Source organism: Diplotaxodon limnothrissa, linkage group LG1, assembly GCF_057381915.1.
Source record: "Diplotaxodon limnothrissa isolate DT_005_m linkage group LG1, D_limnothrissa_male_GT1.1, whole genome shotgun sequence".
NCBI lineage: Eukaryota > Metazoa > Chordata > Actinopteri > Cichliformes > Cichlidae > Diplotaxodon > Diplotaxodon limnothrissa.
In genome coordinates this window covers 24,683,902-24,972,259 of record NC_140596.1, presented here as the reverse complement: position 1 = coordinate 24,972,259, position 288,358 = coordinate 24,683,902, and the positions used below count along the sequence as shown (strand labels likewise).

At 40.7% G+C, this 288,358-nt stretch overlaps 7 protein-coding genes across 7 annotated transcripts; 2 read left to right on the top strand and 5 right to left on the bottom strand.

The window, feature by feature from the left end:
- The first annotated feature begins 1,964 nt into the window (after positions 1-1,964).
- LOC146639840 (SUN domain-containing protein 3-like) lies at positions 1,965-3,769 on the top strand. Its single transcript, XM_085355789.1, has 8 exons — positions 1,965-2,023; positions 2,147-2,343; positions 2,448-2,506; positions 2,614-2,749; positions 2,839-2,963; positions 3,077-3,250; positions 3,350-3,439; positions 3,628-3,769. Exons 2-8 carry the CDS (start codon positions 2,325-2,327, stop codon positions 3,736-3,738), a joined length of 714 nt encoding a protein of 237 aa, XP_085211915.1. The 5' UTR covers positions 1,965-2,023; positions 2,147-2,324; the 3' UTR covers positions 3,739-3,769.
- Positions 3,770-15,219: 11,450 nt separating this feature from the next.
- Positions 15,220-17,584, top strand: LOC146639839 (uncharacterized). Its single transcript, XM_085355768.1, has 6 exons — positions 15,220-15,415; positions 16,206-16,296; positions 16,753-17,027; positions 17,132-17,190; positions 17,318-17,357; positions 17,460-17,584. Exons 1-6 carry the CDS (start codon positions 15,220-15,222, stop codon positions 17,582-17,584), a joined length of 786 nt encoding a protein of 261 aa, XP_085211894.1.
- Positions 17,585-56,703: 39,119 nt separating this feature from the next.
- On the bottom strand, positions 56,704-58,908 carry LOC146639838 (uncharacterized). The gene is made up of 6 exons (XM_085355748.1): positions 58,821-58,908; positions 57,949-58,018; positions 57,255-57,499; positions 57,092-57,150; positions 56,925-56,964; positions 56,704-56,828 (listed from the first exon to the last, which is right to left on the bottom strand). The coding sequence occupies exons 1-6, from the start codon at positions 58,906-58,908 to the stop codon at positions 56,704-56,706; spliced, it is 627 nt and encodes a 208-aa protein (XP_085211874.1).
- A 19,009-nt stretch (positions 58,909-77,917) lies between these two features.
- Positions 77,918-79,420, bottom strand: LOC146639837 (SUN domain-containing protein 3-like). Its single transcript, XM_085355726.1, has 7 exons — positions 79,313-79,420; positions 79,150-79,208; positions 78,907-79,042; positions 78,693-78,817; positions 78,406-78,579; positions 78,217-78,306; positions 77,918-78,028 (listed from the first exon to the last, which is right to left on the bottom strand). The coding sequence occupies exons 1-7, from the start codon at positions 79,329-79,331 to the stop codon at positions 77,918-77,920; spliced, it is 714 nt and encodes a 237-aa protein (XP_085211852.1). The 5' UTR covers positions 79,332-79,420.
- Positions 79,421-90,694: 11,274 nt separating this feature from the next.
- Positions 90,695-95,062, bottom strand: slc5a7a (solute carrier family 5 member 7a). The gene is made up of 8 exons (XM_085355713.1): positions 94,879-95,062; positions 94,538-94,651; positions 94,076-94,231; positions 93,793-93,941; positions 93,459-93,602; positions 92,654-92,807; positions 91,483-91,700; positions 90,695-91,369 (listed from the first exon to the last, which is right to left on the bottom strand). Exons 1-8 carry the CDS (start codon positions 95,060-95,062, stop codon positions 90,695-90,697), a joined length of 1,794 nt encoding a protein of 597 aa, XP_085211839.1.
- A 4,991-nt stretch (positions 95,063-100,053) lies between these two features.
- arl6 (ARF like GTPase 6) lies at positions 100,054-111,571 on the bottom strand. Its single transcript, XM_085355702.1, has 7 exons — positions 111,434-111,571; positions 110,659-110,720; positions 110,435-110,503; positions 110,262-110,356; positions 109,941-110,070; positions 108,803-108,858; positions 100,054-100,117 (listed from the first exon to the last, which is right to left on the bottom strand). Exons 1-7 carry the CDS (start codon positions 111,551-111,553, stop codon positions 100,092-100,094), a joined length of 558 nt encoding a protein of 185 aa, XP_085211828.1. The 5' UTR covers positions 111,554-111,571; the 3' UTR covers positions 100,054-100,091.
- A 3,788-nt stretch (positions 111,572-115,359) lies between these two features.
- LOC146639834 (ephrin type-A receptor 6-like) lies at positions 115,360-263,896 on the bottom strand. Its single transcript, XM_085345963.1, has 20 exons — positions 263,818-263,896; positions 242,601-242,665; positions 178,493-178,621; positions 177,280-177,429; positions 177,037-177,198; positions 176,708-176,936; positions 140,125-140,280; positions 139,132-139,482; positions 129,208-129,332; positions 128,704-128,866; positions 126,488-126,593; positions 123,432-123,502; positions 119,732-119,857; positions 118,968-119,153; positions 118,780-118,841; positions 118,474-118,683; positions 118,226-118,375; positions 117,874-118,067; positions 117,150-117,299; positions 115,360-115,474 (listed from the first exon to the last, which is right to left on the bottom strand). The coding sequence occupies exons 1-20, from the start codon at positions 263,894-263,896 to the stop codon at positions 115,360-115,362; spliced, it is 2,979 nt and encodes a 992-aa protein (XP_085202089.1).
- Positions 263,897-288,358: the final 24,462 nt, after the last annotated feature.

Sequence of the window (288,358 nt, the reverse complement as noted above, 5' to 3'; positions counted from 1 at the left end):
TGCACGTTTGTGTATTGAAGAGGTTCGCTATCATCTGGCTGACACTTTTGAATTTGTTGAAATCTCTGACCCTTTCCTCAATCATATTAACAGTGATTCAACATAATCTGTAACCCATTTGACTGCACTTTGTGTTTATGTGAAACTACACCTCTGCCGGATACTGATTCCTTCCTGGACTTGTTCCCCATATCTTCTGGGCTCAGTGAACTCCCTGTCTAACTTCACACAGAAGATTATTTGCTTTAGACTCTAGCATTTCTCTTGAACTTTTGATTTGGACTGACTAAGCAGTCTTTCTCTTTGCTTAGATGTTGTTGTTTTTTCACCCTTTGTCTGCTGTGATTTTATGGTAATTTGAAACATAAAATCTTATAACTAAACAGGGAGAACCATGAGAAAAAGTGTTTTTTAAGAGTAATCTGGCAAAGAGGATAGCAGAAATTGCAACAATAAAGATGTTTTAGATGGCCTAAAAGAAGTAACGTATTTTACCAAAATAAATAAGACATTACAGGCTCTGTAACGGATCCGCGACCCGGGTCCGGATCGGAGTCCACTTGCACAGCGAGTTTGGAACAGATCATGACTGGACCCGATTTGGATCGGTCGCTTCCCAGCTCATCTAGCCCGGATCCTTTGGATCCGTTGTTGATTATAAGCTAGAATGATGCCCGCTAATGTTTGGCTCGAGTCTCCTAAAACCACGCTTTCCCTCTGAGAAACAGTTTCATTACACTTTAATACCGTATTTAAATGACCGTGGTCTTCCCTCATTCTCATATACGTCACAATTTTCTCACAGCAAAATCAAACAAATTAGTGACAGTGAATATGGAAAAGTTTCCTTCATTCACTGCAACACACCTTTGCACATGGGCTCGTGAGCGCATGTGTTGTGCTGTATGAATTTTGACAATATGATGCGGTGTTTATAAAAGGGACTGAGAAGGAAAGGTAAATTTCGAGCAAATTTCATTAAAAAAAAACAAAACAGATCTACGCTCACACCTTTGCGCGTGCGCACACGAAGTGCTGCTCTTATGGAACGCGCGTGCGTCATATTCGATTTGTGCATGTGTCTGTTTGTAACGTCGCTGAAAAAGCTGCGGTTTGAAATTTTTCTTCTGCACCTAAATTTTCTGGTTCAGATGAGTTCAGTGAGAAGCGCTAAACGTCCAAATTTACGGAAAAACACACTTAGCGATTCAGTTTCTTCAACTTTCGTTTTAAGTGAAGGTAAGTGCAATCTTTAGACTAAAAATCAGCAAGTACAAAAACAGAGTATGTTTTGGCTTCACATCTTACTTTTAATATATGTGTTTCAAATCTAAACATTTTAAAAATGATATCCAGTTGATTATGTCAGAAAAGCACTTTTTAGTAGCTACATTCTACTGTAAAGGTGATTTTACTGCTTACCTGTTAGACGCAGCTTGTCTGATAAAAATTGATTTCCTTTTGTATATTAACTATAAAAACAAAGAGTTTTTAATTCTTAAAACCTTTTGATAGGATTTTGGGCCAAATTCATTTAGTTGCTTTGAGCTTTTCTTTACCGCTGTGGTGATTTCCTCTTTTTCTGAATTTTAAAAACTACATTGTGAACAAACAAACTGACATTTGAAAGAGATTTTTTGCAAGAAAAACAAGAAAATGTTGTGATCTGTTGCTATGATATGAATCATAACAATATGATGCTGGAAAAATAAAATTCTGTATTAAGAGCGCATTTCATATATGGGTGTGATTCAAATATAATTCTGTTCATTAAAAACAAAACAAGCTGGCACCGTGAAGTTTATATCTAAGAGAATCTGCACTGATTTGCACAGAGTTGCTTCTGATGGAAACATGCTCAAATCATAGTTATGAAGTCTGATAAGCTTTGTGTTAGAGACTCACTTAACCCCATGTTTCCCTTTCATTTTACAGCCATGTTGAGAAGAAGCCAAAGACTTCAGTCTAACGGCTATTACGGCCAAGGAGAGCCGTTAATCTCCTACAAGGAGACTTTACACAGGTTAGTGCTGGTCTACATGTTCTTTGTTGTCATCCACTGACATAGATGCAGGTTTTGTAATCATAATCCATTTTATTCTTCCATGTACATTTTTTCTTACATGATTTTGTTTTTTCTGTGCAGAGTTTCCAAAAGGCGACGGCCCCGTCCAATCCCTGACAATATTGACCAAGACACAGTTGAATACAACACTGTTGACTGTGACACTGTGGACTACACCACTGATGATTTTATTGACTACAGTAGTGGCAGCAGCAGAGGTCTCTTTAGAGCCATCAAGGCATTGGGACTTTTGGTCCTCATGCTGGCCTTGTGTTTTGGTAAATGATCTCCTTCCACAAACAATTACAGTCTTTCTAGTACTATGTGCTTTTCTTCTGGATTAAGCTTCTCTTTTTATTCTGTGTTTCTCTTCATGCACCAGGATTGATTTTCAGTATTGGAGGGCTGAAAATGGACTTTTCCACCCCGTTCATGAGTGAGGTATAAAAAACATATGAAGCTCATAATATATTCCCTGAAAATTAATCAGATGACAGTTTATTATTATATATATATATTTTAACACGAATGGTTCTTCTCATTTGCAGTACTTAATGAATAGACATGAACAGGTGGAAAGGAAGGTACAAGAGCTGCAAAGGGAGTTAATGGACTTAAGAAAAAGAATTGACTTCCTTCTTCCAGTTGGGGACAGGATGCCCAACTTTGCTCTGGAGGAACTGGGTAAGACATGAAATCGGATCAGAATTCACGTAAGAATTTCTTTGTTGTTGTTTTGCGATTCCTTTCTCACTTTGTGTTTTTGTCTACAGGAGCAAAGATTGTTAAAGAACAGTCTTCAGCATCCTACCTTTCAGAACAGGGTGGATTGAAGCTGTGGGGGCTTACATTGATACCCGCAAAACCACCCTGTGTAAGCTCAAGAGTCGTTATTCAGGTATAATCTACTTTCACAAAAAAACAAGATACTATCTCACACATCTGCATGATTTAATAGTCAAACACTAGCGGTCCAAACTGAACTCTGTTTTTGTTTCCTTTTCTCTGTAGGGTCGAGCACCCATGCTCCCAGCAGTGTGTTGGAGTTTTGCGGGTTCCCAGGGACATTTAACAATTAAGCTGTCACACAGCATCGCCATCAGTCATGTGACACTGGGTCACATTTCTAAGATGGTGTCACCATCTGGAAAGGTCTCCAGTGCTCCCAGGATGTTTTCAGTGTTTGTAAGTCACAGATTTCCACTGCACCACTGTTCAACTGTTGCATTTTACATATGTGTATATAGAGAACAACTTTATCTGTATTTATTTCTGTCTTTTCAGGGAAAGAGAGCATTAGACGACAGTGGTGTCCACCTGGGAACATTCGTCTATGATGAAAATGGAGATCCACTCCAAACATTCAGGATACCCGTGAGTACACTGTGCCATTATACACATGCACATAGACTTTTCTATCCAGAGTACTTAGAGGTTAGCTCCCCTTGCTATCTGTATATCCTCCCTCATAATAATCACAGTATTCCTAAATTTACCATCCTTTCAAGAGTCAAGAAAACTATTATGCAACTAACCCATCTGGTTTTTGTTTTGTCTCTCAGGACGACAAAGTAGACGTCATTCGCTTCATTACGCTGCATGTGTTGAACAACTGGGGCAATCGTGAGTATTCCTGTCTGTACAAGTTCCGAGTTCATGGAAAGCTGGCATAACTAGCTTCCCACGAACTCCATCTATAAAAGAAAAGAGAGGAAAAATGTGAAAGTGAATCAGACTGCAACACATATTTAAATAATTGTACTTGGAAAAATTTTTCAATTTAACCCATTTTTTTCCTCCAGCGAATGTCCATCCTACCAGGTAAGACATGTCTGATTAAGATGTTTACAGTCTGATTCACCTCACCCCCAACCAGCCGTGGCAGAGGGCTTGCCCCTCCCTGAGCCTGGCTCTGCCAGAGGTTTCTTCCTGTTAAAAGGGAGTTTTTCCTCTCCACTGTTGCCAAGTGCTTGCTCAAAGGGGATCATCTGATTGTTGGGGTTTTTCTTCTCTTATATTGTAGGGTTTTTACTCTACATATACAGTGCTTAACAAATTTATTACATCACCTGTCATAGAAATAAGAACACCCCAAATTCTTACATTAGGTGATGTTCAACTAACTTTGTTAAGCACTGTGTTATTGTGAATTGGCCCTCAAATGGAACTCATTTGGACTGAATTAAATTTCTTGTAAAACATAAAAATTCTCTAAATTGTCTCCACTGGAAATTTAGAGATATTTTTAAAATAACAAGAATAAAAATTTCAGAAAATATTTTTCATGTCTTTTGGTATTCTTAATTGTAAGAGTATATTAAACAAGCGTGATAACACTATGGCCAGAGGATTTAAATTTTGAAAATGAACATTTAAACTCCCAAAAGTAAAGAAAGTAAAGTCCATGTTGCATGTGCTGTGATATGAAAAGCCTTCACTGTGATGCAGGCTTTGAGGTTTAGTGAGTGTAGATAACAGCAATGTTATGGTTGTCCATACTGCCTCCTGTTGCTGCTGTTACGGAGAGTTCCAGCAGGTGTCGCTGTGGTTCTCTCTGGGGGTTATGTGTACTTCCTGTTACGAGTGTACAACGTTCATGTTGGCTGCTAATAAACGCCTGGCATACAGTTACAGCGGACTGATTATTATAAGCAAACCTACAGTGAGGTAACTTCAGGTTTAACCACGTGTTTGTAGTTGGGACACCAGATAGACCAGTGGTCGGCAACCTGCGGCTCCGGAGCCTCATGCGGCTCTTTAGTCCTTTTAGTGCGGCTCCGTGTGGCTTGGGAAAATAAATTTGTTTTTGTTTTTTTAAGTAATTAGCTGAAGTGTATTTTATTCATGTTAGTTCTTTTTTAACTTGTAGTTCTAAATTGGAAGATTATTGTGATATTGAAATACAAACATAAAATTATATTCTTTTATTTTTTGATCACTCAAAATAAGCGTCACACTCGCGGAAGCCGGTGTACCCGCCTAAACGCCATGCATTTATCCAGACTTCCAACCCCAGGTAGGCCAATTATGGATCTTCGGATCCACATTATGTCAGCAGCTATTCTCCACCGTGAATTATGTTAAAAACAAACACCGCTGCGCCTCACAGACGACAGCTTACAGTCCTGCGTAAAGATGAAAGTGACTTCGTACAGCCCCGATTTGCAGACGCTGTGCACAGAGGTTCAGGAGCAGAAGTCCCATTGTAAACATACCACGGCAGACTCCACGATGTTTCCATGAACATGTTTTTCAGCATCTCGTTATTGACCACTTTTCACACACAGTTGCTGTACAGCCGGCTGTAGCTTTTCAGCTCACAGCCCGACGTACACCAACAACAACAAAACAGCATAAATGGCACAGACGTTAAGGCGGCGAGGCGTGATTGCGGGTGCCGCTCAGGTGCGTCCGCCTCTCCTGCAGCAGCGCTGCAGACCACGCCCCGCCACACACATTAACCAGGTGAAATACATATTTACGCAGAATTTTGCAAATATCTGTTTTTTAATTTTTAGCAGCATAGTGCTTTTTTTCCAATTATTTTTTAAAAGTCAGGTCAAGGCTCCAAAAGCCCAACGACGATATAAGGGTGGCGGCTCACAACAGTTTTTGTTTGCTACATGGATCATTTTAGTTCAACTGGGTTCTTTCCTTTTGTTATATTTCTTTAAGAGTTCAAAATGTGTTAATTACATAAATAAAATAAAAATTTTATTTAAATAAAATTACAATTTTATTCATGTCATGATGTCACACAGTGGAAATTTGTGTTTTTATGTTTTATCAATCTGTGTATTGGTACATAGTGTTGATTTTATTTGCATGATTTTATTGTGATATTTATATTGCATGTTTGTTTATTGATATTTATACTGCATGGTTTTATCCTCATATTTATATTATGTGTGTTAATGTTGTACCATGTTCCTTTAATCCACTGTGGACTAAACAGACAATTGTAGGCACCTGTGAGGTGGGGGCGTTCCCCAAGGTGGCCTATCAGCCGCCAGGTTGACCTGTTAAAGGGGATAGTAAGCGCAGAGACAGGAAAAAAGGTGCGACGCACGAAGGGTGAGCAGGAGAAATAGGAACGCGTGCAAGCCCGCACGTGTGTGGAACGAACTGCTGCCTGACTGTGGGGTGCCGCGAGTCGTTCGGCGATCCAGTCCCAACGGCAACAGTGGGTGGTAGTGATGGCCAAATGAAGCTTTCCGAAGCACTGAAGCTTGTATTGAAAAATGGTTCATTACTCGAAGCTTTTCAACACAGTCCTCTCCGGTGACATCTGGTGGCGAATATTTTGAAGAGCAGCTTGAATCTGCAAAATAAAACGGACTGCTCAATCATCACTGCTCACTCAAGAGTGGAGTTCTCTCTGATATTGGGCCACCGTTCCATTGCTTTGAACATGCAATTGGTTTCGTTTTCTCGATTGGGGGGCTGAAAAAAATGTAATGCGTATTTGCGTAATACATTTTGATCAATAAACTTTCCCTATTTAAACATGCACTATGGTGTGGCCTTTCTTTGCTCATAACTCCTTTATGTTGGTAAATACAATAAGTGAGCAATATATACAATATACATATGATAAGGCACAGCACATTATGGAGTATGCCCCTACTGTGGAGTCCTGCCTCCATCTACTTGTCATTTAATCACTGGACAGCTGGACAGGTTCATACAAAATATTAGATGAGGCCAATTGTCCTATACATATTTTTGACCTAGGGGTGGGATTGATTGTGAACTGGAAAGGGAAAATGCTTAGGGAGCTGAGTACGGCTGCATCGTCACTGATTTGTAGAATCATTTTGATGCGATACAGGATCCGATTCAATTTGATTGGAATCTTGAAAGTTTTGCCTCAGTCAGAAATATTACAATTCTGATCATTTAACAGTATATATCCATAATTTCGTATCTATTAAAAGAAAGCTGACACATGTGAGACTTAATTAGAGATGTAAACAGAGAGTTATGAAACCTGCAGCTGCAGAAGCCAGCGAAGAAAAAGGAGGCAAACACAGCGCGGACCCGACGACACATCAAAATCTGATTCTGACGCGTCGGGTCCGCGCTCTGTGTTCACGTTTGTATGCAGAATCCGTAAACCTGCTCCCAGGTACTGTTTTAGCTGCATGGTGTTTGACGACATGTTGTGAGGTTTAACCTGATATGCTGGCGTTTCAGGCATAATAACGTTAATTTACAAATCGACACAGGATTGTAATGAATCAATATCACTTTATTCAATTTAGCATGGATTGTAATCAGAAAAGCGATAATCAAAACCCACCTCTAATCAAGAACTTGCAAAGTAAAAACATGATCTATGTCAGGTAGCCCTTTTGTTATTTACAGTTAAAAAGAGGATTAGTGTTACTGTGCGCTGGCTGAGTCTGTTTCTTTTCTTAGAAATAGTTTCTCCTGCCCTGGAGAAAATCCACTTGCATGGAGCAGAAGAGGCTGTGGAGTGCAGGAACTACACTGCAAGCTGGTAGATATGCAGGTATTCCTGGGTCCTGCAGACTATCACCTAAAAACAATAAACAAAATGATTTTCTAAACTGTAGCAATGTAATTTACGTATAGTGTCAAATACATTTTTGTAGTCTTCATTAGCTTTAATTCACATGGAAGTGTTCCTAAAGTCATATGCTGTAATGGTATTTACATTATGAAAACATGATTTTGGACATTTCAGGTTTTTCACTTCGGCAGATAAAATGAATTGAGCAAAATCAACTCAAAATATTCCCACACGCCAGAACGTCCTCTCTTCCTCGCTGGCTCCATATCTGTCAGTGGAATGATCACCTCCTCGCTCTCTGTCACCATCAACACACTCCACGAATCCCGTGGATGATTCACTTCCTTATATCCGTTTGAATCAGGTACCGAAGCAGTTACGTGCGTAATGAAGCTTCGGACGTCACTGGTCACGTGACTTTTGCCAAACGAAGCAAGCCTCGACACAGTGCTTCTGAACCAGTGTGTTGTTTTTTTCGACACACGCTCCGGAGCGTCAGCTTCAAGCGGGCCATCACTAGTGGGTGGTGATGGCCGCAATGCACAACAGGGCAGGGATGCCCTTCTGCCTGCATCTGACGGTGAGACGAGGGAGGCCGTGTTCAGGTGTGGAGTAGGGCGGGACTGTGCGGCGACGCGCTGTCCGGATGAGACAGGTCTGCGATAGGAGCCTCCTCCCTGGTCTGCTGCTGGCGAGTTTTATCATACCGGAAGAGAAGTTCCTCTCCTGTCCCTTTCAGATAAGGACCATTCGCCCATGTGTGGCTGGACTGGGCAGCATCACCTCATCCCCCATCACACTGAACACTGGTGCTCCACAGGGGTGTGTACTGAGCCCTCTCCTAGTACAGGAGAGGGCTCTACACCTACGACTCTACACCTACGACTGCACAGCCACTAACAGCTCCAACATCATTGTGAAGTTTGCGGACGACACTACAGTGGTGGGTCTTATCACCAACGGTGATGAGACGGCTTACAGGGAGGAGGTCAGCGCCCTGACCCACTGGTGTCAAGACAACCATCTCACCCTCAACGTCGCAAAGACAAAGGAGTTGATAGTGGACTTCCGGAGGTGCAGAGAAGTACACACCCCCATCACCATCAACGGCGCTGCTGTGGAGAGAGTGAGCAGCTTCCGGTTCCTTGGCGTACACCTGGCTGAGGATCTTACGTGGTCAGTACACACAAACAAAACAGTGAAGAAGGCGCAGCAGCGCCTCTTCTTTCTCAGGAGACTGAAAAGATTCGGCATGAGCCCCCGCATCCTCAGGACCTTCTATCACTGTGCCATTGAGAGCATCCTCACTGGATGCATCACCACCTGGTATGGCAACAGCACCGCCTACAACTGCAAAGCTCTCCAGCGAGTAGTGCGGTGCTCTGAACGGATAATTGGAGGTGAGCTTCCCTCCCTCCAAGACATCTACAGGAAGCGGTGCCTGAGGAAAGCGGGGAGGATCATCAAGGACTCCAGTCACCCCAGCCATAAACTGTTCAGACTGCTTCCATCAGGAAGGAGGTTCTGCAGCATCCGGTCCCGTACCAGCAGACTGAGAGACAGCCTTTTCCATCAGGCCATCAGACTGCTGAACACTTCATAGACACCTCAGCTTCACTACTGGAACTTCAACATTATGCACTCCACACTGTATATAAATGCCACTTGTTTTGCACATATTCAACTCTGTATATTTTATATATTTTATTATTATTATTATTATTTTATTTTATTTTTTTACTATTTAATTTGTAAAAATGTGTATACACACACACACACACACACACACACACACACACACACACGTAGGAAAATATTTAGTATACACATCCAGAAATGCATACACTATTATATATTGTACATATATTTATTAGTTTCAGGTTGGCCATTCTTGTATTTTGCTCGTTTGTGTTGTTGTGTTTGCACATCTCTGTTGCTTGTGGGGCTCGCACACAAGAATTTCACTCGCATGTGCTGTGCCAGTGTGCCTGCACATGTGATGTGACAATAAAAAGTGATTTGATTTGATTTGATTTGATTTGATTTGATTTGATTTGATAGGGCGGGACTGTGCGGCGACGCGCTGTCCGGATGAGACAGGTCTGCGATAGGAGCCTCCTCCCTGGTCTGCTGCTGGCGAGTTTTATCATACCGGAAGAGAAGTTCCTCTCCTGTCCCTTTCAGATAAGGACCATTCGCCCATGTGTGGCTGGACTGTGGGATTATGGGACTGTGGGAGGGTAATTTTAGCATATGGAAAACATGTTTTAGCCTTGTTTTAATAGTGTATAGTTAGTTCTGCCGGCAGGGTTTTTAGCAGGTTGCAACACTTTTTTTTTTTTGTTTTTTTGTTTTTTAAATTGTATACGGGGAATTTTATCTTGTATTTGTGACTCTGGCTGAGTTTCTTTTATGGAAATAAATGGTGTTTGAAGCCAGCTAAGTTTCTGTGCCCTGAGCGCTGACCCGCTCACTCCCCTTCCTCTTGTATGTGAACAGACGTGGTGGGGAAAATTTAGGTCCACCAGTGTTAGCGGCTACAATGACAGAAATAGAGGAAAATTACATTTTCTCTGTAGCAGTTCATGGATTTCATAAGAAACACACTTTAGTTCACACAAAGCATAAAGACAAAAAAGCAATATATACACTGAAAAAAATGCAATAGGGTGGTTGTTGAATTTGCATAGAATTACTTCATATATCCAGCATGACAAATTTAAATTTCACATCTAAACATATTTTTGTCTTTTAATTTTCACATATTCTTTAAGAATATTCATTCTTTTAGAACAAATCATGTTGAAAAGAAACACGTTAGTCGTGTTTTATCCTCAAGCTCCGCCCCCTGGAAAGGAAAAATCTGCTGCACTGTCCGCCATTTTTGTCTCTCGCTTTGGAAAATCTACTACCATCTGGAGTTTTACACTTGAAGGTAAATAAGATTTTAAAGCTAACACACCAGTGAGAAAGAGTGTAGACCCTTTATATATGTGGACTTTTACTGGGGTGTTGTTATTTTACAGGTATGTGGGCTGTTTATCGAAAACCATGAAAGGCCAATGTTAGCTAGCTCCAGTTAGCTAATGGTAACCGAAATTATGCGATAAGCAAATTAGTAATTAACATATATAATGTGAGTTAATATTGTTTGTATATTCTTTCAGTCTAAATTAACAGACTATTACAAACTTGCATCAGTGTCTGTAGTAAGTGGTGGTACCTGCAGTGTCTTAACCATTAAACAAGCTAATGTAGGGCTGGGATATGACTAGTTTGCTGAAACATGTCTGCTGCCAATGTGACTGCTCACACACGGTAACATTACCAGCACATAGCCACAGCCGCTATAAACATGCTGAAAGGTCAATCTAGCTTCTGTAGTCAGCAGCTGGAAGACTCAACACAGACCCAAGATTCAGTGTAACGGTTATCTAAATGTTGTGTGTCCTGTTTGTAAGCCCAGAAAAAGAAATTAAATAAAATGACGGCCTTGAGCTTCAAGCTAATGTAAGCGCAATGCTATAGCATAAAGCGACTAATGCAATGATGAGGTTGTTAAATTAGTAAAAACACAGTAAATATATCCAACATGAATCATTTATATTTTTGGTCTAAACATAATTAAGTCTCACGCCTTTCACTTGTTTTAGAAGGATGTTCAGTCTTTTAAAACCAGTCATATCAAAATAACAGAAAATAGTTATGTTTTCTGTTGAAACTCCACCCCCCGCTAATGTGCATTAGCTTTTTTTCAATGTGTGCCCAGTCACATTCGCTTGTTTTTTCTCAGTGAATACAGACTAACAAACTTGTGTCCATTTAGTTAACTGGTTGTACCTAAAATGTTTTAGTTAAACAGTTAAATAAGCTAGTTTGCCATGGGGTGTGCTCTGTGTGTGTTGGGGGGGTGTCTTCACTAAAGTGGGTTTATTTAGGGCATGACACCTATGCAGTACTCATTAGGAGAGGAACTGCGTGACGTGGGGCTTTATTTCATGTTCTGGGGCAGTGAATGTAATGTACTGATAACATGTTACAGACACACAAAAACCCAACAAATTATTTTAACTGATTTATAGAGAGACTGAGAGGAGGGCTTAAAGAGATAAAAATAATGACAATATAAATATGTTAAATTTATTTTTTCTGTATCGATATATGATGCTTATCCCTGCTGAAGGGCAGATTGGTGTTGCTTCAGAACAATTCTCTAGCGCTGTTACGTAGAGGTGTTACAGTTAAGGTTTTAATAACATTATTTTATTTACTAGTGAAGATTTGCATATGTTATCTCACATTCTGTAAGGTAAATTTTCTGGAAAGGTCAAATTAACTAATTTAACTAAGTATTAATGAAAGACCTTGATGTGTATATGACAATAATAGATGTAGTTTATGGGTCATTTGGCAGAACTGCAAAATGGCCAGAAGGAGGCAACTGCTGTGGTTGCAAACAGGCTTTGGGTGGTATGGAAGTAAGGGCAACTATGGAACTGCTCAGCAACATGGGACCCATAGCTAATAAATAGTAATATGACAAAAAATAACAACTTTGTGTGGATGTAACCTTGTGAGATTTGAGATTTTGACAGCATTTTTATGTGACAACTTCTCTTTTTAGATAAATGCAGAGTTTAAGCTCATTACCACCATGCCACTGCAGTCCAGATTACTCTCGCAGATAGATGTGCTATCTGACAAACTAATAAAGGTCTTCAAAAGGCGAGGAGGACAAATAGGAAGAAGACTTCAGAACATTCTGGAGCCCACGGCCCAGGTAAGAAAAAAATTAATTTGTGTATACACTTTAGGGAAAATAATAATTTTAACAAAATGCTGCTTGTCACTCTATGCCAGGAGTATGTTGAAAATCACCTGGGATTTTCACAATTTACCATGGGTGCGTTTTTTGTTTGTTTTTTTCCTTTACCTGCATTAGAACTATGTGTGGAGTTCATAGTTGAACACCTCTCTATGCTCTGACAGTATTCTGCTTCTTTGCATGGAGATTTCACTTCATGCATTACCTTTTTAAGCATTCTGAGGACTCAAATCACATGCTGTAATGAATCCATTTTTTTTTTCACCTAATGTGTTAATGTTAATATTTTTTGGAATAGTGACACAGATTAAAATAAGATTTGGTATAATGTTCTTTAACCAGTGTTCTGTTTAATTAAATTTTGGAATTCTGCATTTTCTAGGCCACAGATGAAGCCATTATCCAACGATCTAATAAGGAAACAACCATGGGAATTTACATCATAAAGTCAAGAGATGCCAATGGCAGCCCTGAGGACATCAGGATAGTCCTTGAAGGCCAGAGAGTCTGGCAGGATTTGGATAACTATACCCTAGCAGCTGCAATGCTGTTTGGACTAATGTACACTTTGAACCTCACCTACCCACTGGAAAAGTATACCTTTGAGGTATTATAGAAACTGGTTATGGAGCTCAAAAGGAACAGCCTTTCAAAGAAGGCCCAGGTTTTCAGGACCAGACTGTACGATTGAACAGTTTTCCAGTTATGATGTGGGAACAACATGTTTACCTCTTCGAATATGTACCATCCTTTGTTTTAAGCCAGCACTGGTAAAGTTGCAGTACATAGTGAAACTTATTTTTCTGGCACTTTTCAACTTGGGGCCTTTATTACTGCAGTTTTCACTTTTCAAGCCATGGCTCTTTTAAAAAAAAATTCTAACTTTGAATTTCCATTTTTCTCAATGGAAATGGTGCCTTGCACCAATTTCACCAGTTTGCAATTTTTTTCCCAAGGTGCACCACTACAAACAGATTGCATCGTCTAGTGATTGTGATGTTTAATGATAGAAGCAAGCCAATACTAATCAGTTTAGGTCTCTTGGTTTTGTGCCTGTGGGTTATAATGTTATTTTAAGTCTCTTCTTTGTGTCATTTTAATAATTACACCCCTGTTGCCATATTACCTTATGGCTCTTACATTTAAAAAACTATTTTTTACATAAGCGCGATGTCATAAGGCCCCACAAGGTTGAATTCAGGTTACAGCAGATAACTTTGAGGAATGTTGTGGAATGTTTTTCAAGAGATGCATTGTACAAATATGACTCATGTATATTTTGGAAGCCTGAATTGAAAGTCCATTGTTACAACTGTGTAGTATTTTCAAAAATACAGGTCATTGTTCAAAAATGTTTTGCTTATTTCTTTGATTGAGAGAAAGTGTACAGTACATACAGTAAGATCAGCCTTAATTTAGTTTTATTTATTGAACACTCAATTATATATTAGATTATATATTATATATTAGAAATTTGTTATAAAATAAAATAAGCTTACCATAAAATAATCTTGTCAATATAACACATAGTAGTCCAATACAATTAACACAAAAAGTTCATGTCTGATAAACAAGTGGTTTCTATAAATATTTGACCGGAATGAAAAACATAACATAAAAAAGTCATGTTCGTGTTACCAGAAAAATGTGTGCAGGTATAACATAAAAAAACTAAGGTTAACCAAACATAACTTAATTTCGTGCAACCGATTACAATGATTTTTTTTTATGTTTATCCCACTGATTATTTTTTTCAGTGTAGACTGTTATCTTCATTTTAGATGTCAAAGTATTTGCGGCTCCCAGTATTTTCTTTTGCGTGGAAATCACGTCCAAATGGCTCTTTGGGTGCGGTTGCTGACCCCTGAGGTAGACCATTGAGCATATTGCATCTTGTTTTTTAACTTACTCAATTAGCAGATTTCACTGGAAATTTTTATTTAATTGTCACGGTCTGGCTGGCAGACCATGGGGATGAGGAAAGTAGGACCCAAAACGCAGGACTCTGCGATGCCACAGTGCACTTTAAATAAAGTGAATAGACGGGTTAGTCCAACAATTAACTCAGAGATGCAATTTGCCAATGGTGCTCATCCCTTGCTCCCAGTGCGTCCCGTGCTGTAGCTCCCTTAGTGTGTGTGCTCCCCAACTCGCTTCTTCGCCCGACTTTCCTGGAGGAAGAAGGACAATCCACAATTAGCCACACGCCTAGCACAGACTATACCGGTCAGGAGTAATAATCCCACGTCGACTGTCGCCGCGAGTCCAGGTTAAATACCTCTTCCTAGCCGGGAGGGATGATTACCACCAGCTGGTCAGGTAATCAGCTGCAGGTGGGCCAGCAACAGCGAAGAGGGACTCCCGATGACGACAGTCGCCCGGACACGCCTCTCCCACGACGCGCGCTTCCGTCAACAGCCCCGAGGACCGGGGAGAGAGAGAGAGAAGCAGACACACGCGCACACACACACACACACACACACACACACACACACACACACACACACACACACACACACACTCTACATACAAATGTGGACAGAACAGTAGACGACACAGACCCCACATAGTAGTAGTAATAATAAATAATGATAATAACTGCTCTCGGACCCCTGAGTCCTCCAGAGCCGGTCCGTGGCATTAAGATATATGCTATATGAATTTTGACAATATGATGCGGTGTTTATAAAGGGACTGAGAAGGAAAGGTAAATTTCGAGCAAATTTCATTAAAAAAAAACAAAACAGATCTACGCTCACACCTTTGCGCGTGCGCACACGAAGTGCTGCTCTTATGGAACGCGCGTGCGTCATATTCGATTTGTGCATGTGTCTGTTTGTAACGTCGCTGAAAAAGCTGCGGTTTGAAATTTTTCTTCTGCACCTAAATTTTCTGGTTCAGATGAGTTCAGTGAGAAGCGCTAAACGTCCAAATTTACGGAAAAGCACACTTAGCGATTCAGTTTCTTCAACTTTCGTTTTAAGTGAAGGTAAGTGCAATCTTTAGACTAAAAATCAGCAAGTACAAAAACAGAGTATGTTTTGGCTTCACATCTTACTTTTAATATATGTGTTTCAAATCTGAACATTTTAAAAATGATATCCAGTTGATTATGTCAGAAAGCACTTTTTAGTACTGTAAAGGTGATTTTACTGCTTACCTGTTAGACGCAGTTTGTCTGATAAAAATTGATTTCCTTTTGTATATTAACTATAAAAACAAAGAGTTTTTAATTCTTAAAGACCCTTTTATACGATTTTAGGCCAAATTCTATATTAACTATAATAAATAAATATCTATCTATCTATCTATAAACAATGAGTTTTTAGTTCTAGTGTGAATGTCTCTAAAGACTTTGACAGGATTTTGGGCCAAATTCATTTAGTTGCTTTGAGTCTTTCTTTACTGCTGTGGTGATTTCCTCTTTTTCTGAATTTTAACAGCTACATTGTGAACAAACAAACTGACATGTGAAAGAGATTTTTTTGCAAGAAAATGTTGTGATCTGTTGCTATGATATAAATCATAACAATATCACGCTTTGTTTTTGAAGACACTGGGAAAATAAAATTCTGTATTAAGAGCGGATTTCATAAATGGGTGTGATTCAAATATTATTCTGTTCATTAAAAAGAACAAGCTGGCACCGTGAAGTTTATATCTAAGAGAATCTGCACTGATTTGCTTCTGATGGAAACATGCTCAAATCATAGTTATGAAGTCTGATAAGCTTTGTGTTAGAGACTCACTTAACCCCATGTTTCCCTTTCATTTTACAGCCATGTTGAGAAGAAGCCAAAGACTTCAGTCTAATGGCTATTACGGCAGCCAAGGAGAGCCGTTAATCTCCTACAAGGGGACTTTACACAGGTTAGTGCTGGTCTACATGTTCTTTGTTGTCATCCACTGACATAAATGGTAAATGGTAAATGGCCTGTATTTATATAGCGCTTTACTAGTCCCTAAGGACCCCAAAGTGCTTTACATATCCAGTCATCCACCCATTCACACACTGGTGATGGCAGCTACATTGTAGCCACAGCCACCCTGAGGCGCACTGACAGAGGCGAGGCTGCCGGACACTGGCGCCACCGGGCCCTCTGACCACCACCAGTAGGCAACGGGTGAAGTGTTTTGCCCAAGGACACAACGACCGAGACTGTCCAAGCCGGGGCTCGAACCGGCAACCTTCCGATTACAAGGCGAACTCCCAACTCTTGAGCCACGATCGACATAGATGCATGTTTTGTAATCATAATCCATTTGTTCCTCCATGTACATTTTTTCTTACATGATTTTGTTTTTTCTATTCTGAATTTTTAAAAGGCGACAGCCCCGTCCAGTCCCTGACAATAACGACCAAGACACAGTTGAATACAACACTGATGACTGTGACACTGTGGACTACAACTACGATGACTGTGACACTGTGGACTACAACTATGATGACTGTGACACTGTGGACTACAACTATGATGACCGTGACACTGTGGACTACACCACTGATGATTTTATTGACTACAGTAGTGGCAGCAGCAGAGGTCTCTTTAGAGCCATCAAGGCATTGGGACTTTTGGTCCTCATGCTGGCCTTGTGTTTTGGTAAATGATCTCCTTCCACAAACAATTACAGTCTTTCTAGTACTATGTGCTTTTCTTCTGGATTAAGCTTCTCTTCTTATTCTGTGTTTCTCTTCATACACCAGGATTGATTTTCAGTATTAGAGGGCTGAAAATGGACTTTTCCACCCCGTTCATGAGTGAGGTATGAAAAACATATGAGGCTCATAATATGAAATGTACTTTTTTGCTGAAAATTTATTTAGATAATGCCAGTTTAATATTGTCATAAAGCTGTTACGTAAACGTAAATGGTCTCTTCTCAATTGTAGTACTCGGTGGACAGGCAGGTACAAGACATTCAAGATACCCGTGAGTACACTCTACCATTAGACACATGCACATAGACTTTTCTTACTTTGCTATCTGTATATCCTCCCTCATAATAATCACCATCTTTTTTTTGTCTCTCAGGACCACAGTGTAGATTTCATCCGCTACATCACGCTGCATCTACTGAACAAGTGGGGCAATTGCGAGGATTCGTGTCTACGCAGCTTTCGAGTTCAAAGAAAGCTGGCACAACCAAATTCCCATGAAACCATCTTTAAAAGAAAAGAGAGGAAAAATGTGAAAGTGAATCAGGCTGCAACACATATTTAAATATTGTATGAGGGAAAAAATGTCAATTTAACCCATTTTTTTCCTCAAGCGAATGTCCATCCTACCAGGTAAGACATGTCTGATTAAGATGTTTGCAGTCTGATTCACCTCACCCCCAACCAGCCGTGGCAGAGGGCTTGCCCCTCCCTGAGTCTGGCTCTGCCAGAGGTTTCTTCCTGTTAAAAGGGAGTTTTTCCTCTCCACTGTTGCCAAGTGCTTGCTCAAAGGGGATCATCTGATTGTTGGGGTTTTTCTTCTCTTATATTGTAGGGTTTTTACTCTACATATACAGTGCTTAACAAATTTATTACATCACCTGTCATAGAAATAAGAACACCCCAAATTCTTACATTAGGTGATGTTCAACTAACTTTGTTAAGCGCTGTGTTATTGTGAATTGGCCCTCAAATGGAACTCATTTGGACTGAATTAAATTTCTTGTAAAACATAAAAATTCTCTAAATTGTCTCCACTGGAAATTTAGAGATATTTTTAAAACAACACGAATAAAATTTTAAGAAGAAGAAATTTTTCATGTCTTTTGGTATTCTTAATTGTCAGTGTATATTAAACAAGCGTGATAAGGCCGGGGTCTTTCTGTGTGGAGTTTGCATGTTCTCCCCGTGTCTGCGTGGGTTCCCTCCGGGTACTCCGGCTTCCTCCCACCGTCCAAAGACATGCAGTTTGTGGGGATAGGTTAATTGGATAATCCAAATTGCCACTAGGTGTGAATGTGCGAGTGAATGTGAGTATGAATGGTTGTCTGTCCTTGTGTGTTAGCCCTGCGACAGACTGGCGACATGTCCAGGGTGTACCCCGCCCCTCGCCCCATGACAGCTGGGATTGGCTCCAGTACCCCCCACGACCCTGAAAGGGATAAGCGGTAGCAAATGGATGGATGGATGAATTTTGCAGATTTCACTGGAAATTTTTATTTAATAACCCCAAATTTGGACTTATTGATAACAGAAACAAGCTTCTACACTCATTTAGTTCTGTTAATTTCAAAACAAAGCTTCTTTTCCTTTTTCTTGACTAATGGTGTCACCTCCTGTAAGTTGGCATGACTTTTGAGTCATATGTATAAATTCTAAATGAGTGAAAGTCAGGGACTGGGCCAGATCGGACGGTCTGAGGCAGCTTTGTTCTGGTCTCCACCTCTGTGTGGAGTTGCTTCCTTTAGCTCATCCACTCACATCTGCAGGTAGTTTGAAATCAAGAGGCTGTGCATTTAGGAGCTGTGGTGATAGATCTCCACCAGTTTGTATTCCTGCCATGGTAGTAAATGGGCTCTGTCTCTTGTCTTCATTTCTCTGCGTTTACTCTTTAGTAACTTTTGTATATTATCTTCTCTGTAGAACTACACACCTGCTACTATATAACTCATCTGGAAATCTTACCTCTCCCGTCTCAAAGAAGACCCACCCAGCTCCCCCTCTTCCCAGCAGCACTTTGAAAACAAATACTGAAAACACGAATCCCACCATCTGGCTCTGTTTTTGGGGCTCAGTAACAGTCGAATCATGGCACTGAAAATTCTTTTTTAATGGTATCCGTCATGTTCTCTAGGAAGTGGTTGGAGAGCTCAACCTCACAGCTGTGTAAACTTTCATGTGCTCTTCTACTAAAAACACTTAAAGTGCTTTACACAACTTGCCTCATTCACCCAGAAGATCCATTAGAGCTGATTGAGGAGCATCAGGGTGCAGAAGTAAGCTTGAGAGAAGGTGAGAAAGAAAAGACACAACCAACATGAGCACAGGGACAAACTAGGGTCACACACAACTTTATACAAGTAAAGACACACATACATGTACAGTAGTGCAAAGAATATTATGTAAAGCCGCTCGACAATAGTGGAAAGTATACCAATAAAGTGTATCAATATGAGTCAAAGTGTGCGTCTGCAGTTCAGCATCAACAAATAAAGTTAACAGGAGTTCATGTGACTAGTTCACATGACATAGAAATCAGCTTTTAAACAGAGTGCAGTTATGGGTTTCTTCAAATATTAACTAGGTGACAATAAATGTCCTAAAACCAAAATTAATTTGCAGGTGACAGACTAACAATTTAAAGACTGAGCTGGCACGTTGAAGCTCCAAAGACACACCCACAGATCCACCAATTAAACTGTAAACAAGACATAATCATTTTTTTAAAGAAAAAAACTTAAATGAAATTAAACATGAATTGTTTTTGAAGTTTTTCAAAAAAAAAAAATCCATGTTATGCAAAAACATGCAGGCAGAAAATGCATTACTTCAAAGATCAATGAGGAGAGAAGCAGAGGCCCCGACTTCTGAATCAAAACAACAACACATGCAGATGTTTGACATCAACGCCAACTACAGAAGTGACTTAACAGCAGTGAATCTTTGCACTCTGATGTAGTAAATAACCGGATGCTTGGACGTGATCACTAATCTTACCACACTCTTACCACACATTTACAGATGATTAAATACACAACTTCCTAACCACAGAAATCTGTGTGAGGTGGCATACATGAGATAGTGGCTTCAGTCTTTCCTACTTGCTGTTTTTGTTACAGTGAAGGAGACACAGGGATGATGCCTTTGTTGTTTTGTCATAGATGATGTGAAGGTAATCATTTTCATCAAGGCCTCATTCTTAGAACAGATTGCAAATGGTAAAGATGAATTACACTGGACTCACTGTTTCTTATACGAAGTAATTTTGATTATTAATTACATTATTGATTAACAACTGACTGAAAATCAGTATCAGATAATTAAAGGTATTTACAGGTTTATCTGACTTTTATACATCACATACACAGCTTCAGCCAAAGTGCCCACTAGAGGGCACACTTGTTCAAAAGTCTACAAATATTCTAAATCACAAAACTAATGAGTCATAATTCTGGTTTGTTTTTTTCAGATGTCAAACAAATCCAGATGCAACCTGAGAAGGGAACATGAAAGAGCCTGTGCATCAATCATCCAGGGATGAGGGAAATCTCAGATGGTTGATTCTGTTCATCATTACATTTATCACTGAGACATAACTTTCAGCATACTGGTTACTTAACAGCCTTTTGGAAATGATTTTCATACTTTCATGTTACAGTAAAAAAGAAATAATCCCCCCTTTTGTTGTAGATGCGTAGTATTAGATGGTGGGCTCAAGCCTGAAGCTATCAAATTGAAGAGGTGGAGGTGGAAGGACGTCTGGTTGGTGTACTACAACCCTCCTAGCCGCCTGTGGATGCTGGGAGGAGACAGCACTGTCTTATGAAGCCAAGTCAACCAGTGATACATGCAAACTTGTATCCTGGGGTCCGTTCTTCGTACCTCGCTTACTACATCCAAGATCAAATGACACATCCAAGATCAAATCATCGCGCTAACTTTGAGCTCGCTATTCCGGTTCTTCGAACACACCTGTTGTTGACGATTAGTACAGCTGGATGAAGTAATGTGAGATCACTGGGTGTCGTAAAAGGGGCTACGCATCGATAGTAGAAACATTGATCGGCAACCCTCTGATTGGTCGGCGAAAATGTCGAAGGAGCGCGCTCGGTATTTTTCGGCAGCAAGAACTCTTGATTGAGGGATTTCAGGAGTTTCATAGTTTAATTAAAACGCAAGGGAACACTGCAAAGGCTGCAAAAGCAAGGAGAGAGGGCTGGCAGAAAGTTGCTGACAAATTAAACTCGTAAGTAATTTAATAATAATAATAATAATGGATTGGATTTATATAGCGCTTTTCAAGGCACCCAAAGCGCTTTACAATACCACTATTCATTCACTCTCACATTCACACACTGGTGGAGGCAGCTACGGTTGTAGCCACAGCTGCCCTGGGGCAGACTGGCAGAAGCGAGGCTGCCATATCACGCCATCGGCCCCTCTGGCCAACACCAGTAGGCGGTAGGGTAGATTTATTATATCATATTACATTATATCCTCTTTCACATTAGAGCCACAACAGGACCCACTAGAACATGGGAACAAGTAAAAGTGAAATATAAGAATATTCTACAGAATGGTAATATTTATCACTTATATTGCTTTTAGTCTCTTGAAAAGAGAGCCTGAAATAATCTGTTTGTTTGTTTATAACAGCAACCAAGAAAAGGGCAGAGCAAAAAAAGACAGGTGGTGGTCCTGCACCCCCTCGTCAACAAGTTGGTTAAGTAAATAATACCCTCACGGGAAAATCGATATCTCTCTATGAGCACACTGTCACGCTGAGCTAAAGGATCCTGTCTATCCCGCAATATACGCTGAATTCTGAAAACTCTCCTTATCAATCTTGCACCTTCCGCAATGGGTGGCTCGCGTATACGGACAGGACATGGCTGCGACAGACTTCCCAAATCCACCTTCGCTTTTATAGCCGTGGTCTCTCATCTTGATTACACGAAGTAATTTGCAATTACTACTCTGAACTGTGAATTACATCTGAAATAATCAAATACATGAAATAGAATGATTTGTCCACGGGTCATTTTTGTCCTCGAAAGAAATCTTTTGCTATCAAAAATGTGTTTTTTATTCATCAAATGGTCTGAAAATAACAGAAGTTATTCATTACTATACTATGAATGATTGGAATAAGTTTTAAGTAATTTGATTTATTTATGGGGTTTTTATTGGATTTTATAACACTTGTGGTCCTCGTGGACAAAAATGACCCCAAAGTACAAAGTGTTGCAAAGAGCCGTATTTTCACACCATACTGCTTTCAAACATCTTTGATCTTGGATCACTGATGTGTGGGGTCAAGCACTGGTCATAACAACCACAACAACAACAACAACAGGCAGCAAAATGAGGAGGCAGGTGCTCTATATTCAATGAAATTTTATTTATACAGCGCCAAATCACAACAACAGCCGCATCAAAGTGCTTCATATTGTAAGGTAGACTCTACAATAATACATACACAGAAAGTATGCTCCAAAGCCTCCATTGCACTGGAGATTTGCATACCTTGATGAGCATACTTTTTTTTTTTACCATGTTGTGCAAAGCAAAGACCAGTAGGACAAAGCACATATTGTCCTCTAGTATAATGAGGAGGGAGAATCAATGTTCAGGAAGATCCAGGGTTAGAAGATATAGAAAATATTGTCAATATTTAGAGCACATGCTACCCTTTCTCTGAAAAAGCACATCAGCCACCTGCAGAAGTGGAAGAAGGCTATGAAGTGAAGAAAAGTGATGAAGAATCTGAACTATGTTCAAGTAGGTTCTCAGGCATCCAGGACATGGTAGTCTGAGGAGCTTGGAAAGAAAGTGACTGGGCTTCTTGAAGTTTCTTGAATTTTCAGAATGTGAAACTGAAATAGAAGATGTGTCAGAGGACTACACATCATCCATTTCAATCATGATGAAGACAAAGAATCAACCAGGAAAGAGGAGTCAGCTGAGACAGAGGAATATTTGCAGTAACGTGAGGAAACACTGATCTGGTCTTCTAACCTTCCCAGTGACAGACGATGCCTGACTCTCTCATGTGCCTCAGAGAAAGATGATCTACCACAGTCCAAGCACATGTGCCAGGTCCCATACTCCTTCAGTGGCTTTTATACTCGAGTACTGAAAGCATTATACACAGTGTATTCTGCTTGTATTCTGCTTTTTAACGTTCACATGCTGATGGATGCATCAGAGACCAAGTTGGGGTTCAGTAACTTGCCCAAGGACACCTTGGTAAGAACTCCAGACTAGAGCACACAGAGATTGAACCAACAACCATCCAATTAGCAGATGACCTGCTCTACAGCCAACTCAATGACGAACAAGGAGGGACAACGAGAGAGGAAGAAAAATGGACCGAATGCAGCTGTAGGCATATGTGGGTGTGTTGATTCTTACTGCCGTGCATCCAGTAGAGTCGCTACGGCCAGTTTATGACATCCTGAGTCTGGTAGAGAAGTTTTAAAGGTGACACAAGATTAATCATAGAAGCACAAAAAGGATATAATTTCTTGATAAAGACACAATAGATGATCATCGTTCATGACACAAACGTGCTCCCATTTGAGGTGTATGGTGTGTGTTGGTGTTGACTTGACTTGAAACACAAGTGGGTGTTTCTCCTGCTGTGATATAAGATCCTGGTACTGATGTGACTGTATGAGCACCAAGTCCTCTTCAGAGGACTCTGTCCCCTCCAACAGAACATCCAAGTAAACCAGGGAACTTTGAGATAAAAACATGGGCAGCATGTGATGCAGGTCCAGCTGTACATGGAACATGCTAGTGTGCGATGGCAAACAGTCTGTCCTGCAGTCAGGACACGCGAGTTGTCCCTAACATTGCAGGTTTCCAAAAGAAAACAATCACCTGTAACAGCTTGTTTACTGTATATGCCCCTTGGCCTGCAACTGCAGAAAGAAAGCTGTCCATGATGGGACCAGTGCAGAGGAATAAACCTGAGCTTCCTCCTGCACTTGGGTCAAATATGGACACGCCTTTGTCCTCATGAAAGTTTGCCTTCACTCAGACTCATGCCCTGGTGTTCCTACCATGCCAAAATATAGAAAACTGTCAGGCAATGAGTTGGATTATGTGCTGCCATTAAAAATTTATAAACGCTTGAAAAAAAACTTTCTCACTAAAGTTCAACATACAGCACTCTCTAGTTATTCAGATAGTCAAAATTATCTAAACAATTAAATATTTTATTTTCTCAATTTGTTTTTGCTAAAAAACAGGGTTTATTTTTTGTAAAGAAGGTCTGGTGGCCCTAAAATGTAAAATGTTGGGTAAATTTTGTTTTAATGTGTTGGTCTTAAGTAAAACTAAGATGTAACACTGAAATGATTGACAATTTATACTTTTTACTTTAAAAAACAGTCAAATGAAGTGGGGACATTTTTGACCCCTGAGGACCACAAGTGTGATTATGTGCTGCCATTTAAAAAATTTAAATGGTTCAAAAAAAAAGTTCTCACTAAAGTTCAACATACAGCACTCTGTAGTTAGTCAGATAGTCAAAATTATCTAAACAATTAAATATTTAATTTTCTCAATTTGTTTTTGCTAAAAAACAGGGTGTATTTTTTGTAAAGGTCTAGTGGCCCTAAAATGTAAAATGTTGGGTAAATTTTGTTTTAATGTGTTGGTCTTAAGTAAAACTAAGATGTAACGCTGAAATGATTGACAATTTATACTTTTTACTTTAAAAAACAGTCAAATGAAGTGGGGACATTTTTGACCCCTGAGGAGCAAAATTGTATGGAAATCGGGAGGACATTAAGAGGGTTAATAGTACATTTCCCTTTGTTTAGGAAATGACCTGTATGTATCTGTGTGAAATCAATAAAAGGATCAAGTACTGCATTATCTTTAGTTATATTGATAATATTTATTTATGGTAAAACAGTGGTAAAATATCGCTGTTGCTTTCGTATAAATGGAGCGGACATACCTGAGTGGCCGCGATCTAATCCTGTTTACATAAAGTAAGCCTGCTCCCGAGCAGGTTTACGCTTACGGATCTGTTGCTATGACAGCAAGTCCAGGATGAGCTTCGGGGAACCGAACGATCCAAGATCACGCGAAATCGTCAACAATCAAATCCAGCTAACTTACTTAGCGAGGTACGAAGAACGGGCCCCTGGTGATAATTGGAGAGATGTCTGCCAATAAGTCTTTTGTGCAATATGAGAACATCTGAATAAGCAGCTCCCCCTACAGCCTCCTGTAAGGTATACACCTTTAAAGAATATACTCTCATATTTCAGAGTTTAAGAACAATTTCAACCAAACAATAATCAAACACATAGAGAGGAAGAAACAGAGAAACACAGGAAACCCTAACCACCATGTTTGGAGGATCAGACTCTTTTGTTTTTGCTTTTTTCTTCAGTAATCAGACATATCATACTGCAATGTGTGCATACATGTACACAGAATAGCGTGAATGAAATGAAACCATAACAGTAGTATTTAACTAAAACTTCTAAAGTACCCTATATTAAATAATATTAACGCTGTGTTTTTCATGTACTTTAAAATGAAAATAATGTTTAATGTCAGTTTTAGCACATATTCGTACATGAACATGGCCGTTGTCGTCTTCTTCTTCTCTCATTCTCTCTCTGTCTTCTCTCCTGACGATTTCCTCCTCTTTTTCCTTATTTCAGCACCTCCCGACAGTACCACAGTCCCACTCTTGGATGAGAGCTTAAACAACAATGAAGTAGGACAAAGGAAGCTTTTATCACAAAAAAGTACATTTGGGATGTGTCCACTAATAAAAGGCACCTTTTTCTTGTTAAAAACAAAAGTGAGAAATAAACTAATAATGCAGGTAAAACAGAAATATTTCCTGGATTTTTGCTTCTATGGTAGTGAGGTGCAGCAGGGTGTGTACTGATGAGGGCAGTCTGACTCCTTCATTTAAATTTGGTTAGACTTTGACGTCATATTGTGAGTTGCTAACCTCTGGATTAGCTCACATGTCATCACACAGAAGATCTCAGAAACTGTAATGTCAATGTCAATGTTTTCATCCTGAATTGACTGAATAAAAATGGCAGTTTTATAAAAGTTACACATCCCCATTTTTGCCGTTTCCTGTCTTGGCTGCTTCATTCATGTTGGAAATATCATATCCACTAGCAAGCTGACTCTGAGGGAGACCATCAGCCTCAGCAGTGAAGGGCAGAAAGGTGCATGTGGAATACACATTACAGTACATCTCTATGTTTTGATAATAGTTTTTCAACATCTAATATTTGAGATAATTCTGATCTTTTTGTCATTAATCTCTTGGATGAGCCCCCAACTGTGCATGGCCCCCTGGGCAAGTGTCCAGCATGCCCTTTGGGTGATCCAGCCCAGCCTGGATAGCAAAATGACTCTGGACCGGTGCTGTACCAAAAAGTGATTGTCTGTTCATATTTATTCTACTGTAAAAGACTTGTTGGTATAGAATATATGAAACATATGTCAAATGTTTCCTCATGAATGATATCATCCCTTCTATCCCTTTGAAGAAGTGAGGCTCCATAAATGCTAAAGAGGTAAGTATTATTTCTCAGTTGCAATGAATAGAAAATAAACTGTAGAAAAATAAACAGAAGAAAGAAGAAGAGAAATAACAATTTAACATAAACCAGTGACACACTCCAGGGTAGGGCTGGGCTATATCATACCGTTCTCGATAATACCGGTGTAATGTTGGGCAATGATAAGAAAATGAAATATCGTGATAGAATATGGGTAAAACGCGCATGCACAGTGCCTTTGTTTACATACGCACATGGCGGCGACGCGGAATGAGAAGAGCGAAAGTAGATCGTTGAATGAAATTGGTTCGGAAAAATGCTGCAACTTCAGTGGTGTGGAACTGATTTAGCTTTCGTCCGTCAGATACACAACAAAACACTATTTTTGGTAGCGCATGCTAGCGGGCTGTCGTTATTACCGTGTTTTTTGGAAAATACGGCACACTTAAAATCAATCCTTTGATTTTTCTGAAAATCGACAGTGCCCCTTATAATCCTGTGTGCCCTATGTATGAATTCTGGTTGTGTTTACTGACCTCGAAACGATTGTATGTGGTACACGGCGCTCGAAAATCTGTCAAATGTTTTAGTACGGCTTTGCTAAGCTACGAAGCCGCACCGCTTGATGGATTGTCGGAGCATTACGGCTATCGTAGGCAGGAGCCTTGCGGAGGCTGAAAATGGCCGAAACGCCCGATGAATCCAAGGTCCACTACTGACGATATGATAATCTAGATCAGATCTCTAATCCCTAAACCTATCCAAGGAAGAAAAAATGACAGATTAGCCTGGGTAAAAGACTGAAAGTTGAGGCACACAACGATGTGTGCTGCTGGGAAAGTTTCTGGGCTACCTTTCCTCATAACAGCCATCCCTCAAGCGTCTCTCCATTTAAATCGATGCATTATCAGGGACTGTAACATCTAGTCCTTTTTACTGAATCAGCAAACATCATTCCTGTCACAAGGCAGAAGCTGCAACCACCTTTTGCCAAAGTTACATATCTTATATTCATCCAGTTAAAAAGTGTCATTGACATTAAAAAGTGTTTTTTAAGAGTGATCTGGCCAAGAGCAGGGCTCTAGTACGGTGTACATTTTAGGACATCGTCAGGTCTCAGGAAAAAAGTTGTCAGGCATCAGTCTCAGACGAAAAAATGTCAGGTCTCAGACTCAGACGAAAAAATGTCAGGACTCAGACTCAGACGAAAAAATGTCAGGTCTCAGAACACGAGCTATCAGACAGAGAGAAAATCTTCCTGCAGGTGGCTCCATGACATTTTTTCGTCTGAAACCTGACATTTTTTCGTCTGAGACTGATACCTGACAACTTTTTTCCTGAAACCCAACGATGTCCTAAAATGTACACCGTAGCGGTGACGCTAATCAGAAGGCTGGACCGTTCAATTTCCCCAGCCGTTTACTTCCGGCCTACCCGACCTTCTGAGGACCCGGCCCACGTAGATCGTGTAGGAATGTTTAGCTTATTTTAGAGTTTAGAAATGTTAACATAGAATGTAGAACTATTGTAGAGACATTGACACTGCCCTCTATGTAATAAAGGCCTCATTGTGTTGTGAACTTAGGAGTAGATTGTAGGAGACCCCTCCCCCACTTGAACTGTGAAAGTAAAACAGAGAGGAGTTAATGCTGAGTGGAAATTCCCCAGAGAATGTTTGGGTGGGGGTCTCAACATTTGTAACTGGATAACTGTGGTCTGGAAGGGAGATGGGCACGACCTGTTTATTTTCAAACCGTGCATATTGTTTAAAGCCTAAATTATCTGTTCACTAAGTTGAACGTATCGCAGTGTAAATTCACTCAGTATGTTAAAGAAACGGTGTGTGATCCGTCTTAGTTATTAGGAAAAAGTGGCGGTGTGTGATCCGTCCCCGTGCGTTAAAGCAGGAAACGTGTGTTACTATTAGTTAGAAAGCGGGGTTTAAGGCCTCGTCGCCGGCTGAGGGCTGTGTGCGCTTCGAGTTTGGCAACTCCACCCTTGGTCGGACGCGTCCTTGGGATTTGCCGAGGTGGTGACCTGGGCACTGGGGGCGCCCTAAATAACTAAAGCTAGGTGTTGGATCCTAGTCACGGTTGATAACCTGCATGAGAGTGGGGGCAAGTTGCTTTGTTAGAGAGAACGACTGCTTGGCTCGTCCCACTGACTGCAGTGTGTGTAGACTGTGTAGTTGTGTGAAAGCGCCGTTAGAGTCGGCGTCTCGTCTGAAGTACGGGAGTCAATTAAAGTAACAAAAAGAATTTGTGTCTAAAAGTGTGTGTGGTGTGCAGAAATTGCAGCAGGAGGGCGTGTCGCGAATTGTTGCAAACTGTGAAGTCAATTGGGGGGTTTAATTTGGTTTTATTTTTTATGGGGAAGAGAAACTGCGGTATCCAGTCCGTGGCGCAGTTTGAATAATTCGTGAGGCAAATGTGGCGCGATCTGAAGATCGTGAGCCTAATTGTCCTAGTTAGGTTGAGGTGTATAAAAGTGGACGGCACCTGCTCTGTGTGCTGATCAGGGCGTTGTCCTGAATCAGCAGAAGTGTCTCGCAGAATGTTTGAATGGGACTGCGGGTTCACACATGGAACGAACGAAGAGTAAAATGTGCGTGTGTGTGAGAGAGAAAGAAAAGGTGGGGGCGAGTGACCAGCCTGTGAGTGTGTGTGAATTGCTTGATGACAAAAAGGGAGACAAAGTAGATTAGTTGATTTTCTGTGAAAAATAATAGTTAAGAAATCGTAGTGATCAAATAGGAGAAAATGAACTAAAGTAATTAAAAAATAAACAGTGGATTAGTGTTAAAGTAATGATAAATAAATTGATAAAATTAACAGTGACATTTAAAGGTGATTAAGTACTCAAGGATGAATGGAGAATTTGATTGCTGACTGTATGAGAGCTGTTGGGGTGAAAGGAAGATGAGGTTGGAGGAGTGAGTTAACAGGTTAATGTGTGGGTGTAAAACAATGGGGTAATAAAAAAAGAGAAAGAAAATCATGAAAACAAAGAAAATAAAAAGTTTGGAAGTGTGAGTGGGAAATTGTCTCCAACTGGGGGAAGCAGTGATGCAACAGGTCACCTTCTTCCCCTGCTGGACACAAAAGAAAACATAATTTGGAGTGTTGTGGATGAAAATAATTATTAACAACATCAAGAAGATTTTTGTGTTTGCGGTTAAGAACAAATAAAAATTTCATTTTTGGGGTTTAAAGTCAGAGTTTAAAACAAAATAAGTAGAGATGTGTTGCTTTAGGAGTGATGAAAACATATGCAGTCACAGTGAATAATGAAAGTCTCTCAGTCTGTCGATTACAGGTGGGGAACGGACCTGGATCAATTCTCCATGGGCAGCAGTCGGAAGAAAATTATAGGTTAAAATCATTAGAAAAAATAGAAACACCCAGCCAGAATTTATTGGCTGAATTGTTTTGCAGCTTCCCGTCCTCATCCTGAACAAGCAAGCTCCAAGGAAGCTGATCTCTCCCTGAAGACACCGAGTGCAGTTCCAGAAGCATAAGCATGAACATCAACAGTGGACAGAAGTCCAAGAGACAATACCAGAGTTCTGAGCAGAGAGGTCCAGCAGCGCTGTGGGCAAACGGCATCAGAAAGAGAAGAACCACCATCTAGATTGGATGGATGGAGATGCGTTTCCAGCAAGCTGCAACCTCACTGTGTGCGAAGGACTTTTGAGAAGACTGTCTGAGTTTGACACTTGCCATGTTTGGAGCAAGATGGCAATGAAAGAGACAGTGGGACAAAGAGAGACACGGGACAAAGCTGAAAAAAACTGACTGCCATTGGACTGAAAAGTGGGAGAGAAGAAAAGGAGCAGAAGAGGGCTGAGGCTGCTGTTTTAGTGTGGGCAATCAAATTGGGTTAAGGAATCCGGGGAGACAAACGACTGCCTGGAAGTGGAGGATTGACACAGTGTCCAGACCACCACAAAAGGGGGAGGAAGACAAGCACTGAGGTATGCAAGTGTACTGTTAGAAAAATGGAAAGGTGACACCACACATGCAGATAATATGCACCAGAGATAACAAAAAATCATACACAAAGTGTTACACATTAAAAGAGGGTATTTGTAGAAGGGGTTGACAACACTCAGCGTGGTTGCCTATGGTAACCTGCAAGCATTTGTGGTTTAGCTGTGCCTGACTATGACAGAGTTTTTCATTTAGATGTTTCTGAAACAAAATTTGGAGTGAACGGAGTTTTGTTTCAGAAAAAAGGGGGAAGGTACATAAAAGGATACATAAAAACAGAAAATGTATTAACCCGACTAACACACAGACACACACACATGTAATGAAGATCAAACACAATTTTAAGTTGGCAATACTGTTACCATCATCCTGTCTGGTTTATTGAGTGGGTTGAGAACTGATACATAGACGACTGAATTAGTATTATTTTGGGGAACATGATAGCAGGGGTGAACAGAATCCTGCAGCCAGAGTTTAAATGAGTGAAACTAGCAGATTTTTTGTTTTTGTTTTGTTTTGTTTTGTTTTGTTTTGTTTTTTGTTTTTGTTTCTGAAGTATGGGGAAGGTTTTACCATGGCACCAAGTTTTACATTTGGTGTTTTCTCACCTATAAGAGAAAGAATATTCTGTGACAAGTCTTAAGACCGGGCTTCTGTATTTTTTCTTTTTCTTTTGTTTTTCAGTTTTATTTATCATTTTTCATTTTATTTTTATTTTTTGAACAGTGCACTGATTTCTGTTTGTGAATTTCTTTTCTTTAAGCAGATCTGCACATCGGGAATTAAAAGTGCTACACGTCATTGGGAAAATTGTTGCAAGTGAGTTTCTCCACATTAAAATGGGCTCTGGAGAAAGCCACTTATTTGGGACAATTAGAAAATGAGAGTCCCTCCCTAAAAAGGATTCAGCGAAGTAATCCGATCTAAAGTTTTTCTTTTTCTTTTTGAAATGACGTCATTTTGCTGAGAGTGGAAACTAAATGCGACGACAGGTTCCACTATCAGCAAAGAAAGAAAGAATGGATGAATGAATGAATGGAAATAAAAACAAACTGACTGACTGGTAAAAGCTGACAAGACTTGACCACGACTCAAGGTTAACCTCCACCTAGACAGGATAAAAGGGTGGATGAATTTATGTGTTTCTTTTACAGGAGCAGAAAGATGACAGCAACATCTGAGGTTGCATGACGATTTAACTTTTAAATGCCATTTTCTATGTTTGTGAATCTACCAGGGGTGTGTTGCTCACAGAAGTTACTGTGAGAAAGTGTGTACACACCTGCGCAGCGCTAACATTTGCATTCTTTTTTCTACAGCATTACAGTTCTTTATGTGATTTGATGATGTGATTTCTAACAGAACAATTGGTTGGTGTTTGTTTCTCTACTACAGGTTATGAGTTGGTGATGCTGTTACACTGTGTTGTTGGGAAAATGTTGAAGGTTACTTTGACGATGTGAATAACGTGAGAAATTTCCTGTGTTGAAACCAGTGTCATTCTTTTTACAGCAGGCTTAATTTTATGGTCTTTTACAGCACCTCTGAAATGTGGATGGCCGACGGCTGCCCACCAGGATAATCCATGTGTGCTCCTAATGTTTGTTTTCCTAAGAGTGCATGTAGAGGATTCAGCAGAAAACAGACAAGTGACATGAGAAAACAAATAAGGGATGCAGTGTTTATGGAATAGTTGAATATGGGCTCATTAGCCTGCCACTATTGAACTCATAGTGATAAAATGGGTGGAGTGACATTGTTTAAGGAAAGTCACAGATTAAATTGTGGAATAAATTGGGATGATTCATGATTTGGGACAAATTATGGTAATAATAGTGATTTAATGATTGGAGAAAACCTGCACATGATACTTGTCTGTTATGCTGAGTACGTTATCACTCTCATGATCTATAGTTGGTTGCAAATGTGAAGTTTGATTTAACAGATTTGTCTTCCAGGTTAAACAAGTTAAACAAGCTTAACATGTCACTGCTGATTAATGTTTTTACACAGGGTTACAGGTTGGAGTATGGCTGCTCCAAGTGGGAAACCCTGGAGATTGTTTTAGAGAGAATGTGCAACATTCTTGTGCATGGCTCATTGGGGAGTTGACACATGGTGAAAGCCATGTGGCAAGAGGAGTGTTATTTTTAATCTGTAGATGTCGTGAGGTGCCATGACGAGAAGGAGTGGCTGACAGGATCGTCCACAAGATGAGAGCTGAGGCCAGGAGAGAGGCTTCAGGAGGATCAGAGATCATCTTCAGCACAGCAGACATCGCACACAGAGCTGTGCTACTGAGCTTCCAGGAGATCAAGAGGAGACTTCCCACAGTAAAATCTTAAATAAAATGAGAGATTCAATGTTGACGCTGAGGAAGACAACTAAGGTGTACGATGTGCTCTGCCTTAAATCTTCAGCAGCGTTGGAACATGAGAACCTGAGGGATGGAGAGAGCGTGCCAAGCTCCAAAAGTGACAGCGCAGAGGAAGTCCAGCGATAGAATTGTGATTCTGTGTGAGGCACAAATACTAGGAGACTGGGAAATAGTTGACACCACTTTTCCCAAGGATGAAGATCACCTGAAGTGTGTCACTTTGCCATGCAGATTTGATGCTCTGCAGAGAAGCCTTCTGTGAGGGAGAGATGTAAACAGACGAGCCTTTTATCTACATTTAACTCATGTCAACTTCTCTAGGCTGGTTGAGGGGGAATTGGAGAGAAACAGTAGTGTTAGGTGTGACTGTGGTTATTGTAACTGTGATTTTTCTTATAAGTGAATTGCCCAGAGACAGACCTGAATCCATTCCAGCGACTCCACCATCACAGGCCACGGTGAAGCGAACCAAACGTAGTGAAACAGGTAAATCAGATGAGTGTTTTGATTATTATGGCGGTGTAGAGTTGGACTACGTTAAAGGGTCCACAATCTCGTATACATTTAATCTTTGTGCTGTCATTAAATGCAAGGGCTTGCTGAACAGTTGAGTCCAACATCTTTAATGGCAGTACAAAATCAGATGGCGTTAGATATGTTGTTGGGAGAAAAAGGGGGCGTTTGCGTGATGTTTGGGGATATGTATTGTACTTTCATTCCAAATAACACAGTTCCCGACGGCTCTGTGACCCGAGTTCTGGAAGGCCTAAAGATGTTGTCCACCACAATGTATGAGCATTCAGGATTAGATGACCTGCTGGAAGTGTGGATGACCTCTGTCTTTGGGCAATGGAAAGATTTCATTATGTTAATTATGGTTTCTTTGTTTGTTTTTATTGCAGTATTAGTGACATGTGGGTGTTGTTGTGTGCCTTGTATCAGAGCCTTGTTCGTAAGACTCATCAATCGTGCTGTGGGAGAATCTGATACAAAGGCAGACACCATGATGCCACTTTTGGGAAATGGGGAGTCACAGTATGAAAACATTATGGTGAGCGATTTAGTTTAGTTTTATCTGCCATAGGGCAGATAAAAAGGGAGATTTGTAGGAATGTTTAGCTTATTTTAGAGTTTAGAAATGTGTTAACATAGAATGTAGAACTATTGTAGAGACACTGACACTGCCCTCAATGTAATAAAGGCCTCATTGTGTTGTGAACTTAGGAGTAGATTGCAGGAGACCCCTCCCCCACTTGAACTGTGAAAGTAAAACAGAGAGGAGTTAATGCTGAGTGGAAATTCCCCAGAGAATGTTTGGGTGGGGGTCTCAACATTTGTAACTGGATAACTGTGGTCTGGAAGGGAGATGGGTTTTATGACCTAGGGAGTTACCTACACCCACAGTGTTTTAACTGTCACGCACACACATCCACACGCACACTCACTCATGTGCACACACATACACACAGGTATGCGTACACAGTCACACACGAGCACTCACATAGACACGCAGGAATGCGCACATGTAGGCATTCATGTGCTCGTGCACATAGACACAGACAGAGTTTGCAGCACACCGTGGGGGGTTTTATGATGGGGACGCCTCTATAAAGCTGGCTGTAACGAACAAAGAGGTGAAGATTTTTTGCAGAGGGACACACCGGCCTCGTCTTCCCTTCTAGAAGTGCATGCTTAAATGAAGATGAATAAAGATGAATAAAGGTTTTGTGAAATGACTACTGAGTTCCGGTGCCGTCTCTGGATGCCTCGACGAATAAAAGAACCGGGGTAAAACTGATTTCTTAACAATCGCGAAGGCCGGGTCCTCAGGAGGATGCAGCCCATGAATTTGGACACAATCATAGTTTCTTTCCACTGTGTTCCTGTTAGAGATGGACCGATCCGATATTACGTATCGGTATCGGTCCGATACTGACCTAAATTACTGGAGCGGATGTCGGAGATAAATAAAAAATGTAATCCGATCCATTAAATATCAAAAAAGCACCTCACAAAACTTGCGACACGGCGTAACTCGGCTCATAACCGTAGCACTCGGAGCAGTGTGCTCACGTGATAGAGCGGCTGTGTGTATTTGGAGCCTTGCTACCAAACTCAGAGGAAGTTATCCCAGAGAGAAGTTAAGCAAGTGTGTAAGTTCATCTCTGAATGTTTGTAAAGCATTCCCACGTTAAGCTTATATGGAGCGACTGCCTCTTCTCTCTCTCTCTCCCTCCCTCTTCTGCTGCTACTTCAATCATGAAACTGCTTAATGATCAGCTGATCGACTTTTCTGTCACGACTCCCGTTTCTCTTGTTTGTTTTTGGCCCACTTTGCACCAGAAAGAGGAAACCAGCGACTGAATAACAGCAGCACGTTTAACCTTGATAAGCTGTTGTTAGAATTTATTTAATATTACTTTCTACACCAGGATCCTTTTCTACGTAGCTGACGGCTGGTAACTGTGCAGGGGCGGATCTAGCAAAGTTTAGCCAGGGGGGCGATAAGGCATTAACAGGGAAAAGGGGGCACAAAGACATACTTTTCTTTTTTATTCTCATTTAAAATGTCTAGCTTTTAATAAATAATTATCTGAATCTGACACCCAAAATTTTAATCTGATGTAAAATGTATAGAAGTCAATTACTGTATATAGTAACTATTAAGTCTAATATACCCTAGCAAGCTATAGTACTTTTTCCTTTGGGAAGGGACGATCTGTGCAGTCTGCAATTCTGTAGAAGAAAGATGTTGAATCTATTTAATTATTCTTGAAAAACAATTGATTTCTGTACATTTTCTTTTCACACTGCATCAAATTAAAGTTGATTACTTCGATTAAGCATCATGAGGTGGAGGGTGGGGGGGTGGTTCGCATACTTTTTTTTTTTTTGCTGGGAGTTGCAAGTTAGGTTGCTTAATATTTCTGCTAAGTACTCTTTAAAATACCAGAATAGGGAGGATGGAGTAGGTTTAAGTTTATTAGATTGATCAGTTTTGCTGAACTATGAAATATTTTGGGTGCAGTGTATTTTTCATATACAGGTATAACTGAATAGCTTTAGTGTTGTTGTTTATTTAAACTTGAGTATGAACTTATACAAAATGCAGCAAGATATTAAAAAACAGTTTTATTGATTAAAAAACACACTATATCGGATTCATATCAGTATCGGCAGATATCCAAATTTATGATATTGGTATCGGACATAAAAAGTGGTATCGTGCCATCTCTAGTTGCTGTTAATGATAAACTACAAATTTACTCTAAATGACTATTGAATATCGATATTTTAATGTGAGAATCGATTCTAGAACATAAATAATTGGTATTGGAGGAATCAATATTTCAGGATCCATCCGCACATCACTAGTTGGGAGCCGAAAGGTCCTTTTTACGGTGGCCCCTAGAGACAAAGCACGTACAAACTCCAAAACACAACGAAAGTGCTCCAGGACGCTAGGGGCAGTGTTGAGCTTGATTTGCAAAATAAACGGCAAGTTTGTCTGTATGGGACAGTCTAGTCTTCCCAGGTTGCCTAGCAACCATGATACTAACCGCTGGAAACGTGTCATACAGCTTTGTTTGACAGAAATGAAGGAGAACATATTTTGTTCATTTGTTTGTTAAAACATGATTTTTGGGCTTCATTTCTGGACTGAACAGTCATTTAAGATTAGTTAGTAAATAACAATTAGCTAATGTTGTTCATGAGACTAAAGTCATATCACTTTGGTAATGTAAATATAATATGGCCAATATTATAGTTATTATATTAATCATTATTAGCTATTACAGCAGTGAACATGGACTCTGTGTCAAATACTGAGCTTCAGTACAGATTCAAGTTGCAGCTATTTATATGTCTTATCACCTTAAATCTTCACTCAAAGACAAGTATCTTTGACAGTGCATATATAGGTGTATCATATATAAGAGACAAATGTTGTTCCTTCAGTATGTTGGCATTACTAAATTTGGCTCATTGCTTACATATATTTATAAAAAGAAAATGTACAAGCTGTGATAACTTTCTGATAAAATGAAGAGTAGACTGATATATTAAATATTCCTTTATTGGGTGAGAAAATCAGACCATGTCATAACTGCTTTAAGTCTATACAGAATAGATATCAGAGCCTTAAACAGGCTGGCTTCTGCTAAATGGGTCAAACTGGGCAGAAAGTCTACAAACACATAACATCCTTATAGAATATGATGTAACACTATAGATCAACTTACCTCAGAATATATAAAGCATATAAACAATTACAGCAATATGATGCAACAAACACAGCAGTGCTACTAATCAAAAATACTCAAAGCTTCATAGAACTGAAACAAACATTTATTTTTAGGTCCATTCTGCTGCTGATACATACTTTAGGTTTCTGAATATTAAACTTGTTGCTGCCTTTCATAGTGTGTAACTTGAAGGCCCTGAGTACTTTCTCCCACACTGAAAACACTGGAATGATAATATTATTTGAAAATTACCTAATAAGACTGATTCAGGACAGACAATTAGGTATTTTAAACTTTTCTAGCAGTCCTTCACAAACAGGGAACAGTCTGTCTATTCTCTCCATCTGTCAGCTGCTGCTGGCTCTTCCTCCTCCTCTTCCTCACACACTGCTGAGTTTGTCCTGGTGGATCATCAGGGGTGCAAAGCCTCACAGATGATGTGCAGCAGTGGGTCCCTCAGTCTGTCCTCACTCTGGACACTTGCAGTTGTCACACATGGAAATCAAATGTGTGATAAGCTGCAGGATTCAAACTAGAGATGGACCGATCCGATATTACGTATCGGTATCGGTCCGATACTGACCTAAATTACTGGATCGGATATCGGAGAAAAATAAAAAATGTAATCCGATCCATTAAATATCACGAAAGCACCTCACAAAACTTGCAACACGCCGTAACTCACCTCAGAACGTTAGCACGTCGGAGCAGTATGCATCACGTGATAGAGCGGCTGTGGCATGCGGGACCTGTCGGTGGTCTGGATAGCATTTGGAGCTTCGCTAGCAACCCGGCATTTCATCTCCGACAAAGTTATCCCCGAGAGAAGTAAAGCAAGTGTGTAAGTCCATCTCTGAATGTTTGTAAAGCATTCCTGCGTTAAGCTTAACAAGCGACTGCTTCTTCTTGCTGCTACTTCAATCATGAAACTGCTTAATGATCAGCTGATCGGCTTTTCTGTCGCGAGTCCGTCTGTCTTGTTTGCTTTTGGCCCACTTTGCACCAGAAAGAGGAAACCAGCGGCTGAACAACAGCAGCACGTTTAAGCTTGATAAGCTGTTGTTAGAATGTATTTAATATTACTTTCTACTCGAGGATCTTTTTCTATGCAGCTGACGGCTGGTAACTGAGCAGGGGCGGATCTAGCACAGTTTAGCCAGGGGGGCCGATAGGGCATGAACAGGGAAAAGGGGGCACAAAGACATACTTTTCTTTCTTATTCTCATTTAAAATGTCTAATAAATAAAAGCTGTTAATAAATAATTATCTGACACCCAAAGTTTTAATTTGATGTAAAATGAATAGAAGTCAATTACTGTATATAGTAACTATTAAGTCTAATATATATATATATACCCTAGTAAGCTATAGCACTTTTTCCTTTGGGAAGGTACCATGTGTGCAGTCTGCAATTTTGTTGAAGAAAGATGTTGAATCTATTTAATATTTCTTGAAAAATAATTGATTTCTGTGCATTTTTTTTAACACTGCATCAAATTAAGGTTGATTACGTCGATTAAGCATCATGAGGTGGAGCGTGAGGGGTGGTTCCCTATTTTTTATTTATTTATTTTTGTTGCTGGGAGTTGGAACCCTATTAGTTAGATTGCTTAATATTTACGCTAAGTACTCTTTAAAATACCAGAATAGGGAGGATGGTGTAGGTTTAAGTTTATTAGATTGATCAGTATTGCTGAACTATGAAACATTTTTTTTTGCATACAGGTATAACAGAATAGCTTTAGTGTAGTTGTTGTTTTAAACTTGAGTATGAACTTATACAAAATGCAGCAAGATATTTAAAAAAACAGTTTTGTTGATTAAAAAACACTATATCGGATTCATATCGGTATCGGCAGATATCCAAATTTATGATATCGGTATCGGACATAAAAAAGTGGTATCGTGCCATCTCTAATTCAAACACAAGTGTAAGTTATACATTGGGGCAAAAAAGTATTTAGTCAGCCACCGATTGTGCAAGTTCCCCCACTTAAAATGATGACAGAGGTCAGTAATTTGCACCAGAGGTACACTTCAACTGTGAGAGAAAGAATGTGAAAGAAAAATCCATGAATTCACATGGTAGGATTTGTAAAGAATTTATTCGTAAATTAGGGTGGAAAATAAGTATTTGGTCACCTCAAACAAGGAAAATCTCTGGCTCTCACAGACCTGTAACGTCTTCTGTAAGAAGCTTTTCTGTCCCCCACTCGTTACCTGTATGAATGGCACCTGTTTGAACCCATCATCTGTATAAAAGACACCTGTCCACAGCCTCAAACAGTCAGACTCCAAACTCCGCCATGGCCAAGACCATGTGAATTCATGGATTTTTTTTTCACATTCTGTCTCTCACAGTTGAAGTGTACCTCTGGCGCAAATTACTGACCTCTGTCATCATTTTAAGTGGGGGAACTTGCACAATCGGTGGCTGACTACATACTTTTTTGCCCCACTGTAAATACATGTTTATACTTTTATTCCACAATCAGAGAGAAAGAAACAGAGAGTGAGTGCAGGACAGACAGACAGGTGACAGTCTCAGGTGTATACACTGCTACAAAACAGCACAAGAGAATTCAGTGTTTGTGTTATTATGAAACAAGAAGAGTTCCCAGATGGTACAGTGGACACATGTGTGACTGCTGTGATTAAAGCATCTTTCTTTCAGCTTAACGAGTGAACCATCAGCTCATTCAAACACACGTTAAAGTCCGTTTGGCTCGACACCACCGAACAGAGGCAGCAATATAATATAGCTAACATTAACAGTGCAGTGAATCCTGCTTGTGCTGTGATATTCAGGACTGCAAACCGAGCAGCATCACTGAATTTTAGCTTGTTGTGTTTGTGGATATATGACTGACTTTAATTATCCATAAAATCATCAGATTCTCTGTAAGATTAAAGTCAACTATTGAACGGCATATATTTTTGAAGTAAAGGCTTTAAAACCAAGTTAGTACAAACATCGCTAAAGTCACATAACTTTCCCGACATGTGGCCAACAGTAATGTTTTAATGTTCTTCATTATAAAAACATTCGCGCATAAATAAGTGACATAATATTCAGTACTTACTTCTGAAAGTTTACTCTTCGGCGGCTCCGCTTCCGACGTTTTTTTCGGCAAAATTATCCACACCACCGCCGGGCTATGAAATCTGCGATATGTTGGGCCATGAAGGCTACACCAACCCATCCTTAAAATTCAGGGAAATTAAGGACGCATTTGAGGGCCGTATTTCGAGCAGCCTTTGAATTGGGACAGCCTTCGTCGTGTCACTGTGACGTAATTGGCCTTAAAATGCGGCCTTTAAGGCTGCAGACAGTCTACCACAATGTTATCTTTTATGTGATTCCTGTTTTACTTGACTGTATGTCTAAAATGTGATAAATAAAGTTAAAAAAAAGAAAAAAAAGGCTGCAGACAGTCCAAATCCAGTCATTGGTACTTCCTGGCTTATGTAGTTACTAGGTAACAAAAGCTCAACACTGCCCCTAGCGTCCTGGAGCACTTCCGTTGTGTTTTGGAATTTGCATGTGTTTTGGGGTTTGCAAGTGTTTTGGAGTTTGCAAGTGTTTTGGAGTTTGTACGTGCTTTGTCTCTAGGGGCCACCGTACCTTTTAGATCTTTCAGCTCCCATCACTAGCAGCATGGCCCTTTCTCAATTCTAAGTACGCGAGGACATACTCGTGTTCTCGGTGAGACTGGACTTGCCGAGACTGCACGGGAGTACCGACTTGCCGAGAACACGAGCACGGCCTTGCGATTTGTACAATTGGAACACCAGCGTACTTGATGATGTCACACGTCTGGAGTTTTTACTGCCGTCCCCTTTTAATTTAACTGTGAGTAATATGTTATGAAGCTTAACTTTAATCACAGCCTAACCGATTTACTCAGGAACAAATAAAACACTGAAATAAACCAAAGTTAACATTTAGAAGTTATCTAATTTACTTATATATCATGTTTAACCTCAGTACCGAAATATCTATTAATAAAAATAGTGTACATGTATGCCTTAATAAAAACAAGCAAGTGAGATGTTAGAATGCTTTTATTTTTAATTTTAGTGGACACTCAATACAATAGACAGCTGCTGGGGTTTGGGGTTTGCTTAACCTGAGTAGCAAAAAGACCGTGGGGGTTGAAAACGATGTGCCAGGAGTCCGCTGTTCTCGCCGGCTTTAGTGATCCTCGACCTCGCTGTCTGCTATGGAGCTGGCGGGTCACAGATGTCTCTGAAAACATCGGAACACGTTTGGAAATTAGGGCTGCCACGATTAGTCGACTAGTCACGATTACGTTGACTATTAAAATCGTCGACGACTAATTTAATAGTCGACGCGTCGTTTGAAGCTTTGTAAGATCACAAAAGACGCAGGAATAAGTAGTAGGATTTAAGAGTGTAATAACGGACTGAAACAGAAGATGGCAGCACTGCATGTACAAGGATGCCAGCTGCCGTTAAACCCCGAAGAAGAAGAAGTAGCTCTGTCCCAGAATTCATAGCGCAGTTTCCAACAATGGCGGCAGCTAGTTAGTTTTAATATTACTCTTATTACTCTTTCTGGGTCACAAAATAAACGTTTAACATATTTTCAGGCGAGAATTTAGCTGTGTAAACCTCAAATATCTGCTCAGTTTATCAAGACACCACATATTTTCAAAAGCGCTCTGACGTTTTCGGAGACGTCTGTTACCCACTAGCTCGATAGCTAGCCGGGAGCAAGGCTCACTAGAGCCGGTGAGAACACCGGACTCCCGGCAAATCGTTTTGTTTTCAAACCCACCGCCGTCTTTCGGTACTCAGGTTAAACATATATAAGTCACTTAGATAACTTAAAAATGTTATTGTTTGGCTTTTTTTTTTGTATTTTATTTTTTTAAGTTATAGTTTTTACACAGCTGAATAAACGTCAACCAGACAACTGATTATCAGAAGTGTGAGATACTCGAGAATATACTCCGGTGTCCCGTTATATTTTAGATAGCAAGGAGTTTATTAAACTTCACCGAAACAATCTGCAAATGTCATTAAAATTTAATCAACTGTCATCTGGTCTTTATTTTTAGTTAGCACATACCTTAAACACTTAAAGCTGTAAGCTAATGATAGTTATATAAGAGCAGATGCATGCTGGTGCAATAAGCTGTACGTTTTACGTTTTACAAAATTCCAGAATCTCAGGTGAAACGTCACAAAATTTTGACAACCACCAAACATTTAAAACAGTAAATGAGAGCAGGTACAAGGATTCTGCACAGAGACGTAAACACAAAGCGCTGACCTGCGGATCAGAATCAGCCTTTCTCACCCGACGGCACGGACACGGTTGGGGCTGAAAGTCGACAGCTCGCTGATTCTAATGTTTCGGCAGGTCCGCGCTTTGTGTTTACGCCCTTTTTGTGCTGATTCTAAAGCTGTTAGTTTGATCTCTCTCCAAACAATATTGACCGAACCAGCAGCAAAAGAAGATCCAAACTAAGCTTCACATAAACATCGTCATGAATTCCCTCTTACTTTTGCTGTTTTGCTTCCACCACAATAAAATCACACTTCATGCACAGCTCTCTCTCTCTTTCTCAGTGCATTTCAAGAACAGTTTCCAGTCTATCCCTGAAATCTGTTTTCTTCATTATTCGCTTGCTTGTTACGCACAAGACTACCATTGTTTACAGCGCTGTCGGCCGATGTTTTTTTTTTCCTTTTACTTACTTCTGAAAAGAAAACCTAATTTCTGCCGTTCAATAGGCTTCTGAACAAATTTAAACTTTTTAAAATTATACAAAATGGAAAACGCTTAGCCGTGTCTCTAATAAAACCGCTGTAACTTCAGAGGTAATGTTCATAAATTGATTAATGGTTTTCTTTCGTTTTTGATGTACTGCAGAATATTTTTATAAAATCCCAGGCCAGGAAAATCACCTTCATGTTTTTCTGTGTTTTATCTTCAGCTACGTTGACACAAAGGCATCTGCTGTGATGCTCACACCTTTGATAAAGTCTGGAAAGTGTCAGCTTCCTTTTTATAGATACAAAAATATGTAAATTTACTGATCTGAATTATAATATTTCTGACTGTCTGAGGCAAAATTTCCCAGATTCAAATCAAATTGAATCGAATTGAATCAAATGGAATCGTGGATCGAATCGATTCAGGACCTTGTGAATCTGAATCGAATCGATTCTAGAAATCAGTGACCATACCCAGCCTTAACGAGAACGCAAGTACGCATATTGAGAAAGGGGCCCTTTCTCAATTCTAAGTACGCGAGTACATACTCACGTTCTCGGTGACACCGGACTTGCGGAGACCGCACGCGAGCACGGACTCGCGATTTGTACAATTGGAACACCAGCGTAATGGATGATGTCACAGGTCCGGAGTTTTTACTGCTGCTTTAGTGGACACTCAATACAATAGACAGCTGCTGGGGTTTGGGGTTTGTTTAACCTGAGTAGCGAAAAGACCACGGGGGTGTTGAAAACGATGTGCCAGGAGTCCGTTGTTCTCGCCGGCTCTAACTCCTCAACCTCGCTTTCTGCTATGGAGCTGGCAGGTCACAGACGTCTCCGAAAACTTCGGAGCGCGTTTGGAAATATATGATATCTTGATAAATCGAGCAGATATTTGAAGTTTACACAGCTACTTTCTCGCTTGAAAATAACTTAAAAGTTTATTTTGTGACCCAGAAAGAGTAATATTTAAACGTTTTTAGCCCCACTCGTCAGCCATTGCCGCGTTTGAGTTTTGGACGAAATGCATTCTGGGATATTTAGCTGTACCAAGTCCACACAAGTCACCACCGATGCATGCTCGATAAAACGGGTGGAGTGAGAACACATCCGGGACTTTTGTGCGTTCTTGGCTTGATGCGTACTTCGAATTGGAACAGTACTTGGTCTCCGACTGATGACGTATCACGAGTACACGAGAACGCAAGTACACACAAGTACGCATATTGAGACAGGGCCAGGGCCCCAGTCTACATGCGGTGTCTCACTGAATAAAGCCCCACTACAACAGTGACATGTGGAACCTTATTATTACAAAAAAAATTAATAAATTCACATAATAAAAAAAAAAAAAACGATATACAATGCATTTTTGATAATGTTCACTGTGACTCACTCAGTACATTATATCTCAGCTACAGAAGCACAGACCCTATTTACTAACATTTTACATTAAATCCTTCTGTCAGGTTGCACTGGCCAAGCAGAGTCTTAAATAAGAAAGGAGGGTATGAGCACCGCTGGACTGCACCCAGGACCAAACCGAAGTTGCTGGCTGCAATTCTCCTCTTGTGATATACTGAACTTTTATAAACAAAGACAAATTAAGAGACACAGTTAACTAAAATTTCTTGCTTAACACCTAACAGACTTAATTTCAAGGCACTTTCTTACTTCAATGCATTCTTCGTTTGCCCAACTGTTGCTTCCTTGACCTGTTTCTCCTCTTCCTTAGACACAGCCAGTGATGCCAGTAAATAATTAGCCTTGTCTTCTGCTTGGGCAAATCGCAGGTTCCTTAGCACTCCATCAAATGTCTTTGTTGGTAGAGTCAAGATTTAAAGCAAAAGGATTTTAAAGGTTTTAATGGGACCAAGCAAACTTGACCACAGAGTAGACAAAGTCGAGTGTAGAGTACACAAAATACATATAAAATTAAAGTGGGGACAGTGGAGGCAAACACAATGATCTGTAGTTTACAGGAGTTTACATAACTGTATAATTTATACCATGTGTTAAAGTAAATATCAAATTCCCTGAGGGCCTTCTGGACTCAAAATCCACCCCATCCCTGTAAAACGCTGAAGTTTTGAGAGAGATGCCATTGCCCATTCTTTGTCCTCCTGGGTGACAGGTCTTTTGATTCCAGCTGAAATAAAATAAAACAAAAAATACTTTTAATAAGTAGTAATTTTAAGATCAGATACTATCGAGCATTTATATAGGACTCTTCACTTAAAGAACACTTTAAATTTTTTGATGTTCACTACATGTGTCTCAATATTAAACACAATGCTTTAAGTAAAATTAAGAGAATAATTAGAACAAAGAGTGAATTTTAAATGAATAACTGACCTTGTGTTGTTGATGGTGTCATGTCAGACACTCTCTTGGCAGTAATTTCTTCTGCTTAGGATAATTTCACGCTCTTCTATCCACAGGTTTCTGTAAGAGCGTACGTAGGCTGCCATGACAGACCACTACTTCCGTTGTCCAGTTTTATACTTCCGGTTACTCAAAGCGAGACCCAGCGTTCAGTCGTTGCTAACAACAAAATCAGTTACTTTGTGCGGTAATAAGTGGCTTTACCTGTTCGAAGATGAGCTCGGGTTCAACGTGTGCTGTCGTCGGCTGCCACAATAATTCAAGAAAACTGAAAAACGCATTAGAAACATTTTGCCTTGAGCATCAACAACTTAGAAAGGCCTGTCCGTGCCCACCGCCCTACGCACTGCACTCTATGCCGCGGAAGGAGGATCGGAAACTGGCGTGGCTGGCAGCTTTAAGACTCAAACACCCTCCAAAGAGAGTTTATGTTTGCTCCTTTCATTTTATCGATAAAAAGCCCACAGAGCTACACCCCGACCCGGAGCTTTATCTGGGCTATGACCGACCCCCACCGAAGAAAAGAAGAAGGCTCACTCGGACCACTTTGAGTGTGACAGCTTCCAGTAATACGAACAAAAACACAGAATCTGTACCCGGTAAGTGAAAGTGAAAATGTGGTTTGCCACCGTTTCGCATTTTAAACACGCAATTCTTTACTTTTACTAAATAATAGCCTATGGTGAATGGCGTTAGTATCAGCACTAGCTGGTTATTAGCAGCAAAGTCTAAATTTTAACGAAAGTTTATAATAATAATAATAATAATGCCAAAAGATTAGCTCCAAGGGCTGTAAAAGTCTTAGGTTTGTGTTTATAAAGAACATGTTTTTTCAAGTCGAGAAAACTCAAGTAAAAAAGTTAAAGGCAACCTTTGCAAAAATACCAACAGTTGTGACTTTTTTTAGAATGTAAAATAAAATCTAATCACATTAATTGAATAAAATTGTGACAAATTTTTAGGGGACTTAGGAACATTTTATGTTGACATTTATGATTTTGCATTTGTGTGAAAAAATGTAGAATGAGAAATTTCACTCAAATATAATAAGCTAAGTGACACTTTACAGTTTCTCTTATGCTAACAGTTTGACTGTACATCTGATCATATTTTTGTCTTATTCAGACTCCACAGTGTTACGTTCAGTGGAATTAGACCAGGCCAGCATCTCCACACAACCCCCTGAGCCACATCTGCACTCAGTCCACACACAGTGGGAGGATCCTTCGCAACAAGACCATCAATACTGCAACAGGTCTCGCAGAAAAGATGTGCAGGATAAGATGACTCAGTGTGATGAAGTTGCATATTTCATTCTTCAAAATGATGCAGACGCTTTGCTGTACACTGGGATAGCCTTAGAAACATTTAACACACTTGTGTCGACACTGGAAGGATATGACAACAATGAATTTACCATGCCTGTCCGAGATCAAGTCCTCATGACACTTATGAAATTAAAGAGTAACCGTGTAATAGGTGACCTAAGCCGCCAGTTTCATATATCACAAAGCATGGCCAGCAAGATCATCTCACACTGGTTAGACAAGCTGGAGGAAGTTCTCCGACCATTAATTCCATGGCTGCCAAAAGAAACTATTCAAGCAACTATGCCTGAAGCCTTCAAGAAGAACTTTCCAAATAGTACATGCATTATAGACTGCAGTGAGACCCTTTTACAGAAACCCAGAAATCTGGGCTCAAGAGGGGAATCATACAGCCATTATTATTCACACAACACAGTCAAATATTTGGTTGCTGTTGCACCATGTGGACTAATCATGTTTGTGTCTGCGGCATATGGCGGCCGATGTAGTGACAAATTTATCACAATGGACTCTGGAATATTAACATACCTAAAACCTGGTGATGAAGTCATGGCAGATAGAGGTTTTACAATTAAAGACTTACTCTTTGAGAGAAAAGTTAGATTAGTAATACCCGCTTTCACAAAAAAACGTAGACCGCTAACTGAGGAACAGGTAACATACACACGTCGGATTGCAAATGTAAGAATCCATGTTGAAAGAGCAATCAGACGCTTGAAAGTCTACAAAATACTTTCACAAATTGTTCCTATAAGCATGGCTCCTAAAGTAGACAAGATACTGAGAATATGTGCTGCTCTAGTGAACTTAAGAGAGGATCTCATTCGTGATACACAATAATTGTGTATGTTATGAACAATTGTGGACTCGGGGATATTAAGATGGTTACTCAGGACATAAAGTTGCATAGTGTAATGTAATTATTTTAAAATTTGATGTACATATATGTAGAGAGTAAATAATTCCAGGTCTCACTTTTTTATCTTGTGTTCTAGATGAAAGGTTATGTGATACAGTGTGTGTGTGCGTATGTATGTATGTATGTATGTGTATATATAAAACAATTGCAATCAATCAATTGAACAATTATTACTTTTTTATTCAACCACAATGTGATAAATTTCTTAAATGAAAAAAAAATGTTTTTCTCAAATCTACAATAATTAGTTGTGCATTCTTGACATTTTTTTGTGTTGGAAGATTACAGAAATACAGAACTATTCACAACATTTAATGTTGTCAGTTTGTCATTCATTTCCCACCATATGTTACAACTACGTACATTTTAGTTGTATTGAAATATTTAACAGATTTCACATTGAATGTCTCCTTTCATTCACAAGACAGAGACCAAACTCTACAGACATGTTGGTGTCTGACTGTCCCATTTATAGTTGTAACATGTATTAAAGCTTGCCCATTATCTTCAAGTATCTCTCATTTAACTGAAACCGTCCTGCTGCATACTCCTCTACAAGTCGAGGTAAGAAATATGAGAAGTAAAACCCTCTCAAGCGTTTTACTTGTTCCTTTACAAATGCTTCATCATATTGCACTGTAAATGAAACATGCTCAGTAGGTGTCCAGATCACAAGTGTGGCAGTCTTGAGCCCTGTGCAAAACATTGTAAGTTGCACTTGCATGTAATAGCCTCTGCTGCCAGTTTTCTGCAGCTGCAGTTCTCCATCTACCAGTTTGATATCGCTGCATTTCTGGGTAAGCTGCTCCGTGAGTGAAGGATAAGTCTGCACAGGACATTTTATTTCTAGAAGCACATCTGAGTCAATGACCCCGTCAGGACTCGCAGAGAGCCATGGCTCCTGGATGCTGATAACACTACCCATGTGAAGGATGTTCATACCCTGTTCTTTCAGCTGATGACAAGCTTTAACTTCATTTTCTTTACCATAGTTTGTTTCATAATTCCCACGAAAGGAAGGGTACATGTGCTCAGATAAAAATTTGTCATTTTTTGTGGTGGCACGTACTGGAACTTTTTTAGCAGAGCTTGCTGTAAGTCTGATTTTCCTGCAGTTGTGCCACAAATCAGATGCACTTTGCTCTTTTGTTTCTTCTTGTAATTGTTCTGCTTGCTCTTCAGAAACTTGAATGTATGCCTGGTAGAATGCCCTGCATGGATTACAGCTTAGTTTGTAACTGTGTGCTTGGTGTGGCTGAAAAAATTGCTCATCAACTTTACTGTTGCGGTGAGGACCTGCAGATGGCGAGGCATTGTAACACTTTCCAATTAATGTGTTCTTGAGGAGGAAAAGTGGCTTCACTGGTGCTTTGCTAACACTGTCAATAAAGTCTTGATGTGTAAGGTGATATGGTGTGTTAGGGAGAGATTGTGTCACTGCAGTCCGGGAGTTCACATCGTACTGCTGCTCTGCCCTGTGATGTCTGAAGTTTATCTGGCTTAGACGTTTAGGTTCAAGGTTCTTTGCTGTCCCTGCATTCCACCTGCGCTGCTCGTCTGTACACGCAAGCCCTGTCTTTCCACTGATCGCAGCATTCTGCACCTGTAACAAACATTAATAGTTTTTTCTCACTGTCAATACTCAAGATTTAACATAACGAGGAAGTTTACACTAACAAAAGCAGTACACGGTTGGTGTCCTGCATGTTATAGATATGACCCTGGGTCAATACACCTGAATCATATCCAAAACAGATATAAACACTGGCAAAGTCACCCATATTATCCATTTCATATTAATAGTCAGTTACTTTTTGATGCAGAAATATACATCCACAGTCTAATTTTTTTCAAAGTAGTGTGTGTGTACAAATATACATATATATAAACAAACATGTATTATACTACTCTGTGTCACTTCTTATAACTATAGTTTTTCTTGTCTTGTAAATTTGACCTTAATGTTCAGTCTTTTATTTTTTTTATATTTTATCTTCATGTGATTGTACAGCATACAGCCCACACAAAGTTAACGAGTGGCTTTCACATGTAAACAGTGCTCCACGTAATACTTGGCTAGATGGCAGTAGCGTGACTCCTTAATCACAGCCTTTGACCAGTCCAGTGTTTCTGTTTCAGTGATTTAAACATTGTGATATCCAGATAAGTGATATACCTTCCACAGAATAGCAGCCGCATGGCTACATGATCTCCCTAATCCGGCGATACAGGAACAGCCGACTGTCTCCACTACTCCACTTTCTCTTAGCATTGCCCATGCTAAGTGTTTCGCTTGATTAATACTCTGGCTCGGCTCTACAGCTGCTTTAAGAAAAATAAAGTCGCCTTGTTTGTTGAGCAGTACTTTATCAATTTTGTTGCTGTGCAGGTAATTATACGCCTCGGTGCTCTTGTAATTACGTAATTCCTCGCCATCAACGCCTTCGGAAAATACAAGGTAATTAATAATGTCGATGTAGCTAACATCGGGCCATAGTTTCATGTCATCTACCCACTCCGTGAGAAGTGACGGGTGAGGCACTGCAACTGAACTGTCCTCGCTGCTTTTTAAAACATCTTTACTGTGTATCCACCTTCGATGTGTTGCCATTTACTCCAGGTAAAACAAACTGCAGTGAGAGAAATCTTTATCAACAGTGAAGGTGTAACCCCGCAACTGTCAACAACAGCGCAAGCGGAAGTAAAAAACCGGCTTCCGCTATGAATCGGGGTAATGGCGCGAAATCAGAAATACTGTGGATACACATTCCACATCAGTGCCATACACATTCTTCTCCACCCAAATCAACAATGCAGCCATATGATGGCACTTATCTTTGCCAATCGGGCACTCCCAGGAGCTGAACCTCACTGACTGACCCTCAACATGCACGTACATTGAAAGAAAGTTAATGCTTACCCTAAACATTCTAACAAACACTTGCAGTGCTGCTGTGTGTACTGGCACCACTGTAGCTAGTCACCTGGCAGATAGATAATCTCAACTAGGCTAACATAACTAACTCTCCAAAAAACTCTGTTATGGAGATTTTCAATTTTGTTTACTTCCACTGTTTTAGCAGTGTTGTATGTGCGTGTGTGCGTTTTATTAAATACATTAGCCGGTACAAAATATATCATGTCAGCTGGCTAGCTTACTTCTAACTCACCTCAACCTTATAAATCTTCCTTTTCATGGATGCCTGGATACTACCCTTTATAATACTGCCTGGGAGAACAGTTACACTGACCACTTTATATCATGGCCTGGATCTGGGGACCCAGGACTTATGTCTTTTTGTACTTACCTCGGGCTGGCGATCCTCATGGGTCGTCCTCCTCGGGAGGTCCTTATAAATATGTTTATTTTCCGTGTGTAGTGTTTTGTTGTTTTCTCTGCTTACCCCCTTTCTGTGTGTGTGCTTATTTGTGTTTATGCTTCCGGATGTTTTGGATCTAATACAATTATTTCAATATGTTTTGGAGTCTGATTCACTTTCACATTTTTCCTCTCTTTTCTTTTATACATAAGGAATGAACTCGGAAGCTGTACAGACAAGAATACTCACGATTGCCCCAGTTGTTCAACACATGCAGTGTGATGGAGTGGATGACATCTACTTTGTGGTCCTGAGAGACAAAAAAAACAAGATGGGTTAGTCGGACAAAAGTTTTTTAACTCTTGAAAGGATGGTAAATTTAGGAATACTGTGATTACTATGAGGGAGGATATACAGATAGCAGCGGGTGCTAATCTCGAAGTACTCTGGATTGAAAAGTCTATAATAATATATAATAAAACGGCATTATCTGAGTAATTTTCATGGAATATATTATGAGCTTAATATGTTTTTTATACCTCACTCATGAACAGGGTGGAAAAGTCCATTTTCAGCCCTCCAATACTGAAAATCAATCCTGGTGGATGAAGAGAAACACAGAATAAGAAGAGAAGCTTAATCCTGAAGAAAAGCACGTAGTACTACCACAAGGCCAGCAGGAGGACCAAAAGTCCCAATGCGTTCATGGCTCTAAAGCAGGGGTGCCCAATCCCGGTCCTCGAGAGCTACCGTCCTGCAGCTTTTAGATGCATCCTTGTTCCCACACACCCGAATCAAATGAATGGCTTGTTATCAGGCCTTTGCCAAACATGATGGCATGCTGAAGAGGTAATCAAACCATTTGATTCAGCTGTGTTGGAGTAGGGATGCATCTAAAAGCTGCAGGATAGTAGCTCTCGAGGACTGGGATTGGGCAGCCCTGCTCTAAAGAGACCTCTGTTGCTGTCACTACTGTAGTCAACAAAATCATCAGTGTTGTAGTCCACAGTGTCACGGTCATCAGTGTTGTATTCAACTGTGTCTTGGTCAATATTGTCAGGGACTGGACGGGGCCGTCGCCTTTTGGAAACTCTGCACAGAAAAAACAAAATCATGTAAGAAAAAATCTACATGGAAGAACAAATGGATTATGATTACAAAACATGCATCTATGTCAGTGGATGACAACAAAGAACATGTAGACCAGCACTAACCTGTGTAAAGTCTCCTTGTAGGAGATTAAGGGCTCTCCTTGGCAACCATAATAGCCGTTAGGACACTCGAGCCAAACATTAGCGGGCATCATTCTAGCTTATAATCAACAGCGGATCCGGTTCGGATGAGCTGGGAAACGACTGGATCCAAATCAAGTTCCAGACTCGCTGTGCAAGTGGACTCCGATCCGGACCTGGTTCGCGGATCTGTTAAAGAAGACATTACAGGCTCTTTATTTTGGTAATACACATTAGTCCTTCTATGCCAACTAAAATATCTTTATTGTTATATTTGTTGCCATTTCTGCTATCCTCTTGCAGGACTCTAGAGTGCGACCAATTTGGTCGCAAATGCGACCAAATGTTTCACTGGTGCGACTAAAAAAAATATTTGGTTGCACCAACTGTTTGGGTAACAAAAAAACAAAAAAAATTTATGCAACTCCTCTATCTTTGTCTTTATCCAACCAAAATTTGCAGAGCCAGCAGCAAAACAAGCAGCAAACTGCGCTTCACATTTGATAAACATCGTCATGAATTCCCTCTGACTTTTGCTGTTTTGCTTCCACCACGATAAAAATCACACCTAATGCACAGCTCTCTCTCTCTTTGTACTTCAAGAACAGTTTCCCGTCTCAAATCTCTGTTTTCTGCATTATTCATTCTCTTATTACCCACCAGTCTACCGTTGTTTACAGCGCTGTCGGCCACTGTCGTTTTCTTTTCTTTTTCTTTTTTCACTTAAATGACCTTGGACAGGAAAGCCTAATTTCTGCTGTTCAATACTGAAGAGATTTAAACTTTTTAAAATTATGCAAAATTACAGAATATTTCAGAATATTTTTAAGGTTATCTGCTATAAAAAGCCAGGCCAGAAAAATCTCCTTCATGTTTTTCTGTGTTTTATTCTCAGTTACTTTGACACAAAGGCATCTGCTGTGATGTTCACAATTCTGATGAAGTCACACATGTATCAGTACTGATAAATGATCAGAATTATAATATTTCTGACTGTCTGAGGCTAAATTGAATCGAATCGGGACTTTGAGAACCGGAATCAAATGGATTATAGAAATCAGTGATGATACCCAGCCCTAGTGAGCAGCCTAGGCCCGACAGAAGTGGATGTAGCTGTGAGTAACAAGAAAAGATGAAAAGAACTATTGATAACTTTTTTGTTAAGTTAAGGCCTGATCCGTCTGAAATTCATAGCCAGTGCTCTGACACGGTGCAGTCAGTCTTTGAATGCTGAAAAAGCACAGTGTATCCAGAAAACACATTATATGCTGCAATAAATGCACTGTCCAAGTGTCCCCTCTCCCCACTGCCTTTCAGCAGCATGCAACAGCAAACAGGTTGTCAGAGGAGGCCGAGATGATGATTAAGTTTAACATTTTCTACAATATTGACAAAACACTTAAAGCACAAGATTGTTAGTTAGTTAGTTTAGAAATGAATATTGTCTGTATGGACTGCAACTTCCCCCCCCAAAAAGAGCACATGTAAAACTGCGGTGTTAAGCAATGCGGTTGAAAAATTTGAGTGCGCCTAACTTTTGTGCCGGTGCGCCCCATGGAGAAAAGTTAGTCTAGAGCCCTGCTCTTGGCCAGATCACTCTTAAAAAACACTTTTTAATGTCAATGACACTTTTTAACTGGGTGAATATAAGATATGTAAGTTTGGCAAAAGGTGATTGCAGCTTCTGCCTTGTGACAGGAATGATGTTTGCTGATTCAGTAAAAAGGACTAGATGTTACAGTCCCTGATAATGCATCGATTTAAATGGAGAGACTCTTGAGGGATGGCTGTTATGAGGAAAGGTAGCCCAGAAACTTTCCCAGCAGCACACATCGTTGTGTGCCTCAACTTTCAGTCTTTTACCCAGGCTAATCTGTCATTTTTTCTTCCTTGGTTAGGTTTAGGGATTAGAGATCTGATCTAGATTATCATATCGTCAGTAGTGGACCTTGGATTCATCGGGCGTTTCGGCCATTTTCAGCCTCCGCAAGGCTCCTGCCTACGATAGCCGTAATGCTCCGACAATCCATCAAGCGGTGCGGCTTCGTAGCTTAGCAAAGTCGTACTGAAACATTTGACAGATCGAGCGTCGTGTACCACATACAATCGTTTCGAGGTCAGTAAACACAACCAGAATTTATACATAGGGCACACAGGATTATAAGGGGCACTGTTTTTTTTTCTTTAAAAAATGTTACAAAAACACACCTGCTGTTCTTTTTTCAGGTAGAGTGCTCTGATGTGGCAGATTGAATGAAGCAATTACTACTGTGAGTCACACTGTTAGTAATAGTTGTGACCATTTTTGCTCTTCCTTCCTGTTGTATTAGATTTAAACATTGGTGTAAACAACTTTAACAACAGCTTCAAAAACATCTGTGTCACAGACATGTTATAACAAGGACTTTATTTTCTTTTGAAACAGTGAACAATTAACGCTGATCATATCTTGTTTGCAGTTTAATTGGTGGATCTGTGGGTGACATTTATTGTCACCTAGTTAATATTTGAAGAAACCCATAACTGCACTCTGTTTAAAAGCTGATTTCTATGTCATGTGAACTAGTCACATGAACTCCTGTTAACTTTATTTGTTGATGCTGAACTGCAGACGCACACTTTGACTCATATTGATACACTTTATTGGTATACTTTCCACTATTGTCGAGCGGCTTTACATAATATTCTTTGCACTACTGTACATGTATGTGTGTCTTTACTTGTATAAAGTTGTGTGTGACCCTAGTTTGTCCCTGTGCTCATGTTGGTTGTGTCTTTTCTTTCTCACCTTCTCTCAAGCTTACTTCTGCACCCTGATGCTCCTCAATCAGCTCTAATGGATCTTCTGGGTGAATGAGGCAAGTTGTGTAAAGCACTTTAAGTGTTTTTAGTAGAAGAGCACATGAAAGTTTACACAGCTGTGAGGTTGAGCTCTCCAACCACTTCCTAGAGAACATGACGGATACCATTAAAAAAGAATTTTCAGTGCCATGATTCGACTGTTACTGAGCCCCAAAAACAGAGCCAGATGGTGGGATTCGTGTTTTCAGTATTTGTTTTCAAAGTGCTGCTGGGAAGAGGGGGAGCTGGGTGGGTCTTCTTTGAGATGGGAGAGGTAAGATTTCCAGATGAGTTATATAGTAGCAGGTGTGTAGTTCTACAGAGAAGATAATATACAAAAGTTACTAAAGAGTAAACGCAGAGAAATGAAGACAAGAGACAGAGCCCATTTACTACCATGGCAGGAATACAAACTGGTGGAGATCTATCACCACAGCTCCTAAATGCACAGCCTCTTGATTTCAAACTACCTGCAGATGTGAGTGGATGAGCTAAAGGAAGCAACTCCACACAGAGGTGGAGACCAGAACAAAGCTGCCTCAGACCGTCCGATCTGGCCCAGTCCCTGACTTTCACTCATTTAGAATTTATACATATGACTCAAAAGTCATGCCAACTTACAGGAGGTGACACCATTAGTCAAGAAAAAGGAAAAGAAGCTTTGTTTTGAAATTAACAGAACTAAATAAAATGAGTGTAGAAGCTTGTTTCTGTTATCAATAAGTCCAAATTTGGGGTTATTAAATAAAAATTTCCAGTGAAATCTGCAAAATTCATCCATCCATCCATTTGCTACCGCTTATCCCTTTCAGGGTCGTGGGGGGTACTGGAGCCAATCCCAGCTGTCATGGGGCGAGGGGCGGGGTACACCCTGGACAGGTCGCCAGTCTGTCGCAGGGCTAACACACAAGGACAGACAACCATTCATACTCACATTCACTCGCACATTCACACCTAGTGGCAATTTGGATTATCCAATTAACCTATCCCCACAAACTGCATGTCTTTGGACGGTGGGAGGAAGCCGGAGTACCCGGAGGGAACCCACGCAGACACGGGGAGAACATGCAAACTCCACACAGAAAGACCCCGGCCTTATCACGCTTGTTTAATATACACTGACAATTAAGAATACCAAAAGACATGAAAAATTTCTTCTTCTTAAAATTTTATTCGTGTTGTTTTAAAAATATCTCTAAATTTCCAGTGGAGACAATTTAGAGAATTTTTATGTTTTACAAGAAATTTAATTCAGTCCAAATGAGTTCCAATTGAGGGCCAATTCACAATAACACAGTGCTTAACAAAGTTAGTTGAACATCACCTAATGTAAGAATTTGGGGTGTTCTTATTTCTATGACAGGTGATGTAATAAATTTGTTAAGCACTGTATATGTAGAGTAAAAACCCTACAATATAAGAGAAGAAAAACCCCAACAATCAGATGATCCCCTTTGAGCAAGCACTTGGCAACAGTGGAGAGGAAAAACTCCCTTTTAACAGGAAGAAACCTCTGGCAGAGCCAGACTCAGGGAGGGGCAAGCCCTCTGCCACGGCTGGTTGGGGGTGAGGTGAATCAGACTGCAAACATCTTAATCAGACATGTCTTACCTGGTAGGATGGACATTCGCCTGATTCACTTTCACATTTTTCCTCTCTTTTCTTTTAAAGATGGTTTCATGGGAATTTGGTTGTGCCAGCTTTCTTTGAACTCGAAAGCTGCGTAGACACGAATCCTCGCAATTGCCCCACTTGTTCAGTAGATGCAGCGTGATGTAGCGGATGAAATCTACACTGTGGTCCTGAGAGACAAAAAAAAGATGGTGATTATTATGAGGGAGGATATACAGATAGCAAAGTAAGAAAAGTCTATGTGCATGTGTCTAATGTGTACTCACGGGTATCCTGAATGTCTTGTACCTGCCTGTCCACCGAGTACTACAATTGAGAAGAGACCATTTACGTTTACGTAACAGCTTTATGACAATATTAAACTGGCATTATCTAAATAAATTTTCAGCAAAAAAGTACATTTCATATTATGAGCCTCATATGTTTTTCATACCTCACTCATGAACGGGGTGGAAAAGTCCATTTTCAGCCCTCTAATACTGAAAATCAATCCTGGTGTATGAAGAGAAACACAGAATAAGAAGAGAAGCTTAATCCAGAAGAAAAGCACATAGTACTAGAAAGACTGTAATTGTTTGTGGAAGGAGATCATTTACCAAAACACAAGGCCAGCATGAGGACCAAAAGTCCCAATGCCTTGATGGCTCTAAAGAGACCTCTGCTGCTGCCACTACTGTAGTCAATAAAATCATCAGTGGTGTAGTCCACAGTGTCACGGTCATCATAGTTGTAGTCCACAGTGTCACAGTCATCGTAGTTGTAGTCCACAGTGTCACAGTCATCAGTGTTGTATTCAACTGTGTCTTGGTCGTTATTGTCAGGGACTGGACGGGGCTGTCGCCTTTTAAAAATTCAGAATAGAAAAAACAAAATCATGTAAGAAAAAATGTACATGGAGGAACAAATGGATTATGATTACAAAACATGCATCTATGTCGATCGTGGCTCAAGAGTTGGGAGTTCGCCTTGTAATCGGAAGGTTGCCGGTTCGAGCCCCGGCTTGGACAGTCTCGGTCGTTGTGTCCTTGGGCAAAACACTTCACCCGTTGCCTACTGGTGGTGGTCAGAGGGCCCGGTGGCGCCAGTGTCCGGCAGCCTCGCCTCTGTCAGTGCGCCCCAGGGTGGCTGTGGCTACAATGTAGCTGCCATCACCAGTGTGTGAATGGGTGGATGACTGGATATGTAAAGCACTTTGGGGTCCTTAGGGACTAGTAAAGCGCTATATAAATACAGGCCATTTACCATTTATGTCAGTGGATGACAACAAAGAACATGTAGACCAGCACTAACCTGTGTAAAGTCTCTCCTTGGCTGCCGTAATAGCCATTAGACTGAAGTCTTTGGCTTCTTCTCAACATGGCTGTAAAATGAAAGGGAAACATGGGGTTAAGTGAGTCTCTAACACAAAGCTTATCAGACTTCATAACTATGATTTGAGCATGTTTCCATCAGAAGCAAATCAGTGCAGATTCTCTTAGATATAAACTTCACGGTGCCAGCTTGTTCTTTTTAATGAACAGAATAATATTTGAATCACACCCATTTATGAAATCCGCTCTTAATACAGAATTTTATTTTCCCAGTGTCTTCAAAAACAAAGCGTGATATTGTTATGATTCATATCATAGCAACAGATCACAACATTTTCTTGCAAAAAAATCTCTTTCACATGTCAGTTTGTTTGTTCACAATGTAGCTGTTAAAATTCAGAAAAAGAGGAAATCACCACAGCAGTAAAGAAAGACTCAAAGCAACTAAATGAATTTGGCCCAAAATCCTGTCAAAGTCTTTAGAGACATTCACACTAGAACTAAAAACTCATTGTTTATAGATAGATAGATAGATATTTATTTATTATAGTTAATATAGAATTTGGCCTAAAATCGTATAAAAGGGTCTTTAAGAATTAAAAACTCTTTGTTTTTATAGTTAATATACAAAAGGAAATCAATTTTTATCAGACAAGCTGCGTCTAACAGGTAAGCAGTAAAATTACCTTTACAGTAGAATGTAGCTACTAAAAAGTGCTTTTCTGACATAATCAACTGGATATCATTTTTAAAATGTTCAGATTTGAAACACATATATTAAAAGTAAGATGTGAAGCCAAAACATACTCTGTTTTTGTACTTGTTGATTTTTAGTCTAAAGATTGCACTTACCTTCACTTAAAACGAAAGTTGAAGAAACTGAATCGCTAAGTGTGCTTTTCCGTAAATTTGGACGTTTAGCGCTTCTCACTGAACTCATCTGAACTAGTGATGGGTCGTTCGCGAACGAAATGGCTCTTAGAGCCGGCTCTTTGACGTGAACGACGCGAGCCGGCTCCTTATCGCGAGCCGGCTCCTTATCGCGAGCCGGCTCCTTATCGCGAGCCGTCACGTGTTTTTTTTTTTCTTCTTTCTCTCACCCTCTCTCTCGCACTTTTTTTCTGCTTCACTCAGCATGCCAGCCTTGTGCTTTACGCTGGGCAGAGGGGGGAGGGGCAGTAGTTAAACTCAGTAGCACAGGAACAGATCCAGAGGGGGAGAGAGAGAAAGAGAGCCAGGGACAACAACGTCACATTAGAAAGGTATAGTAATCATCCACAACTATTTTCAGTTGCAGATGATAAAGGATTCAGAAAGTTTATTCATGCAGGTCCATTTGACAGAGAATGTGCATGTTTCTTTTTGTTTTCATATTTTAATTTATATTTAATTGTGTTGTGGTTTGCAGTGTTTTGTGTTGTTTCACTTTAAATTTGTAAAAGGAAAAAGCTGAAAATTTAAATAGTTAAAAGTTGAAATGTGAATAGTTGATTTTTGTATTATATGATTTATTTATTACATTTTATGTGGAGTGAATAAATAAAAGTATTTTTACGGTGGCCCCTAGAGATAAAGCACATACAAACTTCAAATCACGTACAAACTCGGAAGCATGTACAAACTCCAAAACACGTAAAAACTCTAAAACACGTAAAAACACGTACAAACTCCAAAACACGTAAAAACTCCAAAACACGTAAAAACACATACAAACTCCAAAACACGTAAAAACTCAGAAGCACATAAAAACTCAAAACACGTACAAAAGACAACAGAAGTGCTCCAGGATGCTGGGGGCAGTGTTGAACTTTTGTTACCGAGTGGCTACACAAGCCAGCAAGTACCAATGACTGGATTTGTTGTGTGGTAGTAACAGGTAAATGAACATTTTTTTTTAAATTATTTGAATATATATGAGTGCCTGTGTATAAATACACAAACAATACACACATGCTTTCAATTGTGTAATTTAAGTGATCTAGTAGCTCTGCTTTGGAAGTTCAGTTCATGCTAGAAATGTGTCTTGGAGTTTGTACGTGTTTTGTCTCTAGGGACCACCGCATATATTTATATATAAACATATATAAATAAAACCACTTTTTTTACATTAGTAATTCCTTTTGTGCATAATTTTATAATACTGTTAATAATAAATAAATTAAAGCAACAAAACAACCTGAAGAGCCGGTTTGGAGCCGAAAGAGCCGGCTCTTTTTAGTGAGCCGAACCGAAAGAGCCGGTTCTCTAAAAAGAGCCGGAAATCCCATCACTAATCTGAACCAGAAAATTTAGGTGCAGAAGAAAAATTTCAAACCGCAGCTTTTTCAGTGACGTTACAAACAGACACATGCACAAATCGAATATAACGCACGCGCGTTCCATAAGAGCAGCACTTCGTGTGCGCACGCGCAAAGGTGTGAGCGTAGATCTGTTTTGTTTTTTTTTTATGAAATTTGCTCGAAATTTACCTTTCCTTCTCAGTCCCTTTATAAACACCGCATCATATTGTCAAAATTCATATAGCATATATCTTAATGTCACGGACCGGCTCTGGAGGACTCAGGGGTCCGAGAGCAGTGTCGTCTACTGTTCTGTCCACATTTGTATGTAGAGTGTGTGTGTGTGTGTGTGCGCGTGTGTCTGCTTCTCTCTCTCTCTCCCCGGTCCTCGGGGCTGTTGACGGAAGCGCGCGTCGTGGGAGAGGCGTGTCCGGGCGACTGTCGTCATCGGGAGTCCCTCTTCGCTGTTGCTGGCCCACCTGCAGCTGATTACCTGACCAGCTGGTGGTAATCATCCCTCCCGGCTAGGAAGAGGTATTTAACCTGGACTCGCGGCGACAGTCGACGTGGGATTATTACTCCTGACCGGTATAGTCTGTGCTAGGCGTGTGGCTAATTGTGGATTGTCCTTCTTCCTCCAGGAAAGTCGGGCGAAGAAGCGAGTTGGGGAGCACACACACTAAGGGAGCTACAGCACGGGACGCACTGGGAGCAAGGGATGAGCACCATTGGCAAATTGCATCTCTGAGTTAATTGTTGGACTAACCCGTCTATTCACTTTATTTAAAGTGCACTGTGGCATCGCAGAGTCCTGCGTTTTGGGTCCTACTTTCCTCATCCCCATGGTCTGCCAGCCAGACCGTGACAATTAAATAAAAATTTCCAGTGAAATCTGCTAATTGAGTAAGTTAAAAAACAAGATGCAATATGCTCAATGGTCTACCTCAGGGGTCAGCAACCGCACCCAAAGAGCCATTTGGACGTGATTTCCACGCAAAAGAAAATACTGGGAGCCGCAAATACTTTGACATCTAAAATGAAGATAACAGTCTACACTGAAAAAAATAATCAGTGGGATAAACATAAATCATTGTAATCGGTTGCACTTCATTCCGGTCAAATATTTATAGAAACCACTTGTTTATCAGACATGAACTTTTTGTGTTAATTGTATTGGACTACTATGTGTTATATTGACAAGATTATTTTATGGTAAGCTTATTTTATAACAAATTTCTAATATATAATATATAATCTAATATATAATTGAGTGTTCAATATATAAAACTACATTAAGGCTGATTTTTCTGTATGTACTGTACACTTTCTCTCAATCAAAGAAATAAGCAAAACATTTTTGAACAATGACCTGTATTTTTGAAAATACTACACAGTTGTAACAATGGACTTTCAATTCAGGCTTCCAAAATATACATGAGTCATATTTGTACAATGCATCTCTTGAAAAACATTCCACAACATTCCTCAAAGTTATCTGCTGTAACCTGAATTCAACCTTGTGGGGCCTTATGACATCGCGCTTATGTAAAAAATAGTTTTTTAAATGTAAGAGCCATAAGGTAATATGGCAACAGGGGTGTAATTATTAAAATGACACAAAGAAGAGACTTAAAATATCATTATAACCCACAGGCACAAAACCAAGAGACCTAAACTGATTAGTATTGGCTTGCTTCTATCATTAAACATCACAATCACTAGACGATGCAATCTGTTTGTAGTGGTGCACCTTGGGAAAAAAATTGCAAACTGGTGAAATTGGTGCAAGGCACCATTTCCATTGAGAAAAATGGAAATTCAAAGTTAGAATTTTTTTTTAAAAGAGCCATGGCTTGAAAAGTGAAAACTGCAGTAATAAAGGCCCCAAGTTGAAAAGTGCCAGAAAAATAAGTTTCACTATGTACTGCAACTTTACCAGTGCTGGCTTAAAACAAAGGATGGTACATATTCGAAGAGGTAAACATGTTGTTCCCACATCATAACTGGAAAACTGTTCAATCGTACAGTCTGGTCCTGAAAACCTGGGCCTTCTTTGAAAGGCTGTTCCTTTTGAGCTCCATAACCAGTTTCTATAATACCTCAAAGGTATACTTTTCCAGTGGGTAGGTGAGGTTCAAAGTGTACATTAGTCCAAACAGCATTGCAGCTGCTAGGGTATAGTTATCCAAATCCTGCCAGACTCTCTGGCCTTCAAGGACTATCCTGATGTCCTCAGGGCTGCCATTGGCATCTCTTGACTTTATGATGTAAATTCCCATGGTTGTTTCCTTATTAGATCGTTGAATAATGGCTTCATCTGTGGCCTAGAAAATGCAGAATTCCAAAATTTAATTAAACAGAACACTGGTTAAAGAACATTATACCAAATCTTATTTTAATCTGTGTCACTATTCCAAAAAATATTAACATTAACACATTAGGTGAAAAAAAAAATGGATTCATTACAGCATGTGATTTGAGTCCTCAGAATGCTTAAAAAGGTAATGCATGAAGTGAAATCTCCATGCAAAGAAGCAGAATACTGTCAGAGCATAGAGAGGTGTTCAACTATGAACTCCACACATAGTTCTAATGCAGGTAAAGGAAAAAAGCAAACAAAAAACGCACCCATGGTAAATTGTGAAAATCCCAGGTGATTTTCAACATACTCCTGGCATAGAGTGACAAGCAGCATTTTGTTAAAATTATTATTTTCCCTAAAGTGTATACACAAATTAATTTTTTTCTTACCTGGGCCGTGGGCTCCAGAATGTTCTGAAGTCTTCTTCCTATTTGTCCTCCTCGCCTTTTGAAGACCTTTATTAGTTTGTCAGATAGCACATCTATCTGCGAGAGTAATATGGACTGCAGTGGCATGGTGGTAATGCGCTTAAACTCTGCATTTATCTAAAAAGAGAAGTTGTCACATAAAAATGCTGTCAAAATCTCAAATCTCACAAGGTTACATCCACACAAAGTTGTTATTTTTTGTCATATTACTATTTATTAGCTATGGGTCCCATGTTGCTGAGCAGTTCCATAGTTGCCCTTACTTCCATACCACCCAAAGCCTGTTTGCAACCACAGCAGTTGCCTCCTTCTGGCCATTTTGCAGTTCTGCCAAATGACCCATAAACTACATCTATTATTGTCATATACACATCAAGGTCTTTCATTAATACTTAGTTAAATTAGTTAATTTGACCTTTCCAGAAAATTTACCTTACAGAATGTGAGATAACATATGCAAATCTTCACTAGTAAATAAAATAATGTTATTAAAACATTAACTGTAACACCTCTACATAACAGCGCTAGAGAATTGTTCTGAAGCAACACCAATCTGCCCTTCAGCAGGGATAAGCATCATATATCGATACAGAAAAAATAAATTTAACATATTTATACTGTCATTATTTTTATCTCTTTAAGCCCTCCTCTCAGTCTCTCTATAAATCAGTTAAAATAATTTGTTGGGTTTTTGTGTGTCTGTAACATGTTATCAGTACATTACATTCACTGCCCCAGAACATGAAATAAAGCCCCACGTCACGCAGTTCCTCTCCTAATGAGTACTGCATAGGTGTCATGCCCTAAATAAACCCACTTTAGTGAAGACACCCCCCCAACACACACAGAGCACACCCCATGGCAAACTAGCTTATTTAACTGTTTAACTAAAACATTTTAGGTACAACCAGTTAACTAAATGGACACAAGTTTGTTAGTCTGTATTCACTGAGAAAAAACAAGCGAATGTGACTGGGCACACATTGAAAAAAAGCTAATGCACATTAGCGGGGGGTGGAGTTTCAACAGAAAACATAACTATTTTCTGTTATTTTGATATGACTGGTTTTAAAAGACTGAACATCCTTCTAAAACAAGTGAAAGGCGTGAGACTTAATTATGTTTAGACCAAAAATATAAATGATTCATGTTGGATATATTTACTGTGTTTTTACTAATTTAACAACCTCATCATTGCATTAGTCGCTTTATGCTATAGCATTGCGCTTACATTAGCTTGAAGCTCAAGGCCGTCATTTTATTTAATTTCTTTTTCTGGGCTTACAAACAGGACACACAACATTTAGATAACCGTTACACTGAATCTTGGGTCTGTGTTGAGTCTTCCAGCTGCTGACTACAGAAGCTAGATTGACCTTTCAGCATGTTTATAGCGGCTGTGGCTATGTGCTGGTAATATTACCGTGTGTGAGCAGTCACATTGGCAGCAGACATGTTTCAACAAACTAGTCATATACAAACAATATTAACTCACATTATATATGTTAATTACTAATTTGCTTATCGCATAATTTCGGTTACCATTAGCTAACTGGAGCTAGCTAACATTGGCCTTTCATGGTTTTCGATAAACAGCCCACATACCTGTAAAATAACAACACCCCAGTAAAAGTCCACATATATAAAGGGTCTACACTCTTTCTCACTGGTGTGTTAGCTTTAAAATCTTATTTACCTTCAAGTGTAAAACTCCAGATGGTAGTAGATTTTCCAAAGCGAGAGACAAAAATGGCGGACAGTGCAGCCGATTTTTCCTTTCCAGGGGGCGGAGCTTGAGGATAAAACACGACTAACTTGTTTCTTTTCAACATGATTTGTTCTAAAAGAATGAATATTCTTAAAGAATATGTGAAAATTAAAAGACAAAAATATGTTTAGATGTGAAATTTAAATTTGTCATGCTGGATATATGAAGTAATTCTATGCAAATTCAACAACCACCCTATTGCATTTTTTTCAGTGTATATATTGCTTTTTTGTCTTTATGCTTTGTGTGAACTAAAGTGTGTTGCTTATGAAATCCATGAACTGCTACAGAGAAAATGTAATTTTCTCTATATTTCTGTCATTGTAGCCGCTAAGACTGGTGGACCTAAATTTTCCCCACCACGTCTGTTCACATACAAGAGGAAGGGGAGTGAGCGGGTCAGCGCTCAGGGCACAGAAACTTAGCTGGCTTCAAACACCATTTATTTCCATAAAAGAAACTCAGCCAGAGTCACAAATACAAGATAAAATTACCCGTATACAATTTAAAAAACAAAAAAACAAAAAAAAAAAGTGTTGCAACCTGCTAAAAACCCTGCCGGCAGAACTAACTATACACTATTAAAACAAGGCTAAAACATGTTTTCCATATGCTAAAATTACCCTCCCACAGTCCCATAATCCCACAGTCCAGCCACACATGGGCGAATGGTCCTTATCTTTTTTTTTTTTTTTTAAGAACTTTATTTAGAACAATAACAATGACAATCTCAAAGAGACAAGCGACATATTAAAACAATCAGAACAGAATCACATCTCCTATACACCACAATGAAATCGACAATAACTAAAAGTAAACATATATACACACACACATATATTTGCATATACACATGTATACATACACATTTATATTCACACATCTACATAATAATAATATAAAAAGATGAATAACCAATACAAAAATAAATAAGAATAAAAAAAGAATGAAAAACAAGGAACAGAAATAAAGAAGACAAGGGGGATCATAAAATCTCTAAAAGTGAGGTTCCATAAACAAGACATATAACTTAAATAAGGGGCTAAGAAAAATCAAACTCCTCTAAAAATCTATGCAATTTGATTGCTTGGGGCTTATTTATCAGCTTAAGAGATTTACGGAACAGGGAGAGGTCGTTTTTAAGAGCAGGCCATGAAGGGGGGGATTTAGCATATCGGCATTTATGTATGTAATACTTTGTTAACTAAAAACTCACTATTTTTGTCCATAAGGATTACTCCAATTTGAATATTTTGAAAAGACCAAAAATCAATATATCCATACTGGGACAATATTAGGACATGGAGAGATTTCCATAAATTCTGGATTGTCACACATCCATAGAACATGTGCTCTGTTGTTTCCGAAGTTGTTTTACAAATATAACAGTTGTCTAACACAAATTTAAATCTGTCTCTCATAAATTCATTGGAGGGGTAAATATTTTTTGTAGTTCTAAAATGGACTTCTTTAAATTTGGGGGGAATTGGAAATGTTAAATATTTGGTTCTGATCAACGAGATCTCAGATTTGTTATAATCTTTAAAGACGAGTGAATGTTTTGTCCTACCTGGATATAAGGTGTTAACCAAATACCTCCTCAAAAACTGATTATTGCATTTTCCATTAACCAAGTCAAGACCATCTAGTTTAACTTTATGCAAATTTGGAGTCTGTATATTTGAAAAATTGTTCTTTACCGTATTTACAAGGACTGTTGGGATATTCTGTGAAACCTTTTTATAGAGCTCGAACGAGCAACTCATGTCATATTTCTCATTAAGCCTGTTTAATTCAAGTATATCTCCATTTTCATCCATTATATGTGTCACAGACCAAATTTGTTTTGTCATCCATTCTTCCACAAACATAGATTTCCCCCGATTCAATATCACCCTATTATTCCACAATGGAACATTGTGGGGACTAAAGTTATGTTTAAACATTAATTTCCAATTTAACAGAACTTGTTGATGAAATTTGGAAAGTTTTATGGGTAGTTTAGAAATTTCAAAATCACATACTAAAAGGAATTGGATCCCCCCCAACTTTGTTGAAAATAAGAGATGGTATCAAGAACCAGATCTCATTATCATTTTTCAAGAAAGATCGTAGCCAATTAATCTTTAAAATGCCATTCATTATTTCAAAATCGATTGCTTTTAAACCCCCCTCTTCATAATCTTTTATCAAGTCCCTGTTACTAACATAATGATGTTTATTTTTCCATATGAAATTAAAATTCACCTTATTGATGTCTTTTATAATTCTTGGTGGGATGGCTAGGGAATAAGCTGGATAGATTAATCTGGACAAAGATTCAACCTTGGTCAACATTATCCTGCCAAACAACGTTAAATCTCTCTGTAGCCAATGGTTTAGAGTTTTTTTGCATTTGTCAATTGTATTCTGAATATTTTTTTCTTCACTATCAGCCATGCATTTAGTTATCCAGATTCCAAGATATTTGATTTCATTTTTGACAGGTATATCATACAAAGAAGAGTGAGAACAATTGTGGATACTCATGAGTTCACATTTGTCCAGGTTCAGGCGTAGTCCAGAAGCATCAGAAAAGATCTTTATTGTATCTAAGGCCAATGGAATTTGTTCTTTATTTTTTAGAAAGACTGTTGTATCATCGGCAAGCTGACTTATTATTAATTTGTGATTATTTATGTCTAATCCTTTGATGTTTGAGTTTATGACAGTAATAGCAAGTAATTCAGTGGCTACAATGAATAAAAGAGGTGAGATGCTGCAGCCCTGCCTGATACCTCTCTCCACCCTGAACCTGGGACATGTGCCTTCTAAAAGAGAAACACAACTATTAATATCAGTATACAACATAGTGATCATATCCAGAAATGCATCACCAAACCCAAAATGTTTAAATGTCTTAATAATAAAAGTGTGTTCAATAGAATCAAATGCTTTATGGAAGTCCAAGAACAACATAAAACCATCATCCTTAATTAGGTAATTGTAATCGATGAGGTCCAAAACCAAGCGGATATTATTTCGGATCAACCGTCCTTTGAGAAATCCTGATTGTGTTGGGCTAATTATTTCAGAAATACCTGTTTTTAGTCTTGTGGCTAAAACTTTTGTAAAAACTTTGTAGTCTGTATTTAAAAGTGTTATAGGTCTTAGATTAATTAGTTTTTTCTTATCTTTCCCCGGTTTTGGAATTAATTTTATAACTCCCTGTTTCATTGTTGTCATAAGCTCCTTATGATTTATACATTCATTTATTGCACTGAATAATAGTAATTTTAGGTCTTCCCAAAAGTGCTTATAGAAATTAGTTGTTATACCATCTGGTCCCGGTGAACGATCAGATGCCATGCTCTTAATAGCAAAATCAAATTCTTCTATAGTCAGGTCTTCATCACAAATTTCTCTAAAATTATCATCAATTACTGGAATCCAATTACTGATTTTGTCAAAGAAGGAGGTGACATTTTGTTCTGAGTATGAAGACTTATAAAGGTTACTGTAAAAAGTAAATACTTCATTTGAAATGCGTTTAGGGTCTGTACATTCCTCTCCGTCGATTATTAGGTTACATATTGAGTTATATTCTTGTCTACGTTTTTCTAGATTGCAAAAATAGGCAGTGTTCTTTTCACCCTCTTCTATCCACTTGGCTTTGGATCGCAAATAAGCAGCCTTGGCTCTATAAAGGTACATTTCATCCAACTTAGATTGTAAATTATAAATTTTTCCTTTTTCTTCCTCAGTCCAATTCAATTTGGCATACAGATTCATAAGTTCTTTCACTACATTTGATTCCTCTTCTTTTCTTTGTCTGTTTAACTTTTTACCGAATGCAATTAAGGTTTTTCTGATTCTAAATTTAAGATATTCCCATTTGAGTATCGGTGTATTGATGGCTTCATCATTCTGGACATCTAAAATTCATTTTTTAATAGAATTACAATACTCCTCATTTCTCAGCATCTGACAATTAAATTTCCAATAATCCTTAAATGTGTTGTTTTGGTCTTTGCTTTGTAGTCTCAGAATAATGGCGCAATGGTCACTTAAGGGACTGTTAGAAATGACTGTTTCCTTAACATATTGTAAAATTGAGTTGGATACCAACCAATAATCAATACGTGACCTGCTTTGACCATTAGGTTTGTGCCAGGTGAATTGTTTTACATCTTCGTTTAACACTCTCCATACATCTATTAATTTATTATCATTAGCGAATTTTTCAAATATTGGGTTTTTATGTTCTCTTGAAAACTTTGAAGGCCATCTATCCAACCATTCATCAGGAGTCACATTGAAATCACCTCCAACTACTATATAATCATTAGGGAATTTGGTATAAAGTTCCTTTATAACTGTAGAAATTTGATGCAGCAGGTTCTTATTCTCTTGATCATTGTTGTATCCATAAACATTAACCAAAATAATCAGAGTATTATCAGTATTTAACACACAGGCAACCCAATGTCCATTTTTGTCTGCCATGTTGCACAAAAACCTACCAGGACATCTGTTGAAACAAATAGCAACCCCAGCCGACCTGTTTGTACCATGACTAAAAAAATTTTTATCTCCCCATTGTTGTGACCAAAATTTCACATCAGATTCCTCAGAATGAGTTTCCTGGAGAAAAAAACAATTTGCCTGTTGCCCCTTGCAGAACAGAAAAACAGCTTTGCGCTTAATTGAGTCTTTAAGTCCCCTTGTGTTAAAGGCAAAAAAAGAAATATTAGTTTTTAATTGGAACACGGAACACATGAACAGCTTTAAAGAGGAAGTTTAGGAGATGGAGTAGGTAAAAGTCCCATCATCCGAAATGTTCCACTGTATATTCCTTTCGTAGTCAGATGTCAGCCCGTACCTGGAGTCTCTACCCTGATGCGTTTGCCTTCTATGAAACCAAAAGGGCCCCTGAAGCCTGCAGCCTTGCCTTCCTTCCGTGCCTGGTCGATTTTTGGCCACAATGCTTGTCTGGATCTCCAGTCCTCTGGGGTCAGGTCTTCAGCAAAGCGGATGCCTTCTTCTTTGCACACGGGAGAAGCCTTTGTTCGCCTCCAGATGTCATCTCTCACGGCACGTCTCACAAACAGAATAATGATTTGTCGATGCTTATTCTCCACCGCTCTTCCCACTCTGTGGACAACATCAACTGCTTCTTCCATCTTCGTCTCTAGGTCCGGAGCAATCCTTCCTAGAAGTTCCACCACTTCTTCTCTGATATTTTCATTTGTTTTCTCCTTTTTCCCTTTGATACGAAGACACCATCTTCTTTTGTATCTTTCCTGGCTCAATACACGATCCTTAATATCGTCATTATCTTTTTTGATTGATTCCATCTCTTTTTCCAGGTGTTTTATTTTCTTTTTGCATTCTTGCAGCTCCTCTGAATTAAACTGCACTGATTTAGCGATGGAAGCCAGCATGGCGCTATGTTGTTGAATTTGTTTGCTAACTTCGTCCATGCGGTCATCAACACGTTTTCCAAGACTCTCAATAGCTTTCAGTATAGTGTCAGTGGATGTGTTGGAGTCATTATCACTAGCCGTACCTTTTGCTTTTTTCTCCATATGTGGTTTCTCAGGAGTATTATCAGGGGTTGTTAACAGTCTGTCCCTCTTGTTGCTGCTGGAATTAGCAGTTTCCATCGGAGCTGGGTAGTCATGCTCGCTGTTTCTCTGGGTTGTAAAAGGGAGGTTTTTCACTGCCGGAGGTTTCGTGTTGTTGGTTTTCTTCATGTTCGGGCTGAAACGTCGTCAATATAGCTCAAAGGAGTGGATTTTATAACTTCAAGATTAAAACATCGGGACTTTAGTGAGGAGTTCAGACGGATGCGACTGCTCAGTCCGCCATCTTGCCCGCCCCCCCGAATGGTCCTTATCTGAAAGGGACAGGAGAGGAACTTCTCTTCCGGTATGATAATAATAATCAAAGTGTTTTTATTGAGTTTTCAGAAAGCATATCATTCATACAGAAAAGCTCAAACTCAAGTCCTACCGCACAGTGTAAGACAAAACTATACCCAGACAGAGGAAGAAAAGAAAAGGGGGAAAAAAAAAAAAAAGGGGGGGGGGGGGAGTTGCCAGTTATGGAGTGGAAGGAAACTCATCTTCAAAATAGGAAATGAAAGGCTGCCAGACCTTAAAGAATTTCTTGGTGTTGCCCTGTATAGTAAATCTTAGATGTTCTAATTTGAGGTGTGCCATCACCTCCTCCACCCAGCGTTTATGGGATGGCGGTGTTGCCTTTATCCAGTTAAGTAGAATCAATCTCCTAGCCAGCAATGAGGCGAATGCTATTGCCTTCCTCTGAGAGGCTGTTAGTTGAGTTTCCCTCGGTGCCACACCAAAGATGGCTGTCAGAGGCATTGGTTCCATATCCTTATTAGAAATGAATGAGAATGTTCTAAAGATGTTAGCCCAAAAGTCTTTCAGCCTGGAACAAGACCAGAACATGTGGCATAAGTTGGCTGGTACCTGTTTACATCTGGGGCAGGTCGGATCGGCCCCCTGGTACATTCTTGCCAGTTTCTCCCTTGACAAATGCAGTCTGTGCAACACCTTGAACTGTATCAATCCGTGTCTCACACATATAGAAGCAGAGTGTACTAGATCTACAGCCCCCCCCCAGTCAACCTCTGAAATGTCCAGCCCCAATTCTTCCTCCCATTTCCGTCTTACATTGTCCAGGGAGGGGGAAGCCACATTCTGAATATGTGTATATAGCGTGGAGATTGTCCCCTTAGCAGTCGGATCTGTGTCCATCAACTCGTCTATCCATCCGCTTTGTGGAAGCTCGAGGGAGGGGCTGAATGACTTTTTCACAAAGTCCCGAACCTGGAAATATCTAAAGTAATTAGTCTTGGGGGAGATTCCATAGTCCTTTTCCAGTTGAGCAGCAGATATAAAAGTACCATTTTTTAAAAAGATGTTTGACACATTCCACCCCAGCTCTATGCCATTCCCTAAAGGCTGTTCCCCCGAGGGCTGGGGGAAACAAGTGATTTCCATAGATGGGAGCAGACAGGAGGGCGGTTCTGTTTTTAAAATGTGATCTGAATTGAGTCCAAATTTTCAGAGAATGAGATACCACCGGGTTGTTTGTGTAAAGATGTTTGCTCAAGGGTAGAGGAGCGCAGACCAGGGAGCACAGGGACACTGGACTAGAGACATACCTTTCCATATGAACCCATATTGGGGTTTCATCCTCATCCAACTCTTTGACCCAAAATAACAACTTATGTATATTAGCAGCAAAATAGTAGTGCATATAGTTCGGCAGAGCCAGACCTCCCTCTTCTTTCTGTCTCTCAAGAAACTCCCGTCTTATCCTGGGGATAGTTTTTTCCAAATAAAGGCAGACGTACATTTGTTCAATTCCTTAAAAAATGATTTAGGAATGAAAATCGGTATCGTCTGAAATAAATAGAGGAGCCGCGGCAGTATAATCATTTTAACAGAATTTACCTTCCCTGCTAATGATAAGGGGAGCGACGCCCACCTTTCCATATCTAATTTCGCTTTGTCCAGTGCAACTTTAAAGTTATAGTCCAGTAAATTTTTATACTTACTAGTTACATTAACACCTAAATATGCGAATCTATCCTTATGTATTGCAAAGGGATAGGCCCGGAAAGAAAGTTTCCTCGCCTGTTTATTAATGGGGAAAAGAACACTTTTGTCTAAATTAATTTTATAGCCCGACACCCTCCCAAAATCTTTGATAATACCAAGGGCCACCGGGATACTAGTGGCAGGGTTTGACAGAAAAAGGAGGAGATCGTCAGCATACAAGGACAGCCTATGGTTTTGTGTCCCCCTTTGTATCCCTACCAATTCAGCAGCCTGTCTCAGCATCATCGCAAGGGGTTCAATTGCCACATCAAAGAGCAGGGGTGACAAAGGGCACCCCTGTCTTGTTCCCCGGAATAGAGAGAAGGGTTCAGATACGATATTATTCGTTCTCACCATAGCCTGGGGGCTCGAATAAATTATTTTAATCCATGAGCAAAATGTTGGACCAAAGCCGAATCTTTCGAGGGCCGTAAATAGATAGTAATACTCTATTCGATCAAAGGCTTTGTGGGCATCTAAGGATATCACAATCTCTGGCATAATGTTATCTTCAGCAGTATATACTACATTGAACAGACGGCGGAGATTGCTGGAGAGTTGTCTACCTGCAACAAACCCTGTCTGATCAGGATGTATTATCTTACTTATGACAAGCTCAATTCTAGCTGCCAGTACCTTGGTCAGTATTTTATAATCACATCCAAGTAAACTTACTGGGCGATATGACTCACATTTAAGTGGGTCCTTATTCTTCTTAAGGAGCACAGAGATCAAGGCCTGTGACATTGTTTGGGGCAGAGCTTTTTTATCAAGAACTTCCTTAAATACTCTGCAAAGTAAGGGAATCAGTGCGGGAGCAAATGTCCTATAAAACTCACTTGGGTACCCATCAGGGCCCGGCGCTTTTCCTGTCTTCATACCCCGAATTGCTTTGTCTATCTCCATGACAGATAAGGGTTCCTCTAACCTATCTCTATCTGCTGCCTCTAGTGGTGGTATTTCAAGGTTTTCAAAAAAATTCTTCACTCGGTCCCTATCATTTATTTCTGAGGTATACAAGTCCTCATAAAAAGATTTAAATTGATTGTTAATCCCCTTCTGATCTGTAATTTTATTACCCACATTGTCTCCTATCTCTACTATCATACCAGCAGCTGCTGATTGTTTCAGCTGGTAGCTCAGGAGTTTGCCGGCGCGCTCACCATGCTCATAGAGATCTTGTCTCGACCTAAGGTATAAATCCTCCTCGCGCTGACTTGTCAGAATGTCATATTCGGTCTGGAGCAAAATCCTTTTTCTATGCAGCTCCTCAGATGGAGTCATAGAATTTGCCCGGTCAACTTCTTTTATTGCTGTCATTAATTCTGTGGTACGTTTCATTCTTCTTTTCCTTTCACCAGCACTGTATGAAATAATTTGTTCGCGTACGTACGCTTTTAATGATTCCCATAAAATGCCACTGCTTATATCAGGAGTATCATTAAGATCCAAGAAAAAAACTATTTGCGAATTGATGAATTCTTTAAAATCATCATCAGCCAACAATCTACTATTAAGACGCCACATCCTCTGAGGTGGTGTATAGTCAGGGAATTTAAGTTTCAGTGTGACTGGGCTATGGTCAGATAGTACTATACCAGGGTATTCTACATGCATTACCATTGGGGTCAATTTCTTGTCTAACAAAAGATAGTCGATTCTAGTATAAGTTTGGTGTGGCAGGGAATAAAAGGAGTACTGTCTAACAGTTGGATTTGCATATCTCCATGGATCGAATATACCATATGCTTCACAAAAGGAGTTAACGCATTGAGCAGATTTACTTAGCACACCGGGTGTTGGGCTAGAGCGGTCCAGAGTTAAATCTAGGACACAATTCAAGTCTCCCCCCAAAATCAAATTATGTGTGTCCAAGTTAGGTAGTAACGAAAACAAATCCTTAAAAAATTGAACATTATCCCAATTGGGTGCGTATATATTTGCCAACACTACTGGCATATTGAATAATTTCCCAGCTACAATAACATATCGACCGTGTTTGTCTTTTATGGCGGTTGTTTCTATGAATTGTACATTCCTGTGTATAAGGATGGCCACTCCTCGACTCTTACTCCGCTCCCTGGTCTCTTAAATATGAAAAGATTTTACTCCGTTTAGCCGGTTTGTTGATCGCCCTTACGTTCCAGCTAATCAAGTTCGTGCCCATTCCGCTCACAGCCATGTCCGGTGCCATGCCAGGAGTCCACAGCCCAACATGTCCACTACGCTCCCATGTCGTCCACCATCTGGATCACACCCTGAAGGTCTGGCAGCAAAAACAGAAAAAATAAAGGGACGGTGTCTGGGAAAAAATGGGGAAACAACACACACACATACACAAGTAACACACAACACATTGCATATATGAATACGAACCCAAACACAGTGCTCATTAACAAGCACCCTCGTGGCCAACCGGTCCACCATCTCCTACACACCAAGCCCACCGTGTGCGGCTCCGTGCAAAATATCCCATGGTTCTAAAAATATAATATCACCCTCTAAGCTACCCACCTCCTAAAAAGAGGGGGGAGGGGAAAAAAAACAAAAAAAACAGTCGGGGGGAACTTGTAGCAAAAAGATCCTTGAAAATAAAATCCAGTAATACAAAAATAACATGTAAGTAGTATAAAGCAATTTCTTAAACAAAATATTCAAATATAAAACAAGATGAGGTGGTACTTCACCAATATTGCAAAATCCAATCACCAATATCTTTCCTGAGACATTTAAGTCCTTACACCAGTGTAGCCCTTATACGTAGCCAAGCTCAGACCAGCCCATATGTTTCACCCGGGAGTCAGCGTCTTCTTGATGAACTCCATGGCGTCTTTTGGGGTCTCGAAGGTTTTCGTTTGTCCCCCTTCTGGTGTAATCACCAGCGTTGCCGGATAACGGAGCCCATATCTGACCCCCCCGTAGGTACGCAGGAGGCTCCTTGCTTCTTTGAAGGCTGCTCTCTTGTTGTTTACTTCCTGGGTGTAGTCTGGGAAGATATGAATTCGTCCACTCCGACCTTCCGGCGTTCTCTCCATTTCCCTCGCCTTCCTCAGTATCTCCTCCTTCTCTATATAGTAGTGGCATCTCACCACGAACGCTCTCGGTGGAGCCCCGGCTCCGTCTCGTCTCGCGCCGAGTGTTCGGTGTGCTCGGTCAAGCGTCGGTGTCACCGATAGCCCCAGTTTTTCTTTCAGCAGTCCAGCTATGAACTCCGACGGCGTCTTGCCCGTCTCAGCCCCTTCTCTTACCCCCACGATGCGTATGTTGTTGCGTCGTGATCTCGCCTCGAGATCTTCACTACGTCTCCTCAGCGTCAGCATCTCCTTCTCCAATTCTTTCAATTTCGTCTCCATGCTGGTTATACTGTCAGACTGGTCGTTCAGCGTGTCATCCACTTCTTTTTTCCGCGCTTCCATCTTGTTAGCCAGACTGACGGACGTCTCGCTTATCAGTCTCACCTCCTCACGTAGCAACTCAAACTGAGCTTTAGTGTTATCTTCCACACTCTTAGCCCACTTTTCCATCTCGGCTTTTGACTCTTTTCTTCCTTTTTCTATTTCCTCCTTGCATCTCATGATCTCGGTTTTTGTCTCCTCTCAGTATTTTGTAATCTCAGCATTTGTTATTTGTTATTTGTTATAATTGGAAAAAAAGCACTATGCTGCTAAAAATTAAAAAACAGATATTTGCAAAATTCTGCGTAAATATGTATTTCACCTGGTTAATGTGTGTGGCGGGGCGTGGTCTGCAGCGCTGCTGCAGGAGAGGCGGACGCACCTGAGCGGCACCCGCAATCACGCCTCGCCGCCTTAACGTCTGTGCCATTTATGCTGTTTTGTTGTTGTTGGTGTACGTCGGGCTGTGAGCTGAAAAGCTACAGCCGGCTGTACAGCAACTGTGTGTGAAAAGTGGTCAATAACGAGATGCTGAAAAACATGTTCATGGAAACATCGTGGAGTCTGCCGTGGTATGTTTACAATGGGACTTCTGCTCCTGAACCTCTGTGCACAGCGTCTGCAAATCGGGGCTGTACGAAGTCACTTTCATCTTTATGCAGGACTGTAAGCTGTCGTCTGTGAGGCGCAGCGGTGTTTGTTTTTAACATAATTCACGGTGGAGAATAGCTGCTGACATAATGTGGATCCGAAGATCCATAATTGGCCTACCTGGGGTTGAAAGTCTGGATAAATGCATGGCGTTTAGGCGGGTACACCGGCTTCCGCGAGTGTGACGCTTATTTTGAGTGATCAAAAAATAAAAGAATATAATTTTATGTTTGTATTTCAATATCACAATAATCTTCCAATTTAGAACTACAAGTTAAAAAAGAACTAACATGAATAAAATACACTTCAGCTAATTACTTAAAAAAACAAAAACAAATTTATTTTCCCAAGCCACACGGAGCCGCACTAAAAGGACTAAAGAGCCGCATGAGGCTCCGGAGCCGCAGGTTGCCGACCACTGGTCTATCTGGTGTCCCAACTACAAACACGTGGTTAAACCTGAAGTTACCTCACTGTAGGTTTGCTTATAATAATCAGTCCGCTGTAACTGTATGCCAGGCGTTTATTAGCAGCCAACATGAACGTTGTACACTCGTAACAGGAAGTACACATAACCCCCAGAGAGAACCACAGCGACACCTGCTGGAACTCTCCGTAACAGCAGCAACAGGAGGCAGTATGGACAACCATAACATTGCTGTTATCTACACTCACTAAACCTCAAAGCCTGCATCACAGTGAAGGCTTTTCAGCACATGCAACATGGACTTTACTTTCTTTACTTTTGGGAGTTTAAATGTTCATTTTCAAAATTTAAATCCTCTGGCCATAGTGTTATCACGCTTGTTTAATATACTCTTACAATTAATAATACCAAAAGACATGAAAAATATTTTCTTAAAATTTTATTCTTGTTATTTTAAAAATATCTCTAAATTTCCAGTGGAGACAATTTAGAGAATTTTTATGTTTTACAAGAAATTTAATTCAGTCCAAATGAGTTCCAATTGAGGGCCAATTCACAATAACACAGTGCTTAACAAAGTTAGTTGAACATCACCTAATGTAAGAATTTGGGGTGTTCTTATTTCTATGACAGGTGATGTAATAAATTTGTTAAGCACTGTATATGTAGAGTAAAAACCCTACAATATAAGAGAAGAAAAACCCCAACAATCAGATGATCCCCTTTGAGCAAGCACTTGGCAACAGTGGAGAGGAAAAACTCCCTTTTAACAGGAAGAAACCTCTGGCAGAGCCAGGCTCAGGGAGGGGCAAGCCCTCTGCCACGGCTGGTTGGGGGTGAGGTGAATCAGACTGTAAACATCTTAATCAGACATGTCTTACCTGGTAGGATGGACATTCGCTGGAGGAAAAAAATGGGTTAAATTGAAAAATTTTTCCAAGTACAATTATTTAAATATGTGTTGCAGTCTGATTCACTTTCACATTTTTCCTCTCTTTTCTGTTATAGATGGAGTTCGTGGGAAGCTAGTTATGCCAGCTTTCCATGAACTCGGAACTTGTACAGACAGGAATACTCACGATTGCCCCAGTTGTTCAACACATGCAGCGTAATGAAGCGAATGACGTCTACTTTGTCGTCCTGAGAGACAAAACAAAAACCAGATGGGTTAGTTGCATAATAGTTTTCTTGACTCTTGAAAGGATGGTAAATTTAGGAATACTGTGATTATTATGAGGGAGGATATACAGATAGCAAGGGGAGCTAACCTCTAAGTACTCTGGATAGAAAAGTCTATGTGCATGTGTATAATGGCACAGTGTACTCACGGGTATCCTGAATGTTTGGAGTGGATCTCCATTTTCATCATAGACGAATGTTCCCAGGTGGACACCACTGTCGTCTAATGCTCTCTTTCCCTGAAAAGACAGAAATAAATACAGATAAAGTTGTTATCTATATACACATATGTAAAATGCAACAGTTGAACAGTGGTGCAGTGGAAATCTGTGACTTACAAACACTGAAAACATCCTGGGAGCACTGGAGACCTTTCCAGATGGTGACACCATCTTAGAAATGTGACCCAGTGTCACATGACTGGTGGCGATGCTGTGTGACAGCTTAATTGTTAAATGTCCCTGGGAACCCGCAAAACTCCAACACACTGCTGGGAGCATGGGTGCTCGACCCTACAGAGAAAAGGAAACAAAAACAGAGTTCAGTTTGGACCGCTAGTGTTTGACTATTAAATCATGCAGATGTGTGAGATAGTATCTTGTTTTTTTGTGAAAGTAGATTATACCTGAATAACGACTCTTGAGCTTACACAGGGTGGTTTTGCGGGTATCAATGTAAGCCCCCACAGCTTCAATCCACCCTGTTCTGAAAGGTAGGATGCTGAAGACTGTTCTTTAACAATCTTTGCTCCTGTAGACAAAAACACAGAGTGAGAAAGGAATCGCAAAACAACAACAAAGAAATTCTTACGTGAATTCTGATCCGATTTCATGTCTTACCCAGTTCCTCCAGAGCAAAGTTGGGCATCCTGTCCCCAACTGGAAGAAGGAAGTCAATTCTTTTTCTTAAGTCCATTAACTCCCTTTGCAGCTCTTGTACCTTCCTTTCCACCTGTTCATGTCTATTCATTAAGTACTGCAAATGAGAAGAACCATTCGTGTTAAAATATATATATATAATAATAAACTGTCATCTGATTAATTTTCAGGGAATATATTATGAGCTTCATATGTTTTTTATACCTCACTCATGAACGGGGTGGAAAAGTCCATTTTCAGCCCTCCAATACTGAAAATCAATCCTGGTGCATGAAGAGAAACACAGAATAAAAAGAGAAGCTTAATCCAGAAGAAAAGCACATAGTACTAGAAAGACTGTAATTGTTTGTGGAAGGAGATCATTTACCAAAACACAAGGCCAGCATGAGGACCAAAAGTCCCAATGCCTTGATGGCTCTAAAGAGACCTCTGCTGCTGCCACTACTGTAGTCAATAAAATCATCAGTGGTGTAGTCCACAGTGTCACAGTCAACAGTGTTGTATTCAACTGTGTCTTGGTCAATATTGTCAGGGATTGGACGGGGCCGTCGCCTTTTGGAAACTCTGCACAGAAAAAACAAAATCATGTAAGAAAAAATGTACATGGAAGAATAAAATGGATTATGATTACAAAACCTGCATCTATGTCAGTGGATGACAACAAAGAACATGTAGACCAGCACTAACCTGTGTAAAGTCTCCTTGTAGGAGATTAACGGCTCTCCTTGGCCGTAATAGCCGTTAGACTGAAGTCTTTGGCTTCTTCTCAACATGGCTGTAAAATGAAAGGGAAACATGGGGTTAAGTGAGTCTCTAACACAAAGCTTATCAGACTTCATAACTATGATTTGAGCATGTTTCCATCAGAAGCAACTCTGTGCAAATCAGTGCAGATTATCTTAGATATAAACTTCACGGTGCCAGCTTGTTTTGTTTTTAATGAACAGAATTATATTTGAATCACACCCATATATGAAATGCGCTCTTAATACAGAATTTTATTTTTCCAGCGTCATATTGTTATGATTCATATCATAGCAACAGATCACAACATTTTCTTGTTTTTCTTGCAAAAAATCTCTTTCAAATGTCAGTTTGTTTGTTCACAATGTAGTTTTTAAAATTCAGAAAAAGAGGAAATCACCACAGCGGTAAAGAAAAGCTCAAAGCAACTAAATGAATTTGGCCCAAAATCCTATCAAAAGGTTTTAAGAATTAAAAACTCTTTGTTTTTATAGTTAATATACAAAAGGAAATCAATTTTTATCAGACAAGCTGCGTCTAACAGGTAAGCAGTAAAATCACCTTTACAGTAGAATGTAGCTACTAAAAAGTGCTTTTCTGACATAATCAACTGGATATCATTTTTAAAATGTTTAGATTTGAAACACATATATTAAAAGTAAGATGTGAAGCCAAAACATACTCTGTTTTTGTACTTGCTGATTTTTAGTCTAAAGATTGCACTTACCTTCACTTAAAACGAAAGTTGAAGAAACTGAATCGCTAAGTGTGCTTTTCCGTAAATTTGGACGTTTAGCACTTCTCACTGAACTCATCTGAACCAGAAAATTTAGGTGCAGAAGAAAAATTTCAAACCGCAGCTTTTTCAGCGACGTTACAAACAGACACATGCACAAATCGAATATGACGCACGCGCGTTCCATAAGAGCAGCACTTCGTGTGCGCACGCGCAAAGGTGTGAGCGTAGATCTGTTTTGTTTTTTTTTAATGAAATTTGCTCGAAATTTACCTTTCCTTCTCAGTCCCTTTATAAACACCGCATCATATTGTCAAAATTCATACAGCACAACACATGCGCTCACGAGCCCATGTGCAAAGGTGTGTTGCAGTGAATGAAGGAAACTTTTCCATATTCACTGTCACTAATTTGTTTGATTTTGCTGTGAGAAAATTGTGACGTATATGAGAATGAGGGAAGACCACGGTCATTTAAATACGGTATTAAAGTGTAATGAAACTGTTTCTCAGAGGGAAAGCGTGGTTTTAGGAGACTCGAGCCAAACATTAGCGGGCATCATTCTAGCTTATAATCAACAACGGATCCAAAGGATCCGGGCTAGATGAGCTGGGAAGCGACCGATCCAAATCGGGTCCAGTCATGATCTGTTCCAAACTCGCTGTGCAAGTGGACTCCGATCCGGACCCGGGTCGCGGATCCGTTACAGAGCCTGTAATGTCTTATTTATTTTGGTAAAATACGTTACTTCTTTTAGGCCATCTAAAACATCTTTATTGTTGCAATTTCTGCTATCCTCTTTGCCAGATTACTCTTAAAAACACTTTTTCTCATGGTTCTCCCTGTTTAGTTATAAGATTTTATGTTTCAAATTACCATAAAATCACAGCAGACAAAGGGTGAAAAAACAACAACATCTAAGCAAAGAGAAAGACTGCTTAGTCAGTCCAAATCAAAAGTTCAAGAGAAATGCTAGAGTCTAAAGCAAATAATCTTCTGTGTGAAGTTAGACAGGGAGTTCACTGAGCCCAGAAGATATGGGGAACAAGTCCAGGAAGGAATCAGTATCCGGCAGAGGTGTAGTTTCACATAAACACAAAGTGCAGTCAAATGGGTTACAGATTATGTTGAATCACTGTTAATATGATTGAGGAAAGGGTCAGAGATTTCAACAAATTCAAAAGTGTCAGCCAGATGATAGCGAACCTCTTCAATACACAAACGTGCAATCCTGTCACATAGCCAAACCCTAAACAAGGGGAGAGATGGTGATTGCAGGCTCTTTTAGCTACAATCATGCTGGCTTTCTGAAGGGGACGATGTTGTTATGTTTTAAAGAAATTTAATTCAGCCCAATTGAATTCATTTTAAGTAGGGGCAATTCACAATAACACTGTGCTTAACAAAATTAGCTTCATATGTTTTTCATACCTCACTCATGAACGGGGTGGGAAAGTCCATTTTCAGCCCTCCAGTACTGAAAATCAATCCTGGTGGATGAAGAGAAACACAGAATAAGAGATGAATAAGAGAATATGAGATGCTTAATCCAGAAGAAAGTGTTGTAGTCAACTGTGTCGGGGCCAGAAAGGGGCCAGAGATGTCACCTTTTGAAAATATACATGTGTATTGCAGTTGTTGAAGAAAACTTTTCTACAATCATTCCTGTGTCCCAAGTTAAGTGTGTTTCAAATATTAATAAATATTGTTCTTTTCATAAAATGTGGTTATATTTGTTCAAATATTTAGGGTTTCTCAGAGGGAAAGTGTGATTTTAGGAGACTCGAGCCAAACATTAGCGGGCATCATCTAGCTTATAATCAACAACGGATCCAAAGGATCCGGGCTAGATGAGTTGGGAAGCGACCGATCCAAATCGATCCAAAGGTTGCCGGTTCCAGCCCCGGCTCCGACAGTCTCGGTCGTTGTGTCTTTGGGCAAGACACTTCACCTACCACGTACTGGTGATGGCCAGAGGGGCCGATGGTGCGATATGGCAGCCTCGCCTCTGTCAGTCTGCCCCAGGGCAGCTATGGCTAACTGTAGCTTGCCTGAGTGAATGAATAGTGGAATTGTAAAGTGCTTTGAGGGTCTTGAATAGCGCTATATAAATGCAATCCATTATTATTATTTAAACCAACTGTTAAGTATTATTATTCATATTGCCGCATTCATTGACCTTGTTTATAGGTAATTTCATTGTTTAATCATGTTAAAATGTTCCTAATTTAATGTTTAAAAGCACTTGAAAATCCCATGTAAAATTAGGGCAACAAACTGTATTGTCATTACTGAAAATAGCCGTATTTTTATGAGAAAGTTATTTTCTGGTATTTTCTGGTATTATTTTGGCACCCCAGCTGCCGGAATATTACTGTTTTTTTGTTCAACGAGTCATTTACACCAGATTAAATATGAATCCACAATCATTTTTTGGTACAACACCGGTCCAGAGACATTTTGCCATCCAGGCTTGGCTGGATCATCCCAAGGGCATGCTGGACACTTGCCCAGGGGACCATGCACTGTTGGGGGCTCATCCAAGAGATTAATGACAAAAAGATCAGAATTATCTTAAATATTAGATGTTGAAAAACTATTATCAAAACATAGAGATATAATTTTTTTCTTAACACTTACATAATTGGTAGAATACCGTAATGTGTATTCCACATGCACCTTTCTGCCCTTCACTGCTGAGGCTGATGGTCTCACTCAGAGTCAGCTTGCTAGTGGATATGATATTTCCAACATGAATGAAGCAGCCAAGACAGGAAACGGCAAAAATGGGGATGTGTAACTTTTATAAAACTGCCATTTTTATTCAATCAATTCAGGATGAAAACATTAACATTGACGTTAAAGTTGTTGAGATCTTCAGTGCAATGACATGCGAGCTAATCCAGAGGTTAGCAACTCACAATATGACCTTTAAAGCTTATTCAGATGTCCTCATATTGCACAAAAGACTTATTGGCAGACATCTCTCCAATTATCACCAGGATACAAGTTTGCATGTATCACTGGTTGACTTGGCTTCATAAGACAGTGCTGTCTTCTCCCAGCATCCACAGGCGGCTAGGAGGGTTGTAGTACACCAACCAGACGTCCTTCCACCTCCACCTCTTCAATTTGATAGCTTCAGGCTTGAGCCCACCATCTAATACTACGCATCTACAACAAAAGGGGGGATTATTTCTTTTTTACTGTAACATGAAAGTATGAAAATCATTTCCAAAAGGCTGTTAAGTAACCAGTATGCTGAAAGTTATGTCTCAGTGATAAATGTAATGATGAACAGAATCAACCATCTGAGATTTCCCTCATCCCTGGATGATTGATGCACAGGCTCTTTCATGTTCCCTTCTCAGGTTGCATCTGGATTTGTTTGACATCTGACAAAAACAAACCAGAATTATGACTCATTAGTTTTGTGATTTAGAATATTTGTAGACTTTTGAACAAGTGTGCCCTCTAGTGGGCACTTTGGCTGAAGCTGTGTATGTGATGTATAAAAGTCAGATAAACCTGTAAATACCTTTAATTATCTGATACTGATTTTCAGTCAGTTGTTAATCAATAATGTAACTAATAATCAAAATTACTTCGTATAAGAAACAGTGAGTCCAGTGTAATTCATCTTTACCATTTGCAATCTGTTCTAAGAATGAGGCCTTGATGAAAATGATTACCTTCACATCATCTATGACAAAACAACAAAGGCATCATCCCTGTGTCTCGATCTTTGAAGTAATGCATTTTCTAATTCATTAGCATACAATGTTTCTAATGCATTAAACAATTTTAACAACTGCTTCAAAAACATCTGTGTCACTGACATGTTATAACAAGGACTTTATTTTCTTTTGAAACAGTGAACAATTAACGCTGATCGTGTCTTGTTTACAGTTTAATTGGTGGATCTGTGGGTGTGTCTTTGGAGCTTCAACGTGCCAGCTCAGTCTTTAAATGGTTAGTTTGTCACCTGCAAATTAATTTTGGTTTTAGGACATTTATTGTCACCTAGTTAATATTTGAAGAAACCCATAACTGCACTCTGTTTAAAAGCTGATTTCTATGTCATGTGAACTAGTCACATGAACTCCTGTTAACTTCATTTGTTGATGCTGAACTGCAGACGCACACTTTGACTCATATCGATACACTTTATTGGTATACTTTCCACTATTGTCGAGCGGTTTTACATAATATTCTTTGTACTACTGTACATGTATGTGTGTCTTTACTTGTGTAGAGTTACTTGTGGCTCCAGTTGTCCTCGTGCTCATGTTGGTTATGTCTTTTCTCCGTCTCACCTTCTCTCAAGCTTACTTCTGCACCCTGATGCTCCTCAATCAGCTCTAATGGATCTTCTGGCTCAGATTCAGCTCGAGCACTGATTGTGATACTAAAGACACTCCAATACGCATGCATAAAGCACACGTAGGCCAGGGCGGAGCTGCGGGCAGATATACGTCACGATGAGCTCAGAGGTAGGATGACCCTTTCCTTCTTTCTTTGTCCTTTGTTTCGTCTCCTATGCTGCACCATTTCTGAACCACAGTGTTACTTTACTGCTTTGTATTGAATTTAATCAAATACAATCCCAATAATTATCTAATAAAACAATAGTTCATCTTGTTAAGCTACTTAAAATACCACTAAATCATAGCTGTAGTTAAAATTACAGGACAGCTGAACTGAATTTTTATCTAAAATGTGGCGTCTTTAGTCCTGGGTCACCCACCCCCATCCCCACTCAGGCTCTTGTGTGTTTAAGTGTGTATATGAAAGGTTCACATCAGTCCTTTCCACCCTCTGCGTCTTCATTCAAAGAGTGCACACGTCCCTTGGGGCTAATGTGTTTTTTTTAATGTTTGTGTGTGTATGTGTGGAGTGTATGGCCACGACATTATTCTCATCACTGACTTTCTATGGGAGGAAAAAATGATGGTCCAGCCAGCACACCCGTTCCTTCCTGTCTTTAGAAAAGAGATGGGCTGAAGGCGAACCTGCTGTGAAGCAGAGCAGCCCTCAGGAGATCAACAAGACATGTAGAGAAATAAAGATACTACAGACGCATCAGCATTGTACAGCTTGCTCAATTTTCCAAACTAACTTTGTCAAAGAAAAAGGTCCAACTCACATTTTTTTCAGGACACAATATTAAAATATACATTGTACATACATTGTATGCTTCATATGAGGGTGGCTGTCGATCCCCAACTTCTCCAGTCTACATATTGATGTATCCCTGGGGAAGATACTGAACCATGACAAGGCGATTAGGTACAGACATTAAAAAAAAAAAATTAGTTGAATGTGTGTGATTGGGTTAATAAGTACCATGGTTATCAATACATCTGAACAAGAAAATATATGACTGCAAATTTGAAAGGACTGCCAAGAATGTGAGACAAATGTTCATTTTGAAGGCACCTGTTCACCAGGATCGACAAAGATGTCTTTGATTAAGAGAAGAAAAGTGGAATATTTCAGCCAGTTTTGGGTTACCCACCAGCAAAATGTTGTCAAATGTAGTCAAACCACATGTAAACTTAGCAGTATATTCAACCAAAACAAGCAAAAATGTAAAACTAATCATCATGTTGCACTTGTTTTTCTTTTCTTTCGTTGTTTTTTTGTCTCTACACACTGACCATGGTGCATCGGAACAATTTGATTCTCATTGATCGAGTAGAGCTGATGGCTCTCCCCTACTTGTAAAATCTGGATTTAAGCAAGTCTGTCAGCCACAGCTAGAATTCCATATTGCTGAAGCTGATTCGTGGCTCTGACTCATTAAGAATTAGTAGGTTTGCTGATTGCAGAGCATTTGTCTCATTCCTGCGGTGAGCTCTAGACAGTCTACCTGCAGCCAGCACGAATGGAACAAAGCTGCTTGTATAATTAAGTTCTCCTGGCTGATTCGATTAGAGCAGCCATTGCATTCATTTTGCTGCAGATGTTCCTCAGCTGCTTGGAGAGACTAATGGAGGAGATGGACAGATATATGGGAAACAATTAGACGTGACATTATTGTACGGTGTGTTTGTGTACACATCTGTTCATACATTGGAAAAAAAGCATCATGTTTGTACCTAAAAGCAGAAAAAGCATTATTTTTATTTCTTTATTTCAATTTGCATTACTACATCACACACACAGCACCACATTTGTCCTCAAATGGACATCGCTTGTTTGTCTTATCCCCTCCTCCCATGTTTCAATTAGCTCCCTTGTGATTAAATTAGGGGACATTACTTAAGAAGGACATAAATAGCAGACATGATAATGGTGCATGAGCCTTAGATAAGATATGAGCTTGTGTCACATTGTGTGCAGAGGAGATAGAGAATGCATGTCCAGATTTCATCAAAGGTTTCCTCCACAGTGTGCATTTTATATTATTACTTCACTTTGTATATCGGTGTATTTGACCATCACTGAGCAGGATGATGCACAGGGGACTCCCCCCCCCTAAAAATAAATAAATAAATAAAAAAAATAAAAATGTTTTTTATAATACCAGATAATAAAAAACACATTTCTTTGAGGTATCAAGCATTTTAGCTGCTTTCTAGTCTGTGTTTCAGCACCAAGACAGGGTTAAGTGATTGGGGCTTGGAGCTTTACTAAAATAAGATTTCTCCTTATTAGATAGAGTCTTAATAAATGAGCAAAGGGCTTTTGAGATTGCCTTCACAGTGCCACGGCTCCAGATGATGAGGCTAGCTTGTATTCAGTTTTTATTAACTTGTAAAAATAGTTTAAAATGTGATTTAATCACTTCAGGGTTATTTGAATTTGTCTTCAAAAGTGGGTATCCTAAAATGCAATTCACTTCCTTCTTTGCCATAACATAGTTTTAAAAATATAAAAGTCTTAAAGTGAAAATTCCTTTGGCTTGATTATTTGCTGCATTACTGTTAGAAATACTCTGCCAGATAGTGTTTGTTTAATGTTAATGTTGTAATGTTTATATTTTTACTGTACGTTATTCTTGTGGCGCCGTGTTGTGAGCTGTTTTGGTGTCACAGTATTGTTGTTGGTTGCTGGAAGCTCAGTCTCTTTCAGAGCTTTAAAAAAATAAATAATAACCAATCCTCACAGCAAATGGCATTTTCCAGCAAGCAGTTTGATACCTGAACAGCTACCTTACCTCGAGTCTGCTCTTTAAATTTATGCCCGACTGCAGCACGTGAGATGTGTATCTGAATGTGCCGTCTGTAATCTCATCTCCTTGTGTCCACATTCAGGGAAAGCGGGACCTTGATTCCAAGAATTCCTGCTTGTCTCTTCAGGTTGGTCTGGGAAAATGAGCTCACAAAGAAATCAGAGAAGACAGCTGAAGCAGATAAAGTGCAGTGAAGGAAAAGTGTCTTAAGACTTTTATAAATGAAAGAAATTTCCACCGGCTGCTGTTGGTAAGACCGACATAAAGAATGTTGGGGTCTCAGTACAGTAAGTGTTACTTGGGAGAAATTTAATAACAAGTCACATCACTAGACTACAGTGAGATTTGAAAACCTCTAATTAAAAAAACAACAAAAAAAAAACCTTTTTACTCCCCCAAAAATTATTGATCCCGTTTAGGGAATTCTTTGTTTGCTGGTCTCCTTTTGAGATCTAAGTGCATATTTTAACAACATCCCTTCGTAGAAGAACAGATGAAAAGAAACAATTAAAAAAAACATTAGAATTTCACGATGAAAACAAAGACCAAACTATCAATGACGCCTGCAAAGACATCCCAGGAGACTCTAAATATATCTAGTGCTTATGAATCAACAAATCTGTTTTGGTTTGTGTCCAAATTCTCTCCAGATGACAGTCCTCTGCAGAAAACCCTCCCCCAACAATCTCCTCCTCCCGTAAAGGCCTGGATAAATGGATTGACTTTTGGACAAGTGACAGTTCCCCCCCCCATAATTGTTAATTATCATGAGTGCTCTCTGAGGTACTTTCTATGAATGGAGATGGAACTCGCTCTCTTTCTCCACCCTCTGTTCTCTTTATGGGATTGCTCCAAGTCCTCAAGGACGTCAAGAAAGGACACTGATAATGTAGGGAGGCGGTGTGGCGGATGGGTGGGGCACCTGCGTCATTCCTGCGCTATTCCGGAGCTGGTGAATTTTATGGCATCGGACGCCATTAAGGTACACCACCCAAGTCTTATCTGCCCCGCCTGATCACGAGCAAGTCTGCCCACCCTCGGATGGCTCCTCCCTGAGTCCAGATGACAGAGAGTCCAGCACTTAAAGTAATGTAAATAACCAGAGAGGAGAGCTATTTTAAGATGCCATCTTTCACTGTGGACAAGGAGGGGAACAAAGATGCAAGCCAAGCGATTGTAATTTCAGTCACGTTTTTGGACGTTTTCTTGTTCCTCAGTCTGCCATCCAGCTAGCTGAAGGGCCTAACAAACAACAACACGTCTGGAGAAGCAAATTCATGTTCAGCCTGTCCCTGCATGAAAGAAAGTCTACATGTCAAAATAACTGACAGCGGGGGGGTCGCAAGTGGTTAGCTCGCCAGAATATAAGGAAATGATTACAATTGGCTGTAATACTCTAAAATAACAGAAGAAATAGATATCTGAGGCTTTTTCTGGTCTTTGTTCCTTCTTTTTGTAAATTATAGGTTATTTTTTTCTAATTTAGTGTGAGTGAATAATAATCCTTTTGGTTGAACCCCTGCAATATGAGTCACAGCAATCACATGCCATTAAGGTTGGAAACCACTACCATAAAACCCCCACAACAAGACCTCATCCCTGAAAGCTCACGGTTCTCTGTGCGTTTCGTTCCCGACTGAATAAAACAGAGAAAGCAGCTAAAAGAAATATATAAAGAAATATAGAAATGGACGTGCTTAATGGAAATATGACAACTTCAAATATTCAGTATTGAAGATCATTAAAAAAACAGACAAGAAAGAAGTGAAGTGACAATTTTCTCTTCTTATAAAAATTATTTTTATATATTTTTATAATTTGCTTTTTTTATTGTTTCAATTTTTTATGACATCAAAAATAAATAAACATCCTTCCTATCGTATATGAATAATTTTAACCAGCATTATTTGTCATCCTTGATTTTTTTCTCCACTCTTGTATGTACATAAAGATACACATCACAGAGAAAATAATCTGTACACTGCTGACAACAAGCAAACAACAGATCCGTCTGAACCTGCCACCACATTGTTCTGCAACTCTTTGCAAATCATGAATAAAAGCTAGAAGTACACTATCGGATATAATCCGATTTTTTTTTTCTGTTTTTTTCTTTTTTGGTAGAGGTTACATTCATATTCAAGTCTTAGTTCACTGCAGTCTCACCGGCATCAGAGCTGTGGAAACGAGAGCATCTGTTTTACCGAGCTTCATTAAGGCAGCTGATTACAAGATCATTTTAAACACTAGTTTACATACTTTAAAACAGTGTCTACACCTGACATTAAAGAGAATATTAGCTAATGCTTCAAGTCTGCTACCATCACTACTGCTTGTATATTTTCTACACGGCGTGGCACGTGATTCGTGCCTTTCTTGATTCACAGTAATTATGAGTATAGGTTCATTGATCTATAACGAACATGAGAGACGTGACTTCCTGTCTGTCTTTATGTGGAATTGTGTGAGAACTAATTTATATATGAAAACCCAGTTTAATAAAAGAGAAAATCATATCCATCATCTCCTTTTGCTGATCTGTTTCAGTTACTCTCACAGGCGGCGCTCTGTAATCATTTCCGTACAGCTGTTAAGGTGTGTGTGTGTGTTATTGCTTTCATCTGATTTGTACATTGAGTCTAAACAGTGGTTGTGCTGTCAGTCTGTGTTGTACTTCTGATTGAATATTTCACCCTCTTTTGCTCTGTGTGAACAGTAGCATCTTTCAGCAAGTGAGCGCCTTTCTTGTTATCGATGGAAAATTAATAATCAATTAAAAAGTCTCTAAACACAGTTTTCACCAAACCAGTTAATAAAAAGAATGAATATATAGTAGAAACAGCTATTGATAAATACTCTGAGTGTATGTATGTATGTAGGCGTGTTTGCTTTACTTCACAGAAAGACCGCTTCATGTCTTGACAATCAGCAAGCTGCTACACTATATATCCTGGCACGTAGCTGTTATCCAGTCAGGCGGGGTGCTGTATTTGTAGTCCCGTAAGACGATGTTTCTTTGCTGTCTTTTGATTCTCTGTCAGTTCAGTCAATTGCTCACTTTTTGTTTATTTAATTTTCTTCATTTTACTGCGTCATTCTTCCTCGTGGTGGGAGGAGTCAGGGCTGGACTCTTCCTCTTCCTCCTCTACTGTTTCTGTTGGCAACGTATCACGGCGTGTAAAGGCAGCCGCCAAGGTCACACTCAGCCGCGGTTTCATGGGCGCCATCTCCGACAGCCCGATGGCGTTGCCACGAGTCACAAGCGTAGTTTTATCCATGATCTCTCCGCTGTGTTTGGACACCACGGCATCAAGAAAGTCGTATTTGTGTGAAATCTTGCCACTCTCAAACAGGTACTTTGCCAGGTATGAGACAGCAACGTTACCCAGAAAGGAGGCCAGCATCGATACGGTCTTGAAGGGGAACTTTTGGACAACGATTTCTTCCAGTTCTCCGGTTATATGGTGCTTCCGCTGCTCAGTCATCCAGCCGGGGTAGTAAATGAAGGGAGGAAGCTGCAGGTAGGGCTCACCTCCGCCTATACGCAGCACCATACCAAACAGATATGCAGCTACTGAGCCGTAAGTGTTGGTTCCTTTGACAAAGAGCACACTGAGCAGCTGGGGGAAGATGATGACGTAAACCAGATCTGAGCTCAGGTACCAGAGGCCGTAAACCGTGCCGGTTACCAGGGCCATCAAGGTGGCAAGACCGCCGAATACAAAGATAGTGATACGCATCACCCACACAATTTCACGGTCAGATGCCTAAGCAGAAAGATAGAAGCGAAAAATACACGTCAAGATGAATTTTATTTAAACTTAAAGAGAAAACTGTTAGTGCATAATTACATGTGTCCAAGGACCAGACATGCACTTACTGACTGTCTGAAGGCAAGCTGGTAGATGTTCCTTGCAAACATGGAGCTTGCTGAAAGGATGGAGGAGTCTGCAGACGACATGACGGCTGCAGAAACTGCTCCCAGGCCAAAAAAGGAGACAAATGGAGGGCAAAGGTGTTGGAGGACAATGGGTAATATCATATCTGCTTCAGTTTTGTTTTTAGGGGGAATGGCACCGTAGGATGTCTGGTTCCAGTCTGAGGACGGCAAAATAAACATTTTAAAAGACATCCGTGATGAACAGAAGTGCAAAATACACCCACTAATATCTATAAATCTATACAAGCACATTCATGCAGAGAAATTCATAATTCTGCACCAACGAAATTCAACCAAATAAACAGAGAAACATTAAAGCCATAGCTGGACATGCACAACATGTTAAATATTAAATATATTTGCACTGGAGAATCACATTTGTTCTTTTAAATTTCTTGCTTCTGCAAATAATAGATATAAATAATATATATTTTAGTACAGGACAAAACAGAGCAACATCACCTGTTCACTGAGGAATCTGAAGCCAGAAAAAAAATCTGAAGATCAAACTACTAATTCGGTCCCTTGCCTCCCTCTAATGTAATATTTACACAACCAGCATGGTTATTAAACTGATTGCTGTTTCATTATGGATGAGGCGAACCAGCTGCTATTTACCAGGTTCTCTCAGATCTAAGGGCAACATGGATCCATCCAGAGCAGTCCCAAACAAACACACACACACACACACACACACACACACACACACACACACACACACACACACACACACACACACACACACACACACACACACACACACACAAACATACATAGAATGACACCTTCTTCTGGCTTTATACACAACATAGAAGTACTTCACAAAAGACATGAAAAGAATATAAGATAGCAGCATCAGGTACTTGGCATCTATGGCTAAGTACTGGGAGGCAAACCCATGGCACACTTTGGCTGAAACACACTCATTGTTGAATCCAACCTTCGTTTTTCATCTGAAGGTTCTTGTATAGATGTGACACTATTGTGAAGTATCAACACCTGCCACAGTATTCAGGACAGCACTTCCACTTTACCATGATGACAGAAGACAGAGCTGCTGACCCTCATCATACATACATATATGAATACACCATACATTATTGTCTCTAACCTGTGGAGGCCCCGATGGCCCCGATGAGAACGGAGGGCACAGCCATGACGAGGCACCCGAAAGCAGCCAGAAAGGAAAGGACCTGGGCGTACGTAGCCGAAGAGGCTGACAGGACTCTCTGGAAATACACTTGCCAAGGTATTCCTCCTAACATCTGCAGCACAGTTCAAATCAAGTGAATAGCACTCACGGTCAATATAATCTCATTTATTATAACCCCAAATCATAAATCTGTACAACAAGCAAAATCCTCTAATCAAAAAGATTTTTAACTGGGGGGGATAAGAAAGTTATTAAAAGCACAAGATGAGGTCATGATTGAAGGAGAAAAATACTTTTAATCATTTGCATTTAATTTGTGTTTGCATAAAAACATTTAAAAAAAACCAAACTGTGCTATAAAGTAAAACCACATTACAGTCAACTATTACAGCTTCACAGCAGCTGCCGGTAAGCGGAAGATTCATTTTGAGAGTCTAATACATTTTATTGCTGCAACAAGCAGTTATTACTATGGCAAATTCACTTTTAGATGATTTATCAGAGTAATCAGCTGGCAGAATTTGTCTCCAAAATAAAAGAAGAAACTAATACAAATGTAAATCAGTGGTTACTATAGTTCACCGATTTTAAATGCCTCTGATTGGCAGCATTCACTATTTTCAGCTCATTTCAGTCATTTTGGAGTATTTGATCAACAAATCGTCTCACAATTTAATTTATCCATCTAATTAGTGTCAGTATTTTTCCAGGGTAATAAAGCAGTGAGATAAAACATGAGATCAACAGCTCGTGGTTACAGTACCAAGAGGCAGAAGTTGTCAATCCAGACCCAAGTGTCCCCCTTCTGGACGCTGCCTATCCAGGGTGACTGGTACAAGTGCTTCACGGCAGTAACAGTGATGTCTGACACCGCAGGGTTGATCAAAGCAAAAGGGACACTGATCCACTGCAGACAAGAAAAACAAGTATCGATGGAAAAGAAGATGAGAAGAGAGACGCTGCATACAAGAAAATCCAAATAAAAGAGGGTTCTTAAAAAAATATATAGAGGTGAAGCAGTATAAATTTGCATGTTTTTTGTTACACTACCATATATTAATGAGGGTGATTTAATTTTCAGATTGGCGTGAACCTACTAGACCAACAAAGATACAAAACAGCTGCACAACATCTGTGTAGGCCACAGAGTAAAGTCCTCCAACCAGGGTGTAAAAGATTGCAATAAGCGCAGAGATGACCACGGACATCTTAATGTTGATGTCCACGATGACACTCAGAGTGGCACCTGAGATCGTGAAGAGATGAACAGATTGAAAGGATGTTATGATCACTGCAGCATCATGAAGTCAAATGATGAAGCTTGACTTCACTGACCACACCGATCGCTTATCTTGTACTGATTACAACAGTAAAATTTACCGAGGGCTGATAAGATGGCGGCAGACCAGAAAATCTCGCCCATGAGAGCAGGTATGAAGAGAAGGCCTCCCATTCGTTTCCCGTACAGCTGCTGGAACGGGTCCAACATAGTGACGTAACCTCGTGAGCGCATGGGCTTAGCAAAAAAGAGACCACCTGGTACAAAGGGTGCACACATTACATATTATGTCCACAGCCCCTGGCAGAAAAAAACAACAAACAAACAAAAAAGCAAACCTAAAGAGTCCCCCTCAGACTCTTTAGCAGAATAATACTTGTAGAGGTCTGATTAGCACCCAGTAAGTAAGAGCATTAAAGTGCTGCTTTGTTTAAATGTAAATGGGTAGAAAGATATCAGATCTGTGTCCAAATTGCCCCAAATCCTTTCTCAAGCAATATAATATCTCAGAAGCAATATAAAATCAGCAATTTGCATTATTTTAAACACAAAGAAACACTCACCCAGAACTAGACTGAGTGCATATCCAAATGGGGCTTGAGCCCAAGCCAAGCCATAATCTGGAAGATACACATACTCTGCAGTGCCATTGATGTACCCTCCTCCAACCCAGGTCGCTGGAAATTTTGCACATACACGCATCAGATTAAAGCTTCCAATATGAATTATAACGAGCAAAAATCTGAACACAAACTTGGCCAAAGTGAAATACATTTACAGAACTAATTAAAACAATCAGAAAATATTAATTTAAGCTCATTCCACTTATTAAAAGAAGAAAGTGTCTTTAAAAAAGACACCAATCTCCTTTGTGTCACTTAGTTATAACAAGTTAAAACCTCACCTGTCATGGTGAATCCACCCACAAATAATCCAATATCTCTCCCTCCGACCATGATGGTTTCGCTGCGGTCGGTGCCCTCCGCCTCTCCGGAGTGCTTGTTCTTCCATGCCGCCCAGATGCCGACGAACAGGATCAGCAGATAAAAGACCGCGATAGCCACAAGCCCCTCTACATGGATGGTCATCGTCGCAGCGGTCTTCCGCTAGGAACGGGAAGGCATCAAGACCTGTGTGGAGTCAAAGTTAAAAAAAAAGAAGAAGTAATTATTTGGCTTTTATTTCCGACTTTTGGACAAGAAAGTGACAGAAGCAACATGTTGAATTGTTAGGTTGGTTTGAAATAAATGTATAAAAAATAAACATCTTTCTATGCTCGATTTGATGTAATGACTACTTTAACTTTTAAAATGGTAAATTACTTTTTATTCCCTGTTGCCGATACAGAAGCAAATTTCATGTGCTTTTCTACCTTTACAAACAAAAGAAAAAAAATCGAGGTAAAGATTAACCACAAAAAGCTCTTTATAAAAATATGTTTTTTGGCTATTTTGGGGTAAAATCATCTCCACATTATCGCGTAAGATGAAAATGTATTGAAAATAAATACCATGTTTTCTTGGTACGGTTTATCAAAATAACATGATACAGCCCAAGGTGCATGTTGCCTTGTTGGGGAAAAAACATAGAAACGATTCTTTAAATAAAAAATAAACCAAACAAATTGTTCAGAATTCATTTTAAAAATGGTCAGCGGTCCTATGGTAATAGACTTTGGTCTGTCCTTTTCTTTGTCTGTCTCCTGTAATGAATCATGTACGTAAAATTCAATTTACGCACAGAGCGCATGAAAAAAAATCATTACCCATTTTTGACACGTTAAAAAAACAAGAAAGCGTCCTGTGCAAAAAGCTATTTGCTAAATGCTTCTAAAAATGTAGGAAAACTTGAAAAACATGCAGAACTTACCTGAAGTATTTTTAGAGTCATGTGCTGGGGCACTTAAGGGTAACGGAGCGCGTAACAGACTTTTTCTGAAGACCCTCGACCTTCCGCCGCACAGTGAGGAACAGTCAAATTGAACTGTTGGTGGAGGTCTCCCGGGTGACTTACTGAGGGTTATAAAAGGGGGCAGGTGCCGTTAGAGAACTGAAACCTACGTCAGAGAAACCAAACGTCCCTCTTAATGAGCACCTTGTATTGAAACGCGTCACAGTGTAATGGCTGATGTGAGTGGTGGGAGGGCGGAAGAGATTCCTTTACGCCAAAAGGAGGATGGACGGACATCGTTCACTTTTTAAAGAAGCTCAATAGCCTGACATGAATTTGAATGCGGCGTTTTTACGCACCAAATAATCAATATGTTGTGGGGGAGTTTCAAGCTTCCAGTGGCTCCTGCTCTTCCAAACTCAAGTGATTGATAGTCACTTGACTGCGCAGCCACACTTCACGGCCTTTTGTCCGACGTCCTCTCCTCGTCTCACAATCGCAAACAGCTTTGCTCCGCGCAAGTTTTGAGCGTCGAGGACGTAGAAAGCTTGTCCGAATGTCCTTGCAGGCGAAAAATTATAAAGAGACAAATATCTGTAAATAAAAAATTACTTTAAATATATATCACTCAAATTTTTAATTCCTAAAACCTTCTTGAAGACACTCTCATCTTGGACCTATTAGAACTCGTTTAAGTGTGTCTGCCACTTGCCCTTCAGGATATACTTGAGCTGTGACCACTTAATGGCTTCCTCTGCACGAGCTCGTTTAATCTGGACCTCTTGCCAAAACTGAGGCATCCAATTAGGATGGATCCTGGAGAGCAGCGGAGAGATTTAACGATACGCTCTGACTGGCGAGCACACACATACACACGCGCGCGTATAAGTACAACTGATATCTGATAGAGGGCTGTGGTTTTTACCAAGACAAAAGCTTGTTTTAACTGCTACCCATGTACAGCGCCCTCTTTGGGAAAGACAACATTCTCGTTTCAGCACCAAGGACAGTGGACAATATTCTAACCGCTCAGACTGCGTGAGAATCTGATATGTATGATTGCTACTTCCTTTTAATTATCATAAAGTTAATATTTATATCAGCTGTTATTCCATGATTTCTCTTTGAGCTCTTTTATTTCATTTGATTAAATCATACGGTCAACAAAACAGAGTTAGACATTAGTAATATGACTTTGGAACTTACCCAGTCTAAGAGTAACAAGGGAGTCTAACATGGCTTTTCAATATACGGTTAATTCTGCAAAACACAGTCAAATACGGTTTGTTTAAAGGCCAAATTACGGCGACAATATATCACAGGAGCATGTGAAAAGCTGAGTACTTGTATGATGGCTGAATTAAAAGTATGTTTTTTTTGTTGACATCTAACTTGATTCTAATCAATATTGATGCCAAAAGCTAAAACATCCGGCAGACAGCTGGAAAGCTTTCTAACGACATGTTTCACAGATGGCTGGGACACAACCCCGATACATTTTCAAGCTAAACACTGAAGCTAAGACTCTACATTTTGTTTAATGGTTGAAGTCTCATTACATACACATTCCTAATAATATTGTTACCTAAAACAGATCAGGTGTGATATATAGCATAATAAGAGCAAGCCTAATAATTGTCATGAATGAATGTTTATGTTTAAAGAAAGTAAATTGGTCAGGGCCCAAGGAGTGGAGGTTTAATGAGCAGCTGTTGCTGGCAGAGCTCAAGATGTCTGAGAGGAAAATCAAGCGCTAAGGAAGTCAAAGATTCACAGAGATGTGTAGAGAGGATTTTCCATATGAAACATCCATCAATTTCCAAAACATGAAACAATTTTTTTCTCCACAAAATGCATTCTTTGAAAGTTAGCACATAGATACAAAAGATAATAAAAAAATAAATAAACAGAGCTTCTGTGAGACACACAGCTTGTTGGGAGGATCTAAGAAGTCTGAGTTTGAATCACAGTCTGGTGAATAAGAAACTTGATCTCTCAGGGAACATCTGCTTGTTTAGAAAATATGCAGGCCTTTGGAGAATTTGAAGAGTTGACCAAACTTATAAAAATAAACAGTCAAGGTTAAAAATAAGTATTCTATCTTCCATTTCTAAGGTTTATCAGAACTTGACAAAATCCTGTCCTTAACCAGGTCTTGAAACAAGATTAATACAACCTGAGATGAACATGACATATTACATATTATTATTTATTAAGTGTGCGCGCCTCTATGCAAGCAGAGGTTTGACAGTCTGTAAAGTCGCAATAAAGTTGCACAGAAAACGATAACATCAAGTTATTCTGCTACACGTGGTTCTACAAGCTGAGTCAGTGTGTATTTAGTTGTTGACACGCTGCTTTTGCTTCATTTTTGCCAAATTAAAAAATTAGATGGTGTAAAAAGTCATGTTTTATAAGTCATCTGCAGTTGTATTTAAATAATTATATTGTGATTATTTTTAATTTTATGTGCCGATACATGAAACCTTAAAATTGAAGGTAGTGCACTTTTTTTTAACCATCACTATAAAGTAGCAATTCAATGTAATGTCCTTACAGCTAACATGAACCAGTACTCAGTGTCTGTGGAGACTAAGTGGGCTGAAAGTTACACATACACCAACTCTGTGCAGTGAAAAACATCACTGGTCATAGATTATTAAGCTCCTGATGTCAACAAGCTTGTTTCAGCTTGCTGTCCTTTTCTGTAAGCTAAAGTGATCAAATGAGGTCGGTTCTGCTTGCTTCATATCAAATCTGTCTGTGATGTTTTCTGTTATTTATTTACAACTCACAGGATTAAATTTGCATTCACATTCACAGCTGTTTGATATTGTCAACCACAGAAAGCTTACAATTCCTTTCATTTCTTTCATTGGATAATGCAAAGAATATTTTCTGCAGTACGTAACACCTGTATAATTACAATTTATAGAGGAAAAGCAGAACTCCAGACTGTGCAGTGAACAAAACAATATTTGGGATTTGTACCCTGAAAGCACCCAAAACACTGAAAATGATTCATTTTTAATTTAAAGCTCAATTAGGGGATGGATCCTGACAAACACACCCACAAACCCCCAAAAATGCAACCACACAGTCAGATCTGTACTTGTTTTTAATGCAAGCTTTCAGCCAGCTAAAGCACAGGACAAAAAGCTTGGGTTCTTGACTTGGTGCAGACTGAGCAGATGTTTTGTTTAGCTGGTCTGCCTTCTGATCACAAGTACCATCAGTCAATTCTAAGAAGCACAATGTTTGATACATTTTCCTTTCAGCAATGAAATAAGGCAAAAAAAGGAAAACGTTAAAATACTTTCAAACAAACATTACAGGCTAGCATTACAATCGTGTATGAAAATCATTTTACAGCTGGGTAACTGATCTCTAGACCCTACAGTTACTGTTACCCATGAACAAAAATACACACGACTTATTTTACAATTTTGTCACTTCGACTACAACTGGAACAATGGTTATCAAACACAAAGCAGAGCTACATGTGATGTTAGCTGCAATAAGGTAACAGCTGTTGCTGTTTTCTTTTAATGCGGCAGTGAAATGGCCCTCTATGCAAACTTGAAAAAAGGCGACGCACTGGAATACGTGAAAATATTTGGTATTAACGACACAAACAGCAGAAGATTTGCCTATGCTGAAGATATATATGAGAGCAATAGATTGAAATGTATCCTCAGTGGCCCTGAGAAACACAAAAAGTTGAAAATAAGAGAGCATTTGGCATATGTCAGAGGTGGGAAAAAAAATCTTTCACTTATTTCCCAAAATTGTTTGACTTTTAGAAATTTGTGTGATATATGGAGGCTCTCAAAAAGCGTCCATAAAATTTCAGAGCACAGCATTTATCTCCTGCTGTAATGGCGCAGTGGAAATGAATCGTGAGTCAGTGGGGAAAAGGACACAATAAGGGATGAGATAAATGGAAACAGACTTCTTCAGTGAGAGAATGCTTTAAATATTATTTTTCCTTTCAAAACGTCCATGAGGAATTTTAAACATGAGCACTTTGCCATGTCTTCAGTCACAGATTTCTCACTGACCTTTTCCTCACAGTCAATTCATTCTTTACATTTTTTTACTGATACCAAGTTTTTTCGACTGACAAAAATACATTAATGAAAAAAAACAAAAACCCATTCTGAACATTGAATTTTGGTACAAATAAAAGACTAGACTGCGACTTCTGGCCGATGCCCCTTCACGCCCTCATGTTCGCATTGTTTTGATTTGATCTGGAAAAAAGTGAGACGTATGGTTAAGAAGGAATATACAGCACAGGTTTCATTTATGCACTGCTATCACTTATGATGCAGGAAACCAGAATACTGACCAAGTCGTCTGTGGAGAAAATGGCATATGCTGCAGTAACATTGATTCTATGAACCTTCTGACTCCACGTTAAACTGACGACTCGATAATTAAGCGATAATGGTCAGAGCAGAGCATTCCTTTATGAATCTGACATCATTATTAAGGATATAGGAAAGGGTACACATCTAGGCATGGTTCACTGTTACACCCAAATAATCCTATTCTCCACTAACCAAGGCACACTGACAGTAAATCAGTAAGGTAGAACTAATTTTGAATAAAATCTACTAGACAGCATAACAATAAGACAACACAGCATTTAGTACTCACTGCATAATTTGATCTATGGCAGGATTTTAGCGAGAGCATTAAATGTTAAAAAAAAGAAAAATAATATGACGATGCAGAACACACTGTGCTTTGCTCAATGACATAAAACACATGACCATTCTGATATGCTGAACAAAAAGATATTTGAAAATTTTCCAAAAAAGGCATGAAAAAATAAGATTATCAACTAGTCGTGTGAACAAGACAGTTTTCTTAGGACTGTATGCAGTCATGTGAAGAACTAAGGCTACGTTCACACTGCAGGTCTTAATGCTCAATTCCGATTTTTTGATCAAATCCGATTTTTTGTCTGCTTCTTCACACTACAAATAAAATGTGACAGTAAACGCGCTCTAGTGTGAACCCTCAAAGCGGCCCGCATGCGCTAAAGAAGACGTCACACAAAATGCGCTCTGTTTAGACCCAGACCAAACAGTATTGTTTGACTGTTTTGGACTTTGTTTCCCAATTTTGCTTTAAATTATAAGGTTATTTTGTTATTTAGATATGGCCTAATAATTATCCTTATTGCTGTTTTAGAGAGGAGCGGTGCTTCAAAGGATAGTTGCAGATTTCTGTAAGAATCTGCAGATTACACAGTACAAATAAAATGTTCACGTTTCTCCAACGTTGTTTTTCCAACAGTTTCACTGACATCTACACTGGATGGCCAGGAAGTGTTCACGATGTCTTCTCTGGAGCTGATAATTGGCGTCTGTCTTGTGTCAGTGATGTAAAAGACGAATTTAATGCGACATGACCGTTCAAACAGCAGTCGCTTTCTGAAACATCAGACATGTATCGGATTCAGTACCACATACAAAAGTGACCCAGATCGGATTTGAAAATATCGGATTTGTGCCGTTCACACTGTCATACTGTCATGGTCCCTGTGCCTCCCCGGCCAGCCCAGTGTGGCCACAAGTGTTTGTTGTTTTTCTCTCGCTCTCTCTCTCTCCTACCTGTCTGCCTGGGCGGAGCTCTGATTGGGCTCCTGCCCTTGGCCCACGCACCTGCAGCTGATCTCAAGCGAATTGCAGTTCTCTGGCTTTTAAGGCTGGGGCTCTGAGCTATTCGTCGCTGGAATATTGAGTAACTCTCGTTAGTATTGCCTGGCTTCCTTGCGATTCTACTGTTCCCGTGTTTGCCTTCGACTTACCCTCGTCTGTGTAAACAGGTTTACCTGGATCAGCCCTTTTGTGACCCCTGGACCCCGTGAGTAGGAAAGTGAGCTGAGCTGCTTGTGTGGAGACTGTTTGGACGAGGAGCAGAGCGAGTGCGAAGAAGTGTGTCTCCCCAGCCTATTGATCCCCGGGACCCTGGTGTTTCCCCCCTCCCTTCACGTGTATATAGCGCACCAGTGTGATTAATAAAGTGTCGTTGAACTGTGCTACCTCAGTCTGCGCCTGAGTCCGTTCCACCCCCGTGACAGAATATTCCAGCCACCATGGACTCAGCAGATTCAGCTTCCTCCCCGTCTCCCTCCGCCCCGGTCACAATGGAAGCGATCTTACAACGCCACGAGCGAATACTTGTTCACCTCAGCGAGAATGTCGCTGCCTTAACGCTAGCAGCTGCTCAGCGCACTCCATTGCCGGAACCCTCGCCTACCAGCGAACCCGCCCAGGTGTCATCAAGCTCCGCAGTACGTGCTGCCTCACCGGTTCCGGTCCCGGCTGTGTGTGAGTTTTATCTCCCCACACCTGAGCTGTTTTCAGGGGATGTAGGGAAGTGTGCGGGTTTTCTTATGCAGTGCTCTCTCCAGTTTCGCCAGCGGCCTCATGCCTTCTCTAATGACGGGAGTAAGATCTCATATTTTGTTCAGTTGCTACAAGATCGTGTGCTGACCTGGGCACAAGCCGTGCTGAGCACTAGTCCCGAAATCACTTATGATGATTTTTTGTCTCTGTTTCGGAGTGTTTTTGATAAAGGCTCCACTGCTGCGGCGGCTGGGCTCCGCCTCATGAATCTGAAGCAAGGTAAGCGGAGCATGGCAGATTTTTCAGTTGACTTTGGGACACTAGCGACGCAAGCGGGGTGGGGGCAGGAAGCATTAAAGACGGCACTGCTAAATAATGTGAGCGAGGAGATTAAAGATGAACTGATGGTGCGTGAGTTACCCTCCTCTTTAGGTGCGATCATGTCCCTATGCATCCGAATAGACGATCGCCTGTGTGCACGGCGAAGCACGCAACGTCGCTTCGCTCAGCCTCGGCCACCGAGGGACGCCTCACCGGGGCCTGGAGCGGCACGCGAGCACGGCGAGGTTGAGGAGGAGGAGCAGCCCATGCAACTTGGACGTTCGCAGCTCTCGCCCGCAGAACGTCAACGGCGTATGGCCACCGGTGAGTGTCTATATTGCGGCCGTCAGGGCCATTTTGCCTCTTCATGCCGCGCACGGGCAAAAGGGCGCGCTCGCCAGTAGTTGAGAGAATACTGGTGGGCGATATAACGACTAAAAGTTCTCTCCCCCGGCTTATGTTACCTGCAAAACTCACCATTAAGAATGTTACCCACTCTCTTCAAGCTCTAGTGGATTCAGGTGCTGAGCAGAGTTTCATCGCTCTGGCGAAAAAGCTAAACGTCACACTACACGCCCTACCCGATCCACTTGCTGTCACAGCCCTGTCTGGGCAACGCTTGTCGGACATAACCCAAATCACAGAACCCCTGTCTCTTACTCTCTCGGGTAACCACTCAGAGTGCATCGAGCTTTTCGTGTTTCAAGCACTGCGCACCCCCCTTGTATTGGGTTATCCATGGCTGCTCCAGCACAATCCGCACATCGATTGGAAGAAAGAGAGAGTAACCGGGTGGAGCAATGACTGCTACATGAACTGTCTCAAAGCTGCACCTGCTCCAACCACATCTCCAGGGTCTGACCAGCCGGTCGAGCCCCCGGATTTGACCTCGGTCCCGCGTGTTTATCATGATTTGGCTGAAGTGTTTAGTAAAGACGGGGCGCGTTCACTTCCCCCTCATAGACCGTATGACTGTGCGATTGATCTCCTGCCTGGGGCTCCGCTTCCATCTGGTCGTTTGTACAGCATTTCTCAGCCAGAGAGGGAGTCTATGGAGAAGTACATTGCAGACTCTCTCGCTGCGGGCATCATTCGGCCGTCGTCCTCCCCAGTGGGAGCGGGGTGTTTCTTTGTTGCTAAGAAAGACAAGACCCTTCGCCCCTGTATCGACTATCGCGGGCTTAACAAAATCACCGTTCGTAACAAGTATCCTCTGCCCCTTCTTTCTTCTGCTTTTGAGTTACTTCAGGGTGCCACGATCTTCAGTAAGTTGGACTTGCGCAATGCCTACCATCTGGTGAGAATCCGTGAAGGGGATGAGTGGAAAACGGCCTTCAATACTCACCTAGGCCATTTCGAGTACCTTGTGATGCCGTTCGGCCTGACCAACGCCCCGGCCGTGTTCCAGGCTCTTGTTAATGATGTTCTCAGAGACTTTATTAACCGATGTGCTTTTGTCTACTTAGATGACATTCTCATCTTCTCCAAGTCTAAAGCGGAACATGAGGTATATGTGAGGCAGATCCTGCAGCGCCTGCTGGAGAATAGGCTCTTTGTTAAAGGAGAGAAATGTGACTTCCACATGGATTCAGTGGCATTTCTGGGCTACATCATCACCAAAGGGGATTTGAAACCTGACCCGGCAAAAGTTCAGGCAGTGTTGGACTGGCCCAAACCACCCGATCGCCGGCAGCTTCAGCGCTTTCTGGGGTTTGCTAACTTCTACAGACGTTTCATCAGGGATTTTAGTAAAGTTGCTCTGCCTCTCTCTAGGTTAACGTCACCCAAGGTGCCATTCCACTGGGACCGGCTGGCTCAGGAAGCCTTCTCTCACCTCAAGGAACGGTTCGCCACCGCCCCGATCCTTCGCCAGCCAGACCTCTCCCTGCAGTTCGTTGTGGAGGTGGATGCATCGGAGTCTGGAGTAGGGGCCGTGCTCTCCCAACAATTCGAGGGTAAGCTCCACCCCTGTGCCTTTTTCTCTCGTCGTCTTTCCCCAGCCGAGAGGAATTATGACATCGGAGACCGCGAACTTCTGGCCGTAAAGCTGGCTCTGGAGCAGTGGAGGCACTGGCTGGAGGGGGCTGCACAGCCGTTCATTGTATGGACCGATCATAAAAACCTCGAATACATCCGCTCGGCGAAGCGGCTCAACTCACGGCAGGCCAGGTGGGCTTTGTTCTTCACCCGGTTTAATTTCACCATCACTTACAGGCCAGGCTCCCGTAACGTTAAACCAGACGCTCTTTCCCGGCAATACGCCCCAGTCGGAGAGGAGTCCGACCCTGGATCTGTTCTGCCTACTTCCTGTGTTATTGGAGCAGTTACATGGGAGATCGAAGAGCTCATCCGGGAGGCACAAGAAACCGACCCTGATCCTGGCACGGGCCCCCCTGATCGACTCTTTGTTCCGGCGGCTGTCCGGTCCCGGGTGCTCCAGTGGGCTCACACGGCCCGTTTTTCCTGCCATCCAGGAGTTAACCGCACCACTGCATTCCTGCGCAGGTATTTCTGGTGGCCCGCCCTCATTAAAGACTCACGGGAGTACGTCACCGCCTGCACCACTTGTGCTCAAAATAAGCACTCCAATCAACATCCGTCTGGATGTCTGCAGCCACTCTCCACACCCAGCCGACCCTGGTCCCACATCTCTCTGGATTTCGTCACTGGTCTGCCACCATCTGCAGGTAACACTACAATATTGACCATCGTTGACCGTTTCTCCAAAGCTGCCCATTTCATTGCGCTTCCTAAGCTCCCCACAGCCTTGGAGACTGCCCGACTCCTCACCACGCATGTTTTTCGGCTCCATGGCATCCCTGAGGACGTTGTCTCGGACCGGGGCCCTCAGTTCACGTCGCGGGTGTGGAGGGAGTTCTGCTCTGCCATAGGAGCCAAGGTGAGCCTCTCCTCTGGCTTCCACCCGCAAAGCAACGGCCAAACAGAGCGCATCAACCAAGAGTTGGAGGCTGCCCTCCGCTGTGTCGCCTCTCATAACCAGGCCATCTGGAGCGAACACCTGCCGTGGATAGAGTATGCTCACAACAGTCACACATCCTCTGCTACCGGCGTGTCACCCTTCGAGGCGTCTCTGGGATACCAACCACCTCTGTTTCCCATGGTTGAAGGTGAGCATACTGTTCCGTCTGTCCAACATCACCTCCGCAGGTGTCGCAGGGCCTGGCGGGCCACTCGGGCGGCTTTACTCCGGACGAAGGAACGGAATAAGGCACTCGCGGATCGCCACCGGACGGCCGCCCCTGTGTATGTGGTGGGGCAGAAGGTATGGCTCTCTACTCGCTTCGTGCCCTTACGTGCCGAATCTAAGAAACTCACCCCCAACTTCATCGGCCCGTTTGAAATCAGTGCTGTGATCAACCCTGCTTCCGTCCGCTTGGCTCTGCCACGCAATATGCGTATTCATGATGTGTTCCATGTCTCTCAGGTCAAGCCAGTGGTCTCCAGCCCGTTGTGCCCTCCTTCCAGGCCCTCGCCGCCCCCCCGGCTCGTCGGTGGCCAGCTGGTTTACGCCGTCTCGCGCATCTTGGACTCCCGCCGCCGGGGTCGGGGTTTTCAGTACCTGGTTGACTGGGAGGGCTACGGGCTAAAGGAACGTTCCTGGGTGCCCCGGTCGGCTATCGTGGGTAGGGGTCTGCTCCGGGACTTCCACCGCCTGCACCCGGGTAAGCCTGGTGGGTCGCCGGGAGGCTCCCGTTGAGTGGGGGGTACTGTCATGGTCCCTGTGCCTCCCCGGCCAGCCCAGTGTGGCCACAAGTGTTTGTTGTTTTTCTCTCGCTCTCTCTCTCTCCTACCTGTCTGCCTGGGCGGAGCTCTGATTGGGCTCCTGCCCTTGGCCCACGCACCTGCAGCTGATCTCAAGCGAATTGCAGTTCTCTGGCTTTTAAGGCTGGGGCTCTGAGCTATTCGTCGCTGGAATATTGAGTAACTCTCGTTAGTATTGCCTGGCTTCCTTGCGATTCTACTGTTCCCGTGTTTGCCTTCGACTTACCCTCGTCTGTGTAAACAGGTTTACCTGGATCAGCCCTTTTGTGACCCCTGGACCCCGTGAGTAGGAAAGTGAGCTGAGCTGCTTGTGTGGAGACTGTTTGGACGAGGAGCAGAGCGAGTGCGAAGAAGTGTGTCTCCCCAGCCTATTGATCCCCGGGACCCTGGTGTTTCCCCCCTCCCTTCACGTGTATATAGCGCACCAGTGTGATTAATAAAGTGTCGTTGAACTGTGCTACCTCAGTCTGCGCCTGAGTCCGTTCCACCCCCGTGACACATACCATGATTGGATATGGGTCGCATAGGGTCAAAAAAGTCCGATTTGATGCGCCTTCGCCTGCAGTGTGAACGCAGCCTAAGTGCACCCTTACTGCTTCCGTTAGAATTAAGAGGATAAGAGGCAGCCTGGTGCTGCTATCAAATACACTTGATTAATTGATGATCAGCAAGTGCGAGCACCACTATAAACACAGAAGTTTTTGGCAGTTGTTGTGCGTTAACAGCAGTGGATCTCCCAGTAAATTCACACAAAGGTCAGAGTTACATCTCAGATGCTACAGGCCTTAGTATACTAAATGTTAAAGTTCAACAGTAAAATTTGAAAAAGACTGAACAAGTATGGATTCCTTAGAAGGGTTCCCAGGAAAAAGCCTATTCTGTCTAAATAGAAAATTGCAAACTTCTGGAACAATGTCCTTTGGACATATCAGTCCAGAATAGAGGTGTTTGGCAATAATGCACAGCGCAATGTTTGCTGAAAACCAAAACACAGCATATTAGCACAAAAACCTCATACCAACTTTCAAGCACGGTGATGATGATTTAGGCTGGTTTTGCAGCTACGATACCTTGGCACCTGGCAGTCACTAAGTTGACCATGAACGCCTCTCTATATCAAAGTTTACAGAGGAAACCATCTGTAAAAAAACTAAAGCTTGGCTGAAATTGCATCATGCAGCAAGACAATAATCCCAAGCACAGCAGCAAATCTACAACAGAACGGCTGAAAAAGAAAAGAATCTATTGAGACCTTAAGAGAGCTGTGCATAAAATGCAAGCAAACCTCAATGAACCAAAACAACACTGTAAAGAAGAGTGAACCAAAAGTGGACTGGAATTTCCTCCTTCATGTGAAAGGCCGATAAAGTCATAAAGAAAAGGTTTACTTCAAGTTACTCCTGCTAAGCGTAGTTTTACACGTGGCTGAATTATGGGGTTACCATATTTTTCAGACCATAAGGTGCACCAGATTATAAGGTGTATTAAGTGAAACAAAACAGTCTGATAAGTCAAACTTTATTCAACTCATTCTTCTTGCTTCCTCCACTTCGGTACGGCCTGTATTATTAATATACTGCAACAACATGCTCTATTCCCATGTTGTTGCAGTATATTAATAACCGACTTTATATTGTGGATGGATTATCTCAGTTGTTCTCCTGACTGAAGTTCGGTCCGTTTACAGCATCCTGCCATGCGACTGCATTTGTCTCTAACCATCAGGAACGTTCTTGTTAACTTTTATCAAGTGGAAAAAGTTAGCATTCATCCTCCAGCTTCACTGTGTTTATGTTATGCAAACCTAGCTGTGTCGCTAGCGATCACGTAGCACATCATTATAAACCAGCTAGTTCAACTTTAGTAACAACTACAGAAGTCACTGCTGTTTAGTTTTCTGTCTTCATTTATGTTGGAAGTGATAGCAGAGCTGTACGTTTTAATTTTTTTCAGAAATCTCTCAGTCAGAACATGCTATATCATATTTAGGTGGAAACTAGCAAGCTAACTTCCTGTTAACTTCCTGTTAACTTCCATCTCCGTTAAAATATAATAAATTCTGTTTTCATGGATGCCTAGATGTTAAACTTAATTGTTACACCTGGTAAAGCAATAACACTGATCATTTTATTAAAGATGAAAGAATTTAGACAGTTTTTAATGCCGCAGTGATCGTTTGACCTTGGGGACCTGAAGCGGAGTTTGGACCCTGATTACTCCGCAATGCTCCCGACTTCGGTACTGTACTGTACTGTTGGTTTTTGAGAAAATTAAAGGATTTTAAGTGCGCCTTATAGACAGAAAAATACGCCTGTTAAAAAAAAACAAAAAAACTAACTGTATAAATCTTGAAAGTCATTTAAAATGTATGTAATATGTACTCTAATGGTTAACAGTGAACTACACTGTGAGATGAACTCACTAGTGGATGTCCACTTTCCCCATTTTCATGTATATTCATTCCTACTATACCTTGTAACCAGTCGACTCCCTCCTGTAAACCGTCTCCTGTCAGAGCATTGGTGGCACTGAAAAATATCAAAATACACACTGATAAAAGCACAAAGCAGAAAACCTTCAAGTGACTGCTTTGCCAAATCCACATCCTTAATACTGAGGGTGCAAAGGCAAATCGAAAGAAATCCCTATTTAGGGTTTTTTGTCAGTCTTGTGATTTAACATGGGATACTCTTAGTATGCTTAGCTGTGTGTGGTGTCACTTGCACAGAACATGGAATTAATTTCTTTCTTCCATGTTTAGATTTAACAATGTGCACCAAGTGACACTGTATAATTCATAATATATGAAGATAACACATATAATAAGATGTATAATATATCTTATCTGCAACCAGCATAAAAAAAGGAATAAAATCGCAGAAGGTTCCGTATATTTTTTGTTCTGGTGAAGGATAAAAAAAATATTCATTTTCATTGTCAAGTGTTAACGAGCTTGTGTCAATCAATAGAGTAATTTAGTCTCAGGTCACTGAAGTAAATGTTCTAGTGTAACAGTGAAGAGATAGAAATATTTTTGCTGGGTTAATATGACATCTTGTGGCAGATGGCAGATTTATCCTGTCTTCCTCCCATCATCCTAACTGGTTACTTCCTGTTAAAGGGGAGTTTTTCCTTCCCACTGTCGCCAAAGTGCTTGCTGATAGGGGGTCAAATGATTGTTGGGTTTTTCTCTGTATGTATTATTGTAGGTTTTACCTTACAATACAAAGCGCCTTGAGGCGAGTGTTGTTGTGATTTAGTGCTGTATAAATAAAACTGAACTGAAAAATAGATGTTCATCAGAACTATTTCCAGTCATACAATATAAATGTCCCAGTATTAATATCCTGGACTTCCGCCGAGAGGAAGTGATCAGTACAGTTTGGGCATCTTAGTTCAATATGATCGTACACCAGACAATAACAAAAAACAAACTTGCATGCTGTGTAATAAAACTTGTTCTGCCCTTGAAATGGACTTTCGTATAATGTGATGCATCAGGAAAACCGCGAATGGTGCTGGTATGCTCACATCAGACTGCAGTGTAGCTGTTGTGTCTATAATAACTACACTGCTTCAATGGCAATGACATAAAAGTAAAAGCTCGTACCAGATGTGCCAGGGTTTGTCTTTGATGTTCTCCAAACACAGCAGCTGTGAGACCTTAACTGAAGTCAGAGCATCCCTCATATCCATCTTATTAGCAAAGAACAGAATGGGGATCCTCCGGTGTTTAATATCTGCAAGGAGAGAGAGATTAAAGTTTCAGAGTTGTGCTGTTAATTAGAAATGTTATTAGCTTCAAATAAATGAACAATATTTTGAAACTAAATTTAAAAAGGCAATTAAAAAAAAGAAACCTTTAAACCTGATTTAATTTTACACAAAATAAATATGTGAACAAGTGGCTAAAAAAAAAAAAAATCCTTACCAGGATGATTTAGTAATGTGTCCAGTTCTTCTTTGGCCACTACCATCCTCAGTTTGTCTGCGCTATCAATGACAAATATGATAGCCTGGCCTTCCCTGGGAAGAGATGAGAGATATTAATTAACGTATATCAAAACAAAAATCTTGCAAAGGCTGTTTTGGGATCACACTCACTTGTAGTAATGTTCCCAAAGGTTTCTGTATCTGCCTTGACCTGACATGTCAAACACTGTGAAAGAAAGACTAGAAGAAGAGAAGAAAATCACATGTGTATGAAGTTTATGTAAATAACGAGACAAGCAATAAAATATATTAATCTGTAACAGATGTTCAATAATGTAAAGGATGACAATACTTTATTACTGGGTTTCAATTCAATATTAAACCACAGCAGCTACCTGGATGTCTTGAACTTCTCTATGCTGAAGCCAATTGTTGGGACAATATCTTGTACCTGGGCCTGAAAAAGAAGGGCACCATGTTCTCATTAGCAGCTTCAGGTGGGGAAAACACAGTATTTAGTAGTAGCAACATTCCCTCTACAGTACTGTCTTTTTCTCATTGTATTGGCTACATCTCACCCTATCCTTGACATCCTCCTCTGTCATACCAACCCCCTGCACGCCCCCCTTCACTACATCTACAAATCTTCTCTGTGGTTTTTCACTTTTCCTCCTGCCTGGCAACTCCACATTCAACATCCTCTTTCCAGTATATCCACTATCCCTCTTCTGCACAAGTCCAAAGCATGTCAGACTTGCCTTCCTAACTTTGTCTCCGAACCGCTTGACCTGTACTGTCCCTCTGATGTAGTCACCCTAACCCTAACCCATCTTTAGCTGTGCCTCCTGTCTTTTTGTCAGTACCCCCGTCTCCAAACCATATATCATAGCAAGTCTGACTACCAGTGTGTGAATGTGTGTGTGAATGGGTGGATGACTGGTTGTGTAAAGCGCTTTGGGGTCCTTAGGAACTAGTAAAGCGCTATACAAATACAGGCCATTTACCATTTACCATCTTCTAAACCTTTCGTTTTACTATTGCTGGTATCCTTCTGTCATAAATCACCCCTGACACCCATCTCCACCCCTTACACCCCACCTTCACCTTTCTCATCAGCGTTATCAACATAAAGATGAGTGATGCAACATCTCTTGTATTAGAAAGACTTACATTCGAGGGCTTCAGTCTGTTGATGATGGTGGTTTTTCCACTGTTGTCCAGACCGAGACACAGCACGTTCACCTCCTTCTTTAAGCCCAGCCAACCCGCCAACTTGTCAAACAACCCCATTGGCTACTCAGCAACCATCAGCTGTCTTTATGACCTTCAAGTAACATAACATAAACACAGAAAGATTTAGAATACAGCAATACTTTACAGCAAGTGCTGGAGATTATACAGGGTACTTCACGTGTCCTGGAAAATTCACAACATGAGGACCTGCAACTCTAAAGAAGCTGTGGTCACGCACTGATCACCCACCTGTTGCTAATCACATGCAATGGCTATCAGAAACAAGTCAGTCCTAGGAACCCTTTTAAATGTTATACTTTAGCCTGGTGACCCCGAATGTAATCACACGGTAACTGGGCTGTGCGACATAATGTTATCTGTTGTTGTTCGATAACATTAAGCCACTTCTACAAAAATAATGAGTAATCTAGACTTTATGGGAATGGGAACGTGTCCTGTGTGGGAAACGTTTCATATTTCATTGCTAGCATAGTTACAGTACTCATCGTTAGCTCTGAGATCACCAAAGGGACAGCGAAAACTGAACAAGTTCACATTTCTGCTGCATAATTAGCATTCACACTCAAGTTGCTGCAATAACAGATGGACGGCATAACGCCAAGAAATAGCGTTTGTGTTTATGCCTCGCCAAACCCAACAACATTTAACCTTGTTATCGTTAGCCTCAGCTAACGTGCTTAGTGGGCTCTAGAATATAATTATCAGTCGCTACTGCTACTTCGTTAATCTCTTGTTGTTACTGAAGCTAGTTACCCTTAGCCAACCTCTTTCCACAAGCTTTACATCAGCGAGCCCTCGTAACGCGGTAGGCTTTTAAAGCCTAGTGCGGTACTCGATATTTAAATGAACAGTCTCAGCCATCAAGGCAATATAGTTCATCGTTGAGTTACCACGACAGCTAGTGATGCTTTAGCTATGGTTAGCTTGTATTATCCTGTGCTAAAGTGTATATTGAAGATGTACTTTACCTGTAATTTTCGCTTGAGTGCCTACGTTCGAGTCGCCCTTCCCTTCCCTTTACTTCACTTTACTTAATATTAAATCGTTTTTGCATTCATTTCTCTGCTTGCCTCTTAAGCTCCATGACCTGCTGAAAAACCCACTGAGTTATTTACACTGTGTTGCTGGGAGACCACCGAATTGACTCTAGTCTGACCCCTACAGGGCAGAACAAAACTTACTTCCAATCTGATACCTTTAGCAGCCAGGTTTTAGGCACGCAAGGTGTGTCAAACATAAGGCCTAGAAGGCAGATTCACCCCGGCAAAGACTGAAATCAGGCCCACTGGAAGGCTTTGGAAAATGTGAAGATTTTTGAACTGTATTTTACTGTATATATGTTTCACAGCTTTCTCTATTGATATGGACCTCCCCCACTGCCATTCACACTACACTAAAGTTGTGAAGTAATCGATAAAATTCCAAAAAGACAAAAAAATAAATAAATATCAAATGATTAAAAATACCTTGATTTTTAAATATATTATACATTATGGCTATTGTAAATATAGAACCGTCTGGGGAATGAGCTTTTTCTGTATTTTTACACATTTATCATGTAAAGAAAACTAATACTGCTGGAAATGTATTTCTTTTGCTTCTGTTTAAATATTTCAGGGTTTAAATGTTTAGTTGACTGTCTTTACATGGACAGAAAGGGGAGTTTCATTGGGCCAGCCCACTTAAAGATCAAAGTGGGCTGTATGTGACCCCGATTAAAAAGGTGTTTGACACCCCTGCTCATGTTCATACTGATCTTTACTGACAGTATCCACTTTCCAAAACAAGTTATTCTATTATCTAGAATAAGGGAACGAAACACACCAAAAACACAATCAAAGTAAATACAACCATGAAACAATTAATCTGAAATTATCATAAACAAGAAACATTTTTAAAAGTGAAGCAATAGTCTGTTGTTTGTCTTAATTAATCTACTGATGTCTTATAAGCAAGACATTACTAACATACTGAGAACCAAACTACTTTTATGTTAACCTTCACTGTCCAAAATATTGTGTAACTACATATTTTCACTGTTAAGTGCAAATCCCTATAAACAGTTCTGATATAAAATAATGACTGTAAGCCATAAAAAAACAACATTTCTCACAGAATCTAAAACTGTCTACATACTGAACACCTACTTTGGCCAGACATGGCTTTCACCTAGCACCTTTGATAAGCACCCATGTGACAAACTCACCTGACAGTGACACAGAAAATGTGTCAGTCTTCTGAGTGACAATTAAGATAACTTGTTTTTGAGTGAGAGATGGCATCTATGGACATCTGTGTGTGTGTGTGTGTGTGTGTGTGTGTGTGCGCGCGAGTGTCTGAAATTGGCTCCCTTGCCACTTCATTAGGTATACCTGTTCACCTGCTTGTTAAGGCAAATATCTTCTCAGCTAGTCACAGAGCAGGAACTCAGTACAGGTGAATAAGACCTGCTGAGGTTCACACTGAGCATCAGGAAAAAAGATGATTTAAGTGAAGCATGATTTGGCATGGTTTTTGGTGCCAGACATGCTGGCCTGTGTATTTCAGAAACTGTTGATTTTCCTGCCCAGTCATCTCTAGAGTTTACAAAGAACCGTCAATAATACGGAAAACACCCAGTGATCCAGCCAGTTCTTCGGGCTGAAATGCCTTCCTGATGCCAGAAGAGAATGGGCACACTGTTTTGACCAGCTGGGAAGGCAATAGTAACTCAGATAACCACTCATTGCAACCAAGGTATGTAGATGAGCATTTCTGAACACACAAAACATCAAAACTTTGAAGCAGATGGGCTACAGCAGCACAAGACCATACCTTTTGTTACTCCTGTCAGCTGAGAGCAGAAAACGGAGGCTACAGTTCAGAAAAGCACCACTGAGACTACAGTTCACCAAAAGCAGAAAGTTTTTATAGATGTTAACTGGATTGATTAGTCTTGATTTCTGTTGCAACATGATAGAGTCCAAATTGATGTAAATAGCATCCTGTTTTGCATCAGCTATTCAGAAAACTTCTATTCCATATATCAAAATGTTTCCAACACCTTGTTGACTTAAGGTGTAATCCTGTACTGGCAAAGTGTACCTAATGAAATGTGTGGCGTATGTAGAGATTGAGGCCAGGGGTGGTTAAAGTCTGAGAGAAAACTAAGTATTAAAATAGGGTTGTTTATTCAGGAACCAACATACTGGATAAAACATACAATTTTCACAAGACTTTTTGTACAAGACATACTGCATCATCATGAAGAGAGAACATACATTTCTATAAAATCTTTTGACATTCAGCGGTCTTCAGTTCAAAAAACATGATTGTATTTTACCATCCGGTCAATCTTTATTCTTTTAAGTGAAGTGTTTCATAAACCAGCTGGAAAGGTAGTTATTAAAGTCACACACTGTACCACACATCACCAAATGATTTCTCCTGTCCTCATCTTCTCTGGTCATGAGGTAAGAAACTTTAGACCATTCAAAGTCAATACAAACCATTGGATTGTCACTTGGAAAGAGAAGAGGTATTGGTGAACACTTGAATAGACACTAGAGAAAAGAAGTCCTAAATTCAAGTGAATGCTAGTATTTGCTGAGATAATAAAGAGACCGCATTTGGCCAACGCCAGAGGTTGGTTGTTGTGGAGGCTGTATTGATAATGATCCAGATGATGATGTGTGTGCTAACTAGACCACATGTGGTCTAGCAGCAGACCGCTCTCATACGAGCAGCATGTGGTACCTGCTACACCTAAGAGTCTGGTGTTTTGTGCAATTAGTTGAATGACGATGCCAAGGAACTTGTTTCCAGCTCAGTTTGTACACACAGTCTGACTCTGTGCAATGGGCTCACACTTGAAAGCCACTCTGCTGAATGTGGTGAAGCTGCAGGCGAAGGGACTGTATGCTGCTTATGATTCTCCTCTGATGGCCAATCAAACAGACTCCAATACGTCTGATGTCACTGAAGAAAGAGGAGAGAAGAGATAAGAACAGCAAACCTACTTTCTACAACAAGGAAAACACAAAACTGTAACAAGCAAAAAGTTGACGGTGTTAACAATGACCACATTTAACGTGAAAGCACAATAGTGGCAGTGTTGTAGTTTATGTTACACAGTCAGCATATGTGAATAAAACTTGGCTTACAGTACTGTGTAAAAGTCTTGAGCCAACATTTCTTAATAATTTACATCCAAGGAGGCAAACGTCATTGTAATTTTTAAAGTGGTCTTGAGCAATAGTTCTCCAAAGCTCGTCTTTGGACTGGCTGCTTTATCACTCATTTTCAGTGAAGTCCTTTATTTTTTAAGGTGGTTTACACTGACAAATTGTACAAACATAAAAAAGCACCTGAATTAGTGTTGTGTTACTACCTGTATGTCGCAAAAACAAATAATTTGTTACAGTTTCTTTAGTTCAGTCTAAAAATTGTCAATGACAACACAGTTTGTCAAACATGAGCTTTTTTTGTACCAAAAAGATGATTCCCAAAGTGCTATTAGCTGAAAACCTGGCATATCTTTGCATAATATGCAGTGTGTTCTTAACAAATTAGAGGAAATTGGATAAGTGGAGTACAAAAGAAGAAGTAAAGGGCTTAAAAAAAAACCCTCTACACAGTAGATGAACACTATCTGAAAGTAAATTTCTTAAGAATCAGCAAAAAGAAATTCAGCAAAGACAAGCAAAGAAGTGGTCTCAAATGAGGATGCCTGTCAAGAAGCATTCTTAACAAAGGGAAAGGAGGAGAAAAGCCTGAGGTATCAGTGTCAGTAGGTCTGATTGAGTGATGAATCCACATTTGAAGTTTTTGGTCAAACCAGCATCAGTATCTATGAAGGAGGTCAGAGAGGCACAACAGTAAGTGTGTACAACCCTGTGTAAAACACGGTGGAACCTGTGTCATGGTTTCTGGGTGCATTTCAGTCAGTGGTGTTGGGGATGTTTTCAAATGAAATCATGAAAACAGAAAATGCCATCCAGAAAATATCCGATTGACAACAGTTTCATTTTCCGCATGGCAATGATTCCAATCACACTGCCAATGAAGTAAAAGCATTCCTGGAAAGAAAAACACATAATGGATGGATTGGCCTCCCCAGAGACCAGACTTTAACATTATTGAAGCAGTGTGGGATCGTCTTTATAGAAAACAGAACAAAAGGCAGCCAACATCTAAAGACGAGCTTTGAAAGTCCTTAAAAAACCTGGAGAACTGTTCCTGAAGACTACTTAAAGAACTTACAAGTAAGCTTACCTAAGAGAGTTCAGGTTGTGTTGAAGAATAGGTAAGGTAGTCATACCAATATGACTTCCAAGTTTTTTTTTTAAAACTTTACATACTACATATTCCAATAATTCCCTATACCGATTTCCTGTTTTCCTAGCAAATTTAAGACTTTTAGCACAGTATTGCAGTTCAAGTTTCTTGACCGTGCTGTGGTTAAACCAGCAGGCACACACAGCATAAAAAATAGGATATTTAAAAAACAGCTGCACAGCACTGGACAAAACTCAATAGTTGAATCGTGTTTTTTACAGTGTCAATATTTCCTGCTTGTTTTATGCAACTTAGTTTCCTTTTAGTGTACGTTTTGATAGTGTAACTGCTCTCTGTATAATTTGGCTCTGCTCACTCTATGCTCATGATTGAAATAGAATCCAGCGTCGTGTATCCTGCTGCAAGAAAGTTGTTCTTATACTGGCTCATTTTGATGGAGTCGAGCCAGTCGCCGATAGAGATGAAAAGAGGGTAATCTGGCATGTCGTCTGGGGAGTCAGCGAAACTGATATGGCAAAGAGAAAAACACAGGAAATATTCTTTGAATAAACAGTTTAGATGCATAAGAATTACCAGTCAATCAAAATTATACCTTTACCTACCTATTCTTTTCTGATAGTTTCCTTCAGGTTCAACATTTTTATTGGTTTATGATGTGATGCACTGGGACGCTACAGTAATATGCAATACATGTCAAACCTCATAATTTTAGTAGTGTAATTATGTAGCTATAATTCTTAGACATTCCTTTCTGTGTAGTTAAATGCACCCATTCTGCATCCTGAATGTTTATGCTGAAATGCTTTTAACCGTGGTTATATGTGTCCTCATACTTTTGTGTATGTTTTTTTAAATGCATGCATAGTCATATATGCCATCATGATTGCATGTATTTTTTTCGATGTTTTTTATGTAAAGCAACATGCTATAGTCGTAACTGTACTCAAGACCAGGAAAAATGAATTTGCCTTATTTTCAGTGCAGAACAGCTCCATATTTTCCAGATTCTACACTATCTTAGTGTCTGTATATACTGTATATAAACAATGGAAACAGTCTCTGCGTTATCCGATACTTACCTCTGAACATCATTGGCTAGATTCAGCAGCCCACTGGGATTAATTATGAGTTTGTCGAGGAACGACAGCACATCACTGAAGTGTGGGCGCTGGCTGTATTCCTTTTGCCAGCAGTGTAGCATGAGCTGATGCAGCGTCACAGGACAGCCCATTGGTGCTGGTAGACGATAGCCTTCTTCAATAGATAAAATGACCTGAGATGAATGTCAGTAAACATACTGTTGAATCTCAAATAAAACAATGATTCATTCATTTGTTTAAAGAGTTACACTCCTCATACAAGAGACAGAATTGCAAGAAATTGAATGAAGTGTTGACTATACTGAGGAGTTTAGAGCGAAAAGCAACTTACGTCTTGATTGGACATCTCCCAGTAGGGCCTCTCTCCATATGACATCACTTCCCACATGACAATGCCATAGCTCCATACATCACTAGCTGAGGAAAACTTTCCATAAGCAATTGCCTCTGGTGCTGTCCAGCGTATTGGTATCTTTCCTCCCTAACGCAAAATAGAAACACAGGATCCTCTTGTTAGGGCAATATTCAGACTTCAGTATCATTATTGATGCTGTAAAATCTTCCAGGAGCTGCACTCACTGTAGCTGTGTAGGCTGCTTCGGTGTCATCTTCAAGAACTCTGGACATGCCAAAATCGGAGACCTTACACACCAAGCTTTCATCAACCAAGATGTTGCGAGCAGCTAGGTCTCGGTGAACATAACCCATTTCTGAAAGATAGGTCATACCAACTGCGATGCCCCGCAGCATGCCAACCAGCTGGAGCACTGTGAACTGACCATCACGTGCCTGAGGTGGTATTAAGACAGAGAGGGTACAAACAGCGTGTGAAGAAGACAATCTTCAGGAATGCACCATACCAGTGTGAACATGCATTCCCCTTACCCGGAGGAAAGAGTCCAGTGCTCCATTTTCCATGTACTCCACCACAATCATTATTGGTCTGCCTGAGGAAAAGGAGAAGGACTTGATTTGACAGCTCAACGGAAAGAAAAGAGACCAACTGCAAAAATGCAACCCCCCCCCAAAAAAAAAAAACAAGAAATGGAAGTCAAGCTGTGTAAAGAGCTTACTCTTAGTGACCACTCCCTCCAGCCTGATGATGTTGGGGTTGTTAAACTGCCCCATGATCGAGGCCTCACGCAAAAAGTCTCGTCTCTGTTGGTCCATATAACCACCCTTAAGGGTCTTTATTGCCACAGAGATGTCCATCCTGCCTGGTACACGCAAACGGCCACTGCAGACTTCTCCAAATTCACCTACAGAACACAGTAGATTTCCTTTCACTTACATAATAAAACATATTCAAAGTAAAAACTAGAAAACAGATTAAATGCTGGGTATTGTTCCTGAATCCTTACTCTAAAGTGAAAACGACAGACGAAATAAAAATGAACATGACTCAGATAGACATGCAGCCTAATCACTGGAGGAGATATATGAAATTCATCACCACTAGGCCTACTGCACAGTTAGTTGTCTGACATATTTAAAACCATGCAACTGCACATGGGTTCCACCAGATGGAGCTCATATTACAGAAACCCCTGAGAAGGGGGCACCTTCATAATTACTCAGGGGTTTATAAGCCGACACAATCTGTTCAAATTAATGAACCATCAAACTCCATTATTCAAAGCCTGCAGTGTTAGCATCTCTAAGGTCCAATACTAATATGCTTCAGCATTTCTTTTTATATAGCAGACAAACATTACTGGCAAGTTTTGCAAATGCCTATGTATCACTTTCTTGGAAAAAACACCCGGGTTGAAGTCCGATTTCATCCGTTTCATCCGATGAATTATCACGACTTACTGATTTGTATTAGTTGTTTTACCTGCGCCTATCACCCTCTCGATGCATATGTAAGAGGGGTTTATCTCTTTGGCAAATTCCTCCACAGCCTGAGTGGGGTCTTCATATGTATCTGGATCCACATAGGTCTTTATTCCAGAAAATGGGACTAGAAGAGAAACAGACAATATAATGTATTCTTTTATGTATATTGTGGAGTAGCACATAAAAGTTAGAAATGAGGTTGAACTGCTTTAATACATGAGTACAAGTTGGATAAAGTTCTTACACATTTCTCCACAACAAGGACACACAACCAGACAGAGAGAACAGTGTTAAACACATGTGCTCAGAAGAGATTGTGAAAGGGTTTTTAAACACAAACTGAACTAAAGATGAATTCTGCCCAGGGAAAAAAAATGATAATTTTTATTGATTGAGTGAATGATTGATTTTTACACATAAGGTATGGAAATTCTCATATCTAACATTATCTAATCAGGTCCAGGAGGGTATAAAAGATCTCTTAACTTTGTCTCAGAGTGAGACGTTGAATGATAGGTTATTTGATTATGAAATTCTCATCCTGCATGACTTGAATGAGAAAACTTTCTTCCCAAACAGATATTAGTTTTATCAACCACAGTGCATATTTTCTTAATCTATTCAAAACCTGAAGCATTTGCAAGCATAAAGTCATTATCTGGCTTCTCTAAGCCTGCAGGATATTCTGTTATACTGAAGCCAGACTGTGCAAGAGAAGGTGATTCTTTATTCAACTGTGTTAGTCCATAATTGGTCGACTATTTGCTTCTCTTATATTGTGAGGTTTTTCTGTTATTTTGTCAAGAGATGGAAAAGGGGGCAGAAAAAGAGAAAGAAAGAGCTGGAAAAAAAAATCCCCAGAGCAGTATAAAAAGACATTGCAGACAGTTAGAATTCTGCATCTTCCTCTCTGGCTGAGGCTGGGGATGCTGCTGCAGTGGTGTGCATTATGACTGGCACGAATGATAACTGGAAGTTGTCCGTGGTACACCTCAAGCAGATGAGCTTGGGACTAAATGTACTTTATAGCTGCGTCAGCTTGTGTTGTGGAAGCTTGAAGGCTTCGTCTACCCACCTCTGTCTCCAGGGTGTCTAAGCTCAGCTCTATAATAGAACAAGCCTTTTCTACCAGTTTGTTGAGCCTGGTGGCATCCCCCCACCTGGGTGATGGCTCCCAAGCACACACGAGCAAAGAACAAATAGCACAGAAAAAACTGGTGCGACTCATATAGATTTCATTCTACTGGATAGAAAGAAATGACTCATAAAAGTACATATGTATCAGCAAGGCCATTGTTACTGTTTGGCATAAAGTAAAATTAGACTCATTCTTAAATAAGCTGCTGAAAAAAATCTCTGTCCAACTTCCAGCACCATCAAGGAAAAGACTCGGAGAGCAGTATTAGGACAGCAGATGACTGAAATAATTATCAAATGTGGACACAAGCACCAAAATATGAGTGTTTGTTCCTCTGCAAAATCCCATTAGCCACTTAAATTTTCAAAATGTTCCAATTTGGCCATCCTTTGCATTTTATGAAACAACATTTTTCACTACAGAATGTCATATAACTGATCAATTTTGGAAGTTTTACACTTAATTTTGAATTATTTTAACAAGTCAGATGTGTTACTTGAAAACTTCCTCAGAGCTGGTTTGTTTGAAGTAAAACAAGATAACTGCAGATACACATAATATGTTACATGCTGCTCCAGTGGTCCAGTAACAGTGCTGTCCAGCTTGACGGATTACCCTTTTACTCATACATACAACTAGATTCAGATATTTAACATTCATCTGGTGCCAATGAGTGAATTTTATGAATTCAGTGCATGAAGGCTTCTTTACCCTTGGCTCAGCTCTCTCACACTGGCGCACTCTGTCATCAACGTTTTTAAGGGCTTATTTTTTCACCGGCTAACACAGAGAGATAATCATGTACCGCCACACCAGCAGACACTTTAGAATCACCCGATAACCTGACAAGCATGTCCTTGGACTGGTTCCGGCCTGGAACCCTCATGCTGTGAGGTGACTGGCGGCACCACAGCGGTGTTGTACTGAGTAAGTCCTGTAACTAATCTGACTGTCGTAAGTTCATTAGTGTTTTATCCTTTCCCAGTTTAGTCTATGGTAAACTGACTGCAATTATTAGAGTGCTTTATTACTCTCACCTAACACTCAAAGTACGGCATGAGCTCCATCCATAAATGCATTTTTAACATTAACATGCAAACCTAGATGGATGCTTCAGAGGATTCAGAACAAACACGCAGTATTAATCACAGTAAGTAAGTGATCATAAAAGAGTATATGTACCAATTTTAGTTCTCATATCACCTGTAAACAATTTCCCTGTAATTTCATTTACCTGCTGCACTATAGAGAAGAACCAGATTAGTTACCTGCACACAAACAGTAGCAGTGCACACTTAGAGATGGGCCTTGTGTCCAAAGGACAAGAAAATGGTATGTCAGCATGTTACAATATTTTCCTCACAGTCTTTAATGCTCTTCTCGATCAATAAAAAAAAGCCCCAATCAAACACACACAGGTAAAATTGTTAGATTTGTGTCGAGAGCCAAACTTGTTTCCCTGCAGGCCTCAAATCGGATCCTACAAGAGCTCTCACTGAATTGCCTAAGTAAAACACAGGGCACAATAATACGTCCTCCCTATGGGGCAATCTATAACCCTGTTTTTATCTGTAATTGTAGCACCACTGTAATTATTAACTGGAACAGCAAGTTTTGTCAAAAAACCAATAGTGGGTTTCTGGCAAACTGTGAGTGATTTAGCACAGAAAATAGGCCCAATCTGTGTGACAAAAGCCCAAACATAGTGAGAGGGGACTTGAAATGGATTTTTAAGAGTCAAAATCTCACCAATAGCATGCTCAATGGTGAGCGAGACAGAGGGATTTCTTTTTGTATTTTGTAAGACGATGCAATGTGTGTGTTTACTCAAAGTATTAAAACGACAAAAACAAGGAACATTGGCGCTGCAGGTTAATCTTCTGCTTTCTGGATTACTGACTGACATTAGAGTTTTAAAAATATATTTTAAAGTCCACATATGTGTATACCTGAATTTGTAGTTATTGGTGCAGGACATTTTAACTGTAAAAAACTTCTTTTAATAAGTACAGTTAACCTAATATTTGCCCTATATTGGCTGGATACCTGACTCTTACCTGAATATAAATTTAAAAATAACATTGCTTTTTAAGATTACTTGCAGTTTTCATTTTTTTGCCTTAATCAGTTCTTTTAAAAGGCTATTTGGCTTTGATCTTTTTTCATTGCACACTAACATTCGCCTAATGTAGGTTTGAACAAGCTCCAAATCCAAATCAATCCACCCTATCTACCAGCACGTGGATGGACTGTAATGAACCAGTGTCTTTAAATGCATCCTTTTGGTCTTATTTTGTTTTTGAGCCATAACAGGAATTACAAAGAATTGAACTGTAATAACTGAGTTTCATTCAACAGAAAATAAGAGAGTCCATAAATTCTGCTCATGACAATATAAAAAATGCATAATGCACAAGAATTGTTGCTCTAAGGCAAACAGTGACCACGCTTTGTATAACTTCTTGCAAAACTAAAGTCCTGGGAATTACAACAAATGTTGTCGCACTCATCTTACCTGTGTGAAATCCCACATTAAATACAGACACACACAGACACCCACCGTGTCCACTGTGAAAGCGTGTCCTCCTCTTCTCCTCAGATTTCATCCGAGCTTTGATGTACCCCTGACACCTGCACATGTAAGACACATTAACACAACAGTTAAAGATCTGAATGAAAATGCTAAATGAAGGTAAATTAGTTTTCATTATCAACATGAAGCATGACTATTTTTTCTTTTTTGCCATTTGGCTTCTCTCTGTGATCCCACATAATCTGCCTTTTGGTTTACAAAAAAATTCTATTTGAAAACCGACATTATGCCATTATGTTCTTTTCTATCACTCGTTTTAAGAGCAATTTTTGCTCTTTCCTTGATTTAGATCTTTTTTTCTTCTTCTTTTCTTCCGTTTTAGTATTCAGATCCCCACATGTTCAAACTTTCAAGGCTCCACAGATTCGGACTCAATTGACAATCAAGCACTTGTATTAAGCAAAAAGAACAATTTAGATCCTCTTTGCAAAAACTACCCAAGAAGAAGACTGCTCTTTAAAAATGTCATCATAGGATTGCATTTTTCTGAAATGTTGCACTTTATTTACACACTTTACAAGTCACTTACACAAGATAATACTTTATTGATATTTGGGTGCAGGTAAACCTGGTTCAAAGACAATGAGATAATGAATTCACACACTGCGACTCTTCTGGATTGGTATTGTTCACACCTCACACATAAAAAAGCTGCAACTATATATGAAAATCATCTCTGCAGAACAGTATAACAGGTTTAAAGCAGACACCTGGTTACCTCTGCAAAATTTTTATTGCCAGTTACAGTTCTGCAAATTGTCCAGAAAAATGGGGAATAGGTGGATGAGTTTACTGACAAATATATAGGAATACAGTCTATAATAAGAAATCTTAGATTTTATGATTCTAAAAAGCTTGAAAATGAATATTTGGTATGACCACCTTTATTCTTCAACACAGCCTGAACTTTCTTGTAATTTCTTTACGTCGTCTTCAGGAGTAGCTCTTTGGGCATCTGGAAGGACATTGAAAGCTCTACTTTGGATGCTGGCTGTCTTTTGTTCTGTTCAAAATGTTCAGTACTGTTGAGGTCTGGACTCTGGAAAGGTAAATCCATGATTGATAATGTTTCATTCTGTGTGTGTGTGTTTTTTTTTAAATCCGGGTATGCTTTTACTGGATTTCTGCTGAGGCTTCAGTTAACAGTAGATGGATCAACCGAAGGGCCAGATGCATCTCTATGGTCACGTGTCAGGTCTGTGCCGGATTTTATTTTTCATATTTCTTAAGGACTTTCAGATATTATTGACCTGCTGTAGTTTTCTATTAAAGGGTTTTGAGGAAGTGCCAGGAAATGCCAAGTTTTCAACTAACAGTCTTTGCAAAAATACATTGTTATGCCTTTCAAACTGTGTTAACGTTGACATTCTTCAAAGATTCAATAAAATAAAAAGATACTGGCAGCCGCCACTGCTGACCTCTTGGCCTCCTAGTCAATGTACATGTTGTCTAAGTATAAAAATCCTAGTTTATCTTCCTCTTGAGTTATTGCATTCAGAAAATTTTCAGAAAAGTTGACCTCTGACCTTGGTCTTGAGGTCACTGAAATTCAAACTTGTCTGAGACTTTTAGTAGATGGACCCATGGTATGAATTTAAAAAACCTGTTTCCTTCTTCTCACCCACCAGCCTGCCCAGTCGGGTGATGACAATGATGCATCAGTGTTTTACAGCTGAAGGGTAAAAATGAGAACAAATAATGAGTTTTTGTGACAGAATAACAAAAGTAGTTAAGAAAAAATCTAAGATTGGTTCTTTGCTAAGTTTTCTGTTATATGTAGACAACCATGGTTCATCTCTTGAGTCAGGTGACTTTTTCCTTGAATGACTCATAGGTCAGTGTTAAGTGGCCTATCCCTCAAGCTCCTAATAAATACACCTATAGCAGGGCTGGGGAACTCCAGGTCTCAAGGGCCGGATGCAAGTAACATCCTGGGTCAACACACCTGATCAGTTCATTACCAGCCCTCTGTCGAACTTCAAGACATGTTGAGGAGGTAATGTAGGCATTTGAATCAGCTTTGTTGGATCACGGACACATCTAAAACCTGCAGGACAACGGCCCTCGAGGCCTGGAGTTCCCCACCCCTGACCTATAGCATCAATTTGAAAATATTACATCATCTTGTTCTTGAGTTATTGCATTCACAAGATCTGCAGAGAACTTGACCTATGACCCTCTGACCATTAAACCTACTATTATTAGATGCACCTATAGTGTCAATTTGAAACAACAATAATTTCCAAACATTACTCTGGAAATGCTCAGGTACAAGGAATGAATTGAAAATGAGTAAAAAAGCAGCGAGTGTCCAAAGAGATAAGAGACTTTCAGGATGTCTGGAGAACTATTGCTCACCAGCACTTTAAAAAATTACAAGCCAGTCTGGATTCTTGGCAAAAAAGAAACACTGTATTTATTGTATATACCTTAACTACATTTCAGGTGCAAACAAAGATAAAAGTAAACAAAGTAACAATGTTGGTGGCTCATTTCCCATACAGAGTCATTTTAACATAGATAGTGATGTCATCCTTTTTTCAGCTTTTTTGTAGACTGGAGTTTAGATATGTTCAGCTTAATGTAATGTTTGCAAATTGTGTAATCAAAGATTATCATTCGGTTTGTATCACAATTAAGTCAGAATCCAGACAGAGTATCCACACTTTCTGGCCATTTTTCATTGTTTATTAATAAGTGCCACTAATGGTAAAAACGCTGTGAACCAGAAGCAGACTGAAGACAACTTTGTGAGCCAACCTGGGGAGGTTAATGGAATGAAGAAAACTGCTGGTACATGCATTACATGCTGAGTAATTAGGCAGAAAATTGGTTCAGCCATTTGTAAAATAAGGGTGTCTGCTTGGTGGCAAAAAAGGAGTCCATTAACAGACTTCTGGTTGTGGCCTCACTCTGGAGATTATGAGAGAAAAAGGTGTGTGTGTGTGTGTGTGTGTGTGTGTGTGTGTGTGTGTGTGTGTTTCTGTGTGCGTGTGCACACAAAAAAACAGGGGATGTCTTACCGTCCAGTGATTAAAAGGAAGAGGGTAAGGATGACCAAAAGGGAAAAACCTCCTACAGATGCTGTGACAACCACCAGAACTTGACCCTGATCAGCAATATCAGGATCTGAGGAAAGTGAGAACAAAGTGACGGTGAAAACGGCGGAAAGATCATTCATCTGAATATTAAGAACTCTCCCTCCCAGACTTGATACCAGAGGAAGGACAAACTGCTTTGCGACACAAAATGTACTGAAAAGACAGACTGTGGTTTCTCTGTTACTAATTTAAAACAGTATCCATGTTTATACCCAATGAAAAGAAACGATCCAGGCATTTTGTAAGTTTCCTCTGTAAAAGATTAGTTGTCTCTCCTGAAATGAAAAGCCTATTTAAAGTTATTGTTGCGATTTGAATTGATTGGCTTCTGTTTTGACATTTGATTTGTTCTGACTAGGTTATTATAATCTTAATCTAAAAGAGTGAGATGTGCATGATGCGGCTGGATTGCAAGAAATTCATCATATTAGATGGAAAATTCAGCTGTACATTGAAATTATTATTATTATTTTTTTATCAATTGCATGTGAGTGACAGTCATTGATATTTATTTCTCCATGAATGTCTTAAATGCACTTTCCAGGACTCAGTGCGGTCCTGTGAAAAAACTAAGTACACTCTTTCGTAGGATTTAAGAGGGTAAGCAGCTGTCAGATGCTGCTAAGAAAATGCACTTTAAGTAGGGGTCACCAGGAGGAGTAGTCACCTCCATAAAAGGAGAAGTTTAGGCATTTTGCAGGTTTGGAGCATTCAGGTGAGTTAACATAATGTCACAATCTTCCAAAGAGTGAACATCCCAGACAGTCAGCCCAAGGTCAGAGTGCGCAATGTCAAAGGAATTGTGAAATCCTAAGGACTACATCTCAGATGCTACAGGTCTCAGTTGTCATGTTAGATGTTAAAGTTTAGGACATTACAATCAGAAAAAGACTGAACAAGTGTATCATGTTTGAAAGGGATGACAAGAAAAAGTTTCTTCTCCCTAATAGGTTTGCAAAGCTGCATCCAAACATACTACAAGGCTTCTGGAACAAAGTCCTTTTGACAGACAAGACCAGGGTGGAGATGTTTGGCCATAATGCACAGCATCATGTTTGAAGACAATCCAACAGACCATGGCATGGTGGTGGAGGGGTGAAGATTTGCGCTAGTTGCAAAGCCACATAACCTGGCCGTCTAGCAGTCATCAAACAAATTCCTCTGTATAACATCACATTCTTGCAACAGGGCAATGATCTCAAGCACATCAGCAAATCTGGGGCCTTAACAGAGCTGTGCAAAAATGAATGCTTGCAAACCTCAATGAACTAAAACAACATTGCAAAGAAGAGTGTGCACAATATGAGAGACTGATAAAATCACACAGAAAACAATTAGTTCAAGTTACTGGTGCTATAGGTGGTTCTACAAGCTACTGAATCATGACGAGTACTTATTTTTTCACAGGACTGCACAGGAAACAAAAAACTGTTTAATCACATCTGCCTTTAAACAAAATTTCTCTTGCACTGCAAAATAACATCCTTTTTTTTTTCCGGTGTTCGTCTTGCATCCATTGTCAGTATCAGCTTGGTGATATATATTTGGTTAATAATAAGAAGTAGCAGGAGACAGGGACATTTCCTTTACTGACATGTAAATGTTTCATTTCACATATATTAAACATTTACTTGTGGATAACTTTTCTTACATTTCTCCAACAGTTATTGTAAAATTAAAGTATACGTGAACTGTGCGACTTATGAGTTGCACTATATAATGTCAACAGACTTATATCAAATTCACTCTTATAGTGAAATGTGAGAATATTCAAGTGAATATGTACACATTCATCATCTAAAGGGTGCCATACATGCTTAAGCAGACCATCAGAACTGGGAACTTATGGAAGCTTATAAGCACTTAAATAAATGGCTCACGCCTCAATAAGCCCTGATGAGTTTCAGTGACTCGTAGCAAAGAATGATCATAAAACGTCTCCAAGGATTATATAGAGTTGGTAATCGACAGTGATGGCTCAACATCTGTGGCTTTCCAACTCCCTTTCTCTCTTGTGAATTGTTTTAAAACATACTCCAAATCCATCTGGAACAACAAATCTGCCTGATTATCAGTGCCGTTCCTCCCTAGCACATACAAACCACAACTCCCAAGTGCCCCATCCCTTGCAATCATACCCTCAGCTGCTGTTGTAAACTCAAAGTTGGGGCTGTATGCTGTGTAGCCAGCAGCAGTGCGAGCGCGCACATGGAAAACATAAACAGTCGAGGGTCTGAGGCCTGTCACCACAACACTGGGGGCTTTGGTCCGTGTTGATGAGTAGCTCAGCTGCTCTTGCTCCTAGAAAAGCAGAAACAGATTGCCAAACATGATAAACAAAGCCACATTATGGCACAAGAGATAAACGTGTTTTTGCATAAACCCATTATCACAGCAATGTCTTAACAGAAGACATCATTTCTGTCCTATTAACTATCAGAGCAGATGGTGAACAAAGCAGGGATAATGACACATTATGGATGCTCTACACTTATGTTTGGCTTTCTCAATTATTCACTGTGGTGCATTCTAGAGCAACGGCAATAAAAAACGCTTTTGCCACAAAGAGAATTACACATTGTACATAAACATAGTCTGAGAGAAGAAGAAGAACGTCATTCAATATGACAAAAAGGGTTTACCTTCTCATAATATTTCACTTCATAATCCACTATGTCTGAGGGTGGCTTTTCCACTTCTGACCAGGAGAGGGCGATGCTGTTTTGAGAGGCCCAGTCCTTCCTGACTACACCCACCAGAGCAGGACCTGAGGGTAAAGTGAAAGAGTGCAGGGTTTTGAGTCAGCTGTGATAAGAAAGCTGTGAGAACAACAGCGCTTCAAAGCTTGAAAATGATGTATTTTTACATGACTGGCATTTCTTGATAAGAAGTGTCTGTATCCATCACCGTGTTTCTACAATCAACAAAAAATACTTGACTTATTTGACTGACTTTCTTCCAATTGGTTGGCTTATTGAAAAGTGTCTTTATCAAAAGGGTGAACCTGTAAACACATTAACACTTTGGGAAGCATAAGCAAGCAAAAAAACACAATAAACAATATGTTTCTAGCACATCTGGGGGACCGAGAGTCGCCTGGCCAAGAAGCCCAGTAGACTGAGGAAACAAGTGATCCAGGCCATTTCCTGCTCTAGCCTCTGTGGTGAACTCTGAAGTATATTCACTGAATTTAGAGTCGGTACTGCAAAAGGGATTTCACAAGTGTCTTCAGTCATCAGAGAAAAGATGTAAGCATCAAAGAACCAGTTATACGGCTGCAATTGCAAATGAAAAGCTAAATAAACATCTGAAGCTGAACTTATGTAGTTTGTAGTAGACAATCTCAGGTAAAATAGCTGTTGTGAAATATCACAAGTAGGGCAGAGAAATGCATTCGGCATCACAGGAATACCCAAGATAAAAGTAAGACAGGGAAAAAACATTGATTTTGAAACATTTTTATTGTCCAGCTACTGTGTAATGTTCAGTCTCAGAGAGACATTTTTGTCACAGAAACCACTAGACCTACACCAACTGTTTATCATGTTTGTCATTATTGCTGAGTTTTGGGGGAATATTTTACACAAGGCTGCTGAGGACATCATAAAATCACCTAGCAGAGAGTCAAATATTTACCATCAATTATTCATAAAGCCTCTGCTTCAACACAATATGATTTGGCAAACTAACAGATCCAGTCCCCCCTGTTGCTGTGCGTGCTGTTTGAGAGATCATTGTTGGAATACAAATTCAGGAGCAGATTGATGTCATAAATTGTCCTCATGCTCAGAGAAGCAGATAACCTATTCTATACCGAAGTCCACAGACTGGATGCGGCACTTCACAAAAAGGTGACATGTCCCTATAGCGAGTCGGATGCATTGGGGTGCAGAGGCAACTCTTACATCTTGTTAAGAAGCCAAAACGTTCTAGCAGGAGCTCAGCCCAGACACAACGCTTCACAGTCCAGCGGCTCAACCACTTGTATTTATTTTTGCAAAAAGAAAAATGGTGCACACATGAAACATGGTGTTTGATGCTGACTCCTGCAAAAATGCACACTCTGGGTGACAAATATGCAACATGCACACATCTTCAGACTCAAAGTGGTTTAAAAATGTATTTCTGTGTGAGACTGTAACTTCAGATGACTGTATTCTTCTGTGATACAGATACTCCAAAATATATCCATGTCAGAAATTTTTAAAATATAATGTTGTTATAATATAATCTTGTTATAAAGACGCCATAAAGCTAAAACTATCATAAAACTAAAGAAATGGGGGTCCACACAAAAAAATCACCTGCCAGCTGGTGGAATCTTTTCTGTGACATTTTAATCAGGTAAATGTGTGACTGTAAAAATGCATTTAAACGAGAGTTGTCTGCGTAAATGTCGAGGTTGCAATTGAGAAAGATGTTTTTCAGTTGGCTTTAGTGTAATTGAGCAGATCTTTACTATATGCATAACCCACTTAGGGGATAAAACTTTGTGAGCATCGTGTTACTAGAAGGGATTTCTGTTTGCAGCATACTGTACTGTATAAATTTATGCCTTTACTGTGTGAGAGAACTTGAGCTCGATTTTTAATTTTTTTTTATTTTCTCTAAATCTCTAGAAACCTTCTGCGCACTTATGGAAGAAGTTATTTTAGGTTCGGCACAAATCAGTCTGCTGCTCAGACACCTTCTGCTATGGATGAGTGACTCAAAGAGAACAATTATGGTCATTACAGTTTAATCACAAGTCACAAGGCAAACGATAATTGACGATTGAGCTTACTCTATAAGCTCTAGTTGGTTTATTGGCAACATGCAAAAATAGGTTAACCCTCAACTTCAAATGCTCAAAGAAATAAAGAAAGGACATGGGGGAAGAAGAGGGAGAGGGAGAGAGAGAGCAAGTGAGCAGGAAAAGCTGTAAAGAAATCCCATGGGGTTGCATCTCCCCAGCATCTGAGCATATAAATAGAAGTCAGTCTTATTCCCAGAGCAAAGGAGGATGAAAACTGAAGAGAATCCACTGGAGGAAAAAGGAGAAACAGCGAAGTAAGAGAGAGAGAATCTTCTGAATCAGGACACAACATGCATGGATTCAGCATGTGAGAACTTTGTGTGACCTGTTGTTTTTGCCTTACAAAAAGAAATCATTATGATGAAGGCAGTAACAGAGCTAAATCTTTGTTTTTTTGTCTGTTTCTTGTTTCAGGCGGATCAACAGTAAGACATCTGCGGTATGGCGTAAAATCAAAAATCGACTGCCAGAGAAAAGAGCATGGAACAGACAGGACTTCTAATGTACAGTAATTCGAAGCTTTGCAAAGCTTTGCACAGGACTCTGTGCAGTCCTGTGCAAAACTAAGAGCACCCTTACTGCTTCCATAAGAATTCACAGGGTAAGTAGCTAATGTGAGCACCTCTATAGCAGCAGACGTTTTAGCAGTTTCTCTGGTTTGAAGCATTTCATTGTGTTAACACAATCCCAGGAGGGAATGTCCAAGCAAATTCATGCCAAGTTCAGACTGTGCAATGCTCAGAGAAACCGCAAAGAAACCGAAGAGATACATCTTAGACTCTACAGGCCTTTGTTAGCATGTTAATGGCTAAATTTCATGAGACTACAATAAAAAAGAATCCCACAAAAGAATCAGCTTGCTCTGTTTGGAAGGGCTGCAAGGTTTGCAAAGTTGCATCTGATTAAACCACAAGACTTCTGGAAAAATATCCTTTTAACAGATGAGACCAAAGTGGGGATGTTTGGCAGTAATGCACACTGGTGCATTTGAGCCAATCACGACATATCAGCACAAACTACTGATGCCAATTGTCAAGCACGGGGGTGGAGAAGTGATGATTTGGGCTTGTTTTGCAGCAACAGAACCTGGGCACCTTGAGGTCATTTGACCATGAACTCCTTTGTATGCCCAAGTACTCTAGAGTCAAATGTGAATCTGTCTGACAGCTAAAGTTTAGCCCAAACTGGGTGATGTAACAGGACAATGATCCCAAGCACAGCAGCAAAACTACAACAGAATGACTGAAATAGAAGAGAACTGAATAGTGAATCAAGGCGGTGCAATGGCCCAGTCAAACGTTAACCTGACTGAAGTGCTGCGGTGGAAACCCAAGAGAGCTGTGCATAAATGTTGAAGTGAAAAGTGGACCTACCCTCCTCCACATTGATGTGAAAGACTGATAGAGTCACACAGAAAATGATTACTTTTAGTTATTGGTGCTAAAGGTGGATCTACAAGGTACTGAATGATGGGGTGTGATTAGTTTTTCACAGGACTGCATAAAATCCTATGAAAAATTCATTTTTCATGTCTTCAACATTCTTTCCACGCTCCTTAAAAAAAAGGTAAATTAAACTATTGATTGATATTAGCGTTTTAACACCTCTGATATAGGTGCCGTAAAATTTGGTGAAACAGTCTCATTCTTGGTGAAAAGCTCCACTGAAATCAAATTTTGAATGAATTTATAGCATTTTTATTGACATTATGCCCTTTGGAAAATTTGTCAGCTATAGTCAGATAGAATTGTTTTAACCACCACTGAAAGCTGTTAGTGATTTCTTATTAATAAGTAATCTTCGGGATTTAAAAACTACTATGATGAAGACAAGTCATTCAGTCTGGAATGAACTAAACAACAATGTGCAAAAATCTTAGGTGACTTCATAATTTAAACCAGAAGTTATTTGATTTCAATTATTTCAGCAAAGGTTCAGTGCATCATTCAATCTCACATTCTGATAACGGTTTGATTCAATTTGATATATAATTCAATACAAGTGATTCTTCTGTGCTGTGATTCTGCAGTCTAAATTTTGACAGGCTTAACAGATAACATGTTCCGCCTCTGCTCGGCTTTCTTTTTTTAAGTACGGTTTACTATTAACCCAGAGTGGGTCTATATTTGTGGCTGTCCACAAATATTGTAGGTGGACATTTTTAATCTGTGCACCGAACACCTTACACAAATATGCAGTGACTTTCTGTGTGCCTCCTCGCAGAATACTGCAGTGAACTTTGTGGGAGGCATCTTCAGTGAGAAATCCTCTGCTGAGCATCAACTACAGCAAGCTCAGAGCAGAGTGCAGTTCACGCTACATAAATACAGAGATCATCGTGCTCGCTCTGCAACGCATTGCTGCCTTTAGAGGTGAGAGGACAACAGCTGATGACTTTGACCTGTGCAGTGAAACCAACTATGGAGCAGAGAATGCAAAAATAGTCATTGAGATGAGCAACTGAGACACCATGACATTGAAAAAATACCCCTCAGAACAACAGTGTGACAATTAATTAACCAAATATCTCCACAATATCTCATCTGAGTCAATGAAAACTATTCTATTTAAAGATAAAGTGGCACCTTAACCAGGCATTTAACTTTTCAAGGTTAAATAAGCACCCTAGGAACTGAGAAGAGAAACGATTACTAATTCTGATTAATAGCTTTAACATATTAGCAGCATAATGAGTCATTAATAAACAATTTACCAATGATGGAAGGGTAACAGAAAATATATTGCTACTTTCCTCTCACTACATAATCCAGTTAATTTTTTCATTCTGCTTTTAACTGTCTATTATTCCATAATTGCCATAATATCACAATCAATTATTCGAATCACCTTGCAGCATCTGTCTTAACTGGTAATGAGACTGTCCATCCACAGTCTCGCTCCCCCCCCAAAAAAAAAAAGCTTAAGCAGACAGCATTTTTCATTCCATGAACATCCCACCTTAGTTGAATTTATTTTAAACCTATGCAGCGGTTTGAAGAGTTTAACATGATTTTCAATTTTTCTTTTTTAAACATCATCAAAAAAGAGCTTCCTGGAATATTTTTCCTTAATGCATAGCTAACTCATGCATACACCGACAGCCCCTTTGTTAGTTACAAAGTAACCAACATGGCAGCAACTCAGCACATTTAGGTGTGAAGACATGGTCATGACGACCTTTTGAAGTTCAAACTGAGCATCAGAATGAAGAAAGGCGGTAAAGTATCTTTTATCTTTGGCATGGTTGTTGGTGCCAGATGGGCTGCATGAGTGTTTCAGAAACTGCTGATGTGATGGGATTTTCCCACACAAGTGTTTACAGAGAAGAACCATTTAAAGAGAAAACATCCAGTGAGCAGCAGTTGTCTGGACCAAAATGACTTGCTGATGCCAGAGGTCAGATGAGACTCATCGGACTGCTTTGAACTGATAGGAAACAGTAACAGTAACATGCAACAGAAACCAAATAACCAGTTGTTATAAGCATATGGTCATGTCTGAATGGAAAAGACGCTGAATCTTGAGGCAGATGGGCTACAGCAGCAGAAGACCATGCAGCATGCCACTCCTGTCAATTACGAACATGAAACCGAGGCTTCAATTCACACCGGCTCACCAAAAATTAGAAGAAAGGAAAACTGTTGCCTGGCCTGGTGTATCCATTTCTGCTGTGACAATTAGATGGTACAGTAAGGATTTGGTATAAACTTTGACAAAACATAAATACATCCTGCCTTGTATCAGAAGCTTAGGCTGCTGGTGGTGTAATGGTGTGGGGGATATTTTCTTGGTGTACCGTGTAATGTTGCTGACTGTGTCCTCATCATGAATACACAGCTGACAAATCTCAAGCTAAAAATAGACCAAAAATCCCAGAGGATCACCTTCCAGCACCTTATTGAATATAAACCATGAAGAATTAAGGCACTTCTGAAGGCAAAAGCACTTCCAACACACTATTATTAAGGGGACCCTACTAAAGTGGCTTATATTAAATGTCACATGTTCATTTAAATTTGCATAAAAAACTCCATGTGATGCTGAGAATCAGCTGCTGACTCAAGCAAACGTGTCATTGCACAGATTCAATAATTCAATCTTTTAGTGAATATATTTCTTATTTTTAAAACTTTACCCATTTGTCATGTAAAATATGCAGAACAGGATCACTTTTATTTATCCAAACCACAACAAAGAAGCTGCTGTAATCTCCGTAACAGAGCTACGGTGTATGTGTTGTATCAATCAACAATCAAAGAAAAGTGAGTATTTCTGGTTTCTTTTCAGAGGAGTAATATAACAAAATGCAGATAAAATAACAGGAACGAGCTGAGGAAATGACCAGCACACCATGTGTGGGTGATACATGCGTGCAAATGTCTTATTTGTATGAATTTGCTTGCCTGCTTGTTTGTGTGTGTGTTTCTGGCTCTCTCTCTGTGTGCGTGTGTGTGTGTACAGTATGTCTACTGAGGAAAGGCAGTTTGACAAGTTAATCCACTCTAAACATCCTAATGGGAACATCCCCACAGGCTGCTTCTCTTCTGCTATGGAGATTATTTTTGCATTCCAACTTCCTCCCACTGGGCTTGCTGCCTTTGCCAGAGAGATGGGTGCCAGGCATGACACATACACACCTGACATCTGGTTTGCATGGTATGATGACAGCCCATCAGCACACATTTCAGTTTGTAAAAATAAAAACCTCGACACATTATTTCTCCCTGTATACTAAAGAGAATTATGAGGAATGACTGCGAAGTATTTTCTTAATGAGCAGGAGCATAAATATAATCTTATAACTGTCTGGACTCCTTGTTGTCACTTCATCATTAATGCTGCTTCATTCTCACTGCGTCTCACTGCTTTTGACACAGCAAGCCAGCGAATTCTACACATGGGCACAGGTTTTAAAATTTTAATCTGGATCACAGTTTGAAGAGTCACCCTAATGAGCTGGTTGATTGGCCGGCTCACCACTTTGGTCCGGACTGAACAGGCTCAACAAGTATTGAACAGACTACTGTAAAATGTGGAATTTGGTACAGGAATTTCCCAGGAAATGAATCCTCCTGACTTTGGTGATAATTGGACTTGAGATGTTAAAAATAATGATGCATAATTTTTTAACAGGTTTAGATTTTTTCCTAAGCCTACTTTTAAAAAATGAAAAATGAGGAGAATTAATTAAATTACTACTTTACTTTCTGTTTTATTAAATTGAAATCATGATGCGCATGATCACTATTATATAATATAAAGATTAGCCAATTTATCAATTAAAAGAACATTATTGGTCAAGATTTTGACAATTCATGAATCATTTAAATGGTTAAAGAGTGATTTGGGGGCCATAGGCCAAAAAAATTCATAATAACCTTTCAGCATATTCAAGTAGTCTGTTATCTATGAATGTTTAAATATACTATTTTACACAATTGCTGAATTCTACTTCCATTCATACATCAGGCTGCCTACGTATCACACATACAGGACCTGCTTGGCCATGGAAACCCATGAAGCGCCCAGCACCAGAGGAGGTTTGGAGCTCTGCAGTTATTGAGTCAGCAGAGCGTTGGTGACTTTTACGCTTTGTCTTTCAGATTTCCAACCATTGCAGTTCTAGGTTATTTTTCACAGCCAAATATGAATAAGTGTTCTTAGAGGTGACCCTGAGCTGCACTACACTGCAAGCATTTCACTAGAGTAAAAATTACAGCGTGTGAATCTGAAAAGTTACATGCCCACACCAGTGATTACGTCTGTTCGGACTCTTTGTCATTAAAAAAAGATCAGAGTTCAGAACGTTAAGGACATGGTTCGGCCAGCAGTGATGGTGATGTTTAACCCAGCAGAGGCTGCGACCGGTCAAACCAGCTGTCACTAATTATCAGTTCAAAGAGTAATGAGAGACTAAACACGACGGGCCTTCTGTTGGTTTTTGCAGTCTGTTCTTTGCAGACAAGAGTTTATGAAATAAAAGCTTCTCTTTGCACCACCGCTGTGCAACCAAGAGCATTTCTTCTTTCTCAGAAGCAACGGTGTCATCAACTCTTGATTGCATCGCTTTAGTTTAAGGAGTCACACTCTTCCATTTTCATAACTTATCATTTATTTAAGCTCATCAGTTTGATAGTTTTGGTGCAAAGTCATCAGTATTTTGATCAAGCAGTTCATGAATAATGAGTTGTGAAATATTTAGAGGGCTTTAGCGTTTACTTGAGTTCATTAGATACATATTTAATCAACATTTGAAACATTAAATTAAATACATTTAATCAACATTCGGGCAAATATTGTGCCGGAGTGTCAATGTGAGCGACCACGGGAAAGGGATCAGCCTTCAAAAGATTCTTACATCCAGTTATATGTTGTTTACATTTCCCAAGCTTCAAATATCTTCATCATTCACTCTTCTCGGTTTAAATACTTAAATAAATGTCAAAGCAGTATTACAACAATGACAACTATGATTTAGCACAGACACTCACAGCTCCTCACTGTCTCGTTTGAGCTGCTGATAACTGAGATCACTGAGTACGACTCTAGTTCTCATCAGGATTTAATCTCAATACAAACTTCATACGCATGCTGAAAGGGGAGGAAACGTGCACATACATCCCAGCATAATTTATTAATCCACCTGCTTCCCTTCCTTCATCTCAACCTTCTCCATCAATTATTTCACTACTATTCCCGACCTTGAAGTTTAAGGTTAAAGCTGAATTTCAGGTCTCTTATTTTTTACTAATTCAAGCCTGAGACGATGTTCCTTTGTGAACTTGTAGATCTAGTTGACCCCGGGTCTGCTGGGTTTCACTAATTAGGAATAGGTTCAGGTCACACTGACTCTGTCAGCAATTCAAAGGTCAGGAGTGCGTTCCATTTATTGACGCATTAAGCTGGAGGGAGAGATGGAGACTTAAGAGGTCTCAGGGTCCCCAGGAAAGAGGAAAGTAAATCCCCTTCCTCATTACTGTAATGAATAACCTAAACTGCAATGCAAAAAACAATATTCATGAAGTATGAATTAGTTCCTGTCTAACCACAGTGTATTATTGGTCAAGAATAATTACAATTATGTAAATGTAATGGGGATTGACATTTATTTATATATAACTCAAAAAATGAGAAAATTACAGTGAGCAGCAGGGGTTAGCTCTGCTGCTTCACAGCAAGAAGGTCCTGGGTTTGAATACACTGGTCATCCTGAGGCCTGGTTTAAAACTTCTTCCTGTGCCTGTGTGGGTTTTTTTCCGGTACCCCAGCTTTCTCTCACTGTACAGAGACATTGTTAGGTTAACTGGTGATTCTAAATTGACGATAGTTGTGAATCTGAGTGTGAATGGGTGTCCGTCTCTCTGTGTTAGCCCTGTGACAGACTGGTGGCCAGTCCAAAGTGTACTCTGCCTTTTACCCCTGAGAAGGGCATGAAAGCTGAAGGCTCTGCCTCCCATTCTACTTTTAAATACACTGAAGAATCACGAGTAAGCCTGCAGTCTGGGAGTGAAGGGCTCTATTGGAGTGATACGGTAGTATGAGGTCTTTAAGATAAGATGATTATAATCCATCATCAATTCTGTTTAATCTCTTATGAAATTATTAATAAATTCATCAATATGCTTTCTCGTTAAATAAACTGTATTAATACAGATCCTATTTGCAGGTAGGGTTACATCTGCCTGCTATTATTACCACCACCATTTTAAAAAAGCAAAACAACCAGAACTGGAAAACAAAACGAAAGACCGCCTGAGTGAACAGGACTTACCAGCTTGGTGTGTCGTGACGGTCACATTTGCCAGCGAGCGTGCAGTCATACCCAGCCCAGAGACCCCGTTCACAGCCTCAACGTGGAAGGTGTAGCTAGCGAGCATTGCAAAGTCCAGTATTGCTACAGAGGTGCCAGTAATGCCGAGTGGCCGTGGGATAAAGTGCAGGTCAGGCTCGCACGGCTCACACTGTGTCACAGCACCGCTGCTGTCACTCCCACCACAGCGCTGGCACAGTATGTTGTAAGTGATGTCCTTTCTGCCTCCTGTATCACTGGGAGGCATCCACTGCAAGAAGAGAGCTGTGTCATTGATGAGTGAGACCAGGTTCCTGGGAGCTGATGGAGGCCCTGAAAGAGAGAAGAAAAGTATTTAGAGACAGACATTTTTTTTTTTTTTTTTTGGCGACTGCACTTGCCACTTTTTGAGATGGATATTCTCCAGGACACTTATGCGACCTTGAATATGAAGCAATGGTTGGCACATGATCACCATAATCTGACAAGTTTGCACGCTGAGCATATTTTTATTCCTTAGCATGTGTGTTCAGTGTGTAGGTACAGCAAGTGTGTGGGTGGTTGGCTTTCAACATTTCCGGCTTCATTCCAGCAACTTGTGTCAATTTCCCGGCTAAAATTTCAGGGTTTTTTTTTCAGTTTTCACACCTGTACAATAAAAAAAAATCTGAGCTGTTTGAGTGTATCTTCAAATATCTGCATGTAGGCGTGTGAGAGGATAGCTCTCAGAGTGTAAGAGTGTTTCATTCCAGCATGATACTTGTCAGTTTCATCGATACACCGCTCAGAAATGTCCAAACTTGGTGAGCAGAAATTTAAATGTGACTCAATCACACTGTTAAAACTTAAACAGCAAAACGAAACTAAAAAAATAAATAAAACCAGAAACGATGGGGTGAATGTTGGCACAGCAGTCACAAAATTGGATTTCTGCAAGCAGGAAAGAGACGAAAGGTTTTGTAGCTTTCTACTAACTTGTACAAGCCATAGTAGTGGGGTCTTTGAGAGCCCTGTAGAAGCCTTTATCACAGTGACAGATGGTGGCCGCCTGGTCATGGCTAGAGCTGTGTAGAGGACACTTGGAGCATTTAGTGTTTCCAGCATACGCCTTGAAGGAGCCAGGCTTGCAAGCTGGAGAAAAAAGAGATGCAAAGGGTGAGTGCTCCTTATGCAACTGCATTTCCATCAGCGCACATACTCTTAATCGAAACTCCAGCTGCTTCGCTCCTCACCTGTGGTCTGACCTTATTTCCCGAGGTACTATCTGTCACCTTCTTATTAGCTCACTAAGCCACATGTCCTGTAAAGTGGCCCTTCTAAGAAATGGCACACACCTGTAAAGCCATTTCTTTTTTACAGAATAGAGAATCACAAAATCACACAACCCACATGGTGAGCTTACAAGGTTTATTAGGCCACCTGTCATAAAAACAAGAAAACGCAAGCGTTCTAGAAATCTGTCAAAGACTAAACTAACCAAATAAATATGTTATTATTTATCAGGCAAATAAACTGAATTCATGTCATGATTCAACTGAATCAGTACTTCAAGTAAATAACAACAACAACAACAACAATAATAATAATAATAATAACAATGTTTAATACATTTTTATAAATCTAGATATATTTGGTAATTGCCAGTACTGTTAATTTAGGGCAGCCGTGACAAACCTTACATTGGGCAGTGGTCTAATAAATTTGTTAAGCACTGTATACGACAATATGTTGTTTAAAAACACATTAGCACACAAAGTAAAACACATGCTGATACAGTCCATTCATCTATTATCTTAATCACAATGTTACAAGAGGCTGGAGCTTATCCCAGCGGAAAATGGGCTAAAGGTGAGTCGTAATTATGTCTTCAGACTGTGAGAAGACACAGAAAAATCCAGACACATGTCCTATCCGTGATTAACCTTAGCACATTAATCCAGATATTATTCTGAATGTTTTTCATGCAACACAGTGGCTGATGGTGAACAGTACTCCTGGCAAATGAAGATGAGAGTTACCGTAGGTAGACGTTTGTTAGATGACTGGATATCAGAGAAATATTTCAAAACTAAACAATGCAAGAACACCATGCACTCACTGTGCTGTTTACACTAAATTCTGACTCCACCATCTGAATGTTACAACTCAAACTGAGACTCATCAGACTAGGCAACATTTTTTCAATCTACCGTTGTCCGGTTTTGTCAGTGTGAATTGTAGCCTCAGTTTTCTGTTCTTAGGTAACAGCAGTGGCATCCAGTGTGGACTTCTGCTGCTGCCGACCATCTGCTTCAAATTTGACGTATCGTGTGGTCAGAGATGCTTTTCTGCTCACCTTAGTTATACTGAGAGGTTATTTGAGTTACTCTTGCCTTTATCTGACCTCTGACATCAGCAAGGCTTTTTCATCAGCTACTACTCACTATTTTCTCTTTTTTAAACTATTCCCTATGAAAACTCCAGAGACTGGGAAAATCCCAGTAGATTAGTAGCTTTTGAAATGTTCAGACCAACTCATCTGGCACCAACAATCATGTCACACTCAAAGTCACTTAAATAATAATTCTTCCACACTGTCATGACCATGTTTATATACTTAAATGCGCTGACTTCCTGAGATGATATTTTCCTTAACTTTCAGTTGAACAGGTGTACCTAACAAAGTGGCCAGTGACCATATTTTTTGCTTAAGTCCTTCAAATTGACAAAAAAGGAGTAGTAGCTAAAGGCTAAATAACGATTTTTGGCAGCAATTTGTTTTAATCAGCAGGTTTAACCCAGTTTAAGGTCACTTTGTAGTCTTGCAAGTAGGTAAAAGAGGAGCGATTAACATACGAATAATTCATTATTAAAATGTTAACACAACCTGCTTCCTGCTGAAATCTCAATCCACTTACACAGTCCATTCTGCTGACCGGGTATTTGCAGTTTTCCATCCTTAGACTGTTTCACTTTACCTCCAGTGTTACTTGCCCATTTCTTTCTTTCCATCAACTCACACAACTCTCCTTTCCTTATCTTTTCAATTTTTCTCTCCCCCCCCCCAACTGTTATGCTCTGCAACAATTTTCACCTATTCTTGTTTTTCATCTTTATTCCAATGTATTTTTTTTCTTTTCCCATCTCTCGTCTTCTTCGTCGCTCTTTTCCCTCGAGGCTTATCAGAAGATGGAAAAACCACTGCAGATTGCCTCCTTTTCCCCAGACTTATCTTGGCACAGAAGAATAAAGCATTAATAGTGCAGTTATTTAATATTCTGGGAATTTGTGGATGATTTTATTGCCATTTTATTGCAGTTGAGTTGAGTGATTTTTTTTCTTTCTTTCTTGAGAATATATATACTTGTGGGTGGAATAATAATTAAAGAAATAGGAAATACTGTATATATACACTGAGAAATTCAATCAAGCCAGAAGGTTTATATAATTTCAGCTTCATTTTAATATCTTCATATATTTTCTGTAAGTAAGCAAAAATACATAGTAGTTAACTGACTTTATTTTTCCGTAATCACATCATCTTCATATATTGCCTAATGCATTAATGCCTCCATTGAAATACACTACCACTTTAAATTCTCTATTGACGCTAGCCTTTTTTTATCATAAGCGTGATAAATGATGTCCTGCTGTGACACAGTCCCCAGCACTGTACAAAGGATGACTGATGGAGGATTATTACTGTTTGAAATCAATTATATTCAATTATTTTTGTGTGTGTATATAGTAATGCTAAGATATAATGTTTCATGAAAGTCATTTTTGCAGTGACACCAAATCTGTTCGTGCAGTTTCTCCAGGATCTACATACATCAGCTTTTCAATACTCAAGAGAGTACTGCATGACTGAGAAAGAAACTTCCTCCCTCAAGCTGGATTGCTGCTACTTTAGTCAACCTAGTGATGGAAACTTTCTCACTGATATTATTACACTAGATAAGACAGGAAAAACTGCAGTCTGTCACATAATCTTGGAAAATTAATGTAAAGAGAAGATAACTTGGACTATTTTAAATACACCTCCCCCGTCCTGTTCACCGAACGGAGAAACTGATCTAACTAAACACTAATCTTCAGAGTGGTATTTTTTTGTGAGTGTGGGATAAAATTCATTTCTTCTTCCAAAGAAAACTGAAATTGTATCATAGTATCCCTGCCAGTGTAAGCCTGGCAGGGATACCATGCCAGAGTTGGTACCTCTGCCAAGTCTGGCATGTAAAATAGTAGAACTAGCATAGAAAATAGCCACTTTTATGAGTATATAACATAAATGTTTATCAAAACACCCCAGACACACTACAACTTGACATTTTCTGCTCAAACAACCCTGTGCCAAGTGTGGAGTCTTTCAAGTTCCTGTTCACTATTATCTCTCAGCTCCGGAAGTGGGAGCCCAACACCAACTCTATTCAAAAAGTCCCAACAGTTGACGTCCTTTCAGCTGAGGAAGGATGGCCTATCATAGGAGCTACTGATCAAGTTCTACACTGCGGTCATCAAGTCTGTCGTGCGCAGTCTGCTTCAGACACAAAACAGGTTAGTATGACTACCTACCTAGTACTACTAGCGCTACTATAAACTCTAAAGAATGTAGAGAAAATAACTGGCGTCCCCTTGTCCAGCCTCCAGAACTCCTCAAGAACCAGTGAGCAGGCAGCAAACATGATCAGAAATTCCTCACACTCTGGACACAACTTTTTCAACTCTTCCCCTCCGGCAGGTGTGACAGATCCACCTACACCAGAACAACCAGACTCAGAAACAGCTTCCTTCCCACTGCCATTATCCTCATAAACAACTAAGTTGTACCTATGCCAAGTATTTATTATTAGGTAGTCTAGGTAGTTATTGCATTCTGCTCTGAATCTACAATGACTGTGTTCTACAACAGTTCTACATGTACACAACATTATATTTCACACATAATGCATAATCGTTGTGCTGCACCAGTCTACTTCCTTACGCATGTGTTTGTCTTATATTTTATCTGTTTGTGGTTGGCAGTAAGCCTACTCTGTGTATAATGAATCCATATATAACATATATTGTTTAGACTTTTCTAAACACCCAGTTGCTGGTAATCAGATGAACTCGATTAATTGATCAACGGCGAGTGTGAGCAACTCTAGAAAGCTTTGAAAGTTTGCTGACTTGGAGCATTCAGGTGTGTATTAACACAATGCCACAATCTTCCCAGGAGTGGATGAGAATTTAGCCACAAAGTCAGACCATGCAATTCTTAGAGAAACTACCAAGAAGAGCTACATCTAAGACTCTGAATGCCTCAGTTAGCATGTTAAAGTTCATGACAGTATAACAAAAACTAAGACTAAACAAGTGAGGCCTGTTTGTTAGAGTTGCCAAGACAAAGCATCTTCTATCTACAAAGAACATGGCTTAGGTTTGCAAACTGCAAGACCTCTGGTACAATGTCCTTTGGGAGTGGAGATGTTTAGCTATATTGCAAAATATAAGAAAGCTGTGCCTAAACAAACGTCCACTAATCTCAAAGAAGTGAAGCAACATTGTGAAGAAGAGTGGTCCAGAATTCCTCTACAATGATGTGAAAGAATGAGACATACAGAACATTATTAAAGTTATTGCTGGTTCTATTCAATTAGGGCATATTTAGTTTTTCACAGGACTGTATATAGTGGAAACACCATCAACTGAAGTGTCCTTGTATGTGTAACACCCTTTGTTGGAGCCAAGTCCAGGCCAATAATTTCACTCAGTTACATCATGCCATATTTAAGTATTTGTCATGATCTTTAAGTTTCCATTATAATCTTGATCATTTTATGTTATAATGTAATATGCTGTGCTCCATAAATTAATCCTGCTTTATTAGTCTGTTGTTGTTGTAAAGTGTTGGTAGATGTCGTAAAGGGGTGTGTATTTGGCCCGCATGCGGAGGGGTGTGGGTAAAAAAGGTTAGGTAAGCAAGCAGGACGTGGAGCAACAGTTTTCTGACCGTCGCCGTTCTGACCGTCGCCGTTTTAATGTTATTTTTTGGTTGTAACATAAAGGAAAAATAAACGGAGCGCCCACCAGAGGCATTTGTTTTGTACCTTTCGATTTGTTTGGAAAATAAATGTTTTGCCCCTTTTCTCCTTCGCCTCGTTTTTTTTTTGCTACCGGAAGGCATCCAAGCGACTGAACAAGAGCACGAGTCAGAAACTTTACATTCTGCAGAAGCGGCAAAGAAGGACAGAAGGCTGCCGCTACATTAGTCAGAAAACTGCTCCGAAAGTGAGAGGATTACGCACGCGTCACCGGCGCACAGAGTTAATCGGCCCGCGGCGCGGCAAGGGAAAACGGAAAACGGGACGTGAAAGAGGATGCGCTTAAGTCTTCCCGTGTTTTCCGGATCCTTTCGGCAGTAAGAAAACCCCGCATCTGAAAAGTAAGAGGCTGTGCCTGCTTTACGGTTTGTGAAAATTCCTGTATGGTTAAGTGGTACATGGCCTGTGTAAAGGATTAATTGCATTGAAAGGTTTATGCCAGCGCAATTAATATGGAGCAGCAGGAAAAAAGAGTTTCCAAGCCAACTTTTAAAGCACAAGAGGAAAAGCTTCAGCATCTTAAAGTGACAAGGAAAACCAAGTTGGGTTACCTTACTAGAAAGATAAAAGAGATTGAGGAGCTTATGGAAGATGACGGCAATTTTGAGGAAGTGGCTGTTAAATTAGCCACTGACTTCTCAAAAATATATATTGAGTTTTGTGAAAACAACGATGCAGTTAAAAATCACTTGACTGAGTCGGAACTTCTTCATGATCAGACACAGTGGTATGAGCCAAAGGCTAGCTATTTGAGAAGTTTTGTGGAGAAAGTAGAGAGATGGTTAAAACGAGTGGAAATGCAAGCAGATGAAGCAAGAATGGTTGATGCTGAAGTTGAGCCTGCAGACAGTGCTTCAGCAATTTCGTCCAGACGCAGTAAAGCACATCGAAGCAGTCGAACCTCTTCTGTTGTGTCTTCGACCACATATTCTGCCAGGCTAAAGATTGAGGCAGAGAGGGCTGCTCTGGTAGCACGTGCTGAGGCATTAAAGCAAAAGATGGAGATTGACAGACAAGAAGCTGTTCTTAAGGCAAAAAGGGAGGAATGGGAGTTGCAAACAGCTATTGCTGCAGCTAACGCAAAGCTTGAGGTGCTGACTGTGAAGGAGCCAGCCCATAACACTTCTGCTGACTTGGTCAACAAAATGGCTACCTGCCAAAGAGCTCCGGGCCAAAGTATTGGGGCCAGTTTTGGTTTGGTTCAGCCAGAACATGGAGATGTCGGTCGAGAATGTGAGTCGGAGGTAATGCAGGGCTCAGAAAGGAGTAGCAGGCTTCCTCATCCATTGAATAAGAAGGATAATAGCCAGTCTATTACTAGTCAAGGCAGGATGGCTGATGTTAAAGACTTGTTGGATGTCATGAAGCGACAAAATGAGATTACAGAGCTCCTAGTAAAACAACAGAAAGCATCCACTCTCCCTCCTTTGGATGTTCCAGTATTCAGTGGGGATCCACTGGAGTTTGGGTTTTTTATGAAAGCGTTCAAGCATGGGATTGAGGAAAGGACAGACAGCGATAGAGATAGGTTGCGCTTCCTGGAGCAGTTCACCCAAGGGAGACCCAAGGTTCTTGTTCGTAGCTGTTCGCACATGTATCCTGACAGGGGCTACGCTGAAGCTAAGAGGCTTCTGCGCAAGCATTTCGGGGATGAATATACTATTGCCTCAGCCTACATTGAAAGAGCTCTAAAATGGCCTGTAATCAAGCCAGAGGATGGTGATGCACTGACGGAGTTTGCTATGTTCCTCACTAGTTGCTGTAACACAGTAGACAGCATGGAGTACATTGAGGAGATGGATAGCCCTACTAATATGAGAACAGTCATCTCCAAGCTTCCTTTTAAATTAAGGGAAAGGTGGAGGGGTTTCGCCTGTGACATTCAAGAACGTACAGCAATGAGAGCTAGATTCGCTGATCTGGTCAGTTTTGTAGAGAAGCAGGCAAAGATCGCTTCTCACCCATTATTTGGTAACATTCAGGACACCACTTTGTCTAGAGACAAGGGCAAAGCAAAGGTGTGCAGAGAGAATGCTCTGAAATTCAAGGAGAGGGAAAGCATCTTTGCTACTAATACAGCACCTGTATTAAACAGTGCAGAGCAGACAAAGAGGGAAAGGGAAAATATAGGCCCTACAGGTGGAAGACAGTGTCTTTTCTGTCATAAGGGAGGGCATAACCTCAGTACCTGCAGACTCCTCAAGCAAAAGCCTCACAGAGAAAGGCTTGATTTCCTCAAATCAAAGAGCTTGTGTTTTGGTTGCCTGTCACAGGGGCATCTGAGCAAAGGCTGCCAGCAAAGACACACGTGTGAGACTTGTTCTCAGAAACATCCCACCATTCTGCATAAGGAGCAGTACTCTTCTCCTGATAGTGACAGTAAAAGTATCAGAGAACCAGCAGCAAGTTTTTCTCCAGCAGCAGGCAGTGAAACATGCGGTTGTACCGGGGCTGGCAAAGCAGTCTGTGCACTCTCAATTGTGCCTGTGAAGGTCAGATGTTCAAGGAGCAACACAACAGTTGAATCATACGCGTTCTTAGACCCAGGAAGCACTGGAACCTTTTGTACAGATGAGCTGATGAAGGATTTACAGGTCACAGGAAAAAAGTCCAACATTCTGCTCCGCACTATGGGAAACGAAGCGACAATCAGTACCCATGTCGTTAAGGGTCTCGAGGTCAGTGGTTTGGATGAGGACAACTTTTTGAAGATTCCCCAGGTTTTCACACAGGCAGAGATTCCAGTAACAAAGGAGAACATTCCACAACAAAGCGATGTGGACAGATGGCCTTATTTGAAGGAGGTTCAGCTCAAGCAGATTGATGGAAAAATTGGTATGTTAATAGGCACGAATGTACCAAAGGCGCTTGAGCCCTGGAAGGTTATCAACAGTGAGGGCAACGGCCCATATGCTGTAAAAACTGCACTAGGCTGGACGATTAATGGACCTCTGCTAAGAGAAGAGGGTATTGCTCAAGGAGCTGTTGAGTGGCCACCGGTGATGGTGAACAGGATATCGGTGACAAAGCTAGAGGAGCTCTCGCAGCAGCAAATGAAGTACGACTTCCCTGAGCATGAGTTATCTGAGAAAATGGAAATGTCAGCCAGAGACAGACAATTTATGGAGTCTGTGTCACTGTCAGTGAAGCAGGTTCATGGTCACTACACCATTGGCCTTCCTTTAAAGAACAAGGGGGCTGCATTTCCAAACAACCGTGTTGTGGCGGTACAAAGAGCAGAAGGCCTGAAACGGAGGCTGTTAAGAGACAGTGAGTTTCATCAAGAGTACACAAAGTTTATGACAGAGACACTGGAAAGGGGCTATGCCGAAGAAGTTCCTGTGGCAGAAACTTGTAAAAGTGGTAGCAGAATATGGTATCTCCCGCATCATGGGGTCTACCACCCAACCAAGCACAAGTTGAGAGTGGTATTTGACTGTGCATCCACGTATCAAGGCATGTCACTGAACTCACAGCTGTTGCAGGGGCCAGACTTAACCAATTCCCTCATAGGTGTTTTGATGAGGTTCAGGCAGGAACCAGTTGCCTTCATGTCTGATATTGAAGGCATGTTTCATCAAGTCAGGGTTCCCGATGAAGATGCTGATCTGTTGAGATTCTTGTGGTGGCCACAGGGAGATCTTGGAAAAGGCCTCAAGGAATACAGGATGGTAGTTCACTTGTTCGGTGCAACTTCTTCACCAAGCTGTGCATGCTACGCGCTGCAAAGGTGTGCTGAGGACAATCAGGCGAGGTTCAACCATGTTGCAACGAACACTGTTCTAAGGAACTTTTATGTGGATGATTGCCTGAAGTCTGTCAGCACTGAAGAGCAGGCAATCTCACTGATTCGGGACCTCAGGGCTTTGTGCGCTGCAGGAGGTTTCAAGCTCACTAAGTGGATTTCCAACAGCAGAGCGGTGCTTGCGTCTATACCTGAGGATGACAGGGCTAAAGAAGTCAAGGAGCTTGATCTTGAAAGGGACTGCCTCCCTATTGAAAGAGCTTTAGGGGTTCAGTGGTGCGTGGAGTCTGACACGCTGAAATTCAGAGTTCTGGTTGAGAGCAAACCACTCACAAGGAGAGGACTGCTTTCGATGGTAAGCACTATATATGACCCACTTGGGATTTTATCCCCTCTGATCTTGCCAGTGAAGCACATCCTGCAAGAGCTAAGCAGAACAAAGCATGCATGGGATGATTTCATGCCAGAAGCTCTGTCTCTGCAGTGGCAACAGTGGGTCGGCAGTTTACACCACTTAGCTAGGTTTGAGGTAGACAGATGTGTGAGACCAGTCAACCTTGGCAAGATCTCTTCGGCTCGACTTCACCACTTTGCCGATGCTAGTGAAAGGGGGTATGGCATAGCCACATATCTGGTTTCAAAAAACAATCTGAACCAGCCACATAGTGCTTTCATTATTGGTAAAGCCAGGGTTACACCATTGAAGCCAGTTACCATACCACGACTCGAGCTTACTGCTGCAGTGGTGGCAGCAAAGATGGACAGGATGGTAAGAGCCGAACTGGAGTTGGAGTTGGAGGAGTCTGTCTTTTGGACGGACAGCACGTCGGTGATTAAGTACCTCAAGAATGAAACAGCAAGGTTTCGTACGTTTGTTGCCAATCGAGTTGCTGCCATCAAGGATAGATCAGCTGTCTCTCAGTGGAGATATGTGAACACCTCGGCCAATCCTGCAGACTTTGCTTCAAGAGGGCTCAGTGTTGGTGCCTTTCTCAAGGCAAAGACATGGATCATGGGTCCAGATTTCATTTTGAAACCAGAAATGGAGTGGCCAGAAATGCCCGACAGTGTATGCCAGCCAATCTGTAATGACCCAGAAGTCAAAGAAGCATCAGTATATGCTCTTGTGGTTGAAGAAGCTGCAGACGCCACCTCTCAGCTCATTCATCATTACTCAAGCTGGCGTCGGGTTAAAAGAGCCGTTGCATGGGTCCTGAGATTAAAAGGTGTGCTGAAGCTTCTTGCTCGAAAGAGGAAGGGTTTAAAAGCGAATCTCTATGATGGAAGATTGGAGCAGGAGAAGCAAATGACACACTTCAAGGCTAACCTTCCCATCTTGCCACTTTCTGTGAGTGACATGGCCGAGGCGGAAGTGGAGATAGTGCGCTTCAGTCAAAGGCAGCGGTTTGGCAAAGAGATTGCCAAGCTGCAACAAGGAAAGACAGTGTCAAAGGATAGCCCTCTTTGTCAGTTGTCGCCAGTTGTACAGGATGGCATTCTGAGAGTGGGTGGCAGATTGAGCAGATCTAGCATGCAAGAGGAGTTAAAACACCCTGCAATCTTGGCTAAGGATCAGCATATAGCCACTCTCATTCTCAGATCTACTCACGAGGATCTTGGGCATTGTGGCAGGAATCATGTCCTGTCAAAGGTACGGCAGAAGTACTGGATACTAAGATCTCATGCTGCTGTCCGGAAGATTTTGTCCCGGTGCGTCGCCTGCAGACGGCATAATGGGAAAGCGGCAAGTCAGATCATGGCAGATCTTCCTACTGAAAGGCTCACGCCCGATGAGCCACCGTTCACAAGTGTCGGTGTGGACTACTTTGGTCCCTTCGAAATCAAAAGGGGTAGGTCCATGATCAAAAGATATGGCGTTGTTTTTACTTGCTTGACAGTGAGGGCTGTGCATATTGAGCTGGCAAATTCGTTGGACACGGACTCTTGTATTCATGCATTGCGGAGGTTCATTGCTAGGAGGGGACAGGTTCAGTTGATGCGTTCTGACAATGGAACAAACTTTGTAAGTGCAGAGAGGGAGCTGCGGGAAGCAGTGCGTGCTTTGGATAATGCAAAGATTCAAGAAGCCTTGTTGGTTAAAGGCATCACATGGATATTCAACTCCCCTGCTGCCTCGCATTTTGGAGGAGTTTGGGAGCGGCAGATACGGTCCATACGCAAAGTGCTCAGCTCCGTTGTGGAGCAGCAGATCCTTGATGAGGAGGGTCTGCACACACTGCTGTGTGAGGTAGAGGCGATTATCAATAGCCGCCCTATCTCAAGAGTCTCTACCGATCCGAATGACCTGGAGGCCTTGACGCCAAACCATTTGCTTTTGATGAAAGCCAAAACTCCACTACCTCCTGGAGTATTCAGCAGGAGCGACTTGTACTCAAGGCGTAGATGGCGGCAAGTCCAGTACTTGGCGGATTTGTTTTGGACACGGTGGATCAAGGAGTATCTGCCAGACTTGCAAAGGCGACAAAAGTGGGCCCAGCCACAAAGAAATATCAGTCAAGGTGATATTGTTCTCGTCGTGGATGATTCCGCTCCAAGAAATTCATGGCTAATGGGTCGAGTGATTCAGACGTTTGAGGATGCCAAGGGTCGGGTTCGTCAAGCCAAGGTGAAAACCAGCAAAAACATTCTCCTACGACCTGTGGCGAAGCTTTGTGTGCTGCTAGAGTGTGATATGTAGCGCCCCTTTTACATATTACTCAAGAGACAGCGGTAAAGGCTGGTCTCCTACGGCGAGTCATGTGCTTGAACCTCTGACTCCATTCCCTAATCTCCCCAACATACACACATACACGCATCCGCGAAGACATGTTCCAGCTTAAGAAGAGTTCCTGCTGTAACAAGACAAAATGAAGTTTCTGTTGGAATAAGGACATTAATGTGCCATATGAGCAGTTAAAGTACTTTGTATATTTGTCTGTTCGTTATCTGAAAGGTTTGATTTGTTGTTCTGAACAATATATAGATGTATGTATAAGAGTAATTGTTTTGTGGCTCACAAGAACAATTAGGGGCCAGGATGTTGGAGCCAAGTCCAGGCCAATAATTTCACTCAGTTGCATCATGCCATATTTAAGTATTTGTCATGATCTTTAAGTTTCCATTATAATCTTGATCATTTTATGTTATAATGTAATATGCTGTGCTCCATAAATTAATCCTGCTTTATTAGTCTGTTGTTGTTGTAAAGTGTTGGTAGATGTCGTAAAGGGGTGTGTATTTGGCCCGCATGCGGAGGGGTGTGGGTAAAAAAGGTTAGGTAAGCAAGCAGGACGTGGAGCAACAGTTTTCTGACCGTCGCCGTTCTGACCGTCGCTGTTTTAATGTTATTTTTTGGTTGTAACATAAAGGAAAAATAAACGGAGCGCCCACCAGAGGCATTTGTTTTGTACCTTTCGATTTGTTTGGAAAATAAATGTTTTGCCCCTTTTCTCCTTCGCCTCGTTTTTTTTTGCTACCGGAAGGCATCCAAGCGACTGAACAAGAGCACGAGTCAGAAACTTTACGTTCTGCAGAAGCGGCAAAGAAGGACAGAAGGCTGCCGCTACACCCTTGGTTAAAACAAATCTGATTGTGATCTGATCTGTGAAGGACAGTTTTTAAATCAACTTATAATTTTCCCATTTGAATCGCCAGGTAACAAAAAGATCAGTCACTACAGTGGGGCAAAAAAGTATTTAGTCAGCCACCAATTGTGCAAGTTCCCCCACTTAAAGTGATGACAGAGGTCAGTAATTTGCACCAGAGGTACACTTCAACTGTGAGAGACAGAATGTGAGAAAAAAATCCATGAATTCACATGGTAGGATTTGTAAAGAATTTATTTGTAAATTAGGGTGGAAAATAAGTATTTGGTCACCTCAAACAAGGAAAATCTCTGGCTCTCACAGACCTGTAACGTCTTCTGTAAGAAGCTTTTCTGTCCCCCACTCGTTACCTGTATGAATGGCACCTATTTGAACTCATCATCTGTATAAAATACACCTGTCCACAGCCTCAAACAGTCAGACTCCAAACTCCGCCATGGCCAAGACCAAAGAGCTTTCGAAGGACACCAGGAAAAGTATTGTAGACCTGCACCAGACTGGGAAGAGTGAATCTACAATAGGCAAGCACCTTGGTGTGAAAAAAATCAACTGTGGGAGCAATCATCAGAAAATGGAAGACATACAAGACCACTGATAATCTCCCTCGATCTGGGGCTCCACGCAAGATCTCATCCCGTGGGGTCAAAATGATCATGAGAACGGTGAGCAAAGATCCCAGAACCACACGGGGGGACCTGGTGAATGACCTGCAGAGAGCTGGGACCAAAATAACAAAGGTCACCATCAGTAACACACTACAACAGCAGGGAATCAAATCCCGCAGTGCCAGACGTGTTCCGCTGCTGAAGCCAGTGCATGTCCAGGCCCGTCTGAAGTTTGCCAGAGAGCACATGGATGATACAGCAGAGGATTGGGAGAATGTCATGTGGTCAGATGAAACCAAAGTAGAACTTTTTGGTATAAACTCAACTCGTCGTGTTTGGAGGAAGAAGAATACTGAGTTGCATCCCAAGAACACCATACCTACTGTGAAGCATGGGGGTGGAAATATCATGCTATGGGGCTGTTTTTCTGCCAAGGGGACAGGACGACTGATCCGTGTTAAGGACAGAATGAATGGGGCCATGTATCGTGAGATTTTGAGCCAAAACCTCCTTCCATCAGTGAGAACTTTGAAGATGAAACGAGGCTGGGTCTTCCAACATGACAATGATCCAAAACACACCGCCCGGGCAACAAAGGAGTGGCTCCGTAAGAAGCATTTGAAAGTCCTGGAGTGGCCTAGCCAGTCTCCAGACCTCAACCCCATAGAAAATCTGTGGCAGGAGTTGAAAGTCCGTGTTGCTCGGCGACAGCCCCAAAACACCACTGCTCTCGAGAAGATCTGCATGGAGGTATGGGCCAAAATACCAGCTGCTGTGTGTGCAAACCTGGTAAAGACCTATAGTAAACGTTTGACCTCTGTTATTGCCAACAAAGGTTATGTTACAAAGTATTGAGTTGTATTTTTGTTATTGACCAAATACTTATTTTCCACCCTAATTTACGAATAAATTCTTTACAAATCCTACCATGTGGATTCATGGATTTGTTTTTCACATTCTGTCTCTCACAGTTGAAGTGTACCTCTGGTGCAAATTACTGACCTCTGTCATCATTTTAAGTGGGGGAACTTGCACAATCGGTGGCTGTCTAAATACTTTTTTGCCCCACTGTATGTGGACATAAAAACATGAGGTGAGATGGTAAGCACAACTACCAAGGTGCATTTGAGTAAGATCACATAGTTTGAACTTTACTTACATAAGCTGCTATATAACCTGCCTCTAACAGGCATAGAGCTGCCGAGAGTGAGGATCTGCTACTTTCTCCCCATTCTGCATACATATTATATATATATGACACTGCAGGGCTACTGAGTCCTGCTATTTTGTTGCTATTTTTCCCCTCTATGACTTCAAGCAAATTCCAAGAAAAATACCTTGCAACTCAATAACTGAATTCTCCAATGAAGAAAGCTGCAGAAAAGTCAATAATTATGTTGCTTTTGAATATATTTTACTACTTTGAGGATTTACTTTGGAATCAATCCAAGAACTGAGAGAGGAAAAGTGCTGTGCAGCTATCTTGCCACGTACTGTAATTTGACCAACAGTGAATGATGCAAACTTAAAAAAATGATAACCATTAAACCAAATCCTCTCCTGATTAACAAAACTGATTGTCGTTTTCATTCTAATAGATTTTTTCTTGAAACCAGGTCATCAAATGTTACTATATTTCTTTAAGTAGCAATGTTGAAAGCTTTTCATTAAACTTTGAATGACAGGTGATGCATAGTTAAGCAAAAATACTATGTAACAAAGGAAGAGGCGGGAAAAAACTCTATGGATAAATAGGTGGAAAGAAATGAGCATAAATTTGGATGTAAAGAGGATGAGATGAAAGATTGACATCCAGACGGAAATCCTTGCCAAAATCACATTGCTGCTTAGGTCCTAATGAGAAGAGTAATTTGTCACCCAGCTTCAATTTTTGAGGCACCTTCATCTGGATATTACCTTCTCTCCATGCAGAGGTCCTGCCAAAGGCAACAAACACACTGATTCATTTGAAATTCCAGCTGCTCCCTGCTTTCTAGTATAAGCTAGGAAGATCACCACCAAAAAGCAATTACAATACTCATACTGATATTTCTGTCCAAAAGTCAGAAAAAACATTCCAAACACACACACACACACATACGTGTTTTCGTGATATATCAGTACGTATGACAAAAATGTGACAAATGGGAACGTGCCTTTCCGAAGGTCCTAGAGGCATGGGGATCTCAAAAAATTTGACCCATGCTTCCAGGAACACACCCATCTGTTGAGATTTTGGCTAGGGCTAAATTTTGGTCAAACCTGAATTTAATGCTACTTGTGAGGACACTGTCAGGTTTATGTGACTTATGAGTACCATAAGGTCACACACAGATATTTCATGTTTAGGTGAATTGTGAAGCCCATGGAAACACATAATTTTCAAGTATACATGACTTATAAGGACCAGGTAACTGTAGGTTCTGCATTTTTAGCTTGGCTCCTTTTGAGATTACAATATAATAGACATGGATGCACAATAGTAATGCTCATCAGTTGGGTAACTTCTGACAGAAATATCAGACATTTATGTGTTAATAAAACAGTAAATCTGAGCTGTGTAAAGACTTAAAAAAAAAAAAAAGACATGGGTCAAATGTGGTCAGTCTACTTTTTAAGTCTTGATATTGTAATGCATTAATTCATTTTGTAGTGAATGTTCATGTGAATAAAAACGTGGAACATTATCTGCCTTTTTTATCATTTAATTGCAAAAAGCACCCAGCATAAACCACAGATTTATGAGTAAGAACAATGCAATACAGAAAACTGCAATACTGACATAACTGTGGAAGTAACAAAGTATCTCTCTTGCTTGTTTCTTTTTTTCTTGCATCTTTCTTTTAATGCTATGATCCTGTTGTGGCTGTAGTACCTTATGACAACCCAGTCTCTGCCTTTCAGAGCTGCCGGCTCTGCTTGGAGGCAGCAGTCACATTCCTTTTTACCTGGTACTTTGCAGCTTTTTATGAAGTGAAACATGCCGCTCAGCAACCTTCACTTCATCATTTGTCCACTTGCTTCTCACCGTCCCAGCTGTCATAAATGGAAACAAAAGAAAATATCTTAATGTGAATGCAAGAAAAGATAGAAAATATTCTAGTTTATAATGTGAATACAAAATGTTCTTAAACCTTGCTTTCTACTGGAGCACTTTAAAGGAGCAATAAGCACAATTCATCATACTTAGGTTGAAGGAATTAAAAATGACTATGTGAAGAACTAGAGGTGTAATTACATCTGGAGTACAGCATGAAGTCACAATCCCTCTCTCTGTGTTGGTCTCCAGCCATAGACTTTGGTTTGGTTCACAGGCAGTGCAAAACAGCACACCTAGCAGTGAAAAGATATTGCTTATTGCTCCTTTAAGGATGCTTGGAATGAACCATTTGAAGTGCTGTGTTCTGCTGGGAATCAAATAAGATGAAATGATTTATGATAAAAGCTCTGAATAGTGTCATGTCTGAAAACAAACTTGTTCTTTGATCACAAGTATATTAACCTAAAACATTTTGTATTTTGGTGCCTTTACCCCTTCTTGGTGAAGTGTTGCTAATGTTTTTGTTGTCCAGGGTGATTGAGGCAGAGGTGCCCTTCATGTTGTCCAGGGCAGCTGAGTAAAGCGTGTGGCTTGGAACCCCCGGAATACTTGGTCCTTGAGCCTTTGAAAAGTAACAGTGAAATATGAGAATCAATGCATGCAATAGGTCTGTTTGCTTTTTTCTCTGCATTGTAGGCAAAGTCAGCGTTGGGCAGTGTGTAATTCTACATTAAGGGGCTAAGGGGCGATCGTGGCTCAAGAGTTGTAATCAGAAGGTTGCCGGTTCGAGCCCCAGCTCCGACAGTCTCGGTCGTTGTGTCCTTGGGAAAGACACTTCACCTGTTGCCTACTGGTGGTGGTCAGAGGGCCCGGTGGCGCCAGTGTCCGGCAGCCTCGCCTCTGTCAGTGCGCCCCAGGGTGGCTGTGGCTACAATGTAGCTGCCATCACCAGTGTGTGAATGTCTGTGTGAATGGGTGGATGACTGGATGTGTAAAGCGCTTTGGGGTCCTTAGGGACTAGTAAAGCGCTATATAAATATAGGATATTTACCATTTGATATGAATATTTTACATGTGAACATAATCTACTAATAATACTCATCACAGTGTGATTGTTTGAAATCGGATAGAGTGTTATTATCTTCATGACAAACATCCCTGCTGTTCAGTTTCAATGTAACACAAACTAGAGTTGTTGGTTCTACCAATTGAGAAAGGCTAAAAAAAAAAACAAATTCATGTCCTTCACAGCTTAAAACAATCTGAGGACAATGTAACACAGAAATATCAAATTTAGTAGGAATAAAGATCAAGCTGATGCTTTAAAGGGAAAGTTAGGACTAACAAATGATATGCCAATTTCTTTCTCCTAAGATGTTCACAAACAAGTAATGCTAATGTTGAATATGGGAAACTTTCAATCAAACTGATTATTTTAATATAATCAAAGGGCACTTAATTTATGCACTAGGCCCAACTGACACATATACTTGATGCCAAATACAAAAAAATAATGTGTAACCTGTTGGAAGAATGAAGTGGGTGTGTCACTCACCAATTGGTCTGAAGGAGGTTGAGACAGGACCTCGGCACTTGGTGTCTGCAACAAAAGACAACAATATAACGTCAGAAACATTCTCTAGTATAAATCCCGACTATTTAATTAACTACAGATCATATTTGTATCAGTGAATATTATTACAGAAGGATCTGACTTCCTTATACCAGATTCTATAGAAACTTAACACTGTACGGTTCTGCTACCCAACGATATGAGGACAGTGTAACACACACTAGAGTTGTTGGTCCTACCACATGAGGAAGGCAACTGAAACACACTCCTGTCCTTCACAGCTTAAAACAATATGAGGACAGTGTAACACACACACTACAATCACTGGTCCTACCATATGAGGACTTCTACTTAAACACACTCCTGTCCTTCACAGCTTAAAACAATATGAGGACATGACGACTGAACACATGTAGAGTTCACATTCCTGACCTCTAACTTCTCCTGCTGTTGTCAATAAAAGCTCTAAACCCAACACTGATGTACAGCCATCTATTTCCCCAGAAATTAAATCATGTAAACTGATCAGCGGGAGCTTATTTTGACAAAAACATGTGTAAAACGACAAAAATATCAAATTTTGTCAGAATAAAGATCAAGCTGATGCTTTAAGGGAAAGTTTGGACTAACAAATGGTATAGACAATTACTTTATCCTAATGCTAATGTTGGTTTTGGTTAACTTCGACTAAAACTGATTGTTTTAGTACAATTAAAGTGCATTTCATTTATGCACTAGGCCCAACTGACACATATACTTGATGCCAAATACAAAAAAATAATGTGTAACCTGTTGGAAGAATGAAGTGGGTGTGTCACTCACCAATTGGTCTGAAGGAGGTTGAGGCAGGACCTCGGCACCTGGTGTCTGCAACAAAAGACAACAATATAACGTCAGAAACATTCTCTAGTATAAATCCCGACTATTTAATTAACTACAGATCATATTTGTATCAGTGAATATTATTACAGAAGGATCTGACTTCCTTATACCAGATTCTATAGAAACTTAACACTGTACGGTTCTGCTACCCAACGATATGAGGACAGTGTAACACACACTAGAATTGTTGGTCCTACCACATGAGGAAGGCAACTGAAACACACTCCTGTCCTTCACAGCTTAAAACAATATGAGGACAGTGTAACACACACACTACAATCACTGGTCCTACCATATGAGGACTTCTACTTTCCTGTTGGAGGTTGAGACACGACAGAGGGACAGCAGGGTAGTAGCTTGCACAAATGATTCTATTGACACAACAGGGAAGTGAGATTAATAAACTGAACGCAACAGACTCTTTCAAAATAAAACAGGAAACATGGCATGAAAATACAAACGTGGTAATATACAGCCCTAACATAAACTCCTTAAAACGATATTAATAACGTTAAGCCAAACTCAACTAACCCGCCATTAAACATAAGAAACTCAAAAACCTTAGAATAACATCAGAAACGCTGGGCCAGAGACCCAGACCGTGAGCAAATAACTATAATATTATTGATTTGTGCTGAATAAGAAAACATTAATATTATCATTTAAATCCCCCCAAGCATATCTTGTGTTGAAAAAAAAAAAGTGTGTTGCAGTTAGCTACACTGAGCTTAGACTGACTGTCTCTGCAGTTGAAGATGCAGAGCACATGCAAGGCCGCAGGTCCCTTTAACTCCGGTGGGAATTTAAAAACAGTTAAATTTAACTTCTAATATCTATTGTTAAAGATAAATCTTAAGTAATTTTTTAGCATTTATCATCATTCACCACTTTCAATTTGTTCAAATCGGTTGTGTATTGTTTTAATTCCGTTTAACTAACCTTAATTAGCTTGTTAAACATACAACTTTACCTCGCGGAGCTTGCGTCGACGCATGGATATCAAAGGTAAATACATACCTCAAGATAAATCTCTCCTGAGTGCTGAAGGTCCCGGATGTGCCGTTCACGCAGAGCTCCGGCGAGTTTGTATCTTGCCGTGACCAGCAGCTCTTTGGTTGACGCTTTCGAACAATCAGATGCATCTTTACTCACTTTTTGACCAATCAGAGACGTCGTTCTATGCTCCACTGACGAAATGCTGCATCCTCTCACCAGCCACGGTCTCTCCTCGTCCATTTAACAACAAAAACACAGCAACACGTGCTGGATTTGAGGTAGGAACACTTGAGAACTGTCACAATGTTTTGCAAACTGCTGTTACAGTTAATTTCGTTCCGTTAATTTGTTTGGTTCCTATTCTGAAGTAACACTTAATACACATGGGGTTAGCTTGCTGGTCTAGTTTAAGTTAGCATGGGCATGCTGTTCACTGATAGAGTAAGGCTAAAATTGTCCTGATATTGTCAGTGTGTTATCATAAACATGCAGCACCCCTAGACCCCCAAGTTAAAATACAGATAATAGATAAGCAATTTAAGAAAATAAGTATAATGTGTATAATAAATGATTTTACTGTCACTTTCCTGGGTCTGTTGACCCAGCGTTTTAAGTTTTAGTTTGTTTAGATGTCGATGTTTATTTATAAGTTCTTTAGGTTTGCTAAGTTCATTTGTTTATTAGATTACCCTTGTGATGTCTGTTTTATTGGGAAAGTCTTTGTCCTATATGCAGTGAGTCTAGTTTTGTTTCCCCTTGTCCCAGCTGTTCCTCATCCCCTCATTATCTCTCTGTGTACTTGCAGTGGCTTGCAAAAGTATTCGTCCCTCTTTTCCACATTTTGTCACATTACTGCCACAAACACAAATTGTCATGGTCCTGGGTCGGTGACCCAGCGCTTTTAGTTTATTATTATGATGATGATGATGATGATGATGATTATTATTGTTTGAGTTCTATGTGTTATATTTGGTCTGCCTCTGAGTCTGCGTCTGTGTCTCTGTCTATGCTGTCACCCCGTCTGTTTGTGAATCTGTCTGTTTAGTTCTGTGTCTTGTTTGGTTCCCCGTGTCTGAGTTTCCTGTTTTATTGTGAAGGTCTCTGTCTGATGTGAGTGTGTTCAGTTTACGTTTCCCCTGTCCCGTCAGCTCTGATTCCTCCCAGCCGTGTTGCCCTCCTGTCTCTCATCCCCTGATTACTGGTGTGTGTATTTAAGCCCTGTGTGTTCTCCTGCCTGTTACTCGGTGTCCTGCTCGGCGGCTGCCGCGCATCCCTTTGTCGTATGCACCCAGGTCTGTTATTTTAGTTCTTCCCAGTTTAGGTGTCTTCAGTTATTTGTCATGCCCCACTGCTTGTTTGCCACTACACCTTGTAAATAAACTTCACTAGCATTTTCATCCACTGCTTGCATCTTGGGTCCTCCTTCCTCCACACCACACGGCTCGCCTTCCCAGCCGTGACACAAATCAATTTTAATGGAATCCAATTGCAGCAAAAGGTGGTTCTACAAAGTATTGACTCAGGGGGCTGAATAATTGCGCACACCCCACTTTTCAGTTATTTATTTGTAAAAAATGTTTGGAATCATGTATGATTTTTGTTCCACTTCTCACGTGTACACCACTTTGTATTGGTCTTTCACGTGGAATTCCAATAAAATTGATTCATGTTTGTGGCTGTAATGTGCCAAAATGTGGGAAAGTTAAAGGGGGCCGAATACTTTTGCAAGCCACTGTAAGTCCTGTCCTCATTTGTTCAGTGTCAGGTCATCTGTTGTCTTTGGTGCCACGTTTCCATGTTCCAGGTATCTTTGTATCCATGTCAGGTTTCATGGTTTGTTTGTTTTTTTTAATAAAAAATATTTTCCCCAGGTTAGGTTATTGTTTAGCTTCACCTCTGCCTTTTGTTTTGTAATCTTTTAATTTAATTAAATTTTATTTATATAGCGCCAAATCACAACAACAATCGCCTGAAGGCGCTTTATATTGTACAGTAGATCGCACAATAATAGATACAGAGAAAAACCCAACAATCATAGGACCACCTATGAGCAAGCGCTTTGGCGACAGTGGGAAGGAAAAACTCCCTTTTAACAGGAAGAAACCTCCAGCAGAACCAGGCTCAGGGAGCGGCGGGCATCTGCTGTGACCAGTTGGGGTGAGAAAAGGAAGACAGGACAAAGACATGCTGTGGATTAATAACAAGTATGATTCAGTGCAGAGAGGTCTATTAACACACAGTGAGTGAGAAAGGTGACTGGAAAGGAAAAAACTCAGTGCTTCATGGGAATCCCCCGGCTGCCTACGTCTATTGCAGCACAACTAAGGGAGGATCCAGGGTCACCTGATCCAGCCCTAACTATATGCTTTAGCAAAAAGGAAAGTTTGAAGCCTAATCTTAAAAGTAGAGATTAATAAACGGCTTGCTTTCTGTTAATATTCAAATTTTCTTTCACGTTCCTTTGTGTCAGCATTTTGGGTCCACTCCTCAAATTCATACATATGTCTAACCGTTTTTCCCCACTCGGCGACACACCCGTCGGGGGTCAAACTCTGGTAATTGGCAATTCTGTTCTCAGACATGTGAAGCTAGAGACACCGGAAACCATAGTCAATTGTCTTCCAGGGGCCAGAGCAGGCGACATTGAAGGAAATTTAAAACTGCTGGCTAAGGGTAAACGTAAATTCAGTAAAATCATAATTCACGTCGGCAGTAATGACACCCGGTTACGCCAATCGGAGGTCACTAAAATCAATATTGAATCGGTGTGTAACTTTGCCAAAACAATGTGGGACTCTGTAGTTTTCTCTGGTCCCCTCCCCAATCAGACCAGGAGTGACATGTTTAGCCGCATGTTCTCCTTAAATTGCTGGCTGTCTGAGTGGTGTCCCAGAAACGATGTGGGCTTCATAGATAATTGGCAAACCTTCTGGAGGAAACCTGGTCTTATAAGGAGAGACGGCAGCTCTCATTTCTAGAAATATGGACAAATTAATTAAACCCCCCATAATATGACTATCCAGAGTTGGGACCAGGAAGCAGAGTTGCAGTCTTACACGCCTCTCTGCAGCTTCTCTCCTCCTGCTACCCCCCCAAAAACCCATCTCCATAGAGACTGTGTCAGCTTCCAAAAAGACAAAAAACAAACTAAAAACCAGCAACAAACAACTTAAACATAAACAATTACAAAGAAAGAACAATACAGTATCCACATCCTAACTAAAGAGTAAAACAGTGAAATGTGGATTATTAAATATTAGGTCTCTCTCCTCCAAGTCTCTGTTAGTACATGACTTAATAATTGATCAACAAATCGATTTACTCTGCCTTACAGAAACCTGGTTTTAGCAGGATGATTATGTTAGTTTAAATGAATCAACACCCCCGAGTCATTCTAACTACCAGAAACCTCGAAGCACAGGCCGAGGGGGCGGTGTGGCAGCAATTTTTCACACCAGCCTATTAATTAATGAAAGACCAAGACAGACTTTTAATTCATTTGAAAGCCTGATGCTTAGCATTGTCCACCCCAGCTGAAAAATTTTAGAAACCAGTCTTATTTGTTATCATCTAATTGTCCACCTGGGCCTTACACAGAGTTTCTCTCTGATTTCTCAGACTTTTTATCTGATTTAGTGCTCAGCTCAGATAAAATAATTATTGTGGGTGATTTTAACATCCATGTAGATGCTAAGAATGACAGCCTCAACATGGCATTTAATCTGTTATTAGACTCAATTGGCTTCTCTCAACATGTAAAAGAACCCACCCACCACTTTAATCACACTCTAGATCTTGTTTTTAACATATGGCATAGAAACTGAACATTTAACAGTGTTTCCTGAAAACCCTCTCCTGTCTGATCATTTCCTGATAACATTTACATTTACAATAATTGATTACACAGCAGTGGAGAGTAGACTTTATCACAGATGTCTTTCTGAAAGCGCTGTAACTATGTTTAAGAATGTAATCCACCCACTGTTATCATCTTCAATGACCTGTACCAACACAGAGCAGAGCAGCAATCTGAACGCTACCCCAACAGAGGTCAATTATCTTGTTAATAATAATTTTACCTCCTCACTACATATGACTCTGGATACTGTAGCTCCTGTGAAAACTAAGGTCTCAGATCAGAAGTACCTGACTCTGTGGTATAATTCTCAAACACGTAGCCTAAAGCAGATGACTCGTAAGCTGGAGAGGAAATGGCGTGTCACAAATTTAGAGGATCATCATAATTGGAGAAATATTTTGCTGATTTATAAGAAAGCCCCCCGCAAAGCCAGAACATCTTACTATTTGTCACTGATTGAAGACAATAAGAACAACCCCAGGTTTCTCTTCAGCACTGTAGCCAGGCTGACAAACAGTCAGAGCTCTTTTGAGCCAACCATCGTTAACTAGTAATGACTTCATGAACTTCTTCACAAATAAAATTCTTATCATTAGAGAAAAAAATTACCAATAATCATCCCACAGATGTAACATTATCTACAGCTACTTTTAGTACCGTTGATGTTAAGTTAGACTCTTTTTCTCCAATTGATCTTTCTGAGTTAACTTCTATAATTACTTCCTCCAATCCTCCGTGTCTTTTAGACCCCATTCCTACAAAACTGCTCAAAGAAGTCCTGCCATTAATTAATGCTTCAATCTTAAATATGATCAACCTATCTCTAATAATCGGCTATGTACCACAGGCCTTCAAGCTGGCTGTAGTTAAACCTTTACTCAAAAAGCCATCTCTAGACCCAGCAGTCTTAGCTAATTATAGGCCAATCTCCAACCTTCCTTTCATATCAAAAATCCTTGAAAGAGTAGTTGTCAAACAGCTAACAGATCATCTGCAGAGGAATGGCTTATTTGAAGAGTTTCAGTCAGGTTTCAGAGTTCATCACAGCACAGAAACCGCTTTAGCGAAGGTTACAAATGATCTTCTTATGGCCTCTGACAGTGGACTCATCTCTGTGCTTGTCCTGCTAGGCCTTAGTGCAGCGTTCGATACTGTTGACCATAATATCCTATTAGAGCGATTAGAGCATGCTGTAGATATTACAGGTACTGCACTCCAGTGGTTTGTATCATATCTATCTAATAGACTACAATTTGTTCATGTAAATGGAGAGTCCTCTTCACCCACTAAGGTCAATTATGGAGTTCCACAGGGTTCAGTGCTAGGACCAATTCTGTTTACATTATACATGCTTCCCCTAGGCAGTATCATTAGAAGACATAGCATACATTTTCACTGCTATGCAGATGACACCCAGCTCTATCTGTCCATGAAGCCAGATAACACACACCAATTAGTTAAAGTGCAGGAATGTCTTAAAGACATAAAGACCTGGATGGCCGCTAACTTTCTGCTTCTTAATTCAGATCAAACTGAGGTTATTGTACTCGGCCCTGAAAATCTTAGAAATATGGTATCTAACCAGATTCTTACTCTGGATGGCATTACCTTGGCCTCCAGTTATACTGTGAGGAACCTTGGAGTCATTTTTGACCAAGACATGTCCTTCAATGCACATATTAAACAAATATGTAAGACTGCTTTCTTTCATTTGTGCAACATCTCTAAAGTTAGAAATATCCTGTCTCTTAGTGACGCTGAAAAACTAGTTCATGCATTTGTTACTTCCAGGCTGGACTACTGTAATTCATTATTATCAGAATGTCCTAAAAACTCCCTGAAAAGCCTTCAGCTAATCCAAAATGCTGCAGCAAGAGTACTGACAGGGACTAGAAAGAGAGCAGATTTCTCCTGTTTTGGCTTCCCTTCATTGGCTTCCTGTTAAATCCAGAATTAAATTCAAAATTCTACTCCTCACATACAAGGTCTTAAATAATCAGGCCCCATCTTATCTTAATGACCTTGTAGTACCATATCACCCTATTAGAGCACTTCGCTCTCACACTGCAGGCTTACTTGTTGTTCCTAGAGTATTTAAAAGTAGAATGGGAGGCAGAGCCTTCAGTTTTCAGGCCCCTTTTCTGTGGAACCAGCTTCCAGTTTGGATTCGGGAGACAGACACTATCTCTACTTTCAAGATTAGGCTTAAAACGTTCCTTTTAGCTGAAGCATATAGTTAGGGCTGGACCAGGTGACCCTGAATCCTCCCTTAGTTATGCTGCAATAGACGTAGGCAGCCGGGGATTCCCATGATGCATTGAGTTTTTCCTTTCCAGTCACCTTTCTCACTCAGTATGTGTTAATAGACCTCTCTGCATTGAATCATATCTGTTATTAACCTCTGTCTCTCTTCCACAGCATGTCTTTCATCCTGTTTTCCTTCTCTCACCCCAACCAGTCGCAACAGATGGCCGCCCCTCCCTGAGCCTGGTTCTGCCAGAGGTTTCTTCCTGTTAAAAGGGAGTTTTTCCTTCCCACTGTCGCCAAAGCGCTTGCTCATAGGTGGTCATATGATTGTTGGGTTTTTCTCTGTATCTATGAAGCGCCTTGAGGCGACTTTTTTTGTGATTTGGTGCTATATAAATAAAATTGAATTGAAATTGAATTGTACTTCTGTGACATTTACAGTTGCTTAGTTAATTAAGTGACTTAATTACTCACTTTTATTTACTAATTGAATTACTAAATGAAGCTGGAATTGTGCATTCTGCAGTTTTTAATAGTGTGTTATTAGTTTTTAAAGAAACAATATGCATTTTATACTATATTGTAAAAAGTATAAGGTAAGTTGAATTTAAAATATAATTAATAAAGTGTTGACTTTTTTCATCAATTCTTGTAGATACACAGAGTCGAGACTGAGCCTGATGATCATACTGAATCAGATGACAGCGGCAGGAATCTCCAAGTTCAACTGCAGATTGCAGATGCAATTATATTAATGTAGATTAATATAAACTCTTCAAGGGTCAAAATCTGCACACACATCATTCTGCATAGTGAAGGTCAGACAATTTGTGCATTGATCTTGAGAAGTAAGACTCATTAATTAATAGTAATATAATTAGACAAATGTTGAAACTTTATATTTCGATACATTTTGTCAACAACAAAAGAAACCAAGCTGTGCAGGTACTGATAACTGAATCTAAAGACCTTCATTTTTGTCAAGATTTGCCTGATTTAACTGTTGTTACCCTTGCTTATAGCTCACCTTAATATGTATAAAAATGTGAAAAGTTTTTGATGTGTGTTAGAATGATTGTTTAATTGGCAAGGTTTGAACGAACAATTTTCAGAAGCCTCAAAATTCATCTGTTACTATTCCACGAATGATTGAAATAAAGTTCACCTCCATTTCAACATTGAATACGACTTTGGACATAAGAACTAAAAGGTGCTGTCCACGCATGTGTCCGCTAAGCCCCAGAAGGGTATAACCTGGGTCAAATGTGTTATTGTGTCTGACACACCTACAATATGAGGACTCGCAGAGTGACGTCACTGAAAGTGTGTTTAAAGTGTGTTAAGTTCCAAAACTGGCCAGTAGGCGGCGAAACTGAAAGTGAGCAAAAACGCTAAACACACTTAAACACACTTTTTCATAAAATTGTGATGTTTCAGGACTTTTGAGATTTTTGGTTTGGGAGCATGTTGGGAGCCTCTAGAACACTTTAGAAGGCTCAGAAAAATGAGGACCTCAAAAATGTCCTCATTTTTCTGAGCGTCCTCATTTTGTGAGTGTGTTATCATAAAATTGTCCTAAGATGTCACGAAAACAAGTACACACACACACACACACACACACACACACACACACACACACACACACATAAAGTAATGCTATTTGTTTGCTACCACTTTTTGGGGGGATTTTGTCATGTAATCTTCCTTCATGTCATGTATTTTTATTAAAAGGAATAATATGCTTCTTTTTCCCCCATTTAACAGTACATTCTCACATTTATTGGCCACTTTATGCTTCAGCAGGAAATCTATGTCGTAACCTACAAAGTAATAGCAAACCCCTCTGAACCCCACACGGTAGCCTGACGTGCACCTCCAGAGAAATGTAATAATGTTGGATCAACGCAGCACACAAGCGTTGTGATTGGCCTCTTCAGATCAGAGAGAATAACAATCATCAGGTCAGTATAAAGAATAATAATAACACATCAACAGAAAGACTCAGAAATGTTAGCATTTCAGAGGATAGTTGAAACTATCGCAATGGACACGAGGGAAGGTACAAAGAAGTGTAAAAACTAGAGAGACAGAAGAAGAACAACAAAAAATAACCCCAAAATAAAAAACTGGCCAAAACAAAGAGCGGGAACCCACAGGAGAAAAAAGCTTTGCCCAAAAGAACATTTGGCTACACTCTCTACGGGACTATCCTGCACAATCAAAAATTACACTGAAGGGAGACTATGGGCTCAAATTGTGGTCATAAATATTTTGTACTTGTAAATCAGGATTTGTATGTGTAAAAAAAATTTGTGTGTCTGTAAAAAGATTTATGTGTGGACTCAGCCAAAAAATACATGTTAAACTCAAGTTTCAAGTTACAAGTACGAATTTGACCCCATTTTTCTTCCTTTCATCTGATTGGCCAATGTCATGTCAATCACAAATTTAACTATCCAATCAGAGAACACATGGGTTTGGCTGTCGGAGGGGCGCTTTTTTGAACTGCAGGTCCTTGAAGGGTAATACAGTTTGAAGCTGGAGGATCTCTATATAAATATCCGATAGAAGCTAGGTCCCCTAACTTTCAGCAGCTGCTGAAAGGATAAAGTTGTGGTATATCAGTGGTTAGAAATACCATTATTACTTTAGGATTAGTTTAACACAAAGTCAGGGTTGACCCGGGACCATGACTGTGAGTCACAGTGCGCAGCATAAAGGTCCTTTCACATCAGACGCAGCATGTGCTGCTAACGCTAACTGCTAACTAAAAGCCAAGGATCCAGAATTTGTTGCGCTGGGGTTTTGCAGCAGCTCTACCTGTACTAGATGCACCTGCTCCTTGTCGTTTCTATCTCTGACTTTATGTCCTCTGCAAGAGTTTCTGGTTTTTTTTTTATCTTCAAATGTTCAATAAAAACATGCATCACTAATTCATAACGAAGAAAGCTTTGTAACTATCCCCACTAGTGAAGACTGTCATTTCCACAACATAGCGCCCCCCCCCCCCAGCACTGTTGGGTGAGTAAGCATGGGTGATATTAGGCTACTGAGGTTTCTCACATTACATCATGCACAACAAAAGTTGTCAGCCATTTTGGATATGATACAGCTACTGGTTACTAGGGAGATCTGTATTCCCCAACTGGTTGGCAATGGTTCCTGGAGGATGCTGGCTTTACTGGATCAAATAGGTTGCAAAGAAAGTTACTTTTGTTGGTAGCAGATTTCCATGGTTACCTGTAGTTTCATGTTTTAATTTTTGTCTGTAAATTTGAGAAAGTGCTCACAAATTGGAAACAGGCAAGGTTCAAAGTAAAACTTGTGCCTCACTGCTGTAGCCAACATGTTTCAAAGTGCACAAATTTTACGCTGAAGGGAAACTATCCCTGTTTCCTGTTTCAGTTGCACTTTTCACAGTTTTGAGAGCAGCTGGGCTGTGTTTGTAGACATGTCCGTCACTTCAATTCAAACTATGACCGCACCAATATGCTAGCGACCACAGCAATGACAAAGCCTTGTTTTTTGTACCAGTTTTTTGCCAGCTGGGGAAAATACATTTTAGCAACAGGTGGTTGCCAGGAGGTCACCAACTGGTCTCTTATACAGTGGGGCAAAAAAGTATTTAGTCAGCCACCGATTGTGCAAGTTCCCCCACCTAAAATGATGACAGAGGTCAGTAATTTGCACCAGAGGTACACTTCAACTGTGAGAGACAGAATGTGAAAAAAAATCCATGAATTCACATGGTAGGATTTGTAAGGAATTTATTCGTAAATTAGGGTGGAAAATAAGTATTTGGTCACCTCAAACAAGGAAAATCTCTGGCTCTCACAGACCTGTAACGTCTTCTGTAAGAAGTTTTTCTGTCCCCCACTCGTTACCTGTATGAATGGCACCTGTTTGAACTCATCATCTGTATAAAAGACACCTGTCCACAGCCCCTAACAGTCAGACTCCAAACTCCGCCATGGCCAAGACCAAAGAGCTTTCGAAGGACACCAGGAAAAGTATTGTAAACCTGCACCAGACTGGGAAGAGTGAATCTACAATAGGCAAGCACCTTGGTGTGAAAAAATCAACTGTGGGAGCAATCATCAGAAAATGGAAGACATACAAGACCACTGATAATCTCCCTCGATCTGGGGCTCCACGCAAGATCTCATCCCGTGGGGTCAAAATGATCATGAGAACGGTGAGCAAAGATCCCAGAACCACACGGGGGGACCTGGTGAATGACCTGCAGAGAGCTGGGACCAAAGTAACAAAGGTCACCATCAGTAACACACTACAACGGCAGGGAATCAAATCCCGCAGTGCCAGACGTGTTCCGCTGCTGAAGCCAGTGCATGTCCAGGCCCGTCTGAAGTTTGCCAGAGAGCACATGGATGATACAGCAGAGGATTGGGAGAATGTCATGTGGTCAGATGAAACCAAAGTAGAACTTCTTGGTATAAACTCAACTCGTCGTGTTTGGAGGAAGAAGAATACTGAGTTGCATCCCAAGAACACCATACCTACTGTGAAGCATGGGGGTGGAAACATCATGCTATGGGGCTGTTTTTCTGCCAAGGGGACAGGACGACTGATCCGTGTTAAGGACAGAATGAATGGGGCCATGTATCGTGAGATTTTGAGCCAAAACCTCCTTCCATCAGTGAGAACTTTGAAGATGAAACGAGGCTGGGTCTTCCAACATGACAATGATCCAAAACACACCGCCCGGGCAACAAAGGAGTGGCTCCGTAAGAAGCATTTGAAAGTCCTGGAGTGGCCTAGCCAGTCTCCAGACCTCAACCCCATAGAAAATCTGTGGCGGGAGTTGAAAGTCCGTGTTGCTCGGCGACAGCCCCAAAACATCACTGCTCTCGAGAAGATCTGCATGGAGGAATGGGCCAAAATACCAGCTACTGTGTGTGCAAACCTGGTAAAGACCTATAGTAAACGTTTGACCTCTGTTATTGCCAACAAAGGTTATGTTACAAAGTATTGAGTTGTATTTTTGTTATTGACCAAATACTTATTTTCCACCCTGATTTACGAATAAATTCTTTACAAATCCTACCATGTGGATTCATGGATTTTTTTTTCACATTCTGTCTCTCACAGTTGAAGTGTACCTCTGGTGCAAATTACTGACCTCTGTCATCATTTTAGGTGGGGGAACTTGCACAATCGGTGGCTGACTAAATACTTTTTTGCCCCACTGTACTTACCCGAATACCTGCTTGACCTGCTCTTATGCCAACTGCTGTTGAAAGCTTGCTAGCAGTGGAGCTCCAAGTACTGCAACCCTAAATCTGAAGAAAGATGAGAGGATCGCCAATTCCTGTTTGCACTTACCTGAAGAAACTTACAGTACCTGAGTATTATTCCACTTGGAAAATCTGTGTCTGAATGTTAAATTCCAGAGTAACAACTTACCTGAAAATACTTCCCTGATCAGAATCCCAGCTTGAAGACTGACCTCTGATCATTCACTGTTGTTATTTCTTCCTGACTTCTTTTCATTAAAACTGTTTCGACTGTGTCCTGCATTTGAATCCTTTGGGTGAAAGCTTGACAACTGGCTCCATAAAAATTCCCAAAATAATGGCCGCTGTCCCCACAGGCTATCATCAGATGATAGCTGAGGATCCTAAAGTGCCATTCGTTTTGCTGCTGGTCTGCTGAAATTACTGCTAATAAGGACAGTAAGTAAAACCAAACATTGAGCTGGAAGCTGCTGACATACAGATTTAAGATAAGGTGAAATTCAACATTAGGTGATAGCTCTCTGTGGTTTCATTGCTACAATGAATTATACATCTTGATTCGTTCCATAAAACATTGATAAGAGAAGCTATCCACAGTTATTCAAAACACATCAACTGTTGAAGTTTCAGCAGGTAACCTACTGTAGCTTGGTGAAGTGCAACATCTGCACACTTGCAGGAATGTAATGACGTACCAACCAAGAGATTTTGAGTTGTTTGGATGTGTGGGGTTGGAAGTTTTCTCTTGGCTTTACGTTGTCAGAAACAGATGGAGCTGAAGAGTATGTTTACCCTGGACTCTCAGCTTTGATATGCAGATAGGAAGTTCACAGAGAATGAGTGATGCTCTCGTCTGCGCTGCGTTACAGGCCAGAGTAAACACAGTCCTTAATGGACAGAAGAGGGGCACAAACACTCAGACACACCTAAGAGATGTATCGATTCCTCATTTCCTATTCCATTTTACTCAAATTTAAAGGTCACAACTTCAGGCTGGAAGTCATCAGTGAGCAACCTACTGTCAAAGCCTGTAGCTCTGTGGCATGGTCAGGGTAAGTGGCAAAAGACAGAAAGCAACAAAAATAGAGACTAAGCAACTTCAGCTTGTTGCTCCTAAATTGCTTCATTTGCATTTTTACCATTAACTTTATTTAAAAAGAGGAAAACTGTGCTGGATTAGGTGGAGTTTAATTAAAAAATGCAATGCATTTTTAAGAAAATTAAGAAGATTTTGCTGAAACCATAATATTTTCATTTCTCAGCTTCTGAGACTTATCACTTATCCTACTGGTGGGTTTCTGGTTTCGTCTGCATATCGACTCTGATTCACATGAAATCTGAAAAGACATCTCTATTAGCTTCACCCACAATTCACTGCCTCTTTATGAATATGCTGCTGTGACGAAAGGATGTGGAACAAATAGCATTAGCACTATGATGTTGCCTTATCTAGGTCATGATATAACCAGCCTATCTCTGAGTAATCCTCTTGTGGCTGACAACGAATGAAAGGAATAGAATAATAAGACACTCGATTGAGATGTCAGAACAGTCTGGCAGAATGCTATTGGGGTGGAAAGCAGCTTTTGATAAGCGCTGATGCCTTTGTTTAGGCAGCTGGGAGGGAAAGATGGACGTGTTAGTGCAGAGCTCTGCTTATATTTGGGAGGCTGGGGCTTTCCCTTTTCTCTCTCTCTCTCTCTCTCTCTCTCGCCCTCGCTCTCTCTCTCTCCCCCTCTCTCTCCCTCTTTTGCTCTTTCCCCATGCTGCCTCTCAGACAGCTTTGATCACAGTACCCTTTGAAGCAGTGTTCCAAAATGAAAACGAGGAGAAAGCAGAAGTCATCGCAAGTTCATGCCTAAACTTCCTGCAACTCCAAGCAAAGTGCACATCTTCATTACTGCATATGCTCTGACGGACCTATGGAAATTATTGATGGGGGGTTGGAGGGGTGATTGGTCATAAATCATTAATTATCATGCCATTATGCGTTGTTTCTACTCATCACCACTTTAAACCCTAACGGTAAGTTCGCTGACGCTCTCGCTGTTTCAGATTTCCACAGTAGACCATCCCTGATAGAAATAACCTGACGTTTCTGACCACAGCAACAACCGCAGCAAAGAAAAAAGCAACACTGGTTTCCTTCACTAGGGACCCTACAGTAGATGCGTGAGTCTAAGAGGAACACCCATTTTGGGAAATGCACTTGTTTTCCTTCAGACAATCTGATAATAAGATCAATATTCGTTTCATGTTCATGCATCCGCTGCAGAGATGGGAAAAAGCCCAGTCGAAGCAAAGACAACACACAGGAGGGTACTGCTTTTGGTAAATGCTCAGCCTGCCTCTTTCTTTTTGTTTGATTTATAGATGTAGTACTTACTCGATTAGCTGATCACAAAAAAACCTGATCAAATATTTTACTAATTGATTTTACTAATTGAAGTTAAATTTTGAAATATTCCACAGTTACAGCCCACAAAAGTTATTAACAACTGAAATTTAATTAGTTATTTTATTAATCATTTAATTAATTTTTAAGATGTTGTTGTTATATGTTGAAGCTTTTTTTTATGCCAACGATGCTTTTGATTGCAGGATGTAACCACATATGAGTATTCAGTGACTGCATCATAGCCTTCATCTACAATCGCATTAATTAACCTTAATGTCACCATTGTTGTTGCTTAAGTATTATGTGCATGCAGCCGTGTATGCTAAAGCTGATGTTGCTGCTAAAGAAATCACAGGAAAAACACTTCATTAGTTACAGCTTGCTAGTCCATGGTTGCAGCTTTTTGCCTTCAGAACTAGTTCTTCACAGCACAGATTCAACAAGGTACTGGAAACAGTCCTCAGAGATCAGTGTCTATAGTAACATGATAGCATCACACAGTTGCTGCAGATTTGGCAGATACAAATCTCTCTTTGTACCATATCCCAAAGGTGCTCTATTAAATTTAGATCTGGTTGACTGTGGAGGCCAATGCATGTTACTGAGTCAACTCAATAACATGCATTTGTTATGTGTGACATGGCACATAATCCTTCTGGAGTCAGCTATCAGAAGATGGGTACACTGTGGTCATAAAGGGATGGACACTGTCCGATTGACTGTGGTGTTTAAACTATGCTCAGATGGGCAGGATACAAGACAGGATACATCCATGCGTTCATGGATCTATGATATTTGATGTATTTAGCTATCCAACTGTTGCAGCAGAAATCAAAACTCATGAGACCAGGTGTGGTTTCTCCAGTCTTCTACTGTCTAATTTTGGTACACCTGCATGAACTGTAGCCTCTGTTTCCTGTTCTTAGTTCATCAGAGTGGCACCTGGTGAGACCTTCTGCAGCTGGAGCCCATCTGCTTCAAGGTTCAACAAGTTGCTCTTCTGCTTACCTTGATTTTAACAAGTGGTCATTTGAGTTACTGCTGCACTCCTATCAGCTCAAAGCAGTCTGGCCATTATCCCTCAACATCCCAGCCTAAAGAACTGCTGCTCATTAGATATTTTCTCTTTTTGAAACCCTTTCCTGTAAACCCTCAAGACTGTTTGTGGAAAAATCCCAGCAGATCTGCAATTTCTGATGTACACAAATGCCCATCTGGAACCAGCAACCAGGTTCTAAGTTCCTTAAATCACCTTTCTTCTTCATTCTGGTGTTTGGTTTGAACTTCAGCAGGTCGCCTTGGCCATGTCTACATGCCTTAACGCACTGACTTGCTGCCAAGTGATTGGCTGATTAGATATTCGCATTAAGAAATAATTGAGTAGGTATACCTATTAAAGTGGCTGGTGAGTGCGTTTCATCACTATTCTTCTTTCACAGTTCTTTCATATCTCTGGATAGTTAATTTGATTTGTTAAATTTATAAACAGCATTTGTCAGTTTAGGTTTATTAGAGTGAGGATCAGACATTGTGATAAAACACGCTAACACAGACATCTTTTTCAACTGCCAAGTGGGTTGAGTACATTTGAGAGAAGCAACTACTGGCAGCCAGAGGGGATGAAAAAGGAGAGCAGAGATGGAGAACATATAAAAGGGACACCATGAGAGTACTGCTCCTAAGCTGGCGTCTCATCTGGAATCTCTCCTGACAGGCTTCTGTGTTGTTTAACTTGAGATGATTGAGAGCGAGCGAGAGAGAAAAGATAAATAAAAGGAAGATAAAAGAGAAGAAGATAAAAAGAAAAAAAATTACACCCGAGGAGCAAATAAAGGCGATATTAGAGCCTATCCTACATATCAGCTGTACTAATGACTGCTGGAGTTCTCTCTGTAATGCTCTGAGTAACTACATCACCACAGGGTTACTACATGAATTTCACCCCAATCAGCTGTAAGTCTATAAAATATAGTAAGGAACACGGAGTGCTCTTCAATTGTAATCATGCACTGTGGCTCAATTTAGCTCCTGCCATAATTACAAGTAAGTCTGAGTCTTGTAATGAAAGGGAAGGTTGAAGAAAGGTTTAGCAAAAACTAGGTGTGAGCTAAATTAGCTGTGAAACTAACAAATGAAGGCAATTAGCCAGCTAGCCCTCCATCATTGTCTAATTGAGAGAGCAGGCCAAAGACCATCTGAAACAAGTAAACAGTTTCTTTAAGTCCTTTGTAATCTGTTCAGTGGATCACATTTAGGTTATTTTGATTGGACTAATTATTCTTCCCAGTTAAATTTACCCTTCATTCAAATTTGTGTTGTACAGTTATTTCATTTTTAACCTTAATTTATATTTTATTGCTTCTTAGTTAAATTTAACCTTTTTAATTTTTCATATTTATTTCCTATCTTATTCATAGCCTTTTCCTTTTTTGTTTTCTTTAGGTCACGAGCAGTTGTCCAAGCATTTCACTACATATCGTACTGTGTATGACTGTGTACGTGACAAATAAAATTTGAATTTGAATTTGAATTTGAAGCATCCTAACAAGAAGCTTCTGTACATTTTTAGGTATCAAAGGGCAAAAAATCAGACCTAAATACCAGAAATCCACAAACGGTTTCATTTTACAAGAAATTACTTTCCCATTTCAGCCACATAATTGACAGAGTCCAGAGAGGGATCTCATGAGAGCCAAAGTAATGATTCCGAAAACTCTGAAGTGATACACACAATCCCTTCCTATTTGCATTGTTTGTGATCACGTAGCAGAAAAGGATGGCAACGAAGGAAAGTGAGAGTGTGAGTTGAAATGGTGAAATAAAAGAAGAGAGAAAGAATGGGGAGTGAAGCGAAGAGTAAACAAAGTGGACAAGAGAGACGAGACGATGATGAGGGGGAGGCGGGGCTGAAAAGGGATGAAGAGAAATGGGGATGGAAAGGATCAGACAAGGATGCAGGATCTTAGAACGAGAGGAGGGAATATCAGTCCTGTAAAGTCAAACTCTTGCAGATGACTGGGAGGCCCTGGAGATCTGTGAGCATGACGCATCCTCTCCTCTCCTCTCCTCTCCTCTCCTCTCCTCTCCTCTTCTCTTCTCTTTGCTTTTTTAGCACACTGTTAGCATACCATACTTCTCTAAAATGAGTGCAGACAGGAACACACACAAATTCCCAGAGGGTTCCCAGAGGAACCCACCCGAGGGATTAATAAAGTTCTATCTTATCTTATCTTATCTTATCTTAAATGCACACACACACTCAGAGATACATCTCGGGCTGCTTCTCACCTTGGCAGTAGCCGTCCATTTCCTCGTGGCCAATACTACAGACACAGCGGCCCAGTGGTACCAGCCAGTCTCCATCAGCACCACAGTACAATTTGGGCGTGTCCCTCTCTTCTGCGTTCTCCACACACGAACCTCTCACTTCCACCAAAGAGGATGAGTCCATTTGTGGCACTGTTTCAGGAAACGCGGCCAAGTTTCTTAAAGTTGAGGGGCACCGTTTGTAGAAGACCTTATGTGAAAGAGGAAAACACAGTGTTCAGGTTAAAGAAGTAATACTGAGTTTATGCCCAGTCTATGCGAGACTGAGTCATGCAACCCTGTTCACTGACCTTTACAGACACAAGAGCAATACAAGCTCCCACATCTTGGAAGGCCAGGTAGAATCCCTTCTGTGTGATGGGGCCCACTTCCCTGACCTCGGTGTTAAGTCGAAGGACACGATCTCCAAGATCGGTCTGTGTAAAGCTTTCATCCGCTGCTATGGTGTCCACCTTAAACCAAACACACGCTTTACTCACGTAAAGTCACACAATGACAGTTCTGTCACATGACAAGAATAAAAACATGACAACCTTAGCATAGTCAGTAGGCCGGAAGCGTGTGCTGTCGGGGAGCGGCCCGTCTGTCTGCAGGTAAAAGAGATTGAAGGTTTCCTTACAAGTACCAGAAACCCAAGGGATGGAGTTGCAGTCTCTCAGTGTAAAGCGCAGCTCCACATATACCTGAGGTAAAACATAGATTAAACAATTACGTCAGTATTATAACCATCAATAATTTCATACAAGTGTGTTTATGTTAAGCCCTTTATTTAACAAAACGAAGCCCATTTCACAAGCTCTCTTCAAATCACCGTAACTCCGTTTTTTCTTCTACAGACAAAATTTAAATGGTTTTGGGAAGAAGAGAGGACACACTTTAAGGGGATATTGTACAAGCAAAAATGCAAGCATAATAGGACTCTATTAGCACATACGGAAAAAAAAAAAATCTCCTTCCCCATAAGAAACACGAAGATTATTGCTTTATACTTTCAAATTGTGCTTCATTTGACTATTTTTATTACTCTCTAAGTATTTTTTAGATCAACATATCCACTAAAATCTTGCATAATTTTTAAGTTAATACTGATGCACAGCCATGCTAACAAACTTGTTTTTATGAGCGACACCGAGCAAGGTAAGAACAGTTCAGCATGTTTCTCCATTTGTTGTGCAGTAGCCGTGCCTCAAGGGTGGAGAAGCCGAGTGAGCGCAGGCCGCTGTGGTGGCACACGATGCCTTTAAACAGCTTGACAATGGTGTTAGTCTTGCCCATGGCACTGATTGGCTAATCATTACTCCTCCCCTGAAGCTCAGTGGACAGATCGTTCTTCTATCAAGAAGCCACTATTTCAAGTCACGATGCCAGACGGCTCAGTCCCCTCGAGCGAGCGAGTGCATTGATTTAACAGTCTGTATGCGGGCAATTCTCAGTCTACAAAAAGAGGTAAATGTGAAACTTGGTGCAGCAACATAGTTGTGTTTCCCACCAGCCAATGTGCACAGAAGGCATCTTACTATATCTTTGTTACAATAGACTCTGTGTTGACTGTAATAGAAATCGGTCCTAAGCAAAGTGTCAGGTTCTTATAGCTATTTGTCTGTATTTCCCGGTAGGTTATACAGAAGACTGAACTTCCTCCAGGGAGTGTGACTCTTTCTCAACCTGGGGGCAATGTCAAAACCACAAACAAAGATTTCTATTCAAGTGTTTGTCTTTGCACAAGTTTTGTGATGTAGTCCTGACCCTCTGTGCAGCTTGTCGCTGGATCCACCCAGACCGCAGCCAGTTGTTCTGGTTTGGCTCCATTACATGGCAAACCTGGAAGGTGTGTATAGGTCTGTTCTGTTCATCCATCTCTGTGATAGCATCCCACTGATTAAAACAAAAAAAAGGATAAAGTTATTATGTGCAATGTGTCACGACACTTTAACTCTATCATTTGCAAAATAAAACTAGTATTTTTGTTAGAAAATTAATATTCTGGTGTATACATAAAACAAAGTATTCAAGCTACATTCATAAGACCTGTGTCTGTTCTGGGTAATCAAAAGAATCTCTTTAAACCTGTTTTATTCATACTCAAAGCCAAATAAAATCTTTCTTTCATATTTTTAGTACTTTTCCACCTTTATTATGACAGAAACAGAGGGGAGAGATGACAGGAAAGTGAGAGCAGAGGGAAGACATGCGGCAAATGGCCCAGGGCAGACTTGAACCCGCGCTGCTGCGTTAGCCTCATGTCGTATGGGTCGCTTGCTTAACCCGGTGAGCTAAAAGATACCCTAAAGCAAAACAATTTGTTTATACCACACACACAGTCAAAATAAAACACAAACACATTCATGACACAATCGTCTTTGGATTTTATCAGTCACACTGAGACATGACAGGACATTACAGACTCTAAATTTAACTGTAAAATCAAAGGCAACATGCAATTCATTTGATAAGGTCAGCATCAGGTCAAAGCCAGGACACAGGGCAGACTTTGCTGTCATCCTCCTCAAAGAGAGTGCCCTACACTTCCTTCTTGTGCACCATGCTGAGCTGAGGACATGTTTGAAAGATAAAAGGCTGACACTTGTTGGTGCCTTCAAAACTGAAACTGTCTTTAGCACCTCTGTGTTTCTGTATTTCGCTGCCTTGTTTTAAAGGACCTGTTATCTTCTCTGTATTTCCTGATAATGGTGGCCACAGAGCATCTGCTGAGATTGGATTGTAGTCTTTGTCCCGATTCCCTCGTTGTCATTCCACCAACTAGGACCTGGTCTGTCACAGCTACTTAAATTTCCTCTGAAATTACCGGCCTTCCTTTTTTCTTCATCCACCGCCTTACCTCCCCCACCTCTCAGATTTGTTTCCATCCATAGCTGGCATCCATAACTTTTAACTTTTATCAGGACTTACCATTGCCACTTGTGGTTACCATCACGCATCATACGTACAATACATCACTGTTAAATGTGTTTTACAGATGTTTTTTTGGGGGGAAATGAGTCAATGACTTGTTAACTATAAATTGTTTAAGGCTTTGAGTGATTTAATAAATTGGTTAAGGACACTGAGCATTTGGTTTTGAAAAGGGGATTTAGTGTTTTACAAAATCAGAAAAACTGTAAACCATCAGTAATTTGTGGATTAGTGAGGATTAGCTGATATGGATATGGGTATGGACTATATTGGTATAGCAACATATTAGCATCAAATGTGCTAAAATGGAGATTATATTAGGATATTATAATAAACACACTCATGAATGATCTAGTTTCTGAGCTGCTTTGTATAATGTATATAAGCCTTCGTTGCTTGTAGTGAAACTTAATCTGTATAGAAACATGACATTTGAGAGACACAAATTCTCTCACCAATGTTTTCAAGCTGTTGCATCAGCCAGGCTCTCATTTGTCTGCTCCGCTTTAACGGTGTGATGATCAGAGCTTCAAAAGCCCTAACATTTATTGACAGATCCTCTTTCTCACAACTCCTGTGGCATTACATGGGCAGCTGTGATTGTGCCAGATGCACAGCTGGACATGTAGTTATAACTCAAGAACATGAGACACACTGAAGACATGCCAGTGCTTTGACTTGAGTCTGAAACTTACAGCATGTAAATCATTATTTCTATTGTATGAATGGTGATAAGACATTCTGTAAATGACTTTGCTAAAAGAAAATAATTTATTTTCTGTGACTAAAAGTCAAAAGGTCAAATTGTCATGATCCTGGGTCTGCGACCATGACAGTAATTTGTGTTTTCCTGAGACTATTAGTGATTTCTGGACTGAGGTTTAAGATATGTATTTCCTTATGCTTCTGAGTTTGCTTAGTTCTCTGCTCCTTGTTCAGCTGAGTCAGTTCCCTTTCATATCTAGTCTGTCTCTGTCTTGTCCCTATGTTTCCGTGTCTCTTTCGCTGTCTCTTGCTCTCTCTTGCCTCCGTCATATCACTGTGAATCAGTGTTAGTGATTTCCTGTTTTATTGTGATAGTCACTTATCCGGTGTGCATCGTGTTCAGTTTTTCTTCCCTTGTGTCATTAGTCAGACTTGGATCATCTGTGTTCCCTGGTGTGTTTAATCTCCCTGACTTCCTTGTGTGTATTTAAGTCCTCAGTTTCCTTAATTCTTTGTCCCCGTTGTTGTCGTCTTATCCCCTCTGATTGTGTGAGCCGTCTGTTTGGAGTTTTCCCTGTCACCCGATTTAGCATTCCTGACTTCCTGCTTTACAGTAAATTGCTTTATGACCTGTAAACTAAGCAATAAAGCTGCTCTTTAGTTCAGACCTGCTTCTGAATGTTGGATTACTGAACTTAGAAAAGATCAAGCGGGTGCAGAGTCTGCATTGCTTACAGAGATGGGTGGTGTTTGTTCCTGTTCCTCTTTCCTAAATTCCTCACATACAATGTCTTAAATAATCAAGCCCCACCTTATCTTAACGACCTAATAGCACTGTATCACCCCAAAGATGCAGTTGGCTCTCAGACTGCTGGTTTACTTGTGGTTCCTAGAAGTTTTAAAAGTAGAATGGGAGGCAGAGTCTTCAGCTTTCACGCCCCCTTTTCTGTGGAACCAGTTTCTAGTTTCTAGATCTAGCTTCTAGATTCAGGAGACAAACAGCTTCTTTACTGTTAAGATTAGACTTAAAACTTTCCTTTTTGATTAAGCATATAGTTAGGACTGATCAGGTACCCCAAATCCTCCCTTAGTTATGTTGCAATAGGACTAGGCTGCTGGGAACTTCCTATGATGCTTCTTCACTTGGGTTTTTCAGTCTTCACATGCGTATATAGCACATGCTTCCATCCCCCCCCCCCCGTCTCTCTCCCTTCACCCCAAACCGCTCAGCCTTTCCCTGAGCCTAGTTCTGCTGAAGGTCTTTTCCTGTTAAATTTTTTTCCCCTTCCCACTGTCGCCAATTGCTTGCTCATGGGAGGTTATTTGATTGTTGGGGCTTTCTCTGTATTATTGTAGGGTCTCTACCTCAAAATACCAAGCGCCTTGATGTCACTGCAGTGTTACAGAAACCAAACTTAATAGCATTTTCATCAATTCAATCAGTTGTAAATTTTCATAACTAAATTTATCTGAGATTCTCTCAAAAGTATAGCTAATAATATAATGTGTAACTGTGTAACAGAAGTACCGTAATGTAGCTACTTCTTATAGTCTAGATCAGGGGTCGGCAACCTGCGGCTCCGGAGCCGCATACGGCTCTTTTGTCCTTATACTGCGGCTCCGGGTGGTTTGGGAAAAAAATTAGAAGTATTTAGCTGAAGTGTATTTTATTTGTGTTTAGTTCTTTTTTTAACTTGTAGTTCTAAATTGGAAGATTATTGTGATTTTGAAATATAAAAATAAAATTATACCTTATTATTTTTTCATCGCTCAAAATAAGCGTCACACTCGCGGAAGCCGGTGTACCCGCCGAAACACCGTGCATTTATCGAGACTTTCGAACCCAGGTAGGCCAGTTATGGATCTTTGGATCCACATTATGTCAGCAGCTGTTCTCCACCATGAACTATGTTAAAAACAAACACCGCTCACGCCTCACAGACGACAGCTTACAGTTCTGCGTAAAGATGAAAGTGACTTCGTACAGCCCCGATTTGCAGACGCTGTGCACAGAGGTTCAGGACCAGAAGTCCCATTGTAAACATACCACGGCAGACTCGACGATGTTTGCATGAACATGCTTTATAGCATCTCTTTATTCACCACTTTTCACACACGGTTGCTGTACGCATACAGCCGGCTGTAGCTTTGCAGCTCACAGCCCGACACATACCAACACCAGCATAAATGGCACAGACGTTAAGGCGGCGAGACGTGATTGCGGGTGCCGCTAAGGGTGGCGGCTCACAACAGTTTTTGTTTGCTGGATCATTTTAGTTCAGCTGGGTGTCTTTCCTTTTGTTATATTTCTTTAAGAGTTCAAAATGTGTTAATTACATAAATAAAATGTAATTTTCTCTGTAGCACTTCATGGATTTCATAAGCAACACAGCTTAGTTGCTCTGTGGATTCTTTTAAAAAGCAGTTAAAAACTTTTCTTTTCAAACAAGCCTTTTGTTGATCTACATATTTTATATTCTTTACATTATTTACATTTGATCTTTTACATTGTGTATAATATCTATTGATTGTATTGTTTATTTTAATATTTGTGTACAGCGCTTTGTGACTGCCTGTCTGTGAAAAGCACTTAATAAATAAACTTTACTTACTTACTTTAGTTGTTCACACAAAGAATAAAAGTAAAAAAAACAATATATACAGTGTTATCTTCATTTTAGATTTCAAAAAGTATTTGCGGCTCCCAGTGTTTTCTTTTGCGTGGAAACCGGGTCCAAGTGGCTCTTTGGGTGTAAAAGGTTGCAGACCCCTGGTCCAGATATTTTGCAAGCAAATGGAAAATAGGTGCAGTTATTTGGAATAGTTTTCCAGGCTTCTTGAAGGACATTCAACGCTCTTTATTTGGATTTTGCCCTTTGTTCTGTTTTCCTTCAATGATGTTGAGGTCTGGGCTCTCAGGAGCATAGTCCTCAGTTTCTTTTGCTGCTTTGGCAGTTTGTTTTGATTGTCTGTCATTGGCAGACAAACCTTTTTCTAGACGGTGAATCAAAATCTGATGGTACATTTCCTCATTCATAATTCCATCATTTTTGACAACATCCCCAAAACCACTGGCACATTGTACACATTCAGTGTTGTAGCCCTCTCCCGAACTCCCCCATACAAACATCAGAACCCTAAGAACCCAGGAACATTTTGCACTGCACTGCGTTTCAGATCTGCACTGTTGAACATTATCTCTGTCTTCTTTCTGTCTCTATCTTTTACACTTGTCTGTTTCATAAAATGTATTCATGGCACAGACAAAAACCAATACAAAGGTGAAGCGTTTGACAAGCCTCATCTTAGCACTGTATTAAAGACTTTCTGTTAACAATACCTTACTGTGGGTCCTATCAGAAGGGAGACAAAAACAAGCGGCTTTATGCATGCCTTATGGAATAGTGGGGACTTTACTGTATCTCCTAGATAAGAGAAAATGCATATATATGCGAGAGTTGAAGAATTCTACAAAATAGGGCATTTCATGTTGGCCAGATACAATGGTTCTGGATTGGAAATAGAGGCTTTGCAGAAATCCCTGAATTTGGACAGCACTTCTACACAGATTTCGACTGCAAGGGAGTCACTATCCAATAAGCCTCACTCTGGAAGCCTCCTCTGCCACTTCTTCAAAGGGTGGCGGGGCTGAAGCTTCCTCCATGATTGCACACTATTATTTCCAGTTCACAGACCAGAGCGTGGAGATCGTGAGAAAGCCCAAGTGTCTACACTGAAAACACTCTGTGGCTGGTTATTGATTTCACACTTCGCCATTATGTAAAACTGTATCTGTGACATCCACAAAATGGGGTGTTCAAAAAGAAAAAAGAAGTAATATGCAGTGCTCCTGTGTTGAGAATTTGATATGCATACATTTTAAAACACACTCACACATATCCACACACACAGGCAAGTCACAGATTAAGTGTTCTCAAATATAAATAATTAAACAACACTTTAACCTTGACTGGAGTGTGCAGAAGCAATTAATCTTCTATTAATTAAGCCATCTAAATAAGTAGAGCTGGGCGATATATCGAGTTTTTAAAACATATCGATATATTTTTATACGAGATATAAGATGTGACAATATCCTTTATATCGATATAGTCTATGTTACGTTATAATTATAGTTGTGGAGCCGCAAGTTTGCCTCTCTTTCGTCCACTTTTGTCTCTACGCAACGTTACTCCGCCTCGCCTTCACTGAAGACAACTCCCCCTCCTACCCCATCGCTTCACGTGCAGGCAGCGACAAGACGGACACGGCAAATCTCCGTTAACGAGTTACTGCGCATCGCCCCATGCGTGGGGCTGGACGGCGTCAACGTGCTAACGAGCTAAACATGCTAACGAGCTAACCGCGCTAATGAGCTAACAGCGCTAACCCTAAAATCCTTTCATTCTCTCAAAAGTTGATAGCGCGCCTTATGTATGAATTCTGGTTGTGCTTGGTGGCCGCGAACCGATTTTATGTGGTACACGGCGTTCAGCAATCTGTCAAAAATGTTTGAGTACGACTTTGGTAAGCTACGGAGCTGCACCGCTTGATAGATTGTCGGCGCATTACGGCTACCGAGGAGCTTCGCGGAGTGATACGTACTGTGCATCAACGTAATATTACCGTATTGTGTGTGTATAAGGACCATAAGAGACGTGGTTATGAAGCGGATTTCAAACTCCAGGCTATCAGTCACACAGTAAAACTTGGGAACAGAGCAGCTGTAAAATCTGTCTGTCTTTGTTATTACGCTCAGCGTCTTTTAGTTTACATTTTGACTGCACAATTGTGAGCTCTTTGTTTAGCACAAAAACAACCTTGTTTTCTTTTATTTATGGAGCATTATTATTTAATGAATGCTCATAATTTAATTTTGAGTAATTTTTCATGTACATCTGTGCTGTATGTTAATAAAAGTGCCTGTGTGACATCTGGGACACAGCTTTGACTAAGAACTCTTTTTGTTCTTACTTTATGGCTTAAAAAAAATATCGAGATATATATCTTATATCGCCATCCAGCTAAAAAATATCGAGATATGAATTTTGGGTCATATCGCCCAGCCCTATAAATAAGCTCTATGTGACACTCATGGGCCAAACGATTAATCAATCATATTCACTCCCTCTTTCATTTGGACCTCTGGCCTCCCAAATATGTTGTGCTTGTAATTTTATAAGGGGACTCTGAGGTAATATTAAGATGTTTAATGATGCACAGACATACCCTGTTTGTTACGTTTGCATGAATATGACCTAAAAAATAAAAAATAAATGTATTTACTCAGGAAAAATCCAAAATTCACACATTTCCAGTAATGCTTCGACTGCATCCAGTTGCAAGGCCTCTGCAGGACTTATGCCACATGCCACTGAATCAGTCACTTAAAAGATTTTGAGCAGACGTAAAGACAAAGTCGGGGAAGTTTCTTCACCATACACGGTGCTCTGTATATCCTCATTACATTGCCCTCCTTACAAAGCTTAAAACAGAAACTGAGTATCTTATTACAAGAAGCAGACTTTCTGGTTTGCATAAGATCAGCATTAAGTAATTGGAGTTCCATTATGCATACAAACGAGAGAAAATGGTGATTTGTCACTCCGTGTGCCTCAGTGTTCTAAAATGCACCCTTGGGATGTGGCATGGTTCAGTGCAGGGAAAACAAAAATGCAAACCCTGAGTTTGAAAGATGAGCTGCAACCCACGCTCTCCGAGGCAATCAGATATGCACCTACTAATCGCTCTGCCTATTAGTCCAAAGCTTAGCAGACTGTGGAATGCAGAAAGTAGGTTTTGTGTACAAAGTGTAGATCTAATTAATGTACCGAACTCATAGTAATGCTGCAGTGTGAGGGAGCAATACAACAATTGCCTCATAAAAATGCTCGCTGCTGGCTTAGTAGTGAGGCGGACCATACAATGAAATACTGATACTTAGTTTGGGGCTACGGCATTTGATTTCATTAAAAATGCTCTCGCTTAATATGAAATACAACTGAAATCACATTTATTGTCATCACATCGAGCTTGATGCTAAAAGACCTGCAACTATTACACATGTGGCTGACTTTTAGTCCTCCAGATACACCTTCTCCAACTCCAGCGCCTTCAATCTGCATACAGATAGTTATCAGAAGGACAGAGGAGGATGGAAAACACCATGTAATACTTCATCACTATTTATAGCAAGAATCGCAGTACCTGTTCAGGCTTGAGACAGACAGGCGCATAGCACCTGCTCAGTTTACATGAATTTAGTATGGTGGCCATATCAATGTATTCAAGAGTTTTGGGGTTGTGGTTGATGTACCTTTAGAAATAGTTCTGCTCAATTACATCCATAGGAATTAATAATGTTTATCGGGACTGTGCAGCTGAACAGCTCATAATGTTTTAAAATGTTCTTGCTATCAATTCTCTTAAAATTAACAAATATAAAAATATGCAGTGCTGTGAAAAAGATTTAGACAAAGATTACCTGAGTGATTCACAATATCATCACATAAAGATCCAGTTTTTAAATGATGATATGTTTTTTTAAAGAGAAAACAAGCAGTTCAACTTGGATGTTGTCGGTGCAGGTGTTTGAACGCAACATTTTATTGATGATACTTTATCTGAATGAGGACACCTCAGTGAGGACAGCCGTGCAGGTCAGTTTAGCTGCACAGTTTGTGCATGTACACGGATCAGCCACAATAAAACCAAAGGCATGTGAAGTGAATAGCCAAGAAACCCTGGGTAATAGCATTCATGTTGATGTTACCTTAACTTGTACAACCTAAAAATTACTGCAAACTCAGCATACTACCCATTTCCATGTTACTCACCGACGGTTTTGGCCTGCCCAGCAGGATGGTATTCAGGACTGGCTCAAGGAACATCAGTAAGTGAGAATGCTATCCAGCCTCCAAACTCCCCATATCTGAGCAATGGAGTCTCCACCCCACCATCCAAAATGCCCACAGGATGTGCTGCTGTTAAACGCAGTCTCAGGCACCTACTAGCACCACCCCAGGGGTTCCAACTGCTGGGAGCTGTTTTTGTGAGAGCTGCTGTGCACAACATGAATCAGTGGGTGAGGCTGGGGCTTGGTGTATATCCCAATATATCCTTTCCAAAGCCTGTCCGGACGATGCCTGACGAACTATTCCTATTTTTTCGGTTAAGTAGTGTTCGCTTCCTGCTTTGACACACCAATGATGCATTACGACACACTTTAGCTCTCGCTGCAACTGCTTGAGAAGTAGTTGAAAAACAATTTGATTTTGCAGCGATGTTCAGAATGGAAAACTTGCTACGTTGGGTTTTTTCTTTCTTTCTTTCTTTCTTTTTTTTGCTTCCAGCAGTTTATGTACTGAGCTCTTGACAGAAATTTGACAGCTTGCTTCAGATGGAACTTTTGCCTTGCAGATACAAACATCATCTTTCAAATCAGCTGATGGTTGGACAAAGACCAGGCTTACATGCATGAGAAAAAAGTTTTCTTTTTTACAAATGGTGGAGTGAACCTCACCTTTGGCAGCATATTTTTTTTAGAGCCAACTAAGTCGTTAAGCACTTAATTAAGCTGGAAAATTAAACATTCGTTGCAGATTTATTTCTATTTAATGTCCTCAATTAGAAGTAGATCTGGACCTTTCCTTGCCAACATATGGCTTATGTAATTATTTAAGTCAGTGATGGCAAACTTTGTGAGAAAACAGAGTGTACAAAGTCATAAAAGCAGTGGAACAAGAAGTTAATGCTGACAAAACCTCTTGAATCACTGGAGAAACGAACAACAAACAAGGAAGTTTTACCACTTCCTTGGGTAAAACTGTTCCAGCTTCTCATTAATACAAGTATCTAATCAGTGAACCAAATAGCAGCAACTCAGTGTCTGAGGTTTAAATCAAACATCAGGGTGAGGAAGAAATGTGATTTAAGTGACTTTGAACATGGTTGTTGTTGCCAGATGGACTGGTTTGAGTAATGGTTGACCTACTGGTGGCAGGTCTTTGCTTCGACCTGTAACGGTAACTCAGATAACCAAATGTTACAACCAAGGTATGCAGAAAAGCATCTCTGAATGAACAACATGTCAAATCTTAAAGCAGATTTGCTACAGCAGTACACAGAAACCTGACACTGCAATTCATATGGGCAGTTCACAAACTTAGACAACAGAAGATTGGTCTGATAGGTATTGATTTCTGCTGCAACATTTGGAAGGTAAGGTTAGAATTTAGCATAAACAATATGCAAGAAGAGATCTATCTTGCCTTATATCAACAGTTCAGACTGTTGTTGGGGTAATGGTGTGCGGGATATTTTCTTGGCACACTTTGAACCCCTCAGTACCAACTGACAACCGTCTCTTCATGATCATCAGCTACAGTGTGTCCATCTTCTGATGTCTGCTTCCATATCACAAAGTTCAAATCACCTCAAAATGGTTTCTCGAACATGACAATGAGCTCACTGTACTCAAATAGCCTCTGCTGTCCTAGGATATATACCTAAAGCCCTCTTCTGCACACAATTTGATGGTACATGCTGAAAATGATTCAACATCAATTATTGACTCACTTCGGGCCATTTTATTGCCAAAACAAAAAATGTATATTTCAGACACCCCTTCTCCAAGATATTTTTAGTTACCTAGAGGCAATGTTGTGCAACAATAGTAAAAAACAAAACAAAACATAATAATAGAGAAAATAATTAACTCATGTATCATAACTCAACTATGCAAGAGCAATAAAAACATCAGAAAAACTTCCAAACATCTCAAAAGATTATGAAACAAAGATCTGAAAAACATTTGAAACATATTTACATATCTGTAAATATCTACACAGAGGTGCACATTACACTTTGTACGCATCACTTTGGTGTATCTGTGCACCCAGGTACCCTACATCTTCCCTTGTTTGACTCCATTTTACTCATATAGTGCAAAATCACAACCTTTATTGCCTCAAGGTGCTTTATATTGTGAGGTAAAGACCCTAAAAAAATAAAGAGAAAACCCCAAGGAAGAAACTTCCAGCAGAACCAGGGTCAGGGAGGGGTGGCCATCTGCCCCGACCGATTGGGTTGTCATATTTTGTTGGCCAGAGTGATGCATTGTCCAAGAGGAGATCTTGATTTGAAATGGGAGCTGTGGGCCTGCTTCTTCTTCTTCTTCTTCTTCTTCTTCTCATACTTTCGAGATATACCACCATTGGTTCGCCCTCTCTTCTTGTTTTCTTTTTTGGACTTTTACAGACAATTTGGAATTTGGGACCATGTTTTCACTTGCGTCTACATCTGGAAGCTTCCCAATGTAAATCTCAAAATTGTGTTGAATGCCTGATCTTTTTGTGATTCGGCGCTATATAATTAAATTAGAATAGAACAGAATTGAACTGAATTGTTCCAGCAACATGTGAAATGTGCACAAGTACATGACATTCTCCCACAGGAAATATCCCTCATCGCACCATATTGCCCTGTCAGAAACCTTCATAAAACCTGAGAAAAAACCCTTTCTACAATTTCATATGGTCACTTATTTGTGTGGATGCTTTAAGCATCCACACTATTGAGTTCCTGTTTCTCTTTATTGGGTGGATGCCGTAGGCATCCACACTATTGAGATCCTGTTTCTCTTTGGGTGGATGCCGTAGGCATCCACACTATTGAGATCCTGTTTCTCTTTGGGTGGATGCCGTAGGCATCCACACTATTGAGATCCTGTTTCTCTTTATTCTTTATCCTTTATTATTCTAGTTGCTCCGTTTCTTTGCCGCTTAACTACTCCCTCAGTTTTCAGCCGATTTTTACCATTCAAACTCTAAACTGTTCTGCTATTTCTGCTTTCGACTGCTATATCTTTTGGTACTTATTACTATTATACTTTTTAAAATATTACACTTTTTTCCTTTAATTTGTCCCATTGAAATGAATGGGAAACTTCTACAATTCTGCTAAAACTTGCTTGTCTTTGAAACTTAACTACTTCCTCATACTTTCACCTAGAAACTCCATTCAAACTTTAAAACGTTCTCAGATGATTGGGCTATTCCTGTGTGATTCAGCTTTTTCATATCTGTTACCGTTTTCATGTAATGACTCTTTAAGTTTTCAGTTACAACTTTGTGATTTTTCAGAAAATACATGTGTTGCTATGGTTGCTATGCAATTAACTCCCACTGCACACTCGTCCGTTCTGAATTTTCTCTTCATGTCTGAACAACTCCTTGCTACTCGCTCAATTTCCACTCAACTTCCACAAATTATACATCAAAACGTAGGTATTTTTGCTGGCTTTAAGACAGTGTCACTATAATTATTGTGAGAGTTACGTTTTTTTCACAATTTGCCTCGAAGTGACACATGGTCTAAAAACTCCCCATTCAAAGTCTATGGGGAGGTTGTGAAACTCAGAGCTGAAATACTGAAACTGAAGGCATTTTCAAATCGTCATATCTCCTTAACGAAGCAAAGTTAAGACATGAGGCTTGTCCCTGTATATCTTCAGACACTCCTGACACTCACAATTCAAGAATTATTTTCTCACCTATTACCGTTCTGAGATGAGTTAGACTTGTTTGAGGGGTGGAAATCTGTCCTCCTCTCATTTTTCAAATTCCGAAAATGAAGCCGTTTCTTCTCTCGTCATATCTCCGCGACGGAGATACAAAGAGCTATGTAAATCGCAGTCAAAGTACACCAAAGTCCGCTGATTCACCCAGTGCAAGAATTATGCTTCTATCCCACCTAGTTTTTGAGTTACACGACGTTTTGTAACTCCAAAAAACGGCGTTTTTCGCGTCTCACCGCGATCTAATTCTGACTCCTCATCACCCTTTTTTTCAAAGCGCCCGCCCCCTTAGAGGTGGCGCGATTGGTAATGACACCGCTCTTCAGACCAGAGGTCGTGGGTTCGATTCCACCTTGGCCCACATGTTTTTTTTTTAACTACAAATTTATACACTATCACAGACCGGTAATTCATATTGATAATTTATTACAATTCTGCAAAGTTTAATGATTTTAGCAGCTTTTCTAATATGGACCTCAGATTCTGGTTAACAGTCTATGGCAGAAATACATACAAGTACACAGCCTGATGAAGCAGACAGAAGCAGTACCTCTGATTGGTTCCGCAGTTTCACCTCTTATCAGCACAAATCTCACCCTCTTCTGCTGTTTTCACCTCTTTTCTGCTAATTTGAGCTTCTGTTCCACAGTGCACTCAGCCTCTTCTGCTGTTTTCATTAGAATTTTAAGCTTTTCCACCTTTTTTCAGTTACGTGAGAACCAGTTTGGCTCAATGAGTAGCTGAAAAATATCAGCCTCTTCTGCTGTTTTAGCAGGATTTCAGAGTTCAGCTTTTTCACTTGTTTTAAGCACAAATTTCAGTTTCTTTACCTCATTTCACAACAAAGTTCTTCCTCTTCACCTCTTTTCTGCTAATTTGAGCTGCTGCTCCACAGTGCACATTTTCCCTCTCATCATATCTTTGCTTGTGACCAGAACTCATTTGGCTCAGAGGGTAGGGCATCTGTCGTGAGACCCGGTGGCAGAGGTTCGAATCCTACCTGTGACAGCTGCTACACATGTTCACTGCTTGCATGCGCTCTGCTTTCTTGACACTCTCCAGTGTGTCATTACACATACAGCCATCTTCAGCAAGCACTTCTGCTTCTGCACTTCTTTTCAACTCGGCTTTTTGCTTCTTTACCTCTTTTCAGCAGAAATTATTCCTCTTCACCTCTTTTCTGCTAATTAGAGCTCCTGCTCCACAGTGCACTTAGCCTCTTCTGCTGTTTTCATTAGAATTTTAAGCTTTTCCACCTTTTTTCAGTTACGTGAGAACCAGTTTGGCTCAGTGAGTAGCTGAAAAATATCAGCCTCTACTACTGTTTTAGCAGGATTTCAGAGTTCAGCTTTTTCACTTGTTTTAAGCACAAATTTCAGTTTCTTTACCTCATTTCACAACAAAGTTCTTCCTCTTCACCTCTTTTCTGCTAATTTGAGCTTCTGCTCCACAGTGCACATTTTCTCTCTCATCATATATTTGCTTGAGACCAGAACTCATTTGGCTCAGAGGGTAGGGCAGCTGCCGTGAGACCCGGGGGCAGAGTTTCGAATCCTACCTGTGACAGTTGCTACACATGTTCCCTGCTTGCATGCGCTCTGCTTTCTTGACACTCTCCAGTGTGTCATTACACATACAGCCATCTTCAGCAAGCACTTCTACACCTCTTTTCAACTCATCTTTTTGCTTCTTTACCTCTTTTCAGCAGAACTTCTTCTGATTCACCTCTTTTCTGCTAAATGTTTAGCCTTTTCACCTCTTATTAGCACAATACTAAGCAGCTTCTGCTAATTTCACCAGAATTGTCAGTCTCTCCACCTCTTCTTTGTAAGAATCAGTTTGGTCCAGTAAGGTGAGACGCCGCCTATAGATCAGAAAGGCCAGGTTCGAATCTCGCTCAGGGCAATGTTTTTTGTTTTTTCAACTTTTTCTGCTTTTTTCAGCAGAAATCTTCAGCGTAAGGCATCCACACAGCATTTTCGCAGGAAATGCAATTTTTTCTAGTTGGGTGGATGCCGTAGGCATCCACACTATTGAGATCCTGTTTCTCTTTATTCTTTATCCTTTATTATTCTAGTTGCTCCGTTTCTTTGCCGCTTAACTACTCCCTCAGTTTTCAGCCGATTTTTACCATTCAAACTCTAAACTGTTCTGCTATTTCTGCTTTCGACTGCTATATCTTTTGGTACTTATTACTATTATACTTTTTAAAATATTACACTTTTTTCCTTTAATTTGTCCCATTGAAATGAATGGGAAACTTCTACAATTCTGCTAAAACTTGCTTGTCTTTGAAACTTAACTACTTCCTCATACTTTCACCTAGAAACTCCATTCAAACTTTAAAACGTTCTCAGATGATTGGGCTATTCCTGTGTGATTCAGCTTTTTCATATCTGTTACCGTTTTCATGTAATGACTCTTTAAGTTTTCAGTTACAACTTTGTGATTTTTCAGAAAATACATGTGTTGCTATGGTTGCTATGCAATTAACTCCCACTGCACACTCGTCCGTTCTGAATTTTCTCTTCATGTCTGAACAACTCCTTGCTACTCGCTCAATTTCCACTCAACTTCCACAAATTATACATCAAAACGTAGGTATTTTTGCTGGCTTTAAGACAGTGTCACTATAATTATTGTGAGAGTTACGTTTTTTTCACAATTTGCCTCGAAGTGACACATGGTCTAAAAACTCCCCATTCAAAGTCTATGGGGAGGTTGTGAAACTCAGAGCTGAAATACTGAAACTGAAGGCATTTTCAAATCGTCATATCTCCTTAACGAAGCAAAGTTAAGACATGAGGCTTGTCCCTGTATATCTTCAGACACTCCTGACACTCACAATTCAAGAATTATTTTCTCACCTATTACCGTTCTGAGATGAGTTAGACTTGTTTGAGGGGTGGAAATCTGTCCTCCTCTCATTTTTCAAATTCCGAAAATGAAGCCGTTTCTTCTCTCGTCATATCTCCGCGACGGAGATACAAAGAGCTATGTAAATCGCAGTCAAAGTACACCAAAGTCCGCTGATTCACCCAGTGCAAGAATTATGCTTCTATCCCACCTAGTTTTTGAGTTACACGACGTTTTGTAACTCCAAAAAACGGCGTTTTTCGCGTCTCACCGCGATCTAATTCTGACTCCTCATCACCCTTTTTTTCAAAGCGCCCGCCCCCTTAGAGGTGGCGCGATTGGTAATGACACCGCTCTTCAGACCAGAGGTCGTGGGTTCGATTCCACCTTGGCCCACATGTTTTTTTTTTAACTACAAATTTATACACTATCACAGACCGGTAATTCATATTGATAATTTATTACAATTCTGCAAAGTTTAATGATTTTAGCAGCTTTTCTAATATGGACCTCAGATTCTGGTTAACAGTCTATGGCAGAAATACATACAAGTACACAGCCTGATGAAGCAGACAGAAGCAGTACCTCTGATTGGTTCCGCAGTTTCACCTCTTATCAGCACAAATCTCACCCTCTTCTGCTGTTTTCACCTCTTTTCTGCTAATTTGAGCTTCTGTTCCACAGTGCACTCAGCCTCTTCTGCTGTTTTCATTAGAATTTTAAGCTTTTCCACCTTTTTTCAGTTACGTGAGAACCAGTTTGGCTCAATGAGTAGCTGAAAAATATCAGCCTCTTCTGCTGTTTTAGCAGGATTTCAGAGTTCAGCTTTTTCACTTGTTTTAAGCACAAATTTCAGTTTCTTTACCTCATTTCACAACAAAGTTCTTCCTCTTCACCTCTTTTCTGCTAATTTGAGCTGCTGCTCCACAGTGCACATTTTCCCTCTCATCATATCTTTGCTTGTGACCAGAACTCATTTGGCTCAGAGGGTAGGGCATCTGTCGTGAGACCCGGTGGCAGAGGTTCGAATCCTACCTGTGACAGCTGCTACACATGTTCACTGCTTGCATGCGCTCTGCTTTCTTGACACTCTCCAGTGTGTCATTACACATACAGCCATCTTCAGCAAGCACTTCTGCTTCTACACTTCTTTTCAACTCGGTTTTTTGCTTCTTTACCTCTTTTCAGCAGAAATTATTCCTCTTCACCTCTTTTCTGCTAATTAGAGCTCCTGCTCCACAGTGCACTTAGCCTCTTCTGCTGTTTTCATTAGAATTTTAAGCTTTTCCACCTTTTTTCAGTTACGTGAGAACCAGTTTGGCTCAGTGAGTAGCTGAAAAATATCAGCCTCTACTACTGTTTTAGCAGGATTTCAGAGTTCAGCTTTTTCACTTGTTTTAAGCACAAATTTCAGTTTCTTTACCTCATTTCACAACAAAGTTCTTCCTCTTCACCTCTTTTCTGCTAATTTGAGCTTCTGCTCCACAGTGCACATTTTCTCTCTCATCATATATTTGCTTGAGACCAGAACTCATTTGGCTCAGAGGGTAGGGCAGCTGCCGTGAGACCCGGGGGCAGAGTTTCGAATCCTACCTGTGACAGTTGCTACACATGTTCCCTGCTTGCATGCGCTCTGCTTTCTTGACACTCTCCAGTGTGTCATTACACATACAGCCATCTTCAGCAAGCACTTCTACACCTCTTTTCAACTCATCTTTTTGCTTCTTTACCTCTTTTCAGCAGAACTTCTTCTGATTCACCTCTTTTCTGCTAAATGTTTAGCCTTTTCACCTCTTATTAGCACAATACTAAGCAGCTTCTGCTAATTTCACCAGAATTGTCAGTCTCTCCACCTCTTCTTTGTAAGAATCAGTTTGGTCCAGTAAGGTGAGACGCCGCCTATAGATCAGAAAGGCCAGGTTCGAATCTCGCTCAGGGCAATGTTTTTTGTTTTTTCAACTTTTTCTGCTTTTTTCAGCAGAAATCTTCAGCGTAAGGCATCCACACAGCATTTTCGCAGGAAATGCAATTTTTTCTAGTTGGGTGGATGCCGTAGGCATCCACACTATTGAGATCCTGTTTCTCTTTATTCTTTATCCTTTATTATTCTAGTTGCTCCGTTTCTTTGCCGCTTAACTACTCCCTCAGTTTTCAGCCGATTTTTACCATTCAAACTCTAAACTGTTCTGCTATTTCTGCTTTCGACTGCTATATCTTTTGGTACTTATTACTATTATACTTTTTAAAATATTACACTTTTTTCCTTTAATTTGTCCCATTGAAATGAATGGGAAACTTCTACAATTCTGCTAAAACTTGCTTGTCTTTGAAACTTAACTACTTCCTCATACTTTCACCTAGAAACTCCATTCAAACTTTAAAACGTTCTCAGATGATTGGGCTATTCCTGTGTGATTCAGCTTTTTCATATCTGTTACCGTTTTCATGTAATGACTCTTTAAGTTTTCAGTTACAACTTTGTGATTTTTCAGAAAATACATGTGTTGCTATGGTTGCTATGCAATTAACTCCCACTGCACACTCGTCCGTTCTGAATTTTCTCTTCATGTCTGAACAACTCCTTGCTACTCGCTCAATTTCCACTCAACTTCCACAAATTATACATCAAAACGTAGGTATTTTTGCTGGCTTTAAGACAGTGTCACTATAATTATTGTGAGAGTTACGTTTTTTTCACAATTTGCCTCGAAGTGACACATGGTCTAAAAACTCCCCATTCAAAGTCTATGGGGAGGTTGTGAAACTCAGAGCTGAAATACTGAAACTGAAGGCATTTTCAAATCGTCATATCTCCTTAACGAAGCAAAGTTAAGACATGAGGCTTGTCCCTGTATATCTTCAGACACTCCTGACACTCACAATTCAAGAATTATTTTCTCACCTATTACCGTTCTGAGATGAGTTAGACTTGTTTGAGGGGTGGAAATCTGTCCTCCTCTCATTTTTCAAATTCCGAAAATGAAGCCGTTTCTTCTCTCGTCATATCTCCGCGACGGAGATACAAAGAGCTATGTAAATCGCAGTCAAAGTACACCAAAGTCCGCTGATTCACCCAGTGCAAGAATTATGCTTCTATCCCACCTAGTTTTTGAGTTACACGACGTTTTGTAACTCCAAAAAACGGCGTTTTTCGCGTCTCACCGCGATCTAATTCTGACTCCTCATCACCCTTTTTTTCAAAGCGCCCGCCCCCTTAGAGGTGGCGCGATTGGTAATGACACCGCTCTTCAGACCAGAGGTCGTGGGTTCGATTCCACCTTGGCCCACATGTTTTTTTTTTAACTACAAATTTATACACTATCACAGACCGGTAATTCATATTGATAATTTATTACAATTCTGCAAAGTTTAATGATTTTAGCAGCTTTTCTAATATGGACCTCAGATTCTGGTTAACAGTCTATGGCAGAAATACATACAAGTACACAGCCTGATGAAGCAGACAGAAGCAGTACCTCTGATTGGTTCCGCAGTTTCACCTCTTATCAGCACAAATCTCACCCTCTTCTGCTGTTTTCACCTCTTTTCTGCTAATTTGAGCTTCTGTTCCACAGTGCACTCAGCCTCTTCTGCTGTTTTCATTAGAATTTTAAGCTTTTCCACCTTTTTTCAGTTACGTGAGAACCAGTTTGGCTCAATGAGTAGCTGAAAAATATCAGCCTCTTCTGCTGTTTTAGCAGGATTTCAGAGTTCAGCTTTTTCACTTGTTTTAAGCACAAATTTCAGTTTCTTTACCTCATTTCACAACAAAGTTCTTCCTCTTCACCTCTTTTCTGCTAATTTGAGCTGCTGCTCCACAGTGCACATTTTCCCTCTCATCATATCTTTGCTTGTGACCAGAACTCATTTGGCTCAGAGGGTAGGGCATCTGTCGTGAGACCCGGTGGCAGAGGTTCGAATCCTACCTGTGACAGCTGCTACACATGTTCACTGCTTGCATGCGCTCTGCTTTCTTGACACTCTCCAGTGTGTCATTACACATACAGCCATCTTCAGCAAGCACTTCTGCTTCTACACTTCTTTTCAACTCGGCTTTTTGCTTCTTTACCTCTTTTCAGCAGAAATTATTCCTCTTCACCTCTTTTCTGCTAATTAGAGCTCCTGCTCCACAGTGCACTTAGCCTCTTCTGCTGTTTTCATTAGAATTTTAAGCTTTTCCACCTTTTTTCAGTTACGTGAGAACCAGTTTGGCTCAGTGAGTAGCTGAAAAATATCAGCCTCTACTACTGTTTTAGCAGGATTTCAGAGTTCAGCTTTTTCACTTGTTTTAAGCACAAATTTCAGTTTCTTTACCTCATTTCACAACAAAGTTCTTCCTCTTCACCTCTTTTCTGCTAATTTGAGCTTCTGCTCCACAGTGCACATTTTCTCTCTCATCATATATTTGCTTGAGACCAGAACTCATTTGGCTCAGAGGGTAGGGCAGCTGCCGTGAGACCCGGGGGCAGAGTTTCGAATCCTACCTGTGACAGTTGCTACACATGTTCCCTGCTTGCATGCGCTCTGCTTTCTTGACACTCTCCAGTGTGTCATTACACATACAGCCATCTTCAGCAAGCACTTCTACACCTCTTTTCAACTCATCTTTTTGCTTCTTTACCTCTTTTCAGCAGAACTTCTTCTGATTCACCTCTTTTCTGCTAAATGTTTAGCCTTTTCACCTCTTATTAGCACAATACTAAGCAGCTTCTGCTAATTTCACCAGAATTGTCAGTCTCTCCACCTCTTCTTTGTAAGAATCAGTTTGGTCCAGTAAGGTGAGACGCCGCCTATAGATCAGAAAGGCCAGGTTCGAATCTCGCTCAGGGCAATGTTTTTTGTTTTTTCAACTTTTTCTGCTTTTTTCAGCAGAAATCTTCAGCGTAAGGCATCCACACAGCATTTTCGCAGGAAATGCAATTTTTTCTAGTTGGGTGGATGCCGTAGGCATCCACACTATTGAGATCCTGTTTCTCTTTATTCTTTGGGTGGATGCCGTAGGCATCCACACTATTGAGATCCTGTTTCTCTTTATTCTTTATCCTTTATTATTCTAGTTGCTCCGTTTCTTTGCCGCTTAACTACTCCCTCAGTTTTCAGCCGATTTTTACCATTCAAACTCTAAACTGTTCTGCTATTTCTGCTTTCGACTGCTATATCTTTTGGTACTTATTACTATTATACTTTTTAAAATATTACACTTTTTTCCTTTAATTTGTCCCATTGAAATGAATGGGAAACTTCTACAATTCTGCTAAAACTTGCTTGTCTTTGAAACTTAACTACTTCCTCATACTTTCACCTAGAAACTCCATTCAAACTTTAAAACGTTCTCAGATGATTGGGCTATTCCTGTGTGATTCAGCTTTTTCATATCTGTTACCGTTTTCATGTAATGACTCTTTAAGTTTTCAGTTACAACTTTGTGATTTTTCAGAAAATACATGTGTTGCTATGGTTGCTATGCAATTAACTCCCACTGCACACTCGTCCGTTCTGAATTTTCTCTTCATGTCTGAACAACTCCTTGCTACTCGCTCAATTTCCACTCAACTTCCACAAATTATACATCAAAACGTAGGTATTTTTGCTGGCTTTAAGACAGTGTCACTATAATTATTGTGAGAGTTACGTTTTTTTCACAATTTGCCTCGAAGTGACACATGGTCTAAAAACTCCCCATTCAAAGTCTATGGGGAGGTTGTGAAACTCAGAGCTGAAATACTGAAACTGAAGGCATTTTCAAATCGTCATATCTCCTTAACGAAGCAAAGTTAAGACATGAGGCTTGTCCCTGTATATCTTCAGACACTCCTGACACTCACAATTCAAGAATTATTTTCTCACCTATTACCGTTCTGAGATGAGTTAGACTTGTTTGAGGGGTGGAAATCTGTCCTCCTCTCATTTTTCAAATTCCGAAAATGAAGCCGTTTCTTCTCTCGTCATATCTCCGCGACGGAGATACAAAGAGCTATGTAAATCGCAGTCAAAGTACACCAAAGTCCGCTGATTCACCCAGTGCAAGAATTATGCTTCTATCCCACCTAGTTTTTGAGTTACACGACGTTTTGTAACTCCAAAAAACGGCGTTTTTCGCGTCTCACCGCGATCTAATTCTGACTCCTCATCACCCTTTTTTTCAAAGCGCCCGCCCCCTTAGAGGTGGCGCGATTGGTAATGACACCGCTCTTCAGACCAGAGGTCGTGGGTTCGATTCCACCTTGGCCCACATGTTTTTTTTTTAACTACAAATTTATACACTATCACAGACCGGTAATTCATATTGATAATTTATTACAATTCTGCAAAGTTTAATGATTTTAGCAGCTTTTCTAATATGGACCTCAGATTCTGGTTAACAGTCTATGGCAGAAATACATACAAGTACACAGCCTGATGAAGCAGACAGAAGCAGTACCTCTGATTGGTTCCGCAGTTTCACCTCTTATCAGCACAAATCTCACCCTCTTCTGCTGTTTTCACCTCTTTTCTGCTAATTTGAGCTTCTGTTCCACAGTGCACTCAGCCTCTTCTGCTGTTTTCATTAGAATTTTAAGCTTTTCCACCTTTTTTCAGTTACGTGAGAACCAGTTTGGCTCAATGAGTAGCTGAAAAATATCAGCCTCTTCTGCTGTTTTAGCAGGATTTCAGAGTTCAGCTTTTTCACTTGTTTTAAGCACAAATTTCAGTTTCTTTACCTCATTTCACAACAAAGTTCTTCCTCTTCACCTCTTTTCTGCTAATTTGAGCTGCTGCTCCACAGTGCACATTTTCCCTCTCATCATATCTTTGCTTGTGACCAGAACTCATTTGGCTCAGAGGGTAGGGCATCTGTCGTGAGACCCGATGGCAGAGGTTCGAATCCTACCTGTGACAGCTGCTACACATGTTCACTGCTTGCATGCGCTCTGCTTTCTTGACACTCTCCAGTGTGTCATTACACATACAGCCATCTTCAGCAAGCACTTCTGCTTCTACACTTCTTTTCAACTCGGCTTTTTGCTTCTTTACCTCTTTTCAGCAGAAATTATTCCTCTTCACCTCTTTTCTGCTAATTAGAGCTCCTGCTCCACAGTGCACTTAGCCTCTTCTGCTGTTTTCATTAGAATTTTAAGCTTTTCCACCTTTTTTCAGTTACGTGAGAACCAGTTTGGCTCAGTGAGTAGCTGAAAAATATCAGCCTCTACTACTGTTTTAGCAGGATTTCAGAGTTCAGCTTTTTCACTTGTTTTAAGCACAAATTTCAGTTTCTTTACCTCATTTCACAACAAAGTTCTTCCTCTTCACCTCTTTTCTGCTAATTTGAGCTTCTGCTCCACAGTGCACATTTTCTCTCTCATCATATATTTGCTTGAGACCAGAACTCATTTGGCTCAGAGGGTAGGGCAGCTGCCGTGAGACCCGGGGGCAGAGTTTCGAATCCTACCTGTGACAGTTGCTACACATGTTCCCTGCTTGCATGCGCTCTGCTTTCTTGACACTCTCCAGTGTGTCATTACACATACAGCCATCTTCAGCAAGCACTTCTACACCTCTTTTCAACTCATCTTTTTGCTTCTTTACCTCTTTTCAGCAGAACTTCTTCTGATTCACCTCTTTTCTGCTAAATGTTTAGCCTTTTCACCTCTTATTAGCACAATACTAAGCAGCTTCTGCTAATTTCACCAGAATTGTCAGTCTCTCCACCTCTTCTTTGTAAGAATCAGTTTGGTCCAGTAAGGTGAGACGCCGCCTATAGATCAGAAAGGCCAGGTTCGAATCTCGCTCAGGGCAATGTTTTTTGTTTTTTCAACTTTTTCTGCTTTTTTCAGCAGAAATCTTCAGCGTAAGGCATCCACACAGCATTTTCGCAGGAAATGCAATTTTTTCTAGTTATCCTTTATTATTCTAGTTGCTCCGTTTCTTTGCCGCTTAACTACTCCCTCAGTTTTCAGCCGATTTTTACCATTCAAACTCTAAACTGTTCTGCTATTTCTGCTTTCGACTGCTATATCTTTTGGTACTTATTACTATTATACTTTTTAAAATATTACACTTTTTTCCTTTAATTTGTCCCATTGAAATGAATGGGAAACTTCTACAATTCTGCTAAAACTTGCTTGTCTTTGAAACTTAACTACTTCCTCATACTTTCACCTAGAAACTCCATTCAAACTTTAAAACGTTCTCAGATGATTGGGCTATTCCTGTGTGATTCAGCTTTTTCATATCTGTTACCGTTTTCATGTAATGACTCTTTAAGTTTTCAGTTACAACTTTGTGATTTTTCAGAAAATACATGTGTTGCTATGGTTGCTATGCAATTAACTCCCACTGCACACTCGTCCGTTCTGAATTTTCTCTTCATGTCTGAACAACTCCTTGCTACTCGCTCAATTTCCACTCAACTTCCACAAATTATACATCAAAACGTAGGTATTTTTGCTGGCTTTAAGACAGTGTCACTATAATTATTGTGAGAGTTACGTTTTTTTCACAATTTGCCTCGAAGTGACACATGGTCTAAAAACTCCCCATTCAAAGTCTATGGGGAGGTTGTGAAACTCAGAGCTGAAATACTGAAACTGAAGGCATTTTCAAATCGTCATATCTCCTTAACGAAGCAAAGTTAAGACATGAGGCTTGTCCCTGTATATCTTCAGACACTCCTGACACTCACAATTCAAGAATTATTTTCTCACCTATTACCGTTCTGAGATGAGTTAGACTTGTTTGAGGGGTGGAAATCTGTCCTCCTCTCATTTTTCAAATTCCGAAAATGAAGCCGTTTCTTCTCTCGTCATATCTCCGCGACGGAGATACAAAGAGCTATGTAAATCGCAGTCAAAGTACACCAAAGTCCGCTGATTCACCCAGTGCAAGAATTATGCTTCTATCCCACCTAGTTTTTGAGTTACACGACGTTTTGTAACTCCAAAAAACGGCGTTTTTCGCGTCTCACCGCGATCTAATTCTGACTCCTCATCACCCTTTTTTTCAAAGCGCCCGCCCCCTTAGAGGTGGCGCGATTGGTAATGACACCGCTCTTCAGACCAGAGGTCGTGGGTTCGATTCCACCTTGGCCCACATGTTTTTTTTTTAACTACAAATTTATACACTATCACAGACCGGTAATTCATATTGATAATTTATTACAATTCTGCAAAGTTTAATGATTTTAGCAGCTTTTCTAATATGGACCTCAGATTCTGGTTAACAGTCTATGGCAGAAATACATACAAGTACACAGCCTGATGAAGCAGACAGAAGCAGTACCTCTGATTGGTTCCGCAGTTTCACCTCTTATCAGCACAAATCTCACCCTCTTCTGCTGTTTTCACCTCTTTTCTGCTAATTTGAGCTTCTGTTCCACAGTGCACTCAGCCTCTTCTGCTGTTTTCATTAGAATTTTAAGCTTTTCCACCTTTTTTCAGTTACGTGAGAACCAGTTTGGCTCAATGAGTAGCTGAAAAATATCAGCCTCTTCTGCTGTTTTAGCAGGATTTCAGAGTTCAGCTTTTTCACTTGTTTTAAGCACAAATTTCAGTTTCTTTACCTCATTTCACAACAAAGTTCTTCCTCTTCACCTCTTTTCTGCTAATTTGAGCTGCTGCTCCACAGTGCACATTTTCCCTCTCATCATATCTTTGCTTGTGACCAGAACTCATTTGGCTCAGAGGGTAGGGCATCTGTCGTGAGACCCGGTGGCAGAGGTTCGAATCCTACCTGTGACAGCTGCTACACATGTTCACTGCTTGCATGCGCTCTGCTTTCTTGACACTCTCCAGTGTGTCATTACACATACAGCCATCTTCAGCAAGCACTTCTGCTTCTACACTTCTTTTCAACTCGGCTTTTTGCTTCTTTACCTCTTTTCAGCAGAAATTATTCCTCTTCACCTCTTTTCTGCTAATTAGAGCTCCTGCTCCACAGTGCACTTAGCCTCTTCTGCTGTTTTCATTAGAATTTTAAGCTTTTCCACCTTTTTTCAGTTACGTGAGAACCAGTTTGGCTCAGTGAGTAGCTGAAAAATATCAGCCTCTACTACTGTTTTAGCAGGATTTCAGAGTTCAGCTTTTTCACTTGTTTTAAGCACAAATTTCAGTTTCTTTACCTCATTTCACAACAAAGTTCTTCCTCTTCACCTCTTTTCTGCTAATTTGAGCTTCTGCTCCACAGTGCACATTTTCTCTCTCATCATATATTTGCTTGAGACCAGAACTCATTTGGCTCAGAGGGTAGGGCAGCTGCCGTGAGACCCGGGGGCAGAGTTTCGAATCCTACCTGTGACAGTTGCTACACATGTTCCCTGCTTGCATGCGCTCTGCTTTCTTGACACTCTCCAGTGTGTCATTACACATACAGCCATCTTCAGCAAGCACTTCTACACCTCTTTTCAACTCATCTTTTTGCTTCTTTACCTCTTTTCAGCAGAACTTCTTCTGATTCACCTCTTTTCTGCTAAATGTTTAGCCTTTTCACCTCTTATTAGCACAATACTAAGCAGCTTCTGCTAATTTCACCAGAATTGTCAGTCTCTCCACCTCTTCTTTGTAAGAATCAGTTTGGTCCAGTAAGGTGAGACGCCGCCTATAGATCAGAAAGGCCAGGTTCGAATCTCGCTCAGGGCAATGTTTTTTGTTTTTTCAACTTTTTCTGCTTTTTTCAGCAGAAATCTTCAGCGTAAGGCATCCACACAGCATTTTCGCAGGAAATGCAATTTTTTCTAGTTGGGTGGATGCCGTAGGCATCCACACTATTGAGATCCTGTTTCTCTTTATTCTTTATCCTTTATTATTCTAGTTGCTCCGTTTCTTTGCCGCTTAACTACTCCCTCAGTTTTCAGCCGATTTTTACCATTCAAACTCTAAACTGTTCTGCTATTTCTGCTTTCGACTGCTATATCTTTTGGTACTTATTACTATTATACTTTTTAAAATATTACACTTTTTTCCTTTAATTTGTCCCATTGAAATGAATGGGAAACTTCTACAATTCTGCTAAAACTTGCTTGTCTTTGAAACTTAACTACTTCCTCATACTTTCACCTAGAAACTCCATTCAAACTTTAAAACGTTCTCAGATGATTGGGCTATTCCTGTGTGATTCAGCTTTTTCATATCTGTTACCGTTTTCATGTAATGACTCTTTAAGTTTTCAGTTACAACTTTGTGATTTTTCAGAAAATACATGTGTTGCTATGGTTGCTATGCAATTAACTCCCACTGCACACTCGTCCGTTCTGAATTTTCTCTTCATGTCTGAACAACTCCTTGCTACTCGCTCAATTTCCACTCAACTTCCACAAATTATACATCAAAACGTAGGTATTTTTGCTGGCTTTAAGACAGTGTCACTATAATTATTGTGAGAGTTACGTTTTTTTCACAATTTGCCTCGAAGTGACACATGGTCTAAAAACTCCCCATTCAAAGTCTATGGGGAGGTTGTGAAACTCAGAGCTGAAATACTGAAACTGAAGGCATTTTCAAATCGTCATATCTCCTTAACGAAGCAAAGTTAAGACATGAGGCTTGTCCCTGTATATCTTCAGACACTCCTGACACTCACAATTCAAGAATTATTTTCTCACCTATTACCGTTCTGAGATGAGTTAGACTTGTTTGAGGGGTGGAAATCTGTCCTCCTCTCATTTTTCAAATTCCGAAAATGAAGCCGTTTCTTCTCTCGTCATATCTCCGCGACGGAGATACAAAGAGCTATGTAAATCGCAGTCAAAGTACACCAAAGTCCGCTGATTCACCCAGTGCAAGAATTATGCTTCTATCCCACCTAGTTTTTGAGTTACACGACGTTTTGTAACTCCAAAAAACGGCGTTTTTCGCGTCTCACCGCGATCTAATTCTGACTCCTCATCACCCTTTTTTTCAAAGCGCCCGCCCCCTTAGAGGTGGCGCGATTGGTAATGACACCGCTCTTCAGACCAGAGGTCGTGGGTTCGATTCCACCTTGGCCCACATGTTTTTTTTTTAACTACAAATTTATACACTATCACAGACCGGTAATTCATATTGATAATTTATTACAATTCTGCAAAGTTTAATGATTTTAGCAGCTTTTCTAATATGGACCTCAGATTCTGGTTAACAGTCTATGGCAGAAATACATACAAGTACACAGCCTGATGAAGCAGACAGAAGCAGTACCTCTGATTGGTTCCGCAGTTTCACCTCTTATCAGCACAAATCTCACCCTCTTCTGCTGTTTTCACCTCTTTTCTGCTAATTTGAGCTTCTGTTCCACAGTGCACTCAGCCTCTTCTGCTGTTTTCATTAGAATTTTAAGCTTTTCCACCTTTTTTCAGTTACGTGAGAACCAGTTTGGCTCAATGAGTAGCTGAAAAATATCAGCCTCTTCTGCTGTTTTAGCAGGATTTCAGAGTTCAGCTTTTTCACTTGTTTTAAGCACAAATTTCAGTTTCTTTACCTCATTTCACAACAAAGTTCTTCCTCTTCACCTCTTTTCTGCTAATTTGAGCTGCTGCTCCACAGTGCACATTTTCCCTCTCATCATATCTTTGCTTGTGACCAGAACTCATTTGGCTCAGAGGGTAGGGCATCTGTCGTGAGACCCGGTGGCAGAGGTTCGAATCCTACCTGTGACAGCTGCTACACATGTTCACTGCTTGCATGCGCTCTGCTTTCTTGACACTCTCCAGTGTGTCATTACACATACAGCCATCTTCAGCAAGCACTTCTGCTTCTACACTTCTTTTCAACTCGGCTTTTTGCTTCTTTACCTCTTTTCAGCAGAAATTATTCCTCTTCACCTCTTTTCTGCTAATTAGAGCTCCTGCTCCACAGTGCACTTAGCCTCTTCTGCTGTTTTCATTAGAATTTTAAGCTTTTCCACCTTTTTTCAGTTACGTGAGAACCAGTTTGGCTCAGTGAGTAGCTGAAAAATATCAGCCTCTACTACTGTTTTAGCAGGATTTCAGAGTTCAGCTTTTTCACTTGTTTTAAGCACAAATTTCAGTTTCTTTACCTCATTTCACAACAAAGTTCTTCCTCTTCACCTCTTTTCTGCTAATTTGAGCTTCTGCTCCACAGTGCACATTTTCTCTCTCATCATATATTTGCTTGAGACCAGAACTCATTTGGCTCAGAGGGTAGGGCAGCTGCCGTGAGACCCGGGGGCAGAGTTTCGAATCCTACCTGTGACAGTTGCTACACATGTTCCCTGCTTGCATGCGCTCTGCTTTCTTGACACTCTCCAGTGTGTCATTACACATACAGCCATCTTCAGCAAGCACTTCTACACCTCTTTTCAACTCATCTTTTTGCTTCTTTACCTCTTTTCAGCAGAACTTCTTCTGATTCACCTCTTTTCTGCTAAATGTTTAGCCTTTTCACCTCTTATTAGCACAATACTAAGCAGCTTCTGCTAATTTCACCAGAATTGTCAGTCTCTCCACCTCTTCTTTGTAAGAATCAGTTTGGTCCAGTAAGGTGAGACGCCGCCTATAGATCAGAAAGGCCAGGTTCGAATCTCGCTCAGGGCAATGTTTTTTGTTTTTTCAACTTTTTCTGCTTTTTTCAGCAGAAATCTTCAGCGTAAGGCATCCACACAGCATTTTCGCAGGAAATGCAATTTTTTCTAGTTGGGTGGATGCCGTAGGCATCCACACTATTGAGATCCTGTTTCTCTTTATTCTTTATTGGGTGGATGCCGTAGGCATCCACACTATTGAGATCCTGTTTCTCTTTATTCTTTATCCTTTATTATTCTAGTTGCTCCGTTTCTTTGCCGCTTAACTACTCCCTCAGTTTTCAGCCGATTTTTACCATTCAAACTCTAAACTGTTCTGCTATTTCTGCTTTCGACTGCTATATCTTTTGGTACTTATTACTATTATACTTTTTAAAATATTACACTTTTTTCCTTTAATTTGTCCCATTGAAATGAATGGGAAACTTCTACAATTCTGCTAAAACTTGCTTGTCTTTGAAACTTAACTACTTCCTCATACTTTCACCTAGAAACTCCATTCAAACTTTAAAACGTTCTCAGATGATTGGGCTATTCCTGTGTGATTCAGCTTTTTCATATCTGTTACCGTTTTCATGTAATGACTCTTTAAGTTTTCAGTTACAACTTTGTGATTTTTCAGAAAATACATGTGTTGCTATGGTTGCTATGCAATTAACTCCCACTGCACACTCGTCCGTTCTGAATTTTCTCTTCATGTCTGAACAACTCCTTGCTACTCGCTCAATTTCCACTCAACTTCCACAAATTATACATCAAAACGTAGGTATTTTTGCTGGCTTTAAGACAGTGTCACTATAATTATTGTGAGAGTTACGTTTTTTTCACAATTTGCCTCGAAGTGACACATGGTCTAAAAACTCCCCATTCAAAGTCTATGGGGAGGTTGTGAAACTCAGAGCTGAAATACTGAAACTGAAGGCATTTTCAAATCGTCATATCTCCTTAACGAAGCAAAGTTAAGACATGAGGCTTGTCCCTGTATATCTTCAGACACTCCTGACACTCACAATTCAAGAATTATTTTCTCACCTATTACCGTTCTGAGATGAGTTAGACTTGTTTGAGGGGTGGAAATCTGTCCTCCTCTCATTTTTCAAATTCCGAAAATGAAGCCGTTTCTTCTCTCGTCATATCTCCGCGACGGAGATACAAAGAGCTATGTAAATCGCAGTCAAAGTACACCAAAGTCCGCTGATTCACCCAGTGCAAGAATTATGCTTCTATCCCACCTAGTTTTTGAGTTACACGACGTTTTGTAACTCCAAAAAACGGCGTTTTTCGCGTCTCACCGCGATCTAATTCTGACTCCTCATCACCCTTTTTTTCAAAGCGCCCGCCCCCTTAGAGGTGGCGCGATTGGTAATGACACCGCTCTTCAGACCAGAGGTCGTGGGTTCGATTCCACCTTGGCCCACATGTTTTTTTTTTAACTACAAATTTATACACTATCACAGACCGGTAATTCATATTGATAATTTATTACAATTCTGCAAAGTTTAATGATTTTAGCAGCTTTTCTAATATGGACCTCAGATTCTGGTTAACAGTCTATGGCAGAAATACATACAAGTACACAGCCTGATGAAGCAGACAGAAGCAGTACCTCTGATTGGTTCCGCAGTTTCACCTCTTATCAGCACAAATCTCACCCTCTTCTGCTGTTTTCACCTCTTTTCTGCTAATTTGAGCTTCTGTTCCACAGTGCACTCAGCCTCTTCTGCTGTTTTCATTAGAATTTTAAGCTTTTCCACCTTTTTTCAGTTACGTGAGAACCAGTTTGGCTCAATGAGTAGCTGAAAAATATCAGCCTCTTCTGCTGTTTTAGCAGGATTTCAGAGTTCAGCTTTTTCACTTGTTTTAAGCACAAATTTCAGTTTCTTTACCTCATTTCACAACAAAGTTCTTCCTCTTCACCTCTTTTCTGCTAATTTGAGCTGCTGCTCCACAGTGCACATTTTCCCTCTCATCATATCTTTGCTTGTGACCAGAACTCATTTGGCTCAGAGGGTAGGGCATCTGTCGTGAGACCCGGTGGCAGAGGTTCGAATCCTACCTGTGACAGCTGCTACACATGTTCACTGCTTGCATGCGCTCTGCTTTCTTGACACTCTCCAGTGTGTCATTACACATACAGCCATCTTCAGCAAGCACTTCTGCTTCTACACTTCTTTTCAACTCGGCTTTTTGCTTCTTTACCTCTTTTCAGCAGAAATTATTCCTCTTCACCTCTTTTCTGCTAATTAGAGCTCCTGCTCCACAGTGCACTTAGCCTCTTCTGCTGTTTTCATTAGAATTTTAAGCTTTTCCACCTTTTTTCAGTTACGTGAGAACCAGTTTGGCTCAGTGAGTAGCTGAAAAATATCAGCCTCTACTACTGTTTTAGCAGGATTTCAGAGTTCAGCTTTTTCACTTGTTTTAAGCACAAATTTCAGTTTCTTTACCTCATTTCACAACAAAGTTCTTCCTCTTCACCTCTTTTCTGCTAATTTGAGCTTCTGCTCCACAGTGCACATTTTCTCTCTCATCATATATTTGCTTGAGACCAGAACTCATTTGGCTCAGAGGGTAGGGCAGCTGCCGTGAGACCCGGGGGCAGAGTTTCGAATCCTACCTGTGACAGTTGCTACACATGTTCCCTGCTTGCATGCGCTCTGCTTTCTTGACACTCTCCAGTGTGTCATTACACATACAGCCATCTTCAGCAAGCACTTCTACACCTCTTTTCAACTCATCTTTTTGCTTCTTTACCTCTTTTCAGCAGAACTTCTTCTGATTCACCTCTTTTCTGCTAAATGTTTAGCCTTTTCACCTCTTATTAGCACAATACTAAGCAGCTTCTGCTAATTTCACCAGAATTGTCAGTCTCTCCACCTCTTCTTTGTAAGAATCAGTTTGGTCCAGTAAGGTGAGACGCCGCCTATAGATCAGAAAGGCCAGGTTCGAATCTCGCTCAGGGCAATGTTTTTTGTTTTTTCAACTTTTTCTGCTTTTTTCAGCAGAAATCTTCAGCGTAAGGCATCCACACAGCATTTTCGCAGGAAATGCAATTTTTTCTAGTCCTTTATTATTCTAGTTGCTCCGTTTCTTTGCCGCTTAACTACTCCCTCAGTTTTCAGCCGATTTTTACCATTCAAACTCTAAACTGTTCTGCTATTTCTGCTTTCGACTGCTATATCTTTTGGTACTTATTACTATTATACTTTTTAAAATATTACACTTTTTTCCTTTAATTTGTCCCATTGAAATGAATGGGAAACTTCTACAATTCTGCTAAAACTTGCTTGTCTTTGAAACTTAACTACTTCCTCATACTTTCACCTAGAAACTCCATTCAAACTTTAAAACGTTCTCAGATGATTGGGCTATTCCTGTGTGATTCAGCTTTTTCATATCTGTTACCGTTTTCATGTAATGACTCTTTAAGTTTTCAGTTACAACTTTGTGATTTTTCAGAAAATACATGTGTTGCTATGGTTGCTATGCAATTAACTCCCACTGCACACTCGTCCGTTCTGAATTTTCTCTTCATGTCTGAACAACTCCTTGCTACTCGCTCAATTTCCACTCAACTTCCACAAATTATACATCAAAACGTAGGTATTTTTGCTGGCTTTAAGACAGTGTCACTATAATTATTGTGAGAGTTACGTTTTTTTCACAATTTGCCTCGAAGTGACACATGGTCTAAAAACTCCCCATTCAAAGTCTATGGGGAGGTTGTGAAACTCAGAGCTGAAATACTGAAACTGAAGGCATTTTCAAATCGTCATATCTCCTTAACGAAGCAAAGTTAAGACATGAGGCTTGTCCCTGTATATCTTCAGACACTCCTGACACTCACAATTCAAGAATTATTTTCTCACCTATTACCGTTCTGAGATGAGTTAGACTTGTTTGAGGGGTGGAAATCTGTCCTCCTCTCATTTTTCAAATTCCGAAAATGAAGCCGTTTCTTCTCTCGTCATATCTCCGCGACGGAGATACAAAGAGCTATGTAAATCGCAGTCAAAGTACACCAAAGTCCGCTGATTCACCCAGTGCAAGAATTATGCTTCTATCCCACCTAGTTTTTGAGTTACACGACGTTTTGTAACTCCAAAAAACGGCGTTTTTCGCGTCTCACCGCGATCTAATTCTGACTCCTCATCACCCTTTTTTTCAAAGCGCCCGCCCCCTTAGAGGTGGCGCGATTGGTAATGACACCGCTCTTCAGACCAGAGGTCGTGGGTTCGATTCCACCTTGGCCCACATGTTTTTTTTTTAACTACAAATTTATACACTATCACAGACCGGTAATTCATATTGATAATTTATTACAATTCTGCAAAGTTTAATGATTTTAGCAGCTTTTCTAATATGGACCTCAGATTCTGGTTAACAGTCTATGGCAGAAATACATACAAGTACACAGCCTGATGAAGCAGACAGAAGCAGTACCTCTGATTGGTTCCGCAGTTTCACCTCTTATCAGCACAAATCTCACCCTCTTCTGCTGTTTTCACCTCTTTTCTGCTAATTTGAGCTTCTGTTCCACAGTGCACTCAGCCTCTTCTGCTGTTTTCATTAGAATTTTAAGCTTTTCCACCTTTTTTCAGTTACGTGAGAACCAGTTTGGCTCAATGAGTAGCTGAAAAATATCAGCCTCTTCTGCTGTTTTAGCAGGATTTCAGAGTTCAGCTTTTTCACTTGTTTTAAGCACAAATTTCAGTTTCTTTACCTCATTTCACAACAAAGTTCTTCCTCTTCACCTCTTTTCTGCTAATTTGAGCTGCTGCTCCACAGTGCACATTTTCCCTCTCATCATATCTTTGCTTGTGACCAGAACTCATTTGGCTCAGAGGGTAGGGCATCTGTCGTGAGACCCGGTGGCAGAGGTTCGAATCCTACCTGTGACAGCTGCTACACATGTTCACTGCTTGCATGCGCTCTGCTTTCTTGACACTCTCCAGTGTGTCATTACACATACAGCCATCTTCAGCAAGCACTTCTGCTTCTACACTTCTTTTCAACTCGGCTTTTTGCTTCTTTACCTCTTTTCAGCAGAAATTATTCCTCTTCACCTCTTTTCTGCTAATTAGAGCTCCTGCTCCACAGTGCACTTAGCCTCTTCTGCTGTTTTCATTAGAATTTTAAGCTTTTCCACCTTTTTTCAGTTACGTGAGAACCAGTTTGGCTCAGTGAGTAGCTGAAAAATATCAGCCTCTACTACTGTTTTAGCAGGATTTCAGAGTTCAGCTTTTTCACTTGTTTTAAGCACAAATTTCAGTTTCTTTACCTCATTTCACAACAAAGTTCTTCCTCTTCACCTCTTTTCTGCTAATTTGAGCTTCTGCTCCACAGTGCACATTTTCTCTCTCATCATATATTTGCTTGAGACCAGAACTCATTTGGCTCAGAGGGTAGGGCAGCTGCCGTGAGACCCGGGGGCAGAGTTTCGAATCCTACCTGTGACAGTTGCTACACATGTTCCCTGCTTGCATGCGCTCTGCTTTCTTGACACTCTCCAGTGTGTCATTACACATACAGCCATCTTCAGCAAGCACTTCTACACCTCTTTTCAACTCATCTTTTTGCTTCTTTACCTCTTTTCAGCAGAACTTCTTCTGATTCACCTCTTTTCTGCTAAATGTTTAGCCTTTTCACCTCTTATTAGCACAATACTAAGCAGCTTCTGCTAATTTCACCAGAATTGTCAGTCTCTCCACCTCTTCTTTGTAAGAATCAGTTTGGTCCAGTAAGGTGAGACGCCGCCTATAGATCAGAAAGGCCAGGTTCGAATCTCGCTCAGGGCAATGTTTTTTGTTTTTTCAACTTTTTCTGCTTTTTTCAGCAGAAATCTTCAGCGTAAGGCATCCACACAGCATTTTCGCAGGAAATGCAATTTTTTCTAGTTGGGTGGATGCCGTAGGCATCCACACTATTGAGATCCTGTTTCTCTTTATTCTTTATCCTTTATTATTCTAGTTGCTCCGTTTCTTTGCCGCTTAACTACTCCCTCAGTTTTCAGCCGATTTTTACCATTCAAACTCTAAACTGTTCTGCTATTTCTGCTTTCGACTGCTATATCTTTTGGTACTTATTACTATTATACTTTTTAAAATATTACACTTTTTTCCTTTAATTTGTCCCATTGAAATGAATGGGAAACTTCTACAATTCTGCTAAAACTTGCTTGTCTTTGAAACTTAACTACTTCCTCATACTTTCACCTAGAAACTCCATTCAAACTTTAAAACGTTCTCAGATGATTGGGCTATTCCTGTGTGATTCAGCTTTTTCATATCTGTTACCGTTTTCATGTAATGACTCTTTAAGTTTTCAGTTACAACTTTGTGATTTTTCAGAAAATACATGTGTTGCTATGGTTGCTATGCAATTAACTCCCACTGCACACTCGTCCGTTCTGAATTTTCTCTTCATGTCTGAACAACTCCTTGCTACTCGCTCAATTTCCACTCAACTTCCACAAATTATACATCAAAACGTAGGTATTTTTGCTGGCTTTAAGACAGTGTCACTATAATTATTGTGAGAGTTACGTTTTTTTCACAATTTGCCTCGAAGTGACACATGGTCTAAAAACTCCCCATTCAAAGTCTATGGGGAGGTTGTGAAACTCAGAGCTGAAATACTGAAACTGAAGGCATTTTCAAATCGTCATATCTCCTTAACGAAGCAAAGTTAAGACATGAGGCTTGTCCCTGTATATCTTCAGACACTCCTGACACTCACAATTCAAGAATTATTTTCTCACCTATTACCGTTCTGAGATGAGTTAGACTTGTTTGAGGGGTGGAAATCTGTCCTCCTCTCATTTTTCAAATTCCGAAAATGAAGCCGTTTCTTCTCTCGTCATATCTCCGCGACGGAGATACAAAGAGCTATGTAAATCGCAGTCAAAGTACACCAAAGTCCGCTGATTCACCCAGTGCAAGAATTATGCTTCTATCCCACCTAGTTTTTGAGTTACACGACGTTTTGTAACTCCAAAAAACGGCGTTTTTCGCGTCTCACCGCGATCTAATTCTGACTCCTCATCACCCTTTTTTTCAAAGCGCCCGCCCCCTTAGAGGTGGCGCGATTGGTAATGACACCGCTCTTCAGACCAGAGGTCGTGGGTTCGATTCCACCTTGGCCCACATGTTTTTTTTTTTAACTACAAATTTATACACTATCACAGACCGGTAATTCATATTGATAATTTATTACAATTCTGCAAAGTTTAATGATTTTAGCAGCTTTTCTAATATGGACCTCAGATTCTGGTTAACAGTCTATGGCAGAAATACATACAAGTACACAGCCTGATGAAGCAGACAGAAGCAGTACCTCTGATTGGTTCCGCAGTTTCACCTCTTATCAGCACAAATCTCACCCTCTTCTGCTGTTTTCACCTCTTTTCTGCTAATTTGAGCTTCTGTTCCACAGTGCACTCAGCCTCTTCTGCTGTTTTCATTAGAATTTTAAGCTTTTCCACCTTTTTTCAGTTACGTGAGAACCAGTTTGGCTCAATGAGTAGCTGAAAAATATCAGCCTCTTCTGCTGTTTTAGCAGGATTTCAGAGTTCAGCTTTTTCACTTGTTTTAAGCACAAATTTCAGTTTCTTTACCTCATTTCACAACAAAGTTCTTCCTCTTCACCTCTTTTCTGCTAATTTGAGCTGCTGCTCCACAGTGCACATTTTCCCTCTCATCATATCTTTGCTTGTGACCAGAACTCATTTGGCTCAGAGGGTAGGGCATCTGTCGTGAGACCCGGTGGCAGAGGTTCGAATCCTACCTGTGACAGCTGCTACACATGTTCACTGCTTGCATGCGCTCTGCTTTCTTGACACTCTCCAGTGTGTCATTACACATACAGCCATCTTCAGCAAGCACTTCTGCTTCTACACTTCTTTTCAACTCGGCTTTTTGCTTCTTTACCTCTTTTCAGCAGAAATTATTCCTCTTCACCTCTTTTCTGCTAATTAGAGCTCCTGCTCCACAGTGCACTTAGCCTCTTCTGCTGTTTTCATTAGAATTTTAAGCTTTTCCACCTTTTTTCAGTTACGTGAGAACCAGTTTGGCTCAGTGAGTAGCTGAAAAATATCAGCCTCTACTACTGTTTTAGCAGGATTTCAGAGTTCAGCTTTTTCACTTGTTTTAAGCACAAATTTCAGTTTCTTTACCTCATTTCACAACAAAGTTCTTCCTCTTCACCTCTTTTCTGCTAATTTGAGCTTCTGCTCCACAGTGCACATTTTCTCTCTCATCATATATTTGCTTGAGACCAGAACTCATTTGGCTCAGAGGGTAGGGCAGCTGCCGTGAGACCCGGGGGCAGAGTTTCGAATCCTACCTGTGACAGTTGCTACACATGTTCCCTGCTTGCATGCGCTCTGCTTTCTTGACACTCTCCAGTGTGTCATTACACATACAGCCATCTTCAGCAAGCACTTCTACACCTCTTTTCAACTCATCTTTTTGCTTCTTTACCTCTTTTCAGCAGAACTTCTTCTGATTCACCTCTTTTCTGCTAAATGTTTAGCCTTTTCACCTCTTATTAGCACAATACTAAGCAGCTTCTGCTAATTTCACCAGAATTGTCAGTCTCTCCACCTCTTCTTTGTAAGAATCAGTTTGGTCCAGTAAGGTGAGACGCCGCCTATAGATCAGAAAGGCCAGGTTCGAATCTCGCTCAGGGCAATGTTTTTTGTTTTTTCAACTTTTTCTGCTTTTTTCAGCAGAAATCTTCAGCGTAAGGCATCCACACAGCATTTTCGCAGGAAATGCAATTTTTTCTAGTTGGGTGGATGCCGTAGGCATCCACACTATTGAGATCCTGTTTCTCTTTATTCTTTATCCTTTATTATTCTAGTTGCTCCGTTTCTTTGCCGCTTAACTACTCCCTCAGTTTTCAGCCGATTTTTACCATTCAAACTCTAAACTGTTCTGCTATTTCTGCTTTCGACTGCTATATCTTTTGGTACTTATTACTATTATACTTTTTAAAATATTACACTTTTTTCCTTTAATTTGTCCCATTGAAATGAATGGGAAACTTCTACAATTCTGCTAAAACTTGCTTGTCTTTGAAACTTAACTACTTCCTCATACTTTCACCTAGAAACTCCATTCAAACTTTAAAACGTTCTCAGATGATTGGGCTATTCCTGTGTGATTCAGCTTTTTCATATCTGTTACCGTTTTCATGTAATGACTCTTTAAGTTTTCAGTTACAACTTTGTGATTTTTCAGAAAATACATGTGTTGCTATGGTTGCTATGCAATTAACTCCCACTGCACACTCGTCCGTTCTGAATTTTCTCTTCATGTCTGAACAACTCCTTGCTACTCGCTCAATTTCCACTCAACTTCCACAAATTATACATCAAAACGTAGGTATTTTTGCTGGCTTTAAGACAGTGTCACTATAATTATTGTGAGAGTTACGTTTTTTTCACAATTTGCCTCGAAGTGACACATGGTCTAAAAACTCCCCATTCAAAGTCTATGGGGAGGTTGTGAAACTCAGAGCTGAAATACTGAAACTGAAGGCATTTTCAAATCGTCATATCTCCTTAACGAAGCAAAGTTAAGACATGAGGCTTGTCCCTGTATATCTTCAGACACTCCTGACACTCACAATTCAAGAATTATTTTCTCACCTATTACCGTTCTGAGATGAGTTAGACTTGTTTGAGGGGTGGAAATCTGTCCTCCTCTCATTTTTCAAATTCCGAAAATGAAGCCGTTTCTTCTCTCGTCATATCTCCGCGACGGAGATACAAAGAGCTATGTAAATCGCAGTCAAAGTACACCAAAGTCCGCTGATTCACCCAGTGCAAGAATTATGCTTCTATCCCACCTAGTTTTTGAGTTACACGACGTTTTGTAACTCCAAAAAACGGCGTTTTTCGCGTCTCACCGCGATCTAATTCTGACTCCTCATCACCCTTTTTTTCAAAGCGCCCGCCCCCTTAGAGGTGGCGCGATTGGTAATGACACCGCTCTTCAGACCAGAGGTCGTGGGTTCGATTCCACCTTGGCCCACATGTTTTTTTTTTAACTACAAATTTATACACTATCACAGACCGGTAATTCATATTGATAATTTATTACAATTCTGCAAAGTTTAATGATTTTAGCAGCTTTTCTAATATGGACCTCAGATTCTGGTTAACAGTCTATGGCAGAAATACATACAAGTACACAGCCTGATGAAGCAGACAGAAGCAGTACCTCTGATTGGTTCCGCAGTTTCACCTCTTATCAGCACAAATCTCACCCTCTTCTGCTGTTTTCACCTCTTTTCTGCTAATTTGAGCTTCTGTTCCACAGTGCACTCAGCCTCTTCTGCTGTTTTCATTAGAATTTTAAGCTTTTCCACCTTTTTTCAGTTACGTGAGAACCAGTTTGGCTCAATGAGTAGCTGAAAAATATCAGCCTCTTCTGCTGTTTTAGCAGGATTTCAGAGTTCAGCTTTTTCACTTGTTTTAAGCACAAATTTCAGTTTCTTTACCTCATTTCACAACAAAGTTCTTCCTCTTCACCTCTTTTCTGCTAATTTGAGCTGCTGCTCCACAGTGCACATTTTCCCTCTCATCATATCTTTGCTTGTGACCAGAACTCATTTGGCTCAGAGGGTAGGGCATCTGTCGTGAGACCCGGTGGCAGAGGTTCGAATCCTACCTGTGACAGCTGCTACACATGTTCACTGCTTGCATGCGCTCTGCTTTCTTGACACTCTCCAGTGTGTCATTACACATACAGCCATCTTCAGCAAGCACTTCTGCTTCTACACTTCTTTTCAACTCGGCTTTTTGCTTCTTTACCTCTTTTCAGCAGAAATTATTCCTCTTCACCTCTTTTCTGCTAATTAGAGCTCCTGCTCCACAGTGCACTTAGCCTCTTCTGCTGTTTTCATTAGAATTTTAAGCTTTTCCACCTTTTTTCAGTTACGTGAGAACCAGTTTGGCTCAGTGAGTAGCTGAAAAATATCAGCCTCTACTACTGTTTTAGCAGGATTTCAGAGTTCAGCTTTTTCACTTGTTTTAAGCACAAATTTCAGTTTCTTTACCTCATTTCACAACAAAGTTCTTCCTCTTCACCTCTTTTCTGCTAATTTGAGCTTCTGCTCCACAGTGCACATTTTCTCTCTCATCATATATTTGCTTGAGACCAGAACTCATTTGGCTCAGAGGGTAGGGCAGCTGCCGTGAGACCCGGGGGCAGAGTTTCGAATCCTACCTGTGACAGTTGCTACACATGTTCCCTGCTTGCATGCGCTCTGCTTTCTTGACACTCTCCAGTGTGTCATTACACATACAGCCATCTTCAGCAAGCACTTCTACACCTCTTTTCAACTCATCTTTTTGCTTCTTTACCTCTTTTCAGCAGAACTTCTTCTGATTCACCTCTTTTCTGCTAAATGTTTAGCCTTTTCACCTCTTATTAGCACAATACTAAGCAGCTTCTGCTAATTTCACCAGAATTGTCAGTCTCTCCACCTCTTCTTTGTAAGAATCAGTTTGGTCCAGTAAGGTGAGACGCCGCCTATAGATCAGAAAGGCCAGGTTCGAATCTCGCTCAGGGCAATGTTTTTTGTTTTTTCAACTTTTTCTGCTTTTTTCAGCAGAAATCTTCAGCGTAAGGCATCCACACAGCATTTTCGCAGGAAATGCAATTTTTTCTAGTTGGGTGGATGCCGTAGGCATCCACACTATTGAGATCCTGTTTCTCTTTATTCTTTATCCTTTATTATTCTAGTTGCTCCGTTTCTTTGCCGCTTAACTACTCCCTCAGTTTTCAGCCGATTTTTACCATTCAAACTCTAAACTGTTCTGCTATTTCTGCTTTCGACTGCTATATCTTTTGGTACTTATTACTATTATACTTTTTAAAATATTACACTTTTTTCCTTTAATTTGTCCCATTGAAATGAATGGGAAACTTCTACAATTCTGCTAAAACTTGCTTGTCTTTGAAACTTAACTACTTCCTCATACTTTCACCTAGAAACTCCATTCAAACTTTAAAACGTTCTCAGATGATTGGGCTATTCCTGTGTGATTCAGCTTTTTCATATCTGTTACCGTTTTCATGTAATGACTCTTTAAGTTTTCAGTTACAACTTTGTGATTTTTCAGAAAATACATGTGTTGCTATGGTTGCTATGCAATTAACTCCCACTGCACACTCGTCCGTTCTGAATTTTCTCTTCATGTCTGAACAACTCCTTGCTACTCGCTCAATTTCCACTCAACTTCCACAAATTATACATCAAAACGTAGGTATTTTTGCTGGCTTTAAGACAGTGTCACTATAATTATTGTGAGAGTTACGTTTTTTTCACAATTTGCCTCGAAGTGACACATGGTCTAAAAACTCCCCATTCAAAGTCTATGGGGAGGTTGTGAAACTCAGAGCTGAAATACTGAAACTGAAGGCATTTTCAAATCGTCATATCTCCTTAACGAAGCAAAGTTAAGACATGAGGCTTGTCCCTGTATATCTTCAGACACTCCTGACACTCACAATTCAAGAATTATTTTCTCACCTATTACCGTTCTGAGATGAGTTAGACTTGTTTGAGGGGTGGAAATCTGTCCTCCTCTCATTTTTCAAATTCCGAAAATGAAGCCGTTTCTTCTCTCGTCATATCTCCGCGACGGAGATACAAAGAGCTATGTAAATCGCAGTCAAAGTACACCAAAGTCCGCTGATTCACCCAGTGCAAGAATTATGCTTCTATCCCACCTAGTTTTTGAGTTACACGACGTTTTGTAACTCCAAAAAACGGCGTTTTTCGCGTCTCACCGCGATCTAATTCTGACTCCTCATCACCCTTTTTTTCAAAGCGCCCGCCCCCTTAGAGGTGGCGCGATTGGTAATGACACCGCTCTTCAGACCAGAGGTCGTGGGTTCGATTCCACCTTGGCCCACATGTTTTTTTTTTAACTACAAATTTATACACTATCACAGACCGGTAATTCATATTGATAATTTATTACAATTCTGCAAAGTTTAATGATTTTAGCAGCTTTTCTAATATGGACCTCAGATTCTGGTTAACAGTCTATGGCAGAAATACATACAAGTACACAGCCTGATGAAGCAGACAGAAGCAGTACCTCTGATTGGTTCCGCAGTTTCACCTCTTATCAGCACAAATCTCACCCTCTTCTGCTGTTTTCACCTCTTTTCTGCTAATTTGAGCTTCTGTTCCACAGTGCACTCAGCCTCTTCTGCTGTTTTCATTAGAATTTTAAGCTTTTCCACCTTTTTTCAGTTACGTGAGAACCAGTTTGGCTCAATGAGTAGCTGAAAAATATCAGCCTCTTCTGCTGTTTTAGCAGGATTTCAGAGTTCAGCTTTTTCACTTGTTTTAAGCACAAATTTCAGTTTCTTTACCTCATTTCACAACAAAGTTCTTCCTCTTCACCTCTTTTCTGCTAATTTGAGCTGCTGCTCCACAGTGCACATTTTCCCTCTCATCATATCTTTGCTTGTGACCAGAACTCATTTGGCTCAGAGGGTAGGGCATCTGTCGTGAGACCCGGTGGCAGAGGTTCGAATCCTACCTGTGACAGCTGCTACACATGTTCACTGCTTGCATGCGCTCTGCTTTCTTGACACTCTCCAGTGTGTCATTACACATACAGCCATCTTCAGCAAGCACTTCTGCTTCTACACTTCTTTTCAACTCGGCTTTTTGCTTCTTTACCTCTTTTCAGCAGAAATTATTCCTCTTCACCTCTTTTCTGCTAATTAGAGCTCCTGCTCCACAGTGCACTTAGCCTCTTCTGCTGTTTTCATTAGAATTTTAAGCTTTTCCACCTTTTTTCAGTTACGTGAGAACCAGTTTGGCTCAGTGAGTAGCTGAAAAATATCAGCCTCTACTACTGTTTTAGCAGGATTTCAGAGTTCAGCTTTTTCACTTGTTTTAAGCACAAATTTCAGTTTCTTTACCTCATTTCACAACAAAGTTCTTCCTCTTCACCTCTTTTCTGCTAATTTGAGCTTCTGCTCCACAGTGCACATTTTCTCTCTCATCATATATTTGCTTGAGACCAGAACTCATTTGGCTCAGAGGGTAGGGCAGCTGCCGTGAGACCCGGGGGCAGAGTTTCGAATCCTACCTGTGACAGTTGCTACACATGTTCCCTGCTTGCATGCGCTCTGCTTTCTTGACACTCTCCAGTGTGTCATTACACATACAGCCATCTTCAGCAAGCACTTCTACACCTCTTTTCAACTCATCTTTTTGCTTCTTTACCTCTTTTCAGCAGAACTTCTTCTGATTCACCTCTTTTCTGCTAAATGTTTAGCCTTTTCACCTCTTATTAGCACAATACTAAGCAGCTTCTGCTAATTTCACCAGAATTGTCAGTCTCTCCACCTCTTCTTTGTAAGAATCAGTTTGGTCCAGTAAGGTGAGACGCCGCCTATAGATCAGAAAGGCCAGGTTCGAATCTCGCTCAGGGCAATGTTTTTTGTTTTTTCAACTTTTTCTGCTTTTTTCAGCAGAAATCTTCAGCGTAAGGCATCCACACAGCATTTTCGCAGGAAATGCAATTTTTTCTAGTTGGGTGGATGCCGTAGGCATCCACACTATTGAGATCCTGTTTCTCTTTATTCTTTATCCTTTATTATTCTAGTTGCTCCGTTTCTTTGCCGCTTAACTACTCCCTCAGTTTTCAGCCGATTTTTACCATTCAAACTCTAAACTGTTCTGCTATTTCTGCTTTCGACTGCTATATCTTTTGGTACTTATTACTATTATACTTTTTAAAATATTACACTTTTTTCCTTTAATTTGTCCCATTGAAATGAATGGGAAACTTCTACAATTCTGCTAAAACTTGCTTGTCTTTGAAACTTAACTACTTCCTCATACTTTCACCTAGAAACTCCATTCAAACTTTAAAACGTTCTCAGATGATTGGGCTATTCCTGTGCGATTCAGCTTTTTCATATCTGTTACCGTTTTCATGTAATGACTCTTTAAGTTTTCAGTTACAACTTTGTGATTTTTCAGAAAATACATGTGTTGCTATGGTTGCTATGCAATTAACTCCCACTGCACACTCGTCCGTTCTGAATTTTCTCTTCATGTCTGAACAACTCCTTGCTACTCGCTCAATTTCCACTCAACTTCCACAAATTATACATCAAAACGTAGGTATTTTTGCTGGCTTTAAGACAGTGTCACTATAATTATTGTGAGAGTTACGTTTTTTTCACAATTTGCCTCGAAGTGACACATGGTCTAAAAACTCCCCATTCAAAGTCTATGGGGAGGTTGTGAAACTCAGAGCTGAAATACTGAAACTGAAGGCATTTTCAAATCGTCATATCTCCTTAACGAAGCAAAGTTAAGACATGAGGCTTGTCCCTGTATATCTTCAGACACTCCTGACACTCACAATTCAAGAATTATTTTCTCACCTATTACCGTTCTGAGATGAGTTAGACTTGTTTGAGGGGTGGAAATCTGTCCTCCTCTCATTTTTCAAATTCCGAAAATGAAGCCGTTTCTTCTCTCGTCATATCTCCGCGACGGAGATACAAAGAGCTATGTAAATCGCAGTCAAAGTACACCAAAGTCCGCTGATTCACCCAGTGCAAGAATTATGCTTCTATCCCACCTAGTTTTTGAGTTACACGACGTTTTGTAACTCCAAAAAACGGCGTTTTTCGCGTCTCACCGCGATCTAATTCTGACTCCTCATCACCCTTTTTTTCAAAGCGCCCGCCCCCTTAGAGGTGGCGCGATTGGTAATGACACCGCTCTTCAGACCAGAGGTCGTGGGTTCGATTCCACCTTGGCCCACATGTTTTTTTTTTAACTACAAATTTATACACTATCACAGACCGGTAATTCATATTGATAATTTATTACAATTCTGCAAAGTTTAATGATTTTAGCAGCTTTTCTAATATGGACCTCAGATTCTGGTTAACAGTCTATGGCAGAAATACATACAAGTACACAGCCTGATGAAGCAGACAGAAGCAGTACCTCTGATTGGTTCCGCAGTTTCACCTCTTATCAGCACAAATCTCACCCTCTTCTGCTGTTTTCACCTCTTTTCTGCTAATTTGAGCTTCTGTTCCACAGTGCACTCAGCCTCTTCTGCTGTTTTCATTAGAATTTTAAGCTTTTCCACCTTTTTTCAGTTACGTGAGAACCAGTTTGGCTCAATGAGTAGCTGAAAAATATCAGCCTCTTCTGCTGTTTTAGCAGGATTTCAGAGTTCAGCTTTTTCACTTGTTTTAAGCACAAATTTCAGTTTCTTTACCTCATTTCACAACAAAGTTCTTCCTCTTCACCTCTTTTCTGCTAATTTGAGCTGCTGCTCCACAGTGCACATTTTCCCTCTCATCATATCTTTGCTTGTGACCAGAACTCATTTGGCTCAGAGGGTAGGGCATCTGTCGTGAGACCCGGTGGCAGAGGTTCGAATCCTACCTGTGACAGCTGCTACACATGTTCACTGCTTGCATGCGCTCTGCTTTCTTGACACTCTCCAGTGTGTCATTACACATACAGCCATCTTCAGCAAGCACTTCTACACCTCTTTTCAACTCATCTTTTTGCTTCTTTACCTCTTTTCAGCAGAACTTCTTCTGATTCACCTCTTTTCTGCTAAATGTTTAGCCTTTTCACCTCTTATTAGCACAATACTAAGCAGCTTCTGCTAATTTCACCAGAATTGTCAGTCTCTCCACCTCTTCTTTGTAAGAATCAGTTTGGTCCAGTAAGGTGAGACGCCGCCTATAGATCAGAAAGGCCAGGTTCGAATCTCGCTCAGGGCAATGTTTTTTGTTTTTTCAACTTTTTCTGCTTTTTTCAGCAGAAATCTTCAGCGTAAGGCATCCACACAGCATTTTCGCAGGAAATGCAATTTTTTCTAGTTATTCTTTATCCTTTATTATTCTAGTTGCTCCGTTTCTTTGCCGCTTAACTACTCCCTCAGTTTTCAGCCGATTTTTACCATTCAAACTCTAAACTGTTCTGCTATTTCTGCTTTCGACTGCTATATCTTTTGGTACTTATTACTATTATACTTTTTAAAATATTACACTTTTTTCCTTTAATTTGTCCCATTGAAATGAATGGGAAACTTCTACAATTCTGCTAAAACTTGCTTGTCTTTGAAACTTAACTACTTCCTCATACTTTCACCTAGAAACTCCATTCAAACTTTAAAACGTTCTCAGATGATTGGGCTATTCCTGTGTGATTCAGCTTTTTCATATCTGTTACCGTTTTCATGTAATGACTCTTTAAGTTTTCAGTTACAACTTTGTGATTTTTCAGAAAATACATGTGTTGCTATGGTTGCTATGCAATTAACTCCCACTGCACACTCGTCCGTTCTGAATTTTCTCTTCATGTCTGAACAACTCCTTGCTACTCGCTCAATTTCCACTCAACTTCCACAAATTATACATCAAAACGTAGGTATTTTTGCTGGCTTTAAGACAGTGTCACTATAATTATTGTGAGAGTTACGTTTTTTTCACAATTTGCCTCGAAGTGACACATGGTCTAAAAACTCCCCATTCAAAGTCTATGGGGAGGTTGTGAAACTCAGAGCTGAAATACTGAAACTGAAGGCATTTTCAAATCGTCATATCTCCTTAACGAAGCAAAGTTAAGACATGAGGCTTGTCCCTGTATATCTTCAGACACTCCTGACACTCACAATTCAAGAATTATTTTCTCACCTATTACCGTTCTGAGATGAGTTAGACTTGTTTGAGGGGTGGAAATCTGTCCTCCTCTCATTTTTCAAATTCCGAAAATGAAGCCGTTTCTTCTCTCGTCATATCTCCGCGACGGAGATACAAAGAGCTATGTAAATCGCAGTCAAAGTACACCAAAGTCCGCTGATTCACCCAGTGCAAGAATTATGCTTCTATCCCACCTAGTTTTTGAGTTACACGACGTTTTGTAACTCCAAAAAACGGCGTTTTTCGCGTCTCACCGCGATCTAATTCTGACTCCTCATCACCCTTTTTTTCAAAGCGCCCGCCCCCTTAGAGGTGGCGCGATTGGTAATGACACCGCTCTTCAGACCAGAGGTCGTGGGTTCGATTCCACCTTGGCCCACATGTTTTTTTTTTAACTACAAATTTATACACTATCACAGACCGGTAATTCATATTGATAATTTATTACAATTCTGCAAAGTTTAATGATTTTAGCAGCTTTTCTAATATGGACCTCAGATTCTGGTTAACAGTCTATGGCAGAAATACATACAAGTACACAGCCTGATGAAGCAGACAGAAGCAGTACCTCTGATTGGTTCCGCAGTTTCACCTCTTATCAGCACAAATCTCACCCTCTTCTGCTGTTTTCACCTCTTTTCTGCTAATTTGAGCTTCTGTTCCACAGTGCACTCAGCCTCTTCTGCTGTTTTCATTAGAATTTTAAGCTTTTCCACCTTTTTTCAGTTACGTGAGAACCAGTTTGGCTCAGTGAGTAGCTGAAAAATATCAGCCTCTACTACTGTTTTAGCAGGATTTCAGAGTTCAGCTTTTTCACTTGTTTTAAGCACAAATTTCAGTTTCTTTACCTCATTTCACAACAAAGTTCTTCCTCTTCACCTCTTTTCTGCTAATTTGAGCTTCTGCTCCACAGTGCACATTTTCTCTCTCATCATATATTTGCTTGAGACCAGAACTCATTTGGCTCAGAGGGTAGGGCAGCTGCCGTGAGACCCGGGGGCAGAGTTTCGAATCCTACCTGTGACAGTTGCTACACATGTTCCCTGCTTGCATGCGCTCTGCTTTCTTGACACTCTCCAGTGTGTCATTACACATACAGCCATCTTCAGCAAGCACTTCTACACCTCTTTTCAACTCATCTTTTTGCTTCTTTACCTCTTTTCAGCAGAACTTCTTCTGATTCACCTCTTTTCTGCTAAATGTTTAGCCTTTTCACCTCTTATTAGCACAATACTAAGCAGCTTCTGCTAATTTCACCAGAATTGTCAGTCTCTCCACCTCTTCTTTGTAAGAATCAGTTTGGTCCAGTAAGGTGAGACGCCGCCTATAGATCAGAAAGGCCAGGTTCGAATCTCGCTCAGGGCAATGTTTTTTGTTTTTTCAACTTTTTCTGCTTTTTTCAGCAGAAATCTTCAGCGTAAGGCATCCACACAGCATTTTCGCAGGAAATGCAATTTTTTCTAGTTGGGTGGATGCCGTAGGCATCCACACTATTGAGATCCTGTTTCTCTTTATTCTTTATCCTTTATTATTCTAGTTGCTCCGTTTCTTTGCCGCTTAACTACTCCCTCAGTTTTCAGCCGATTTTTACCATTCAAACTCTAAACTGTTCTGCTATTTCTGCTTTCGACTGCTATATCTTTTGGTACTTATTACTATTATACTTTTTAAAATATTACACTTTTTTCCTTTAATTTGTCCCATTGAAATGAATGGGAAACTTCTACAATTCTGCTAAAACTTGCTTGTCTTTGAAACTTAACTACTTCCTCATACTTTCACCTAGAAACTCCATTCAAACTTTAAAACGTTCTCAGATGATTGGGCTATTCCTGTGTGATTCAGCTTTTTCATATCTGTTACCGTTTTCATGTAATGACTCTTTAAGTTTTCAGTTACAACTTTGTGATTTTTCAGAAAATACATGTGTTGCTATGGTTGCTATGCAATTAACTCCCACTGCACACTCGTCCGTTCTGAATTTTCTCTTCATGTCTGAACAACTCCTTGCTACTCGCTCAATTTCCACTCAACTTCCACAAATTATACATCAAAACGTAGGTATTTTTGCTGGCTTTAAGACAGTGTCACTATAATTATTGTGAGAGTTACGTTTTTTTCACAATTTGCCTCGAAGTGACACATGGTCTAAAAACTCCCCATTCAAAGTCTATGGGGAGGTTGTGAAACTCAGAGCTGAAATACTGAAACTGAAGGCATTTTCAAATCGTCATATCTCCTTAACGAAGCAAAGTTAAGACATGAGGCTTGTCCCTGTATATCTTCAGACACTCCTGACACTCACAATTCAAGAATTATTTTCTCACCTATTACCGTTCTGAGATGAGTTAGACTTGTTTGAGGGGTGGAAATCTGTCCTCCTCTCATTTTTCAAATTCCGAAAATGAAGCCGTTTCTTCTCTCGTCATATCTCCGCGACGGAGATACAAAGAGCTATGTAAATCGCAGTCAAAGTACACCAAAGTCCGCTGATTCACCCAGTGCAAGAATTATGCTTCTATCCCACCTAGTTTTTGAGTTACACGACGTTTTGTAACTCCAAAAAACGGCGTTTTTCGCGTCTCACCGCGATCTAATTCTGACTCCTCATCACCCTTTTTTTCAAAGCGCCCGCCCCCTTAGAGGTGGCGCGATTGGTAATGACACCGCTCTTCAGACCAGAGGTCGTGGGTTCGATTCCACCTTGGCCCACATGTTTTTTTTTTAACTACAAATTTATACACTATCACAGACCGGTAATTCATATTGATAATTTATTACAATTCTGCAAAGTTTAATGATTTTAGCAGCTTTTCTAATATGGACCTCAGATTCTGGTTAACAGTCTATGGCAGAAATACATACAAGTACACAGCCTGATGAAGCAGACAGAAGCAGTACCTCTGATTGGTTCCGCAGTTTCACCTCTTATCAGCACAAATCTCACCCTCTTCTGCTGTTTTCACCTCTTTTCTGCTAATTTGAGCTTCTGTTCCACAGTGCACTCAGCCTCTTCTGCTGTTTTCATTAGAATTTTAAGCTTTTCCACCTTTTTTCAGTTACGTGAGAACCAGTTTGGCTCAATGAGTAGCTGAAAAATATCAGCCTCTTCTGCTGTTTTAGCAGGATTTCAGAGTTCAGCTTTTTCACTTGTTTTAAGCACAAATTTCAGTTTCTTTACCTCATTTCACAACAAAGTTCTTCCTCTTCACCTCTTTTCTGCTAATTTGAGCTGCTGCTCCACAGTGCACATTTTCCCTCTCATCATATCTTTGCTTGTGACCAGAACTCATTTGGCTCAGAGGGTAGGGCATCTGTCGTGAGACCCGGTGGCAGAGGTTCGAATCCTACCTGTGACAGCTGCTACACATGTTCACTGCTTGCATGCGCTCTGCTTTCTTGACACTCTCCAGTGTGTCATTACACATACAGCCATCTTCAGCAAGCACTTCTGCTTCTACACTTCTTTTCAACTCGGCTTTTTGCTTCTTTACCTCTTTTCAGCAGAAATTATTCCTCTTCACCTCTTTTCTGCTAATTAGAGCTCCTGCTCCACAGTGCACTTAGCCTCTTCTGCTGTTTTCATTAGAATTTTAAGCTTTTCCACCTTTTTTCAGTTACGTGAGAACCAGTTTGGCTCAGTGAGTAGCTGAAAAATATCAGCCTCTACTACTGTTTTAGCAGGATTTCAGAGTTCAGCTTTTTCACTTGTTTTAAGCACAAATTTCAGTTTCTTTACCTCATTTCACAACAAAGTTCTTCCTCTTCACCTCTTTTCTGCTAATTTGAGCTTCTGCTCCACAGTGCACATTTTCTCTCTCATCATATATTTGCTTGAGACCAGAACTCATTTGGCTCAGAGGGTAGGGCAGCTGCCGTGAGACCCGGGGGCAGAGTTTCGAATCCTACCTGTGACAGTTGCTACACATGTTCCCTGCTTGCATGCGCTCTGCTTTCTTGACACTCTCCAGTGTGTCATTACACATACAGCCATCTTCAGCAAGCACTTCTACACCTCTTTTCAACTCATCTTTTTGCTTCTTTACCTCTTTTCAGCAGAACTTCTTCTGATTCACCTCTTTTCTGCTAAATGTTTAGCCTTTTCACCTCTTATTAGCACAATACTAAGCAGCTTCTGCTAATTTCACCAGAATTGTCAGTCTCTCCACCTCTTCTTTGTAAGAATCAGTTTGGTCCAGTAAGGTGAGACGCCGCCTATAGATCAGAAAGGCCAGGTTCGAATCTCGCTCAGGGCAATGTTTTTTGTTTTTTCAACTTTTTCTGCTTTTTTCAGCAGAAATCTTCAGCGTAAGGCATCCACACAGCATTTTCGCAGGAAATGCAATTTTTTCTAGTTATTCTTTATCCTTTATTATTCTAGTTGCTCCGTTTCTTTGCCGCTTAACTACTCCCTCAGTTTTCAGCCGATTTTTACCATTCAAACTCTAAACTGTTCTGCTATTTCTGCTTTCGACTGCTATATCTTTTGGTACTTATTACTATTATACTTTTTAAAATATTACACTTTTTTCCTTTAATTTGTCCCATTGAAATGAATGGGAAACTTCTACAATTCTGCTAAAACTTGCTTGTCTTTGAAACTTAACTACTTCCTCATACTTTCACCTAGAAACTCCATTCAAACTTTAAAACGTTCTCAGATGATTGGGCTATTCCTGTGTGATTCAGCTTTTTCATATCTGTTACCGTTTTCATGTAATGACTCTTTAAGTTTTCAGTTACAACTTTGTGATTTTTCAGAAAATACATGTGTTGCTATGGTTGCTATGCAATTAACTCCCACTGCACACTCGTCCGTTCTGAATTTTCTCTTCATGTCTGAACAACTCCTTGCTACTCGCTCAATTTCCACTCAACTTCCACAAATTATACATCAAAACGTAGGTATTTTTGCTGGCTTTAAGACAGTGTCACTATAATTATTGTGAGAGTTACGTTTTTTTCACAATTTGCCTCGAAGTGACACATGGTCTAAAAACTCCCCATTCAAAGTCTATGGGGAGGTTGTGAAACTCAGAGCTGAAATACTGAAACTGAAGGCATTTTCAAATCGTCATATCTCCTTAACGAAGCAAAGTTAAGACATGAGGCTTGTCCCTGTATATCTTCAGACACTCCTGACACTCACAATTCAAGAATTATTTTCTCACCTATTACCGTTCTGAGATGAGTTAGACTTGTTTGAGGGGTGGAAATCTGTCCTCCTCTCATTTTTCAAATTCCGAAAATGAAGCCGTTTCTTCTCTCGTCATATCTCCGCGACGGAGATACAAAGAGCTATGTAAATCGCAGTCAAAGTACACCAAAGTCCGCTGATTCACCCAGTGCAAGAATTATGCTTCTATCCCACCTAGTTTTTGAGTTACACGACGTTTTGTAACTCCAAAAAACGGCGTTTTTCGCGTCTCACCGCGATCTAATTCTGACTCCTCATCACCCTTTTTTTCAAAGCGCCCGCCCCCTTAGAGGTGGCGCGATTGGTAATGACACCGCTCTTCAGACCAGAGGTCGTGGGTTCGATTCCACCTTGGCCCACATGTTTTTTTTTTAACTACAAATTTATACACTATCACAGACCGGTAATTCATATTGATAATTTATTACAATTCTGCAAAGTTTAATGATTTTAGCAGCTTTTCTAATATGGACCTCAGATTCTGGTTAACAGTCTATGGCAGAAATACATACAAGTACACAGCCTGATGAAGCAGACAGAAGCAGTACCTCTGATTGGTTCCGCAGTTTCACCTCTTATCAGCACAAATCTCACCCTCTTCTGCTGTTTTCACCTCTTTTCTGCTAATTTGAGCTTCTGTTCCACAGTGCACTCAGCCTCTTCTGCTGTTTTCATTAGAATTTTAAGCTTTTCCACCTTTTTTCAGTTACGTGAGAACCAGTTTGGCTCAATGAGTAGCTGAAAAATATCAGCCTCTTCTGCTGTTTTAGCAGGATTTCAGAGTTCAGCTTTTTCACTTGTTTTAAGCACAAATTTCAGTTTCTTTACCTCATTTCACAACAAAGTTCTTCCTCTTCACCTCTTTTCTGCTAATTTGAGCTTCTGCTCCACAGTGCACATTTTCCCTCTCATCATATCTTTGCTTGTGACCAGAACTCATTTGGCTCAGAGGGTAGGGCATCTGTCGTGAGACCCGGTGGCAGAGGTTCAAATCCTACCTGTGACAGCTGCTACACATGTTCACTGCTTGCATGCGCTCTGCTTTCTTGACACTCTCCAGTGTGTCATTACACATACAGCCATCTTCAGCAAGCACTTCTGCTTCTACACTTCTTTTCAACTCGGCTTTTTGCTTCTTTACCTCTTTTCAGCAGAAATTATTCCTCTTCACCTCTTTTCTGCTAATTAGAGCTCCTGCTCCACAGTGCACTTAGCCTCTTCTGCTGTTTTCATTAGAATTTTAAGCTTTTCCACCTTTTTTCAGTTACGTGAGAACCAGTTTGGCTCAGTGAGTAGCTGAAAAATATCAGCCTCTACTACTGTTTTAGCAGGATTTCAGAGTTCAGCTTTTTCACTTGTTTTAAGCACAAATTTCAGTTTCTTTACCTCATTTCACAACAAAGTTCTTCCTCTTCACCTCTTTTCTGCTAATTTGAGCTTCTGCTCCACAGTGCACATTTTCTCTCTCATCATATATTTGCTTGAGACCAGAACTCATTTGGCTCAGAGGGTAGGGCAGCTGCCGTGAGACCCGGGGGCAGAGTTTCGAATCCTACCTGTGACAGTTGCTACACATGTTCCCTGCTTGCATGCGCTCTGCTTTCTTGACACTCTCCAGTGTGTCATTACACATACAGCCATCTTCAGCAAGCACTTCTACACCTCTTTTCAACTCATCTTTTTGCTTCTTTACCTCTTTTCAGCAGAACTTCTTCTGATTCACCTCTTTTCTGCTAAATGTTTAGCCTTTTCACCTCTTATTAGCACAATACTAAGCAGCTTCTGCTAATTTCACCAGAATTGTCAGTCTCTCCACCTCTTCTTTGTAAGAATCAGTTTGGTCCAGTAAGGTGAGACGCCGCCTATAGATCAGAAAGGCCAGGTTCGAATCTCGCTCAGGGCAATGTTTTTTGTTTTTTCAACTTTTTCTGCTTTTTTCAGCAGAAATCTTCAGCGTAAGGCATCCACACAGCATTTTCGCAGGAAATGCAATTTTTTCTAGTTCTTTATACTTTATTCTAGTTGCTTCCGTACACTTTTCGCCGTTAAACTACTTCCACAATTTTCAGCCGATTTTCACCGTTCAAATTTTAAACTATTCTGCTATTTTTGCTAATTCCTGCTACGATTTTTGCTATTTTTAACTATTATACTTTTTAAAATATTAAGCTTTTTTCCTTTAATTTGTCCCATTGAAATGAATGGGAAACTTCAGCAATTCTGCTAAAATTTGCTTGTTTTTGAAACTTAACTACTTCCTCATATTTTCACCTAGAACAACCATTCAAACTTTAAAATGTTCACAAATTATTGGGCTATTCAGGTATGATTCAGCTTTTTCAAATCTTTTACTGTTTTACTTTTATGCCTCTTAAAGTTTTGAGTTGCAAAATTGTGATTTTTCACAAAATACATGTGTTGTTATGGTTGCTATGCTCTTGGCTTCCAGTGTGCCACTGAAGGTTTTGCAATTTTCACTTCATGTCCGAACAACTTCCTGCTACTTGCTCAATTTTCACTCAACTTCCACAAATTATACATCAAAACGTAGGTATTTTTGCTGGCTTTCAGAAAATGTCACCATCATTGTTGTGGGATTTATAGAATTTTTGCAAATCTCCTCAGACTAACACAAGGTCAGAAAACTCTCCATATAAAGTGAATGGAGAGCTTGTTCAAAATCACCGCTGGATTTCTGTAATGAGAGGCATATTCGAATCGTCATATCTCCTTAACGAAGCAAAGTTAAGACATGAGGCTTGTCCCCGAATATCTTCAGACACCCCTGACGCTCACAATTCAAGAATTTCTTTCTCACCTATTACCGTTCTGAAATGAGTTGGACTTGTTTGAGGGTAGGAAATTCGTCCTTCGCTCAGATTTCTTCAGATTTCAAACTGTGGAAATGAACCACTTTTTTCTCTCGTCATAACTTTTTGTTGGATTTCCACAGAGACCTGAAAATTTCCATGATTGTTCACCAAAGCCTGCTGTCTCTTACGGTGAAAGAATGATATCGATACTCCAAATAGATTTCGAGTTAGAAAGCGTTGTTTGAGGGCAAGTCAAGGCAGTTTTTGCTTCGCTCTACTCAGTTATGGTGCATTACAAGTCAAATATCTTTAATAATTCATATTTTAATGATAAATTGTAAACACTGGAAGATTCCCCCATCTCTTCTGAACAAAACGGTGTAAGAATGACCGCTCTAGCCCCTACGGTTTGGAAATTATGGTCATTTGTTTGAGGGGAGTCCTCACTATGAGAAATAGGCTGCAATAATCCTGTGCCTCTCTGTGCTGCGTGTGTAAAAAGAGGCACATGTTTTGGCGGGAAAAAGTACACAGGCTCTCTGATTGGTGGATTCAAATTCAGCAGCTCCCAGGCTGACCTAGAAACTTACTTCTCTCTCCCTGTGCATTTTTTTGCTGATTTTTTCATTTAACAAGTATATTTGAGGGACCCTCAGCATGTTCAGCATTTTTTCAGCTGTCCATTTTGCTTTTCCAATTTTTCTGTTTAACTTATTACTATTGTGCTAAATAATACTATTTCTGCTATTTTATAAGATTTGTGCCTAATATAGTATTTCTGCTAAATTACAATATTTCTGCTTTTTATACTATTTGTGCTAAAACATAGTATTTCTACTAAATGTAGTATTTATGCTTAATCATACTATTTCTGCTTTTTATGGGATTTGTGCCTAATATAGTATTTCTGCTTTTTATAGGATTTTTGCTCAAACATAGTATTTCTACTAAATGTAGTGTTTATGCTTAATCATCCTATTTCTGCTTTTTATAGGATTTGTGCTTAATATAGTATTTCTGCTAAATTATAGTATTTCTGCTTTTTATAGTATTTGTGCTAAAACATAGTATTTCTACTAAATGTAGTATTTATGCTTAATCATAGTATTTCTATATATTTCTGCCAGGTCCCCAGGCAGCCAATCCTCTGTGAGGACTGAGAAATTCAAATTTTCAAATCAGGGCCTGCACGGCTTCCCAGCCAATCATATATGTGTCCTGAGGCATTCAAATTTGCATATTGGGGCCTTCATGGCTTCTAAGCCAGCCAATCATATCTGAGGGCTGAGGAATTCAAATCCACAAATCAGGGCCTGCACGGCTTCCCAGCCAGCCAATCATATATGTGGTCTCAGGCATTCATATTTGCATATTGGGGAATTCGTGGCTTCTAAGTCAACAAGTCATCCATGTCATATATCTCTAAAAATTCACATTTTAATGATAAATTGTTAACACTGGAAGATTCCCCCATCTCTTCTGAACAAAACAGTGTAAGAATGACCGCTCTAGCCCCTACGGTTAGGAAATTATGGTCATTTGTTTGAGGGGAGTCCTCACTATGAGAAATAGGCTGCAATAATCCTGTGCCTCTCTGTGCTGCTGCGTGTGTAAAAAGATGCACCTGTTTTGGCGGGAAAACGTAAACAGCCACTCTGATTGGTGGATTTAAATTCGGCAGCTCTCTCCCTCTGTGTGTGTGTGTGTGTGTGTGTGTGTGTGTGTGTGTGTGTGTGTGTGTGTGTGTGTGTGTGTGTGTGTGTGTGTGTGTGTTTAGTGGGAGAGAGAGGACCCTGCCCTTATTTGGCAGCATGTCATTGTAGGATTTAAATTGAATATAGTTAGACTGGTTGACTGGATTAGAGCCTGTGTTTGTGTGTCCCTCTGTGCATTTGTGTTTCAATAAGTTATTACTATTCTGCTAAATCATAGTATTTCTGGTACTTTTTGGTACTTGTGCTAAATACAGTATTTCTGCTAAATCATACTATTTCTGCTTTTCATAGGATTTATGCCTAATATAGTATTTCTGCTAAATTATAGTATTTCTGCTTTTTATAGGATTTGTGCTTAATATAGTATTTCTGCTAAATTATAGTATTTCTGCCAAATTATAATATTTGTGCTAAAACATAGTCTCAATTTAAAATTACAATATTCATAGTTCATCACAGTGTCTCTGGTAAATCACAATATTTCTGCTCTGTTGTACTGTTTTTCTAAATCATAGTGTTTCTGTAATGTTTAAGTATTTTTGGCTAAATATATTCTTTCTGTTATCTTATACTATTTCTCCTAAATTCTTGTATTTTTGAGAAGTTATCATGTTTCTGGTAAGTTACAATATTTCTGCTAAATTCTGCTATGCTATTGTATTTCTGCCAAGTATTATGTTTCCTCTAAGATATTGCAGTTCTGCTAAGTTATTCCATTTTAGCAAACTTCTTTTGCTTCTGCAAAGTTTTTACAATTTCTGCAACTTTTCAGCTTTTTCAGCTACTTTTTGCATACAGCTTCAGCTTTAAGCATCCACACTGCATTTTCGCAGGAAATGCAAATTTTTCTAGTTACAGTATTTTTTATTTACAGGTCAATTACAAAATATTCTTACGTTCTTGTCAAACCATGTGGTCATGTGACCATGCGTCAGAAAAGGATGCCCCACCATCAAATGATGCTCGATAGTGACTCCCACAACTTCCACTGCACTGAAATTTGATGCTTTTTCAAACACTCTTGGCATAGTTTAAGTTCATATGTACTGAGCACAAGTCTTTAAAATCTCTTTTCCCAGGGCAACACTGTGCTGTAGAGGAGTAATAAAGTGAATGCAACTTATAGCAGTATTTCAGATGCTCTAAACATCTTTTCTTTTTGATAAGAACAAGTTTATTGATCTTTGGCCACCTTACCAGACTTTTAGACAGAATTCTGTCATAGTCATGGGTCCCTGTGTTTTGAGTTTTAGAAAGTTTATAGTTCCTTTGGGGTTTTATTCTTTAGTTCTTGTTACTTTTGAATTCTTGGTTCTGTCTACATCTTCAGTATTGATTTACATTTAATTCTTTGTGTTTCAGTCTAGTGTATCCCCCCAGTACCCTTGTTAAGTCTTTGCCCCCCACCCCCATTTGTTACTTCCTGCTTTATTTTGGTACTCCTTTGTCTCTTGTGCTTTGTTGAACTTTATTTCCTCCTTGTCTCGTTACCTAGATTCTCTTAACCTGTGTTTCATTTCGCCCCAGCTGTGTTCATTTCTTCTAATTGCTCTCTTGTGTATATATATATAGAGGTGTCTTTCTCTCAGTCCTTCTCACAGTGTCTTATTTTACTTCTGTATGTTTTTGCTGCCAAAATTGTTAGAGTCTTTTATGTTGTGATGTTTTTAGTCGGGTTTTTTGACTTTTCTGTCAGTTTAAATAAAGGCATCTTTTCAGTTTATCCTGTTGCCTTAATATTCCACATTTGGGTCCTCCTCCATGACAGCTACACTAAGAATAATACAGAAACAAACTGAAAATGTATCTACAGTGTAGGCTTTTGTTTTTTCTTTTTTTTTTCTTTTTTTTTCTTCCCTTTCTTTATTCAAATCAGGCAACAAAGTATATATCTCCTTTACATTGACATAGTTTTTTTTTCCTCCCATTTTCCCCTTTTCCCTTCCGCTCCCCTCTTTTTCCCCTTCCCTTCCTTCCTCTCCCCATCCTTTTTACATAAAATATAATTACCATTATATAAACAATCATAAACAATCATATCTATGTCTATACATACACATTTATTATCCCAAATAAGTATATTCAAAGGAGGGAGAGAGGGGAAAAAAACAAAAAAAACAACAACAACAAAAAAACCCCAAAACAAACGAATCCCCCCCCCCCCCCCCCCCCCCCAAAAAAAAGAGAAAAAAAAAAGAAAAAGAAAAGGAAAGAAAAAAAAACAACAACACCTGCGTAGGCCCATAGGCTTTTGAAATGCCTCCACTAGGGTGAGTATTTATTCCTTCATTTTTTCCACAATATTTCTGTATATCTGTTTCAAAGTTAAAAAGACAGAAGGATACTAAATAATGAATAAATAAAGGACAACTATTTGAGTCACTGCAGAGAAGAAACCAATTGGGTACAACCAAAAAACAGTTTATAAAAGAACAGAAAGACAAAAAAAATTAAAGGTAATGGAAGAATTTGAGAAACTCAAGGGCAGACAAGTGGGAAGCAAATTGTGAAACTACCTGATAAGAGAGACATAAGACTGCATACGGGAACTAATAGGCGGGAACTATTAGGAAATTAGAGGTGGGAATAAGACGAGGAGAGGAAGTGTAAAAAAAAAAAAACTACACAAATAAATAAAACAAAAAGTAACTTAAAGACAGGGAGCCCCAGAATGTAGAGACAAAGGAAAGTTAGCAGAAACAGTGTAAATTATTATTATTATTTTTTAAAAAGTATAACAAAAAAACCCCGAAATCATAAGAAATCCAAAGAAGCCGATTTTAACCAAATATGAAAACCAAAAATAATACATAACCTGCAGTTATCCCAGCTTTAGCCAGCATAGGCAATGGCTGCACCATGGAAGGAAGTACAGAACTGATTTAAACTTCTGGCTGGGTTTGTATCTTGGACTCAAGCATCTAAATGCCCCCGAGGATTTTTCTTTCTTTTTTTTTTTTGCCAGTGCAAATAATGAGTCACTTTTGGCCATTTTCACTTCAGCTCACTTCCAAGGATATTTTGATATTGGCAGCTGTGATGACTGGCATCATATTCTCTCCAAATAAAGGAGCAGGTTAGCTGGTATTCCTTAGCTGTTAACAAGGAAAGATAATTTAATGATTGTCAAGATGGGGCAGCAGTTTTTGGTTATCACATGCAATGTTTTTATTTTTGGAAAACCATCCATGTTTTAGTAACACATCAACAGGAATTTATGTAATTAGTGCACAAAGTCAGAAATAAAAGTTAATCTGGAGTTTCCCTTAAGGTGAAAATCAGAGAATAAATAGTTCATGTTCATAGGTGCTGAAACATTAAGATAAATGACACGTGCACACATGCGCACACCTAACGACACTGCACAGACAGATAGCATTGTATTAAAAACAACGGAGGCGGCACTCAACCTGGCTAAGAGATTTGAGGTTTTGATTAAAACAAGGCAATTTGTCATTGTCAGACTAAAGGGAAGGGAGAGAGTGGTGTTATGAAAATGTCATTAAATCTCTGTAGTTTTGATGAATTATTGATTTGATATGAATCTAGGTGGTGGAGTTTTGCTGTGTTTTTGTTCAACCAATTAATGGCATTGCTGGTCCCCATAGCAAAAACGCTGTTTAGGCTGCGTGCAAGGGAGGAGAAGCTTTTTCAATATTGGTATTTGGCCCTGAAAATATCTCAGCCTTTTGCTGCTATTTATTGGTTTTGCTCGAAAGGATTTATTACACTTTTAATAATAGCCTGAAAGCACAAACAGCCCCCACCCCACAACCACTTTGTGTCTTGAATTAGACACGAAGTCATGAAAAAATTATTGTTGCTGCTGATGGTTGCTCAGTCCCCGATGAAATATTTGTAAGAATGAAATCTACAGCAGCGCTTCTCCTTCAGGCTCAGACCTAAAAGAATCATATACTGCAATTAAATTAGTTTAATCTCTAGATATTGTAATGGCTTGTTTGAATCTGTATTCATTGCATATAAATGTTGTCGCATATGTTCTATAAACAACAAAAGCCGAGAAAACCAGATGGTTTAATAATCAACATACGTGAGAGAATTAGATACACATAACAAACGTGAACAATGCAGTGCTCACACTCCCTGGACACTTCATTGGATATGCCAAACTGTTATTGGGTAAGATCCCCTTTTGCCCTTTAGAACTGCTTTAATTCTTCACGACACAGATTCAACAAGGTGCTGGAATCATTCCTCAGAGATTTTTGTCCATGTTGACATGACAGCATCACACAGTTGCTGCAGATTTGTCAGCAACACATCCATGATGCAAATCTTTCATTCTATCGTTTTCCAGTCTGCTCTGCTGGATTGAGAGCTGGTGACTGTGGAACACAGTGAACTCATTGTCATGTTCATAAAAACCAGTCTGAGATGATTAGAGCTTTGTGACATGATGTTTTATCCTGCTGGAAGCCACTATTAGAAAAATGATAAACAATACTCAGGCAGCCTGTGGCATTTAAACAATGCTCAGTTGGTGCTAAGGGACCCTAAGTGTGCCAAGTAAATATCCTCCACAGCTTTACAACATCGCCATCAGCCTGAATTGTATGATGCAAGGCAGAGTGGCTCCATGCTTTTGTGATGTTTAAGCCAAAATCTGACACAACTACCTGAATGTGCCTCCAAAAATGGTCTTCTGCTGGTGTAGCCCATCTTCTTTAAGGTTTATTTTATTGTGCAGAGAACAGAGATGATATTCTGCATATAACAATTGGTTATTCTAGTTACTGTTACCTTCCTATCAACTTGAAGCAGTCTTGCTTCTCCTCTGACCTCTGAGCCAGAAAACTGCTGCTCACTGAATATTTTCTCTTTTTCTGGCCATTCGCTGTAAACCCTGGAGATGGTTGTGTGGGGAAATCCCAGTAGATTAGCAGTTTCTGAAATACTCAGACAGCCTGTCTAGCACCAGCAACCATGCCATGTACAAAGTCACTTAAATCTTTCTTCCCCATTGTGATGCTCAGTTTGAACTTCAGCACGTCATCTTGACTATCGCTTCATGCCTAAATTTTAATGAACGCGATATGATTGGCTGATTAGATATTTGCTTAAACCATTTGAGCAGCAGGTGTACCTAATTAATATCTAATTGCGTAAATAAATTAAATCAAAGGAAGAGTGGACTTCTACATGTTTACTTACTCATAGTTACGAGGTATAAATAATAATGTTATATATGAAGCTTTAATAGTGTAATACTTTAGTATTTAGTCTTTAGCAGCTGTCCTGTGATTTTTAACTGCACGAAGACACCAATTTATTTATTAATTTGAAGTTTGTCTTTTCATTTATTTGATAAATCAAGAGAGTTTGGTACGAAGTGGAAGTGGGTCAGAGGAGAGCTGCTCTTTGACCATGTATTTGAGAATGGACATCTACTTTTCAGCAGACCTGTACTTATTTCTTGATAGACTGGCTCACGATGCACCTGCTCTTAAGTTATGTTGTACAAGACATCTAAACAGCTATAGGGAAATTATAGGGTCCTTATATTTTTTTGATGCTGAAACACGTTTCGCATTTTAGCTCTAACTTAAATGTATTTGTTGTGTTGCTAACTGCATTAACAGTTGGGGAAATAAAGCTATTTTTATATGCAGTCTCTCTTTTTTTATAGGCAGTGTAATTGGATAGGTGACTCAAAAGCTGTTTCTCAGACAGGTGCTAACTGTTCCTTCATCGGTTGAGCATAAATTAAGCCGTTAAGAGGTCTGTAGATGATTCAAAGTGTTTATTTGTTCTGAGAGGTGTTTCTGTTAATCAACATGTGGTCAGAGGAGACCTCAGTGCAAAGCAGAACAATGTGGAGTGGCCAAATTAGCAATTTAGCATATTTTGAGGGGAAAAAAAATATGGGTGATCAGAGCAACAGAAAAAGACAGCAACAGAAAAAAAACAGTGATGATCACAGGATCTTTTCAATGGTATGTACGCCATTATTCAAGTCTGTCATAAAGGAAATACAGAAAGTTCACTAAACTAATGACTGCTCTCCCTAGCAGAAAAGACAGATCAGACTTTCCAAAAAGACAAAAGCTGAAAATAGAGGAGCTGTTTGATAATGGCTATAATTCCTTAGCCTCTCCAACTGAAACTGAGAGTCTGCACTTTAAACTTTTAAATTATGCCTGCGTTCAATAATATATAGACCGAACTGCACTAAGTTTATTTCTTTAAATTCACTGAAGGTACTTTGAGTTATCTGATTAAAGGGTTACACTTCCAGTTTTGAGTGAAACTGCTTTTTCCCTGTGGAAGCTTCTTTGAATAGAAGCAAATGAATGCGATGTAATGATATTCCTGTATCGCTTAAGTCGCAGATGTGCACACCCACACAGTAATCAGAAATCCTGAGGATGGATCAGCTTTCTGTGCGTAACAGTATCCCTGTTTCTTTTTGAGAAAACTGGTACACACATTCTGCTTTCTCCAAACCAGCTCAGACGTGTGAAATGAGCACAGCGAGTTTTGAAAAGCTGCCGACAGAAACGGCTGCTGTGTTTGCATCAACCATACTGCTGATGCAAACACAGCTCTCATGTCTACTGATTTTCTTTAAAGTGTGTTGATTTTTCCGTCCCAGCAGCAAAATTCACACATAATATTTATTATTAGTATTATCATTACTACTAATAATGGCTAGACAGCCTTCAGAAGTCTGGAAATCATATTGTCTGGATTTGCCAGGATTTTTTTAAATGAGGTGTTACAGATTTATTATTCAAAAAGCAGAATTGCAGAAAAAAAGAGTACTTAGATTTTTTTATTTAAATAATTATTGTATTAAAAATGCACAGATTGTATAATTAAAATATATTTAAAGTACATGAAGTAAACATGCTCCTTTTCAGAATCATATACATGATATCATTGGAGCATCATTTTTGATTAAATACGTTAAAGAGTGAACATCTCTTTAATGTTGCAGCTGTTGATGATTTTAATTGCTGATTGGTAGGTAGCTTGATCTATAACTATGCAATTAATCTTAAAAAAACAACAACAACAAAAGCAAAAGGAAGCATAACATGTGAATGTTTTTTTGTTTTTTTTAAAAAAGAGCATGTACATTAAACAAGTACTTAAGTAAATGTATTCAGTTACATTCTTACTGCTTCTACCCATGCTCTCATCTAATGTCGTTGGGGGACTAACAAAGGTCTAGTCCGGTGGTTTTAGTGTAATGGGTTCATCCGCATAAATGTCAGAGCCATGGTTTGCAGCACAATATCGCACTTTAATGAGATTATCAGTGTTGTACACTTCACCTGTCAGTGGTTTTAATGTTGTAGCTGTGTGTGTATGTCCAGTACACCCTTCTCATATAGGTGGTGTACTGTGCGCTCCTGCATGACATCTGCCACACGGCTGACCTGCGAGCTACGCTGTCACTTGCTGTCCACCTCCAATCCACTTGTTGCCTCTGAGTCAACCTTCCTCTAGGGGCAAACTTAGCATATGTTCTTAACCCCTGCTGTGCTGTGTTTTGTGCTCCCACAAGTCACCATATCATTCTTCAGTGGATGTCACATTGCTCTAACTGCTGTCAGGAAGGCTGCCGTATAAAACACGCCGCCTGATGCCCACAGGATTTTTTTTAATAAGACACAAGAACTTGTCTCCTGTCTTCATTTGACTCAAATGCAAGAAAATCTAGTCTGCTGTGGCTCAAGTATTCGATTTTGGACAAGAGAGGTTCAAATTGTAGCCATCATTGGTCTACCATGTAAAAAAAAAAAGGAGGGGGGGGGGGGGGTATCAGAAGTTTTTTTTGATCAATAAAACCTTAAACAGTTAATAGCCTTAATTCAAGAAATACCAGGGTCACTCACCCCATTGACAGGATAAGTCTTCCAGTCCAGTTCTCCCAGTACCGTTGTGGTGTCCAACAGAACCACTAGATAGGGCAGAGTGGTGGAAAAAAAAGAAAAGGTCTCGTAAAATGAAGGAGAAAAGTTAGAAGTGAAAGAACAACAGCATAGATGCAAAGAATGACAGGATAGAGCAAAAAGAGTAAGAGAGCGAGTGTGTGAGAGAGGTTGGATGGTGAATTTAAAAAGAAGAGAAATGGAGGTGACAAAACAGGAAGAGAGCAGACAATAGTTATCAAGCTGTCAATGAGGAGCTGACAGAAGTGTAAGGCCCTTATCAAATTCAACCACCTATGAAATAACAGCTCTTAGGAAAGTCCAGCGCAACACCAACACAAATCTGCTCTCTACCTCGCTGAAGTCTGGAAAAATTAGTACTCTCCTTCTCAGAGGTCAGAGCCAAAGAGGAATAAAGGGGACAGGTGGAAGTATTATCAAACTTTATTTAACTCAACAAATCAATAATTAAGATTAAAATTGTAATAGTTAAAAAACTACTTCAAGAGATATATGGTCAGTGTGGGATCATTTATGAATTGTTCAGTAACATGTTATAACATTTTCCTACTGCATTACGTTTTAAGTGTGATGATCTACTAAACGGGACAGGCAAAAAAAAAAAAAAAAAGAATTCTTAAAAATGTCGAAGAAGCTCCTTTAAGCAATTACTTTGATGTTCCTCCACCTATAAGAAATGACAGAAGGAGTCCGAACCACAAAAGAAGCACGTATTCTCGGAAAAGTGGTTGCAGGAGGTGAGCTGGCTTCAAACAAATGATGAATGCACAGAGATGTGGTGCAGAATGTGCCGTGAAAATCCCACTCTAGCGGACAAAAACAGTGCCTTTTATATGTACGCAAACGCACGTTGCAACTTCTTATCTGGTGCGCGTCTTTTATTTTGACAGCGAATGCGCACCTGCGGACCACTTATGTGCACCCCTGTTTATTAAAGCCCTCAGAGCTCAGCTGCTGGGTCGCTCTCCTCGTTGTGACATGTTTTTGATGCTTTCCAGTTTGGTTTTGTACACCAAACAACATTGCATACACCAGGGATGTCAAACATTTTACACTGTGGGCCACATACTTTGATGTTAAGTGGGCCAGACGAGTGAAACTCACCTTTGTGTCGGTGCAACAATGTTTAACGACACATTTATTCCCTGAGATATCTTATTGGGAGTGAAAGAAGTGCAATTTCAACAGCATGTCAGTTTGTCTACATGATAAAGACATGTTCCTGTAATAAATGGAAAACATCTGTCAGCATGACTCTTTGGGCGGAAACAATAAGAAATTACTGTGTAAAATTAGTTCTATTAGCTCATTGGACAGACTGTCCTGTAATCATAAGTAAACATCCTGTTTTTTTTTTCTTTTTCTTTTTTTGGTTTGTTGGTTTTACTGTGGATTCATTGTAAAAAGAAATAAAAAAAATAAAATAATTTCAAAACATTCTCAAGTAAATAGTGAAAAAACAGGAACTTTTATGCCATTTACTTGTTCATCTGTTGGTTTTTGTAGTATAACTGAGTTTGAGGGAGGTCTTTATCTGTCAAATGCTGTAAAACTTACAACAATACAGTCAAAAGTCCAAAACTTTTTATCATCCTTGTTCCAAAGCCCTCCAGTGGGCTGGATTGGGGTCTTTGCTGGGATACTGACCCTCAAGCCTTATGTGTGACACTCCTGGCACACACCATTTCTCCACCCATGGACTCATGTGGACTACTGATTGCTGATTACACAGGTCCTTTCTCTTTTTAATTAATTTAAAATACTTTTTTTCCTAAAATGGCATTCCCGCCTTTGTAGTGTATGGATTAGTGTCCTCTTCATGCACCTCCTTGTAAAAACAAAAAAAAACAAAAAAAGAAAACGCAGAATTTGTGTATAAGTTGTGAACATGTTAAAAATCTGAAGAGTTTTGGTGCTTGATAAGGCAAGTGGCGAGATCCCCGTGATTTCACGCTGAAAGGCACTCACATTCCCTTCACAGTGTGCTTCCATACTTCCAATTGGGTGCCCATTAATTTCTTCTTTGGCAATATTTGACAACGTTCACAGGTGTAATGTATTCAGTGATGGTGACCCATGGCAGCACGGAGAGCTCTTGCTATAAAAAATAGCACGGTAAAACAGAAACAACATTTTATCTCATTTCTGCAAGTCTTTACAACAGTTCTCCCCCTCCAGTCAAGAGCATTAATCAATGAAATCCCATCTATGGCTGTGACATCATCTCTGTGAGTGCACAGTCACAGCGCCTACCCACAGGCGCACTCACTCTCTATTGTGAGTGAAAAAGAAAGAGATAAAGCCCACCTCCGACACAGTGTGTTTGTTCATTTAGCTGTGATCACATGCAAAAATGTTAGCAGTATGACGTCAGGTCAGTCCCTTTGCTCCTTTGCACATCCATTATAGAGTCACGCCAAGAGTTTATGCTCTAATAGCTAATCTGACTCAGCGACCATTTGAAAAGACAAAAGCACGGAGCAGTCTGATTTCAGCATTAGTGTTAGTGGTGGTGTTTTTGCATGAGCATGTTAACAACAGTTTATTTGTGTGAATCCATGGCTGCATTGTGTATACAAATGTAGCAATCCCTCGCTGTCTGCACTCTGGTCACGGCTCAGGCATGAAGAGAGCCATTATCTGGCCCTTGCTAAGCCCCCTGAGCCAATTTGATATGATGAATGTGCAATTTCCTTTGTCTCCACACAGCCAGTTAATTACAATCTCTATCAATAAAGTATGTCCCACTTCAGTGGTCGACATTATAGACCAAAGAGTCACATCTTCAGACGACCTGTCACTCTAGTGTACGGTGGACTTTGCCAAATCTGGACTAATTTAATGGGGTTGTGACTGTTTTGAGAACAAGTTAGATAACCAGAGTAGATACACTTTGAGGGAGACTTAATGAACCACTTTAGTATTTACAGAGACTTCATTTAGCCTTGATTCCCAGCTGGTAATTAAGGTCTGAATTATAATAAGGTGGCCTTGCCTCTGTTCAAAAGGAGGACATAGAGAGATGTAAGGAGGGAGCCTGTGAGACAGACCAAGGGAGACAGAAAGATATTGATTTGGACCAAATTAGAAGAGTCTTTGATGATCATGAGCAATGTTCCACGGCACGTTTGGCAGCACAAAATTTTCCAGTAACTCCCTTCTCTGTCCCAAAAAGTTGATTCTGTTCAGCTGGACGCAGCGTTTTCAGTGGGAGAAAAGTTTCGTCACTCATCCAAGTGACTTCTTCAGGCTCAGCTGACTGCAGTCCCTTCTCTGTCTGTCTCTCCTTCTGTTACACATATACATAAAGCCAAGCGCACACACAAACATACATGCATAGCAATGTGGGAATGAAACTATTAACTTCCACAACTATCTTTTGAGCCAGGAAATAATGGTCCAAGACCACAGTGGAGGCAATTTGATACACCGTTTTTGTTTTTCACGCAAGCACAATTACACTGGTAATCACTTATCAGGAGTCCAAATCACATTAGTTTTGTCTGTGCATTGCTTTAGAAGCATAATAACCTGAAGCTGGTTTTTTTTGTTGTTTTTTTTAAAAAAGGTTCTGCACTATCGGATTATTGCAGAGGCACACTTTGGGAGATGTACGGTGTGGCTCTGCAAAGCTTTTGGGACAAATCTCACTGCAACATAATGAAAGGGTTTGATGGCTTACAAGAGCTGTCCCTATTTGAAGGCAGGCTGTTTTGAGTATGTTCTGTAATTTTAACCATTACGTTGATTGGTTACATTTCCTTTCATCGGCCAATGAAACCTTTGCAACTGGAACTGCCATTCCTGTAGCCAGCTATTCATACCAAGGTAAAGGGCTGTATATCATCAGACAGGACATTCAACAATATTCTCCTTCTGAAATCAGAAACATGCTCTAATATTTCTGTATGCTGTAACGCTTTTTTATGCCATAGCAGATGGTCTGAACGGGATCAAAGGTGTGATCGGGGACTTCTGCTTCTAACAGTAAAACAATATCCTGTGTAATGATCTCCTGTGTCCTTCCTTTACCCGAGACACGTTGGGTGTCTGCACATTACAGGAGTTATGTTGCAGGCTGTTTCATATCAGAGGTTTCCTGCGGAGTTCAGAAGTGCCATGGGGCTGTTTTTCCGAGAGTCGGTCCTTGTTTTAAAAAGGCGATGTGATGCACATTCCTTTCAGTGGTTTCCCAGTCTTTCACTAATCTACAGGTGACAGTAACGCAACAAGACACGACTAATGATGACAAAGGCAGGGGAGAAGAACACTTCAAGCTCATGAATTTTTGAAAGAGGCTTTGCAATTGCTTGATAAGTAAGGAAATACGCATTTACCATTTTCTCACTTAACTGTCTGCACCTTCCTTTGAAGATTTCCATTTACAAGAATATCATCCTACACTTTTATGTTGTAAAGAACTAAAGAACCTCTGTTGCTTAGCCTTCTTTGACCTCTGATTCTTGTTGTCTAGTAAGTGCACAGACCAGAAGGGTTTGGTTTTTTGTTTTGTTTTTGAAAGCCTAATGCAGAGACAAACTGTGTTTTAAGTAGTAGTTTGCAGAATATGTCTGTGCATATATGCATGCGTGCATATGTGTGTGCGCGTGCGTGTGTGTGTGTGTGTGTGTACTCGCAGGTGGTTCATTAACACTATCTAGACACTGAGTATTCAGGATCCCTAAATATTTTAGGATATGTATATAAGGTATGAGGATAAGGATACTCCACAAGGCTGAGCTCCACCAGGGTGACAGACAGTTCTATAAGGACCCCTGGCTTTTTTTTTTTTAAGTTTCCTGGATGTGGTTAGAGAAAGCCACTGGGAAAAAAATGAATCATTATTTTCTATGAGATGATAATAAAAGTGGACAGCAGCATCTAATTCATCTGACTCTGAGCACAGATGATGCAGGTTCCTGAAAAAGTCATTCCAGCGTCTGTCTAAATGTTACTGCTGATCAGATGAAATGATCCCATAGAAAGGACGACGTGTCAGATACCTGCTTCGTAAAATACAAAGCAGATCAGTGGATAAAGAAAAAAAAGAGTTTTTAATTTGGTGAATATTTCATTGGCAGTAATTGTACCAGATGCTAGTTTCAATAAATGATTTGAGTACGAGCCATTTATCAAGGAAGAACATTTGCTTTGTTCTTTGAGAATTTTTGCATTTTTATTTTGATTGATCAGAGGAAAAAAAGGGCAAAAAAATGAACTCAAACTCCTGGACTCACTGTCTAATCATAGTTTAACCAACACAGGTAAACACAATGTTTGCCTGTCACACCGTGGATCTCTTCACAAGCTGAAATCATGGCTCCGTTGCAGCTTGACCTTGTGGCCTCTTCTTGTTATGTTAGGTTTAACACTTGTTTGAAAGCTTTTAATCTGCTCTGTTTACGGACAACGAAATTCTATACAATTCAATGTTTTTGTACATTTTTTATAAAGTGCCCCGAGGCAGCTGCTGCTGTGACTTGGCATTAAAAAAATATAATGTAATTGAATTGAACTAAACTGAAAATCATGCCTCACAGTAAAATAAATAGAATGTAGAAGTATACATAATCTTAAAAAGAAGCAGCAGTGACAATATTAGAAAGTTTTTACTACTTGTACTGTGCGATGTGCAGTGTGTACATGTGTGTAATCGCCTACAGTGGAGTCGGTGCTTTCACAAGGACATGTGTGATGGAGGCATGGAGCTCTGTAGATGAGCTGCTCCTCAGTCTTTTAGGTGGTTTGTGTTGACCTTCATCCACCACACAGCAGAGGTTCATACAGGAAGTGGGTTGAATGTTTTTAGTGCCACAAATTGTGTTTATGTCTGGGGGGTCTGGTTCACCTTCACCGTGCAATTATTGTTGTTGTGTTATTCTATTTACTCCATTTTATTCTATTTGTTATTTTAATGCTGGCCTTGGAAACAGATTCAGTTCTTTCATTTTTTTAACATGTTGAATGACCACCTAACGATCTGTCGAATTCCTTATGATCATCAGCTGGACAAATGCTGCACTACATAGTGGCACAGCTGGTAGAATGGTTGTGATGCTGAGATTGTTCAGCTCAGGGCAGTAGGCTGTCTCCCCTATAAGCACCACTACTGTGTTTCCAACTAACTTTATAATGGCACGAATGGGGTTACAGTCATGGGTCAAACGTTTGGAGAGCATTGGGCTCAACATTAACCCTGTGAAGTACCCTTTACTTAGAATAGAGTGAAAGAGGTTGGTCAGAGACAAAGTTTATGATGCAGGTTTTTGCAGTTTGCTGACCAATTTCTGAAGAATGATGGTGTTTGATGCAGCTCTCTGAAGTCCACTGACATAACGGTTTCATCTTTTAGTTGAGGATGAGATGAGAGGTAGGCAAAGTTATACGTATCTAGCTTAGTGGTAGAAGATGCTTCTGATTTGTGACAGGGCATGCTTCTCGAGAGATTGATTGATTGATTGATTGATTGATTGATTGATTGATTGATTGATTGATTGATTGATTGATTGATAATACTTGTGAGATGTTCCTCACCTGGCATTAAGACCAATGTTGGGTCCTCATAGGGTGGGGTATTCAGTTGAGGAGACTTGCTGGTCTGGTCTGTCAAATGGGGAAAGAACTGAAAAGTGTCAGACAGCTTGCAGTCATCACTGGGTGGTCTTTTTGTCCATCAGTTTATACTTAAAACCTTTCCATATGCTGTGGGATGGTTTGTTGTAAAAATAGTTCACAATGTGCTCATGTGGCTTTGAAGTTTTCCCCATGATTCAGGCTTGTTTGTCACTTTATCTGACATCTGCATCCCACTCCCTGAGTGGTATCCTCACACTGCTGTTTATCCATGGCCTCAGGCTAGGAAACACCTAAGAGGTGTTTTTATGTTAACACATTTTCTGTGCAAAAGTTTATGTAACTAAGGACTTAACCAGCATGTACCTCTAGGCCTGATTCTTCTGCAAACAAATCCCACTCTGTGTTATCAAAATTGTGCTGCAGCACTGAGGTGGCTTCCCCAGGCTGTACTTGTACTGTCCTGATAGCTGTTTTTTTGTTTTTGTTTTTTTGTTTTTTTTTTTGGGGGGGGGGGGGGGGGGGGGGGGGTTGTGTTGTTTCATTACACTTAAGCTGGAGTCAGACTTAGGGAAATGTGGTCTAGATGTAAATAAGACATTTTAATGTAATTTGAGTAGAATAGACTTTGGGTCTTGTTCCCTCTTGTTGGAAAGTTGACATTTCAGTGGATAACCGGCTTAAGATCTGGTTCAAGTCCCTGTCAGCTCATCATTACTACCATCATATAGCTTTTTTGGTGTTAGCTTAGCATTACCATGCAGAGGAATACTGCCATGGCTGTCACCGTCATGAATTCATCCGAGAGAAAAAATGTTCTGCAACTGAACAACTCCCAGTCCAGGCAGCTGTGTTTTTCACTGTTCCTCGGGTCCCTCATCTGGTCTGCTCTGTAAACAAAACTAGCATCTAGCTCTATGGCTGCATCACTTTTGTAATGACTGTCACACTGTGCATCATTATTCTCAGTCGCATCTCATTCTTGTTTACAATCCAACAGGAACTACAAGGAGCAGGCTCAGAAGCGCCGGTTTAAACAGGTTCACCCAATCATGGGTATTATATGTCCCCCACGGCACATCTGGCCCTTTGGTTGTCCCTGACCATCCATGTGAGGTCAATGGAAAATTAGGATTCCCATGTAAATAAGTATAAATCATTCAGTTTGTCCCATTTGAACCATCAAATACTCTTTGATAAACTCCTCCTCACAGAATTGCTCACTTCATTGCTTTGTTCTGAAGGTGAATTTACATATGTTTATGCAAGCAAATGCAGCTTCAGTATAAATGCATTGTAACAGATGTTTATAGAAGTTGTGAGATTGCTAATCCTGAAAGATGTCAGCTCACATTTAAAAAAAGAAAAAAAAAGAAGAACAAGAAGAAGAAAGATTGATACAGAATGTAGAATTTTAAACAAGACATGGACTTATTTGTAAAGACAGAGATAAAGCTGTGCGCTTAGTTAGTTCGTAAACAGCAGATTGCTGTGTTTAACGATTACAACTTGAATCACCATTAAGAGACTAAACACGAAGAGAAAAGTGGGAATCTCAATCTTTTTTAGCAAATCTGCAGAAGCAACAAGAACTTTTTACTAAGCTTTACACATCTAGGGATGGAGCAGTCAAGTCCAGATTTGTCATTTCCTACAAAATCCCCAAAAAACATCTCTTAGGGAGTTTCTCAAAGTGTGTTTGTTAGATTCTGATGCACTAATATGCTGAAAAAGGATGCATTCGAGAGTATGGCTCTTTCCTGGTGAACCAATAATAACAACAATTATTATAAGGACAGAGGACATTGCAGGAATTTTGGAGTTTGAAGGCCTTTACTTACAGGATAAGTAATATCCGTGTGAATATTCCATTATTACTTCATTAAAAATATTTTTCAGGCTCAACTATTCTTAATTCAGCCGTTCCCTCTGACTGTGTGGTTTCGTAGGATGAATATGCACTTTTCATTTCTTTGAACCAAGCTAAATATTTTTGCATGTGAATAAACAGATCTTACCAATCAGACCACTGCATTTGACAAGTGTAGCTCAAAGTGTGCCTCAAAGACACACCAGTACTGAATACACAATCATATAGAAATAGTAAAATAATACTATTTTACCTCAGACACACAGCTAGACACTGCTCCAGGTCAATCGGCTCTCCAAAATTATTTCTCTGCTCCCTCAAATGTGGTCCCAGCTGTGTTAACAAGAGCTAAATCTGCTCCACAGACATACTGAAATATGTACGAATGCAGTCGGGGTACAGCTTAAACTCCTGGACCAAACCATGAAATTCTTCCTGCTGCTGCCTTCTCTTGAGAACTGTGTGAACCCAAAATCTCTGTTTCACCCTTTTCTTGTTTAGAAACATCAGGACCAGCTCATCATGGCTTGATGTTGACTTTATTTTTTTCATAAATTTTTGTCTTAGGATGAATTTTCAGCAAAAATGCAATAAGTTCAGTGTGTATATACGTCATCTGACAAGTTCACATCTGAAAAATGTTAAATTGCCCATCACTTTTATGCAATAGTGTCTAATGGCCTTTAGTTAACCTTGAATATCTATGACACACAACGTATGTATCTTTGTACTTGGGAAAGTGAAAGAGTGTGAGAATATGAAGGAGCTAGCACAGTTAAAGTGGACCCTCTGTCTCTTTAGCAGTAAATAGTTCTTTGTTGTTAGGCTAGCTGCACTTGAATGGAAAATCCAGCTGTTAGCCGTAATGTTCGGGATTGTTAAGCACTTTATAATTGAGAACGGTGTCTTTTTGAGTCACTGGACTGATAAGCTGGAGTGAGACACAATCACAGCTGATCCAGTCCAAACATCCATCAGCATGTCTGCAGGAAAAAAAGAAAATCTCCAAATTGGAATCTCCTTTTCTCAAATTTGGACTTTGCTTTTCCTCACTTCTAATATGACGTAATCCAGTCAGTGACATGTGACATGGAAAAAAATGTCTCCAAAAAGTGTGGTATCTCTTCCTCAGAACCTCTGTTTTTTGGGGGGGATGTTTTTGTCCATCGCACACATCGACCTATTTTTCCTGCTAATATGCTGATTCCATTCATGATCATGCTTTGGTAAGAAACACAGTATGTCTGTGGTGTGATGTGTAGTAACCTGTTATGTTATAAACTGCTTGGATGTGCTTAGGGAAAAAAAGAGAATATTCTATTTCATAAAATAGTGCTGATCCCATCAGCTGATTGCGCCGCTCAGTATACCCGGCCAGAGGAGGAGAAATCAGTGTTTCTGACTTGAGTTTGTCCTGTGAACCACTCGAGTCACCTAACTCAAACAGACCCTCCTCCACACAATCTTCATTCATAAAGTGCTTTGAAAAGGCAAACATTAGAGCTAACAGGTGTTGGAAACAAGTGTTTCAGTGCAGCTAGCCAAACAACAAAGAGTCACTTACTGCTAAAAGAGAGACAGTGAAAGTTGATATCCTCGGTATATCCTCGGTTTCTTAACATAAAGCTCATTGTTACATCCAATACAAAAGTGATCCCCTTACAGTGTTGGGTAAGTTACATTAAATTAGTAACTTAGTTACATTACTAGTTACTTCTATCAAAAGTAACTCAGTTACTTCAAGTTACTCGTTACTTTCAGAGTAACTAGTTACTAGGGAAAGTAACTTTGGTTTTACTCAGAATTCTCTTGTTAATGTGTTGCTTCTGTAACTGGATACCCAGCAAGATTGCCAGTCTTCTAGCTTGCTTACTTGCCACAAGTGCACTGTGCCACCTACCAATAGAAAGGGAAAAATAATGTGCACATTTCCACGAGAGAAATCCCACACCTGATTCTATCCTAGCCTGCTTTTTACATCCAACACAAAAACTGCAGTCGTGGTGCTTTCGATTGTACTCAGAACTCGGAAATTCTGCCTTTCGAATAGGAAGATGTAGGTAACACCAGACTGCAGATGAGCTGCATACAGGGCTGGACTGGGACAAAAAAATCATCCCGGGCATTTTGACTAGAGACCGGCCCACCATTATAGGAAAAATCATAAAGCCTTTGAATGAAAATAAACACTGTTGTGACAGTGATGTACACTGTTCTGATGGTATATATGTATCAATCTATCAATGATGCTCAATCTATCATCTGTCAGCTACTTAGAAAAGGATCCTGGGGTTATTTGTCTCTCAGAAACAGTTCATAACTTCCCTTCAACTCATTCATGTCGCCTAAAAGGTAAACCTGTTTCTCCATCACAGCTCTGATGATTCAGTAAGGACATCTCCTGGTTTCATCTTCATGTTTCCCTCTGACCAGATATACAAACCGACATCATGACCAGCAGGTTTACAGCTGTGGCTCCAGCAAACATCAGCTGATACTAGAAATTAATATTAAATAAATTCTAACAACAGCTGATCAAGCTTAAAAGTGCTGCTGTTGTTTACCGCGACATCTGCTGGTTTCCTCTTTCTGGCGCAAAGTGGGCGATAAATAAACAAGAGAGAAAAGCCGATCAGCTGATCATTGATCAGTTTCATGATTGAAGTAGAAACAGGAGAGGGAAGGGAGAGAATGAGAGAGAAGAGGCAGCTGTGCAGCAAAGACACAGAATAACTCCAGCTTTGTGTCTTTTTCATTGTAGCTGAAGTCCGGGACAAACTGTTTTCCTTTTCACCTCAATACGAAACGCGTAATATTTTCTCTGAATACGAGACGATTCCGTTTTTTACGGGACGGTTGGCAACTCTAATAATTAACATTATGAACAAAATAAAGTTCAACATCAGTAACATAGCACCCACCCAGCTGTATAGAAACTCCGTCATGCTAGCTAGCACGCAGTACGAAAAAGTCAGCATAACGAAAATAAACTCCACCTAAACTTGGTTCATATCTGACCCAGATGGACTGCAGGTTATAACTTCTTACCTGAAGTTCAGTTCACCTGATACTCGGACCAGCGGCCGCTTCGCGTCTCTCCTCTTGCCTCCCTTTTCCTTCATCCACCTGCTGGCCTCCACCACTTGCTAATGTTATTGAATCTGTGGAAGCTCCGCGATAGCCACCACACGAAGTAACGAATAACAAGCCTATCTAAATCCCAGTAACGAGTAACGCGTTCCCGGTTTTGGCATAATAACTAGTTACCGTGCTCGTTACCACAATAATAACGTAGTTACTGTAACGCGTTACTTAATAACGCGTTAGTCCCAACACTGTTCCCTTACAATGCGATCTAGTTTAGTTCCTTTGTTTTTCCCTGAATTATTAGTTCTGTTATTATTTAGGTAACATAAACTAATGTAAGTCTATTGATTGCAGCCAAACAACCAACCCAGTGATGTCAAGTTCTGTACTGACACAAGATGGTACTAAATATGTTCTAAAAACTTTCACGTTCAACATTTATTTCTTAAATTCAGCTTCACAGACAATTGAAATCCATGTAAGTTTTTGATAGCAGGGCTCCTTGGTGTAAATTAGCCTCTGTACACGAAGCATTTCATGTCCTCTTTAAAGAGTATATGGCAGGGACTGATTTCTCAATGGATGCAACATCACGCTTGGCTAGGTTATGAAATAGACAGCCATCAGTTTTAACACCTGCCAGTTTGTCCCGAGTCTGACTGGGAACAATGCTGCACTGTTAAAGCAAGTGCAAAATAAAAGTGTCTGAGATTATCCCAGAGCTCTAATTCATATTATTTCATTTTAATATACATCAGGAGACGTTGTGTAAATCAGTGCTAAAAATTAGCCATGTTGTTTAACTAAATTAGTTAACTTCCCCAATGCGAAAGCACTGAGTTATATATAATTTATTTCACATTTGGAGGAGTATGAGAATGCACATGGTGACATAGGCTACCACACAGCTGTCAGTTTCCTCAGCCTTGGCAAATTCCTAAAAGGAGTTGAAATTCTCGGGTTTGTGAAAGGAAAGGTAAAGTTTTTGATGTTATCACGCTTCCATATCAACCTCAGACATCGAACCTGACTTTAATCCCTTGTTCATACCCAAAACAGACTGAATTTGTCTCACATAGAAAACAAGACTGAGAAAGATGACGTAATTAATTAAAAGAGTAACACTTTGTATGAAGGTAAAAATATTTGAAATTCAGCAAGAACTTGCACAATTGTTTTTGTTGTGCATGTTGATTAAATGGTGATAGAATGTGTGTGTTTTGCCTCTGCCTAGTTCATATTTTAATTGGCTAATTGTAATATTTATTCTCATCAGTAATAGTTTATAAAGAGATCAAATTAATATTACTATTAGGCAGAATTGAGTTCAGCTTATTTGTGCAGCCCTACAAAACAGTTCCAGTTTTTCATGTGGCCCCTTGAGGAAAATTAATTTCCCACCCCTCGGTTACCCTAGCCCACTTCCTGCACTTTTCTTCGTGGTCGTGCCACTTCATTAGTGGGACAGTTATTCCTGTGGAGAATGGTGTGCACAACATCTTAAGCAGGATAAAAACTGCGTCAAATACAAGATCCACGTCATAGTCCCTGATAGATAGTAGAAAGATGGTAATCGACGCATATGTAACGAAGGCTGCTATTTTGTTAATGAACAATAGATTAAGAGAACTGAAAACGTGAGGGTGACAGCAGAAGAGAGCTGAACACCTGCATCTGCACAAGCCACCATTACAGTTCTCTTCACTTTACCCATTTTTTAATCTGTTCTATGGACCCCTTTGTGGGAAAGGGCACAGATGGTGAACACACACATTTTCTTTTTTTTTATTGTTAATTGTCATTAGAATAATTATTCTCATGTTTTAATTAAAGCATGCATGACTATGCAGACTTATCTGTGATAACACTACATAACAGTGCACCAACTATTTATCTACCCTTCATGTGGACCTCAATGAAGTATAACAGGAATGACAACTTGTCTGTGTTATGTGCAACTCTCCTAGTATAATTCTAACCAAACGACCTCAGGGAAACAGACACCTGTTTGGAGCTTCCAGTCTTCCCAGTGGATACCTGGGAAAAGAGTTCCTGTTCCATCCACAGGTTGTATGTTAAAAAAATTAATAAACCTAGATTTTTGTTAGATAAAAGCAGACAAATACAATCCCAATAAAATCTTTTACTCTCTGCATGGAGTGTTTACCTGACAAATGTAATTTGCCAGTAGAAGTCAGACTACAAAGAGAAACAGAAAGCTTCTGGTGAAAATCCTATCCTTTAGAGATTCTGCATGTTCACCTGCATTCATTTGTCGTAGAAATGAGCCTATAAGCAGGCTATATGGGCTTAGGTTTAGCAGTTTGTCATGTAGTAAAGTGTCATGCAGTCTGAAAGACTGCAGACTGATTCTACTTCATGTACCAGATGAGCAATTTTAATTTAAGTCAGCAGGGGACATGTGAGTCTGGGATCCACTTCTTCTCAACACTTCCATGGCTGAACTGCTGTCCACAGGAATCTAATAAAAGCAAGACTCTAGACTCTAAACCGAAACTGACAAAAGAAAGACTCCAAGGAATGAATTAGATACTTTACTGGAAACACAAACATGTCAGGCTCAATTGCTTACAAACTACACTTATTTAAGGTTACTCACAAGTTGGAGAGCCTCTCATTAGCTAAGAACAAGCCTAACCTATTGTAACGATGGTTAAGTGTTACTGGACAGTGACATGTTGGTTTTCTCTGCACACTGTTGTTGTTCCTTTAAGATTCATGTTTGGTTGGGCTGCAGGAAGTAGTGAGGGTGGTGTACAGGAAGGGGTGGGGGGACCTGGTTGTTCTGTGTGTGTGCCAGGCTGAAGAGAGGTGGAGTTCGAGAGCGCTTCCCCCTGAGTTAACAACCCGCTGGCTTATGTGCCGAATAAACGGACAAACTGAGACCCCAACCGTCTGGTTCTTGTGAACGTTACATTGGTGTCAGAAGTGAAGAAAGAAAAAAGAACCCCAGAACGCCCGAGACCCTGTTGCCGGCGACGCTTGCCGTTACGAGACGAGGATGTTGCCGGGCAGGATTAAGAAGGAGACGGAGGAGAGGGAGGTTCGTCCGCGCTCGCCCGCCCATGGAGTGAGGGAAACGGCGCTGCGGCTGTCTGCCGAGGCTGGATTTTCTCCAGGTTTGACTAGGCTCGGGAACTGTTCGCACAGCGGCCGCGATTCCGGCGGGAAGGAGTCGACCTTGCTTGGCGCGCCGTCACGTGATGTAAACAAACATGGCGGCGCCCAGCAAGCTGCAGCGAATATAAAAACGCCTAAGTTCAGCGGCAAGACGCCATGGGAAGTGTTTATCGCACAGTTCGAGCTGTTAGCTGTTGCAGCTGGCTGGTCTGAGGAACATAAAGCTCTCCAATTGGCTTTGTGCCTGTGTGAGGATGCAGCTGCATGCCTGCTGCTGCTGACCGAGGAGCAGAGGGGAGATTATAATGCTCTGGTCGGAGCACTTCAGAGGCGCTTCGGGCAGTATAACCAACCAGTGCTGCTGAGGTCGGAGTTCTACAACAGACGCAGATTGCCAGGTGAGCCCCTCCGCATTTTGGCCCATGAAGTCGAGTGCCTTTGCCGGAGGGCGTATGACAGCATGCCACCATCAGTGCAGGCGGAGTTAGCTCGGGACCAGTTCCTGCAGGCCCTGAGCCCTAAAGAGCTCCGCATGCAAACTCAGCTTGCTCGGCCGGCCACACTCAGTGCAGCCCTGGAGCTAGCGTTGGAGAGGGAGATGCTTGCAGGATCCTCTGGGGGCGCTGACGACGCACACGTGGTGAGGGCTGTGTCAGCACCTGTGGAACAGATGGAGACGCCAGCGGGCCTGTGCAGTTTGGTGCAGACAGCTTCGCTGCAGTCGCCTTCCCCTCGGGCTGGCCCACACCGCCGACCTCAGAGCTGCTGGGGATGTGGACAAGTCGGACACCTCATCAGGCAGTGCCCCAAGCTTGCAGCGGTTCAGGGAAACGCCCACGGGCCCGTGTAGGCGGGATTACACGGGCCTGGGAGAACGACATCCCCACACCACCGCCACCTCCACCCGGTGCGGCCATCACTGTGGGCTGGACCCAGGTTGGCGGCTTTTGCCATGTTCCAGTGACGATTGCGGGGGTGTCCTGTACGGCCCTGCTGGACACGGGATCCAATGCAACGCTGGTCCGACCCGATATTGTCCCAACCGGAGCTGCTGTACAACCGACTAACGTGCAACTTAAGACTGTGACCGGTGATCTGGCCCCAATGAGAGGGAAGGGAGTGTTCCAGTTCAAGGTGGGGGACCTCGGTGTGTCTTATGCTGCCTGGGTGGCTGACGTGCAGGACGCCTGCATCCTTGGGCTGGATTTTTTACGAGCCATTGGTGGTGTACTGGACTTAGGCAAAGGCCTCCTCGTACTCCCTGATGGGAAGAAGGTGCCGCTTATTCCTCCCCCGGTCTGCACAGCATCTGCCGCGGCGTCCACCTCCACCGCAGAGACCCCTGCAGACCCGCCAGCAGAACAGCGAGCGGAGGAGGAGGAGGAGGAGAGGCTCTCAGCAGTGAGGAGTATCTGGTCAAAGAACTGTGAGGGGCTGACTCCACAGCAGCAAGAGAGTCTATGGCAGGTACTAAAAGAGTTTAGTGACATTTTTGCCCTGAAAGAAAGTGATGTTGGCTTGACACACTTGGTAGAGCACGTCATTGAGACCGGGGATGCCCAGCCTATTAAAGTGCGCCCCCGCCGCCTGCCCCTGGCTCATCAGGAGGCTGCAGACAGGGAGCTGTGTGAAATGATGAAGGCGGGCATCATAGAACCATCTGATAGCCCGTGGGCCTCCGCGGTGGTGATGGTGCCTAAGAAAAAAAGTCCTAGGATGCGTTTCTGTGTGGACTACAGACCACTCAACAAAGTGACGAAGAAAGACTCTTACCCCCTTCCCAGGATTGATGAGTCCCTCGACTTAGTAGCCGGGTCCTCCTGGTTTTCCACCCTGGACCTGCGGAGTGGCTACTGGCAGGTGCCACTGTCCCCGGAATCCAGACCGAAGACAGCCTTCTGCACTAACAGGGGACTATGGCAGTTCAAAGTCCTGAGTTTTGGCCTTTGCAACGCTCCTGCGACCTTCGAGAGGCTCATGGACAGTGTGCTGGCTGGCGTCCCACGGCAACGGTGTCTGGTTTACCTGGATGATCTTCTAGTGCACGGGAGCTCCTTTGATGCTGCCCTGGATGCCCTGAGACAAGTGTTGGAGAGGGTGGCGGCTGCAGGCCTGAAGCTGCATCCCGACAAGTGCCACTTCATGAGGAGGGAGGTGGAGTTTCTGGGCCACAAGCTGGGTCGTGAGGGCATCAGCACTTTGGAGGAAAAAATTCACACCATTACCGAGTGGCCCACACCAGCAGACCAGAAACCGCTCAAAAGCTTCCTAGGACTGGCGTCTTATTACAGGAGGTTTGTGAAGGGCTTTTCCTCCATAGCCGCACCACTCTTCCACCTGCTGCAGAAGGACCGTGACTTCATCTGGACCCAGGACTGTCAGCAGGCGTTCGACACCCTCCGCAGATCGCTGACAGAGTCCCCAGTCCTTGCCCCCCCTGACCCCGCCCTGCCTTTTGTCCTGGACACTGACGCAAGTAATGTGGGGCTGGGAGCGGTGTTGTCGCAGGTTGGACCGGAAGGGGAGAAGGTGGTGGCGTACTTCAGCCGGGTCCTGAACAGGAGCAAGCGGCGCTACTGTGTCACACGACGAGAGCTGTTGGCTGTGGTGGCGGGGGTGAGACACTTTAAATACTACCTGTGCGGCACAGCATTTGTTGTCAGAACTGATCATGCTGCCCTTCAGTGGCTGATGTCTTTCAGGGAGCCAGAGGGACAGGTGGCTCGCTGGCTGGAGGAGCTCCAAGCCTTCAATTTCACCGTGGAGCACAGAGCAGGGACGCACCATTCTAACGCAGACGCCCTCTCTCGCCGCCCATGTGCTGCAGCTGGCTGCCGTTACTGTGAGAAGCGAGAGGAAATAGAGCGGGAACTCACGACAATAGACGGAGCAGCACAGCTCGCCTGCAGGGTTCTTCTGGTGGTGGATGCAGCGGAGTGGAGGGCACGGCAGGAACAAGACACAGACCTGCTGCCGGTCCTGCAGTGGCTGGAGAAGGGGGAGCAACCCCTTTGGGATGAGGTCACTGGGTTTTCCATCTGTACCAGGGGGCTGTGGGCCAAGTTTGCAGCTCTCAGGCTGAAGGAGGGGGTGTTGGAGCGTGCCTGGAAGGATCCTGCCACGGGGGAGGAGAGGTGGCAGGTTGTGGTGCCAAGGTCGCTGAGGTCAGCTGTGCTGGGAGCCTGCCATGGGAGCACTGGCTCTGGCCACTTTGGGGTCTCCAAGACTCTTCGCCGCATCCGCCAGGGCTATTACTGGGGTCAACAGCGGAGGGATGTGGAGGACTTTTGCCGCAGCTGTGATGCATGTTCCTCACACAAGACCAGTCCCGGGCTCAGCTTCAGCAGCAACCAGCAGGAGCCCCAATGGAGCGAGTAGCTGTGGACGTCATGGGCCCATTTCCTCGCACAGACAGAGGAAACCGCTATGTTCTTGTGGCCATGGACTATTTTACCAAGTGGCCGGAAGCATACGCCATCCCAGATCAGGAGGCTGAGACGGTCGCTGATGTATTAGTGGAGGGGATGTTCAGCCGCTTTGGAACAGCAGAGACCCTCCACAGTGACCAGGGGCGTAACTTTGAGTCCAAGGTATTTGCTGCCATGTGTGAACGCCTTGGGACTAAGAAAACCCGCACCACCCCACTTCACCCCCAAAGCGATGGGCTGGTGGAAAGGTTTAACAGGACGCTGGCCCAGCAGCTAGCCATCCTTACCTCAGAACACCAACGGGACTGGGATTACCATCTTCCCCTTACCCTCATGGCCTACAGGTCGGCAGTGCAGGACTCCACCCAATGTACGCCTGCCCTGCTCATGTTAGGGAGAGAGCTGAGAACTCCTGCAGAGTTGGCTTTTGGGAAACCCCCGGACGCGCCAGAGGCACCACCGGGCCGGGACTACGCAAGGAAGCTGCAGGACCGGCTGGATTCTGCACATTCCTACGCCCGAGAGCAGCTGGCGAAGGCAGGCCTGCGCCAAAAGAGGAATTACGACATCACCACTAAAGGGAGGCACTTCCGTGCTGGGGAGCTGGTGTGGGTCTACAGCCCAAAGAGGAAGAAGGGACGGTGTCCTAAACTGGATAGCAGCTGGGTGGGGCCTTGCAGCGTCCTAGAGCGAGTGGGGGAGGTTGTTTACAGGGTGCAGTTGCCTCCTAGGGGGAGGATAGTAGTGCTGCACAGAGACCGGATGGCCCCCTACAGAGGACAGTCCCTCCCCTCCTTTCCAGAGGGACGTGTACAGAGCGTCCATGACCCTGCTCAGAGGGGCCCCCGACCGGGGCTGCGTTCCCCCCCCTCGGACTCTTCACCCCAAAGCCCCGAAGCTCCGCGTCCTCCTCAGGGGCTCAGGAGGTCAAGGAGGGAACGTAGGCTACCGCCCCGCCTCAGAGACTGTGTCGTTCCCTCGGGGACGAGGAACTTATTGCTGGGGGGGCAGTGTAACGATGGTTAAGTGTTACTGGACAGTGACATGTTGGTTTTCTCTGCACACTGTTGTTGTTCCTTTAAGATTCATGTTTGGTTGGGCTGCAGGAAGTAGTGAGGGTGGTGTACAGGAAGGGGTGGGGGGACCTGGTTGTTCTGTGTGTGTGCCAGGCTGAAGAGAGGTGTAGTTCGAGAGTGCTTCCCCCTGAGTTAACAACCCGCTGGCTTATGTGCCGAATAAACGGACAAACTGAGACCCCAACCGTCTGGTTCTTGTGAACGTTACACTATTATGTTACAAAAGAGCCTTGTTCTGACCAGCACATCAACTGTGTAGTTTTGCACCACAGTGTGGATGTCTGTGCTGAATTCCCACTCCTATACATTATAATGCAAAAAATGCTGCTTCCATATTACCGCCTATTCTTGTGAGAACGCTGACTTTACAGAAATGCCGTATAAGAGCCTCGTCTAAAAGGTTCTCTTTTGACAATAAGCAGATTGAAATTATTTATGAACAATTAAGTTTAAACGGTAATTTACCACTCCCTTTAACAATCTTCAATATACTTTATAGAAAACAAATATGTTTTATGACTCAATTAAAACCCCCACAGACACTATCTTCTGACTCTCATTTTCTTTTTTTCTATGAGGGCATAAACATGTGATTCACATTCAGAAAACTCACTCAGACACATTGCACCATCTAACATAGATTAGCTTGTTCACACTACATTTTAAGCACCTCACGATGTCATTTTTTCAAGTTTCCCCTGTGTGCATCCCCTCTTCTTTAAGCCTGTCACCACCACAGGCAGACAGACATCCTGTGGGGGAAAATGAGTGTGCGCCCACACACACAGACACACACACTCCCACAAAAGACAGAAAAATGTAGTGAAGGAGACTTTGACATTTGGCTAGCGAAGCTCCTGTCATCTTTGAAAACGTGTATCCTACACATTAAACATTCAGGAAGGAATATTAAACTGACCTCTTTGCAAACGTGCAAAGAGGAAGATGTCAAGAACAGATTGCATTAGGGCAACCATTTACCCATGTGACTTGCAAGCACAACGAAGGAGAAATAACACTATTATTTCCTGTCTTTCTCAAACATATGCAACTGCACACTGATGTCAGCATGACTTGAAAATGAATCCTGAAATATGGAGAGCTATTCTGATGAAGCTACTGTCAACCACTGGCCCAGCATAATAAGATTCACCTGCCTTAGAGGAATCCTCTTCGCAATATAAGGGGCTGCCATTTACAGTAGCACTGAGTGGTTCCTATAGCTGTGGTGATGTTTCTGTGCACTTGGAGGTGAATAAGATGTCATTTTGGCTCAAGGAGCTTCAGCCTGTAGACCAAGCATTCACACCATGGAGCAGACAGCCTCCATGGTGTGAATCTTTTTTTTTGTTGTTGTTTTTTGCAGTTGAACTCTCGGTGTGTTGTGTATTATGAAACTGAAATGCATGTGCAGTGCTGATTCTTTTTAAACCTGTGCCTTTCCACTGAAATGACTGTATGTTGAGTGTTTAAAAAATTTCACATTAACAATAGTATCATTTTAAGTCAAATGATCTGAAAAACTTCCTGACTTAATGTTGCCTTTGGATGATGTGTGCTGTAAGCAATACAGGATCATTAATTAGGACAAAACACAAACGTATTGAAACCAAGACTGACATCTATGGGTCCGGCCGACAAAATGAAAATCTCAGATGCATTTTCAGGCTGCAAATGCAGAGTGCACTTTGAAATCCGTCAAACGCTAATGTTGTTGTTATTGTTTGACAAATGCCGGGAAGCTGCATAAGAGAGAAAATTCCACAAATCACAAATAAAAAGCAAATCCGTCAGGCTTTAATGGGTGAACAAATTATTAACTTGTTTCGTTAAATATTCATCATGCACGTGTTCTCAAATGTTGAAAAAGGCTGTACTTTGCGTTTTGCGTGTGAGCGTGCGTGTTGTGTTTTTGTTTGAGGAGACTAATTTGGTGCATCCACCCTTGTTCTAAGTGTGTGGTCATTGTGACGCCCTTTACTCACCTTGATTTGAGGTTCCCGGGTCCGACAGGATACTTTTAAGCAAGAACAAAAACACGCAGTATTTCCCACGGGAGCTCATCGTTGAGTCAGACAAGTGCGCTCAGAAGTGAAACGTTGCACAGACTCCTAAACAGATCTCCTCGCTCAAAAGGTAAGGTTTGTATCATAAAGGAGGATAGTGAAAGCCCCCCCAGCCCCCAGTATCCAGATTCAGGAGGTCACGGTCGCATCCACGGGAGTTCGTTCTTTCTCTCTCTCTCTCTCTCTCTCTCTCTAGGCACGCATACCGGACACCTCCGTGTGAGCACGGGCAGACGAGAGATGTACACCGCCAGTCTTTGTGCGCAAAACCCCGACAACTTAAGCTGCAGTAACTTAAATGATAACAATACTTAATTCGATGAGTATTGATCTGTGAACCTCAAAACACGCACAGGGTAACGTTTGCAAGCGCACAAAACGACAAAAGTGTCCAAAAGCGAAGTTCCGACGATTGTGTGCGTGGCAAAGTCAGTGGGCAGCGCTTGTTAGTCAGTGTTTTCATCCCCAACCGAGAGAAGAAAAAGGGAACAATCCCGAACGACTCACTTGCAGCCGGTGCATCCCCTGTTGTGTTTCTGTATCACTGCGTGTATCTCGCGCTCCCTCTCCCTCCTCTCAGGATAGGAGGGATGCTCTGGCGCAGGCTGAGGAGCTGTTTTTTTGGTACCACAACCAGACATTCAGCTGCCAAGTCCTTGCAAGCAAATAAAACTTGTTCTTGTTGATATGTGACCTCATTTCTCACTTTACATCATGTAAAATGCGTCATTTCCATCGGCTTCTGCTGTGGTATTGATTCCATGGGACGTTAGGGGATATAGAGGGAAATATGAAGCCATTATTAGACTAGTGTATCAATTCTGTGCTGTGATGTAGGTTATACCTGCATTGGATTATGTTGTTGGAATAGTAATGTGTCTGGGGCAGTTTCTATTTATGGTGGCAGGGAGGAAGGAAAGCAGACAGATATGGTTTAAGTTAATACAGAGTATGATGGACTGAATGTGCACTCAAACAGACACACACATAGATCTTGCAGTGGGTGTCTTAATAGAAATGAACCAAATTAATGATTTACAGTTACACTGTAAGCTCTGGATAAAACATGTGTAGAGAAGACCTTCATCTCGATTCCAAAGACCCATCCTGATTAATGGCCTGTGAGCCTCAAGCTGTAACACAATAGTGGAAACAACTGTTAGAGTCTGCAGACAGAGGGATGATATAATCACCGTATGGACTCCAGAGTTACAGGTCAGGTGAGGGAGAGTAAATGTGCTCCAATCTGGGGCCTTTTAGTGGAGTTTGCATATTCTCCCTGTATGATTTTTCTAGGTACTCCACCTTCCCGTCACGGTCCAAAGACATGCATGCCGTTAGATTAACTGGCAGTTCTAAACTGACTATGAGTGTGAATGGTTGTCTGTCTCTCGATGTTAGCTCTGCGATAGTTTGACAACCTGTCCATGATTACTGAGACTAACTTTGGTAAATCTAATTGTTATAACCCAAAGCAACTTGAATGCTTTTTTTTGTTAGTTTTTTTAAATCAAGTTGTTTATCAGGAAAAAGGGCAACTGAATGAATCCTGAATGGAGAACATCTGCTGTCAGTGGCTTCTTGTTTAAGAGAATGCATTTACTTTTAATTAAAGTTCTAGATAATTTAGCCAATTTTAAGTAGACAAAAAATATTAACTTTCAAAATCAACTTTTTTAGATTCCCTTTCTTTAACTTTGTTTTTATAACAAATATAGAGCTCATTGGTTCTTTGGCTATGACTCAAGTGGTTACCTAGTGTAACATCACCTGCTTCTTTCGGCACTAACGATACAGTGGTGCTGTACACAGCAGCCTTTCTTGGTTTGTTATAAAGTGTAATGTACATAATATGGACACTGCCAGTCAACAGAGTTTAAGCCTTCTGATAATGTTGCTGCAGGTCTCTGGGAGTCGTGTCAGCCTCCTTGACAACAACCACATAAAAATGATGGAAACACCCCTGAATCTCACAGACAGTGAAACCTGAAAATGACCATATTTTACAATATATTTTAAAAAGAGAAAAAGAAAAAAAGTAAAGTATTTGCACTTGTTTTCAGCGTTATGTTTTTCTCTTGTATCCTCCATTTGAACTGCTGTTTGAAAGACTAGTGGCTATTGATCCTAACGGTCAATTTTAAGCCATTTACTTCCCGCAGAGGGAATTGAATGTAACTGCTTTCCATATTTTCATGATTCTATTTTTGCTCTATAAGCAAACGGAGTGAGTGCATTTTTCCTACAAACAATTTTTTCTCAAAGAATGAGTCCTCATTAAAATCATCCATTTCCCAGAAATTTAGTGCAGATATTCAATATTTCCTAACGATTGCAGTTGTCACTGTTACAGGCATGTTTGCGACTGCGAATTTAGATGTCACAGTGAGTGGAGGTTTAATCTATAAACTATGTTGTCTGACATCGGTATGCAGGCACCAGAGGAGTGAGACATCAAGCATAAAGGGGAGTACACACAGGAATAGACTAGCGCTGATGTAGCCACCAGAGACCCTGAGATGTCAATGACATTTGGAGACATGTGGCAACGACAGGTGAAATAACTGCTTCTGAAGTGACGTTGATGACTAGATATTGTTGACTGACAGATGACGGAGTGTCCACTGGTGACTTGTTTTCTACTAAAAAGTGATGGGCAGAGAGGGAATCGCTTTATATAAGGATGGGGCTTTATGAACCTAAAGAACTATTTAAACTATTATTTTATCAGTTCATACCTTTACATTTGATGATATCTAGCAACAACCCTGTCAAGTTTGACATTGATCATATGAATGAAGTGCAAACAACATTCATGCACATACGGGGAATTCGTAGATTTATTATATTATACATAAATGGTATAAATACCAAATGAATGTGTGCAAAGGCAAATTATCTCAGCAAATGTCACTGTTGTGATTGTTTTAATTATATTGGCTTGTTGCCTTTTGTAACAGCAGCATCATTAACGCCTCTCAACTTTACCTTTTACCTGCCGCACATGGTTTTAGTGTGTTAACTTTAAAAATAGCACACAACCAATTCAACCTTGAATCGAAAGCACAGCTGTGGCTATACACTAAAGCACCTGCCAAATGAAGAAGTGTGAATAGAAAGAAATAGTACTTGGCTGTTGTTGTACAGCAGGTGATTTTTAAAAGTAAAAGTCATGATAACTTTAATCAAGCAAACCCATGTCTCTTGATTACTGCCGACGGACCCTCGTAGCATAACCACTGAGGGTCACAGCAGCGGAAAAAGCACCTGCTATTTTAATTCATGGGGATCTAACTGGCAAAATGTTATGAATATCCATCATATCGTTGCTGAGATACTGTATTACCATCTAAATGGCTGACTTTATTACCCATAGCTGTGACAGCATAGCTAAAAACTGTAAATCACTAGTGTGTGGCCAGTGCAGTTTTGCAGAAATTTTAGTTCTTGTTTTGACAATGCTCCACCTGTGTGTTAATTTTCATGAATATCAGCCAACTACAGGGTCCACAATAACAACAAGCAGCACTGGCATCACCTTTGCCTCGGGACTCACCTTGTTGGGGAAATAAAATTTTATGAAATAAAGGCTGAAAATGGCTAAAAGTTCTTGGTTTGTTTTTTAGTAAAATTACTGTGATTAACTCAAAGTAGACATTACTCAGTCACAAGAACAAATACCACAAAAAGGATAGCAGTGTGGTGTAGTGATTCCTCAAAGTCACAAAGTGAGCAGAGTGGTTGTGAATAGAGCAGCTTTAACAGTGAGAAGTCTTTCAAGATCCCAGGACAGAATGACCTGTGAAAGAATAAACCCTCATTAAGTCCTGGATAGGGATTATCACTCTTCAGCTGCAGACTGACTGGGACCATTAAGAGCTTTAGAGCATCATTTCCCGCAATCCATTTACTCTTACACATCTTCTCTGCTGTAGGACACCACACATTGTGCTGTGTGATTATTCCTAATGTTGTCTGCCTGTCAGGCTACATTTTTGTTTGTCTTCTACTTTTAGAGTACCCATTCCTCCTCTCCAACTCTCCTCCTTTAGCCTTCGTTCTGTCTTGTCACACTCTTCCGCCTTTCCTCTCTGTGTTTTATTCTCTCTCCCTTCAGCCTTGTTGTTCATTCCCTCTGCCTCCCTCACCATGTCCTCTGTTTTTCCCCTTTCTCCTCCCTTCCACAAACAACCCACTCCTTCCCTTCAGATCTTGTGCTGTTTTACCGAGCCACCTACGCCCGCACTTCTTCCCCTCCGTCCATCTCATTCTGTTATGTGTGACCTCTCTCTCTCTCTCCCTCTCTCTCTCTCTCTCTCGCTCTTTCTCTATCCTTCTTTTCCTCTCATTCTCCCACTCCCTCATTCTCTCCCCTCCTCCCGTCTTCCTCTCTCTGAATATTTTATGATTTGGTGGCACAGTGCTGAGGTGAGGAGCCTTCCTATGTCTAGAGCTTGCACAGCACAAATATTTACTCCTCAAGCCGAGCTTAGTTGAGTGTTAGGACAGTCTAACACTGTGTGTGTGTTTGTGTGTGCATGTGTGTGTGTGTGAGAGAGAGAGTTTGCCTTATAAGTAACAGTTATTACATGTGACATTGGCCCCAGAGGGGGAAGAAGGTCTTTGGTTTCATCCTTCTCTGATCTTACTGCTTCATTGCACAACTCTGAAGTGTTGCTAGATAGATAGATAGATAGATAGATAGATAGATAGATAGATAGATAGATAGATAGATAGATAGATAGATAGATAGATAGGCAGACAGGCAGGAAGATAGATGGACAGACAGACAGAAGTTGGATAACACTGGGACAGGAGAAAGGAGGAAAAGAGGATGAAATGAATAAAAGCAGCAGATAACGTGTTAGAGAGTGGGGAATATCACGTTAGCTGCGCATTGACAAATGTCTGTTCTGTTTTGGCTGGCGAGAATGGAGCTCAATTGCAGGTCTGGAAGAACATCAAAACACAATTAAGAGCTGACATGGAACTGGTCATGCAGAAGAGTGAGGACAGGGGAAGAAGAAGAAGTGGAGCTAGGGGAAGGAGGAGGAGCACTCAGCAAAGAGAAATGACAAGCTATCCTGATGTACGGGAAGCAGACGCAGAAACAGAGAGACAACACTCTTTTATTGGCTATGATTAGGAGAAAAAAGTTGCTCGGAAATTGATTGTGGTGCAGGTGTGAATGTGTGCGTAAATGCTTTAAAGGTTAAGTTTCTTACTTGTTCATCATACAAATGAACAATTTTTGTGTACTGGAAATATGATTTAGAAAGACAAATTTAATTTCCCCCTAACTGGATTTGAAATTACAATGCATAAACTTCTCTAAAGTCAGTGTGCAGACTGAAGAAATAATGGCATATTAAATCCAAATGAATACAGTTAGGTCATCCATGGGTAATCCATGGGTTCCTTACAGGCCGGATTTCAGCCTCTGATTCCCCCCGAAAAAGTAAATAGATGGAAATGCACTGTCACGTTGTGTAACTTTATTCCAGAGTTCAACAACTGTGTGACAGACAGTTGCACATGCATTTGTGATCCCCACAAAATGAATTGTATAGTAACTTTGCTAATCCCAGACTCTTCCATTCAACAGCATTACAGACAAACAGCTACAATTAAGCTTCAGCTGATACCATGTTGTGCTAATAACATGGTATCAGGTCTGCTGAATGTAGCACAGCTGTGTCTCAGACCATTTAGTAATAGATTGTTATTGGCCCTCAGTCCACTTATTGTCAATTAGTAAAAGTTAAAGTTGGTGCTTGAAGGCAGGTGGCCAGTAGTTTATTATAAAAACATGCACCAGGAGGAAAAAACTAATCCCAGGATGGAAAATAAACAATCTCTCAATTAGAGCTGGGCGATATGAGATTTTTTCATATCACGATATGTTTTTTTCATTTCAGGCGATAACGATATCTATCACGATATAAGCCAAATAACTATATTTGTAAGATTTAAATGTGCCGTTGCTCACAAGTAAAATGTGAAATAATCAGCAGCTTGTTTTTATTTAAATATTTATTTCCCATAATAAGTTCAACAGGGTAGATGTACTTAAGGAACATGAGACTTTTTCAGATAAATAAAGGCAAATATTGCAAACTACACAAAAGGCAGCCGCTAAAGCGTTTAAGTTTCAAAATAGAACAAACGAAACAGACTACTAAATTGTCAATTCCACTTAGAAACAAAATATTAATTCTAAAAATAAATCTTAGTTTGTTTTACAGAAGAACAGACAAAACTGACTAACTTTTGTCAATATCAAATAAACTGAGAACTAAAAGGAAATTCTCAATCTCTACTTGTTGTATAGCTTAGCTTTTCAAACAGTTTTAACAGTTACTTTAGTCTGACAAAAGCCGAATGACGAATTAGCGCTTCCAGTCAGAGACTGAGGCTACGTCCACACGTACATGGGTATTTTTGAAAACGGAGATTTTCCGTTTTCGTTTTAAAAAATAATCCCGTCCACACATAAAGGCAGAAATGAAGGAAAACACTGCTATGAACATGCCAAAGCAGCAGGTGGCGCTAGATTCCTAACCGTGCAGAAATGTTGGCCAATCAGAAGTCTAGAAGCCTCGGTGGGAAAAAGTAAACAAAGCTGGGGCATAGAAGCAGAACCGAGTCGTATGTGTGGACGGACAGTAACTGTGTGTATATGTAAGCATTTAAACACTGCAGAGAGTAGAATTAACAGTAACAGTATTGTAGAAATTCATTTCACCGAAACAATAACGTGGCGCACAGTGTGACGCATGCACCAGTTTATTGTATTTCCAGACTTGCTTTCGGCACAATTTACAGTGCACGCTACTCTGTTTTTTGTCAGACTTGAAATAGCCGAAATACCTTCACCCTACGGAACTTCTTTGGCTCTTCCGTTCGACAATCTCTCCGGCATTGGAACCATCATCTGTTTTCTCTTCGGTCACGCTCGGTTGATTTTTCTAGTCGGCACACTCATTTCCTCCATTACGCGCTGGCTCCATTACCTGCTGGCTGCTTCCCAAACAAACACACGTGCGGCTTGGCACTTGTGCTGTACGTAACAAGTCACGCGACGTGACGCTGCGGCTGTGATTGGTTCGGCTCTGCGCTACTTAATTTGGATTGGCTGACCTTTTTTTTTTTTTTTAAGAGGACAAGAGCGGCGAGGTCTATCGCGATAGCTTAATTTCTCTATCGAGTAAAAGTTATATCGCGATACATATCGTTATCGTTCTATCGCCCAGCTCTACTCTCAATTCTGCATTTCTGTAACCTGTGCATAAACCGAAATGTCAAGAAAGTGATTCGATTGTTTTATTATTTATTTATTCTTTTAAATTTATTCTTTATTTCATCAGATCACGCCAAGGCCGTGTCACCTCTCTACACATTGTTTTGAATGCACCTCAGTCTTTTTATAGATCATGAATTTAATTATGTCGGAACAAAATGTTCTTCATTTTGAGTCACAGCCCTTTCTGTTACATTTTCCATTAACATTTATTCCTTTCGAAAATTTTAATTATTATGAAGTGGCTGTATTGCAAAACTTAAAATATTATCTACACCTGCAAGTCCAAGAACTTACAAATTATAAAACGATCAGACATATCCAACTTTTAACATTACACTTTAGTGGACTGTTTAACTATAACTATTAACCAACATTTTAGCGAGTTACCGCTGCTAATAAACAGCTCTGCGCTGAAAGAAAGGGGGTTATGAAAATAAAGTCATGTGTACGTTAAGTTTAATTTCCATTCTCGGCTCATTCTGCCCTTTTGCAGGCTTGTAATGTTTGATAAATCTCACTTCCCCTTAGGGGGGAAGTTTCATTTTAGTCAAAAGCAGAAAGGTCACAATTAACATCTTGTTCATGTTTGTGTGATCCTGGGAAAATAATTATAACTGTGAAAATAAATAGATACGGTACAGATAACATACATTCAGCCCTTTCAAAGACATGCAAAACAGGACACTCTTCACATCAGTCACCATCGCCACATCGCCAAAGAAGAAATATCACAAAGTTTGCGCAGACGAGTGTTAATAAAGTTGGCTACACTGAGTCTGACCTTAACTTCTCTAAGATATTGAATAACACTGTGACAGCATTAAGAGTCAGTAGAAGCAGAGGCTTTATCTTTATTGTGTGAGGGGATATAATTACTATTTTTGTTTTGTTTTGTTTGTTTTTTTAATCAGAGTTTCTAAGCCTTTATTTTATGTCAGGTTAAACACTGGATAAAACTAATTAATTGGGGTAATAACGATATCTGGTTTGGTTATAATTCTGTTGGTTTTCTTTTTTATAATTTTTTAACAAAAATGGATCTTATATCTCCGCATAAGCAAGGAAAAAACCCTTGAAAATGGAGTGCTGTGTATCAGGTAGCGAACATAAAGCACTTAAATGAAAATCAACTTCAACAAGCAAATCATCTGAAAGATCTAAGAGAATTTGTTAAAACAAAAAGAAATGCTTCATTTTAGTCTTGTGTGGGTTGCTCAGAGTTTTGATTAAAGGTGTGGGTGGAAGTGGTAGAATTACAGTATCCTTAAAAAATGTGGACAAATGCAGGGCAAAGGAGACATGGCAGGCCTGAAAACTATGTACAGCAGATGAACAGTAAAATTCAGCAAAGCCCTGACAGAGGACCTGAGAGATCAATCTGTCCCTTCAAATCCAGATCCGATCCATCTACTGTTTACTGAAGCCTCATCAGAAATGGTCTTAGTGGAAGGGGGAGAAAAGGGAGAAAAGACTGAGATATGCTAAATTACACAGGCACTGAAGTGGAAGTGGCAACAGGTCTTATGTAGTGATGAATTACGGAATAAACAGGATAAATGAATACTAAGTTAAATTAATGAAAACATCTATGTTAACTTGACCACTTTGAGATCTCGAACAGTGCATCCAGCATGCAATCTTTATATTTTATACTCTGAAAACTTTCAAATTTGTCAACTAAAAAAAAAAAAAAGACCTTTCTTTGGTTTAGAGCTCACAAAATTTTCAATTTCCTTTCAAATACGTGTTACATATTCAGCTCAGCATCTCAGGAGTAAAGAGAAGGTGAGATATCAAACATCTAGAGGACATCACATAAACTGCAATGTTCCCCCTCTCGCTGCCTACTGAGCTAATTTCCTTTGTTCTTAAGCTCAAAAAGGCTTTTAGTCGATGCTTGACCACATTTGAGCACCTACGAACACCTGTTGTTACACGATCGATGTTGGTGGCAGGAGGGGAAGCCCAGATTTGTGGTTTAGGAATTGGATTGAAGCTGTGTCTAAGAGGCCCAGTGGGATGCAGAATCCTCTGAGTGATTAAAGGATGTGAAAGGCTTCATGCCCTTCAAAAGTATTTGATAGCTACAGGTTTGCACACACTATTCTTCAATATAGCAGACAGCACAAAAACTGAACTCTGAACAGAAGTCATCTGTGTTAAAATTGTCAGACTGAAAGCAATTTTCCAGGATGGCCTGCAGCTTGCATGTTCCTGTGTAACACTGTCTGTTTATTCAAGCCCAAATAGCACTATTGGATAAATTGTTAATAGCTTGACATCTATGAAAAGCTCCTTCGCTGGCTCATTCTCTCTTTCTCTCTCTTTTAGGATTAAGCTCAGGCCCTGTTTGAGCCAGTGGGACCCATGTATCAGTCCTCCAGGGGGATACTGCAAAGAAGTGTCATCAGGCTTGTGCCTTCTTGCTGACCAGAGAGAAAAGTACCATAGTGTGGAGGTAAACACAGACGACACGAGAGCTTTCGATAAACACTGCTCGTTTATTACTCATCACCACAGAACTGAACACTTTCCCTCCAAAACACAGCAACAACACTTTCTGAGAACTGGGTGTGAGTGGAGCCCTCCAGTGGTCCACCACACATGCCCCCCCCGAACACCCAGTAGGGTCATCCCCTAGTCCAGAACCCTTGCTTTAATTAAACGTCCAGAACAGCTGAACTGGGGAGGTGGAGAGCTGGCGGAGGGGAAACGAGCCTGAGGGCCAGGCTGGCACGGGCAGTCAGGAAAAATTGAAGATAGCTCGGGCCCCGCCAGGTGGGGGGCGCTTCCAGAGGAAGAAGCAGGGTTGTCCAGTCCAGTGGAAGGCGGGCGGCCACGGCGGAGGGCCTGAGCCGGCACCACCTGGTCATCCAGAAGCACATGTGCTGGTTTAAGTCTGTCAATAGAAACAGCCTCCTGCCGACCCCCAAAATCCAAAAGGAAATGCTTCCGGCCCGGTTGAATAACCCGAAAGGGGCCGTCATACAGTGGACGCAGCGGAGGCCTATGAGCGTCATGCCTGACAAAAACAAACTGCGAAGAGTCCAACGACCTCGGAACAAAGGTGTCAGGCACACAATGGTGTACTGGGCCAGGAAGAGAAAATGAGTCTCTTGGGGGACGGAGAGACAGCACAGAGGGAGCGAAGCACGGGGGTGGGCTCTCAGGCAAGAATTCCCTGGGGACCCAGAGGGGCTGACCAAGGACAAGTTCAGCCAGGGAAACCCCAAGGTCTTCTTTAACCGCACAGCGAAACCCCAGTAAAGCCCATGGAAGGCGGTCAACCCAGTTGCCATCTGTGAGAGAAGCACGGAACGCGGCCTTAAGCGACCGGTGGAAACGTTCGCACATCCCGTTGGCCTGCGGGTGGTACGCAGTGGTGTGGTGGACCTTGACCCCCAGGCCGTCAGCCATGGCAGACCAAAGCTCAGAAACGAACTGGGGGCCCCTGTCTGAGGTAATGTCGGCGGGGGGACCGAAACGCGAAACCCACGTTGACAAAAATGCCCTGGCCACTGCTGCTGCTGTAGTGGACGCCAGAGGCACTGCCTCAGGCCAGCGGGTTGTGCGGTCCACTACAGTCAAAAGGTGCGTGAAACCTTGTGACTGCGGCAGAGGACCAACCAGATCCACATGCACATGATCAAAATGCCTCCCTGGAACGCGGAAGGATTCGAGGGGCGCCTGTGTGTGCCTATGGATCTTAGCGCGTTGGCATGGGATGCACGCGGCTGCCCAGTCTTTCACCGATTTACGAAGGCCCGGCCAAACGAACCTAGAGCTGACCAGCTTGACCGAGGCTCGGACGCCTGGATGAGAGAGGGCGTGTACGCGACGACGCCATGAAAGGGGAACTACAGGGCGTGGACGGCTGGTGGAAACATCGCAAAGCAGGCTAGGCCCGCCGTTCCACATGGGTCTGTCCTCCAGTACAAGGCCCGTTTGCGCAGACCGAAGGGCAAGGACGTCCGGGTCGGCCTGTTGGTCAGCGGCCATAGCCTCAAAGTCTATGCCAACATAAACAGGAGAAACCAGCACGCGGGATAGACAGTCAGCAACGCAGTTGGACTTACCAGCCACGTGCTGAATGTCCGTTGTGAACTCGGAAATGGCTGCCAACTGGCGCTGCTGGCGCCCGCTCCACGGATCAGAGACCTTGGACATCGCGAATGTCAAAGGTTTATGATCGACGTACGCGGTGAAGCTCCGACCCTCGAGAAAAAAACGAAAATGCCGTGTGGCGAGGTGTAAGGCCAGCAACTCCCTGCGTGCGACTAAAAAAAGCGAGCGGTTGCCAGACACCGGAGACCCGCTGTTCTAACACTGCGCCCACTGCCACGTCCGACGCGTCGGAGGTCAACGCAATCTCCGCCGACGGAAACGGGTGGGCCAGCAGGGCGGCGTTTGCCAGCGCGGTCTTGGCCCCAGAAAATGCCTGGATGCGTTCAGGGAGCCAATCAATCGGGTCCTTAGCTGTTTTACCCTTCAAGGCAGCATAGAGAGGCTGCAGCAGGTGCGCAGCTCTGGGGAGAAAGCGGTTGTAGAAATTGACCATCCCCAAGAACTCCTGCAGCGCTTTAACGGACGCAGGATGCGGAAAAGCCGAAACGGCCCGGACCTTGTCTGGCAACGGAACCACACCGTCAACGGAAATGCGGTGGCCCAAGAAATCCAGAACCGGCAAGCCGAACTGGCACTTGGAGGGGTTGACGATCAGGCCGTGTGCCGCCAAGCGCTGGAAAACCTGATGCAGATGGGACGCGTGCTGACTCTCAGAGCAGCTGGCCACCAATATATCGTCAAGGTACACGAAGACGAAAGGCAGCCCGCGCAAAACAGAGTCCATCAACCGCTGAAAAGTCTGGGCGGCGCCTTTCAGGCCGAATGGCATGCGCAAAAATTCAAACAGGCCGAAAGGGGTAATAACGGCAGTTTTGGGGATGTCTTCGGCGCGCACAGGAACCTGGTGATACCCCAGCACCAAGTCAATTTTAGAAAAAATCGAGGTGCCGGCGAGGTGGGCGGAAAAATCCTGGATGTGGGGAATGGGGTAACGGTCATTCTCCGTGACGTCATTCAAACGGCGAAAATCCCCACACGGCCGCCACCGACCGTCTGACTTGGGCACCATGTGTAGCGGAGAAGGCCAGGCACTATTCGAGCGCTGCACTATGCCGAGGCGCTCCATTGCGACAAACTCTTCCTGAGCGACGGAGAGTTTTGCGGGGTCGAGGCGGCGCGCGCGTGCGAACACCGGGGGACCGACCGTCGGAATATAATGTTCAACCCCATGCTTCGTTGCCGTGTTCGAGAAATTAGGAACAGTCAGTGAAGGGAACTCCAAGAGCAAACGCTGAAAAACATTCCCTGAAGTCACTAAATTAGCCCGATTCAGGGGCTCGATGGCGCGAGTGAAACAGGGCATTGAAGAAAAAGACAGTGCATCGATTAAGCGTCTGTTAGCGACATCGACCAGCACTCTGTGGGCACAAAGAAAATCAGCGCCCAAAATAGGTACAGAGCTAGCGGCAACAACAAAGGTCCATTGGAAATCCCGACCATGAAAACAAACAGTCACGAACCTTTCCCCGAACGTTGCGATGGGAGAGCCATTAGCCGCAATAAGCTGCGGTCCGCAGCCTGCTGCTAAACTGTCGGCTCCGGACGGGGGAAGGACCAGGAAACGTCTCCCAGAGCGCGAGTCTTCTATGAAGAGCAGTTTTTCTTTGTCGCCAGCGGTCGCGGCCGCTACAGCGCGCTGGCAGGGTCCATGTCCCAGGGTCGGAAAAGCGCAAGGCGGCAGGCAGCGGTGCGCTCTGGCGCCAAAACGCTGATGGTAGAAACAGAGGTCCCGTCCGTGGTGTCGCTGTGCCGCGATCTTTGCCGTCAGCGAAGGATCGGGTACGTCGTGGCAGGTCAGCGGGGAAGTGGAAGGCGGCGCCGGCGAGGCTGGAACTAGGTGGTGATCGTGGAAAGTGCGGGTAGCCAGGAGAATACGATCCGCGTCCTCAGCCAGGGAGCGATAATCCTTCGTGCCCAGAAGCGGAGAGTTGGTGAGGCCGGCTCTCACGGCTGCCGGCAGCTGTCGGAGGAAGATGTGGGCGAAGAGGAATCCCCCATCGTCCGGTCCGAGAAAGGATAGCATGTGCTCCATCAGTTCGAGAGCCGTACCGCCACCCAGGCCTGAGAGGGAGAGGAGCTTCTCGGCTTGCTCTGCGTCGGTGAGGGCATAGCGCCGAAGAAGCAGCTCCTTAAGGGCGGCGTACTTCCCTCGGGTGGGTGGGTCCCGGAGGAGAGTCAACGCACGACGGGTGGCTAGCGGGTCGAGAGAAGCCACCACATGGTGATATTTCGTGTCGTCAGCCGAGATGCCACGAAGGGCGAACTGAGCCTCGACGTGCACGAACCACGACGGGGGATCGTGAAGCCAAAAGTACGGCAGCTTGAGCGCCACAGCAAACGTAGCTGCAACCGGAGACAGAGAGCTGGCGGCTGCTGATGCATCCAGAGCGGAGTCGGCGCCACCATCGGACTGCAGCATGTTCGAGTCAGGGGTCACCAATGTGGAGGTAAACACAGACGACACGAGAGCTCTCGATAAACACTGCTCGTTTATTACTCATCACCACAGAACTGAACACTTTCCCTCCAAAACACAGCAACAACACTTCCTGAGAACTGGGTGTGAGTGGAGCCCTCCAGTGGTCCACCACAATAGTACCATTAATTTTTTTGGACTTGAGAGTGATGTTACGACTCTGTGATTGGGGAACTGTCGAAGGCTTCGGCCCGCCTGGATAAGCTGTTTAGAAAATGGATGGATGGATTTTGTCTCTTCTTCTGAGTTCTCAGTTATTTTTAGTAGATACATGATGCCTGGGTTGGACCCCCTTTTGCCTTTAGAGCTGTCTTCCTCATGGCACAGATTCAACAAGGAGCTGGAAACATTCCTCAGAGGTTTTGGTCCATATTGACATGACAGCATCACACAGTTGCTGCAGATTTGTTAGCTGCACATCCATCATGAGGATCTCCCATTTTATCCCAAAGGTGCTCTTTTGTTGCCATCATCCATATCCTTCAGGGTTCAGTTTTTTTCAACACCAGAGATACCTGTCTGCAGGCTTTTGTTATAACGAGTGCTAATTTGAGTTACTGGTTCCTTCCAGTCAACTTGAAGCAGTCAGTCCATCATCCTCTGGCATCAACGGGGGATTTTTACCTTGAAAACTTCTGTTCAATGGACACTTTCTCATTTTCAGACCATTCACTGTAAACCCTAGAGATGGTTTTGTGCGAAAATATCAGTAGATCAACAGAACTAAAATACTCAGACCAGCCAGTCTGTCACTAACAACATGTCACTTTCAGAGTCACGTAAATCTAATTTCTTCCCCATTTTGATGTTCATTTTGAACTTTAGCAGGTTGGATATTTGTGTTAACAACCAGCTGTATGTGATATATTACTGTCAGATGTTTGCTGCTGTTTGGTTGCCACTTTGGTTCAAATCTCTAACAAGTATTGAGTGTATAGCTATGAAATTTTAGACAGATATTCATAATTTATAGCATAGCAACCTTAATGAATTTAATGAACCTCTGACTCTTCTAGTAAGCGGTGCAAATTCGTATTTATCCTAAGAAGAATCCCAGCATCTACTTTATGGATGGGCAATTATGGCTCACAGAAGGATGACTCATACAGGGTTTATTGATCTTCTAACATGTAATGCAGCATTAACATGAGCTTTGCGATTGTGGTTCTGAGTACTTTGTGCATAAAGATCAGCTAGCAGCTCTTAGTATTGTTTAAAAAATGCCTTCATTTTCATCATACTTGTTCAGTTTTTCTTGTATAGTCTAACATATAAGAGTTTGCCCTCCTCTCACCTTCCTTACATTCATCTTTTGGCTCACTGGTTGCAATAAAGGTTGGCAGCTCTTTTGACCCGCTGTCTCTTTTTGCTTCCTGCCAGCTATTTCTTTTCCGCTTTATCTTCCACCTCATTACCTTTTAGTTAACATGATTAACCTTACTTGTCTGCAATTTGTCTTTAACAAGTGTCATACATTGTACCATGCCTGAGTAAAGATTCAGAATATAACATTTGCAGTGATATCCAGTTATTTTCTCCAGCTGGACTTTTTTGTAATGTTCATGAAACATATGCATCCGACAAAGCAGAGAAAAAAAATGTTTCACTGCACTGCAATACATCCTCACTTTATGTTGAAGACTGAGATTTTTATATTATGCTCATTAATTAGGTGTTAATTGGGCAAAATGCAAATCCAACACATTTTGTGTATCAGACTAAATGTGTTGGATTTGAATAATTGGACTAGGCTGCCTTTGGCAAAGCAAAACAATAACTTTATACTGGTTAAGCAATATACACTGAAGATACACTTTATTAGGTATACCTGCAACTCAGTGGATTTAGGCAAGTAGATACGGCCAAGATAATGCGCTGAAGTTCTAACCAAGACACTTGACATGACAAGGTCTAACTCACATTTCCCATTCTCTTACTAAAAGCATGCTGGGAAAACCTGAATTGCATTTCTGACAGTGAGTTCATTAAGTGAGTACAGTATGCAAAATGATGGATGGGTGATGTGGAACGCTAACGTGTATCTATTAAAACTACAGCTGGAACTTCTTTAATAATTTAATCCCTCTAATTTTCGGATTATTGATGGGCAAAGGAGTGGACAAAACATGGCCAGGAAAAAGGATTGAAGGGAATTTAAATGGTAGAAGAAGATAAAAGATTTATGTTATCATTTAATTGGGAAAGGAACAACTAGGAAAAAGAAATAAGACCATTTCTCACAACTATAAACCTGATTTTTGCTTCAGACATCCTGATGTCGTAGTTGCTTCACAATTTTGTAACATTTTTTTTCTTTCAGAGGTAAACTAATCTGCTTCTGACTGTAAAAGCAGTCGTGATGCATCTGCCACCTTTTTAAAAGTGTAATTTTTCTTTCTTGTGTGTAAATATCTTACTTTTGAAAATGTTGCCCTCTGCGTTAAAAGAGATATTCTGAGGGTTTGTAATTGGTGTAGGTCATGCTGGAGAGGAGCTAATTTGACACACAAGTCTAGGAAAGTGATTATACACTGCTTCACAGTGTGACTAAAATCTCCAAGCACCTTTTAATAATAAATTTATTATTCATGATGATAATTGAACTACTTCTGTAGAACCATTTAGTCACCTGCATTATTCATTTAAACTTGCTGTGCATAATGAATGTGGCAAAGCAGCAACAACAGAAAAGGCTGTCTGTGTCTGTTTTCAATCTTGGACCGATAGTTCCCGAAAGGCTTTCACACTTACGCTTCTTGTTGCTTGTTGGCACATTTTTGCTGACATAAATTAAGAAATAATCAAATTTCTGATTGTGCCAGTTCAGGACGTAGTTTGAAAGGGTGACAACTTCTTGATTATTGATTAGGCACTTGTTACATGTCTAATTTAATAAAACATGTCTACATTGGTGTACACAGTCCATGATATGCGCTCTCTCTCTACCTCTTTGTACGCAAGAACATTAATTTCTGGTGCACAGTGCAGTTCAGCTAATGTTCAGCTATGATTGTCATTATTGGCCCAATTACTTAGAGTCTCATGGTGCTTTATTTTAACAAGGAAACAGTCCCCATGGATAATATGAAAGGAGCAGTGGTGCTAGGCAGGTTACCTTTGAAATATCAGGGCTGTTTTTGGATTCGAGCCTTTACTGCGTTGGCTGGGACTCTCAAGGTTTTAATGCAAGGCTTTGCCCAATGCTTTTTGGATTTTGGACTGACATCACTCCCAAATAAGTACTATATATATATATATATATATATATATATATATATATATATATATATATATATATATATATGTGTGTGTATATATATATATGTTGCCCACTTATGCCTTCTTCTTCCAGTAGCCCACTTCTCATCAGTTTGTCCTGGTTCCTCAACGCCTGATGTTAATCCAGGCAACGTCCGAATTGGTATGGCTTAATTTTTCTGTCTCTCACTCATACCCAAGGTAGGCTTGGTTAGCATGGGGGGTTATAGAAATCCTACCAGTGGCTGGACAAAGCTGGACTGAAAGACAGCACAGAGACACTAATCATGACAGCACAGGAACATGCTCTAAGTACAAGATCCATAGAGGCTGGGGTCTGTCTCACCAGGTGCAGGCTCCGTAAACACGTCCCTGAGACACTCATGCCTTCTGGCAGCGCGATCCCCTTCTTTTCTTACCATCCGCTTATTCAGTCTGAATGACATTCTGATGTCTTTGCTGTATATCATGTTGAAACAGATAAGTTACACCAGTAAAAGACCAAAGTTGGAGTGACTCCTGTTAGCTAAGAAAATGAATGTGAAGCAATGATTCATTCAGGCAGGAGAATGGAAAAATGTTGTCTGGTCTGATGAGTCTCGATTTTGGCCGTAACACCAAGATGGCAGAGACCGAATTTAACGTAAACTACATAAAAGCATGGCCCCATCCTGCCATGGTGAGGGGATATTTTCTTGGCACATTGTTCAAGTTCACATTTATTTATATAGCACTTTTAAAACAACAGCTGTTGACCAAAGTACTGTACAATAAAACGGACAAGGCAATAAACATAAAAAACAGAATAGTGTTTTAGAAGAGTATAAAATCATAAAAAGAATAATAGTAACAAACTCACGATGAATCAAAAGCCAGAGAATAAAAATGGGTCTTTAGACGACATTTAAAAGTATCCAGTGTTGGGGAGGATCGGGTATGCAAAGGCAATGTATTTCAAAGTTTGGGGGCAGTCACAGCAAATGCCCCGTCTCCTCTGTGTTTTAATCTGGACCTAGGGATAACCAAAAGCATTTGGTCTGCAGACCTTAAGGATCTTGGAGGAGAATACCAGGTTAGGAGATCAGCAAGATATGTAGGGGCTAGTCCATGCAACGACTTAAAAACATGTGTTAGGATCTTAAAGTCAATTCGAAAGCTGACTGGCAGCCAGTATAGTGAAGCAAGTACAGGAGATATATGATCTTGCTTGCATGTGCCAGTTAGGAGCCGGGCTGCAGTGTTTTGAACTAGCTGCAGTCGGCCAATTGATGAAGAGGTGACACCAGAGTAGAGACTATTACAGAAGTCAAGGCGAGGTGAGATGAAGGCATGGATCGCTTTCTCAAAATCTCTGAAATAGAGAAAAGGCTTAACTTTTGTAATTAGGCGAAGGTGAAAGAAACTGGTTTTGATTATATTATTTATCTGTTTAGCAAATGTTAAATTGTTGTCAAAAATCACCTCTAAATTTCTTGCAAATGGTTTTTTATAATTTTCTAAGGGGGCAAAGTCATAATGGTCAGAAGGACCAGTTTTCTGTTCATTTAGATTTAGAAAATTTAGAGCCATCCATGCCTTTACATCTTCTAGACAATCAAACAGTCCCTTTAGAGGAGTCACAGTTTTTCATTTTAGTGGAAGGTAAATCTGAGAATCATCTGCGTAACAGTGAAAATAAATTCCATATTTTTTAAAAATAGATCCCAACGGGAGCATATAAATTGACAAAAGGACTGGACCAAAGATAGAGTCCTGGGGGACCCCACAAAAAAGGGTTGTCTTTAGAGAAAGTCTGTAAAAGTATTAGATAAGTAGGATTTAAACCATTCCAAAGCAAACCCTTTAATTCTGGCACATTGTTGTAGTCGAGAGATAAGAATCCTGTGATCTACTGTGTCAAAAGCAGCACTGAGGTCTAATAATATTAAAATAGCAGAATCTCCCAAGTTGGTAAAAGTTAAAAGGTCATTAGAAACTTTTAAAAGAGTGGTTTCAGTGCTGTGGTACGTTTTAAAACCAGATTGGAATAGTTCACCAATGTTGTGTTGGTCTAAAAAGGTCTGGAGCTGCAGAAGGACAATTTTGTCCAGAACTTTTGACGAAAAGGACAATTTAGAGATTGGGTGGTAATTTGATAGAACTGTTGAGTCCAGATTCTGCTTTTCAAGGATGGGTTCCACCACAGCATGTTTAAAATCAAAGGGAACAGACCCAGACTTAAGACTGCTATTGACAACAGAAAGCAGACATGTACCAACAGTGTCAAAAACATATTTCAGTACCTAGGTGGAATGATATCCAGGGTACATTTTGAAGGTCTCAAGTTTCTGTCTACTTCGTTAAGTAATGAAAGTGATACTGGCTCGAAGTGATCAAAAACAGCCAAGGTTGGTGTATAAACACCTGGGTCAGAAATGGGAGGAATAATGTGGGATCTAATATCTACAATTTTATTAATGAAGAATTTCATTAGATTCTCACTTGTTATGTTCACTGCTATATGAGGATCAGCGGTGGGAGGATTAAGAACTGAGTTTGTAATACCAAATAAAATCCGAGGTTTATGACAGTTGTTGGACACGATCTTGGAAAAGTATTTTGTTTTAGCTGCTCTTACAGCTTTCTGGTAACTTGACAGGGATTCTCTAAGTGCTTCAAACGACACTTGGAGACGGTCCTTTTTCCACTTTCTTTCTGCTTTTCTACATGCCCGTCTGCATTCCCTGGTGTCATTATTTAACCCTTGTATGGTGTTCGGGTCTGTGAGACCCGTGTTCAGTTTTTTTCAAAAGAAAAATTAAACAATTAATTATTTTTTCACGTGTAAATGTGTTGTGTCTTTCCACTCACTCCACTTGATTATAACTGATTTATTTATAACATTTTATATAAAAGAAAAACGAGAAGCACATTAATTCATAAATGTGATCTAACAAAGGTAAAGGGAAAAAATTAACCATGTTTGCTGTTCATATGTCTTGTAATTGGGATGAAGTAAACATCTGTTGAGTAATTTAACATAAAATTGTTTGATAGTGTTAATTTGGAAAGCCAAAACTCTAGCGGGTCCACCAGACCCATGAACACTGGCTGAGTAACAAAAATACGAACACCACACAAGGGTTAACCACAGTTGCGTTTTAGGTTTTACAAGGTACAAGGAGCAATGGAATCCAGTATTTCCAGACAAGCTGAGTTGAACAGGGAAAGCAGACAATCAGTGGTCGAATGAGTGGTACTGTTAGTAGGTAATGCCTGATTTAGATTTTTGTAGGAACGGGCGAAGCGATCTGCATCCGAATTGATCGTACGAGATCGGAGTTTGTGCACAACAGATCTACCAGGCTGACCCAAAAAGGGAAACTCAAATAGGACAGGTATGTGGTCTGAAAAATTTATGTTTTACAGATTTCAGTGTCAATGAGTAAGAGAGTACAAGATCCAGGGTATGACCGTGTTCGTGAGTTGAGCCTTAGACTGACTGAACAAGAACAAGTTCAGAGAACGGGCTCAACTCACCCAAGTTCAGCCAAGTTTCGGTTACCAGGAGAAAGTCCAAATTCCGAGTGGTGAAAAAATCATTCAAAATGAAGATTTTGTTGGCTAGTGATCTAACGTTAACCAGGGCCAGTTTACCTAGCGTGGAATGCCCCGCTGGCCGGGATGATCGGCATAGGGGGAGAAGGTTTTGATTATCCACTCCCGCTCTGCGAAGACGTGGGGACGGATGCCGAGGGTGCTGGATATTAAGATGTGGAGTCACCGTTATAATCCAACGGGGAGCCGATTCAAGGGAGCTCCAGGAGATAAACCATTTGTTGTCCGGGGCAAGGTTCTTAAGAAGAATACAAGGATTAGTCACCGGAAATATCACCATGCATGCCGCCACACAATTTATGAATTTGACCAGTATTCCGGCTCATTTCCCTCGCCTTCTGTGGTGTTTCTTCCTGAGGGGAAGGCTAGGTGGATAGCGGCGGAGAAACAAAGTTATGGTTTCTACCACAGGTGGAACACGGAAATCCTCACATCCTGGGGGCTTTCGGTACTGTTCCTCGACAGTGGCATGGATGTTTAACAGCGATTTGAAGTCGTAGACCCGAAGAGAAGGGCAGTATTAAAGAAAACATAAATTAACAGAGCTAGTAGAAACAGTACAGGTAGCAGCTGATGGCTGTGGTCCTCTCAGTACAATATAAGTATCATTTAAACACCACAGCCTACCTGACTATTGTTGTTGATCATGTCCATCCCTTTGTCCATCCCCCCCACGGTGTACCCATCTTCCAATGGCTGCTTGCAGCATAATAATGCACTAAGTCACAAAGCTCAAATCATGTTAAACTGGTTTATTGATTATGACAATCAGATGGCCTCCATAGTTACCAGGAACAATGGAACAATATGGATCATATTAATCTTTATATATTAGAAACTATGATTTTGTTAAGTCCATTCAACTTTAGAAATCCACTTTATTACTGTTTCCTGGATGTTACAGTTGATTATAACATTTTGGAGAACAGCTACGCTTAATATTAGTTATTCAGAACATGGTGATATTTGTGCCTCATATAACAACCAGTCTTTAAGCAAGGGATGCCTTTGTGACTAATAATCAAATGACAGAGCTACACATGGGGATATGCGTATTAGATGAGGATTAGAAAAGAAAATCACTTGGATGTAAGTTTTTTCTTTATATTTCACTACCTACTTGTTACTGGTACTTGCTATTAACTTGGGAAACTCATATTATGGTTAAACATATTAGGCTTTACAGCAATGGGATTACTAAATGGTCACCTAAGAGATTTTTCACTGAGGTTAATTTGATGTGCCACAAAAGGAACAGTTATGAATGATTCAATTACCAATGTCTAAATTCCATTTCCCTACTTACATTTAATTATTCTGGTAGCGTTTTTGCTGGCTCGCTGTCACAAGGTACAGCTTAATGGAGGCTTTTCTGCTGTGACTAGTCAAAACATTTCCAGGGAGTATGTGCACCATTTACATTACATTGATTGTAATGAGACAAAAATCCACTAAAACTCCTATAGTTTCAGTAACCTTTATGACTCAACATTAAATGAGTTTATAATTTTAATTTTTTTGTTATTTTACATTGATACAATCACAACCTACAACTTGTTTGTTGCATTTAAAGTATTGTCATTGCTTATGGTTACCAGTTGAATTAATACAGCTGAAGGGTCTATACATCCGTAGTCCACTGACATTCTCACTGTGCTTATTGTTTGCATCTGTGAGGTAGACCAGTTAGCAGGCTTGCCATAGAGTTTGGTGACATTAAAACAATCTAATCTAATTTGCTTATTTGTATTATTGTTAGTCAGTTTCATAGAAAAGTAGATAAAATAGAGCCTACAACAGTTGTTGCTGGCCAAGAGGCAGGGTACAGCCACAGCAGAAGTTTACAAGTCTGACTAATAAACCACACTCACATTCAAACCAGGCCAATTTAGAGTCATGACGTAAGATAAGATAAGATAAGATAAGATGACCTTTATTAGTCCCACAGGTGGGAAATTTGTTTTGTTACAGCCAAAGTGCAAAGTTATGTAGCAGAAATTAGAAGACACTGGAATGGAATAAAATAAAATACTATATACAATAGAATAAAATAGAATAATATATACAACAGAATAAAATAGAATACAAATGCTATATACAACTGAGTAAGAAAATACAAAAGTACAACTTTGTCAGAAAAAAGAATTGCACTTATAGCAGTCTTATTGCACACGTGTGGGTCTGTGTGTGTTTGATCAGTTGAAGTCTTTGTTGTAGAGTCTGACAGTGGGGAGGAAAGACCTGCGAAATCTCTCCATCCCACATTGTGGGTTCCGCAGCCTGCCACTGAAGGAGCTGCTCAGTGCTGTCAGTCTCCTGCATGGGGTGGGAAATGTTGTCCAACAGGGATTCTCCTGTCACTCACCACCTCCACTGAGTCCAGAGGGCATCCTAGGACAGAGCTGACCCTTCGGATCAGCCTGTTCAGTCTCTTCCTTTCCCCGGCAGAGATGTTGCCACCCCAGCAGACCACACCATAAAAGATGGCTGAGGCCACCACAGAGTCATAGAAGGTCTTCAGGAGAGGGCCCATGCAGAAGAACCCAAAGATACCCCACGCAAGAACAGGGAGAACTTACAAAATCCATATAGCAATGCCCGAGCCAGTGTCTAATAATAACTATTAAATCCCTCATGACTATTTTCAAGAAGAACAACTTATAATTAAAGTAATTCCACTGTGAATTGAACATGGATAAATGTGAAAATTACCTCAGTAATTCAAACCACCCATGTGCTTGGATTCCAAACAGTGGACAAGCTGACAAAATTCATTTTTGTGGAACTCTTTGGTAAAGGTTAAGAAATGATTGTGCTTTTGAATTAACTACAATGTAAAAGTGTATCTAAAGTTACCGTGGCCTCTCCATGGTTTTAAAGCAGATCACTCCCTGACATTAACGAAAGGCGGGGAGGGGTGGGGGGTTGTATTTCATGACATGAAAAAGGAAGGATACAAAGGAATCGGTATCACTACAGGATATTTTCTCCCTCTTGCATGTATAGGGATTTGTGAGTATTTATGCAGCCGCTAGTGTTTACGTTGTGCTCACTACAATAATGGTAAACACTCTTGGATTCTCCTCCATCTCTTTTCCACAGGGTGAGCGGTTTTCAAAATGTATGTTATAGGTCTTGAGTGCTGAGTGCACTTGTAGGTTTCACAAGAACATCAAAACACAATCAAGTCGTGTGGATCCCCGAGGCTCGGGGCTGGGAGCTAGCACTTAGGGAAAGAAGGGATTAAGGCTGGAGTAAAGGAGGGACTTCAGAAACAGGGAGATGAAGATATAAAGGGAAGCAGAAGGATGTGCACTTAGGAAAATAGATGAATGAAAAGCTTTGGACAAATGACTTTCCACCATGACTTCCATACTGTTCAAACCAGGTGATCTTTAAATACAAAGCCTAGATGATATTACATTGTTCATATTAGTTTTTATAGGAGGTAGAGTTTATGACTAATTGATTCCCTCATACATTCATTCAGACGTTTTTACCCTCCTCCTTCATTAAGCACTGAGTTCACTGAATCGATCCAAAGCTCAGCTCCAACCCAGAAACCTCTTAAATTACTGGTGTCACAATTCACTACTGAGCTGAGTGAACTCTGACAGCCAGAGAAGGGGATTAAGGGAAAATTAAAAGACTTTTTTTTACTCTCTTTTCTCTTTTTCTTTTTTATGGTCAAGAAATCCTAC

Coding starts and splice junctions, on each gene's coding strand:
- LOC146639837 (XM_085355726.1), bottom strand. Junction 78,580..78,692: donor GCTCAAGAGTCGTTATTCAG/GTATAATCTACT, acceptor TTTTCTCTGTAG/GGTCGAGCACCCATGCTCCC. Junction 78,029..78,216: donor TCCAAACATTCAGGATACCC/GTGAGTACACTG, acceptor TTTGTCTCTCAG/GACGACAAAGTAGACGTCAT.
- LOC146639839 (XM_085355768.1), top strand. CDS start 15,220: ATGGAACGCGCGTGCGTCATATTCGATTTGTGCATGTGTCTGTTTGTA. Junction 15,416..16,205: donor AACTTTCGTTTTAAGTGAAG/GTAAGTGCAATC, acceptor TTCATTTTACAG/CCATGTTGAGAAGAAGCCAA. Junction 17,358..17,459: donor ACAAGACATTCAAGATACCC/GTGAGTACACTC, acceptor TTTGTCTCTCAG/GACCACAGTGTAGATTTCAT.
- slc5a7a (XM_085355713.1), bottom strand. CDS start 95,062: ATGACCATCCATGTAGAGGGGCTTGTGGCTATCGCGGTCTTTTATCTG. Junction 93,942..94,075: donor CGCCATCTTATCAGCCCTCG/GTAAATTTTACT, acceptor TCACGATCTCAG/GTGCCACTCTGAGTGTCATC. Junction 91,701..92,653: donor GGCCATCGGGGCCTCCACAG/GTTAGAGACAAT, acceptor TGCCGTCCTCAG/ACTGGAACCAGACATCCTAC.
- LOC146639840 (XM_085355789.1), top strand. Junction 2,964..3,076: donor GCTCAAGAGTCGTTATTCAG/GTATAATCTACT, acceptor TTTTCTCTGTAG/GGTCGAGCACCCATGCTCCC. Junction 3,440..3,627: donor TCCAAACATTCAGGATACCC/GTGAGTACACTG, acceptor TTTGTCTCTCAG/GACGACAAAGTAGACGTCAT.
- LOC146639834 (XM_085345963.1), bottom strand. CDS start 263,896: ATGAGCTCCCGTGGGAAATACTGCGTGTTTTTGTTCTTGCTTAAAAGT. Junction 177,430..178,492: donor AGCGACAAGCTGCACAGAGG/GTCAGGACTACA, acceptor GTTTTACCTCAG/GTATATGTGGAGCTGCGCTT. Junction 118,842..118,967: donor GGAGGGAGTGGTCACTAAGA/GTAAGCTCTTTA, acceptor CCTTTTCCTCAG/GCAGACCAATAATGATTGTG.
- LOC146639838 (XM_085355748.1), bottom strand. CDS start 58,908: ATGAGTTCAGTGAGAAGCGCTAAACGTCCAAATTTACGGAAAAGCACA. Junction 58,019..58,820: donor AACTTTCGTTTTAAGTGAAG/GTAAGTGCAATC, acceptor TTCATTTTACAG/CCATGTTGAGAAGAAGCCAA. Junction 56,965..57,091: donor CCACCCCGTTCATGAGTGAG/GTATGAAAAACA, acceptor TCTCAATTGTAG/TACTCGGTGGACAGGCAGGT.
- arl6 (XM_085355702.1), bottom strand. CDS start 111,553: ATGGGGTTGTTTGACAAGTTGGCGGGTTGGCTGGGCTTAAAGAAGGAG. Junction 110,357..110,434: donor CTTTGGGAACATTACTACAA/GTGAGTGTGATC, acceptor ATCTCTTCCCAG/GGAAGGCCAGGCTATCATAT. Junction 100,118..108,802: donor GGGAGTCGACTGGTTACAAG/GTATAGTAGGAA, acceptor ACTTTTTTCCAG/ATCAAATCAAAACAATGCGA.